Source organism: Trachemys scripta, chromosome 2 (genome assembly GCF_013100865.1).
Source record: "Trachemys scripta elegans isolate TJP31775 chromosome 2, CAS_Tse_1.0, whole genome shotgun sequence".
Taxonomy (NCBI): Eukaryota; Metazoa; Chordata; order Testudines; family Emydidae; genus Trachemys; species Trachemys scripta.
Window position 1 is genome coordinate 251,074,770 of NC_048299.1, and position 288,358 is coordinate 251,363,127.

Below are 288,358 nucleotides of genomic sequence, written 5' to 3' on the forward strand. Positions count from 1 at the left end.
TGCTGTCTAATTAAAATCCTAATTTTATTTTATTATGTGGCAACAAAGAAAGCTGAACCACTAACCCTAACATTGGAGTTGATAAAAATCTTCTGAACTTTGAAATTTCCATTAACATTTTTACTAAAATTTTGAATTGGGGAAAAAAGCAGCAACAGAAGCAGCAAGAAAAGACTTTGAAGATTCTGTAAAATTTGGTTGCTGTATTTTTGACCAGCTTTGCTGAAAATACACTTTTAAAAACTTTTTCCTTCCAAAACAGCTCCAGAGGAAGAAACTAAAGGAAGCGGCTGCTTTTGTGTCTTGTTTTTAAAGTGTCCCGTTTTATCCCACAGTAGCCTTTATGATAAGAATGCAACTACCATTTGCATATCACAAATTTTAGTTAAGTTACAGGATGAATAACATAATTTAAAAATAATTTCTAAACAGTTGTATTCCTAGCACAGAAAAGTAGCACTGAAGTAGTGTGAGTTAGAGACCTATTACCTTAGGAATAAGGAAGGAAAAACATACTAAGAGTTAAAAATAACAAGTTACCTGCAGGAAGAGAAGAGATGAAGCAAATAGCAGCCAGTCACAAAATGGTGGCTTTGGTCCTACAGCTGCTTGACTCTGCCCAATTTAAAGAGTTGCTCCCAGAAAGGCATGCTGGGGGAAAAGTTCTTAAAGAAAGGCAACCCTACTCTGGAAAGAGTAAGTGAAGACCAAGCATAAAAGAAGGGACTCCTGGGGAAAAGTGCTTTATGTCAACAGTGATATTGAAAAACAACCAACAACAACATAAGACACAATATTTGAAGCTCTTTCTCCAATAACACCATCAATAGATTGCTGACCTGGGGATATACAAAATTGTTGTGAAGATGTGAGTAGCCACTTCCCCCAGCCCAAAACAAAAAAAACCCCCAAACAGACAAAAATAAAACAAATAGCAAAAAAATTCTGTTCTCCTGTCTTAGGAGATAAACCACTCGATTCAATAGATAGTGTCACTTTTCTTCATACAAAACAAAAAGGTAGAATCTGCCTTAGGGTGAAGTAAGCCATTCATTAGAAAAGTTCTTAAAAAAGCCTGTTTCTGATCAGATGTAGAGGAAGCATGCTTAGCCTCTGGAGTAGCACAGGCTGTTTCTATCTTCACCTCTGAGGGATGGGCTTTTCTTTCCTCCTTTCTCCCCCTCCCCCACCAAATAATCTTTGCAATTCATATCTGTGTGAAGACCTTGAAATTACAGTGTAGACAAAACCTCTCACAGATACTCCCTGAAACACCCTCTTGGCTGAGTGTAGGAGGTCTCAGTCTCTTCCCCAGAGAGGGTCATTCCTGGAATCCAGACAAGCACAAAGAAACATAGGGCAAATCTTGATAACCCGTCAGTGTTCTGGATACTTTGTTGAGATCCTGATGGATAAAGGGAGGATGCAAACAAATACCAAAGGACTTTTTGAAGTAGCCAGAAAGGTGACATTGATGTCAGGTGGAGTCGGCAGCAACAAGGGCCAGGTTCAATATCTAAGGGTCCCCCTTAACAATACAAAACAGAACTGGCTCAAGCCCCCACCCAATAATCTGGGACAGCTTACTACCACCCCGGGAACCTCTTAGAGGCAATACTTCTTCACTCACGAGCACTCAGTCTGTGTATAATTTTTTTTATTAAAAAGGAAAAGGGGACCCAGCATTAACTTGGGAAAACACCATCGTGATTGCTATAGGCAAACACCCACGGCACAGTGCATTGAGCAGTGTCCTTTGCCTCCGTTTCTCACCTTGTGGTGTGAAAATCTGACAAAATATGTCCCTTAACACATCATTCCCCTCTCCCTCTGCTGCAGCCCACTCACAGTTGGCTGGCCTTGGTTAGCAAAGACCCAGTGTTCAGAGGTGCGTTCACAAGGATTCACCTCCCACTCTTAGGTGGGGGGGGGGCGGAGCAATGCTTCTGCTGCTACCACATCTGCAACTGGCTCACAGCAGCCACTGTCTCTCTGCTACTGTCGCCTCTATCACGTCACATTCTGAGGTTCCACCACCTGACCCAGCCTTCAGTGATTTCAGCAGATAGTGGAGAACCTCACTGCCAGTGCAGTTTCTTTCACTGCAACACTGTCCCCACCCAAGGTCTAACTTAGCCCTTAGACCTGCTCAGTAGTGCAGTTAGTTCCAGGACACACACACACACACCCCTTCACTGTGATTTGGCAACCTTACCCCCTGATTAGCAAGTGAGGTTCAGGGTGACCCTGCTCAATCAGGGCATGGTAAGTACAAATGTGCGGCCCTTTATTCCTGCAATAAGGATAACAGCATCCCATTACGCCTGCATTCAAACACTAGAGTGATTTGTAACCTAAAACTAGCCAAAAAGTGACCATTTTGGCAAAGCAGCTCCAGCTGCCGTGCACCTAGTCAGACTAGGCACTCTATGCATGCACAATCTGCTCCTGAAGTCTTTCCCCCCAGCTCATCACAAGATGTCAGGGGAGAGCTCATTCAAACCCTGCTTACATCAATAGTGCACCTGACCAGCTTTTTAGTCAGTTTCTCAGCAGGAAAATGAAAAGAATATCAGTCAGAGTAAACACCAAGTAAAAGTGAACTATCCAGACAAACACAGCAGGGAAGAGGGCTGCATGGTTTCATAGAATCAAAGAATCATAGAAGATTAGAGTTGGAAGAGACCTCAGGATGTCATCCAGTCCAACTCTTTGTCAAGCTGGGCCTTAAAACCCTCAGGATGGAGATTCCACCACCTCCCTAGCTAACCCATTCCAGTGCTTCACCACCCTCTAGTGAAATAGTGTTTCCTAATATCCAACCTAGACCCCCCCCCACTGCAACTTGAGACCATTGCTTCTTGTCCTGTCATCTGCCACCACTGAGAACAGCCTAGCTCCATTCTCTTTGGAACCCCCCTTCAGGTAGTTGAAGGCTGCTATCAAATCCCCCCTCACTCTTCTCTTCCTTGGTGCTTTGAGATGGACTATGTCTCACCAGGTGAGTGCTCTCTTACCATCTGCTAGTTGGGACTGTGGAGCTCTGGAGAAGGCCCGACGGGTGTTGGCCAAGAGAAGCCATAGATATTGGTGCTTTCCCCACGTAGTGGGGGAGACAAGTACACAGTGGGCCTGATCCAAAGCCTGCTGAAGCCCCTGGAAAGAATCCTATTGACTTCAGTGGGTTTTGAATCAGTCCTATTGTGATCAGAATTAAGTGCAACAGCTGAGATCAGAGAAAGGCTTCAGGTTAACTTTTTAAAAATGTTTATCTAACTGTATGTAAGTGGGGGAATGGTCCCGCTATTGTGGGGAACTTTCCTGGCTTCTGCACTACCCCAGTGAAGTGGGCTAGCGAAAGAATCTGAGTCCTCACTCTCACTTCCTTTACCCAGAGGCCTCCCTGCCCTTGAGGACTCCCCTTCCATTCTCCTGTCTGGCAGAGTCCTCGTAAACCCCGACAAGGCTGGGCCCAGGATTCCTGGGGGGCTCAAACCCCAACCCTGCTGTGGTCACTCAGGACAGGGGCTAGGGTGTCACCACTCCAGGGTACTCTCTTTGCACTGGGCACCTCCCTGACCCACTGATCATTTCATACAATTTAAAGCAAATACAAGTTGTTTAATTAACAATTAATTTTAAAAAAGAATAAGGAAAAATGGGAAAAGTTAAAGGAAAACACATCACCCCGCTCTGTGGCAGGGAACATTACAAACAGTGTCTCTGGAACCTCAGGGCAGTTCACAGTCTCCTTCTCAGGTCCCAGGCTCCTTCTCAGGCCCCGGTTGTGCTGCAGAGACTCTGCGGGTTGGACACTTGCTCTGGCGATGGCCACACGCTCTCAGGCTCTAGGTGGCAGGACCCTTTTTTCCAGCATCGCCCCTGCCCGATCGGGGTTCTGATCCCCCTCCAAGTCTGGCCTGCAGAGCCTCTTGGCTGAGGCGTCTCCCTGTGCTGGGCCCACTGCCCAGGGTGCCCCTCACTCTCCCCAGCTGCTCACCGCACCCAGCTCCGGACGGCTCCAGCCCCAGCTCCAGCTCCAGCTCCACTCTGCCTCAGCACGGCTGCTGCTGCTGCTCTGCCTTCAGCTCCCTGGACTGCTTCTCGGCCCCTCTGGCTCTGGTTGTTACAGCTCTTCCCCCAGGACAGGTCTGCTCTGCAGGCTGCTTCTGTGACTCTGCTCCCAGCACTGACCTGCTTCCTGGCTGCTTGTCTGGCCCCTCTGGCTCCCGTTGCTGTAGCTCTCCTCCCAGGGCAGCTCTGCTCTCTCTGGGCTGTGCTCTGGCTTTGGGGCTGCAGCTCTGCTCCCAGCAGCTCAGCTCGGGCCCCTGCTCTCTCCTTAGCTCGGCCCCACTCTGTCTGACCCAGGCAATTCCAGCTCACATGGAGGACGGGAGCCCCCGGCCTCCTGATTCTCTGATTAGACTGCCCATCCTGTCAATCAGGCTGATCTGGAGCATTGGCCTCTCCCCATTGTTCCTGGGAACTATCAGTCTCAGGCTCCTGATTTGCCATCGACCCTTCCCCTTTTAGTGCTGGGAGCTAGCCAACCAAAACACCTCCGCTGAATGTTAGTAAGGGGGCAACAGTCCCCTTACACGTAGGTTGTTCTGAAGTCTTGCAACATTAGGCAGCTCCAATCTGTACTGGGGCCTGGCACAGAGAAGACTCACCATAGGACCAGGAAGGACAAAGAGTGCTTCCTAAGATCAACCATCCCAAGGCCTCCTCTTCTATAGTTGAACATCTGGCCACTTTCTTCACACTTGGCCCTGTGACCATGGAAGGCCAGATGCCAGCTTCTGCCCTGGCTGCAAGCGTAAGCTAAGGACTAACAAACTTATAGCTGGAGACTAGGCCAGGTCATCTGTATGTTAGTTTGCTCAAAATAGATATTAGTCTTATAAGAATGTATTTAGTGTTTATAGTCTATGAAATGCTTGTAAATTGCTGTATGCTTTAATCTCACTTGCAATGTCTGTATTCCATACAATAAGAAAATATGTAAGTTTTGCTTTATAACTGTGAAAATGTTTGCTCTGAACTTGTGAACCTAAGCACAGGAATTGTCCCCACCGCCCATCTAAAAGGACTATCAAAATCAAAAGGGTCATCAAGGAGCAGCGCAATACAAAGGATTGGTTAATGGCCTTATTATCACACCCGGACAATGCTATGTGCAAGCAAGCTTGTCCTTTGGCTTGGAAGCTGAATGAAAGAAATAAAACAAAGCTGCAGGAAGAGTTTCCATCTTTTTGGCTGTTTGAACTCTGAAAGGCTAGAGACTCTGAGCCAGAGATCCCCAGGGGCTGCCTCCTGAGTTTGCTCTGAAAGACACTTTAAATGGACAAATCACTATAACTCTGTCACTCTGAGGATTTAGATGGTAACTCATGTGTATATATGTTAGCTTGCTTTAACCTGTAAATAACTCTAATTTTTTTGTCCTCGTTAATGAACCTTTAAATAGTTTGTTACAGGATTGGCTACAGGTGCAGTCTTTGGTGTAAGATCAAATTGGGCACCAATTGATCTGGGGGTAAATGACTGGTCTGTTGGGACTGGAAGCAACCTGAATGTGCTGTGATTTTTGGTGGAAGTGACCATTTATCACTAAGTCCAGTTTGTCAGGGTGGCAAGATAGACTGGAGAGTCTAAGGGGACTGGCTGTGACTCCATGGTAAGATTGTTATAGTGACCCAGGAATTCACGTTTGTTACTGGCTTGGTGAAATCTAATTATAGAACCACCAGTTTGGGATCTCTGCCCTGTTTCTGAAAGTAATGAGCCACTGAAGACAGTGTGACAGACCCAATTCAAGAAAGCATCCCTATTCATGACAGCACTTAATTGTGTGATTAAAGATAAACGTGTGCTTAAGTCCCGTTGAAGCCAATGAGTCCTGAAAAGGGATGTACTTAAGCCCATGCTTAAATGCTGTCCTGAATCTGATACATTGTTCTATGTGTTATCTGCACTCTACAGGTGCATTTTGAGTATAAGATCCCTGGGAAAGATCGTTCTTTAGCTTATGTTTAGCATACAGAACCTGTTTTAAGGTGCCAGGCCAATTTATAATACTACATAAATAACTGACAAAATATTATTTGGTTTAAAAATCTCTTAATTATTCAGCTTCCATTGACAAACACATTTCTACTCACATAACTTTGAATATTTTTTCTGGATTCCATTAAGAGGAAATTCATTCTTTTAATTAAAAAAGGACCAACATATTTTACTCAGAGGTTGACTATAAAGTTTTATTGTATTTTGTAGAATAAATTTCATGACATGGCTAATAAAATATTTGTAATCTCCCAGTGGAATTCTGCTCAGGTGGTCACTGCATCTATAATCAAACTTGATAACCAACAATCAAAATAGGCAGCTACATTTTTTAAGTCAGCTATTTAATGCCCAAAACAACATCCCAGGAATAGAAAAATTTTATTAGTCTCAACAATAAGGTACTATATGTAACTTGTTCAATTTAAATAGGAACATACTCTAGAATGAAAAGAGTTGAGAACTTCAGGATTAAGTGAAAATCCATAAGAAGTTTCATACAACATTCATATATGGCTTAATACTGTATATTTCTTGTAGTAAAAATACTCCTAGATAGCTAAGCATGGATACAATATCTGTGTTTGTTTATACTTTTCTTTCATAGTTTATTTGTGAAGAGTAGAATCAGTAAACCTAAAACTAATACTAAGTTTTATTTTCTAAAGAGATAGGTGCCAAAGCCTTTTTTCTTTGCTTTATAGTTTCTCTAGTTTTTAAGGTCATGATGCACATACAATCTTAGTTCTAGAGCCAGAGTAACATCCACAAGTGAAGGCAGGCAGCAATTTTAGTGCAGACTTTTCCAAGGCAGACCTTCAAAAGCCTTCACCTGGAATGCTGGCCCGATAATGCAAGACTACTGAAATATACCCTTTGTGATTTCTCCTTCCCTAAATGGGGAAATGCAATAAATAAACAGATCCAGATGCACTGCAAGGTTGAAACTTGCTACAAATTCCTGAACTGAGTGCCAGTACCAGGAAATGAATCCCCTTCACCTACAAATTATCTAATTTATAATGTTTGGTGGCAATTTCTTTTCTAATCCCCATGGTAAAAGCCTCTTTCGCTAAACAGTAAGGCTAGGATTTTGAAGTAATCATTGTTAGGACGGATGGGGATAAAGTACTGTTCACAATATGAAGGGAGCTATGCATACAACTCCTGTGATGGATAATGAGAGTTGTTCATATAATTCCCCATTCAGAATCTTGTTTCCCTGAACATCCGTCACCACCATAATTCATCTTAACTCTTAGAGTATGTCTTCACTACCAGCCGGATCGGTGGGCAGCGATTGATCCAGCGGGGATCAATTTATCGTGTCTAGTCTAGTCACGATAAATCGATCCCTGAGCGCTCTCCCGTCGACTCCTGTGCTCCAGCTTGGCGAGAGGCACAGGCAGAGTCGATGGGGGAGCGGCAGCAGTCGACTCACCGCGGTGAGGTAAGTCGATCTAAGTACATTGACTTCAGCAACATTATTCATGTAGCTGAAGTTGCGTAACTTAGATCAATCCCCCTCCTCCCCCAGTGGAGACGAGGCCTTAGATGTCAGATTTCCTTCTGTAAGAAGCAACATCAACATTTCAGCTCAGGCCCAAGGTAAGGTTACATTGTAACTGAAGAGATTTGAGTTTTATTGAAAGAATTAGGCATGTATATTCCAAACCTGACACTGTGTTTGAGGCCAATACAAGCTAATTTAGCTATGTGAAAGTGCCTTAACAAATGAGAAACAAATCCGGCTTCCTTAAAATTAATGATAAACTGTAAAAACATTCAAAACATAGTAAAAAGTGTTTACTGGACTATGTTTAGGAATTACTGGAACCAAAGTGACATAACTTTAAACATACATAACTTGTTACACATAAGAATGAAGCACAAATGTACAGTAAATAAGTTTATTTATACACAGACAGCATAATATGTACACTTGAGGACTATTGTGCTCCTAGAACACTAAGCAATAACTCCTGTGGTATATCTTCTTAAAGCAGAGTTTTATTATACAACTGTTTCAATACAGTGGGTGCAGAGAATGGTGCAGAGAATAATGCACATTAACACTAAGCAGATATTCATATACATTTACTCTTGAAATGTACAAATATGAGAAACAAAGGCCATAAATGCAAGAGTACCTACACCACTCAGACCTCCTCTTTTATATAAATATGCACAAGTCCATTATTTAATAGTGATTTGCAGCCTTCTTTCCTGTTGCACTTTTATGTCAACACATTGGCCATTTCCATTTCCCAGGCACTGAATGCAAAGTCTTTGACACACTTCGGCACCACTTCCACTGATTCAACTCAGTGCGCTCCGGCCCTTGGAGTCTTCAGGTTCAAAAAATAAAAAGTATAAATAACACAAACAAACTTGTGGACATTTTTCACAAGTTATTTGCAGCCAATACTGTCAAAGCAGCTGAATTGCAGTGCATCCATATGCAGGAGCATATAGCAGCTTTTGTGCACTTTGCAAAAAAAAATATATATATATAACAAACAAAAAAGTCTTTACTGGCTAGCTCTATCTGTAGCTAGGAAGATGTGGTGCTGCTTCTGAGCCCTTTCCATTAAATTCTTTTTCTTCTTTCTCTTGTCCTTTGTTTTTGCTGTCCTCCTTCCTAGTTGGAAAAAAAGAAGCACAAAAACAGAACAAACAATCGTTAGGTAAAGGGTTATGTTGTGTTTTTGAGAGAATGCAAAAATTATTCCAGAAGCTGCTGGGAAAATATGTACTGTGTGGCAATGCTAACACAGGGTACATCTACACTGAAGAAAAGAAAGAAAGCCCTGTGGCAGCATATTTCAGAGCCAAGGTCAACTAACTTGGGGCTAAAAATGTCAGTATAGACCAGGGGTCGGCAACCTTTCAGAAGTGGTGTGCCGAGTCTTCATTTTTCACTCTAATTTAAGGTTTTGCGTGCCAGTCATACATTTTAACATTTTTAGAAGGTCTCTTTCTATAAGACTACAATATATAACTAAACTATTGTTGTATGTAAAGTAAATAAGGTTTCTAAAATGTTTAAGAAGCTTCATTTAAAATTAAATTAAAATGCAGAGCCCCCCGGACCGGTGGCCAGATCCCGGGCAGTGTGAGTGCCACTGAAAATCAGCTTGCGTGCTGCCTTCGGCATGCGTGCCATAGGTTGCCTACCCCTGGTATAGATGTTCCTGCTTGGGCTGGAGCCCAGGCTCTGAGAGCCACACCCCTCTCTGGAATGTCTGCATGGCTACTTTTAGCCCTCTGGTACAAACCCTACAAGCCCAAGTCAAATATCAGAGGGGTAGCCATGTTAGTCTGAATCTGTAAAAAGCAACAGAGGGTCCTGTGGCACCTTTAAGACTAACAGAAGTATTGGAGCATAAGCTTTCGTGGGTGAATGCCCACTTCATCAGGCGCAAGTAATGGAAATTTCCAGAGGCAGGTATAAATCATACTGATTTATCACAGTATGATTTATACCTGCCTCTGGAAATTTCCATTACTTGCGCCTGATGAAGTGGGCATTCACCCACGAAAGCTTATGCTCCAATACTTCTGTTAGTCTTAAAGGTGCCACAGGACCCTCTGTAAGCCCAAGTCAGTTGACCCGGGCTCTGAGAATCACTGCTGTGACTTTGTTTTTGCAGTGTAGACATACCCACAGCTACTGTGTTAGTATGTTAGTCACCAGAATGGCAATTGTTCAGTGTGGTTCATGAATAACCCAACTCTTAAGCAGGTGCTTAAGTGCAGTCCTGAATAAGGATGCTTTCTTCAATCAGGGCCTTATACATGTGTTTAATGCGCTTTTAGGTACGAAGGAATAGGGCTTTACATGGAAGCCTCCAGGTCCTATTGAGATAGGCTGTGTGAGGAGTATAGGATAAATTTATACTGCTATATATGATCAGTGAAAAAACAGAGGATTTCAGTCTATAGATCTGCGAACCCAGCACCTTTCAGGAGTACTAAATTCACTTAAGAGGATGAGAGTGGAAAAAAATCAGTGTGTCCTATAATATAAAAAAATAGTAAAATATAAGGAGAGAGAGAGAGAGAGTAAGAGAAGTTTGTCAGTATGATCTTGTCTTGCTTTCATGTGGTTTGTAAAATAAAGGCAGACACAATGAGAAGGTATGAAACATTTTCTCCATTTGATTATAAGAATTTAGATAAAGGATATGGTTCAAAAGGAAACAGCATTTAGGGTTATATATCTAATATATATATATGATTTTAAGACTATATCTATTCTTGAGCATTATACCATTCAGTGTAATCATCACTAGGAGTTGATGGGGAGAAAAATACTTATTTTTATGTTCAAAATATAACAGGGCATTAAGATAATGAGAGCACAACTGTGGTCCCACATTAAAATTATCAGAGTCCTAGGAGTTTACTTCTGCTTCTCATTAAAGTCTGGCATTAATGCTACGATGGCATTTTGCCATCCTTAAATCTAGTTAATCTTACACAGTAAAACCTTAGTCCAACCAATCATTAACTGGAGCAGCCTTTAAATTAAAACAAATTAGTAACACTGTATCTAATGACCAGGCACATCTAATGAAGTCAGAAAAATGAAAAAGTTGATACTAAATTGCATTAAAACAAAGATGGTTTCAATTATAAAAATTTCTATATCATATCAAAATTTTCTCATGCAATTATATTGCTTTGATCCAGGGATCAAAATAGTTATGTTTAAACAGTTGCATATTGTATTTTTTCCTCATACTTTACATGTTCAAAATAATTTTTAAGCCTGAATCTTGGAGCAGTTCATTTATTAACTGGCAAATAGAGAGAAGCAATTTTGAAAGGGGTGATAAAGCTGCTAGTCAGAAGAGCAGGGTGTGCATTCGTGGAGTTTTTCCACTGAAGCTGATCAGTACCTGACTCTTTTATCACTTTACTGGGACAAGTGCATACACCACTCAATATAATATGTGCTCACCATCACATCTTGTTTTCTTTATCTTCCCCTCCAAAGAAGTAAACGGAATGCTGCATGGAGTGTTAATTCAGTAAAACTTTTTCACTGTGAACTCTGAAACTCACTGCTAAAATGACAGAGAAAAGACTACTCTGTATCCACTTGTTTCAGCATTCTACCGCAGTTTCCCCTTACAAATCACATTGCTAGCGTGCTCTGTGAATATGATACCCCATGGTGAAGAAGCACTGAAATATAGCAGACTTCAGTGATTCTATATCATTGTACAGAGCAGTGACAAAGACCATTTCAAGTATTTTGATGGGATTCAGCTAATCTATTAAAAATACAGTGATCTTGACAAAACAATGACAATTTCACTGTTTTCCTTTTGGAAACAGCCCTAGAGCTGAAGTAACTCCTGTAGGTTGGAAAGGAGGGGGTTGAGTCAAGGAAAGAGAGTTACAGCTCCAGAATGCCCCTCCTCACATCACGCACTACCTTTTTGACCTAGTGCAATGGACAGACATTCTCTTGGGAAAACATCAGTTAGTTCTGTGTAGTGCAATGGACAGACATTCTCTTGGGAAAACATCAGTTAGTTCTGTGTGCTGTCTGCACATGCATAGCCCCAAAGTCCATTTACAATTTCAGATGGAGAGCACTTGGTAATTTAAAAGGCATTCTATTGGCTAACCCGCTTTATCCCCAGAATGTAACAGACTCTTGGAGACTAGTGAAAAAAGTACTGCATGTGAAGGCTACAGAGTTCAAAGAAAGTGTGGTGCCAATGCCTCCGTGCATGCAAAATTTCATTAAATTCAGACTTATCTGAGGGTGTTTACTTTGTCAGCAAATGTATGCTAAGAAGAAGAGAAGGAACTTCCTTACATTTTGCTACAGAGTGTTCTATTGCAGGGTGTTATGGTTTTGTATGTATGGTAGAGGAATTAGGTCTGCACACAAACACAAAATGTCAAATCTCAGCCAACCAGTTAGCTTGCGGGCACCAGGGAGACATGTAGGAGGAAAGAGGAAAAGGCATTTTCCCCAGCATAGCCAGGGAGAGGCCCTGCCACTGCACTGCAGCTGTTTCTTCAGCTGTGTGGGTGAGGTAACCCTGGTGCAGAGGGAGGATGTGAAACAGCAGTGAATAAACTCTGCCACCAATCCTCACACAGCCCCACCCATGTCCTGCTCCTGTCTATTGTGTGTTCATCTGCTGAGCAAGGACCTGGGCTGCTGGAGCCCCCTTGAATCCAAGCCCCTCCCATCAGAGTGGAATAAAACTGGCTCCAGGGCCTGAGGCCTGCTGAAGTGAGTGTTAGATTTTACCCAGGATCCATTACATACAGATTGCCCAGCACACTACACAGAGAGAAATGGCTAAAGGCTGGATTGTGGCAGACCCTCATGAGGCTACATAGGAGAGAGGGCAAGAGGAGTCTCTGAACTCCTGAAACCACATGGACCTTTAGTCCGCCCCCACACACACCCAAAGTGGGGTGAAGAGGAGGAGGAGCATTGTTGTCCTAACCTGTAGTGGGGTGGTCACCCCACTCCTTCCCTGAGGGGGTTAAAGCAGCCCTGGAGAGGGCTGTGGTGGAGAAAAGCTAGGCTGATTGGGGGAAGCAGCAACAGGTGGGGCCACGCCCCAATCCGGCCACAGCTGACCCTATAAGAGGGCTGAGGGCCATAGACTGAAACAGACATTCTCTCTCTAGCTTTTTGAGAGAGAAGGACCTGGCTGCTCAGGAGCTGAGCAGGGTACCTGAGGTGGAGCAGTGCTGGGGAAGGGCAGAGGGAGCTGGGGAGCTCCAGCCTAGCAAAACCCCAGGCTGCAGGCCTAGTTAAAGGCCTACAAATAGGTACGGGGGCTGCAGAAGGGCAGTCCAGAGATAGGCAAAGGCAGCAGGTCTTAACCCCCTTGCTGATGATGAGTGGTTTACAGACTGCCCCAGGGGGTGGAGGCTAGATGATGACTGACAATAGTCATTGAGGCAAGGTGGGTTTAGAGGATTGGGGGTTCCTCAGGGAGGGGAGACCCAGAGCAAGGGGGTACTGTGGTGGGCAGAACCCCTGGGCAAAGGGCACTGGGGTCTGGGAGGGACACAGGGCCAGCAACAGGTGAGACACTGGCTTGCAGAGGGTGCTCTGGGCTGGAAAGAGCTAATTCTCAAGACAGCCAGCAGGAGGCGTCGCGCCGGTGAGTTGTAACCCCGCCACACAACCCCTACTCAGCCCCGCACTTCAGAGTGGCGGGAACAAGCTGCACCTCTCTAAAGAATGGTTCCGCTTCCCTAAAGGGACGACTGCATCCTTCTCAGGGTGGGGAGCCTGGTACAATCCCCCTCAACATTCCCTATGTGGTAGCATGGCCCCATACCACTCTCTAATCCAGCTAGTGTCTAAATGCTGCAATGTGGCCCCAAGTCTTTTCTCCCAACTTGGCTCCAAGGCACCACTATCCATCTTAGTTTATGGTGTCACTGCATGAGACTGAACGTGACAATAGCTCAGATATTAAATCTAATCCACACTGTTTACAAAACCATCTTTCTCAGAGAGAATTCAAGCACGCAAGTAGTTTGGCACAGCAGCCTGGGATCTATGGCCAGTTCTGCTCTTTAAGTGGCAATTCACTATTTCTAGTAATAATGCCTGTGCCTGTCATTTGGCATACAGCCATAGCCATTGTTTCTACTTTCCAAGATAGCTGCCTCCTTATCAAGACTAATCTTCAATAATTATTTTATTACTGTGGTCAAATTCTCCTTGAACGTCTGTGATGCATTACACCAATGGGATTAGAGTGAACAACAAATTAAACTGAAGAAAGCAAAGACAGGATCACCCAGACTGATCAGAGAGAGTGTGTATGTGTGTGTGTACACACATTTAAGATATTTTTCTTTGCATGGTAATTAAATACTTTTCAAAAATGGATTGGTATTGTAAGATTGCAATTGGTATTGTAACAGTTTCCCCAGTAGCCACTTAATCCTGATTTATCCTCACCTATGAAGCATTGAGTTTTCAAAACTTGTTACAGGGACTTTCTAACAAAGCGTTGTTGGAACTTTTGGAAATTCTTTTGGTTGTTTATAGAGACTGGTGCATAGAGCCTAGGAAACTTTGAAACTGAGCTAGATTCTCTGTATTGTTGTTCACGGCAAAGCAGGTTTTACAAAACATACCTATATGAAAAATATTGTTCTGTATAGTTTGCATCACTCTACATAAATGCCATTTTTTGCACAGGTAATTTTGAAAAAGTATTACCTGAGAAGCAAGTCAGTGGCCTTTTGTACAGCTGGTCAAACTTTGTTATGATTAATATTAGTTATGAATTTAGTAGGGCTGTCAATTAATCAGTTAACTCACCTGATTAATTATAATAAAATAATAATAAAAAAATAATATATGGAGATATACCTATCTCATAGAACTGGAAAGGACCTTGAAAGGTCACCAAGTCAAGTCCAGCCTGCTACCTTCACTAGCAGGACTAAGTACTGATTTTGCCCCAGATCCCTAAGTGGCCCCCTTAAGGATTGAACTCACAACCCCGGGTTTAGCAGGCCAATGCTCAAACCACTGAGCTCTCCCTCCCCCCCATTAACTGCAATTAAACATTAACTGTGATTTAAAAAATTAATCGCACTGTTAAACAATAAAATACCAATTGAAATGTATTAAATATTTTTGTGTTTTTCTACATTTTCAGATATTGATTTCTATTATGACACAATACAAAGTGTACAGTGCTTGCTTTATATTTTTATTACAAATATTTGCACTGTAAAAATGATAAAAAATAGTATTTTTCAATTCACCTCATACAAGTACTGTAGTGCAATCTCTTGATAGTGAAAGTGTAACTTACAAACGTAGATTTTTTGTTGCATAATTGCACCTCAAAAAAACCAAACCAAAACAATGTAAAACTTTAGAACCTACAAGTCCACTCAGTCCTACTTCTTATTCAGCCAATTGCTAAGACAAACAAGTTTGTTTACATTTACAGGAGATATTGCTGACTGTTTCTTAGCTACAATGTCACCTGAAAGTGAGAACAGGCATTCGCATGGCACTTTTGTAGGTGGCATTGCAAGGTATTTACGTGCCAGATATGCTAAACATTCATATGCCTCTTCATGCTTCAGCCACCATTCCAGAGGACATGCTTCCATGCTGATGATGCTCATTAAAAAAAATAATGTGTTAATTAAATTTGTGTCTGAACTCCTTGGGGGAGAATTGTATGTCTCCTGTTCTATTTTACATGCATTCTGCCATATATTTCATGTTATAGCAGTCTTGGATGATGACCCAGCACACGTTCGTTTTAAGAACACTTTCACAGCAGATTTGACAAAATGCAAAGAAGGTACCAGTGTGAGATTTCTAAGGATAGATACAGCACTCCACTCAAGATTTAAGAATCTGAAGTGCCTTCCAAAATCTGAGAGGGACGAGGTGTGAAGAATGCTTTCAGATGTCTTAAAAGAGCAACACTCCAATGCGGAAACTACAGAACCCGAACCACCAAAAAAGAAATCAACCTTCTGCTGATGGCATCTGACTCAGATGATGAAAATGAACATGCGTCGGTCCGCTCTGCTTTGGATCATTATTGATTAGAACCCGCCATCAGCATGGACACATATATTCTGAAATGGTGGTTGAAGCATGAAAGGACATATGAATCTTCAGCGCATCTGGTACATAAATATTTTGCGATGCCGGTTACAACAGTGCCATGTGAATGCCTGTTCTCACTTTCAGGTGACATTGTAAACAAGACGTGGGCAGTATTATCCCTGGCAAATTGTAACCAAACTTGTTTGTCTGAGCGATTGGCTGAAGTAGAACTGAGTGGACTTATAGGTTCTAAAGTTTTACATTTGTTTTATTTTTTAATGCAGTTACTGTACATAATTTTACATTTGTAAGTTCAACTTTCATTATAAAGAGATTGCATTGCAGTACTTGTACTAGGTGAATTAAAATATACTATTTCTTTTGTTTTTTTACAATGGAAATATTTGTAATCAAAAAATAAATATAAAGTGAGCACTGTACATCTTGTATTCTGTGTTGTAATTGAAATCAATATATTTGAAAAGGTAGAAAACATCCAAAATATTTAAATAAATGGTATTCTATTATTTTTAACAGTGCGATTAATCACGATTAATTTTGATTGTTTGACAGCCCTAAAATTTTGCTTTTTTTTTGTTTAGTGCCAAATTATACATGAATCAATCCTTCTTTTCTATTAATGTATTTGTTGTTTAGAAATACTAGCCAAAGCTGTTTGAGCTAGTAATTTTTAGTGTTCTTTATGAACTGTTCACTAATTATACAGTATTGGTTATTCATAGTGTGTGGCTGGTCACTCAGGTTTCAGTGTACTGCTTCTGCCCCCTTCCTGGATGACAAACCAATCAGCAGATCAGTAGTAAACAGTGAATAATGCACGTCCACATGTATTTCTGGACAAATCATTCGTGGTACTAATATTCACAAACCTGTTCACAAATATGCAGCTGCTGACCCTATACTAGTGAATAATGGCCCCACAAAGCTTCAGACCTAATCTGGCATTTTCATTTATGCATCAGGATTTTATTGTTGACCATCTGACCGTGTCTAGTCCTGTAGTTACTGCTGCATGCTCCCATGAAAGATGTATCGTGCTTAGTTCCCTGCTCGGGGGTTTCACTGCCTGAGCCATTAGGCTTTGGAAACGCTGCACATCCTTCTGAATGGACTCATCTGCCTAGTTTAGGATACATGTCACTAGACTCAGAACGAAGGGAGATGCATCCAATCCTTTTCAGAGGAGAGGTGATCTTCCTAATGCATATTTTGAAGGGAGAGCTGTTTGAAACACAGAGGTATCCACAACATTCCAAAAAACAAAGTACTGAGAGTGTCCTCACCAGCCATGTCCTCAGAGCCTGAGATAACATTAATGTATAAAATATGCTTATCAAGAACCTGCTCTCATGGAGCTATTATAATCTGATTAATTCCGTGGCTGTTATGACATGTAGTATCAGTTTAATATCTGATCCATCCTCTGTCGGACGAATAACTATGTTCTGCCCACACAGAAAGATAGATGCGATCTGATAGGATTTCTCCATTTCTGGCTTCTCTAGATTGATAATACAGCTTTTCTCCACAAGAGGGCAGTAAATATTTACAATACTAAAGCATAAAGCCAAGGACTGTAATTACAATTTAATTTCTAGTATGCATGATTTGGTTCTCAGATTATTATAATGTTGGGGTGCCCATACATGCCAACTGTTTTTTGTTGTTGCTGCGGCTGTTGTTTTTTTCTTTTATATAATATATATGGAAAATATTTAAATTGCCCTGGCTGTTTCTTTGAAATATAGAATTTAAAATTCTATTTCAATATATTGCTGTATCAATAGGGCATGAAGGTGCATCCCTAGTCTTCCCAATCCCATCCACATATTTACATATTCAGAGGTTTCACATATCGGCAGCTCTGACTATTAAGTTAAAACAATAGTGGCTGAGGCATGAGGCAGAACTTTCTAAATATATTCCTCCTGGGCTTTCCCTCTGTCTTAATTCTGCTTTTGAGGGTTCAGTGCTTTTACATATGTAAATCACTCCTGTCATTCTGCCATTTTGCTGCAGTTCTAAATTGGACACTTGGGGCAGTATTTCCTTTGTATGATGAGCAGGAAGTGGTTATTCCATTCAAATCATGTCCTTAGCTGATTGTAGTCGATACTACACTCAATCAACAACAGTGGGAAAGCGGAGAAGTTGGAGATTCACAGATTCCACAGCCAGAAGGGATCACTGTGATCATCTAGTCAGATTTCCTGTATATCACAGCCATAGAACTTCCACAAAATAATTCTAGCAGATCTTTTAGAAAATCATCCAATCTTGATTTTAAAATTTCCAGTAATGGATAATCCAGCATCACCTTGCTAAGTTGTTCCAATGGTTAAATACTCTCACTGTTAAAAATTTACACCTTATTTCAGTCTGAATTTGTCTAGCTTCAATTTGCAGCCATTATGCCTTTCTCTGCTAGATTGAAGAGCCCGTTGTTGAACAGTTATTCCCCATGTGGGTACTTATAGACTATAATCAAGTCACCCCTTAGCCCTCCCTTTGTTAATCTAAATGGACTGGGCTCCTTGAGTAGCTCACTATAAGGCATGTTTCCTAATCCTTTAATCATTCTCATGGCTCTTTTGAACCCTCTCCAATTTATCAACCTCCTTCTTTAATTGTGGAGACCAGAACTGGACACAATATTCCAGCAGCGGTTGCACCTGTACCAAATACAGAGGTAAAATAGCCTCTGTACTTCTAACTCAAGATTTATGCTGTTTATGCATCCAAAAATCATATTAGCCCTTTTGGCCACAGAATAACTAGAGAGATCAAAAATTGAGAGAAATGTGCCAAGACAACATTTTTGAAGAGGCAGGATTGGCATGGTAATGCCTAAAATTTGGCACTATCATGTCTAAAAACTTGGATGCTTAGACATCTACATTTGATTTACAGTTTGCATCCTCTAGATATTATAAACATTCACTTAAAAAAAGGCCAAAGATAATGGAGAACAGTCAAGCAAGCCAAATAGTCAAATTGACCACAGATTTTATTTAATTTATTTATTTATATATATATACACACACTAATTAAAAAGGGAAGCTGATGTGTAAATCTTATTGCTCTCCCAAGGCAATTCATTTCCTGGTACTCTCAGCAGGGTTAAGAAGTTGCAGGAATTAGTGGCAACTTTCCATGTCACGGTGTAGATTTAGGGATATAGCTGGGTGTCAGGAGCTGGTAATTCCACAGTGAGTCATTTGAGCGCTGGCCAGCACTCGCAATGCTTTACTATGTTATGAAACTTACAGCAGTGCCCTAGTCTAGGTGCTATCATCACCAGAGTGCTCAATACACAAAATCAGGCTTGTAGAGAGAATGCAAGATGGCTACCAAAAAGAGGCAGAGGAAAGGAACTAGGCAAACTTTACAATTATTTCATATTCCGATTGCATCAGTGACTGGAGGACCCATCAGTATAAGAGTTCTGCTGTACTGGGTGCTGTACACTGGGCTGGCTTTAGGTTTTCTGCCACCCCAGGCGGTGGGGAAAAAAGGCTGGTCAGTGGCACTTCGGTGGCAGCTCACTCGCACCGCTCCACTCTTTGGTGGCGGGTCCTTCACTCCCTCTCTTCCTCTTCAGCGGCACTTGGGTGGCAGCTCAAAGAGGAAGAGAGGGAATGAGGGACCCGCCCCCGAATTCCCGCCGAAGACCCGGATGGGCCGCCCCAATAGCGGATGGAGTGCCGCCCCTTTGTATTGGCCCCCACAAGCACCTGGTTCCTTAGCTGGTGCTGGAGCTGGCTCTGGCCCTGGCTGTACAAACACATACAAAGATAAATACTGGGTGCTAAATTGGATTAACACACTGCCAGTGCAATGCAGTGGAGGCAAGTTCCACCAAAAGGAGTATCACAAACACATGAAGATTGAAAGATAAGAATTCCCACTGACATGAGGATGACCAATTTCATGAGCACCCTTTTCAAAGGATGTTTTGATGTGGCTGCCAACAGGGCTGTTCAAAAACCTTGTTGAGCAACCAGGATAAATACAGACAAAAGCTGTTCACTGCAGTACCAGCATGGGTGGATCAATCCAGAAATGACTGCAACTGAATGAAAAATCTCTGTCTGGGAGCTCGGGAAGGTGGAGACTGAGGCCGGTTCGGTAAGGAGACTGGACCTGGGAATCAGAGTGGGGGAAGCTTGGGATGGGTTGGACAAGGTGACTGGAACTGGGAGCTAACAGAGGAGGAGAGGCTGGAACTTGTTAGGGAAGGAGACTGGGAACCAGTGATTGAAATGAGTGGAGGGACTGGGAGCCAGCTGGCTGGGAAGGGAGACACTGAAATCAGATGACTATCTGAGAAAAAAGGACTGACTGGGGAGACAAGGAAATTGGGACTAGGAACCTATGAGAGGACAGGGAGACAGATCCAAGAAGGAGGTGGGATACAGAGGGTGAACTGGGACTGGGGCAAGGAGGCAGAGAGGGTGAGAATGAGATTGGATGAGGAGCTCAGGGAAGGACTCTAAGATCCAGTGTGTACATGGCAGAGAGACTGATCAGATGAGGAGCTGGCAAGGGGGAATAGGGACTGGCTGGGAAAGGGAACTGGGATGAGAAACCTGAGGAGTGGAGACTGGGTAGGCAAGGAGAATGTAGCTGGAATAGGAACAGATCAAAAGGGATTGGGGGAAATGGACAGAACAGTCTGTGCCTGCCTTCAGAGCCTGGAATGGATCCCAAGATTTCCAAGTCTCACCATTCTGATGCTGACACAAAATATCTGTAAAACCCTCTGACAAAGTATGTGTTTGATCCCTCTCCTGTGATGGTTCACACAGATGATGACAACCAACTACTGCTATCAGGTACTCCATTAACTGAAGTGGCAGAGACCTGTGCGGTGGATCTAAAAGTTCCAGCCCTGCTGATAATCCATTTGAGTGTCAATATGAAACTGCATGATGGATTTTTTTGCTGTTTTAAATAACTAAAACATTACACCAAGACCTCCCCCCCTTACTCCTCCCCCAGCCACAAAAAAGGTGGAAGTCTACACAACAATGAAACAGCCCCACAGCTTGGGCCCCGAGAACCCTAGTCAGCTGGCATGGGCCAGCTGCGGATTTTTCTTTGCTGTGTAGATATACCCTTAGTGACTCATTGCATGCCTTGGACAAATGACTACATTTTACATATGAAAAGTATAATATGTATAAAGGTATAATAAAGGTATAGTGAACAGAAACACTGACAGATTTAATCATATATCTGTTAATACTTTGAGCTACTATCTCTCATGCTAACTAAGGTGTTTATATAGCACAGTTTACCAGCTAATCTGGTTAAAGTGATATAGAAAAACAAAGAATTATCAGGAGAAACAAATATTCCAGCTGTTCCAAATTTCTGCATGACAGCCCTACAGACTGGGTATGGGATTATTTTTACTTTGAGCCACATCCAGTAAAAAAATAAAATATTGATTATTTTTATCTAAGGGGAAAAGGGAAGAAGTAAATTGAAGACAGACTTTTGCCATTCCCTGCTCCTCTCAAAGTAGGCATCCACTTTCCTTTTGGCCCATGGAAACCTATATAGAAAGAACCATCTACATGAAACTGGAAGCAAGACCTATAAAAATCTATCACTGAAACTTTCCTTCTGGCTGACACTGAAAAAATCTTCAGAGGATGTCTGTTTAGGGAATACTGAGTCCTACAGAAATAATATAGTTTACAAGTAGCAAAAACAAAAACCAGCAAACAAAAGATATCGCAGTGGATCTTCCCTTGTTGAGCTAACAGCAAGATAAGGAAACCAAAGCAGTACAAAGTTCACTGACAATAAGAGTCTTGGTAGGGAGAGCTTAAGGGAAACTTTATTCACCATGTGTTTTGCACCATGCACAGTAGAGGGCAGTGGTGATACTAATTGCAGACTTGCCTCCCCTTCCAGTTATTAATTTACTTTCACCCTTCCAAACAAGAATATTAATTTTCTTTGCAGAAGCAGCCACTTACTCTGCCCTGAATAGAAGCCAACTGACTCATTTTACAAAATAAGATTAAAAATAAGGACCTCACACAAAGAGGATCATGGAAGAAGCAGAAAGAAGGGGGAGAGAGTCTGTCAGCTGTAAAGTGCTACAAAACTTCTCAGAAAAATCACAGTCAAGGTAGGTGTTTAACTGAGAAGCAAGATAATCTAAGAAATGTTGAGCCTGATTCTCCTTTCCCTTGTGGTGGTGTAAAATCAGAAGTAACTTCATTGCAATCAATACTGCCGTCTGTTGCAGGTTCAATCAGAATTAAACATCCTGTATTATGGATATCATCATGCACTAGGTGCTGAGGGCTCAACCTGATCCTGCAAGATGCTGATCACACTCAGTGAGGGCACTCAGCACCATGTAAGTAGAGCCAGGCAAAACATTTGTAATGCAAAGTTTTTTTTCCTTTTTCAATTTGTGTGTTTGAGTTTGAGGTGATCTTATAACACTTCTCAATGTTCGTTTTTGTAACTTATTTGTCACTGTCTGAGGGGGTTATTTTTTAAATTAAAAAAATCCACTTTTGCTTTAAAAAATTCCACACTTGTGAATGCTTAAAAGCTGGAGGAGGAAACAATGCTGCCCCCAAAGCCATATGGTCTAGAAGATTAAGCATTAAGAACCAGGATGTCTGGAATTCTATCCCTGATTGCTACTAACAAGCCTTAATACTGCCACTTCATACAGCACTTGTCAAATCAGTATCCCCAATTTACAAGTGTTTAAATAAATTCAGAATTCAAGTAACATGCCTGGTGTTACATAGCAAGTCAGAACCAGGTCTGGAATCCAAGTCTCCAGTGACCAGTTCTAGGTCTAATCCATTAAAATACAATGCCTCTCAAGGCAAGTCATATAGGCCTCTGCAAACATTCATTCACATGTTTACATTTATTCATATGAGAAATCCCACTTAAGTCAATCAGGACTACTCTTAAAGTAAAACATTTGCAGGATTGGGGCTCTAGACAAAATTCTCTAGTTTGGGTGCATAAAGTTAGGTACCTAACAAAATGGCCTGATTTTTAAAAGAACTGTAGGCTCTACCGATCTGAAAATCAGGCCACTTTTCTTTAGGTGCTCACAGGTGGATTTATGTGCCCAATTTAGGTAACTCCGATGCAAAATTTTGGCCTTAACTCCTGTGTCTGTTTCCCCCCCCAAACTGATGATCAAAATGACACCTAAGAAATGACATATGAATGTTATATAATAAAATGGTTCAGTGCTAAACTGAAAGTTGTATAGGATGTGAGACAGAGATGGAAGAGCTGTTGAACCAGGAGGGGTGTGCCGTTGCATCTACCATTATGTATCTATTAAGATACCTACAAACATCTAAATGAGGGGGCTGATCACAATAGTTCCCCTAACACAAAAAGAATAATCACTTTAACAACAATTTGTGTTGACCATCCAGTTTCAGAGGGGAGATCATGGACACTAAGACAATGATTTACAACAGTCAAAAGTCAATTTCCTATCACTAAGCCTATAAATAATAGAAGTATAAAAACAAATTTGAAAGTAATTAACAATATGTTCATACACAGATTATAACTGTGTATATACACATTACCTGTGCTTAGAGATTATAGCTTTATTTGATGATGTTCTGAAATTTGGTTGTGAACTTCCCCAAAACTGGAGTTGACTCAGATCTGGTGATCTGGCTTAGAATTCTATTTAATATTTCAAAACATGCTCTCCACTTCTCTTCCATTTTCCCTTCTCCTTGCCTATTTTACTGACTTTACTTTTCATTTCTTTATACATTGCAAAGAAAAAACATTTTTCTATTAAGATACCAATGATTTGTGGCGCCTGCAAGATTTAATTCAGGCACTAGAAATTGCATTATGTTCCATTAAGGGCCTCTCGCATACACGTATTATGTTGGGAAGATACTATTTTGCAGCCAATTTTTATTTTCCAAAGTGCTATTTAGTTGCAAATTTTTAAAATTCCTTTTAAGAGCTTTGATCAAGAACACAATAAACACACTCACTTTATTCCCACAACTTTATTATTGAAACAGTAGAAATGTTCAGGGATCAATTCTGCCTCCCTTACAGTGAATAGTACCTTAATACACAAGTAATCCCAGTGTGAGTAAGGGTGGCAGAATCAAGTCCTTAGAAACTAAAATAAAGTATTATCCATCAGGAATGCTGCTGTTGTAACAATGGTACACTTAATATTTACCAAATTATCTAATGTTGAAGACCACTTCTTTAGCTCAGCTAGGAGTTAAATTATTATTAACAATATTGGTGCACAGCATTACCTAGTCTTTTTTAAATTGTTCATATAGGTGACATGGATTGTATCTGAGAGGATGCACAAATTTATCTTTCAGTATGGTCAGATAAAACACATTAAAGATTTTTTCCTGGTTAAAATGTCACTGATGGATATAATGGACTTCCAGTCAGAATATTAGTCTATCCTTGCTACATTTTTTATATCAGCACTATGGTTAAGTTTGAACTCATATATCTGTACAGGTTCTCTCCTCTCAAATTTTCCCTGTGCCTAATAAAATTTAAAACATGCCTCTTTATACCATCTTTTATCCATTTATTGAGACCCAAGCTCCTCCCATTTAGCTGAGCCTGCACATGAAACTAGCAGCTTTCCAGAGAAAGCTAGTATAGGAGTTCCAGGGCTAATCTTTTCATCCTAGTAATCTAAATTTAGTTTCTAGGATCCCTCTCCTACCCATCTCTAGGTCATTGATATCTGTAACAGGTGGTGGCTGTAGCACATATGGATACTGTAGCGGGGTGGCTACCCCGCTCCTGCCGGGAAAGGCTTAAAACAGCCCTGCGGTGCCTCCTGCTGGTCACTTCTGGGAATTATCTCACCTAGCATCCTGGAGCACCCTCTGCAGGCTGGTGATCCACCTGCCCTCTGGCCTGGCCCTCATGTCCCTCCCAGGACCCCGGTGCCCCTTGCTCTGGCTGCTGCCCCCTGGCAATACCCACACACGCTGGGTCTCCCCTCCCTGGGGAACCCCCACCCACTATCCCCACCTCACCTCAGGATAAGGCCACTGCCAGTCACCAACTAGCCCCCACTCTCTGGGGGGGGACTGCAGTATAGGCCACTCATCATTAGCAGGGTTGGGTTTGGACCTGCTGCCTTGGCCTAGCCCTGGGCTGCCCTCTGCAACCCCCAGTACCCCTTGGCCTATTACCAGGCCGCAGCCTGGGGCTATCCAGGTTGGAGCTCCCCAGCCTTTCCCCAGCCCTGCTCCACTACAGGTACCCTGTCTAACTCCCTGCAGCCAGGCCCTTCTCTCTCTGAACACAGAGAGAGACTCTTTGGCCTCTGGCTCCCAGCCTTTTTATATAGGCCAGCTGTGGCCTGATTGGGGCGTGGCCCTGCTGTGGCTGCTTCCCCAATTAGCCTAGCTTTTAGAGCTGCAGCCCTCTGCCAGGGCTGTTTTAAGCCTTTCCCGGCAGGAGCAGGGTAGCCACCCCGCTACAGTATCCATATGTGCTACAGCCACCAGCTTATTCCCAGAACTTATTAGAAGTTTGTATAGATATTGCGTGGGATTTGCCACCTTCGTACATTGTAGGTAAGTCACTGAAGGTCATCAGATACCCACCTATTGACATCTCTAATAATCAAATCCTCTAAGAAATAGAGATGATGATGGGTAGTCTGGGACCCCCAAGACAGAGAGAACCATGAGGAATTCTACACAGCCAGAGGTAACAAATCTGCTACTCACCATGGCAGCCACAGACAATGTCTGTTAGGCCTCAACTGAAGGAAAGCAACAGAGAACTTCAGGGGCCATACCTAAACATAGCTGCTCAGCTCATTCCACAAGGACCTCAAATGTTCTGAAGAGACAGACCATAATAAAGAAAACACAATCCTCAGTAAGGCCTGCATATTAAGGAGAGTGGATAAAACACTCTATAATGGCCGAAAAGGCAGCAGGATGGCATAGTTTCTTCCTGGAACTCCGATAAGGGGCTTGACTACAGGATTGGTGGGATTCTAAAGGCAAAACAAGCGAGACACCACGGATGATGATACTAATGACACAGTTTCAAGTGACACTTCACAGATTATTGAAGGGGCCAAACACAGAAATATAACTCACACTCAAGGTGTTATGAACATAATGAATCAAAGAATCACAAAACATGAAGAGAAAAGTTAATTGCCTATTTACCAATGCTTGGAGCTTGGGTAATAATCAGAAGAGCTCACGTATGAGGAAAAAATGGCCTAGTTGGTATTATTGAAATCTGGTGAGTGGATTCATACAACTGGAATGTTAAATCACTGGTTACAAAATATGTGTGAAGAGTCGAGTTGGCAAAATTTGACTGGCTGGCACACTAAATCAAAGATACAATTATCTGTTTTAGTCTCATTGGCAATTCAGAAGCACAACACCTGAAATATTTAAAGATCAAACTTCTAACTGATCAAGCACATGACAGAGTATTCGTCCAGGATACTAAGGATGTTACTGACTACGACATCAGATTAGAAAACAGGATGAGCTGCTCCTTAAGCATCTGTCTATAGTGTAATAATAATAAAAAAACTTCCATGGGTTTTCCAGCCTGGGGGACATATGCTGGGGGTCTCATGCTGCCAGTAGTAAAATGCCTTTGGAGTTTCTACAAAACTAGAAAGTCTTCTAACACCAAAATATTGCACACAATACAGAGTAATTGAATATTTGCCCTTATTCTGACAATAATGATTAGTGAACACCCAGGTGATAAATCATCTGGGGCTGCAGTCAGCTTGGATTTAAAGGATAAGCCGATAACTCAAAAATTAGATGCTATATGGCTTTGTTGTCCAGTGTATTAGCAGAGCTTTCTCTCTGATTTACAAGAGAGGTACTTCACCTGGACAAACTTCTTTGAGGGAGCTATGAGCTACTAAATGGCTGGCCATATTGGTACTCATGTCATTCCACATTCTGACCAGTGCTGTTATACTTGCTTCTAATCACTAAAATTATAGAAACGTATACTCTCTCTCTTTCTCGCTCTCTCTCTCTTTCTCTCTCTCTCTCACAGGCTGGAAAATGACAGTTCTGTCCCTACAGCTTTCTCTCTTTCTCTTCAGTGGCAAGTGTTGATTTTTCACTGTTTCAAATTAAGCTGACGATCACATGGACAGTTTAACAAAAAACAAACAAACAAAACCCCTACTGAAATGTATGCAGCATTTTATCTTGCCAAAACATTTGTTTGTGCACTCGTATCATCAATAGTACTAGCACAGCTTTGGGAATAGCTTTGTTGTCTGCTGCAGTACAGCCAGCAAAGAGATCCCAAAGAAATAATAATAATAAAGTATGGATACTGAGCTCTTTTCAAAACTCTCCACAGCGAGACGTGGATTATTTAAACAGTCTGACTGTAAGACATACCATAGCCGAGTATAACTACTTTAAATTCAGTTAAGTTAGGAGCATACACTACTTGACTGTGTCCCATTAACTCTGTCTGGGCCAGCTTTACAGCTTTATCTTTTTGCCATGAAAAACATGTAAACACAAACCACATGAGGGGGCATAATGGGAGGAAGTGGGGGAGGGAGGAACTGTGGGGGACAGGAGCTATACTTGGAACCCTCTCATGACACCTGGGGACAGTCGATGCTGACAGTACTAACTCTGCTTTGCACCTTGGAGGGGGCATAGTGTGTGAAGTGAGCTAGTGCAAGCACAGTTATCCCATGACCCTGCTGACATATGTCCTGATCCAGCAAAGTGCTTAAGCATGTAAGAACATAAGAACAGCCAGACTGGGTCAGACCAAAGGTCCATCTAACACCAATATCCTGTCTTCCGACAGTGGCCAATGCCAGGTGCCCCAGGGGGAATGAACAAAACAGGTAATCATCAAGTGATCCATCCCCTGTCGCCCATTGCCAGCTTCTGACAAACAGAGGCTAGGGACACCATTCCTGCCCAGCCTGGCTAATAGCCATTGAGGGAGCTATCCTCCATGAATTTATCTAGTTCTTTTTTGAACCCTGTTAGTGTCTTGGCCTTCACAACATCCTGTGGCAAAGAGTTCCACAGTTCCACAGACTGTGCATTGTGTGAAAAAATACTTCCTTGTGTTAGTTTTAAATCTGTTGCCTATTAATTTCATTTGGTGGCCCCTGGTTCTTGTGTTATGAAAAGGCATAAATAACACTTCCTTATTTACTTTCCCCACACCAGTCATGATTTTATAGACCTCTATCATATCCCCTTAGTCATCTCTTTTCCAAGCTGAGTGGTCACTCACATGCTTAAAACTATGCAAATGCTTACATGCTTTACTGGATCGTGAAAGCCCCATCATTGCCTCAGATCTCTGTGTGGAGGGGAACCTGCTATGTGTGGAAGAGGGGCTGTTAGTTGCCTCGGTGATGCCATCTCTCCACCCTACACAGATACAATGTGGAGAGAGAGAGAGGGGAAGGAGTGACTGGGCTGGGAGGGGGGGTGAGTTACAGTACCACAGGGAACTGTTTAAAAATCTAATTTTCCTTACCCAAAACACATTGCTTCACTAAAATCTGAATATTAGAGAGAGAAGGTGGGTGAGGAAATATCTTTTATTGGATCAACTTCTGTTGGTGAGAGAGATAAGCTTTTGAGCTACACAGAGCTCTTCTTCAGTACCTGAAAAGCTTCTCTCTCTCACCAACAGAAGTTGGTCCAATAAAAGATATTACTTCTCCCATCTTTTTCTCTCTGATATCCTGGGACCAAACACAGCTACAACAACACTGCATAAAAGCTGAATCAATACATGACTCCATTTCAGTGTGTATTAAAACATCACATAACTTCTGTTTTAACAACACAGAGGTACATTTTGAGGTTAACATACTGGACAGTGACTGATGTTGCACTACAGATTAAGCTAGAACAGGAAAAGGAAAAGTTTGTATAGCCAGCAGCTATTTTGCTTTACTTTTAAAAGAAGTAGCATTAAGCCTATTTGTATTTTCATATGCCTTGAGCCTAGAGCTTTGCTGTACTTCTGGCCCTCAGTCCAAGAGTGCATCTGGCACTGAGACAATGTCTGTGGAGGCCACCTCAACGTCTGGCCCATTCAACTTTAAAAACATTCATCATCACTTTAAAACATTTGTCATAACTGTAAAACTACTAAACCAATTTTCTTCAAACTTGCTTATGGATTTTTGTATTTAATATTTGAACAATATTTGGTTGAGCAGTTTGCATGGAAAAAAAAACACCCTACAACCTGTTTCTTGTATGGTCAAATCTCAATGATGAAAATAATTATTGTTAGCTAATGTTGAATCCACCACTTGGCACCTAGGACTTGATTCTGTGTCCACTGAAATCAATGGTAAAGCTCCTGTTGACTTCAGTGGGACTGGATCAGGGACTTGCTATAAATAGGATTTAACTACCTCTAAAAATGCGTCCGTTGGTCATAGTCTACATCAAGGCCTGTAACAGGGCAGTCTTCCTAGTGGGCAGAGCTGGGTGTGGCGTCAGGGTCACAGTCAGAGGTCATGCCATGAATCAAGCCAGAGTCAGAAATCAAATCAAGGGACAAGAGTGGGGTCAGAGTCAGAAGTCACACTAACTATTAAGGCAAACGGAGTCAGAAATGACTCCCGAGGGTCAAACCAGAGTCAGCAACTTGGTTCAGGGTGAGGAAGCTAAAACCAGGAACAAGGCATGGTACTGTGCGTGGGACAATATGTGGTACTGGGAAAAGGGAACAAGGTGAAGCAGCAGGAATCAGGCAAGGAGGAAGAGACTTGGACTCAATGATCTAGGCAGCAACAGGCCTAACAACTAGTTGCTCAGACAAGGGGTAGGTCAGGAACAGGAATTTTTATACCTGGTGGTGTCCAATCACAGTCTGCTGCTAGTCATCTGACCCCACTGAATCTTGTGGTGTGACCTCCAGTGGTGGGGTATTAGCTGATGTTCCCTGTTCTGCATTTGCAGCACTGACAGTAGGGCTCTTACTTAGCAACCCCATGGGCCTAAGTTTGAGGCCCACAGTAATTGACTGTCAAGTAGGGCAGACCATAGAACCAGCTCTTTTTTTTAAAGGGCCCGTGAGCGACAAAGCCGTATGACCAGGTAGGGGTATAAAGTAGCCCAGGAAAACCAGACATTAGTCCAGTTGCGTTTGCTGAAGCCACGGTCAGTGTGTTTTGGCAGGATCCCCGCTGACCCAGTGATGGGATTCCCCAACACTGTTAGGACCCTGGACTGGGACCCAGTGGAATAGGTTGGGCCTGGGTCCCCCTACCGCCCGCTGCCAACCCCACCACTGGAGTGACAGCCTACCCACCTGAGGCTGGACAGCCTGCATTCGTTTGCTGTCTGCCCCAGGGAGCTGGGCCACAGACTGCCTCTGCTCTGTCCCACCCAGAGGACTTGAGCCTGATTGTTTAGTATTACTTGGCCCCGCCCAGAGGGCTGAGACTTGCTGTGTTTGCTGCTTACCCCAGCTAGAGGGTTGGCTATAGACTCCTTACTGATTTACAGTGCTAATCCCCTGTTGATCCGCTCTCAACAGTTAGCTGGCATAGCAAGGCACAGTGGCCTCCCTCTGATGCAGACAGGGAGGAACCACTCCAAGCCACTACAATCTTCAAGAATGAAAGTTTTTGTGGGTTTTGTGGTACATAACCTCAGATATAATTTTTAGCTGAGGTTTGTCTGCTGTCGTCAAGCATTGTTTTCACTCTTGTGTTCACCTCCTTCCACTGCTGCCTGCCTGTTGGACATTCCCAAAGCTGATGCATCAGGATTCTTTTTTCTTTATTACAGCACCAACAAACATAAGAGGACAAGACCCAATTTTGAAAAGACTCTTTGGTGTCCAATACCCTCTGAATAGAATCTTTTGCTGCATCAGAAGCATTTTAATTTTCCATAACATGCTGTACCATTGGGGCTCTTTTAACGGCTGCGGTAACTCCCTTTCCCATGCTTTCACAAGGAAATCCAGAGCAATGGAGCTCCTTTTCATTAATAACACATACACAGTGGACATGGACATGGGCCTGGGGAGTTTATGAAGCATTTCCAATGTTCCCAGTTGCTCTGGGGTCTCTGACAGTCCTAAGGTATCTGGACCAAACTGATCCATTAGCAAGTGTTTTAGTCGTAAGCATTGCCACTCGCTGAGGGTGGCAGGCCAGACTGCTGCTTTTGTGTTAAGGGATCATATTTTAAGGCATGAGCATGTTGCATAAAGTTATGTCTAAGCTTTCCAACCTTAACTCTATAACGAATGTTTGATTTTTCAAACTTTATATTTGCACTAATACCTTTGAGTTCCTTGATCTGGTGCTATTTGCCTTGAAATCAACTGAAACCAGGTTGTCCTTAACTGAGGCTCATTGTACCCATATTATCTAAAATCTTTGGGTGTTTTCCAAGTTTGTTGATTAAACCACAAACACCTAATACACTGAAAACCAAATACTTTATGTGTAAGTTATTGATATTGTATAGTGGTAAATACAAAAAATAATCTTTTGTAGATCTATAAAAAAGCCAGATTTGGACTTTCTAATTTCAGAAATTTTAGTTGATTGTGCACAGAATTGCTAGAAGAAGCCATTTTTCATATATATATCGGTGTGACAGGGTGTATAGACCCTGCACTGGTGAGGTGAGGGGTAAGGAGCTGCTCTGACACGGGAAGCCATGCCCTCTCACCTCTATTGGGCATGCTTCCACTGGAGGGAGCATTCAAAAGGGAGCAGCTCAGCTCAGTGTGGGCTGACTGGGGAAGAGAGCAATTGGATGCCGCAGCCTCCTGCTGAGAAGCTACTGGGACTCCAATCCACCGGGACTGAGCCTCATACTGAGCCACTGGGAGCCCTTTGACTGTGGGAACTAAGGGTGATGACTTGCTATCACCAGGGGAAGGGGGTCTGGAGATGACCTTGGGAGGAAGCCAGGAGGGATGACAAGACAGAGCTGTGATGCCGACAGAGGTACAGAAACAAGGTCAGGAAGATACCCAGGGAACACGAGTAAGGGTAATAGACCCTAGACCACGTATATAGACCACTGTTTTGAAGGGTCCTGGGTTGGAGCCCAGTGGAGTAGGGCGACTCCAAGTTTCCCTACCACCTTGCACTATAGCCAATAAGCAGGGTAGCCATTGACTTGCTACTGGGTGACACTATTGTGGACTGAAGCCACTAGGTAAAATTGCCTTGGACTCTTGCCCTTGGGTGACGCTATCATAGACTGAAGCCAGTAGGCAGAGCGGCCCTTGGACTCTCACCCATGGGTGACACTATTGTGTACCATAGCTACTAGGCAAAGTGGCCCTGGACTCTTGCCATTAGGTGATACAGTCTAGTGTATCATCACTAAGCAGTACTGCCGGCCTGGGGCACACAGCCACCCTGCCCCCAATAATAGGCCAATATTAATCCGGAAGTAACTCAGTTGATTTTGCCTATGCTTTTGCATGAAATAAATGTATCTGTGTGTTGACACCAAGCGTGGATAAATTAGCTAGAAAGGAATTTTGTTTGGGTAAATTGGGGGCCACTGACAAAAAAAGGTGGTAGTACAGAGTGAAACTCCACTTTATCTACAGCATGCACTAACTACATATTGCTCTAATGTACTACCTGTATATGCTGTAACAAATTGTACATTCAAAATGTTATGCAAACAAAAATAAACAAAAACCTGTCTGAAATTTGAGCTTACTGAACAAAGATACAGAAACGAGACTTATTATTCCCTTTATCCACAAAAGCCGAGGTCTAGAAAGTGAAGTGTGAAGGGAGAATAGTTTGTATTTCCAGAGAGGAGCTTCTACATTACAATGAACTGAGGCCTCACCTACACAGAAACTTTCACTGGTTTTACTAAAGGTATTATTTTAAACTGATCCAATTAAACTGTGCAAACCTCAGTGGAGAAAATTACCAACATGAAGTAAAATAATATAAACCATTTGGAAACTGATTTAAGATGGTTTGCACAGGAGTCTGCACCTCAGTTTTTAAACCAATTTTAGTTAAGTCTGTACTACTTGTATATTTAGATCAGTCCTTAGAAGCAAGAATGGCGTCTTATATATGTGACAAGAGACATAGTAAAAGTGCTTTTGATAGGGTTAGTATGACAGCATGAGGTATATAAACCAACATAACATGGTATCTAAGAATAATTCTGTGGTGGACAAGTTTATTTTATTGTTTTCTAATTCCCCAATATAGATTGGTAAGAAATGTGGTACTTTCACCTCTAGCCCTGAACCAAACATTCAGTCTAAATTAAACAATTGAAATGTTAAGACTTTTTCTGTATAAACATTTAAAAATATTTCTGAACTTATAACACTGAAAAAATTTCATGGAGATTTAAAAGACCAAGAAAAAAAAATGAAATAAACAGAACACGCAGCTAAAAAGGCCACTTGCCATAAAAGGATCTTCCCCACTGGAAGTTACAGATGTACTTAAAAACCAGATGCAGATATAAAATTCATAATTAGAAACACAGAGGAGGATAATTATCAGTTTGTTAAATCATTCATTCAAAAACCTAGTACTATCTTTATTCTTATAACAGTAAAACCTTAGGTTTTATACACTGGTTCAGCATTTGCTATGCTTTGTATCACTGTTCCTAGGCCTTAAGAGCCCAGATTAAAAAATTCCATGGGGAACCTTCTTTAAACAATACACACCTTTCCCTTCTCCTCCCCCGGATACAGTCACATTCTAATGAAGACAGCAGCCCCTGACTTTGGGAGAGTTCTGGTGGACTTCTGTATTTCATGGTGACATCAGCATAAAACTGAAGAACAGTTAGCACCTACAGTATCTATTAAAGTGAAGCACTGATACCAAACCAGTTTGCATACCATAGTCCTGATACCAACAGTTAACATGACACTCCATTCTGTGGGCCAGAGGCACTCTACAAGTAGACTTGCAGGCTCTGCAGTGACAGAAAGCCTGCCCAGAATGGGAGTGCAGTGACACAAGTCATACACAGTCCTCATTACACTGGAGACTGAGGAGCTGGCCACAGAGTGGGCAGAGCCAGCCACGGAAAGAGAGGGACCCTGGCATCTATAGAGCTGTGCTGGAGGTACACCAGGGCTCCAGAGATTTATATCAGATCCTCAACTAGTGTAAACTAGTGTAACTCCACTGACTTCAGTGGAGCAATGCCAGTTTACACCAGCAGAAAATCTAGCTCTGACACTGCTCTCCCCAGTGGAACATCTGAAGGTGGGCAGTACCACTGCCGCTCCCTGTGGCAAATGGTTCTAGTAATGCAGCTGCCTGATAGGTGCTGGAACTAAGGCAAAGCAAGCCCTACATGTTTATTTTACCATGAACACAGAAAGAAAATTAATCTAGGAAAACGAGACGATCCCTCACAATGAAAACAAGCAGAGGTTGAATCAAAGAGGCCCAGGCATGTAGGGAAAATCATGTCAGTTTTCTATACACACATATAAAAAAAAAATCCCATAGTTCTGGTGGCCAGCCAGAACACTGAATTGCCATATTTGGAGAGACGAAGGTAAACTGCCATTTGCACTTGCTTAAAAGTTCTACAGAAAAACATGTACTACATAATGTTTGAGGCGATGTCACCCAGGGATAAGGAGAATAGATTTATAAGAGTAAGGCAGTGGCACTGACATTTCATTAATTAACATGGTGTCCACTGAGAGAACACTTTACTAATTACATCATCAAAAGTTATTGCTTGCTTGCCTAATTGAGTCTCATGGTTCTAGGCACAATTCCTCCTGTCCTGTATGTGTTTTTTTCACTATGGAATTTATCCATTCTGTAGGATCATCTACAGAGACAACTATACCTGCATTTTCCAATCTCAAAATCTCTTGTGTCAACTGCTACTGAAATTTCTCATGGAGAATGTGCTAAAACTTACTATGGGACCTATAGTGGCTGCCACATTAGTCTTTTGTTCTATAGGAACAACATGTATTAGATACGTCTTTGTATTGTTTCATTAGGTCTTAGCAGGTGCTATTTTGATATTGGTAATGTCAGTGGGGAACATGCCAGCTCCAATTTGATCAATTAAAGATCTGAAACCAGGCACTTGTATATCTAAAAATATTACTCTATATTTTATATTTTTGTTGCCTTTACATACTGGAGTGCATGTACTTATCCATAAGCATACAACTGCTGCATACTGGAGTGAGGAGGCTGAGGGCTTTAACTTTTGTGGAGATTACATTCTCTTATGCACCATTATCCATTTCATCTTAACCTGGAGAGATTTCTTCCCAATCTCTTTGAACACTTGGTCAGAGACAACCGAAACTGTCCTTGCTGCTTCTGCCAAAACCTCCTCTGTCCTATAGAGTAGCCTCTCACTCATGCAGTACACTTTGGGATGCACATCGTTTGCATAAGGATTTCTCTTTCTTTTACTTTTGAAACATATCTACTCTTCAGTTGAAAAGTCATCTGACTTATGTATTATTCTCATGTTCTCCCTTTGGTTACAGGTTTATAGTCTTCTTCGTGCATCAAATATTTTCAGTTTTGTGGTTGGCTGACAGGTTGGTGAGGTTTTGCAACTCCATATACTGCTTCCTTTTAGACATTGGCCAAAATGTTCAAACTACAGTTAGGCCCCTGAATTTATATTTAAGTCCCAGTTTCAAAGGTGTCACAGTTCCTACTGACCACACACTGTTCCAGTCAGAAATGGTGCCCTTGCATAAGCTCAAAAGCTGACTTAGAAACATTAAACATAGTTTGCTCTGTAAATTTAATTGAATTCTAAGGGATGAGGCAGGCTTGAAAAGAAGCAGTTGCATAGGTTTTTTGTGACTCTGGTGGAAGCCAGGGGTGCTCAGAACCCTTGAAATAAGATATGGACTTAACAGTGTATATTTAGGCACCCAAATGTAAAAACACTGGCCATAGATTCTAGGTGGGTTTATGCCATTTTGTGTGTTTGAGCAAAGTCAACTGCTTTATTTAAATCAAGGTCAGCTCTGTGATTATCAGCTACTCACAGACTTGTAATGAATTTGTACTAAACTCTAATCATTTCATCATGTTAGAAAATGCATAATTCTTATCCAGCATCTTTAATTTTATCAGAAGTGGTTTGTGTGTTCACTTGGACCTTCTTATAAAATTAATATTGTGTGACCGCTGGGTCAATTTTTGGGTGACATATTCAACAAATTAATTGTAATATGCACTTAAGTCTTCTTTCTCTTCTGCTGAAATACTTTAACAAATATTATTAATGCCTCTTTCTTTTCTCTCCAATCTGGATTGGTAGATAACAGCATTTTCCCCTCATCATCTGTGGACTTCAGGAGACCCTTGAAAATTACCTCTATGTGCTGCTTAAATTTCTTCCACTCCTCGGGAAGGTTCATATCTTCCCCGTTTTCATTCTCGGCAGCTAGACTCTAACTTACTCCTTACTCCTAGCCAATTATTGTCTTAGGCTTTTACTGCACTCACGGGTCTTTTAACACCAAGCAATCTTTTATTTTACCTTGTGTATGTATAACCTGTAGGCAGTAGCTCTGAACCTAAGAAATGATTCAGTCAGTGAGGCTAAAGCAGTAGACATATTTTACATGTGAAATACACAACTTTTAAAAGAATTGTACCACAACTAAAAATAAGCATTCCTCCCAAGGACTAACTGTCTTTACAGTCAGTTCAACATAACCTGTAAGACTATTTGTAACAGTGTTACTTGGTGACTCTCAATATTACACTTGTTCTTTGTTAAAATTGTGGAAATCTCCATCTCAATAAAATAACTTCCTTCAATTAATTTTTTCCCATTGGTCTGTTATTAGGGAGTTACTAGTTGCTCAGATTCATATTTTTCTTTTCACTGAAACATCTGATATTAAAACTAACATATGCAAACTATTAGGAAAACAGTAAGAAAAAACAAAATAGATTGGGGTTTGCACCTATTAGCACTGGGCATCCTTTCAAAACAATACTGCAGTAGTTATTGATGTCAGATTATAAAGTTCTGAAAAATACTTGGTTTCAATAAATATAAAATACACATAGTGTACCAGAATAAATTTTAATAAGCCTAAAAATATGTCATATCTATTTTTAAGTTATTAGTTATTTAAGCCAGTTAAAGCTTTATAGACATAGAACCCGCTTTTCAAAGGAAAATGTCTTGGCCATTTGTATATTTTTCAGAATACCAAAAGAAATTTGACCTTATCAAATTACTAATTGCTTTCCAAATCTCATGATTCCACCCAACACACACACGCATATGCAGTTTGGAGCCCTTTGTGATAGAAGAGCAACAAACCATCGTCTTCAAAACAATCATTCATTGGCAGCGTATGTGTGTACTTATATTAGATGGCTGTGGTCTTATCCATCTCCATCTAACACAATTCTATGAACTTTTACCAATATGTTATTTTTAAATACTCCTCACTTAAATGATCAGCCTGATTTATTTTTGTACATTTGTATACAAAAAAAAAAAAAAATCACAAGAAAATCCTTGTGAATTCTTCATATGCCAAGTTTCAGCTCTGAGGGAATTTTTATGATTATGTATGAATTCCTGGAAAAAAGGTTCATCATAGAAAAACTGGCAAAACCGTCACTGTATTTGTGCTAAGTGGCGCCACTGTAACGGGACTGTAGATCTAGAAATATTCCAGGAACAGAAGCTAAAACTATCACTGAACTAGCTAGAACTATTTGAACAAGGCAACAGATTATAAAGGAGTTTTGATATGTTTTATTTTTAATAGTACTATATTGGACTGATATTAATTCATAATCTGAATTGTAAATAACTTGTTTTTATCTGGGCCTGATCTCATTTTTTCTCCAAAAATATTGTTTTACAAGGGATTCAGTATGACATTTCATTTGGCAACAAAAATGTGTTACCATTTTTAAAAAGCTGATTTATTCTCGCGCTCTGTCAAAAGCTGAGGAAGTTAAGGTTTCAAAAGTTCAGATAGTCAGACAGTAGATCAGACTTCAGTAATTACTAACAGGATCTCCCCATCCAGTGGCTGAACATGCTGTACATGAGTTTTGCACATCGCTATAAGCAAATTTGCACTGGCAACTGCTCTATCAGGTGAGCCAAAAGAAAGCCTCCATTTGGCTGAGCCAGGACTAAAAGCTATGCTGAGATTGGCTATAAAAGAGATCTCCAACTGAAACAAAGAACATTTTGTTTCCCACAGCCACCCAAATAACTCTGTTTTGTAGAAGCAACAGGCTAGCATACTAAGCCACATGCCACCTGTCCATACATAAAGGCTGATTTTTCAAAACCTCCTGTACCAGGATCCTCATCCAAAACTGTGTGTATATATACACATGAATTTAAATACCCAAATGCCACAACTACATGTGCAAATTGTACAACATGTGTCTAATTTGTGTGCACAATTGTGGGATCTGCATGTATATTTTCGTGTGCGGCCTCAAGTATCTCGAAAATCAGGCCTGTAATGTTATTTCCAAAAGACCGATGTGTGAGGAGGCATTACTGTCAGAAAGAGTGACTGGACAGTTGACAGAATCTTGTTCCATAAATCATACACTTTATCACAGTTCAGGGCAACTACACCTATATTTTCCCTCAGTGGTTCAGCAAGGTCACCCACACTCAGCTTGCAACTTCCCAGCTGTTGCCTTTCTGGGTGGATACCCATGTTTTTTTCCCTTCTGACCAGGTATTTCCAGGCTGCACAGTTCCCTGCCTTCACTGTGTATTTTCCAGCTAAGTCAGTCAGCCTAAACAAACTTACTTGTTTCCCTTCAGAGACTAATAACAGCATGATTGCTCTGCAGTTTTTTCTAAGCAAGGCTACTTTATTCTTAAGGTAAAAAGCATTACAGAAAAAAGTATTATAAACAATAAAAGAAAACCTATATACCTGCTAATAAGCTTACCAGGCATTCCCCCACCCCTAGGGATTTCTTTGTGGTTACAAGTTCATCAGAGCTTCATCTCAGAAAAAGCACAAAGAAAAAGAAAAGTTTTATGGGGTCTCAGTAGGCCAATTCCTTCCAATCTGCCCCCTAAGGATTAGACCAGGGATCCTGCCTGTTTGCTGGACCTGAGTCAGTTTAAATATCAGGTGTGATTCTCAGCATCCCTATATTCACACCCTACACCCTATTGTAATAATCTTTGTATAAAATAGACCTTGTGAGATATTATTTGAAACTAATAACTCACTGGTCATTAATACTCTTGCATGACGTATGAAAAGTGTGTCTTAAGAGTTATGGATATGTGCTAGAATTATGAGTATAGTGTGTTTAAAGCAGGCATATCAAGGGGAGTTGGTAAACAGATCTGCCCTAGGCAAAGGAATGTGTTTGCTTCTCTGACCAGCAGCCCAGTTGCCAGGCAGAAGCAGTGAAGGCATGTTTACATATCAGATAAAGATATGGAACTAACAAGTGGTAGAAGAGACAGCATGGCATCTATGTCCCAGCAGGAGAGAGAAGTTTGGTCTCTGTTTTACTTTTCAAATAAGACTTTGCAAGGGTTTATGGTCTATAATGACAGGGTGGGGGAGGCGGACCTCAAGCAATAGGCAAATTGAACCAACTGGTTGTATACACTATTACTGGATTACAAAATGTATAGAGTCAGGTCTTTTCGGAAAGTTAATGACACACTGGTGAATAATATCATTGTGAATGATATTATATATTATTAGTATGTATTAACAGTATATGAGGAAACATGGATTCTTAATGATCTTATGCTTTTAAAGTCTGTGACCAGACAGGAAGAAACAGGTTCCTTCCCAGACAGGAGAGAAAGCAGCTATCTACCCGTCTCCAATGAGATTAAGCAAGGTGTAACCAAAAATAATGGAAGCCCCATTTACACAGAAATCAGCAAGGGGATGGGAAGTCCAGAGGATGGGAAGAACAGCATGAGGTCATCCTGCCTCTTGAGAAAAAGTCATTGAATTTTGGAAGATATAACAAAGACAGAAGTTATCTTTGTAATCTGTCATTAGACACAAGAGGTCAGAGCTCTTGAGTAAGATGGGTCCTTCAACCTGGGGAGATTGAAGTCTCTGGAGACTAAATATAGATGAGAAACCTGCTTAGGCAAAGATCTTTCCTTTGTAAGACAAGGGACGATCTTCCACATCTTTACTTCTGTGGAAGGCCTGACTAGGGGCAAGTCAGCCATTGCTAGGAAGTAGAATGACTGGTGAGAGAAACCATCTTGAACAAAGCCTGTACCTTTCTAGTTTGAGTTTTAGATGCATATTTTCACTTTTGTTTGCTTGTAACCCTTTCTGGCTTCATTCCTTTTACATGGTATCACTTAACCTATGTCTTATTGTTAAGAAATTTGTTTTCTTTTACTATAAACCAACTCCATGCTGTGTTTGCAGGGAAGGGTGTATTTACCCCAGTTAATAGTTGTGATGTGCTTTTGTCTCTTGAAAGTAGGGGTTCCCAAACTTGGTTCGTGGCTTGTTCAGGGTAAACCCCTGGTGGGCCACAAGACACTTTGTTTACCTGAGCGTCTGGAGGTACAGCTGCTCGCAGCTCCTGGTGGCTGCAGTTTGCTGTTCCCGGCCAATGGGAGCTGTAGGAAGTGGTGGCCTGGCCCGTGACGCTTCCCGCAGCTCTCATTGGCCGGGAATGGCGAACTGCAGCCACCGGGAGCTGCGAGTGGCTGTACCTGCGGATGCTCAGGTAAACAAAGCATCTCGCGGCCCACTAGGGGCTTACCCTGAATAAGCCGTGAACCAAGTTTGGGAACTCCTGCTTTAAAGGAACAAACAAATCTTATTATTTCTCTGTACTGTCCAGGAGCAGGCTGGACATTACAGAGCACTCAGTTTGGGGAACATTTGGGATTGGGAGTGTGTTGGAGTTACCTTTCTGGTTGTAGCCAAGTCTGATGGAAGCCAGAGTGGGACTGTGGGGCTGTAGATAGGCGGCTGGGGTCAGAGCTGCTGAATCAGGGCTCGCTGCATAGCACACAGACACTCAGGGTATAATCTGTATGTTTGGTTCTGATTGTAAGCATCCCAGGCTGGGAATTATAGTGGCAAAGCATTGTGAGGCACTTGGTAAGAAGTGACACAACCCTTCACTGGTCTGGATTGCAGCTGCAGAAAACCATGACACCAGGTTTTTTATCCAAAAGTCTTCTCTTTCTCCGTTGGTCTTTGAACTAGTATATGCATATCTCCCCAAATGGTGGCTTCAAAGGCTGATAATGGAAGAAGTTCATTAGCATCCCTCCCTCTCTATTAGAGAAGGTACATATGATGCCACAACACCACATACACAATTGCATTTTTACACAGTGTACCCCAAAGGTATTAACCCTAATTCAATAAGGTTTAACTTAATTCAACAAAGTTGATCTTAATTCCATAAGGTTTGTTGGGTATATTTCAGGATATTGTCAGTCTGTCACACACGTATTTACAGATTCTCCATTTTTTAACTAGTAACGCTCCATAAATCAACTAGTAGCACAGAGTGACCTTCTAAAAGAAGGGCTCTGTACTTGGGAAGGGAGGATGAAAATTTATTTCCATCTGCTTTGAAAAGGTCAGAAAAGTAGAAATTCATATTTTAAGTCAAGGCTTGGCCATTCAATTAGCCACTGTTCAGATGCTAATGAGAACGGTTTGTTGCAGATGTTTCGATGAGTATAATGCAGCCAAATCATTCATTCTGCTGCACTGTGAAATTACACACAAATGAAGATGCGGGGAGGGGACATGGTAAATATTTGAGAAACGAGAACTTACATACAGTGCCTATTTGTAAAACAAATATAGATTAAAACTTTCAGTTGCAATTATCATTTTGAAGACCCGGGAATTTAGGGTTCTTTGGAAACAGGGATAGCAGGAAAGTGCCTTGAAGAATTTTGAACACTGGAAAGCTGAAGTTTCCAGCCTGAATAAACCTTTTTAGGTTCTGGGCAAATTTACAATTATGAAGGGGATTAAAGTTAAGGACAGTCACTGCAAAGGAATTATGGTGAGGTGGAGAGAAAATGAGGGAAATAGCATTAGAAGGCAAGTTGTCATGCTGGAATATCCATAGTGTCAGGAGGAGGGTTGTCCTGCTTTTAGTTTGTTTAAACAACACAAGGTCACAGGAATTTAGTTAGCAATACCATGGGCAGCGGGTATAACAGGCTTGGGGAGGGTAAGCCTCCCCAAACATTCTGCCCACCTCCCGCCACTGAAAGCTCCCAAGAAATGGGGTGGCCACCCGCACACGGACCGTGGCCCCACCCCCATTCAGCCTCTTCCTCCTTTCTCCACCTCTTCCTGCCCTCGCTCTGCCTCTTCCCCCAAGGCTCTCACCTACCCACCGCTCGCTCCTCTCTCTCTGCCCCCTCTCCGTAGGCCTTCTCTGCCCCCCGCCCCCGCATACTGCTTGTTCCTCTCCACCCCCTCCGCAAGGCCACCTCAGTCTGCTACTTGTGCCTCTCTGCCCCCTCCCGAGGCCCCCCTGCCTGCCAGCACTGGGGAGGCCAAGGGGCCACATGGCCCCATCACTCTTAAAAGTGGTTCTGCCTTTTACTGGCTGGCCCAGCTGTGGGACTCCTGCTGTGCTGATGCAGAGCAACTCAGCTAAGGGGCAAGTGATGGAGGGGGAGGGGATGGAGAGGGGTGAGCAGGGGGTGGAAGATTTCAAGGGAGGGGGCGGAGAGAAGTGAGCAGTGGGCAGGTAGGCCTCGGGAGAGGGGGCGAGGAGAAGCGAGCAGTGGGTGAGGGAGGCCTTGGGGAAGGAGGCAGAACAGGGGCAGGAAGAGACAGAGTGGGGTGGGTCCTCGGGGCAGAGTGGGAATGGAGCATGGGCAGGACCTTGGGGCTTGGTGGTCCCCACACACTTCTAAGGAGCTTCCAGGTCTCGTGTCCAGCGTCCCCAAATGCAAGAGTCACGTGCTCCATATGAGCAATATCATGTCCTGAATAACTTCTCTTTTAATAAACGTGTTTTTCAGAGATCTCTAAAGAGCCCTAACCCATCCCCAGCTCTTCCATAACATTCCAGTTGGTCCTACAGCTTCCTATACACCAACTTCAGCAATCGTATTACAACACATTTGTTGGGTCACAGTGTGACGGGTTGGATCACAGAACCCCCCTTGGGAGCTGCCATCTGATGTGCCAAGACTAGTTCTGCCCCTGCTTTCACACACGGCTACTGCTGAATTCAAATGTCAAGTGCTCTTGGGACCATAGCACCAACCACATGGCAGCATCTAAGGGCTTGTCTACACGGGACACTCAGGAAAGTTCAGATGAATTATCTAGCAGTGAAGTTAATGCACATATTTTAAAGCACATTAAACTCTTGGAGGATTAAGCTACAACAAACTAAGGGCACATTACTTCTGAATGAGACTGTCCACATGAGGGTTTAAAGCATAGTAATTTATGTGCATTAACTCCATAACTTAAGTTAATTTCTCTTAGCTCCCCATGAAGACATACCCTCAGAGTTACAAATTACCTTATTACCTGAAACTACTAACTTCCTATCCCCGTCAGCACTCCTCCTATCTAATATGTGTAACAAAACACACTCTGTAGTTAATTTACAGTCATTTAAAATTGAATTTGGAATCCAAAACATTGAAAGTCTATACAAATCAATACATTTCACACTGTAAAATCTCTAGGGATGTCAAGAGAATTATTCAAAGGATCAGTCAAAGATTCGCAAAATGATATAGCTACATCCACCTACCAAACAAAGCCACCTGGCTGCAGCAATGGATATTATTTGTTCTAAATGAGCTATACTAATAAATTGATTTTACATAGTCCAGAGGCAAATAGGAAAAGTTGAAAGATGACCTGGAAAGGGAAAGCACTGAATTCCAGTGTTGCTGATAGCTAGGGTCTGAGGCAAACAGAATCGGAAGCCATAAGAATAGAAAAGCGTGGACATACATTGGGAGCAGAAAAAGGATCAGAGATGCGAGAGACACAGATGCAGATGAGGAGAAATAGGGAGAGATACTTCAGAGGAGTCGGAAAGAGGAGGCTCACGGGGGATGTTGGGATTTTAAGATACAATTCTTTTAAAATATGCTAGGAGTCTGAAAACCATATGGGGGAAAATGAAGAGGGGGAGGGCTGTAGGTTGTTTATGATTAGGTGAATTTAGGTTACCTTTTCTGTCACCCCCTTAAAAAGATGATAGCCTGAAATCTATTTAGCCCACTTGTTTAGAAGATAAAGGTAGAGTAAGGCTTTTTGAAATATATTGCTAAACACAGCCATTGGAGGCATTCGGCAGTTATTGGTAAAGCTATTGGAATGTGGTGCTTTACCTGCAAGTCCCATTTGTAGCATGTACTGTACATAATTCCCTTAAAAAGAGTCTCCAACTAGTCTCTCTCTGTACAGGTGTTCTAAACGTACCATAGATTGTAAAAACAAGAATGCCAGAACATGTCTTAATATAACAATGACAAATTGAGCATAAAGAGACATTAATAAATAGTGCCATGCTTTTTGCCCCTCAAGTGACTTTAAACAACATCTTGTATGTGTCTGTGGCTATATTAGAGAACTAGGTCAAAAATGGAGGGGGGAGGGGGCTGAAGGGTAAGGGGGTAGAGAAATATCCTCACAAAAATGCTCAGTGTGCACAACCAGAGCTGTCTTTTCTCCAGCCAACATTATTCTCTTTAAAAACTACTTGATTGTATTAATGTTAAAATTGAGTTTTAGGGTTATTTACTAGCCACATGTTGACATTTAGAAAAATAGCTGCATACTGAGTAATATAATTATATACAGATACAGAGGCTTCTTGTTTGATGACTTTCTCCTGCAAAGATCAAGGGTTCGCGCTACCAATTCACTTAGGTCTATAGGGAGTGTTGGCTACCACTGGTTAATTATGGTCAGAAAATCTGTTGAAAGGTTTTTTCCCCAACTGAAAATAGGACATAACTTTTGCAGATCCCTTCCCTCCCATCCCCACTTCCTGACTATCTCTACCACTGACCATGAAAATTTGTCTGAAACACAGACCCTCACAGAGGTAGATGGTATCAAAACGACTTATCCCCCCTTTCTTAATCTGATTGCTTCTCTGGTCTCTCCCCACTCACTTCCATTCTGTTTCTCCTCGGTGCCAATCTCTGGTTCTTTCTGAGAATGTGTCAAAGGGAAGATGGCTAATCTCCATGACTGAGACCCTCACTGACGTTAGTCTCCAGGGAGCGCTTCTGGGTTCCCACCTGCTATGGAACTCACAGATGGCTTCAATGCACAGAACCTTTCTTTCTCTCCTAGCTCACTCCCATCTATATTTGCTGAGAAACACATCTAAAAATAAAACTAAATAAATCAAGTATGTTTTCACTGATCCAGGAAGTATCAGCAATTGTGCAATAAAGTTTGTTCTCAAGTGGTTTCCAGTCTATTTTCTAGACCAAAGACTTTTGGATAAACACCCCAAATGTCGAGGGTTTATTCTAATAGATAATTGGAGTCACTCATCATGAATGACCACAGGATTAGCCTGTAACATTTAGATTAATGAGTATAACTGTAGATTATTAAGGTTTTACAATACCTAACAGAATGCCTCAAATTCAGTACAACTTTAGAGCCTGATTAAGTGGGAGTACTCATAGAATGTAAGTGACTGCAACAGTGAGTCCTTAATTAATCTTCAGGCTACTACTCTGCATAAAACATTTGGACAGAAGCAGAGCTACAAAGTTCTATGATTTTGGAGAGAATAGGGGAAAGACTAAGGGGAAGATTTTCAAATGCACCTGAGGGATTTAGGAGCACTAGACCCACTAAAGGCAATTAGGCACTGGAAAATGTCCCCCTAAGATTTTAAGAGATGTTATTTTATTGAAAAGGATTCACTTTCAATGGTAAAGGTTAAAACACAGAAAAAAAAATTGTTGCAAGAGTTTTTTGACCAGATTTTCAGAAGTGCTTAGCACCCACTAGCTCCCATTTTGAGCACTAGGAGCTGCAGAGCACTGTTGAAAATCTGGCACTACCAAAATATAACCACAACAATAATAATAATAATCACATAAATCAGAAAGTTCACATTATTTTAGATATAAGTATCTTTCTGATCTAGAAAACAGTGCTGAACATTTGCAGACCTGGAAATACATCTAACGACTGTTGTTCCAACCTCTCCCAAATGAAACACTAACTCTGAAGATGACACAATGATAGGCTTAGGAATAAACTAAATAGATAACTGTAGGAGTCAGCAAACCTAATTGGAAAGAATTTAAACACAAACAAAAAAACCTAAGTTCACAAGTCTGAGCCAAATGTGTTGAAAGTTATAAAAATCAAAACATTGTAATAAATGCTGGCTCCTAAACTATAGTAATTCAAACAAAAAAGTTTCCAAATTTTAACATTATATACATGATTAAATACTCAATTTCCTGCTGTTTTTCCTTTTCAAAATAAAGCGAGACCGTAATAAACACTGTATGAAGCTTCAAGCTGGAGAGATCCAGATCTGATTATTATTATTATTATTATTTAAAGAGATTTGGCAGGAAAACACAACAAAATTCCAACCTAGACAAAGTACCTTATCTTTGAAAGTGTAAGATCACAGTAAGGACATTTTAGCTCCTCTTTTAAAGAGGAAATATGTTTGTTAGCAAAGACAAGATTATAGATCTTGTTTGGTATTAACTTCTGCCAAACATAAACAATTTTTGTCTCCAAGTTATTATTGAGTCATATGGCCAACAGCAGTAATGGTTTTCACTTCATTTTCTGCAAAATGGTTCAGAAACTTTAAACCTCCCACACTTTCCCCATGAAAATACTCTGCATCGTTAAACATTCATGAAGCGTTTGCTTTCAAAATCCAATAAACTTGGTGGCTGGGTGGCACAGTTGAGTATTGAAGGGTCTTTTATAGTGTGAACGTTTTCATATTAACATTGCTCGATTGAATGCCACATTCGTGCACACACAAATCTAATAGGATAACTGTGCAGTGTCACAGTTTAAATCAAATTAACTTTGAAGACTGGGACTATACTTAATGTGTTTTTACAGCAAGTTACTTTTCTATTAGCAGAACACAAATATATACTGGAGGCAGAAGCATTTTTATCTGTAGGAGGAAATTGTAGCTAATGATGGATTTGGGAAAGTTTGGTTCTGTCCTAACCACATTGGGGGCCTTCTCTAAGACACAATTAGACCTACCCAACTCAGATGAAACTGCTGACAGGAACTGACTAAGTAAATTACCAACCATTTAGCTTGTCACAATGCACTGCGTTAGCACATCCCCAGAGTCTATGCTAGAATATGAATTTCTAATCTTCTAAAATTAGCATGCTAGATTGTTCCATTGAAATGTTCTTCTTTCACTAATAACTCTTGATTTTCTGCTGCTGACTGTAGCTAGTTATAGTTATAACTTTAAAAAACATCATAATTTTTAGTTTTTAGGAAACATGCCAAACTGACAATCCTACAAGATGAAATTTTCTTCTCCACAAAACACATACAGCAAGTTCCCACACACTGAAGTTAACAGGAGTTTCGTGTGAGTAAAATTAAGCATGTATCTAACTGAGACATGGAAGTCTGGCAAACCTTGAAGGCTGTATACTAGAACATATTTAAATAAGCCCATCCTTTAGAGTTGGATATTGGGGTACAGTACTGACAACCCCAAGAATTCAAAGATGATGAGATTAGCTCGAAAATCATGAGACTTTTAAAAATAATACATTTTTTATTGTTGGAGTATTTAGGGTTCAAGTTCTCAAGCCTTTGTCTGCAGCCATTAGGGTTAGCAACTTCTTTTTTTTTTAAATGAAAACTGACATCCTCAAGTAATAACCTGACTCCTGCAGCTTTAAGAAAAATACCGACTATCACAAAACTCATGATATTACCAAATATTAAAATCATAAGAATTAGCAACACCTGGGACATTCCACTACTATTCCCAAGTAGACCCTTATTTTGTAAAGAGCCCCCCCAAACTCTGGAAAACTATATCCTTTTTGATGGCAGGCTGCTGGGATGTAAGCACATTGGCCAGATCCACAAAGGGACTCCAGATTCTGATGCCTACGTCCCAATTTTAGGCTCCACTGTGTTCCGCAAAACTGCTACTCAGCTGCCACCTAACCCTGTAGAAGCCTAGACTCACTCATTGCCTAAATTTTTACTGTAAAAGATACCTGAGTGCCTAAGTTTCTACCACTGGGTCATGCACACAACACCTCTTTCTAGGTGTCCAGATACCTGTCTCATGCCTAAGCCCCAATCTGATCCTCAAATAAGACGGAGATAGACATTCTCCTGCCTATCTTGCCCTGAGCCGGTAGTCATGCTCAGAGCACACCTATCAGATTGGGACCCATTCAAAATCCAAAACCTTATCCCTTCATACTTGTAGTGGTTAGTGCACTCATCTGGGATATAGGAGACCCAAGTTCAATTCCCCACTTTGCCTGATGGGAAGAAGAGATTTGACTGAACCACTTATTTTAAAATGCTATTAGACTTCTGGGAGTCACTATGGCCTAGATCCATAAAGGGACTTAGGTGTTACAACACCTAACTTTTAGGCACCTAGAAAATCAATGGAATCCACCAAATCTGGGCTAGGTTCCCTATACCAGGCCTGGGAAGAGATCAGCATCTTAGAATTCAATCAACAAAAGCCAGCACATGAGGTGGGAAGCTGCCTAAGCTAGCCATTAGCAATACCAATGAGAGGGGTGTCCTAAGCCCCACCCCTTTCACAGAGAACTGCTCTCCTGGAGTCAGAAGGTTTACATGCCTAAGCCATTCTTGCAAGACCTACTAGGCTTTCATTATAAATTTTAGGCCAGTGGTTAGAACACTCATCTGGGATGTGGGATACCCAGGTTCAATTCCCCACTCTGCCTGAGGGGAAGATGGAATTTGATCAGCAGTTTCCCACCTTTTAGGAGATTGCCCTAACAACCCAGTTATAGAGTCATTCTCTCTCTAGCCTAATGACTCTTTAGTCCAAAGAGGGGGTCTCCCAACTTTCAGAAAGTACCCTAGTCACCAGGCTATAGGATGCTCTAATATGGGAGTCTCTGGCACCAAAAAAGTTCCACAAGACCAGGGATAAACATTATTAGTCTGGCTTCACCCACATTTAGGCAAGGTGCTTGGACTACTGATCATCCATTGCTCTTGACCATGTGCTGTTGACCATGTGGTTACATGCATCGTTGGACCTATAGCAGCTTTGGTCAAAGGGAATGGCTCTTCTTACTTCTACAGAACACCCTTTTTCTTCTGCATAGCTCTGTCATTATCTGAGCCAATCAAAAAAGGGTAAGTATCTTTCATGAGCATTTTAAAAAATTAAAACTTCTTTATTTTCTTGGAAACTTTTCAACAACATTTTGGAAAAGAATAAGAGAAAGAGAGAGAGAGAACCTATCTCACTTTAAACTCCCCCCTCCTCATACAAACACTTTCCCCTCCCCCGTCCATGGAAAAAGATTTGAGGAATTAAAAAATGTGGTGGTGGGGAGAGGGTCCCCTATTAAAATGAATTTTTTCAAAACAACTTTGTAAACAATTCCATATTTTTCTTTTTCAACTTTTTAACAGAAAAAGAAAAATAATTTAATAAAAATCTCCAGGGAAATTAAATCTTGTTAGCGTGTCGAAATTTTGCATGCAATATGTTTCTACTTTTTGGGCTGAGTCTACTGCTGACAGAGCTCTGCAGAAGTGATAAACTCTTCTCCCTTTTACATGGGTTCAGTTGGGGAAAGTTTCCTGTTCCTCTTGTTTCACAGGAATTTTCCATCCATTCTTCTCCTACCTTCCTCCATCCCTCAGCTTCACTCCACTCCAGAAAGATATTACTACTGCCCTCATGCAAACTGGCATGGCATGGCAGAACAGTGTGGATAAGTGCTGTGGAGAGATGGTCATGAACTGAAACCTGAGTATTGAAACTTATAGGGCATTGGTATTGCAGGGGATCACATATCTATATGAATCATTCCCAGGGCCGGCTCCAGGCACCAGCACAGGAAGCAGGTGCTTGGGGCGGCCAATTGAAAGGGGCGGCAATTCGGCGGCGGGTCCCTCGCTGCTTTATCCAGGGCTGGCTCCAGGGTTTTGGCCGCCCCAAGCAGCCAAAACGAACAAACAAACAAAAGCCGCGATCGCGATCTGCGGCGGCAATTCGGCGGGAGGTCCTTCACTCCCAGGCGGAGTGAGGGACCCTCCGCCGAATTGCCGCCGAATACCTGGACGTGCCGCCCCTCTCCGGAGCAGCCGCCCCAAGCACCTGCTTGAGAAGCTGGTGCCTGGAGCCGTCCCTGGCTTTATCTTTTTCTTTTTTCTTTTTTTTTCCGACCGCTTGGCGTGGCAAAAAAGCTGGAGCTGGCCCTGATCATTCCAAACTCAGAAATTGAATCTTTATTTCACTGGCCATTCCACTGGAATTTCAGCCATTTGTATTGTGAGAGCAATGAAGTCTGTTGTTTTTCAGATTAGCTCGTTTTGTTTCAAAATCTGCTTTCTCATGTTTTCTTTCTTTGGACCTGAAACCTTCAATCATCCACTCTGGATATGTAACTAGTATAATTCTTTTAGGCAACTGACATTGTAGCTGTCCTTGTTAGTTGTGAATATTTATAGCTGCCACTAGGGGACACAGAACAAGGAGGTAAGAATCTGCATAAACAAGAAATAAAGAAAGTCTTGCATTCACCTTATCCATAGTGTGCTGGGTCTTCATTAATGATCTGGAGGATGGCGTGGACTGCACTCTCAGCAAGTTTGCAGATGACTCTAAACTGGGAGGAGTGGTAGATACGCTGGAAGGTAGGGGTAGCATACAGAGGGACCTAGACAAATTAGAGGATTGGGCCAAAAGAAATCTGATGAGGTTCAACAAGGACAAGTGCAGAATCCTGCACTTAGGACGGAAGAATCACATGCACTGCTACAGACTAGGAACCGAATGGCTAGGCAGCAGTTCTGCAGAAAAGGACCTAGGGGTTACAGTGGACGAGAAACTGGATATGAGTCGACAGTGTACCCTTGTTGCCAAGAAGACTAATGGCATTTGGGGCTGTATAAGTAGGGGCATTGCCAGCAGATCAAGGGATGTGATCATTCCCCTCTATTTGACATTGGTGAGGCCTCATCTGGAGTACTGTGTCCAGTTTTGGGCCCCACACTACAAGAAGGATGTGGAAAAATTGGAAAGAGTCCAGCAGAGGGCAACAAAAATGATTAGGGGTCTGGAGCACACGACTTATGAGGAGAGGCTAAGGGAACTGGGATTGTTGAGTCTGCAGAAGAGAAGAATGAGGGGGGATTTGATAGCTGTTTTCAACTACCTGAAAGGGGGTTCCAAAGAGGATGGCTCTAGACTGTTCTCAGTGGTACCAGATGACAGAACAAGGAGTAATGGTCTCAAGTTGCAGTGGGGGAGGTTTAGGTTGGATATTAGGAAAAACTTTTTCACTGGGAGGGTGGTGAAGCACTGGAATGGGTTACCTATAGAGGTGGTGGAATATCCTTCTTTAGAGGTTTTTAAGGTCAGGCTTGGGGACAGAAAGCCCTGGCTGGGGTGATTTAATTGGGGATTGGTCCTGCTTTGTGCAGGGGGTTGGACTAGATGACCTCCTGAGGTCCCTTCCAACCCTGATATTCTATGATTCTGTTATCTCTACAGGCTCTTTCTCAGCACATCTTTTCTAACAAAAATCATACCATATGGCCAAGAAGCTTCTCTGCGGGACAGCAATGATCAAAGACAATCACTCTCCTTTCTTCTGTTGTAACTAAGATTTTGATCCATTTAATAGTCCTATGAATATGACAGTGTTGTAAAACCTTAGTTTGAGCACTTGCCTCTTCCATATACTTAATCAGTTATTAAAATTCACTCCCTGTTTTTCTCCAATTGTGGATTTTCTTTTGCTAGGCTGCATGAAAGTAGTGTTTCCCTATTTAAGTATTATAAGGAACAGATAGTAAAACAGAAGATAGAAAAACAATCTGGTCCATAAATTCAGAGCAAGAATATAAATCTGGAATTTAACATAATTGTGGTATATTGTATTATAACTATCTTTGTTTTAAAAGCTCTTTAGGCATTTGTTATCTCCAGCAGCAGCTAAATGTAGTAATTGTCTCAATATGGAAGATAATATAGTATTAAAACCAAATAAAGTCTAGCTTAACAATAATTATGATAGATCTCATCAAAGCTACTTGACACTTGCATAGAAATTTACAGCCAGTCAGCAGACAAGATTTCATCAGGCAGCTTAAAAAGCAATGAAACAAACAAAAAAGTTTAATAGTCACCGAATTGTTTCAATTGTGCTGAAACAATAATGAACATGCTTGTAAATATAAAGCACTAACATCAAGTTCAAAATGTACACATCTATATCTGAAGCATAAGTAGAACAATTTGAATTGACCATCATTTTTATAGTGCATTTGTTGTAATATCCACCATGATATTATCATATGGTATTAATGAGCATGTAAATATCGGTGATCTTTATGCCACATGGTGAAACAGCTCAAACGTGGGTGCTTGAAAGTCATGCCCCTTGTTTGAACTTCTTAAACAAAGTTCTCAATAAATCTGACACTCCATAACACAACTACTCACATTAGTGTCCTACTGTTGCTGCAGCTTTGCAACTAGATATCTGCATGCTTGTCTGCCATCCAATAGAATCTGACTTCATATGGGGGTCTCAGGATTTATCAGTCTTATGTTTCTGACAGAGTTAAGCATGTCAAAGTATGTTAGCAAGAAACCAATACATTGTGCCTCAAGGAAAAAGGTAAAACATTGACAAATAAATCTGCCTGGAGCAGCCAAGTCAATTGTGTTAATGGAAATAACCAAGCCCTGCAACAGAAAAGATTTAAAGGGAAACATTTTTCTACTATTTGAGTAAGTTAATTAACATTACTAATTAAATTGGCTGCTATTGTTATAGTTTACGAGGATGACAGAGAACAGGTCTGCAAGACATAAAATTGTGGGGCCAAATTCAGAGGTGATTTGTAAGGCAATGTAAGGGCTAGTCATACTGCAAGAAAGTTTGTAGCAAGCAGGGATGTAAATCTACAGCGCTCCAGTGTGCTGTGCACTAACCATCCATATGGACCCTACTGTGGCACACTAGAAGTTCCCTAGTGCACTCTGACCTATACAAAACACTCTACGGAACTTTCAGTGCACAGCAATAGGGTCCATATGGAGCACTGTACATATATACCTCAGCTTGCTACACAGTAACTCACCATATAAACATTCCCTGAGTTAGGCTTTCCCTTGAACTCAGACTTCCTTATGCTTATTCACTGTATGCAAAATAGTCTGAGAAGATTTAGCTAAAGCCAAGATGGCAAAAGAAGATGTAATATAGCATAAATTAAATAGGATGGGTGACTTTAGTTTATATCTTTTCCAAGCACCTATTTAGACTCTCTTACACGTCAACAGAGTGAATATCCATAGAGTAGAGTAAGTAGAGGGAGGACTGAGTGCACAGGTCTAAGTTATGTCACCTTACACATCAGCACTAATTTTGGCACTGTATCTTTAGGAGCTGAAGTTAAATGAAGCTTTTCAAAGGTCATGCCCCAGAAAGTTATTAAAACATGTCTCTTTCTAATGAGAAGCTGAAAATCAAGAGCTATGCTGATTAAACAATGCACATGATCAACACTCAGCAGACAAACTACATTATTCATGAATAGTATTCTTCCCATTGCCGCCCCTCACAAGCCACATCCCGACTCCTTTACTACCATTGTCTGCAGTCGTGTTTGTAATGCTTTGGATTTAACTTGGAATTTGAGCATGTCAGGGAAAGGTCATGCTTTTGCTCACCTCTGAAGTACCAGGCACAACTATGATACTATATAAATCAGTGGTGTCCAACCTTGTGAATGTGAGGGATGAACATGTTATTTCAGAAAGGTCAAGGGGCCACAACTGATACTTAGGAGCAGATTCTCTGCCTGGTTCCGCTCCCTTTGCACTGCTGGGAGGTGAAATGGGAACCGAAAACACCTGCAAACCCCTTGCTGGGCATACCCCAGCATGTGGGAATCCCCAGTGGGTGCAGGGCCTGCATTGCTGACTCCTCTGCCTCCTTCTCTGCAGCCTCTGACACACGGGGGGAGGGGAGTTGGGGGGATGAGAGTAACCTTTGCTCCAGGTATCCCCAGCTGGTATAAAGTCCCTAGGGAACCATAGCCGGCTGACACAAGTTAGAGCATCCCCCAGGCTGATTTAACTTGGGCTGGAGCAGAGAACTGGGGAGCTGCATTGTATAGGAAAGGGTATAGCCTTTTAAATAGTTTGTGAGAGCCCCCTAGTGGTGCTCACTGTGTTCTATGGTTTAGAACAGGGGTAGGCAACCTTTCAGAAGTGGTGTGCCAAGTTCACTGTAATTTAAGGTTTGGCATGCCAGTAATACATTTTAATGTTTTTAGAAGGTCTCTCTGTATAAATCTATATTATATAAATAAACTATTGTTGTATTTAAAGTAAATAAGGTTTTTAAAATAGTTAAGAAGCTTCATTTAAAATAAAATTAAAATGCTGATCTTATCAGTTTAGTATCATCCTGGCCCTTGCTTTTCCTTGCTGAGTTTTCCAATGTGGGTTACAACAGGGGGTGACTGAAGACCGCTGGGTCGAGGCCAGGAGCAGAGCCCTGGGCTGGTTGCCGGTATCCCAGGCTGGCAGTGGGCTGAGCGGGGCCGGCGGCCGGAACCCCAGCCCAGCAGCGGGATGAGCCGCCGGCTTCGCTCAGTCTGCTGCTGGTCTGGGGTTCCAGCAGGGGTGAAAATAACTTAAATTTCTTACAGGTACTGTCATATTTCAACCCTCCTTGGGGGGAGGAGCTCAGGGGCTGGGGATGTGTGGGTGTTGGGGGGAGCACTCAGGGCAGGGGGTGGGGATGTGGATGATGCAGGAGTCAGGGCTGGGAGCATGGGGGGTGCAGGAGTCAGGGTTGGGTGGCATGAGGGGCTCAGGGCAGGGGGTTGGAGGTTGGGGTGTGTGTGTAGGGGGGAAGTCCTGGGTGGGGGCGGGGGATTGGGGCTGGCCTGGGACAGTCCTGGTTGCAGCTGGGTTACCTGGATGGTGGATAGGTCCCTGCCCCATGCTGTTCCTGTTCCTGCCAAGGGAGCTGTGGGTCAGCTGTGTGGGGGCACTGCATCTGCAGGCAAATGGGGGGCGGCAGCAGAAGACCCCCTGGCCTGCCGCTCCCTTCCCCTTCCCCCAGAGGGACCGCAGCTGTGCACGCCGCAGGGACGGCACATGCCTGTAGTGCCCTGGTATTCAGCCACAGTGGCAAGAGAGGGGCAGCAGGACAGGCTGGGACACGGATACCTCCACTGCACCTCCCGCTGGCCCCTTTCACTTGCCTGCCTGCCTGCTGCTTAGTCCGGTGCACGGGGCCGCCAATGCCAGCCTGCTGGAGAGTTCTGGCAGGGAGCAGGACCCCAGCTGGCAGTGCGCCACGTGCCGTGCCTCCAGCCGCAGTGGAGTGCCCCAGCATCGGCCGGCTCCAAGCATGCACACTCCGCCTTACTTTCACTTATAGGTTACGGCTGCCGGCCCCTTGTCAACCAGGGTCCTGATGGCCAGGACCCCAGCTGGCAAGGGGCTGGCAGCTGGAACCCCAGACCAACGGTGGGCTGAGCAGGACCAGTGGCCAGGACCCCAGAGTGGCAGCGGGCTGAGCCGCTCAGCCCGCTGCCAGTCTGGAGTTCTGTCCGCTGGCTCCTGCCAGCCGGGGTTCCAGTCGCCGGCCCCACTCAGCTTGCTGCCGGCCCGGGGTTCCGTCCATCCTGGCCAGCAGTGGGCTGAGTGGGACTGGCGGCCGGGACCCTGGGCTGGCAGCGGGCTGAGCAGAGCCGGGGCCCTGCTCAGCCCGCTGCCAGTCTGGGGTTCCGGCCACCGGCTCCTGCCAGCCGGGGTCTCAGCCGCCGGCTCCACTCAGCCTGCTACTGGCCTGGGGTTCCCTTCACCCAGGCCGGTAGCGGGCTGAGCGGGGCCGGCAGCCGGGACCTCAGCGTGCCATTAAAAATCAGCTCACGTGCTACCTTTGGCACACGTGCCGTAGGTTGCCGACCCCTGGTTTAGAAGCTGTCAGAAATCAGTCAGAGCAGAAGTATGTGTATAGCTAAGCCTTGCATATTTGTTTACAGCAAGTGAACATGGTTATTTGGGACCCAGCTGTGCCTGGGTGGCTTCTTCATATTATTAATGTTGTGTAAAGAGCTAAAGACACAATAGGAGCCATGACTGGTTGCTAGTTCTCAGCTTCTCCTATTCTATTCTCTTGAGTTGCCACGGGTGGTAGTGGGGGGGACAGGGACCATCCTTTGCTAGATGCTCCTCTAAACTCCATCAGAGCGAGTGAAGCTCCTATCCTGGTTTCTCTGGGGCTCCCCCTGCCCAGTAGGGAAGCAGGCAATGGAGAAACCAGAACTACTGTCTCCTTCCCCTGCTGCATTGCTACTCTGAGTGCTTTCAGTTCAGATCAGGATTGGCCTGGGGTGGTCTGGGAAGTAACTGGGGAGTCAGGTTCAGTTTAAAAGTTGTAGGACATAGCTCAGGGAACATATTCTCAATTCCTAAGCATGTATGAGTTTTCTTCTTAACAGTCATCCTTGAGGGCCAAATGATGGACACCATTGACATAAATAATATGTTAAGGTAAAGTTGTCATAATTCAGCCATATTTATTTTTATTGGCGTGACAATGTTTTTTCTGTGAATGAGCACTCTCTTTTTTAGTGCATGTAGCAGTCTCTTACCGCATATAATGCTGTGAGATTAACTATACAAATGCCTGCTACTTCGAAGATGCCCTTTTGCCCATAATTGGCCAGACCAGTCCTAACTGGATCTAAGTGGCATTTCTTAATTTCAGGTGATGGCCAGTGAGAGAAAAGTCATTAAAAAGATAAGAGTTCCAGGACCAAACAGCCAGGGGACTGTGAATGAAATTTGGAGAGGTCTGACATTCAGATGCTGTGTTCAGAGTGGGCCAATTATTTAGGGCTAATTGTTTTTTGCATATTGCCAATGTACTTGGAAGTTGCCACTATACTAAATCTAGGATAATGAATAGAATCTGTGTAAACTGGGGCTGCAATTCCTCTTAATCAGGATCTTTGTGCACATTACAAATCTTTAAAGACAATTAGGTACAGCGAACCCAGGTTCTGGGAAAAGGGACAACATTCCTCCCAAGAGGGTGGTGTGCTACAGGCCTGTGGTCTGAAAGAAGGCAGTTTTGAACTTGAGTCATGTGCTGATAAATTATACGTACATTGAACTGTGGTTGACAGACCTTTTCAAAGGGAGAAATTTAGGTCTACTCTAGATTTTTCTGTATGTTTGCTGGTTTCACTGAAATGAGTGTTCGAGTTGGGAGGGGAAAGGAACCATCTGACACTTTCAGAGAGAACTTCACCTCCGTCTTCTTGTCTGAGGCATGTAAAACTGATGTGAGTGACTACCTGGCTGTGAATCAGAAATGAGTGCATGCTTTCCTTACATAGAGAGACCTACTGGTACAGAGTAGTCAAAAGGTGACACTACCTGAAGGCACTGAGTAAGGTTACGTTCAATAAAATACATGCAGATCCTTTCTACTGAGAAGTATAATTCACACAAAGATCAACTACAACTGTTTTCAGTACTAGTATTTCAATGAGGATTAGCATCTGGCTGTCTTTCAGCATTTTTAAATGATCCTAAACTGCATAATTGCCCAAGATGGCTCTAATTCGTGCTCTGGTCATTTGAGGATGTTCGTTGTTGTATGTTATCCAGTTATTTATTAAAAACAGATAACTCCCATAACAACCCCTGCATCATATGATACTCACTCTACTTCTGAAATACAATGCACTTAAAGAACCACACGTGGGAAGAGAAGTTATCTGGTGTAAGATACGGTAATGGCAACATATGTTCTTAATAACACAGATAGCTTTTTAATTTTTTAAGTAGCTGTGTGACAATTCTCACACCAAAATATTTATTTCTTAATTTTTTTAATTAAATAAGGGAACACAAAGTGTATTTATATTTGGAAGGAAGGAAGGAAGGAAGGAAGGAAGGAAAAGATGAGCTTTTATATATACACTGGGTTGGCACTTTTTTTTACTGCTCGTATTTCATTGCTGCTCCTTTGACAATAGCAAAGTTGAAGATTTATCACACTGAAATGAAATAAAACAGCACATAAATTGCAGTTGCTGAATCATCCTGCTAGGGTAAATAATATCAATAGTGTTTGCTCATATGGCTACAATCTGCTCACATGTTGTCAAGAAACTTTTTGGGAGGCAGTTACCACTGAAGAAAAACAACAGAAAGTCATTCAGAGGACCACTACCACTTGCTGCAAAAGTACATCCATGATCTCATTCAGGGTGAACTCTAGAGGCCAGAACCTTTGCTGTCTTGTAAGTAAGTAATGTAACAATTTGATGGGGTTGAGTCAATGAATTCATTATAACCATACTCTTTGCACAAAATTCAGTTACATAATCATTGGAACTAGAAAGGAAAAATCATTGGAGTTAGATGTTTACAACTGCTGAGTATCTACTAGGGCTAAGCTACTGATTTATTCAGGGAACTCAGGCCTGGTCTACATTTAACAAGTTTTACTGCCATAGCTATGTTTGTTAGGTGTGTGATTTTTTGCCTGTAAAAGCCCTACATTAGAGGCAGTAATACCAGTATAAAAGTGTTTATGCGGGTATAGTTTATTTCACTTCACTGAACTGGAATAACCTACATCAGTGTGAGCACTTCTGGTATAACTGAAGCTACACTAGGGAGTCTTGCCATTTTACTGTGCCAGCATAGGTAAAGCTGCAAAATGTAAGTGTAAAAAAGGTCTTAATCTCTTTCTGCCTGCAGAAAGTTCATGACCAGGAGGGATTGTGATGAATTCATTCACTATTTGAAATTATTCTGATTTGGGGGTGGAATGGAAGGACGGAGTAGGAAGGAGCAGAAGAGAATGGATTGATTACAAACAGTGAACTGCCATTATCCAATACTTGCTATTTGAAACTATGGGTTTGTCAACATTAACATTTAGTTTGTGGAAAGTTGGGGTGTGAAACTTAGCTTGCCATCACTAACTGTCCATGTGGGCCCTACTGCTGTGCCTTAGTGCATTTTTATCTATCCCAGTTTGAAATAGATTAGATTAAAACACACTTATGAACTGCTAATGAGAATCAGCACACACCAGCGCACTGCAAACTAAATATTTGTGTAGACAAGCCCTAAGCTGATAATTGTTTATTATCTCCTGAATGGGCATAGGTAGCTCATATAAGGAGGAGAGCTGAAATAATCCATTGAGGCTTGAAATCTCTCCAGGAGCAGTTTGGGGAAAAGTGGCAGATATGATCTGAGAGAAAGTTTTTTTTATGTGCTAATCTCCCTTGCTCCCATACTCATCCCTTCCTTTACTCTTCTCCTTAACCATTCTCTCCCAATACAAACAAGCTTTAGTGAATCCCATCTTTAAAAAAAAAAAAAAAAAACACCCAGGATCCCACTTGCCTCTCCAACTAGCACCCCATTTCCCTTCTCTCTTTTATTTCTAAGCTCATTAAACATGCTGTTTACAATCACTGTCTGGAGTTTATCCCCTCCATTTGTTTTCTAGACATTCTCCAGTCTGGTTTATGTCTCTTGTGCTCCACTGAAACATGTCTCACCAAAGTCTCTGATCTTTTCCTGGCCAAAACTCAACCAGTACTCCATCCTCATCCTCCTTGACCTATCAGTTGTCTTTAACCCTGTCAACCATGCTCTACTTCTTGAAATCTTGTCCTCCTGTGGCTTCCATGACTTTGTCATCTCCTGGTTCTTCTCCTACCTCTCCAATCACTCCTTCAGCATGTCCTTCAATGGATGTGCCTCAATCCCCCTCCAGTTTTCATTGGGGGTTCCACACTCTGTCTTTGGTTCCCATCTTTTCTCTTCTATATCTATCTCTGGGTAATCTCATCTTCAAACCCAAACTCAGCCACAGTCTCTATGTGGATAACTCACAGATCTACCTCTCTCTGCTCCATGCCTGTTTCTGTATTCCCAGACTAAAATCTCAGTCTGTTTCTCTGACATCTCCTCATGGATGTCTAGCCATCAGCTCAAGCATAACATGGATAAAACAAAGCTCCTTATCTTCCCCCCAAAATCCTTTCTTGGTTCCTCCTCCTTCCTCCTCCCTGCTGGCAAGCCTCAAGTCCATCCGGCTTTCCAGTGCAGAGAGGGGCAGGAGTCTCCACCACTGCATCAGCATGCTGAGGATCTTGCACATGGAGTGGGACCTGGGTGCCATGAAGCAGTGCTCCCAGTGGCCATGTGGCCTTCACATAGTAGTGGAAGCAGCTACCAGTGCCCCTGCATGCAGCAATGTCTGTCAGTTGCAATGTGCCAGGGAGTGGGAGGAGATGAGTTCCTGTTGTAACTTACCAGTGAAAACCACCCTGGCACATTGCGACTAGCATCACAGGGGATGCTAAGCTGGCTATAATCAGACAGGTGTTCAGGGGTCCCCCTGACATTGCGGGCCCTGTTCAAGTACGTTGCAGGTGCACTAGTTAATCTGTGCCTGAGATTAGCTCCAGAGCTATTGTTATCCAGATTCAAGAGAAACATGTTAAATGTAAGGGCAACTTTAGAATAGGACATCAAAGATATTCCATTCAACCACATACTTCGTCATTCATCTGGTTGCAAGAGATAGGTGCAAACAAGACTGCATAAAAAACTAGGCAAAATACTATTTATTATAGGTTTGCCTCTTCTCTAACTGGAAGTGAAAACTGCAATACATCACGCTGTGTGACACCACCTTCCAGGATGCAGGAGGCAACACAACTGGTCATTCATTAGCCCTAAGGAAAGAGGGAGCATGGCTGTCCACCTTCCTCAGTTTTCTTTGCTTCCTCAATGTGAAAGAGGAAAGATCCTCTTCTGCCATCATTAATTTTTTCTAGTCCTGCTGTGGGCAGAAAAAGGAACATCCAGCATGTGAGACTTGTTCCCCTTTGTCTGAAATAGTCACTGGGCCAAGACGCTGACTCTATAAGTCAGTGGTGAGGATATGCACATAGGAGACCCATGTTCAAGTCCCTCTTCCACTGAATATTTATTTATACCAAGTGGTACAGCTTCAACATTTTAGGTTGACAGAGCCCACCTTCATCATAAATAGCCCAGTAATTAGGGAACTCACCGGGGAGGTGAAAGACCTAGGTTCATGTCCCTGCTCTTTATTAGGCAGAGTGATGATTTGAACCCGAGTCTCTCACAGCCTGGGTAAGAACTCCAACCATGGGGCTATTGGGTATAAGAAAGGGGGGTTGGCAGCATCAATGCCACCATTTGTTGTGAGAAAAGACTGACCTGGTTTAGGCACCAAATTCCAGGAGAAGGCTCACAGCTATGAATCCTGAGTGAAGGGAGGTGCCTCCCTTCAGCCTGGATTTAGGCACCTAAATCCTTGAGGGGGTGGGTTTAGGCCACACCCGTCTCCTCAGCATTTCCTACTGTCTAGGTAAAACAGCTCCCCACTCAGTTTGTTGGCTTCTTGGAATCCATAAGACGCCTACCTCTCCCCATGCATTGTATAGGGAGTCTGGGCACCCAACTCAGGGCTATGGATTCCTGTAGGTGGCCTGTTGCCTAAAAGTTCAGCATTGCAATGCTGATCACTTTATGGATCAATCCTGTCAGGTGGTCATTTTGCTAGAGAAGGACTCCAATATTGCTCTTCAAATGCACTGAAATACTTCAAGAAAAATATTAAACAAACTCAAATATTAAGTTTGCAGAGTTCAAAGCCCCTTCCACAATTCACACCACAGTCATAAAAATGACTTATAATTTACTGTGCACTTTGCTACCTTAATGCAAAAGTGAAGAACAACATTATTTTCCCTATAATTTAGCTGTTAGCTTTTTACAAATGGGGCACACATTAAACTGGTGTATGCAGAATAGGGATTAATCCTGCGCATAATACAAAGGAAAATATTTCAGTATTGGAGACTGGTAGAGTGACGCTACAGATTGCCCATTGTGATCCTACAGAAATAGGAATATGTATGCTCTTTTTGAAGCTGAAGTGGAGACTACAAACAACATAGCTCTATAATCTTTATTTGTGACTTAATTCAAAACCCGCACAATCCAAGGGCAGGCATTTCCCGTGCCAGGGGGAGAAACTGTAGACTTTTTTTAATGGCTGTTTCTCTGTAGCAGTCAGCACTATTATCATTCCTAAACTTTATCTTTTAGCAAAGAGAAAAAACACATTTTAAAACTTAGTACAACGTTCTCCATTTAAAGCAGATGTTGATATGCTGATAGTCCAGATAATCAGATTTAGCATCTGACAAAAGCTTGTTCCTGAACTAAATGCACTAACAAGCATGCCAGGCTTTATTGGTTAAGCCATACTAAAAAAATCTTGTATTCTGGAAGCTCTCCAGGATAGCTTCATTTTGTCCCTTCTTGCTCCCACTTGTTAGTTCCTGCTCAAACTGTTCAGAATGAGCATTGGCTAAAATAGCCAAATATTTACTTGCTCATTATAATTTCCCAACCAATCTGAATTCATTTGTAAAATGCAAAGTGTCTTTGGTGGAGTCTACTTCTTAAAGACTAATCTGCCGCTGCTGAATTGGTACTTCCTTTCTGCCTCTTAAAAACCAGTGTGCTTCTTTGCATCATGCTCTGTATTTGAACATTATGGGGTATATTTTCAGACATGCTAAAGCCAGGCCTCCCTGTTTGTGGATGCAGCTGGCACCCAAAAAGTTATGGGGGCAAGTTTAAGAAGTGATACCTCTACATATACAAATTAAGTACTCAAAATTGCCACTACTCAAAGCTGCATTCTCTGTTTTCACCCTCTAACTAGTTATAGGTATAAATGTATACATAGCTCATACCTGGAAAAGGGAAGCCACCATTAGATCAGATTTGTATTTAGAAGCATTTTAAAAAAACTCAGAAAATGTCCAGACTTGGGCCATCGCTCCCACATTCCAGTACTGAAACTATAGTAGACATCTAGGCTATGTTATTGCAACTCCATGTACGTGTTTCCATTTACAATGCTGATGAGACCCATAAACTCTAGTTTTAAGTTAGTAACAGCACCAGAAAAATGTTTTGAAATCTTCAGAACACATGCATTACCAACCAAAACAACAGCATAACTTTATTGCTGTAAACTTTAACTCTCTCACAACCCACACCATTAACACATATCTCAATTTATATGGTAATCTCCTCAAAGCGGGATCATTGTCTTTTGTCTATAATTGCCATGGACATCTAAGGCATGGTTTAAATAATGGAATGGAACCCTTATGTTTCTAAAGTTCTGAACAAGTTAGACTGGATTCCTATTTGAGGATGGATTTTTTTTAAATAAAATCAAAGCAACTTTAAAATTAATATACAATTTATGACCTGTACCTCTACAGTATCTGAACTGTTTTTTAAAATATTTTCTTAGTCAGTCTATTGTCCACAAAATGTATTGTAAGCTAGAGATGTATAGGCTACATACGCTTCAGCTATTATACAAGGATTTTGGAACTACAAATTTGTGGCCTACACCAGAGATCATTAAATGAATAGGCCAAATAATGGATTGTAAACACAGTAAATTTAGACCTACTCTTTTTTTAAAAAATTCAAGTTTGGTTCTCGTTAGTGGAGGTCTAGCTGCTAATTGGTATTTTGTGCATTTTTGGAGTTTAGCTTTACACAAGAACTGTTTCTGTTTCATATTTCTGTTCTTTACTATCTAGCATCAGTATGATGGAATGGCCAGAGCAGGAGAACCTAGAACAGAAGGAATCTGGATAGAGTGTTGTCTTATCAGGCTTCCCCCAGCCAAAGTTTTCTGTAGCCAAAGTTCTAAACAGGAAGCATAAGCTATCAGACATGAGCAAAAGACAAAACAGAAAAGCTTCAGGCTTCTTTCAGCCTAGAATGCACGCAAACATAAGAGAGCTTTCTACAGCACATACTATAGATTGGAACACGTCAGGGAGACTGGTTTTCCACTATAAGGATCTCCCAAATCCATTCTCCAGGAAGGGGGAATATGAAAACAGCATAAAGAGATGCTCACTGCAATTAGACTTGTCAGAAATTCCCTCTAAACTCCTGTGACCAATTAGGACCTGGTTGCAGTATCAAGGGGAGCCCTTCTTCCTGCAATGCTGCCACAGCTTTCAGAGGAGCATCTAGCCATGTGGAGTAAGATTTAACTGAATGTGCAAGATACAATAGTGGTCACAATTCCTGGTCAGACGCTAAAATGATGAAGCCTGATGAGGCAGGAGCAAAAACCTTTGCATTTCTCATTAAAATAGGAGTGTTCTTACACACATCATTTACTAGCCTACACCACTGCACTAGCAACCTTCTTGAAAGCTTTTTGTATTACCACAGATGTAACCATATGGCAGATATTTATACATAGTCTTCAAAGATCTTTGAGAGCAGGGTGTGCAAGCAGCAGGTGTGCTCTCTGTCTTGGTCAATTCTTGAGGCAGAGTTACTCCCTGGGAACTGGGTATTGGTGTTGTGCTGAGATTCCCGAAAGAAGGGATTGCCCTATATGCTGTCTACCCACCTCTGTTCCAGGACTGATGTATGGTGTGTAAATAAAACTAGTTACTCTTAGGCCTGGCCTACACTAGGAAATTAATTCAGTATAACTACATCACTCAGGGGAATGAAAACTCCACAGCCCTAAGATAAATGTCTATCGGGGATGGTCTAGACAGAATTTGGTCCTGCCATGAGGGCAGGGGACTGGACTCGATGACCTCTCGATGTCCCTTCCAGTCCTAGAATCTATGAATCTAAGTGACACAGATAAACAAACTTAACCCCCAGTATAGACAGCGTTAGGTCAACAGGAAAGTTCTCCCATCTACCGCTTCTTGGGGAGGTGGAATACCACTGCTGACAGGAGAAGCCCTGCCGTCAGCCTAATCAGCATCTCCACAGAAGTGGGGCAGCAGTACTGTTTTAAGTCCAGACAAACCCTAAGAATATAAGTGTCACCATTTCCTCCTCCACTGGAAGCCAGTCTGAAAGACCCTAGACATCTACTATCACTTATCAGAGGTGCAGCAATACACTAAGCTATTCATCCAAAAAAACAAGAAAAAATATGCTCTCTTCTCTTGTTGAGAAACCATCACCCAACAATGCTATTGGGTACTTTGAGAGTGGGGGCGGGGGGGAAAGTAGGATACCCGGTAATGATACAAAAGGATTTTAAACTGCTGTATTTAGTTTCTTAAGCACAGTACTGAAAACATTGCTTTGCCACCATTTACTGAAAATAGGGGAAGAACTGAAATAAAATTAGCTAAAATTGGTAAAAAATGGAGTGGCAGGAGTAGACTGTGACATTAAGGTGCATAAGTTAACAATTAAGCATATGCTAAAAGAAATAAGGTGACAGTTTATAGTTTAAAAGTTTGGTAATTTAAGTGTGCATACAATGATGGCAAATAGCCAAGGACAGTGAATTGGCAGTTTCAAGCAGTTTGGCCTATGGCTGGTGCGCTGGGAAGCAGAGTAAGGACTGAGGTCCGGTAAAGGTCACTCCAAAATTGAAGCGAGGGGTCAGTCAGACATGCTCAGTCCAAAACTAGGTGAGGGTCCCCAGACCACAGTAGTAAACATCCCATAATACTAAGTCTTTGTTTGACAGTTAGACTTAGCATTTATGATTGGTCCATACTTATAGACCAATCAGAGAGGATCTGAAGGTGATTGGACAACAGGTATGCTAATACTAGGATTGGCAAACAAGCCAATCAGAACAGGCCAATAATTGTATAAAAGACAGAGAGCAAGCAAGCAAAAGTCAGTCAAGTCAGGAGCAGGAGAAGGAGAACCAGAAGAAACGTAAAAGAGCAAAGGAATCAGAAGAAGCAGCAGAAGCCACTGCAGGGTAATAGCAGCAGTGCTGCTGAGAGAGAGCAGAAGGATCCTTAGACAGAGCAAAGAGAAACCGACAGAGAGTAAACATGTTAGCTATAGTATAGGACAGCAGTTCTCAAACTGTGGGTCGGGACTCAAAAGTGGGTCACAACCCCATTTTAATGGGGTCGCCAGAGCTGGTGTTAGACTTGCTGGGGCCTAGGACCAAAGACTGAGCCCTACCACCCTGAGCCAAAGTCTGAGCCCCATGGCCCTTGGGCTCAGTTTACAGGTCCCCACAACTGGCGCTGAAGCCGTTGGGCTTCAGCTTTGGCCCACCCTCCTGAGGCAGCAGGGTGTGGGCGGGTTCAGGCTTCGGTCCCTCCTCCTGGGGTCATTTAGTAATAGGGCTGGCTCTAGGCACCAGTGTTCCAAGCATGTTCTTGGGGTGGTACTTTTCAAGGGGCGGCACTCCAGGGGTTTTTTTGCTTTGGCAGCGGCACTCCGGACCCCCGCCCCTTTTTTTTTTTTGCTGGGGGTGGCAAAAAACCTGGAGCTGGCCCTGTTTAGTGATCTTTGTTGTCAGAAGGGGATCAAGGTGCAGTGAAGTTTGAGAACCCATGGTAGTAGGATATAGGATAGAAACAGGATTAATGAATGTATATGCTTTGGATAATAAAAATGAGAGCATCTGTGGTGTGTATGTTTATGTTACTATGTATAAAGTTTAGAGTTTATTAAGATTGCTGTCAGTGTCCTGCATAGGACTGATATGTGCAGAATATAATCCTTTAAGCCATTCCAACTATGACATTACGGTCTTGGGTAGTTTAATTTGTATACTTGTGCTAAGGGATTTATGTTTAAATTTAGGCTTAGATTAATTGTATTAGGAAAGAAAATACTTTGTTTTGGAAAAGTACTGCCTGGGTGTCAATAGTTTGAATGGAGGGCTGTATCAATGTCCCAGGGTGAACAGATCTAGTCTGTTCTGGGGAGTTTCCTGAAGGACATAGGGAGATCCTTGGTAAACCCTGGCAATTCTACTAAGGAGGCCCCCTCATTTCACCTTGCAGGAACAAATTAATAGATCAGCATCTTGGGAACCCAAAAGTCAGCCATAGAAGGGTTACTCTGGGATCCTTGAGTGTGTTCTTGGGGTAACAGTAAGTGTTGATATACAACTAACATTTGATGTAACTTTTTTTTCCTTGATGTAACTCTGTCTCTACCTAGGAAGGTGCAGATCCATACTACAAAACTGTTGAAACACACATGGCATTTCAAAACTATTTTCCTAAATAACAGGAACATATTTAATTGAAAAGTGAATCTAAAGCAGCAATTCCACATGCCAATAATGTGAGTTAAATAGCTGCTGCTAACTATTTCTCCTTAAGAACTAACCACCCAAATAATCAGGATGTGGCTGAAGACATTACAGAAGTTTCCAAATATTTGTTACCGCTGTCCCGATAAAATATACTTAATCAAACAGCAATATTTTATTCTAAATGTCTGCTTTTAGAATAAGGTAGATAATAAACCTTTAAAAATTGTGAATTTTACATGTTAAGTAATAATACCACAATAAAATGCCTTATCTGCATATATTAAACTTTAATGATCATATATACTCTGCCACCTGAAAAATGGTTGGGCTTCAGTTACACTCAGAGTCATCTGTTGGCAAAGACCTATCAGAACTCTTATTTCATGATGTAGCCAGAACAGAACCACCTGGGAGCTCTGTAATAGCCAGAGCTATAGCCCTGTTCAGTTGAGGTTATTAATCCTGTTAAAATGGTTTCTTCCCAAGAAAAATCTGATACTGGATGACATCCAAGACCATTAGCTCTTAAGATTCCAGAGTAGCTGGAAAGGTATTTAACTAAATCAGCTAAACAGCCAGTTATGGCTGTCATGCTAGGAGTCTACTACAGGCCACCTAACCAGGTGGAAGAGGTGGATGAAGCTTTTTTTAAGCAACTAACAAAATCATCCAAAGCCCAAGATTTGGTGGTGATGGGGGACTTCAACTATCCAGATATATGTTGGGAAAATAACACAGCGGGGCACAGACTATCCAACAAATTCTTGGACTGCATTGCAGACAACTTTTTACTTCAGAAGGTTGAAAAAGCTACTAGGGGGGAAGCTGTTCTAGACTTGATTTTAACAAATAGGGAGGAACTTGTTGAGAATTTGAAAGTAGAAGGCAGCCTGGGTGAAAGTGATCATGAAATCATAGAGTTTGCAATTCTAAGGAAGGGTAGAAGGCAGAACAGCAAAATAGAGACAATGGATTTCAGGAAGGCAGATTTTGGTAAGCTCAGAGAGCTGATAGGTAAGGTCCCATGGGAATCAAGACTGAGGGGAAAAACAACTGAGGAGAGTTGACAGTTTTTCAAAGGGACACTATTAAGGGCCCAAAAGCAAGCTATTCCGCTGGTTAGGAAAGATAGAAAATGTGGCAAAAGACCACCTTGGCTTAACCACGAGATCTTGCATGATCTAAAAAATAAAAAGGAGTCATATAAAAAATGGAAACTAGGACAGATTACAAAGGATGAATATAGGCAAACAACACAGGAATGCAGGGGCAAGATTGGAAAGGCAAAGGCACAGAATAAGCTCAAACTAGCTACGGGAATAAAGGGAAACAAGAAGACTTTTTATCAATACATTAGAAGCAAGAGGAAGACCAAAGACAGGGTAGGCCCACTGCTTAGTGAAGAGGGAGAAACAGTAACAGGAAACTTGGAAATGGCAGAGATGCTTAATGACTTCTTTGTTTCGGTCTTCACCGAGAAGTCTGAAGGAATGCCTAACCTAGTGAATGCTAATGGGAGGGGGTAGGTTTAGCAGATAAAATAAAAAAAGAACAAGTTAAAAATCACTTAGAAAAGTTAGATGCCTGCAAGTCACCAGGGCCTGATGAAATGCATCCTAGAATACTCAAGGAGCTAATAGAGGAGGTATCTGAGCCTCTAGCTATTATCTCTGGAAAATCATGGGAGACGGGAGAGATTCCAGAAGACTGGAAAAGGGCAAATATAGTGCCTATCTATAAAAAGGGAAATAAAAACAACCCAGGAAACTACAGACCAGTTAGTTTAACTTCTGTGCCAGGGAAGATAATGGAGCAAGTAATTAAGGAAATCATCTGCAAACACTTGGAAGGTGGTAAGGTGATAGGGAACAGCCAGCATGGATTTGTGAACAACAAATCATGTAAAACCAATCTGATAGCTTTCTTTGATAGGATAACGAGCCTTGTGGATAAGGGTGAAGCTGTGGATGTGGTATACCTAGACTTTAGTAAGGCATTTGATACGGTCTCGCATGATATTCTTATCGATAAACTAGGCAAATACAATTTAGATGGGGCTACTATAAGGTGGGTGCATAACTGGCTGGATAACCGTACTCAGAGAGTTGTTATTAATGGTTCCCAATCCTGCTGGAAAGGCATAACGAGTGGGGTACCGCAGAGGTCTGTTTTGGGACCGGCTCTGTTCAATATCTTCATCAACGACTTAGATATTGGCATAGAAAGTACGCTTATTAAGTTTGCGGATGATACCAAACTGGGAGGGATTGCAACTGCTTTGGAGGACAGGGTCATAATTCAAAATGATCTGGACAAATTGGAGAAATGGTCTGAGTTAAACAGGATGAAGTTTAACAAAGACAAATGCAAAGTGCTCCACTTAGGAAGAAAAAATCAGTTTCACACATACAGAATGGGAAGAGACTGTCTAGGAAGGAGTCCTAGAATCTATGGATCTATAAATCTATTAATCTTTTTATCAATATCATTTAAAGACACTTCTGAATAGGGCTGATCAAAAAATTTCCATAAACTGTTTTTTGAAGAAAACTGGGATTTGACAGACAAAACATTTCATTTTGATGTTTTCAATTGAAATTAAATGGTCTGACTTTCCTGAATTAAAATGTTTCAGTTCGGCTCATCCATCATTGCACTGTGTTCTCCTGAGCTGCTTGTGCCTCCTGACCGATGTAGTTCTGGTGCCTCAGAACTCTGTTCCACTCTACCTGCCTGGGGCTCACTGGGCTAGACTAGATCTCTTACAATGCACCACAGCCATGTGACTCCCATGATGCACTGCAATGAGTCAGCAACAAGGGAGAGTGTGGTGAATAATGGGTGATGTAGTCCCAAAAAAAAGCGCAGTCCTTGTGAGAGAATGGGGGCATGAGACACAAGAAATACAATTCCCAGGAGGCACCATAGAAGTTCAGGTAGCCAGATTAATGTCAAACTGCCCTGAAACAAAACACTCTTATTTGGTTCAACAAACTGAAATATTTCATTTGGATTTGCCCAATGGAACATTTCCAATTTTTGATGAAGTCAACTTCCTGGAAAGTTTTCAAATAAATTAATTTTTCATTTTTCGCATTGAAATTTTCTATGGAAGAAAATTCTGACTAGCTCTACCCATGACTAATTTGTTGACTGGAAGTCAAATTATTTTACCACAAACTTTCTCACACAAAATATCACTGCAATTATGAAAACAAAGATATCTAGATTTGTACTCATGGAGGAAATGGAGTTGTTTCTATAAGAGTTATATTATTATTGAAGGATAATTAGAAGCTGTTAAATATAGAGGCAATATCTTCATAGACACCAATATATAGTTTTCCTCTGAAAATTACCTTTTTAAATATGGAATCATGAGCTGTCTGTTTGTTAGTTCTTGATACTTTCCATATAAAGCATGCTCAGGTTACAAGCGACTTTTTTTCCTATCAGCTGTGAAATTGCAATCTGAGATATGAAAGTCAACGTGGGTTTTTACCTCCTAATGCTTCACAGCTAATAACTAAGGTTCTGCAGGCCAGATACCCTCAAGTTATACTCATACTATTCCATTGTCTTTGAAATTCTGCTCTCAATGCCACCAGTGCAGTACCCTTGCCTTCAGTATGTTTGCACAGATGAGAAAGCTTGGAACTTACTGAATTATTTTGTGGATGACGATGGAGGAACAGAATCCAGCTTGCTCTCACTTAGTAGGGTTAACAAGAGGTGAAATAAACAGTTCAAATACACTTTCATTACCAAAGACAGTGAACAGATCTCTGAATACACCCAGGGCACAAAGTTGTTGAATACACAGGGGCCTTCTTACATAGATGTTTTTCAGAATAAAAGTGCAAGTGTCTTCTTTCACACACTTTTTGAAGTTATGTTAGGTGTGATGAGCATTTATTTTCCAAATATAACATATCCAACAAAATAAATATTTACTTTTTCATTTTAAAGCTTTACAGAAAAGTTTCCCCAATGGTTAGCAGATGGAGTTAACTGACACAGGGACAGAGACAATAACTGAGGCTTTACCCTGCTGTTCCTTCAGTTCCTGATAGATAGGAAGTCTCTGCTCCTAGTGCTGCAGAGAAATTTAAGAGTACTGGAAAACCAGTTTCCAAAATCCAACTCAAACAACACAGAAGTTGAAGTCCTCCTCCCTCCAATTATACAACTATGTCACAGAACAACTCCCTCCCCTTTCAAACTTAGGAGTTTTCCCCTTAAAGCTCAGGATTTTAATGCGACACTCATCCCTTGGGCTCGTCTCCTTTCTCGCCTACAAAACAATTAGTCACAAAATGGCAATCATTGTTTCTATAATGATTCAGACAAACTGGAAGGAGTTCTGAGAACAACAATAAACATGTTCAAAGGTTGGAGGGACTGACTTACAATGAAAGATTAAAAGGGCCGGGGATGTATAGCTTGCCAGGCAATGATTAATAGGGGACGTGAGAACAGTCTACAAATATATGGCGGGTGTAAACATTAAGGAAGGAGAGTAATAATTTACAGAGGTACACGTGACAGAAGTATGACTAATAGGATGGAACATTTATGCTGAATTTGAGAGAGAACTTCCAAATATTCACCAGTGGAATATTTCTGGCTAGGGATCTGTGGAAGTCACAACACTTGGGACCCTTAATAATTAGACTAGATGAAACAGTAAAAAGTTTACTGTAGACAACAGCTTGGCATTGGCAGGAGGATGGATTGGATAAACTAAATAGTCTTTTCCATCTGTAACTCCTGTGATCCTATGAGACATGTTACACCAATGCAACAGGGTAATATATAGAACATTTAGCAGAATACAAACGTGACATTTCCAATTGGAAATAATAGTTTAATCTATAGAACTGACACTCAAAATATTGTCAGATAACCTGTTTGAAGTCATTAGTGTGTCACCCTTCTTTAAAGCGGGAAAGAACTGAGGCCCTATGTGAAACCATCTCTTACTTGCAGCACAGCCTATATCTGCAAACACTGAGGAAGAGGTGAAGGGTTCCTCTTCAGAAGTTATATGTGTTGCATAGCCATACAGACAGATTGGTAACATCTCCAGTCCATCATAAATATGGAACTGAAGCAGTTAATAGGAAAGGTAAATGCAACTCAACTCCTTCTCCTGCAAGGATCTATAAAATCAGAAAAAATGCTTCTGAAGTTATCATGTACAATATAGACCACATAAATAGTAACTGAAATGTAAACTAAATGTACAGAAATAGAAAACATATGTCATTTACTTGACCCTATTCCACCAAAAATATCCTTATTTCCTGTTCTCAATTTAATCCATCACAATCTACAACCGTCTTTAGTTATATAATCTAATACTTATCCCACAAGTTGCTGTGAGTTTATACACTCAGAACATTAGAAGAAAGGTTTTATTATCATACCCTCTTAACAGATATTTACAGAGATTATGATTCTTAAAGTCACTAAATATTATTTCCCTTACAGTTTTCTTTATTTCCCCAAGTTAAAAACTCAGAACATGTGTAACATTAGGACAATGCCATATTTGTAAAGAGCACTGACTCTATTCTTTCCAAGCCAGATTGTACTTGATTTCTTGCTTCCCAAAATATTACAATTGGACTCAACATTTCTGGTGACTAATCATCTAACATACTTAAAATATGATCAAATAATGGTACCTTAGGACTTATCTCCGTGGCAAGTTACTGCACGACAAGCCAGGGTGTGAATCTGCAGTGCACCAGTCTACCACACAGTAAAGTTCCATGTGAACACTACTGCAGCTCAGTAAAAGTCCCAGAGTGAAGCTTAACATATTACTACTTGAAGGCCGCTCTGTCAGCCGCACCGCGCTCTGCACTGGGAGGGAAATCCCAGACCTTTTTAGATTTTTTTACAAAGTCCTCCCAGACGGCTATTTAAAACTCAAAAATCCAGACATGTCCGTAATAATCCGGATGTATGGTAACCCTATTCTATAGGATCACACACCAGGATTCACTTATCATAAGCACTCTGTACAAAACCATTCAGGGAAGGAAAACCTTCAGGATGAGCCCTTAATCCTGAGACTCTGGAAAGACAAGCAGGAATCTCCATGAAGTGGGAGGCCAAGAGATAGTGACTATATTGAGTAGCTATAAGCTCTTGGAAATAGTAGGGTTTCACAACGACAGTCAATACTGCAGGCCTTCCACACTGAATGGAACTCTTGCATTTGCCTACAGCATATTTTCTTGGTCATCTAGTCCAGGGGTTCTCAACCAAGGGTATGAGTAGCCCAGGGGGGCACACAGAAGTCTTCCAAGGGGTACGTCAACTCATCCCGATCAATGTTTCTCAACCTGGGGGTTGCAACCTTGTGGGGAGGTCACAAGTGCAGGTCTGGCATTAGAGGGTGGCAACCACACCACAGGAGGCCCCACAAAGCTAAGTTACATGTTTCAGCCCTGCATGGTGGGGCACGGGCTTCAGGGGTATATTAATCTGGAAAGGTTTACAACCACTGACTAGTGAATAAAATCTTCAATATGTGGTCAAAAAACTTAACTTGGGCATGACCCAGGAATTTCTTGACTCAATATAAGAAGGCTTACCTTAGCTGCCTTACAATTAAAACAGTGCCATGGGGGGTCCTCTGTGAGTCTTTCTTGCCTTAGGGTATGTCTACACTACCCGCCAGATCGGGTAGTGATCGATCTATCCGGGATCGATTTATCATGTCTAGTGTAGACACGATAAATTGATCCCCGATTGCTCTGCCGTCAACTCCGGAACTCCACCACAGCGAGAGGCGGAAGCGGAGTCGATGGGGGAGCAGCGGCTGTCGATCCTGTGCCGCGAGGACGCGAAGTAAGTGATTCTAAGTCGATCTAAGATACATCGACTTCAGCTACGCTATTCTCGTAGCTAAAGTTGTGTATCTTCGATTGATCCCTCCCCTCCATGTAGACCAGGCCTTAGATACAGACCACGCTCACTCCAGGCCACTTCCATCATCATTGTGCTTTATTATACTGTTCTAGCAAGCCATTACTTGCAGTGCTATCTACATATTTACACATCCCAGCCAGCTCCCCCTCTGGCTTCTGGGGAAAAGGTGGTGGCAGCAGCCACCAGCCCTGCCTTCCTTCAGTGTCTCTGCCCCTTTCGGGGCTTCCTTCCTCTCTATTTATCTGCTCCCAGATGCTGGGGCTGCTTCTCCCTCTAATTAGCCCTTCAACTGTGGCTGCAGGTGTTAATTGGTCCTCTATTTAGGTCCCAATTAACCTTTATTGGTGGGGATTTGAGTGACAGGGTACTGGGTCAGCTCCTGCCTCAGGATTCCTGTCACACAGAGGAGATGAAGGATCTAATCCATGGGCTGGATGCCTAGACAAGGTTTTTACCATTCTTTTAAAACTCGCACAGACAAGCATTATAGACCCAGATATTAAACATTTCTGAAATAGGGTTGCTTCTGCACTACGGCACCCATATAAATACTGTGGGTCAATAGCAGATTCTATGGACCAAATTATCAGGAATTTAACTGAAAATGCACCTGCAAAAATCCATTTTCAGGGAACTCTCAACATAATTGCATAGGTGCTGGAACTGGGAGTCCTTCTGCACCCCTTAGCTTGAAGAGGTTTCCATCATATACAGGGTTTACAGTTTGGTTCAATGGTTCCCAGCACCCCCACTATACAAATTGTTCCAGCACCCATGCATAACTGGACATTACATGCATGAATTCCTGTTTGCATACACAACTTCACCCCTAGGTCTCAAATCACATGAGGGACGGGGTTGGGGTGGAAACCTATATGGTTGTATCTGTCCTATCTAGAGTCTGAACTGGAGAAAAAATACCTGTATTCTCCCAAACTCCAACCCATAAATTAACCTCCATCCACCAGAAACACCAAAAGAAGGCCTCAAAACAAGAAGTGACTCAAAGTACATTGTATAGATCTTCATAATGTGATCATCCCCTTCCTTTATTTTGTACCAGCAGAAAAATAGTTACGAAATCAGCTCTCATCGTTATCACTTTTGGACCTCAGAATTAGCACACTACTGAAATAAACAGGCCAGTTTACACATCTCAGCTATTAGTTCAGGCTGTCTGGAAATGCAAGCAAACATGATTACATTGGTTTACATGTCATTTGCATTCTGAAAATTATTGAGGAGCACTAAAGACTTAGCAAGAATAGACTCTGGGGCACAAGATGGCAGCCTCCAGGAAAAAATACCAGCTCACTGACCTACCATGAATCGGCCCAATTCAACCTCAGATTCTGCCTTTCCTGCCTGCCTCCTCTTCCCCTCCCCCCCACAAATATCCACCAATGCAGGACTGCTCCCCCAGTGCATTTCCTAGTGTTTTTTTCTCCCCTGTTTAGTTTAAATGTCTCAGGAGGCAGGGCTTTCATCACTCGACTTGGGCAATTCTTCCACACCATAACAGATCTTATTCCCAGAATGTTTTTTTTTTCTTCTGATATTCATCCAAAGTTTTCCCCTTTCTTAATGTGTCAGCTAATTACTCTTGAAAAAGTCATGGAAAATGGAAAGTCCAAGTCTGAAACAAAAGCAGGGCTTTACAAATTGTAAATAAACACATAAATAATAAAAAAGATTAGTACTGGATGTATGTTAAAGTATAGTACAACTAATTTTAAAGCAGTATCAGGAGTTTTGTTTGGGCTACATTTAAATTGCTGACAAAATGGTATCAAATTATTTTCCAAAGGAGAGAATGTTCTGCTGCTAGTTGTGTAAACAAAACAGTAGTGGTTTGGAATGAACACTATAGGCTGACAAGTTTTTAACACTACCTGATAAACAGGTATATATTATAAAATATTGTATTGATGTGACAACAATATGCATTAGCTATTAGTCAAATATTATACTGATTTGTTATACTGCAAGTAACAAATGATTTGCCTCACATTTCCTCCCTGTAAACAATGGATTAAAATTCCCATGTTTTCACTTTGTATAAAAATAGCACTTAGATTTGCAAGCAAAGTAGAGTTGCAAGTAGTATACATATTTCCAGCTATTCAAAATTTGGATCACATAAAGCACTGTCATCATCCATAGATGCAACATATTGAGTTTTATGGTTTACTAACAGAATAGGTTAACAATCAGCCATAAGTGAAGATGCTAAAAGGTAAAATTAGCTAAATCTAAGCAATAATGCTTGACTTATTCAGTATGCCTTGTCTTTTTAAAAAAAGACATAGGGTAGTTAGTAGTTTTGTTTAATGTGGGTTGAAGAGCTGAACATTTTTACCCAGCACATAAACATATTGTATGTGTTGTACATACAATAAATGGAGACGCTGCATCGAGAGAGAGAAATTTTAAACCTTTAGGATGAGATAGGTAGGCATGTGGGGGGAGAAGAAAAAATGCCACTATGGATTGCACACACACACACCCCTGCCCCCCAGTGGACTGGCTCTGTGTGCGGTAGTGTGGTTCTATTGCCTTTTTGCCCATGCATAACTGCACAAGATAGAGTAAGGGCAGGATTTTCTCTCTTGCTTGGACTATATAGCTCTGTTTTCCCAGTTATAAATGGGACTTAAATTAGAAAAGGCTCATAAAATTGTTTAGCGGGGAGTGTTCTTACCTCCTGGACAGTGCCTCACAGCCATTTTACATCTTCTGGACTCTGCAATGGTTGGGCAAGGTATTGTGTCCTTTGCCGGCTTTTTCACAATTTGCCTTGTTCTTGTTTCCAAACCCCATTTAAATCCACAGGTTTTGTTATTTCTGCTGCAAGTTCCCCATTCACTCCAGGGACCCACTTCACAGCCTTCTGATAAAGCAAAACAGGTCATAAATTAGTGGGCTTTGTCTGTATCTGTGTCTCTTTCTTTCACAATACCTGGCAACTCTAATTAGCAAGAGTATTAAATTAGAAGTTATTGCTTGTAAAATTTATTGTTCAGTGAAATCTCAAATTATGATCTTAGTTTGCAGTTTTTACAAGGCAATTGTGTCAGAAACCTGAATTGTCCTAAAATCTGACACAAACAACAACTAGCCAATCACAGATTCTTTGTAACAATTCCCTCTTCATGGCTTTCATTATTTTCATGGCTTTGTAACCATTCTCTCATCAACTGGTGCCTGTTTTATATTTGACACTATTGTATCCAGAAGATTCTAACTTGTATTTTTAGGCTGTTTATCCTTTGAAACTAAAAATGTTCATCCAGAAGTTACAATCTGTGGCTTCTACTCAAGCAGTGTACAAAGTAGTGTTCGTACCAAAAAGAATAGTCTTTTGAAACTTTGCTTGGTGGGCATATTCTGAGAGTGTGGTTCACATAGTGTTATTAGCAGAATGAACAAATTAATTAAAGAATCAAGATAAGGAGTTAGAAAAGGACAGAAGAAATAAAACACAAAACGTTATGGTTAATCCACAAAAGCATAGGTATAGTAGCATTGTCAATGCCAACCATTCAAAGAGAATGAGTCAGCCTTCCTGCCTGTCCCCATCATGAGACTAGCTTACAAATCATGAAAAAAATAACTTAATTAATAATGCTGGGTTCTCTTCATTTGTTCATGTTTTTCGAGCCTTTAGGTTCATGTTTTCCTCAGTCATAAAGGCTCAGTTTAAAAAATAAATAAATACAGAGTCTCACATGACATGATTCCAGGTGTGAGGCAAATCCACAACCAAAGCAGGGCTGCTCACTCAGCTGCCTCTCCAACATATTGATGACCAGATCTGTGGCAGCCACGGAGGAGGAGGACCTCCTTGCAGAGCCCCTGCTACACAACATCCTGCTTGGTGTGCAGGTGCTGGAGATAGGATGACCGGATGTCCCGATTTTATCAGGACTGTCCCCATATTTGTTTGTTTGTCCTGCGTCCCGACCGATGTGCAGTCGGGACACTGGACAAACAAGCAATTTTGCCCTCCCGGAAGGGCTCTCGCCCCCCCCCACTCCGCCCCCTCCTCCCCCCATTGGCTCCCTCCCCAAATCCCCGCCCTGGCCCCGCCTCTTCCCCATGCACATGGCATTCCTCCTCCCTCCCAGGCTTGCTGCTGTAATGGCGGCGCAAGCCTGGGAGGGAGGGGGTGGTGGCCGGCTTCCAGTTCCTGGAGCTGGTGAGTAGGGGCACCGGGCGGGCAAGGGGGGGCTGCTCCCCCAGGAGGGCGACAGGGGGGCTCCGGACCCCAGCAGCGGCGGGGGAGAGCGGCTCGGGGCCGCACGAGTGGCCATGTAAAGTTTATTGGCTTTGGGGGGGACCCCGGCCGGCTCCTTGCCCTGCCCTGTAGGGGAGTAGCATCCCTGCCCCGCGCCAGCATGTTGCGCTGGCCACCGCAGGCCAGGGAAGGTGCCAAGTTCCCCCCTCCCCCCTCGTCCTGGCTCCTCAGCTGAGTCCCCCCCCACCCCCCCGTCGCCCTCCTGGGGGAGCAGCCCCATTGCCAGCCCCCCTTGCCCGCCTGGTGCCCCTACTCACCAGCTCCAGGAACTGGAAGCCGGCCACCACCCCCTCCCTCCAGGCTTGCGCCGGCATTCCAGTGGCAAGCGTGGGAGGGAGGGGGAAATGCCGCTCAGCTGAGGAGCCAGGACGAGGGGGGAGGGGGACTCGGGTCCTTACCTGGCCTGTTGCGGCCCTGGGAACATGCTGGCGCGGAGTGGGGACACTACCCCCCCTACAGGGCAGGGTGAGGAGCCGGCTGGGGTCCCCCCCCCCAGCCGATAAACTTTACGTGCCCACTCGCGCTGCCCTGAGCCGCTCTCCTGCACCGCTGCTGGGGTCCGGAGCCCTGCGCCTCTCGCTCCAGCGGCTCCTTCCCCACGGGGCGGCAGGATGTGCCGCATGTCCCTGGGAGGGGGCAGTGGCCACGGCACGGCCAGGGCCTGCTAATTCCCCCAGCACCTGCAAAACAGCTTTTTTTTTTTTTTTTGCCCTCCACACCCCTCCTCCCCCCACGTCCCGATATTTCCTGTCAGTGATCTGGTCACCCTAGGTGGAGTCCCCTCTTGGTGCACTGGAGGTTGGTCCTGGCTAGTGCCACCAGTATCAGAGACCTCCTGGACTATGACTGAAGGGACTGGGTGGACTCCATAGTGCTCAGCCAGTGTATGGGACTCACCACCCTCGTGTTCCCCATCGTGTGCTCCAGGAGGCATGGACAGCCTTATTGCCCATCTATCACACTTTCCTCTAGTCCTGCGGGAGGATACTCCCCACCTGCACCTCACCCCTGGCCCTCTGGACCTCATCATCGGGCCCCTGCCCTGCAAGCCTCCCCAGCCACCCCTGACATACCACCTGAACCAGCTGCATAACATGTAGCCAGTCTGCCTCTGAATCGTCCCCAGGAAACATCTGTATGCACTAGTGCTCCACACCCTGCATTTCCTTGCCCTCATGTTCCACCCTGACACCAATTGGAGGGAACTCCTACCACCCCAGAAGGGTAAATATTCCATTCTGATCCCATGATCCGCTGGGGATATTAGTTGGTGGCTCCTTCATCGACCTGTGAGCACAAATGTGTACCTGGAACGGTTCACCACCTCCCCCTCTGACACCTGACCTTTCTGTAGTGAGAGGGAGACCGTGGTGCACATTTATATAGGGTGCATCAGACTGGAGAAGCCCTTCATCCAGCTCCTCCAAAACCTTCGTAAGTTCTGGCTGCACTTTCCCCACACATCTTGATCTATACACACCCTGTCTGTGATCCTATGAAGTCACAAGACCTCCTGGTCAATCTCTTCCTGGTGCTGGCCAAGGTGGTCCTCTACCATACCAGGAGGAGGAAGCTGGATTGTGGGGAAGAGGGGCTTTGCGACTGGAAGCCAATTTCTGATCCCTTTTCAAGTCACATCTCCAGACAAAGTTCCTCCGGGCTGTGTTCACTGGCTCCCTGGAGAAGCAGTGAGTGCTGTCCGAAGTTCTCTGCTCGGTGTCTCCCTTTGGATCCCAGATTTTATCCCGGTGACCTTCACTCCCATCCCTGTTTTTCCTTTTGTTGTCCCTTGTCATTGAGGACTGGGTCTGGTGCCCCCTCCCTCTTAGGCTGCAGAGGAGAGCCTTTAGTAAAGGCAGGCCCACACCCGCCCACCCAGAGCCTCAATGGGTTCCCCTCCAACAGAACTGCAGTAAGCATGCCAGCATGCAGCAACAACCCAGCTTTACTGACTTATCCCTCCCAGAGCCTGCAGTGACTCAGCCATCAAGAATGTGGAAGCAGCCTATCCCTGAGTGGAGCGTGGGTCAGATGACCCCCCAGGCTCTGATATTTTCCCAGTCCCGCCAGAGCTATAGATCAGTCTGTACAATAGCATTATCTGTCCAAGAACCCTCTTGCTATCTCCCAGTGTATCAGATTCTCTCAGCCTGCTCCTGCCCCAGCCTTGCCCAAGCCCTGTTCCAGTCTTGTCCTTGCCCTGCTCTGACCTTGCTCCAGGCCTTGCCTCTACCTCCTGACCCCATGGGACTCTGACCACCCAGCTGTGACCTTTGGCCTGTATCTGGACTCCAGGTACAGTACTGATTTGGTTTCTAACCACCCATCTTCAACCTCTGGCCTGCAGTTGGACTCTGGCTACAGTACTACTTCTGGCTTGTCTACAGACTATGATCTCGGTTCTGACCCCAGCCTCTCCTCAAATCTCAGTTCCAGTGCTACCCTCAGCCCAGGCCTGCCCTGAAATCTGGCTTCAACCTCTGCTCTGACCACTAGGCATGACTATCAGGAGAGAGTGCCTCACATTACGAGCTGGAGCTTTAACAAAAATATCAAATATCATGAGACTCACTCAGGAGTCAGCAATGTTGGCTTAGTTTTATAAACTTTAAATGCTTTGAACTGGGAGTCACTCCTTTTCTGAAGTAAATCCAAAGCCATGGCAGGAATTCAGTTCAGTAGCTTTACAGAATCTGCAATTAGTACTCACCGTACTCTAGCAGATGGGAGCTATTCAGACATTGGGAGGTGGTGAGGTGAATTCAGTTTCCCTATCTCTGTCCTTTAACCCTAGCCCACGTGCCCTCTGTGTGTGGATGTGGAAGCACATGTTCATTTCCTCTTGGCTGTTGGGCCTCGCAAGGAGTAACGCCCTGCCAGGTTTCATGTGTTCCTATTTTTCCCTTCAACAGCTTGGGGATACAGGGGAGAGGCAAAGAGAACACACTGGGATTAGCAGCACTACTAGACCACCCAGCAAGGACCACGAGCTGGAAAGACAAATCCTCTCTCTGCTCCCATCCTGCCCTCTACACATGTGACATGGGAAAGAGAAGAGGGCTTCAGAAAAAGCTGAATGAAGGCAGAGTTAAAATTCCCTGCTCAGTATGAACTCAGCCAGCCCTGTGGCTGGGCAACGGATATTGCATGGGTAGACTTAGGTGTGCACCAACCCCATAATTATATACATTATATGTAAAGGCCTGGTTTATAAGTTTTCAGGAGGATGAGGTTTTTAAAAAGCCAAGGTATAAGACCCTGATGATGGTGACGTAATAAAATTGACCAAACTATGGTGTAGGCATAGGGCAGAGCACCCCAATATTGTGCTATTTAAAAACCTAGAGAAGGTCACAATGTTAGAGAGAGAGATGTTTTTCTGAGAACAGTGACTAAGTTATTGAGATAAAAAAAGAGAGCTGGATTACATTAGTAGTTTCATCTAGTATATATACACCAATGTTAGTAAGAAAAACATTTGTGATGTAATTACTTGAACTTGTCCCCTTTAATATCTAGAGAATTCAAAATGTCAGCACAAGACTATTATAAATTTAAATCCCAATTAATAAGGCATTTTGGAATCAGAAGTGCAGAATAAATCCAGCAGGCATTTCATAAAGATACAGGTGTTAAAATAACTGCTATGATAGAGTTGTGCAAAGACACTCACCCACGCATTCCATAGTTTCCTCTAAGGATGCAAATCCATCCGGGCATTCTCCAAAACAACGGCCTCTGTGTAAGTAAAAGCCAGCTTTGCATTTGGTGCAAAAGTCTCTGCTAAAGCAAGAGTCGCAGTTTTCTATTCTGCATCCTGAGACATATTTTAAAAGTTTTCAGTTAGAATAAGGCCAAACATGAAAACACTTGTAAAGCAATTAAATAGCAAAAATAGAAAAGTTTAAAAAAGGGATGCTGTCAATCTGAGATCCACCCAGTATTTAAAAAAAAATTACCTTTAGCTACCACATTTGCCCCAGAACCCTCATGCTATTTTCTGTGATTTAAAACTACATTTTCCTATTTTTAAAAAATAGATATTTTTCTCTTCCCTGTTGCTGTATTAAAGATACACCCAAACAACAGAAACTGACTCAATAGTGGAAATTGCGAAGTTAATTAAGCACAAAGTGCTGCCAAATGCATAAAGAAGTTAAAATGTCTATTTTTTCTCTTGCCTTAGATGTTAAACAGTTGGTACAATAAAAATTTTAAAAAGTGCAAATTTTGAGTTGATTATCCTCCTGTGTGGGATAACATTGGGTTTAATAGAACTATATTTTATTGTGGTGTTCCCCCCCACACACACACATACACACTTGTATTTAAACACATTTGTGGGAGAAAAGGGGAAGAGGGAGATATTTAGAGAAAGAGGAACAGATAATGTGCTAACATATATCATCATTGCCTATCATTGCATAAAGGGTCCAAATCATTTCCATTAGTTGGCCATGAACAGACTATTTGCAGCCACCTGAGAATGCTTTCTTATGCTACGTTTGATTTCTAAACTCACATATGAATCCATATGCTATGGTACAGATACACAGTTCTTCCAGATTTTATTTTCAAATAGCATTTAGCACCCAGTATCTTGACTTTCTGCTTCTCTTTTTGTTAGAAATACACGTGCCATATATCTCTTCTACAGCATGTGTAAGTAGTGTCCATGCGGCATCTCAGGATTTTGATTTCCTTTTGATTTTCTCCCCATTTCTAAAATATAGAGTCACAGTGCTAGCTGTGCTGAGGATGCTAAAACTATTATATACTGGTTGCTTTTACTGACTACCCAGCTATAGTTCCATATCAAGCTGATGCCTTTGTGTTACTTAGGTCTACGTTGCTGCTGCTCTTGTGTGTCCCAGAAGCAATGTTCAAGGAGCAATCTGTTAAGATCTTAAGAAATTGCTTCTCAACCTTCAGTTTACAAAACATCATATGACCCAGTTTATATATGAGTCACCCACTCTGTTTTAAATAGGAAAAAGGTAACTAAATCTAATTTTGCTGAGGATATATAAGCTAAGACAAAGTATTGACTCTCCCTCATCCCAAGGACTCTGATCTGGTCCTATGCACAGAGCAGGATGCTGGCAGGGAAGAGGCTTCTGCTTCCTAAAGCAACACATCTGGGGACCAATCTTCCACTTCTTGTGCTTCCTAAATATTCACTGGACCTCTAGAATATTCAGGACCGGCTCCAGGGTTTTTGCCGCCCCAAGCAGCGGGGGGGAAAAAACCCCGCGATCGCAATTGCGATCAGTGGCACCCCAGCGGCAGCTCCACCGTCCCACTTTCTTCTTCGGCGGCAGGTGCTTCCCTCCAAGAGGGACCCGCCACTGAATTGCCGCCGAACAGCCCAACGTACTGTCCCTTCCCCTTGGCCACCCCAAGCACCTGCTTGCTGGGCTGGTGCCTGGAGCCGGCCCTGAGAATATTAGCTTTCTCATACAGATATTAGAGATATTACTAAAAGATTATTAAGGGTGTTTATTACTTGAAAAAAGAAAGGTAAACATTGAGAAATCAGTAACCATGAAAACCTTAAAGATAGACATATCAGACATTGAGTTAGTATATAAAACAGGAATATAACTTCTTGGTTTATAAATGAGCCATCACACATGAAAAGGGGGACAGGTGATTTAGAGAGAGAGAAATTTAGATTTCCACAAACACACACAGAGGTCTGAAAACTAGGGATACTTAAAAGGCTATGTTATGGAATAATTAAATAAAATAGTATTGCTCTTTCTGCAAGGTTTTGGTTAGCAAAGTTTCAGCACACTCACACACACATACAAACACACAAAATGCCAGGGCAAAATGTTCAAAAATTAACAGAAAAATCCATTATAAAATAAAAGAGTCACACACACATAAATCATGAATATTATTTGAAAAAAAATATTCCTTTTTAAAATATATAAACTGCATCAATGTATCCATCGTTAGCATGTGAAGTTACATCAGAAAGCATTTGGAATTCATTTTATGCAACATTGTATTAGTTTTTGCAGTTACTTATGTCATGCATTTCTTTTTCACTCTTTCCAAAGAAGCAAGTTGATCCAGTGTGGTACTTCTGAAATAGCTATTTGTAAATTCCTCTAAGAACTTTACAAGTTTATAAATTCTTTAAATACAAGGACTTTAGTATTTATTCTTAAACCTTAGAGGGCCAAAAGTTACAATAGGGCCACTTAAATTGATAGGACATTTTATCTTCTGCAGCAGTTAGGGAAACACAAGGCATTTTACAGCAACTCTTATTGTGACGTTGAACTATAATTTAGGCAGTTTTCACAGGAAAAGTAATTTGATCTTTGGGACCCCTTTGTGATTATGTGTAACCCATGTGTCTAATAGGGAAATATCTCTTTAAGAGATCCATTGGGGGAGGTAAGAGTGAGTTGTGTCTGGGCCATTGTTGCTAGACAGATTTAGCACTCCACATCCAGAAGCTTCTGGAATTGGGTGTGGTAGTTTTGGTTCCCTGTTGCTGGGGTCAGATGAGTCCTGGTCTACACTAGGGGGTCGGGGGGGGGGGGAAATCGATCTAAGATACGCAACTTCAGCTACAAGAATAGCGTAGCTGAAGTCGACGTATCTTAGATAGACTTAGAATCACTTACTTCGTGTCCTCGCAGCACGGGATCGACGGCCGCCACTCCCCCATCGACTCCACTTCTGCCTCTTGCTGTGGTGGAGTTCCAGAGTCGACAGCAGAGCGATCAGGGATCGATTTATCGCATCTATACTAGATACAATAAATCGATCCCCGATAGATTGATCACTACTCGCTGGCAGGTAGTGTAGACGTACCCTGAAGCATTTTGCAGGAGGTTAGTGATATTGTTAACCCTCTAACAGGGAAGCATGGACAATGCTAATTATAGCAAGGGGAAATTGGAAGGGAAAAATAACTTGTATTTTAATTGTATGCTTTGAATGTTGTTTTGATTTTAGCCAAACTGTTCTAGTTAAATTGTCTCAAGTAGTCTGATTCACCAACTTTTCTTTAAATGTAGTAATGGGGAAAGTTTTGTATTTTCTTGAAACAGGGTGTTGTTTAAATCTGTACACTTAACTGAGTGATTGGTTAATGAGTTAGCTGACTGGCTAACAGTGATTTCAGCAGAGGAAGAGTCTGCCTGGATTCCAACTGAAGATTCCTACAAGCAAGTGGAGGGAAGATGTAGTTTTAGACTCAACAGACTGCATAGATTTGGTGATCAAAGACTCTAACTGAGTCTTAGGTGAGCATGTATAACTGTGAAAGTAATGTCTGTGGATTATAAAATAGCCATGGCATGCTTAAAAATTAGATTTTTGTTTGTTTCTTTATCATACCGTTATTTAATTAAATTATTTATTTAGTTCCTTTTGGGACTTGAATATGGGGAGGTTGACCCTGTGCAATCCTTGCTGAAAATCCTTGGAGACTGATCTCTGGTCTCCAGCTACTTTCTATGGGAGTTGGTTTTTTTTTTTAAACCACTGGAGACAGGAAATGAAGTGAACTCTAGCCCACCCAAAGGTTACATATGCAGAGCTCAAAATTAGCTTACTGAGGTCTTCAACATACAATATGTAATAATATAGCTGCCACATGGAAGCAATGGCTCTTCAGGCTCTACCTCTCTTTTACAGATCTGTCTGTCTTAGGCTACATCTACACTATAAGCTAGGGGTGTGATTCCCCTGCTTGTGTACACATACTCATTCTAGCTCTCATAAAGCTAGTGTGTGTATAAATAGCAGTGTAGCTACGGCAGCACTGGTGGTGGTACTGGAGGTACGTCTGAGCCATGCCAAGTAAAACTTGCCTGAAACCCATTGGTATATACTTGGCACAGCTCAGACGTGCATCTACTGCCACTTCCCACGCTACCCTGGCTGCACTGCTATTTATACTCAAACTAGCTAAATGAGAGCTAGCGTGAGTATGCGTACACAGGCAGAGGAATCACATCCATAACTCAGTGTAGACATAGCCTCATGGCTCCCATTACCGTAGTATCTGAGATGCTGAAAATCTTTTAATGTATTTATCCTCACAACTTCCTTGTGAAGTAAGGAAGTGCATCTCCCCATTGTACAGCTGGAACCCTGAGAGACTAAGTGATTTTCCCAAGGTCATGCAGGGAGTCTGTGGCAGAACAGGAAATTGAACATAGGTCTTCCAGATCCCAGGCTAATCCTCTAACCCCTGACCATTCAGTCTCTCTATGTGTGTAGTCTGCTGTTAGTACTGGTCCCAAGGGAACCTCAAAATGACATTCAGATCCTCTGTTTAGATAAAGCCCAAAAGTTTGGGTGCTTACCCAAAATTTAGTTGCCAAAAAGGGGATAGTCAGCTGCCTGCTGTATCATTTCCTCTACTTTTATGCCTGAATGGCTCTCCTAGGGGCCTAGCATCTGTGTATGGGGAGAAGGCTAGGAAGTGATGGCTAGTGAGAACATGTAGCAACTTCCACCCATCAGCCCTGATCCTGACTTAGCTACTCCCTGCAGGAAATGGATTTCCACAGTCTTACTCAGACAAAACTCCTATTAAAGTCAACCTAAATTGGTTCATGTACACAAAAGAAACTTGTGTTTCTTGGTTGGAAGATAACAGAAATATTTATTATTATAACTAATAATGGCAGGAATTTTGTCTGGGTTAAGGACCAGGCCCTTAATACTTAATCTACAATGCACGTGGACTGCAAATTAAGAGCCTGACCCTGCAAAGCCTCTCCCACGTTAGCAAGCACTTTCAAGATGAGGCCATAAGATGACTTGCTTTGATGATAGTCCTGCAACAGTTAATTGCAATGCACATTTGTTATATTCAACATGCATTGCAAATATTTCATTAATTGCAATGCTTGAATCAAATGTCCAGTATGTTTAAATATTCATAAAAACATTTGCTTCTTGCCCACCCACACAAGACAGTTTGAAAGGACATCAAGGTTTTTCCAAATAATTTAGTCCAATGATGAGGTGCAGAACAGAACATGAAAAGAAAAATTAACATCATATGACCCTCCCTCACATCTAAGTGACGCAAATGTACACTTGAAATAATGCATTAACTATTACTTCCAAAACAGAAAGGGAAAAACATGTTTTGAAGTTGATTTCATTTCTAGATGATCTGGTGGTTCCTTCTGGCCTTAAAATTATTTATGTACTGTTGTTTTAAATGAAAAATCACTTGCTAAAAGCACCCTTTGATAAAAGTGTTATATTCTTGCTAGATGAATTTTCACTTCACCTGACTTTATGGAAACTCCCTTAAAAGCTTGCCTGGTTTGGTTTAACAGAACATATGCAAAGAGCATGTTTAAAAAATTAATTAATAATTCTATTCCATTTCAGTTTCTGGATCATAATTCAAAACTCCTATCCTATTTCCATCCTTTCTTTTGCCTTTTTTGGCAGTTCAGAGTCGGTTGGTTTTTTGGGGTTTTTTTTTTGTTTTTTTTTGGTTTGGTTTGAGTTTTTGTTTTATTGTATTACCGCAAAGTCCCCAATGTTATAATTATATTATGGAGGCACCAGTAGCAGCTCCATAGTTAAGGTTGAATTGAGATTTCCACTTAGAGCAGTTCACGTTCTTTTTTTTTCTGATGAAGATGACTGATTCTGATTACCAGACTCTTACCATGTAACCTAGTCCAGATTCAATTTGGGGAGGGGGGAAGGAATAATGAAAAAAACATTTCTGCACTATTTTAAGAGTTCTAAGACCCAGATACTCAGCTGTGTCACGCTGCCACTCAGCACAGTACACTCTCATGAGCCTTAGGATTGCTGGGGGAGAATCCTCACCATAATTTATAATAGCCCCAAAAGGGCCAACAGCAGCCAAGGATCACCAGAGAGTAGTGCACAGTGACCACTCCTCATCCTTGATGCAGCCACAGCACATCCTCTGCACAAGTCGGCTACTAGAGGTCTTGAACCCAGGCCCACCAAGCATGAGCCTTATCTACTGCACTGGCTCATGATAAGGGAATTGCTGTTAATACCCAACCACCAGAAGCTACACTCACTGACTCAGTAGGCTCAAATGACTAACAGCAGACTGATGATTGGACACCAGTGGGTATAAAGCTTCCTGTTCCTGTCCCATCCCTTGTCTGAGTAACTAGTTGCGAGGCCTGTTGCTGCCCAGACCTCTGAGACCTATTCCCATCTTCCTCACCTGGTTCCTGCTCCTTGTTCTTGCTGTCTCGTCTTGCTCCTACTACCACACCTCATCCCAGTTCCTGTCACCATGCCTTGGTCCTGCTTCCTAGCCCTGACTGTACTTGCTGTTTCTGGCTTAGACCCTTGGCATGGCTTCTGACTAACTCTGGCTTTGACCCTTGGTGGGACCATGACCCCGACTTTACTCCTGGCTCCAACCACTTTGTCAGACTGCCCACTTTATGGGCTCTGACAGTTTGCTCAGACCAACCTTGGTCTTCTCTGGGACTCATTATTGAACCCCCAGACCAACTATGGACACCAGTGGGGCTCCCACCCTGCCATCATCCCAGGGCCCTCTGAGTCCTCAGGTGCAGATCACTGCCCTCCAGGCAGAGAACCAGAAACTGAAAAACCCAGTATGACAGTTGCAGATGGGAAATCATTCCTTTCAGGAGCAAGCCACAGCACTCGGAGCAGCTGCGGGTAACCACTCATCATCTCTTATGACACCAACTCAGGAGACAGGCCCCAGAGTTCCTTTGCCAGACAGATATGATGGCACCCTCAGTAATTTTCATGGGTTACTCCTGGGGGAATTCTACACTACTATGCATGCACAGAACTAATATCCCCCGCAGATTTTCTTTGCTTCCCCGCAGAAAAATGACTTTCTGAAGAGAAGCAAAGGGAAGCCAGAAGAGCAATCATAGGATACTCCCCAGCAGTATGTTTTGGGTGTCCAGGGCAGCCGGCAGAGAGGTAAATCACTGTGGGTTAGGGGGCAGGACTGGGAAAGACCCAGCTGGTGCCTCCGACCCTACACCAGGCTCAGCTGCTAGTCCTGCCTGGGCTGGGGAGGATGGGACTTCCTCTTCCCCTGCACGACATCCAGGGCTGTGTCAGACCTACTCCCAGATTTCGCCCCCGGCTGTAGGAAGCTCTGTAAACTGTCCCCACCCCACGCTTCCTGCATCCATCACTCCTCAGCTGCAGGGGGAGGGATCACTGTATAGGGAGCTGCTCCCCCATCTGCTCAACTCCCATGCATCCAGACCCCTCATAACCAGACCCTCCCACCGAGCCTCACCCGCACCCCCGCATCCAGAACCCCCCCGACAAGCCCCACTCCCCCTGCACTTGGACCACCCCAACAAGCTACCCACTCCCAGATCCCCGCCCTACTAAGCCCCAATCATCTTCACCTGGCTCCCCACCCTACTGAGCCCCACTCCCCCAGCATCTGGACCCCCCACTAAGCTCCCCACACCCAGACCCCCCCCACTGAGCCCCAACCACCTTCACCCAGATTGCCCCACACAGAAACCTCTCCACCCATACCTAGATCCCCCCACACTAAGCCCCTCCACACTTGGATCCTGCCTTGCTGAGCCTGCCTGTCCACACCTGGTGCACCTGGCATGGAGGGGCAGGGTCCTGGGGTGTTTTTGGGGCAGGCCCGGTCCTTGTGTTGTGTCAGGGTTAGGTGCAGCCTCACCACTGAGTCCATGTCTTGGGGGCGGGGCGGGGGGGTGGTGAGCTGTATAGTGATCTCACACCTCTGTGCAGCCAGTGGCCTGTGCTCCCCAATGCCATGCCTCCACATTTATTTGACAAATAAAATTTGCTGAATTTTAAAATACTGTGTGCAGAATTTTTAATTTTTTTGGTGCAGAATGCCCTCAGGAGTAATGGATTCATTACCCAGTGCAGACTCCTGTTTATGCTTCAGCCCCAGGAGTACATCACAGAACAAGTTAAGGTGTGGTTAGTACTGAGCTTGCTTACTGGGGAGGTCCTGGCATGGGCCTCTTGCTTTTTTAGAACAGAATCACTTGGTATTGACCAACTGGGACTCATTCTTACAAATGTTTGCCAGTATTTTCACCCTCATAAAGCACACATAGCAGAGACTGCCTTATGAAAGCTTCAGCAAATCCTGAGGTCAGCCCCTTCCTATGTCACCCCATTCAGACATTTGGCCATAGATACCACCTGGAATGATGTGGCACTCCTCCATCAGTTTTGGCTCAGGCTTTGCAAAGAATTAAAAGACAAGCTGGCACAGATGGCCCCACTGACACACACACACCACCAGTTTATAGGTCTTCATGGACCCGTGTATCTGGATAGAAACGTGACTGCACGACCAACAACTGGAATGAAGGAGGAGACCATCCACTTCCAGCATTTAGCCAAAGCTCAGCCCTCAAGGCCAAGCGAGGTTTCCCTGGGTAGAGTCCATACCAGCTGACATATAATGGCCCTGCCTATCCCCAAGTGAATGAGACTAGGAAGACAGGAGAACCTCTGTTTCTATTGTGGAGGAGCAGGGCATGCAGTATGCAAGTATGCAATTCCCCTACTAACCTGATGACAGGGAAGAGGTTAACACCACACCCAGTCGAGTCTGGGTACCATGAGGGAGAAACCCCAAGATTATGCTAACTCAGGAATTCCTCATCCATCTCCAGGTCTCCATCTCCACTGCAGTTGCAGATTGTGCAGTCAGAGCAGGACTTTCCAATATAATAGGCCTTGATTGATTTAGGAACAGGGGACAATTTTATGGATTTTTCTGTGGGCTGGGCCATCAGTCTCCCAATATAACCCAAGGGTAACTGGACCTGGTAGAAACAGTACATGGATCTTGACTGGCATCAGGCCTGGTTACACAGAGACCACACCACTGGAAGTGGTTTCTGGGGATCACCTCAAAGTCCTACAGTTTAACATTATTTCCTCCTAACATTTCACCTTGGACTTTTTAGGGTCACCGCAGCTTATTCTTCACAATCCCCATATTCTGTGGTCTCAATGAGTTACTGCCTTTCCATCAAGCTTCCATAGGGACAATTCCTTTCTCGTTCAAGAACTTGAAACCCTAGAAATAAAGCCAAAGGGTTCCATTCCTGTAACCCAGATGTTTCCCCCACATGGCAGCAACCCTGTTGGACCTAGAAACTCCATCCCGGCACAATAAATCAAATCTTACTGTAAAATACCAAGACTATCATGATATCTTAGAAAAATGGAACACAGACTCAGTACCCCTGCATTTCGTTAACAATTCCCCCATCGACCTTTAGCCCAGAACCAAGTCTGAAGCAGAGTTACCAATGTTAAGGGAGTACCTCCAGGAAAACTTAGCAAAAGGTTTCAGCTGCTGCTCTACCTCCTCTGTACTTTTGGTGAAGAAGAAAAAGACTACAGATAGTGCTTAATTTGTGCCAGGGCTGAGCCCCGGCACCTCTAGGGTTGGCAGTTCATAGCCCCAGCACCTCTGGGCTTGCTGCATCAGTTATGAATGTAAAAAAAATTGCTTGAGTCCTGGCACCTAATTGCTTGAGCCCTGGCACCTCTTTCATTACAAATTAAGCACTGAGTACTGCACCAAATAGCTAAATATAATCAGTATCCCTTACCATTAATCTCACTGCTCCTGGATAGGTATTAACTGGACCTTAGAAGAGCACATACTCTAGTTTGAATCAGGGAGGGAGATGAGAGGAAGACAGCCTTTAGAATGAAGTATGTATACTTTGAGAATTTGGTAATGCCCTTTGGACTCACCAGTGCTCCTGCCACTTTCCAGCATCTGATCAACAACATTTTTCAAGATATCCTAGACCAGTTTGTGGTGGCATATCCAGATGATATCTTAGTCTATTCCAGTAATCAAGCAAAGGGCCTGAGAGGAGACCAGGATCTAATTGCAAAGCTTTTGCCAAATTTAGCATTTTTGGTCCAAGAGTTCCTCTGATCCCACAGACTAAAAGATCACACAAACTTAAGGAACTCAGTTTTAAGATCTCTGACATAGGAGCCTTTCTAAATAAAGCTGGGGGGCAAGTTATTTACATTCTTCATAATTTTTGCCACAGAAGTCAATGGAAAATGATCTTAACTATGGGCTTCCAGACACAGAATGACAACTGCCTGAGGGGTACTAGAGCTGGGAAGAGCAAGAGCACAGAGGTGGCAAGTCCATGGGGAGGTGTAAGGAGCAGAACAGAGGGAATAGTAGGGGAGAAGAGTGGCAGGATAGCCTCATCGAAGGAGAATTGAGAGGGTGGGTCTACACAGCAAAGAAAAACCCATGGCTGGCCTGGGCTGGCTAACTCCAGTTTGCGGGACTCAGGCTGCGGGGCTGTTTCATTGCTATGTAGACTTCCAGGCTCGAGCTGAAGCCTGGGCCCTGGGACCCTGTGGGGTGAGAGCTCAAGCCCAGAAGTCTACACAGCAATGTAACAGCCCCACAGCCGGAGCTCCATGAGCCAGAGTCGGCTGGCACAGGTCTGCCATAGGTTTTTTTTTTTTTTTGCTGTGTAGACATACCCATAGGTGCACTAGCACTTCGCTGTCATCTCCAGCTGACAGACTCACTAAACTTGAGGTGGTGTTGGTTCTATAAGCTAAGGAAGATGTGTGGTAAAGAGGCCTGCCTTCTCAGGAACTTGGGTGAGCAGCCTGTCTGATGTTTGAGAAGTAAGAGGTGCCCCCAGACTCTGCAGGAGGAGTGCGCCACTGCAGTACACCTTACCTAGCTTGTGCAGTAGCACTCCCCTCTGGCACCTCAAAGGATTGAGTGGTTCCCTGCCTCTTCCTCCTCCTGTACTCAGCTCCCCATACCCCACATAGTCCCACCTCACCTCCATGCCCGCCATTTCCTCTAGCCCTGCTCAGCCTCATACCGCCCAGCGATTTCCCCTCCATCCAGGAACCCCTGACGCATCCCTCTCTTGTTCTGCAGTGGCCAGCTGGTCTCCTCTGGTCCACCAAACTTTTATCTTTGGGGGTCATCTGATAATTCAGACCTAGTTACACCAATCTGACCTGGACATATAAAGAAAACTATTTTTTTTAAAGAAAACCTCTACAATTATATAATTATTCATGCTAAGTGTACAACTAGTCACCCACACTTTCAAAGAGAGCTACAGAAGAGCAACAATAGAAGCCTAGAAAGGTTTATCCACCAAGCCCATTTCCAGTCACAGGAATGGTTATAAGATCATAACTTCCATCACTGGGCGTTATTAGGGGAGAGGGGATTAATGATACTGTTGTCTGCCTTGTGAAACTGAGCTGGGCAGAAATTGTCCAGAAATGCATGGAGTCAGGGCCGGCTCCAGGCACCAGCGGAGGAAGCACGTGCCTGGGGCGACACATCCTAAGGGACAGCATTCTATCCATTCTTGGGGCGGCACACTCCGAGCAGCTTTTTTTTTTTTTTTGCTTGGGGTGGCAAAAACGGTAGAGCCAGCCCTGCATGGAGTACCCCATTGCTTAGGCAAAACCAAGTTAGAAAACTTCTCCCTTCATAAAAGCTCTGATATTTTAATTTACAGAGCAGAATTTTTTTAAAAAATCAAACCTAAAAGGGGGAAAAAATCACCACTTCTAACTTCTCCAATGTGAGGTCAAATCACATTGTGCAATCTCTTACTTCATCATGAGATAACTGCAAGGACCTGGAATTCCAGTGGTATGTCTACATTGCAATTAAAAATGGCTGTCCCATGCCAGCTGATTCAGGTTCATGGAGCTTGGCCGGGGGGCCATTTAATTGCAGTCTAGGCTTCCAGGCCCAGTCTGCAGCCCAAGCCCTGGGTCCTTCCCACCTCAGAGGGTTCTAGGATTTAAAGGACCAGATTCTCTGTTGGTATAAATAGGCATAGTTTCATTGACCTCAGTGGTGTTTCACCCATTTATAAGAGCAGAGATTCTGACTCATCTCATTAGGTCAGAATTCTCTCCTTTTTCAAAAGGGAAGAAGCAGCAGAAGGGAAGACGAAATCACAATCAGAGAAGAGCTTGTATACAAAAACTTAAGACTGTCTAACTTTGTAGTACTGTCACAAGGTAAAATTTCAAGAATGGCTATGTGATTTAGGAACCTAAGTCCTGGCTTTCAATGAGATTTATGTTCCTAAGTGCCTAAGTCACTTCTGAAAATAGGACTATGGTGTTTTTGAAAATTTTATCCACAATGCTTTGCATATCAAAATTCATCATTTTTTTCAAAGGTGATAGTGTTTCCTGACAAGTTTCATTCTGTTCCAAATATGGCTGCTTTAGGACAAATTGATCTGCTGCTGTGAGAAATATCCTTAGATCCTGGTTATAAAATATTAGAGTTCAACCTTCATAATCCCATTAACACTGACCTAAATTTTCAGTGTCAGTTTATTTGAAGGCCAGAAAATAAATCCAAGGAGGATAAAATTAATATTTATAGACAATTACATAAATGGGGCATTAAAAAATTGTGGTGAACAAAGGCTATACTAGCAAATCATGCTCAAATTACAGTGGCATTCAAGGGTAAAAAACAAACAGGGGAACCAAAGTGATATTAATAATTTTTTCCGATCTGTTTGATCTTCCTGTCTCTAATACTAAAATGTTTTAAAAGACAACAAGCATTAAGGGACTGATATGTTTGTCATTTTTTAAGACTGAATCAAGAGTGGAGACATTCAAAGTACAAATTCAAATCTTAAGTTAATTCCAGATCCCAGTGCATGGAGTCTGTGTTTTGGTGATCATTTTCTCTAACTTAATTCCGAGCGCTAATTATTTTTCCAATTGAGCAGGCCACGTGGAAATGAAGGGCTAAATGCCAAGCAGCTGCATTTCAACCAAGAGATTGCTTCCTGTTCCTGGGAAGCAAATGATAAGTTTTGGAATTGAAGGGCTGGGAAGTACAGCTCAGAGGATTGTGGGATACTATTTGCAGACTCTCCAGACCCAAGTGTGGTGGCCTGTACCTGAGCTGTAGCTAAAGTTCCCAGGTGTCTGGTTTTTGACTGGAACACCTGGTCGAAAATGGACCCTGGCGGCTCCAGTCAGCACTACTGACCGGGCGGCTAAAAGTCTGTTCAGTGGCACAGCAGAGCTAAACAAGTTTCCTGCCTGCCCTGGCTCTGCGCAGCTCCCGGAAGTGGCCGGGGTGTCCGGCTACTAGGCACAGGGGTGTGCACAGGGGCACCGCATGCTGCATCTGCCCCAAGTGGTGGCACCGCAGCTCCCACGGGCCGGGAACCACAGCCAATGGGAGCTATGGGGCTGGTGCCTGCAGGGGGGGTGGCCACACCTCTGCCTAGGAGCCAGCGGGACATGCCAGCTGCTTCTGGGAGCCGCCTGTGGTCAGTGCCACCCGGAGCCTGCACCCCTCACCTCCTCCCGCACCACAACCTCCTGCTCCAGCTCTGAGCTCCCTCCCGCACACAAACTCCCTCCCAGATCCGGCACCCCACACTCCCGGCCCCAGTCCAGATCCCCCTCCTTCACCCCAAAACCCTCATCCCCAGCCCCACCCCAGATCACACCCCCAGCAGGAGGCCTCATTCCCCCCTCACTCCCCAACCCTCTGCCCCAACTCTGAGCCCCCTCCCATAGCGCAAACCCCTCATCCCTGACCCCCCTGAGCCCGCACCCCCAGCTGGAGCCTGCACCCCCTCCTGCACCCCAACCCCCTGCCCCACCATAGGGCCCCCCACACACACCCAAACTCCCTCCTGGAGCCTGCACCCTGCACCCCCTCCCATGCTTCAAACCCCCCTCAAGCCAGAGCCCCCTCCTGTACCCCAAACCCATCATCCCCGGCCCCACACAAGAGCCCTCACCCCCTCCCACACCCCAACCCCTTGCCCCAGCCAGTGAAAGTGAGTGAGGGTGAGGGAGAGTGAGTGATTAGGGGTGGGGCTTCGGAGAAGGGGCAAGGCAGGGGTGGGGCCTCGGGTCAGGGGCGGACAGGGGGCGGGGCAAGGGTGTTTGGTTTTCTGCAGTCAGAAAGTTTGGAACCCTAGCTGTGTGCATGCTGCAAAATGCCTGGGCTTTGACTTGTGTTACAGAGACCTCAGGCTCTGACCCACCCCCTACCAAGGTCTGCAGACTAATGTCCAGAGGGGTTCCTGGCCTGACTCAGACTAATATCTGTGTGGACAGAAGATGTTTTTGGGTTAAACCTGAGCCAGAGCCTGGGCTTAGTGTGCCCTGTAGACATACCCACAGTGAATGGGGGAAGGGTCACCAAACTCAAGAACAATCATTCCATACAGCTTGTTTGGGAATGCAAAATTAGCTGTATTGTGCTTACAAAAAAACATGGAATAAGCTACAGTCATGCTGGAATATGTTTAGAAATTACAGCGGAATCCAAAGTGCTCTACATAATACAGAGTACTCGAGAGTCCTAAATTTCAAATGCTTTAATCTATATTTGCATTTAGATTTAGAGAGAGAAAGGCCTGCAAATGTAGGTTTCTGTTCTAATGAGCACAGCATGATGAATTTTAAGATCAGAAATTGCTATTTCAATTGTTAAAAATGCTACTTGTAAACAGTCATGCAGCCTCTACCATTTTTCATGAAAGATCTACCTTCTAGGGGAGGGCTGTTGTCATTTTGTTTCCTTTTTAAATGTACATACTGTCACTGAATAGTCAACCCTACCCTCCCTCCATAACAAGGTTACTTTAAAGAAATGTGTGATGAGAAGGCAAAAAAACAGCTGCTGGCCAATCACCACCAATGTTATTAAAAGCTATTCATGGTATTAGCCCACAGCTACATGTGGGAGACAAACAAAAGTAGGGAGTATTTGGGGGAAGGAAGGAAGGGGAGGGAAGGGAGACAGGGAAGTGAAAGAGTATGTGTGAGGGGAGTTGCCTTTGTGGAAGGGACAACATTAAGGAGTGTTTGACAGAAGGCGTAGGGGAAAGAGAATGGGGAGAAAGCGATTGTATGTTTGGCAGAAGGAGGGAGAGAGGCAAGAATAGCAAGTGAGAGACAAAGGGCAGGTCTACACTACAGCTTATGTCAATATAATTTATGTCACTTGGGTGTGAAAAAGGCCCCCTCCTCCTGAGCGACACAAGTTACAGTGACCTAAGCACTGTCCTCACCGGCACTATGTCAGCAGGAGACGTTCTCCCGCCTACATAGCTTCCGCCTCTTGTGGAGGTGGAGTAATTATGCCAATGGGACAGCTCTCTCCCATCAGCATAGAGCGTCTTCACCAGACACGCTACAGCAGCGCAGCTGCATTGGTGCAGTTGTGAATGTTGCGCTTCTAATATATACTAGCCCAGACGACAAGAAATTGGGGAATGAAGGAGAAGCTGATGAGGGGGATGGAGGAGGATTAAGTAGTGTAGCTTTGGGAAGGGAGAGAGGACAAGAAAGGGGAGAGTGCTGTGAGCTTTGGCTGGTTTTGGAGGGAGAGGGAAATGAACGAAAAATAAACTGCAAAGAACAAGGAGCAAAATGAGAACTGGAAAGTTTGGTGAACAGAAAGGAGGTCAGAGGCTGTAGCTCCCCAGCTTAACTTAAATCTCAGGCTAAAAATTTTAAAAGCTGAGGGTCTATTTAAACTCTTAAATAAAAATGGCTTAGGCACCTGCAGCTCATTCTTCAAGATACAAATCTAAACACCCTAAGGGCTGTACAGAAGTCTCTTGTTGAAGAATCTGCAAACCCAGTGGATACATCAGTTTCTGGGGATTAAAATGGACCTACTGCTTCACTGGGAGCAGCTTTAGAAGAATGAGAATTTTGCCATTGTGAGAATTCTTTAACATTTAGTAATATAGCTCTATTATGTTAAAACATGGATTCGTTATTAATAGGCATCTTTTAAACACTTGCCAAGCCACAATAATTATCTTTTCAGACATAAATTAGTATTTTACAAATATACAATGGTCTTCTTAAATCTAAATTGACTACAGATTCAGGAATCTTAATTTAAATCATTGCCAGAATTTTTAGCTTCCAGACAGATCTATGGCAGCCCTACTGAAATGATACAGAGTTAGGCCAATAAGTTACAAAATAAGAAGGACATGTCCAAATGCTTATCATGCTTTTGTTGGGGAAAAAATAAGGCGCCTGCAAAGTAGATTTTATCTAAACCTCAGATTCCTGGCAGTTAAATTTTATTTTCAAAATCCCAAATACTTTTTAGACCACATACTAGACTCGCCTCTTTTCAGTTTTTAAATTAAAGCCATTTTTTTGAATTAAAGAAAACAATAACAAAAGTACCTAAAACTACTTTTTACAAACTTAAAAAACATTGATTTAATTTCAAGTTGACTGCTTCCTCCAACTGGTCACTGTATCTGCTGATGTCTTGCTATGAGTTGTAGTTGCTATATAGATTTCAGGAGAATTTAGTATAGCATTCCATAGGCTATTCTCTATGAGCATTAGCCAAGAAACTTAGCTGTTCTATCTGAAGTAAAATTTTGATATTTTGTAACACAAGCTCATACTGGGAGGCATTTCTTAATATAGTAAATTAACTAGATATATTTATTAAACACTTGTTTATTTTGTGATTGCTCGTTAATGTCTACTCTGTGCTAAACATTATTTTTATTTAAGGCAGATGCGACTGGTGATGATTGTGACAGATATGGACATTTCCTGCAATATCTTTGGGAGATCTTACTATATTAAATGTATGTATCATTGTGGGCTGGGGATTGTACGTAATTCAATGGGGAGGTATGATGGGGTGTTCACAACACACCATCCCGGAATGGGTTAAAGTGTTTCAGAAGGGGTAAAGTACCAGGGGGTAGTCATGCTAGTCTGTATCTACAAAAACAACGAGGAGTCTGGTGGTACCTTAAAGACTAACAGATTTATTTGGGCATAAGTTTTCGTGGGTAAAAACCTCACTTCTTGCATCTGAAGAAGTATGCATCTGAAGAAGTGAGGTTTTTACCCACGAAAGCTTATGCCCAAATAAATCTGTTAGTTTTTAAGGTGCCACCAGACTCCAGACTGTTTCAGAAGGGGTAATTAACCTAGTGGGCTGCATCTGGGGGAAGAGGTAGACTTGACTGACAAGCACTAATTGAAGATGGAGCCCATCTGGGTAGGAATAGGCAGGGCTTGTGTAAAGTCTGAAGGTGAGAGCAGAAGGGGGCTGCAGGGTTGAAATTTGAAGTCACTCTCTGGGCCTAATGAGGAGAGGAGGAAACCCACGGGGCAGGGGAGAAGAAGCCCTGTGATTCTGATCCTGATGGAGGGTTTACCCTGGGGGGAAGGTGGAGAAGAAAGCTCGCAGAAGGAAAAGTAGGAAGAAGCCCAGGTAAATGGCAGAAGGGATTGAGACAGTGCAGATCTTGGCTGCAGATTGTAGGGTCCCTGGGCTGGAACCCAGAGCAGAAGGTGGGTCTGGCTTCCCCTACCAGTCACTGAGAAAATGGCACAGTCTTGACTTGGAAGACTGCCTGGAATGGCACCCAGCCATCTGGTCAGGGGAGACTTTGTTATCCCAGAAGAGGAAAACTGTATAGTGACTTTGCTGGAGGGCCAGGCCATGAAGAGGAAGTACTACTACGCCTAGAGAGCAAGGGGAGCCACTGTGTGAGTGAAGGAGGGGAGTGTCAGACAGGGCAGAGCTAATCTCCAGATGCAGCCACATAGGGTGAGTAGACCATAGACCCTCTGAAAGGGAGAGTGACCACAGATCCTCCAGGAACTAAGAACAGGGGGCGGGGAGGAGAGAGGTTGGTGATTAGACAAATTCACTCAGATTATAACCGCTCCAGAGAAATACCATTACCTGGAGAGGTGTGCACATACCAGTTTAAACAGGATTCTCCAGAGACCAACAAACAAAGAAAGGACTTTTGGATAAACAACCTGACTTTAAACTGATTCAGGGCCTTCTTCCTGATCCAGCAAATGGACAGGACCTTCTGTTCAAGGGGGGAACCCAGTGCTTCCTGGTAGGGGCTGAAAGGCCTTTGGCCTACTGAGGCCCATAAGACTGATGGGTGACCTCTGGTAAGCTTTTATCGTGTGTATAGGAACTATATATCTATATATAAAATGTTTTCTTGGTAATGCTTTCACCTTAAGATTAAATGTGCTTGCTTATAAGGAGCTGTGTGGTAACTTATAACTGCTGGCAATTACAGCTGTTCATAGCCTTCAAAGAGAAAGTGAAGTGCAGATGGTGACCTGTTCAGGCAGTCTGGCTTGCTGGGGATATTACAATGTAGGCCAGGATCTGCTCACCATGGGAAAAACCCATCAGGAGGGAGAGAGATGCAGGTTTCTGACCAAGATAGGTGACCGCTAAGGAACTGGGAACCTACAGGAAATACAGATGCAGTAGCCCTACACTCTGACAATGATGACTTTGGAAATGCTGCTATTTGGCACTTGGTGAGAAGGAACCTGACTTATGAGATGGAAAGAGGAGTTATGTAATATTCTGAGTACCTAGTCAAAGGTGAAGAGAATGGTGAGTCACTACACTCTTGTAAATTCCAAAAACGGAATGGCAAAGGTCTATTTAGGCACAGGTTAAACTAAAAGATTCAAGAGGGGCTTGTCTTAGTCAGCCTAATGTAGAACCAATACACTGAGGTGATGGGTTTCATTTTATTCCCCAGTACAAATAGTAGACTTTCCTGGGAGCTTATTTCCTTCTGAGAGTCTTCTATTCAGAGGTTAGGGAGAAAAACAAAACATCATTCCTCTCTTGGGTATTTTCTTTTCTACAGCAAAGATTACACAGAACCATTCAGCTTTATGTCCTCAATATATTGTTCATTCATACCTCAAATATTCAAGAAAGAATTCATGTCACTTTGAAGTGAGATTAGTTGTCTTTCCCCCCACCAGAAACTCTGTGTCCATTCCTGTACACAAACCATCCTTGAATTACACAACTCACTGTGACCAGAAAAACTTTTTAAAATAGTCTTCCAAGTTCAAAATGCATAAATCAGTTGCATCTAGCAAAGAAAATTAGTCTTGAAATTCACAATTTCCATAATTTTGGAGCTGCTACATTTGGCTGTGGAATTTACAGTGTTATGTTTGGCATTACTGAGGCTTTTAAAACCATGTCAACATTTTCTATAAAAATATGCTCTATTGCTCCTCTAGCATAAATGGGCAAATGTTCCAATAATAAAATATTAAACTGCTTTTGTGCCGATAAAGACATTAATAGGACAGAAATAATTTTAACTAATATAAATCAACCCCTGAAACTCCCACAAGGGATTTTAACCTTGCCAGCATTTTTGATATTTTTAACTGAGAAAATACTATCTGAGCAATAAAACCAAGAGGTGATAGACTCAGAAAGTACATCCTACATGAAGTAAGAAGAATTTTATACTTTTTCTTTATCTTACCTTACTTTGAATACCTCTAAAGAATACAATTGCTAGCTATGTCTCTATGTCTGTCACACAGGATCACCAAACAAAGACAAAGCTGGGGCATAAATATAAATCAGTTGGTGATTTTCTTTAACATAATCTTTGCATAGAAATCACTTGAGAGGAACCAGAATTGGTCTTCAAATACAGCTGCATCATTAATCTCAAGGGGAAGATTTTTCAAAGGTACAAAAGGGCAGTTGGGTGCCCTGGGGTGCTGAAACTAGGGATGCTGGAGGTGCGGCAGCACCCGCTGGCTTGAAGTAATTTCCATCATATACAGGGTTTACAGTTTTGTTCCATGGCTCTCAGCACCCCCACTATACAAATTGTTCCAATACCACTGCAGGCGCCCAACTCTCAATATATAGCAATGGAAGTCAGGCACTTAATTTACATTTGTGCTTTTGAAGAATCTGCCCCATAATTCAGGATTAAGAACATTGCCACAGCTAAAAATTACCTTGTGTACATCATGTAGTGGAAGGAAGTTAAACTAATTTCTCAAGCCAAACTCTACCCACAAACATTTTTTTTCCTTGAAGAAAGTATTGAATGACAGACATATTAACCCTTACCTAACTCAAGAAAGTCATTGCTATTACATTACTGCTGGGAAACAAACTTACATGCCTCACAGTTATGTTAGGACATATTTCCGATAACCACAATGGAAATAGTTTTTGAACAACATGGACACATTTTTACAGCCCAGTTTAAATAAAAAAAGGTTTAAAGTGGATAAATTGCTGAGTTCACAATTAAACTATGCAAATGAAGGCCAAGATCCCAATACACTTTACAAAAGCGATATATAAGATATACACTGGGATCATTTAATCCTCCATGTAGCCACATGGTAAATATTAGGCAGCGCTCAGCAACATTACATAACAGTTGGGAGCAGAAAGTGAAAAATAACATATCCAACTGAAACTGCATAGGGAATTTAGAAAAACAGGCAGAATGTCATTACATGAGTTGGAATCTGGCCAAAGCAGTTAATGCTTCTATTCTTGTGAAAAGTGCCACAGAATGACCTCATGTGGACCTTGAGTTTATGTCTCACCTGAAAGATAGCACCACCTTCTACGAGCATGGTGGACCTCGACACCATACCGCTGCATTAGTTCAGCAATAAGGGACGAGTGCCACGTACTTGGTGACAACCCCATTTCAAGAAGCACAAAAGGTTTTTCTTAGTGGTTTGGTGACCTAATTCTGGTTAGACTGCAATCTGACAGAATCAAAAACACAAGGCAGTAGTGGAAGCAATGTACACATTGACAGACTTGATGGCCAAACTGTATAACAGCCTAGCATAAGCATATAGAGAATCTACATCAATACCCACAACTAGCAGATAGCGGTGGAATTACTTGTGCCCATGTATTTAAAATACACTAGTGTTTCCAAGCCCAAACATGCAAATCTGAATCGCATATCAGTGGTCACCTGAATTTTGTGTGGGAACAAATAGCAGGGATGAGAAAAAGGACATGTCTATCTTCAAAAAGGGGTGAGGGAGAGGATCCAGGGAAATATAGACCAGTTATCCTAACTTTGATATCTGAAAAGATAGTGGAGCAAATTATTAAGCAAAAAATTTGTAAGCACCTAGAGGATAATAGGGTTTAAGTAATAGCTAACATGGATTTGTCAAGAACAAATCATACCAAACCAACCTAATTTTCTTCCTTGACAGGGTTACTGACCTAGTGGATAGGGGGCAGACTGTAGATGTGATATATCTTGATTTTAGTACAGCTTTTGACATAGTCCCACATGACAGTCTCATAAGCAACTTGGGAAATGTGAATGAGATGAAATTACAATAAGCTGAATATACAAAGACTATACTCAAAGTAGTTATCAATGGTTTGCTATCAATCTGGGGGAACAGATCTAGTAGGGCACTGCTCAGGTCAGTTCTGGGCCCACTACAATATTTTCATTCATGGACTTGGATAATAGAGTAGAGAGTATGCTTATAAAATCTGCTGATGAAACCAAGCTGGGAGGGGTTGCTAGCGATTTGGGGAACAGGATTAAAATTCAAAATGACCTTGGCAAACAAGAGAATTGGTCTGAAATCAACAAGATGGAAAAAGTCAGTAAAGACAAGTGCAAAGTACTACACTTAGGAAGAAAAAATTAAATGCACAAATACACAATGAGGGATACTGGGTAGGCAGTAGTAATGCTGAAAAAGATCTGAGGTTTATAGTGGATTACAAATTGAATATGAGTCAACAACATGATACAGTTGCAAAAAGCCTAATATCATTCTAGGATGTATTAATAGCAGTGTTGTATGTAAGACATGGGAGGTAATTGTCCTTCTCTGCTTGGCACTGATAATGCCTCTGCTGGAGTACTGTGACTAGTTCTATGTGCCACACTTTAAGAAAGATATGAACAAATTGGAGAGAGTCCAGAGGAGAGGAAAAAAATGACAAAAGGTTAGAAAACCTGACTTGTGAGGAAAGATGTAAAAAAATTGGGCATGTTAAGTCTTAAGAAAGGAAGACTGTGGGAGGACCTGACAACTGTTTTCAAATATTTTAAGGGCTGTTATAAAAAGGATGGGGATCAATTGTTCTTTATATCCACTGAAGGTAGCTTAATCTGCAGCAAGAGAGATTTACATTAGATATTAGGAAAAACTAACTATAAGAGTTAGGCCTATGACAGGACTCCAAGGGAGGTTGAGGAGTCCATTATTGGAGATTTAAGAACGAGTTAGACAAACACTTGTCAGGGATGATCTAGGTATAGTTGGTCTTGCCTCAGCTCAGAGGTCTGGATGACATGACCGCTCAAGGTCCCTTCCAGTCATATGATTGGTCCATTAATGGCTATTAGCCAGGATGGGTAAGGAATGGTGTCCCTAAGCTCTGTTTGTCAGAGGGTGGAGATGGATGGCAGGAAATAGATCACTTGATCATTACCGGTTAGGTTCACTCCCTCTGGGGCATCTGGCATTGGCCACTGTCGGTAGACAGGATACTGGGCTGGATGGACCTTTGGTCTGACCCAGTATGACCGTTCTTATGTTCTTATGATACTATTATATCTGTTCTGCCCACCAGTCTACATGTACATATCCTAGGCTAGAAAGTACATGAGGCATTACTAAATTAATTCTTAGTCCTTTTAAATGTATTAAGAAGTTGCTCATTAAAATGAGAAATGTTTAGATCCACATTATCTCATTCTTTCTCTGTGCATCCCCCAACTAAGGGAACAAAAAGGTAATAATTCACTGGGCAACAGTGCACTGATTGTGCTGAATGGTGTACATCTTGGTATGAGTTAACTGAGGATTCCTTTAGGAAAGAATGTTTATGATGATCTTGAGACATCTGTGAAAATATCATTGTTATATTTTGCAATACATCATCTTAAAAATTGAGTCACCCATGAATGAACTATGGTCTATCAATAAAACAGTCATAAAGATAGAACAGAAACTTACTTGAACATCTGTTCATATCTGGCGCTCGGAGTCCATAGTACCCTGATGGGCAAGAATGCAAGCATTCTCCATATTGCCTCATTCCTTCTCGTCGAAGAAAGAAAAACAATTTATGCTGGCATCTGATGCACCCATTATCCTTTGAGCAAGACAAACAACCTTTGCAAATTGGATTTGGTCCATAGCTAGCTGCAAAATAAAACAATAAATTTTAATAGTTTTGGAAATGGTTTTGCTGGAAAACACACACAAAAATGTTGTTTATCTACTGCATCAATACAAGTAGTTTGGGAAGGAAAAAAACTTACAATAGGGTGTGCAGATCTTAACACATCTGCAGTGGAAAATGAAGTGTCTGTCTAACTTATACTTATTAGAAATGCAATCTCCTTTTTTGTTTACAGTAGTGTGTGATTCTATTTGATAAACTTACACACCAGATTAATGAAATGCATGATTTTACATGCAACTAGAGCCCAAGAGAAATCAAATTAGTCACAGTAGCACAAGTAAAATCCATGGACCACAATATAGCTTCAACCTGAGCATGCAAGCCCGTGAGAGCAGCAGCGCAGAGCAGAAGACTGGTATCCTAAAACAGAGACACACAGAGTTCATCCTGCAGGACTTCTGCAAGTGCCATTTCCTCTAGAAATCTAGCTCTAATGCCAATGCAATATTTTTAAAAGGACACAGATGCCAATGTTCTGACGGGCATTTATATGACTCATGAAAATGTCCATATTGAGGGCACTGAAGTCCTCCATCCAGACAACAGGTACAGTACAGACAATGGCAGTGCAAGCTTCCCCACATAATCTGTCTTGCTTGAAGAGGCCAACTCTTGGGGTACAAAGGTAGCGCAGTTTCTGTGAAGTCACTTCTTGGTCTCTCTGATGAAAATCTCAACAATAGTTTCATTCGTGGCCAGTTGTGATGGAGCTTTTGAGTCATGAATATGTTAGAACATAATAACGGCCATACTGGGTCAGCCCAAAAGTCCATCTAACCCAGTAGCCTCTCTTCTGACAGTGGCCAATGCCAGGTGCTTCAGAGGAAATGAACAATACAGGTAATCATCAAGTGATCCATCCCCGTCACCCATTCCCAACTTCTGGCAAACAGTCTAGGAACACCATCTCTGCCCACCCTGGTTAACAGGCATTGATGGACCTATCCTCCATGAACTTATCTAGTTCTTTTTTTAACCCTGTTACAGTCTTGGCCTTCAAAACATCCTCTGGCAAAGAGTTCCATAGGTTGACTGTGCATTGAATGAAGCTGTACTTGCTTTTATTTGTTTTACACCTGCTGCCTATTTATTTCATTTGGTGACCCCTAGTTTTTCTGTTATGAGAAGGAATAAATAACACTTCCTTGTTTCTTTCTCCACATAAGTCATGATTTTACAGACCTCTATTATATCCCCCCCCCTTAGTCATGTCTTTTCCAAGCTGAAAAGTCCCAGTCTTATTAATCTCTCCTCATATGGCAGCCATTCCATACCCCTAATCATTTTTGTTGTCCTTTTCTGTACCTTTTCCAATTCAAATACATCTTTTTTGAGATGGGGTGACCAAATCTGCACACAGTATTCAAGATGTTGGCATAGTATACATTTATATAGAAGTAATATATTATCTGTCATACTGTCTATCCCTTTCCTAATGATTCCCAACATTTTTTCACTTTGACTACTGCTGCACATTGAGTGGATATTTTCGGAGAACTATTCACCATGACTCCCAGATCGCTTTCTTGAGTGGTAACAGCTACTTTAGACCCCATCATTTCATATGTATAGTTGGGATTATGTTTTCCTATGTGCATTACTTTGCATTTATCAACTTTGAATTTCATCTCCCATTTTATTGCCCAGTCACCCAGTTTTGTGAGGTCCTTTGTAACTCTTTGCAGTCTGCTTTGGATTTAACTATCCTGAGTAGTTTTGTATCATCTACAAATTTTGCCACCTCACTGTTTATACCTTTTTCCAGATCATTTATGAATACGTTGAATAGGACTGGTCCAGTAAAGACCCCTGGAAGACACCACTATTTACCTCTCTTCATTCTGAGAACTGATAATTTATTTCTACCCTTTGTTTCCTGTCTTTTAGCCAGTTACTGATCCATGAGAGGCTCTTCCCCCTTATCTCATGACAGCTTACTTTGCTTAAGAGCCTTTGGTGAGGGACCTTGTCAAAGGCTTTCTGAAAATATAAGTACACTAGATCCACTGGATCCCCCTTGTCCATGTGTTTTTTGACCCCCTCACGGAATTCTAGTAGATTGGAGGCATGGTTTCCCTTTACAAAAACCATGTTAACTCTTCCCAAACAAATCATGTTCATCTATGTGTCTGATGATTCTGTTCTTTAGTTTCAACCAATTTGCCTGGTACTGAAGTTAGGCTTACCAGCCTGTAATTGCCAGGATTGCCTCTGGAGTATTTTTTTAAAAATTAGCATCACATCTGTCATCTGGTACAGAAGTGATTTAAATGATAGGTTACATACCACAGTCAGTAGTTCTGCAATTTCACATTTGAGTTCCCTCATAACTTTTGGGTGAATACCATCTGGCCCTGGTGACTTATTACTGTTTAATTTATCAATTTGTTCCAAAACCTCCTCTAATGACATCTCAATCTGGGACAGTTTCTCAGATTTGTCCTCCTAAAAATAAATGGCTCAAGTTGGGGAATCATCCCTCACAGATCAATGCAAAGAATTCATTTAGTTTCTCTGCAATGGCCTTATCCCGCTTGAGTTCTCCTTTGCCATCTTGGTCGTCCATTGGCCCCACTTGTTATCTAGCAAGCTTCCTGCTTCTGATGTACTTAAAAACATTTTTGCTGTTTCTTTTTGAGTCTTTGGGTCGCCGTTCTTCAAATTCTTTTTTTTGGCCTTGCTAATTACTACTTAAAGGGACTGAAACCAATTTATCTCCACATGGGCCAGCAAACAACTTTGAGTGTAACAATTCTAGGTCACTACCAACTGCTGTGTCTTTATCAGATTTATGTTCTTTTTTCTACAATAAAAATGATGATGCAATAAATCTAGCAACTCAGTTCCTGCCTGAATGCCAAAAGAAGGCATCATACGACCAAGTGGATATCTACTCCCTCTTGTTCTCAATCTCCACTTCTTACACATCTTAAGTGATTCTGAAAAGCCTTTATTGCACCATTCCTACCTCCATGCCAGCTTTCATCACTCTGCCTCTCTCCAGCTGCACAAAAACCACCACCCTCTGTCAAATTATTTCCCAGGTACTGATTCAACACAGCAGATTAGCAGAGGACGGATGGCTTTAGAGGCTTCTGAAAAGAGAATGTCTTGAAAAGTCTGTTTTAAATATTAAATTGGCCACAGGACTTAACTGAAATTTGCCAGTTCAAACCTGGCTTACTAAAAACAAAGAGAAGCATTATGCAAAAGAAGGAAAAGATTTTTGGGGTGTCAAAAGTTTTTCAGCCCAGCAGACTACGATGGCAACTTGCCAGGAGCATGAGAGTTACATTAAATTGCCATATTTTTTTAAATGAAAAATACCCCACCCAGCCATAATGTGCTTAGGTACTTTTATCCTATGAGAAGGATTAATAGAAATTGTTCAGTGGCGGACATCACCAATAGATGAAAAAACCCCATACACCCCTGGAACCAGTAGCCGATAAGCTTTACTCTCACCTTCCCACATCTGCACACCACATTCCTCCCTCACTGTCTCACTGCCCTCCCCCACGTACTTCCAAATAGCACCAAACAGAACCACAGCACTCCACTCATATGTTGTACACAGGAGGGGCATGTAAAAAGGGGAATTAAGAGGCAATATAAAGGGGAAAGGTAGAATACTTGCCAGACCGAAAAAGAAAAATCCTTTAAGTAGGAGGATAGAGTCATACCCTTCCTATGCTCATGTCATATCTTCTCTTATCTTCCTAAATGATGCTGTATATATTGCAGTGAAAAGGAAGATTTTATAATCATTAATTTGTATATAATGGTCTCCTTTAATGCCCCAAAAGATTCATACAGTATTGACTGCCCCAAGAATTAAAAAATTATGTGTCGGACCTCAAAAAAATCATGAGATATTATCTTTTAAATAGATACGTTTTTGTGGAAATGTATTTGTTTCGAGGAAACGTTTCTTGGGACCAGAATGTAATTTCTGATCAAAACCAGAGAGTAGCCAATAGCCCAGTGGTTAGGGCATTTAGCCTGATACAGACCAGGGACTTGAACCTTCTCAGATTCTCCCACATCCCAATTAAATGCCACTGGTTCTTTTTATTTGCCTTCTGGCTTTGGGGATTTAGGTTTTATTTCCAAGCTTTTCTAGACACTTATCTGAGTTAAAAACATACCTTTAAAAAAAAAAAAAAGAAAAACAGATACGCACTAAATCACATGACTCCAGGAGCTGGGGTTTTAAGGAAAAATATGAAAAAAATCACAAGTATTGGCAACACTGATAAAGTTTCTTGCCCTACTCTTTGTGAAGGCTGCCTTCACTAATTGTTAAGGTTGGAAGCTAGCCATAGAGAGGTTCCGTGTTCCCAGGTTAGTCACACTCCCCCCCCACATACAGCTATACTATATCCCACAAAGCCTATTGTCATCGGTCCCCTGGACCATTGTGTGGCAAGGAAAGTAATAGAGCGACTTTGAGCTTCCTCCCATCCACTGACAGTTCATGCAGCCACATTAGTTCCTCTGCTGGGAAATCAACATGGCCCTTGTCCAGAAGGGGAGGAGCCTGCTCTGCTACCAACTGGCAGCCAAAAGAAAGGGGATAAAGAGGGAACCTAACCAGAAAACACCAGCCCTTGAGAGCAGCCGGGGGGAAAGTGGGGGCAGAAAAAAAGAGGCAGAAATGTGGAGCAGAGTGAGAGGGAAAGCTGATGACATGGTAGTTCCCAAATTCCCCAGTTCATTTAGAGACTTGTCTCTTGACATTATATTTAGATTTGTCAAGTATACATGGACCCTGATGCAAGTGGCCAGGCTCCACTTCTAGTACAGCAGAGAGAGCAGGTTTCCTTCCAGAGAGATATACCACACCCCAGACTCAGGCCTTAAATAAAGCGATGCTTACTGCTTGGAGGTGAACCAACAAACCCCTACCCTCCAACAACTCATCTCATTGACCCCAAAATCCTAAAGATTGGGAGGGAGCCTGTCCATAGGACTCTGCAGGCTGTGTACTTTTTAGGGGATTATTGCACTTCTTGGGTGGTTACAATCACTTGGACATCAGCCTCATGCCTTTCCACATCATAGACATGCTATAATCACCGAGAAATGCACTGGCTGTCACAGCATATTTCTTAATTACACGCACACAGGCACATGCACTAACAGCTCTATTCTGGCTATCGTTATCTATGCTTATCTCTCTCCCCCCCACGTATATTCTGCATGCCGCAATGTAAATTGGTTTGCAGCAACAATCTGGGGCATAAATCCCATCAGAACAAAGTCTCAGGCATTTAAACAAATTTATTTTTGGCCAATTTAATATCTAGAGTATTTCCGCTTGCTGCTGTGTGTAGATGCACCTCCAACATGCAGGTGAATAAACAGAGATTTATTTTTTCCCCTTTGATAGTGTGTTTACTTTGTCTTTTATTGTAAGTTCTAACTTTTCCAAGCCCTGAAAACTGCAGGGATTCAAAGTAACAGCATTCCAACAAAAACACAGCTCCAAACCCAGATCCACCCAAACTGCTGAAGATAAAAACATTATCTGAAACATTAAAACTGAAAAGGTGAAGATCCAGGACACTGAGATGAAGAAACAACGTATGACATACAAAGAGATGTATGATACTTCACTCTCTCATTTAATTCTCTTACAAAGCAATGCCTAAAAGGATAGAAAAGAGCAAGGAACAGAAATATAAACTGAAAGAAAGGACTTCAAGAAAGGACTTCATCCTCCCTCCTATTAGCTGCACTTATTGACATATGTGCAGGGAAATGAAAGATTGAGGAAGATCTATTTTACAATTTATAGATCCCACTGAATCTGAAATTACATCTCTCTCTCACACACACACACAAGTCAGCATTTTCTACAGAAATATTAGGTATCACTAAAATGATGAGCACATTCTTAACTATTGTGTGCTATCATATTTTTATTGTATAATAGATATGAACAGTTACTGGCATATAAAGGAAATATACAAAGACTTAATTCTAGTTTGTAAGCTCCTGTTAGCAGAGATCGTGCCTTATTCTGCAATTGTACAGCACTGAGCACACTTGTCAGTGGTTCATAAATACCAAACTGTTATGATCTATCATGAGATGCTAACAAGATGCGTATGTAGTGTCGGTGGGTTTTTTTAATCATTAGTAAAGTAAATTGAAAGGTGCAGAGAATGGGAACTTTTTACCTGCTGCAATCCAAAGCGCAGAGAGTTGTATGTGTCTGCTGCAAGAGTTGATTAATTTACACACAAGGCTCTGCACAGAAACCTTATTTTAATTATATGAGATGCCCCCCCAAGGCACTCGCTCGCTGCTGACCTGGCTTCTCAGGAGCATCAGGAGTGCCAAGGCAGTGGTGAACGAGCACCTCGGGGAGCATTTCAGGGCAGCCAGGCTCTGCAGGCTCCTTCGGGAGAGAGGAAAGAGCGGATTGGGATGCAGCTTGGAGCTGTGCTGCCCCCCCACCTGGGGAGCCCACAACTGTGCAAAGGCGGCTTGGCTAGGGGAACATGGCAGGGAGGGTTGCTGGGCAGCCAGCCATCGCCCCAGCTCCCTCAGCACAGAGAGCCAGAGGCCCGAGTGGGCCAGGTGGCTCCCACCAGCTTCTAATCTACCATCTCCTGGCAAGAGGTGACAGTTTTCAAACTGTGGGGTGCATCCCCCTAGGGGACCACGCTGCAAAGTTTGTGTAAAACTGTGTGCTAAATGGAAGGCAGAAATCTGGGGGGGGTACATGACACCCTGTGCCCCCCATGAATCACCTCTCGTTTGGGAAGGCAATGTCCCCCCATACCCATCCACCCCAATCTCTGCCCCTACTGGCAGCTCTGGGGTCCCCAGGTGAGCTGGCAGGAAGTCAGGCAGGTTTCCAAAGGACGTTTGTCAAAACCGTGACATTCTCACACAGCCTTTCAGCTGATGAAAAAACATTTTGTGGAAAAATTAACAACCAGCAGGTAAAAAGTTTTTTTTAAATCCCCATACCAATTCAGTTTACAATAAAAATAAACTATTTTTAAAATAAAAGCTACACATGAGAGAGTGGATGGCCCAGTGGTTAAGGACTTGGGAGATGTGGGTTCAAGTCCCTGCTCTGCCACAGAATTCCTCTGTGACCTTGGACAAATCATCTAATCTTTCTGTGCCTCAGGTCCCCAACTGTAAAATGAGGATAATAGCACTGCCCTACTTCACAGGCATTTTGTGAGGCTAAATACATTAAAGATTGTACAAAAGGATGTGCTCATGAGGTCCCTCCACATGCAGAGAGGAGTGGATTTGAGCCTAAAGCTTTCAGAAATGTAAATGGGTCTTTGATTGGGAACGAATAAGGCTCACTGTATAGGCTGTTGAAAGTGTACGCACTGAGGAGGTGGGCTCTGAAGAAAAATTTCTAGTGAGTGAATGCAGGGGTCACAAGGAGGGCAGAATTTGGATTTGTAGTGGGAAACTAGCTAACAGTTCTGTTGATCTGTGAGCAAGAATACAATCCAGCTATATATGTATATGTGCATACATACACACAGACTTATTTTTGATAAGGGGGCAAGGAGACAAGGAAACTGGGTGCTGAAAGATCTATTGCAAGCAGATCCACCAGTCCTACTGCTCAAACAGCTTTCTCCCACCAGCAACCCTTCTGTAATTCTCCAGACAGGAACAGCAGTCTGACAGTGCAGAGAAGATTCATCAGCCCGGGATACTGGCAGGAAGACACTAGATGTCTCAGAGAGGGCATTAATGGGAGGAGCTAACATGAGATGAGGGCACCTCCCCCATACCCACTCTATACCCCTTCTTCCCACCACTTAGCATCCTCCTGCAGTCATTAAACTCAGTCTTCAGCCGCTACAATTCCCATAACCATCTGATTTCTATCACCTCCCACTCCCAACAGTCATTAACCCCAGACCCACCTGATACAAAGCCTTCCTGGTGCACTAGGGCTATGTACTGAGCCCAGTCGGCGAGTCAGGAAGGTATCAAACTAGAAGAGTGTGTTGGAGCTACCAAAAGTTATGATGAATTAGGAGAATAAGACTTATTGAACAAGAGGCTTAGACAGGGATAAAGGTATGTATAAATGCACAGAAGTGCTGAATTGATAGTCAAAGATAAATAAAAAACCAAGAAGTAAAGATAAAACTGTCCACATTAACCAAAAACATCCATCTGTAGCTCTAGAACTTGGTACCGTGCAGATTCTGTGACCAATAAAAACCCAAACCAAAATATCCACCTTACACATTACATTTGTCAATGTCCTGACTTTCAGGAGCACAGCACAATATTTAAAGTAGCAAATTTCCCAATTTTGTCTGTGTTCTTCTAATTTCAAGGCTGCCAAGTGTGTTTTGGATTTTGTTGTTGTTGTTGATTTAATTGTTCTTGGATGCAGACTTGCAAGTTAGCTGGGAGCATATTTTTGACAGCCCACTCCCGATGGAAATGCTGACAGACTGCTAACTGTAGAGGCATAGCAGGTGCCACATCAATATAAATCTGGTTGAAAATGTAACTTGTGACCTGGAAAGTCATTTTACAAAACAGTTGTGTGCTCTTTGGGGAAAACACTGATAATTTGAATGTGAAAAATAACCCAAGTGCCAAAATTCACAAATCTGCAAACTAACAAGCAGCAGCACCTTTGTTTTCTGCTATGGTCCTTCTTGAAAAGCTGCCTCCAAAAAGAAGGGGAAAACATGTCAGACTGCCACATACCTACAGAAAAAAGGTTGCACAATGCTTAACCATTGCTTTATCTCAGGCAGCATAAAACCTATGGGTTTGTTTTTTTTAAAGACACTTCATTGAAAACTTATCAGAGAAAACGGGCAAGAAAGTGCATGAAAAAGTTACAATTCACTTTCACCATACCTTAACTGCTGGTGAATCTGCACATAGAATCATAGAATATCAGGGTTGGAAGGGACCTCAGGAGGTCATCTAGTCCAACCCCCTGCTCAAAGCAGGACCAATTCCCAACTAAATCCTCCCAGACAGGGCTTTGTCAAGCCTGACCTTAGGAACCTCTAAGGAAGAAGATTCCACCACCTCCCTAGGTAACCCATTCCAGTGCTTCACCACCATCCTAGTGAAAAAGTTTTTCCTAATATCCAACCTAAACCTCCCCCACTGCAACTTGAGACCATTACTCCTTGTTCTGTCATCTGCTACCACTGAGAACAGTCTAGATCCATCCTCTTTGGAACCCCCTTTCAGGTAGTTGAAAGCAGCTATCAAATCCCCCCTCATTCTTCTCTTCTGGAGACTAAACAATCCCAGTGCCCTCAGCTTCTCCTCAGAAGTCATGTGCTCCAGCCCCCTAATCATTTTTGTTGCCCTCCGCTGGACTCTTTCCAATTTTTCCACATCCTTCTTGTAGTGTGGGGCCCAAAACTGGACACAGTACTCCAGATAAGGCCTCACCAATGTCGAATAGAGGGGAATGATCACATCCCTCGATCTGCTGGCAATGCCCCTACTTATACAGCCCAAAATGCCGTTAGCCTTCTTGGCAACAAGGGCACACTGTTGACTCATATCCAGCTTCTTGTCCACTCTAACCCCTAGGTCCTTTTCTGCAGAACTGCTTCCTAGCCATTCAGTCCCTAGTCTGTAACAGTGAATGGGATTCTTCCGTCCTAAGTGCAGGACTCTGCACTTGTCCTTGTTGAACCTCATCAGGTTTCTTTTGGCCCAATCCTCTAATTTGTCTAGGTCCCTCTGTATCCTATCCCTACCCTCCTGCGTATCATACTTACTATCTGTTTATTATCCACAATTACTATCTATTCAGACTGCAGATTTATTAAGGGAATGATAAAGTATCTAAAACAGAAGGTTAAAAGTCCTGGCAGCTGAGAAAAGGAACCTGGTTCAGGGAACACCAGTTTTGCCAGTACCGGTCACTTCCATTTTTCAACCCTTATGGAAAATATCCTACCAACAGCTTTTTATCTAAAAGTTACTCTGAACCCCTGAATAATTGAGTAGATACAGATATCCTTTCTATATTTTTAAAGCATTGTATAGAGCAGGGATAGATAACCCTTATTAGAATCTATATGCTAGTTCAAAAACCCTATGGCATAGAATAGGGGTGGGCAAACTTTTTGAACCAAGGGCCACATCTAGGTATGGAAATTGTATGGCGGGCCATGAATGCTCATGAAATTGGGGTTGGGGTGTGGGGGGGGGGCAGAAATGAGGAGTTCAGGGTGCGGAAGGGGGCTCTGGGCTGGGGCAGAGAGGGGGGTGTATAGGGAGAGTGAGGGCTCCGGCTGGGGGTGTGGGCTCTGGGCTGGGGCTGGGGATGAGGGGTTTGGGGTGTAGGAGGGTGATCTGGACTGGGACCAAGGGGTTCGGAGAGCAGGAAGGGGATCAGGGCTGGGGCAGGAGCACCGGGGGGGAGAATTAGGGCTCCGCCTGGGGGTGCAGGCTCTCGGAATAAGTGGTTTGGAATGCAGGAGAGTGCTCCGAGCTGGGACCGAGGGGTTCGGAGGGTGGAAGGGGGGGGATCAGGGCTGAGCTCCCGGAAGCAGTGGCATACCTTCCCCCCCCCGGCTCCTACACAGAGGCGTGGCCAGGCGGCTCTGCTGCATGCTGCCCCATCCACAGGCACTGCCCCTACAGCTCCCATTGGCTGCAGTTCCTGGCCAATGGGAGCTGCAGGGGCGGCACTTGGGGCAGGGACAGCATGTGGATCAGAGCCCCTTGGCTGCCCCTACGCATAGGAGCCGGAGGGGGGACATGCTGCTGTTTCTGGAAGTCGCGCTGAATGGCCCCAGACACCGCTCCCCAGCAGGCGTTCGAGGGCCAGATTAAAACAGCTGGCGGGCCGGATGTATTCCACGGGCCGTAGTTTGCCCACCCCTAGCATAGAACAATTATAAGTTTTCCATACCTTAAGTACCTGCCAGGGGAGATTTACTCATCCATTCAGAGATGTTCCTGGCTGGCTTCTGCATACAGAGACTATTGACTGGCTCCAACTACCTGAAGCAAGATTACATCCAGTAGCGCACCTCCTCCCCCACAACAGTGACTTCCAATGGGCATGGAACCACATCAACTTCAATGGGAGCAGAGTTAGGCCAACAGTGAGTGCTTTTGAAAATCCCAGCCTTCACACTTAAAAACAAATATTGCTGCTTTGAAGTACAATACCATCTATGCAAGTGTCATTCCTTAGAACTAGTTTGCTTTTTAACCATATGTATCAACTTGAATGCACTACTTACCTCTCATGATCTCCAGCAGTAAAATGTAATTAAAGGATGTAAGACCATTGAGTCTCACAGTCAGAAGAAATTATAATTACCATTAGAAAAGTAATTTTGATCTAAAATAATATGTTTTAGAAATCTTATTGAGCCGTTATTTGCAAATTACTTTACTCCAAGGTACAAGACTAAGGAACATATATTTATCAATACATATAAGCTAAATGGAAAGAAAAATAATTACTGTTCCCTTTTAAAAGCCATCTAAAGTCCCTATTTCCTAAAGGAAACGAGTCTTGCCAGCCTTAATTATAGTTTCCTCCAGCTGTAACATTCATAGGTCTTAAATCCTTTACTTAGTTTTATTGCCAGTAATTAGGTGAAGTACATGGTGCCTTTCCAAAAGATGAAAACTATTTAAAAAGTTAAGAATTTTGTCAAGAAGCATAGATACTTTACTTTCACTAAACAAACACCTCACTTTGTTTCATATTAAAAAGTTTATTGAGTTAATTTCAGACCAAAATGTAAATATGGTGCTTGGATTTGTCCCAGATGAATAAACTTTAAAGCATTATTTCTCATTTACGATGCCTTTCCCAAACACATTTGGCAATAAAATTGCAGCCAGATCCCTTATTACTAAAAAGCTTATGTGAGTAAGTGAGACTTTAGGCATGAAGGAAACAAAAATAATAGGAGTTAACTAAGTATTGAACTAGAATTTCAAATTTTTCTTGAGCCTTAAACATTTATTATTTTGCAAAAGTACATGAATTTTGAGTATGTGAACAAACATAACAAGAAAGCAAGGATAAAACATCATCTTTACTTTGTTCATTTATTTTGATCATTAGAACCTGCTCTGTAATTTCTGATAATACTTCTTGAGGTACTGTACTAGTCAATGATCTCTAGCATACATTTTTAGGAACATTGTAACTAATGATTACCTCCACTTCTAAGTCTTTGCTAAGTGGTGGAGAGCATGCCGGTTTTTCTGTATAGATCATAAAGTACATGAATTAGTGAAGTTCTGTTCTATAGAAAAATCAACTATCAAGGCACACTTCACAATATGTAAAATAGAAAAGGTACACGAAGAAACTTGGTGTTTGGCAAAACAACACAGCAGCATGTAAACTGGGTAACTTTGCAGTGTTCTATTCCTTCTCAGTGTTATTTTTGAAGTTTAATGGATAATTTTGTAGCCTAATTTTTATCATCAGTTTAGGATCTCATTAAGCTATGACTAATTGTTAAAATAGGTTTAAAATATATCTAATTCATTTGCTACTTTTAATGATTTAGACAGGTATTTAACAAACTCAGTGTGATTTCAGGGCTGTATCTAGGGTCAGAATTTATCCTACTATATTCAAAAAAATACATGAACTGTGAGGGCAGAGAGAATAGTACTGGACTATTAGGTTTCTTTGCCACAATTTCTGAAAACAGTGGGACATGTTCTGTCCTTAATTACCATCCTACAAGCCTACACTATCTCATGGCCAAGTTGGTGGCAGTTTTGACCACAGCTCTTTTGAAGGATGGACTTCTTGTCCATAGCTTGCTGGATGAGTGGTGCAGGAAATGTGGCTCAAATGACAAGAGGTATCACGCCTGACAGTGAGCTGGGTGCCATGTTTTTCTGGAATCATCCAACTATGGTATAACCAAGCCGAGGTCTCCCTTTTCCTATCTGAGGTATAGTATATAGTATCTTAATTTAGATATGGCTAAGTCACCTCTGTGGCCCAGTCAACTGCAGCCACAGCATAGGCATTTCTCCAGGTATTGATCTCTGTGACACCATGTCTGAACCTGGTGCCATGGGCACATCTTTATGTGTGGCTGCTCCAACTCTGGTTTTCAGAAAGAGCAAGTTCAGCGTACTACATCTTCAGACAGACATCTTCAGAGCCTGTTGTAAAGACAAAAGTTAAACCCTCTTAAATGTAGCTTTTTTAACACTCTCAGACCTGGCAAAACTCTCACCTTAAGTGGAAAATATGGCTCAGGACACTCAACTCCTCCATTTCATGCCTCCCTTTTCTTTAATTGAAAGCTCAAATTGAGCTTCATGCCTACTCTACAGGACCTTTCTGCAAGTCTCTTTGGGGTGCCCTTGCAATCATCTAGCACAGGGGTCAGCAACCTCTGGCACGTGGCTCGCCAGGGTAAGCACCCTGGCGGGCCGGGCCAGTTTGTTTACCTGCCATGTCCGCCGGTTCAGCCGATCGCGGCTCCCACTGGCTGCGGTTCGCCGCTCCAGGCCAATGGGGGCGGCCGGAAACCGTGGCCAGCACATCCCTTGGCCAGTGCCGCTTCCCACCGCCCCCCTTGGCCTGGAGCGGCGAACCGCGGCCAGTGGGAGCTGTGATCGGCTGAACCTGCGGACGCAGCAGATAAACAAACTGGCCCAGCCCACGTGCCAGAGGTTGCCGACCCTGATCTAGCATGGGAACACAGAAGCTCCCCACTGAAGTTATAGGAAGGCCTTACACTACTTTTAGACATAGCAGCAGGGAAGTGAACTGAGCCACATGAAGATGCTTACACCACGTGTTCAGCTCAAAGGTGGACTGCAGTAGAGATGTAGGCCAGCTCCAACTTACATTACAGACTTGTGTGAGGCTGGTGCTGGCTGAAGAGATACACTGGAGAAGAACCACAGTTCAGGGCAATTGCACCTGTTTTTTCCCCCTTATGGTCCAGCAAGGGCCCCCAGTCTAGTCTCCGGGCTCCTCAGCCATCATCCCTCTTGGGGAGAGACTCTCACTCTCTCTCTCTCTCCTGATGAGGGTTATTCCAGGTGGCATTGTTCCCTGCATACATTGTGAAAGCCCCAACCAGTCAGACTGGCTAAGTAGGCCTTGCTTTTCCTTCTCCTCAGAGGCTATAAATGGCGTAATTGCCCACAGTTATAAGGTATAACACAGCTCTTCCTAAGCAAGCACGTTTATTCTTAAAGTAAAAGCATTACCGCAAAAACAGATTAAAACAATAAAAGAACCTATATGCCTGCTAATAAACTACAAGTTCAGTGTTGTCTGGCCCATTGTTTTAAAACTCCTCTGAAGTTCATAATATCGCCCAGGGTTTACATTAGTTCTGCCCTCTTTGCATTTTTAATACAATGAACCCACAAGATACTTAAACTTAATTCAGTTTGGTTCAACATAATTCAATAAGGTTTATCCAGGATAATGCAGGAAAATGCCATATCTGCCAAAGTGTGCACATGGGGATTCAGAATATGTTGGCAGGGAGAAAAGGATCTGACAGGTGTGTATAGGGGAAAATCAAGGAAGAGAAGAGGGTGAAAAAGGAAACTGAAGAACTTGCATGTTTGTTTGCAACCTGACCATCCACACACCCATCCACTTTCTTGTCAGAGACAACTGATAAGATACTGTAAAGCAACCTGAACCCAGGTAGGGATATATCTGCTTAAAGTTCTGAAGAAATAAGTTTGCTTGCTAAATAAAATAGGAGTACTCAAAAATTCAAATCTAATTTAAGCTTCTGTGTTGCTATATTTGCATTTTGTACCAATGCAACTCTTCATGCTGTATACTACGAAAAATATGGTCATTTTTATAGCCTTGTATCAGACCATGACGGATTTCTGATTGGCAGAGAAATCTTACTTTGTTCTGAGAATTAACACACTTTAGCTCCATTTCTTCTGTGACTCTTCTCCACCAGTGACCCCCAACCTTCCTTTATTTCTAGCATCACAATGTTGTTGTCAGAACAGCATTATGTTTCACTTTTTATTCTGTACTGTGCAGCTAGAATCATAATCAGTATTAGGTTAATTTAGTCACTTTGCACACCGAAGTTTTAAATATTTAGGGGCTTGCCATTTAGTTTAACAATTCTGCTGCTTCCATCACCATCAAAACTGAAAATGAGAAAGCTAGACCATTTTATATCAGGGATGCTTTTTTGCATCTGTATCCAATATGAAACCACTTCCTCACCCCTCAAGAAAAAGGTTCTTGGGGATGGTGGTGCGTGGGAGAAGAGGATTTATAACAAAGCTCTTTTGGGAGGGAGCGGGGGAAATTAACAGTGAGGCAAGGTTAACAGGAGAGGTTTTATTAATATTTAAAATCAGCCAGTAGTGAAAAGTCCTAGACATCTTGCTCACAGCTGCAGAATTGGCAGGATTCCAACAATTAAATATTGATTATTGTATAAATCCTGTACTCCATAAAAATCCAATCAACGATTTAAAAGCTTTAAAATATACTCTCGTGACGCTTAATCTCATTCCAGCTCCTGGCTGATATTTGACACTTCTGCATTCTGTCAGGATTGACTAGATAAAGGCCTGAACATCAACTCCCCAAGGATACAAGTGTCATCTCGAAGGACATGGTCTTTATACAGAAGAAAGAAATGTGCTCTAGTAATTTTAGACAGGGGATTTGGAATCAGAAATCCTGACTCTGACACCAACTCCTTTTGCGGCCTTGGACAAATCAGTTGACCTGTTTCTCAGTTTCCCCTTCTCAGTTGCGTGTGATCAGTAGCTAAGCTATATTTTTTTTAAACTGCTGAATACATTCTTACTATTAAAACAATCTGGGGACCAGAAAAGTAATTACTGTGTCAATTTAGTCTTTTAATCGTTTAAACTAAGGAATATGCTTCATCTCAGTCTTGGCACATCACTCTTGTTAATGATATCACAACCAACAAAGCGACAGTGTCAAAACAAACAAACAATGCATCCAAAAGTTAAAATGCTCATGCAGACTTATCCAACACTCTTTGGCATCAATATTAGGCTGAAATCCAACTGAGAACAGGCTGTCTTATGTCACCCCGATACTTCAAATTCTGGCCAAATCCAGAAAGTGTGGACGTGTGCAATGTGAAACACTGGCATACAACTGAGAAAATTTAACTAAATCTTCTTGGACCCAAGAAGATCAGCTTGAAATTTCAGTTGAGATTCAAGCATGTTTCAGTCAAATCTCCCATCTCAAAATACTATACGGTAGCATTAGTATAGCATACTCCATGGAAAAGGAGCAAAACACCCTTTCTGAGAGACAGCTAAAAAAGAGAGAATGCCAGACTCTACTCAGTTCCAATTTCATTTGCACTAATGTAAAGTAAGAGTCTTGTCATTGGCTTCCTCACTTGAACCTCACACAAAGGTGTTGCAAGAAAGAGTGAAGAGTTGCACAGCACCCTGAAAATATAAAACAATATAATATTATTTGGCCCTTCATATAAGTTTGACATTAACAGCATTTAAAAAGCTTTTTTAAAATTATTTGCATCTGTACGCGCTTTTAAAGCTGCCTGGAAAATGAGGTTATATTCAGAAAAGTGATTCTTAGCGTGACATGGTTGTACTGTATTTGTAAATTCAAGTTGGGACCTAAAAGCCAAGCCCTATTCTTTCATCAGACAGGAAGAGACCTGTCAACCAACAATCTTCTTGATAACACATGTGGTGGGGAGATTCCCACTCATCCTATCATAGCTGTATTGACTCTGTGATACTAATGGAAATAAAAATTTTGTTTGTGGGAGTACAGCAAGCAGCTATATCTTCTTCAGCAGGAGGGGGACACATGCAAATGAAATAACTTCTCATTCAGTACATCTAATAGCCATTCAACCATATTCTCCACTCTAGAACCTAATCTTAATACATGAGTGCATGCAAATCAGCTATTTAAACCTGCACATTGCCAGTTATACTTCTAGCTGGTCACTTATACATGGCAATTTCGTATGCAATTATGGTATTTGCATACACCCATTCAGGCACTTAAATAATTTTTAAAACCTTCATTTTCTATATTTTAACTAGACATCAGTTCCAAATAAAAAGGAGAGGATACTCACTCTGTGCAGTAACTGTAGTTCTTAGAGATGTGTGTTCCTATAGGTGCTCTACATCAGGAATACATGCTCCCCATGCACCTTTGATTGGAAATTTTAAGTAGAAGTGCCTGTTCAGACAGTGCATGCACTCTACTCCGCCTCGTGCTCTGCACCATAGCTATCTAAAGCTGCATGGGAGAACTGCCCACAGGTCCTTCTCTACCACAAAGCTCCATAGCAGAGAATTCCGAAGCAGAGGGGAAGGAGAGAGTGTAGTGAGGCACCATATCTCAAAGACCTACTGTTACTGCACATGGTGAGTAACATCTCCTTCTTCAAGTAGTGTCCCTATGGGTACCCCATGTCAGGTGACTATCCAGCAGTACCCTCTAAGGAGGGGGAGCTTCAGAATGGAGACCAAAATTGAAGACAGTACAGTAGAGCTATACACAGCACCAGAAGCCGAGTCATGAATTACCACATAATATTCAGAAAAGGTGTGTATGAAAGTCCAAGTTAAGGCTCTACATATTTCAGCAATGGGAATGTTCTTGAGAAAGGCTACTGAAGTAGAAAAATATCTCATTACATAGGTTAGAAGGAGGCTGGAGAGCATGAGACTGATAACAAAAGGTAATGCAGCCAGATTGCCATCTAGAGAATTTTTGCTTGGAAACTGGAGATTCTCTAGACCTGTCTACAACAGACACAAACAATTGTGGAGATTTTCCAAATGGCTTAGTTCTGTCCAAGTAAAAGTGAATGCCCTTCTGACATCAAGGGCATGTAATACTGCATCCTCCTTATTCAGGAGTGGTTTAGGAAAGAAAACTGGAAAATGAATAGACTGTTTAATGTGGAAATCAAAGGACACCTTCAGTAAGAATTTGGGGTGTGGTCACAATGTAAACTTGTCCTTGAAAAATACTGTGAAGGGTGGAATATGCCATCAGAGCCCTGTCTCCCCAACTCTTTGAGCAAAAGTAATGGCTATCAGGAAGGCCATTTTTATAGATAAGTCAAGAAGGGGACAGGTTGCTATTGGCTCAAAAAGAGGTCTCATGAGGCATCTAAGCACCCAGTTGAGGTCCTAAACTGGGGTAAGATGTTTGAAAAGATTTCCCAGTCCCTTGAGAAACCTCACCATCATTGGATGAGTGAACACTGAAAAACCCTCCACCGGGAAATGGAAGGCTGTAACGGCTGCCAAATGTACCCTAATGGAATTCAAAGACAAACCTGAATTTTTCAGTTCTAGGGTGTAATCTAGTGTATCTGACAGCGAAGAGGACACAGGTGAAAGGTGTCTTAGATCACATCAGTGGCTGAATCTCCTCCACTTTTGTAGGTAAATATTATGCGTCGATTACTCTACGTAATAATATTCTTCTTACTTCTTTGGAACAGGTTGATTCTAACCTTGTGAATCAGCAATCAGCCATACTTTGAGGTGAAGAACAATGAGGTTGGAGTGAAGAATTTGACAAACATCCTGAGAGAGAAGATGGGGGTGGTCTAGAGAGTGATCGGTTGACAAGCAGTCAACTTGATGAAGCAAGGAAACCACGTCTGTTTTGGTCACATAAGAACCATCAGAATAACTCTGGCCCTATCTTTCCTTATCTTGATCAGCACACTGGATATTAGAGGAGCTAGAGCAAATGCATACAGACCCAACATTCAATAAAGGCATCTCCCAAGGAATGGAGACTCGGTCCACTTCTTGAGCAGAACTAGGGGTACTTCTTGTTTCTGGCTGCGGTGAACACTTCTATCTCGGGGATGCCCCAACACTGAAATGTGATGAAGAATAACGGGTTTAGCTCCCACTTGTGATCCTGAAAGAAACACCTGCTAAGGGTATCTGCAGTGATGATGCAGTGATGTTTTGAATGCCCGGAAGATAAGCCACTGAGATGTTGATATGATTTTTCATGCACCGATTCCAGAATCTCATTGCTTCAATGCAGAGGGAAGGAGCACTCACTCCCCCTTGATAGTTGATATAAAACATGTACAATGAATTGTCTGTCATATTTGCCCTAATCAATGGCATAAAATGGAGACATACATTCCTGACCACCCTGCGTTCCAGCAAGTTGATGTGTAGAGTGATCTGTGAGACTACAGCCTACCTTGAGCAGTGTGACTGTTGAGATTCACTACCCATCCCAACAGGGATGCATCTGTTGTTATTACTCTCATCGGAGATGGTGGAGCCAAGGGCACTTGTGAGGGTCTTTCCACCAGTTGAGAGACTTCTTCACGACAGTAGGAACTGAGAGTAGTTTGTTCAAGTTGTGTTTGCTTGGCAAATAAAGAGTTCTGAGCCACCCCAGGAGGTAGTGCACATGCAGCCTTGCATGGTTTATCATAAAATTCTCAGCTGCAATATGGCCCAACAACTGGAGACTGATTTCTGGGGCTGCTTTAGACTGTAGTGACTAAATTCAATAGGGTTGTAAACCTGTGTGTTAGGAGGTAGGCTTTAGCCACAACTGCATCGAGGTAAGCTCCTATGACCTCCAATATTTGCACCAGGGTCAAGGTGGACTTCCGAATGTTTAACTGCAGTCCAATTCTATGGACTTCTGAGTGGCCACTGAGTTCTCATGGTACGAGCATCCCTTTGGCAGCCAATTGTCAAGATTTGGGAATATTAGGATTCCTTTTCTGCAAAAGTAAGCTGCTACCACTGACAGAATCTTTGAAAGCACTCTGGGAGCAGAAGAGCGACTGAATAGAAGCATTCTGTATTGAAAGTTGTTTTGACCTGGAATGAAACATAAGAACCTTTTGTGGGAAAGGTGGATCGCTATATGGAAATATGAATTTTGTAGGTTGAGGGCCGAGAACCAATCCCCTAATGATGGTATTATTGCTGCAAGTGTTACCATTTTGAACTTCTGTATCTTCACAAACCTGTTGAGGAGCCTTAGAACTAGAATGGGCTCCACTCGCCATTCTTTTTTAAAACCAGGAAGTACCTGCAATAAAACCCCTTCCCTCTATGTTGTACAGAAACTGGTTCTGTAATGCCTAAGTTCAGAAAAGAGTTTATTTCCTGCTTAAGAAGATGGTCATGAGAGGAGTTCCTGAAGAGGGATAGAGAAGGGGGTGGCACAAAGGGAGGGAGGTAAAATAGATGGAGTATCCTGCCGATATGATCTCCAAAACCCATATGTCCAGGGGGATATGTTCCCAAGCTTGATAGAAGTGAGAAAGGCAATCGACAAAGCAAGGAAGGCATGTGAACCACTGCAGCTGGTCAGATGAAGGCAGGAGGTAATTCAGAACCTTGACCACACTACCAAATTGGTGCTTCGATGATAAGAGTTGCAAGGTCAATGCCTGTGTAGCAGATGATCTCTTTTTCTGGAACCTCTACCTCTTTCACTGAGGTTCATAAAGACTCTGGAAGCCAGAGAATTGAGCAGAATGAGATCTCTGTGCTGTCTGGGATTAACTAAATTTCCCTTTATGCACTGGTGTGTAAATTCTCAGAGAATGCAAAGTGGCCCTTGGATTTTTTAATGTATGCAGAGACATGTCTGTATTCTCCACAAACAGTTTGAAGCCATTGAAGGGAAGGACCTCCATCAGAAATCCTCAGAGCTGAAGCCTGGAGGCCCTTCTCATGACCATCACCATAGAAATAAAGTGAGCAGATGTGTCAGTGGCATCCAGAGAAGCCTGAAGAGATGTTCTGGCAAGGAGTCAACTCTCTATAATGATTGCCTGAAATTGGTCTCTCTGCATTCATGGTAGATGCTCAATAAATGAGCTGAACTTTGAGTAGTTGGTGTGCTTATATTCCACCATTAATGCCTGACACCTGATAGTTGGCAATTCTAAATTGCACAGTCACAGATGAATATGATTTGTGACCAAATAAACCGAGACAATTCTGATCTCTATTATACAGAGTTGATTTGGTGTGCCTTCCACATTCATTTACAGCCTCGACAACTAGAGAGTTGGGAGAGGGATGAGAAAACAGAATCTCCAGATCTTTAGATGTGACCTAATGTGGACAGTACTGTTGCTGGGGTATGCCAGTTTACTTTTGCAGGATCCAATAGAGCCTCATTAATAGGTAGTGAATAACTAGGAGTTTGTGTTGTGACTCCTTAACCTCCTCAAGTGTAATTTGTAAGGAGTCTTCTAGCCTTTTAATGTGGTTGTGGAACTGTTTGAAGTCATCAGCCAAGGATGGTGGGGGAGGCATGACTGCTTCATCAGGGGATGAAGAAGAGATGTTGGTTGGCGGGATGACCTCTTTGTCCACTCTCACCTCCTTCTCCTTGAAAGGATATTCTTGTGGTTGAGGACTTTCTAAGAGAAAGGACTAGGGTGGGGAGGATTATCTACCCTTGTCATGGTGAAGAGTGATTTTAGGGGTCCTGTAGAATTGTTGGTAGTATGCCACCCATGAATCCTACTATGGCCAATGAGGGGGCCTATAGTGAGGCAGAGTGGCCTCCCTCAGAGCATGACAGGGAGGGACCACAACAGGCCACTACATGGCCCATATGGTATATGTGGAGGCACTGAAGAGTGCTCAAAACCACCAGGATGGAGCTTCAGGGTGTCTTTCACAAATATGTTCCATCTCTCTAGAAGTTGCTGGAAAAATACTTGTCTAATAGTGAGGAGCAGAGCCCTAAAGTGAAATTTCAAAGACCAATGAGAAATCCCTATCATTATCATATTCAAAGTCACTTTGAAGCATATGGAGCACCGGTAGAAAAAGGTGGTGACGCCGTCACTATCAGGTCAATTTCCTGAGACATGGGGGTCCTTAGTACCAAGAATGTCAGTCATCTCTGTTACTGCAAGGTCCCTTGAAAATCTAAACTCCTGAGATACCAACATGGTGGTTGGTACTGAGGCAGAAACCTGAGCAGAAGTGATTGTGGCAGAGGGAGCAGACAGTACCATAGGCTTTATGTGCTCCAAAGAGTGTCTGCTAGATGTTAGTCTGGTCTTCTGAGGTACCGATACTGACTTAGAGGAGGTAGTCTTCTTCTCTTTGTCACCTCGACCCCCTGAAGGTATCAAAGATCTTCCTGCACTGAAACCCTGAGATTCCTTGGGTTTACTGGTGCTCACAGTACCTGAGGAATCTGCAGCTGGGGACGAGCTGCCAAAGTAGTTGTCTCAACTGGCAACCAGGGTTTCTTTGAGGTAAATTCCCTACCTGGGGAACCCGAGCTTTTTGAGAGGATTCTTGAAGCTCTAGGGTAGTGTTATGCCAAAATGGTTGAGGCAGTCAACTTGTTCAAAGGCTAGTGTACGGGGGCGTCCCATGACCTAGATCAGAAGATGGACAGAAGGAGCTCTCCATCATAAGGAGGTTCAATTTAATCTCCTTGTTCTTTCTGGATCTCAATTTTAAGGCCAGGCAAAAATTACACTTTGGGGGATATGTGACTCCCCAAGGCAACAGACACACCTGGAGTGCCCGTCGCTCACCAGGATAGCCTCTCAGCATGAAAGGTAACGTTTAAAACTGAGAGTCAGGCATACCAGCCTCCCAGCAATCTAAAGTTCCTCGCAGGAAAAAACAGAAAGAACAATGGTCCTTACAACTTTTTAACTACTACTAATTATAACTAACTTCTACTACTATAACTAACTAAGCTAAGTAAAATTATGAGAAAAACTGCAGTTGAGGTATATGTTCAACTCAAACACTGCTGAGGATCTGCCTTGGGCTGAGGCAGTTGAGAAGGAATCGAGGCTGGTACACCGACATAGCTCTGTATAGCCACAGTGCAGTGGACAAGGCAGAGTGGAGAGCATGCAAATGGGCATTGCTATGTAAAATCTCCAGCCGAAGGCACATGGGGAGTATACACACCTGAAGTGGGGCACTTACAGGGACATACATATAAAAGACGAAGAGGGTTCTTTTATACAGTTGTCTTTTTGTTGTTGTTGTTATATTTTAAAAAAGATTAATACTCCAACATATAAAATACTCATAAAATTATGGCTCCCCATAGAAAAGATTCTTGTTTTAGCCACTCTTTATAGTAAATCCTCCCAACCCTGTGAAACACAAGTCAGATCAGAGCTCCTAAACAACACTTCAAAAACCTCTTTAGATCAACACAGGAGACCTAAAACTACCAGTAGGGTCAGTTCTAGAGAACATCAAGAAAGCATAGGCCACACAGAAGCACTTTCCCATGTATACAAATACAGTACATATAAGATTTCAACACATTTTCGAGCTCTTTTAGTGTTGATAGAAAAATGCACATTCCCTTGAGTCATACTGAAAATATAAACTTTACCCTGGTGTAGGCTTTGACAGTTTATAGAAACTGCCATAGTGTTGGCATTGTATTTTATGTGGAGTATATTAGGCTGCTCTTACTTTTCAGTGTTGTCTCTTTCCTCTCTGAGTCAATAACAGAACATTTTTAACGACAAAATGACATAAGTATTTAGCACACTGTGGGCACTATAAAACGAATACCATGGCCACAAATATGAGGATCAGTAAGACAGATTAACAATTAGAATCATACAGAAAAAATACTTGGAAATTAAACAAGAGATAAGAGTCAATCAACAAGCTAGTGCAAATATCAAAATCAATAAGATTCAAAACAAAATATTATCTTAAAATGATGGAGATCCAGGCAGAACAAGTCACTTATTCCCACATTTAGCATATTATAAAGAGGTTAATATCACTGTACAAAGATTGGAATACGATGATTAAAGATTTTGGCAGAACATTCTAATTTAAGTGTTTTTTAAGCAATTCTGGAGTTCAATTTATCAATGCATCAGAATCTCCACTAACGTGATTTACAAAAAAGACTTTAAAGAGTGATCAGCTTTAACTCTAGTGAAGAAAGACAAATGTTCAAATTTTATGTCACCATTTCTGTCAAATAAATGCTGCTAGCTGATTGGTATGAAAAAGGGATCAGGATTATCTTTGCAAATGTCAAAGTTTGCAGGATATGAAAGCTTTCATGTGCCTTTGGTGGTCAAACATTTGGAATATGAAGGACTACATGGGGACATTTTGATCCGAATTAATGGAGATATCCCATCTCCTAGAGCTGGAAGGGACCTTGAAAGGTCATCAAGTCCAGCCCCCTGCCTTCACTAGCAGGCCCAAGTACTAATTTTGCCTCAGATCCCTAAGTGGCCCTCTCAAGGACTGAACTCAAAACCCTGTGTTTAGCAAGCCAATGCTCCAACCACTGAGCTATCCCTCCCTCCTGGAAAGACGTGTCCCTTGTTATAAAACATGCACACACACATTTTCTGAACCAAGTCAAGTAGAAATACAGAAGTAACCACAAGGTTTCTTCTAGCAATTGGGCCAGGGCTAGAAGCTGGTACTTGGTTTAATAGGGCAAAAAGAATATTGCTTTTTTTCTTGTTAAACTTGTAACTAGTTAATAACTAAGCCCACTATGTAGAAGGAAGAGAACCAGATTTAGAAGGTAGTACATGTGAGAATTTTACTTTCCAAAACTACTTTAAAATACATACTTCATTTTATAGAAGAGTCTGATTTCAGTGGCCACCTGGACTGAGATTGAATTAAAATGCTACCCATATCCCCATACCTGGGTAAAAACCACAACAGTGTAAAGTTTTAGCTTTATGTGTGGCACCCTTGCATTCTGTCCACCGTACAACTTGCTTAAACTGTAACCAGTTCCCCTGACTGACACAACAAGGAGTCTGGTGGCACCTTAAAGACTAACAGATTTATTTGGGCATAAGCTTTCGTGGGTAAAAAAACTCACTTCTTCAGATGCACCTTTAAAGTGCCACCGGACTCCTTGTTGTTTTTGTGGCTACAGACTAACACAGCTACCCCCTGATACTCTTCCCCTGACTGGTTATAGTTGAGTGTAGGCAGGTCCTTGCTGATACTTCCCAGTAGTGTAATTATGCAGGTTATGGCACAAGGAATATAGCTTTCATTTGAATGCCTGACAAAACAGAAGACTTCCAAAGTTTCTGTAAAATACAGGGTAGAAGATGTGGATGGTTGTTAATTACTTTACAACAGCTTTGGAAGTCTTCCATTTTGACATACATTCAACAAGAAACTGCACTGCAGTCACTCCATCCATCTGAATTCCTACTGTCCATCCTTAGGCTGCCCATACCATACAGCTTCTTTTTTATTGCATTTTTCTCTTTATTATTATGTTTAAAACATGTTAACCACAATAGTAAATGATTTATTTTTAGACTTATGCTTAGTACAGTTTCCCTTGAAAACAGAATTTCTGGTTTTTGATGATGTAAGGGATTTTGCCCGCTCCCACTTTTTGGTGGTGTTAGTGCATTTTTGGATTTGATTTCAGCATTACTGTACTGTTACATTAAAGGAAATGAGGCACTGTTGCCCAGACAACACCAGCTTCTTGTTAAAGTCAATCAGCAGACAAACAACTGTCTTTGTGATGGAAGCCCAAGTTCAAATACATGAGGATCAGATAATAAAATTAAAAAACATGCCATTTTGTATGAAACAATATGCTTTCACTTTAGATAAGAAGTGAACACACACGTATCTAAATCAGATGCTCTGGAACTAAAACAGTTACAGTGAGTGCACTTGGAAGCTAAAAACATGTCTCTGCATGTTCATATTATATTTGCACACTTTATGTTCAATAAAAATAGTAGTACATTTTTAAGATTAATTAGTTCATCAAAAGAACAAAGTCAAGATAAATATTGAAATATATGCAGCCACCTAAAATTAGGTCCTAAACTTTAGTGCCAGATTACAAGTAATTTGCTAGTTTAGTGTAATCTCCTTAGATTTTTTTATTTTATTTTAAGTATTTGGGGGGCAGGAAGAAGAACCAGAATTAGTTTTGATAAACAAATTATCATCCCAACATCCTTGTCTTTTATGTCCCAAATATGTAACAGGAAGTGGTGAATTGTCAGAGATATGTATAGCTATGCCTAAATTCTAGCTATAAAACCAGCTACCCAAATTCTCAGAGAACTTCTAGTTAGGATCTACTCAGATTACATGAAGATAATAAAAAAGAATTAAGCTAGGAAGCTGCGGGGTTTTTTGCCCACACATTATTTAAACATGAATCTAATTACTGGCATTCATGGAATGGTTGTCTCACTCAATCACATTTCTCTTAAAACAAATAAGATCTAACTGCATAGCTGCATTGTACAACCCTGAAATAATGGGGGCAAAGACACCCCATCTACAATGTTATTCATGGGGAAAAAGTCACTTTTAGTGTAATAAAAATGATGATGATATAATGAATAATTATAGGGCTATAGCTGAAAGGCATGGAAGTTATTTCAGAGCTATTTGTAATCAGTGTTATAAAGACGGTAGAATGTTTTACATATGTGTACAAAGTAGCTGGGAGTAGGTATTAAACTCCAACATCTCAAAGAATGAAAGGATGTTTGTTTCTGGAGTGCCTATCCCATTTCTAAATGTGAGTTGAGAAGAAACTAAGTAATTTATCACCAGACTTCTAAGGGGAGTAGGGAATGGGGGCCAAAAGAAAAAACCCACTAAGAGAAGAAGAGAGTTCCATCTACCTTTTCTGACTATCAGCTGTATCATTCCCGCCCCTCCAGTAGCAAACAAGCTTTCTAAGAAGATGCATGTGGGGATTGGCCCTCATAGGTTAATTAGTTCCAGCTACTATCCAAACGGGGATGAGTGCTAAAGGGATGAGTGTGAGATGTGAGATAGTGTTGTCAACTCTCTCAATTTTATCCTGAGTCTGGCAATACGTTACCTTTTTCTCAAAGCCCTGGCTCCAGGATTAATGTGATAATGTGAGAATCTTTTTTTTTTAATGAAAACTAAGTTTCCATTCCTCCCAATTGTGAAGAAAGGCTTGAAAATGTGACCTGATGCAGTGAAAACTGTTTGAGTACGCCTGATATAGCAATTCCAAGAAGTGTGAATTACCCCATGCATCAGTGGGGTGTTAATGACAAGACCCACTATTTTTGGGGGAACCCTAACACCAACCCCAGCAGATATACTTCAGAATCAGGGGTGCGGCAGGGTTTTTTTCTGCTGCTACCCCCACTACTTTTGTGAAGAGGGCCTGTTGACACTCCAGGAGGGAAGGGTAGCTCCCTGCCACTAGTGAAAGACTGGAGCATCAAGTTCTTGCCTATGCCCTATTAATAACACGATTCAATGTCTGGAGTTGAAGCTAGCCAAATTCAAACTGGAAATAAGACATACATTTTTAACAATGAGGGTAATTAACCATTGGGACAATTTACCAAGGGTCGTCGTGAATTCTCCATCACTGACAATTTTTAATCACAACTGGATGTTTTAAACAAAAGTTCTCACCTTTGTTTGCCTCCAAAACAAGCCTCAGAGGGGTAGCCGTGTTAGTCTGAATCTGTAAAAAGCAACAGAGGGTCCTGTGGCACCTTTAAGACTAACAGAAGTATTGGGAGCATAAGCTTTCGTGGGTAAGAACCTCACTTGCATCTGAAGAAGTGGAAGCTTATGCTCCCAATACTTCTGTTAGTCTTAAAGGTGCCACAGGACCCTCTGTTGCTTTTTACAAAACAAGCCTGTTTCATTAGTGGTCCATTTGTGCTAATGAGCAGATGGTCCAGAGTTCCAGACTCAAGGCTCTGGTAATGTTTTCAGCAGCTTCTCCTGTGGATGTTCTTAATACTGCTCCATAGTTCAGATTCATATATACTGTCCAGATAGGCTCCGAATCTAGAAGTCTGATAGAACTGCCTAGGTCAGGCACTATGCATGTGGCTGCTATGCTTAGGGGTTACAACTCTGAATTGTACATAAGCAGATTAGTCAGGCAAACAAAAAGGTTCAATTGGTTCAATGACTCTCCCAACATTTGGATCTTTTGCAAAATCAAACCACATATAGTCTATATACAGCTCTAGGAGCCCAACTTTAGGTGCCCATTTTTAAAAATCACAAAGCATTAGTGTCACGCAAGTCCAAAATAAAAGTAATTCTAAGAAATTCAAAGGAAAGTGCCAATAGTTAATAACCAGTCCTATCTGGAGCAGCAAAGGGTCATACAAAATGTTTGCAATGCAAAATTTGAAATGAAGCATATTTGATACAGGAAGATTGTATACTACATATATACATATTACATAAATACACAGAGACACATTCACACACAAAATACACATACATGCCACACTTTATTCTGAAGTGGATGGGGTTTAAGGCATAATTAAGTCATTCAAACAATGACTTTAAAATGTAAATACAAATGGCATTGTATTTGAGGAGTTGCTTTTGAAGGAGTATAAACATTTCACTTCAATTTCCAGAGATTTAAACTACAAGACAACCAATGTCTTCCCACTTACTATAAGAATATAAACTGCTGGCTTGAATCCATTAATGAATTAATCTTTGTTAGAAGGGTGTCTATAAAGAAGGTACTTAAAAAGACCCCAAAGATGTTCTAGCATTGATGGTTTACCATTATGTGGCATAGCAAAATTTTAGTCAACCAGTTCTAAGGGTGTACATATGGAATCCATTAAAAACCTTCTTTTTTTTTTTGTGGTGTAATTCTGAATGGTTGTTTTATGCTACTTATTTAAAAAATGGATTGTAACCTCCACCACCAATTACTAAAATTCTACATATTGCATGTGCTTTATAAGATGCAAACTCTGTCATCAGCACCTATAAACTAAAACTCTGTCCAGAAATGTACTTGTTAGAAAGTTACAATTCACCAAAATTAACTGAGATAGGAAAGAAATCTGAGAGTCACATAACCTAGTCACTGATTAAGTCAAAGGCAGACTTTCTAACTGCTCTCAAATTTACGGTAGAGGTGCCCCAACCAGAACTCTCCTTACACTAGGAATAGTTTCCCTGTCTGTGTGTGCCATTTGTTATCCTCTCTGATTTTTAAAGCCTTCTTTAACACAAGACCCTACACCTTCCATGAGGCCTGTCAACTGTAACCCAAATAAATAATTTTATTTTATACATTTTTGTTAAAAAAAGAAACTGACAAATAGTGAAACTAATCAAGTCAACGGATCTACTTTCCACAGTAATAACGACCCTCCCTGCTCCCAGTTCTCCCCTTCCTGGGTCAGATTCTGATCCCACTTACACCAGTGTACATCCAAAGTGAACTACTGTGCCTAGTTGTCTACACCCATTTCCTTTCCCCACCCTGCTATGTTTCTGATTACCCAATTTAATTATTTAGGCCCCAGTCCTGCAATGAGTTTCAGGTAGGTACTGCAGTCAAAGGGGCTTCATGTGGGCTCATGGGTACCCTCAGGCAGACTCATTTCAGGATTGGACTCATAGATTACAAGCTCCAACAGGCAAGGACCAAGTTACATGTGTGCTGATATGCTTGCAAGATCAGGGCCCAAGTCATTATCTTCTTGCAAAGCACCCTACACATTTATGGTGCTGTACAAATGAACAATCATTAATAATGGAAGTAGATGCTAAGAAATTCTGAGACGGGTAATGGTCTCTCGCTCTCCCGCTCAGAGGGAGGCCACTCAGGCTGGTCCTGTCTGGCCAGGACCAGAGTCTGTGAGACAGCCAAGAGCCCACAACAGGGCTGGGCAATTAATAGTCCTTGTTAGGCTTTAGCCTGGGTTTGGATAGCTCAAGTAGTCAGCCCTTAAACAGAGTCTATCCGGGCTAGCTGTGGCCTGGGCGGAACTCAGGCAGCCAGCAAACACACAGTCTATCAGGGGAACTGGGTCCTGGGCTTGGAGAGGCTCAGGCTACCAGCAAGCAACAGTCTCACGGCTGGCTTTGGCCTGGGCGGGGCTCAGGCAGCCAGCAAGCAAACAGTCTTTCAGTCTTAGAGTCAGCAGCGAACCAGCTGAGCGGCGAACAGCAGAGGCTAACAGAGGGAGTTTGCCTGGGAGTTCGCTTGGGGAGAGCTCACTGAGGCTTTCACCTGCAGGTTTCTCTGAGTAATTCCTGCAACAGTTGAGGAAGCTCTTAAGAGGACGGTGATATGGAAGGTGAGCGATCAGCTGTTGTAACCTGCACAGGTTGTGCCATGTTTGTCTTTCTTCCACAGGACAGAAGCAACTTTGTCTGTACAAAGTGCAAGCTGGTCTCCATATTGGAAGAGAAGGTTCGAGGGCTGGAGAAACGAGTATCAACTCTGCATTGCATAAGGGAAAATGAAGATTTCCTGGACAGACGTCAAGAGATGCTTCTAGGGCCACAATATTCTGAAGATTCAGAGCAGGCGCAGCAGGGACAGAAGGATTGTGAAGATGTTTGGCAGCATGTGACCTCCAGAAGGAGAAAGAGGAGCATCCATGCACAGCAATGGAGATACAGGTGAGCAATCGTTTCCATGTTCTCTCTACAGGTACTAATGTGGAGAGTGGGCTAGATGACCCATCTGAGGGAAGGGAGCAGAAGAAGACTCCACCGATTGGAAGGCAAAAGATGCACTGTCCTAGGGATGGGGGTTCCACGACCACCACTCCCAAGAGGAGGAGGAGGAGGGTGGTGGTGGTCGGGGACTCCCTCCTCAGGGGGACTGAGTCATCTATCTGCCGTCCCGACCAGGAAAACCGAGAGGTCTGCTGTTTGCCAGGAGCTAGGATACACGTTGTGATGGAGGGACTGCCGAGACTCATCAAGACCTTGGATCGCTACCCCTTTCTGCTTCTCCATGTGGGCACCAATGATACTGCCAAGAATGACCTTGAGTGGATCACTGCAGACTACGTGGCTCTGGGAAGAAGGATAAAGGAGTTTGAGGCGCAAGTGGTGTTCTCGTCCATCCTCCCTGTGCAAGGAAAAGGCCTGGGTAGAGACCGTCGAATCGTGGAAGTCAATGAATGGCTACGCAGGTGGTGTCGGAGAGAAGGCTTTGGATTCTTTGACCATGGGGTGGTGTTCCAAGAAGGAGGAGTGCTAGGCAGAGACGGGCTCCACCTAACGAAGAGAGGGAAGAGCATCTTCGCCAGCAGGCTGGCTAACCTAGTGAGGAGGGCTTTAAACTAGGTTCACCGGGGGAAGGAGACCAAAGCCCTGAGGTAAGTGGGGAAATGGGATCCTGGGAGGAAGCACAAGCAGGAGAGCACAAGAGGAGAGGACTCCTGTCTCATACTGAGAAAGAGGGACGATCGATGAGTTATCTTAAGTGCCTATACACAAATGCAAGAAGCCTGGGAAACAAGCAGGGAGAACTATGATGTGATTGGAATAACAGACTTGGTGGGATAACTCACATGACTGGAGTACTGTCATGGATGGATATAAACTGTTCAGGAAGGACAGGCAGGGCAGAAAAGGTGGGGGAGTTGCATTGTATGTAAGAGAGGAGTATGACTGCTCAGAGCTCCGGTATGAAACTGCAGAAAAACATGAGAGTCTCTGGATAAAGTTGAGAAGTGTGAGCAACAAGGGTGATGTCATGGTTGGAGTCTGCTATAGACCACCAGACCAGGGGGATGAGGTGGACGAGGCTTTCTTCTGGCAACTAGCAGAAGTTGCTAGATCGCAGGCCCTAGTTCTCATGGGAGACTTTAATCACCCTGATATCTGCTGGGAGAGCAATACAGCAGTGCACAGACAATCCAGGAAGTTTTTGGAAAGTGTAGGGGACAATTTCCTGGTGCAAGTGCTGGAGGAACCAACTAGGGGCAGAGCTTTTCTTGACCTGCTGCTCACAAACAGGGAAGAACTAGTAGGGGAAGCAAAAATGGATGGGAACCTGGGAGGCAGTGACCATGAGATAATTGAGTTCAGAATCCTGACACAAGGAAGAAAGGAGAGCAGCAGAATATGGACCCTGGACTTCAGAAAAGCAGACTTTGACTCCCTCAGGGAACAGATGGGCAGGATCCCCTGGGAGAATAACATGAAGGGAAAAGGGGTCCAGGAGAGCTGGCTGTATTTTAAAGAATCCTTATTGCGGTTGCAGGAACAAACCATCCCAATGTGTAGAAAGAATAGTAAATATGGCAGGCGACCAGCTTGGCTAAACAGTGAAATCCTTGCTGATCTTAAACGCAAAAAAGAAGCTTACAAGAAGTGGAAGATTGGACAAATGACTAGGGAGGAGTATAAAAATATTGCTCAGGCATGCAGGAGTGAAATTAGGAAGGCCAAATCACACTTGGAGTTGCAGCTAGCAAGAGATGTTAAGAGTAACAAGAAGGGTTTCTTCAAGTATGTTAGCAACAAGAAGAAAGTCAAGGAAAGTGTGGGCCCCTTACTGAATGAGGGAGGCAACCTAGTGACCAAGGATGTGGAAAAAGCTAATGTACTCAATGCTTTTTTTGCCTCTGTCTTCACGAACAAGGTCAGCTCCCAGACTTCTGCACTGGGCAGCACAATATGGGGAGAAGGTGACCAGCCCTCTGTGGAGAAAGAAGTGGTTTGGGACTATTTAGAAAAACTGGACATGCACAAGTCCCTGGGGCCGGATGCGCTGCATCTGAGGGTGCTAAAGGAGTTGGCGGATGAGATTGCAGAGCCATTAGCCATTATTTTTGAAAACTCATGGCGATCGGGGGAGGTCCCGGATGATTGGAAAAAGGCTAATGTAGTGCCCATCTTTAAAAAAGGGAAGAAGGAGGATCCGGGGAACTACAGGCCAGTCAGCCTCACCTCAGTCCCTGGAAAAATCATGGAGCAGGTCCTTAAGGAATCAATTATGAAACACTTAGAGGAAAGGAAAGTGATCAGGAACAGTCAGCATGGATTCACCAAGGGGAAGTCGTGCCTGACTAACCTAATTGCCTTCTATGATGAGATAACTGGCTCTGTGGATGAGGGGAAAGCAGTGGATGTGTTATTCCTTGACTTTAGCAAAGCTTTTGATATGGTCTTCCACAGTATTCTTGCTGCCAAGTTAAAGAAGTATGGGCTGGATGAATGGTGGATAGAAAGCTGGCTAGATCGTCGGGCTCAACGGGTAGTGATCAATGGCTCCATGTCTAGTTGGCAGCCGGTTTCAAGAGGAGTGCCCTAAGGGTCAGGCCTGGGGCTGGTTTTGTTTAATATCTTTATTAATGATCTGGAGAATGGTGTGGACTGCACTCTCAGCAAGTTTGCAGATGACACTAAACTAGAAGGCGTGGTAGATACACTAGAGGGTAGGGATCGGATACAGAGGGACCTAGACAAATTAGAGGATTGGGCCAAAAAAAAAAACTGATGAGGTTCAACAAGGACAAGTGCAGAGTCCTGCACTTAGGACGGAAGAATCCCATGCACTGCTACAGACTAGGGACCGAATGGCTAGGTAGTAGTTCTGCAGAGAAGGACCTAGGGGTCATAGTGGATGAGAAGCTGGATATGAGTCAACAGTGTGCTCTTGTTGCCAAGAAGGCTAACGGCATTTTGGGCTGTATAAGTAGGGACATTGCCAGCAGATCGAGGAACGTGATCATTCCCCTTTATTCGACATTGGTGAGGCCTCATCTAGAATACTGTGTCCAGTTTTGGGCCCCACACTACAAGAAGAATGTGGAAAAATTAGAAAGAGTCCAGCGGAGGGCAACAAAAATGATTAGGGGTCTGGAGCACATGACTTATGAGGAGAGGCTGAGGGAACTGGGATTGTTTAGTCTCCAGAAGAGAAGAATGAGGGGGGATTTGATAGCAGCCTTCAACTACCTGAAGGGGGGTTCCAAAGAGGATGGAGCTTGGCTGTTCTCAGTGGTGGCAGATGACAGAACAAGGAGCAATGGTCTCAAGTTGCAGTGGGGGAGGTCCAGGTTGGATATTAGGAAACACTATTTCACTAGGAGGGTGGTGAAGCACTGGAATGCGTTACCTAGGGAGGTGGTGGAGTCTCCTTCCTTGGAGATTTTTAAGGCCCAGCTTGACAAAGCCCTGGCTGGGAGGATTTAGTTGGGAATTGGTCCTGCTTTGAGCAGGGGGTTGGACTAGATGACCTCTTGAGGTCCCTTCCAACCCTGATATTCTATGATTCTATGACTGGTAAGGGAGGCTCCTCTTCAGAGCTAGAGCCTCTCTGAACAGTGAAGGAAGTCAGCTATCCTGGGGTGGGGTGGCCGGGGGATGCCGGCCACCCTACTCCACTGCATCCCAGCCCAGGGCCCTGGCAGGAGCAGGACTGGCTGCCCCTGTGTCGGTGGGGATCCAGCCCCAACACGCCGACTGAGCCACCCCTCACTCTGCAGCCGGCTGCTCCGTGGCTGCCCCTGGGCTACTTCCTGCCTCCCTGGGGTTTGGTACCTGCAAACCTCACTGGGGTTTGGTACCAGGCCTCTTCCGGCTCCTCGGGGTACGTGGCGGCAGGCACTCCAGGCCAGTCCTCGTCGGTGTCTGGGGATTGGGAACTGCCAGGTGCAGTCTCCTCTTGGGGACATGGCAGAACAGGCAGAGCATCCCTCTCCTCCGCAGGCTCTCCCCCAACTGTGCTGCAGGGCCGGCCTTTTATACTTCCAGCCACACCCCAATACTTCTGGCGAGGGGGGTGGGGTGATCTAGGCTCTGCCCTCCAAGGGCGTGTAATGGTCCCTTACTCTCCCACTCGGAGGGAGGCCCCTCAGCCTCACTACAGACAACAACACACAGGGAAATGCTTCCTATGTGGACTATGGGTAAAAGGAGTTCACAATGAAGCCTGGCCTGTCTTTAGTCAGCCCTGCACTGTTGGATAACATTATGGGAAGGTTAAGTGACCATAGCTGTGTTCTTGCAGTTTTGAGGGACTTGGTTGAAGAGAGAGATTTTAAAAGACACAATGTCAGTTAAGAGACTAACTCTCTTGAATCTTTGAAAATCTCTCCTCCCACCCCAAGTCTCTATAACCCACTTCACTTAGGCTGACAGTGGTGTTTGAACCTGGGAACCTTTAGCCATAAAAGCATGAATCTCTCACCTGAGCTAAAGGAATTCAAGAGTTGGTAGCTGTAATACAGTTCTTCATATGTAGACCAGCCACTAGAGGGAGACAAACTGTTCACCTCACGAAGGCGAATGGGGTGTGATGAGAAAAAGACACTCCATGTTGGGGCACACCACCTTTTCATATTTCAACAACAGTCACAGAAGCCCACATTGAGAAACACTACATAAGGTGAAGGTATGAAAATCACTCACAGAGATCATGTAAACCAGTGATGGACTGCAAGCTCTTCAGGTAGACACTGGCTATGGATCCAGCTACGAATTAGGACAGAGTTGGAGCCCCAGGCTGCATGTGTTAGCACCTGCCAGCATAATATCATATCAGAACATAATATATTATTACCTGTCTTAAATAATATGTGCAGAATTATGCCATTCTATGGTGAAAGTAAGATTTCTAGTCAATTATTAAGGGTTAAGGTGAACATGCTTCTGTTAAGTTGCTAAGTACAAAATCTGCAGCTTTTTCCTTCCAGTTTTGGATCTGTTGGTTTAATTTTGAATAGGAACAAGAGTGAGATCGTACCAGCATTAATCAACATATACTTGCATTCGAGAAACAGACCTTTTACCCTTGGAAAACAGCTCTTATGTTTAACTTCTATTCTGTAGTCACAAAACCTTGCATGCTTCGTACAGTAATCATACAAACTAGGAATTAACAATCAAACTATAACACACTGCAAATGGTCTCAGATGAGTCACTATATTCTTTGTGCTCCTTGATTCGTTGGATTCTTTGCCAAGCAATTATCATGCTGATTACTGGGCTAACTATAGAACACTGAAATCGTTACATCTGGACGGATATGGACATTTATGAAAAAGAGTAATTTCTCATTACTGCTGCAGCCTCAGATTCAAGTTTAAATGAAAGTGTGTAATGATAGTTTGTTTTTTTTAAATCCTCTCGAATTCTTGTTTTGCCCTTATTTAATGTACTGCACTTAAAAATCTACTTTACCTTTAAAAGTATGCTACAACTATGTCATCTACTCATAACCATCATAACCATAGCTCACCTTTCCAGAATGTTGTAATATATTTGAGGAGCTTTGGGGGCCTCATTTCAATTTTTAAAGAGACACAACAGCTAGAATATATTACAATAACAGGGCCAATCTGCAAATGCTTGTTACTGAACAGGGCCCAATTCTCCGTTGCTTTTGCACACTGTGTACTCATTTAGACCCAAGCAAAGTGAGTGTAGAGTGAATATAAAATGCTACCATAAAAGAATTCTCCACTTATTTACCTTAGTAGAAGCACTTTACACCCACTTTGGTCAGAGACAAATGACTGCACAGGAGCCAGGGCCGGCTCCAGGCACCAGCTTAACAAGCAGGTGCTTGGGGCGGCCAAGGGAGAGGGGCGGCACCTGCGGCAATTCGGGGGCGGCAGGTCCCTCACTCCTTCTAGGAGCAAAGGACCTGCCGCTGAACTGCCACCGCCGATCGCGGCTTTTTTTTTTTCCCAATTGCCGCCGCCGATTGCGATCGCGGCTTTTTTTTTTTTTCCCAATTGCCGCAGCCAATCGCAATCGCGATCACAGCTTTTTTTTTTTGCTTGGGGCGGCAGAAATGCTGGAGCCGGCCCTGACAGGAGCAAGGCAGTGGGAGAATCAGCCCCATAGAGTTTACTCCTGGGCAAAGCCCCAAGATTTGAATGGGACAGCTTGCTGCAGAAAGCACTATGCCTGGAAGAGTTTGTAGGAGCACGCCCACAGTTTGTACTGAGTGCATTAGTGACCTGTTAAAATCATCATTACCTCAAAGTACAAATGCAAGTCACCCTATTGACAGTTGTTTGTCTAGTAAGATACTTGCCAAAAAAAAGACTGGCTTTTGTTCAAAGAAAACAATGCAAAACAGAAAGAGGCAGCCAACATGGAACAGGAGTTTATAACAGTAGCAGAAAAGAATTTAAAGAAATCTAAACAATTTTTCTGGGTAATCTCATTTTTTAAGAACAATAATGGAAAAGCCTACAGCACTGCCTGATTTTGAGTTAACCCAAATGATGTAGCTATTAGTGCTGGTAGATATTAAGTCAAGTCTCCAATTATTTGTTACAACACAGCTGAAAGTGATTAGACACTTTACACATGACTTCTAGAAGCCCGGGTGCATATTATGTGGGCCATCAGGTCCCGCAGCCTAAACACAATTCTTGATTTAATGGACAAATGAATTTTGCTAAACCACTTCAAATGCAGGAATGTTTTCTGAATCTGTGCACAGCCTGCTAGTATGTTCCTATGTAGCCTCTGACTAAGATCTCTCAGAGTCAATAAAACGTGCACCCCAAAATGGTAGACCACCCAACTAGAGGGTACTCACTAGGACTGGCTGAATTTTTTCCACTGAAACTGCTTTGAAGAAGATTTTTTTTTTTTACTAAATTATTTATCTTGTGAAAAATGTCTGCTTCAAGCATAAAATTTCAATTTTCCATTACAAAAATACGTCGTCTTTCCCTTCATTTTTGTCAACATTTTCCAGAGAAGTGAACACATTTTTCCACCTGCTCTACTGGTCATCTGTGCTCAGCTTCACAAGAGGCCATATGCTCTCAGTCTTCACATGGAAGTATCTATCAATCCCAAAGAGACGGTTCAAAGAGGACCATACTGAGTTAAAGAAAAGGGCTACACAAGCAAGTTCCCCTTCCTCCTTCACCTCAGTCATTGATGGGATGGAGCCCAGCTCTTTGTGACAGTGAGGGACATGGTGAGGCATCTGGGGAAACAGCTATTTTATGATGCATTTCCCTTTAAGGTCATTCGATTACAATCCCTAAAGCATTTAAATCACTGCTGCTGGAAGACTCATGCCATCCACTCCTTTTATACACCATGGAAGCACAATACCAGGTATACTTGAGGCCAGCAATCTGCACTTGTCCCATGTGGATCTTTACTGCCACAACTCTGACAGGCCACTCTCCTCCTAGATGGGAGCATGCAACAAATCTGCACAATTTAACCTTCAATGGGAGGACTCAGCCACACATGAGTTTTTGTTTGAGGAAGCCAAAAAACAACACATCCTTGATATTTATGGGGAAAGCCAAGGTAAGGTGAGCTGCTAGGACAGTGGTGGGCAAACTTTTGGGCCTAAGGGCCACATCGGGGTTCCGAAACTGTATGGAGGGCTGGGTAAGGAAGGCTGTGCCTTCCCAAACAGCCTGGCCCCTGCCCCCTATTGTCCCCATCCACTTCCCACCCCCTAACTGCCCCCCACAGAATCCCCAACCCATCCAAGCCCCTCTGCTCCTTGTCCCCTGACCGCCCCCTCCCAAGACCCCCCGCCCCTAACCGCCCCACCCCCAGAGTCCCACCCCCTACCCAACCTACCCTGCTCCCTGTCCCCTGACGGCCCTGACCTCTATCCACACTCCTGTCCCCTGACAGGCCCCCCGGGACTCCCATGCCTATCCAACTGCCCCCTGCTCCCTGTCCCCTGACTGCCCCCAGGATCCCCTGCCTCTTATCCAACCCCCTTGTTCCCCATCCCCTTACCATGCTGCTCAAAGCATCTGGACTGGCAGCTGCACCACTCAGCTGGAGCCAGCCACACCGCCGCGCAGTCTAGAGCACCGGGGCAAGCCAGCGGTTCTCGCAGTCGTGCTGTCCAGCAGGCGCTCGCAGCCCCACTACCCAGAACGCTGGCGGCACAGCGAGCTGAGGCTGCATGGGAGGGGGAACAACAGGGAAGGGGCCGGGGGCTAGCCTCCCCGGCCGGGAGCTCAAGGGCCGGGCAAGACAGTCCTGAGGGCCGGGGCCGGGGGCTAGCCTCCCCGGCCGGGAGCTCAAGGGCCGGGCAAGACAGTCCTGAGGGCCATAGTTTGTCCACCTCTGTGCTGGGACTTAAGCTCTCTTGCTTCCTAGTTCTATATCCATCACTGGAACTCAAGGCAATAAACTCTCCAGCCCTTTCTGTTTAAGTTATGTACTGCAAGTGGCAATAGGTAGGGCCCTATCAAATTCATGGCCATAAAAAACACATCATGGACCATGTAATCTGGTCTCCCCCATGAAATCTGGTCTTTTACCCTATACTATACAGATATCATGGGGGAGACCAGCGTTTCTCAAACTGGGAGTCCTGACCCAAAAGAGAGTTGCAGGGGGGTCACCAAGTTATTTTAGGGGGGTTGTGGTATTGCCACCCTTACTTCTGTGCTACTTTCAGAGCTTGGCGGCTAGCGAGTGGCGACAGTTGACTGAGGGCCCAGCTCTGCTGGCAGCAGCGCAAAAGTAAGAGTAGCAGTACTGCAACCCCCCCTACAATAATCTTGCGACCCCATACACAACTCCTTTTTGGCTCAGGACCCCTATAGTTACAACACTGAAATTTCAAGTTTAAATAACTGATATCATGAAAAATTTATGATTTTTAAAATCCTATGACAGTGAAATTGACCAAAATGGACTGTGAATTTGGTAAGGCCCTAGTGATAGGCATCAATGCATACTATTAAACAGCTGAAATTTCTTAAGACTTTTTGCTCGTGACTTCTGAATAAATGAATAGCAGACAAACCGTGTCAACAATTTGCTAGTTGCTTACTACATTCCGACTACCATATTATAGAATGCACACTATATATCTGGTTAGGATTAAAGTGCATAATGAAGAACATATTTACATCCTGTATTTTTCCAATTCTATCCACTATATTATAGGATTAATGGGTCTCAGGTTCATGTCAGGAGCCAAATTGTTCTAATAAAATATGAAGTAGTTCTTATCTACTAAGAAGCTGGAAAGGACACAGTTCATAACATTAGTGTACTCTATAGTATATCCCTAAATCTGAGACAATTCAAACAAGACTACATTTGATTTATTAAATCTCATCCATGCTCCCTTCATTTTACATGCTGAGCTTCTGTTGATGTGATGGTTAAACAAAACTCAAGAAGCTATGCAAATAAAAGAAAGCCATTTCTCTTATTTTATTTTACAGAGCACCAACAACGTGCTTGGCATTGTACAAGACAAACGACACCTCCCTACTCCAGCCTACCTAAGTTATTTCTCAGATATCCAAAACCAATGGAGTTTACAATCTGCATAAAATACTGAGTGTACTTTACAAGCAAGTAACTTCACTCATGTTGATATTCCCAAGGGAACTAATTAACATACTCATGTGAGTAAAGTTACTGAAGTTTCTTATTAGTCATTACAATGATCTACAAAGTATTTGAGAACAAGGGACAACATTCTGCCCCCATTTAAGTCAATGGGAGTTTTGATTGATTGATTTGATTTCAATAGGGTCAAAATTTCTTCCAAGGTCTCTGCTCTGAAGAACGCACAGACCCATTTAAACAAATGCATGGCACACTAGTTCAAGAAACAAAAGGCATGGGAACAGAAGGCCAAGTTTCCCACTCTATCACACAGAGGGCAACAGGGGTACTGCAACAATCTGTATAGTGGGGGTGCTGAGAGCCATTGAACCAAACTATAAACCCTGTATATGATGGAAACCACTTCAAGCCAGGGGGTGCTGCTGCACCGGCAGGATCCCTAGTTCCAGCACCTATGGATAGCAAGGAGATCAGTGATGGAAGGGACTGAAGGAGGAGAGTAATGAGGGGTAAGAGACAAACCATTATAGGCATGAACAGCAGTATGAAAGAAGGTGCAAAGAAGAAGCAAGCAGAAACAGAGAACAGATATTAATTTTATTTGACTTAGGAACTTGTATCCATTGTATCATTAATAGGGCTCAGATTGACATGCCTATAATTACCCAGGTCAACCCGCTCACTCTTTTTAAATATTTGTACCACATTAGCCTTCTTCTAGTCATCTGGAACTTCCCCAGTGTTCCAAGATTTATTGAAAGTCAACATTAATAGTCCAGCAAGCTCCTCAGCCAGTCCTTTTAAAACTCTTGGATGCAAGCTATCCGGACCTGCTGATTTAAAAATGTCTAACTTAAGTAGCTGCTCTTTAACATCCTCTGGTGATACTAGCAGAATGGAAAGTTGTCAAGGCTCCGTCCCCACTCTAAACTTTAGAGTACAGATGTGGGGGCCTTCATGAAAATTTCTAAGCTTAACTACCAGCTTAGATCTGGTCCGCTGCCACCACTCCCAATGTGGTGATTCCCTTCCCTGGGTAGCCTTGAGAGACTCTTCACCAATTCTCTGGTGAATACAGATCCAAACCCCCTCCTCTCTCCCACCAACTCCTGGTGGATCAAGATCCAACCCCCTTGGATCTAAAAAACAGGGAAAATCAATCAGGTTCTTAAAAAGAAGGCTTTTAATTAAAGAAAAAGGTAAAAATCATCTCTGTAAAATCAGGATGGAAAATAACTTTACAGGGTAATCAAACTTAAAGAGCCCAGAGGACCCCCCTCTAGCCTTAGGTTCAAAGTTACAGCAAACAGAGGTAAACACCCTAGTAAAAGGTACATTTACAAGTTGAGAAAACAAATATAAAACTAACACGCCTTGCCTGGCTGTACTTACAAGTTTGAAATTTGAGAGACTTGTTCAGAAAGATTTGGAGAGCATGGATTGATGTCTGGTCCCTCTTAGTCCCAAGAGCGAACAACCACCAAAACAAAGAGCACAAACAAAAGCCTTCCCTCCACCAAGATTTGAAAAGTATCTTGTCCCCTTATTGGTCCTTTGGGTCAGGTGTCAGCTAGGTTACCTGAGCTTCTTAACCCTTTACAGGTAAAAGGATTTTGGAGTCTCTGGCCAGAAGGGATTTTATAGTATTGTACACAGGAGGGCTGTTACCCTTCCCTTTACAGTTATGACAAAAGTATTACCATATTATCTGACTACATCATCTCTTTTTTCCCAAATACAGAACAGAACTACTTATTGAACAGTTCTGCCTTTTCTGCATTATTATTGATAATTCTACTATATCCATCTAGTAATGGACCAATACCCTTTTTAGGATACTTTTTATTCCTTATATACTTTAAAATATCTTTCCTATTGTTCTTAACTCTGCTGGCCATAGATTACTCCTTGTGTCCCTTTGTTTTCCTTACCAATTTTCTACAATTCTTAGCTTCTTATTTATATTAATTACTATCAGCTTCCACTTTCTTCCATTTATTGTATTTAAAATTTTTTTTACAGTTTCCCTTCTAAATGAAGTGGATCTTTTAACCAGTATGGACTTCTTCCTTGGTTGTTGGATTGTGTCTTTTTGGGTATCTAGTGCATCTCTCTTCTATGGCATTCATCACCATAGTGTCCAAGCGCCTCACAATTATTAATACATTATCCTTGCGACAGCCCTCTCAGACAGGCAAGTATTATTTCAAGATAGACTCAGTGACTTGACCAAGGTCACACAGGAAGTCTGTGGCTGAGCTGGGAAACTAATACAGCTCTTCTGCATCCCTGTGCAGTGCTCTATTGTCAAATTCACTTTTCCATTCTAAATCTGTAGAAAGATTTCACAAGTCCTCAGTGAAATTAGAACTCAAGACTAGAGCTGATTAAAAAGTAGCAAATTTGCTTTTTTGAGGAAGATTTCAAAGTTTCCTGCAAAAGTTTGATTAAAAAAAAAGTTTTCAAAAAAGATTTAGTTTTCAAAAGACAAAAATGGGAATTTTACACCTCGCCCCACACACAAAATCAGTTGTTGTTGTTGTTGGTTTTTTTTTTTTTTTTGACAAAAAAAAAATCTGGAAATTAACCAAAATAAAAATTTCCTGCCAAAATGCCATTTTTCATCAAAATAGCATTTTAGCAAGCTCTATACATGACCTGTGCTTTACAGGCCAGTGCTGTAACCTCAGAGCTATGGAACACTCCTCTGAAGAAAATAAGGTGTGAGAAGCGATGTGGGAGGATAAGGAGAAAGGGATAAGTAGGGGTGAAGTTGCACAGTGTCTCAGGAAAGAAGCTTGAATTTGATAAAGGAGGAGAGAGAAAGCCAGTGAAAGTTATGATTCCATGAGCGGAAAGGGAGCTAATGAGTTTGGAGTGGCAGAAGGCTAAGATGATTTTAGCAGTTGAGTCCTGGGTAAACTGTGAGGGGAGAGGAGGTGCACTGAGGAAGATTACAGTAGTCAAAAGAGAAACACACCATGGTTTTAGCAGCAAGGATAGAGAGGAAAAGGTGAATTTTAGAGACAAGGTGGAGAATATGAAACTCATTTGTGTCCTTAAAATCTATCCTGCATTATGCATGTATATATACACTGAACTAGAAGAGTTGGAAATGGGTGGGAGCAGGAAAAACATTCCTATGAAACATCTCTGAGAAAAAAGAGCAAAGACTTTGACCCTCCTTGGTTCCTTGTTTTCAGATACTAGGCACTTGCTTTTTCCAGAATGTAATGCTGAGAAATTAGGCTCTCTGTAAGTTGCTTTTAGCATGCTGTTTTAAAATATTAAGATGTCCACATGTTTTTAGGGAGTTATACAAAAGAAGAATAAATATACTATCCTAATTCTATAGCACCTTTCATCCAAGGAAATCAAGGCACACTACAATAATTTAACTAAGCCTCACACTACCACTGTGAGAAGCACTACTATCATCCTTATTTTACATATGTAGAACTGAGGCACTGAGATTTAGAGCCTGATTAACAGACTTGCAAAGCATCCGCAGTTCCCATTGGCATTGCAAATTCTCACTACTTCTGAAAAATCAGGCCCTTTCTGACTTGTCTGAGGCCAGACAGCAAAAGTAAACAGCAGATCTGTTCAACCGAGCAGGTCAAAAAATGAAAGTTTTTTAAAAAAAAAAAACCCAAGATTTCATGAAAACTTCATGCCTTTTCAGGGGTTGGAAAATTTTGAAATTCTGAATTTAATGACCAGCTCTTCTGGTAATTTTGGCTTTTGCCATCTTGGCTCCAAATCGCATGCTGTTACCACTAAACCACTCAAGATATTTAAGTAAAGCTGTAAACTGTAGTATCAAATAAATGTAGTAATCACTCTAGGATATATTTGAACATAAACAAGAATGCTCAGCTAATTAAATTTCTCCTTTAGTTAAACACTAGCATCTAAACCAATGAGAAGTTATCCCATGCAATGGGACGTCTAAGGGATTATTATATTGTTACTGCTAAGGGTAGCGAGGGATGGAGTATAGTTTTTATATATTGTAATTAATATTTAGTTTGCAAAGGAAAAATAACCTTCCTCATACTACGGGTGCATCTACACTTGGAGCTGGGGGGTTGATTTCCAGCTGTAGGAGACATACTCGTGCAAGCTCTTGTCAAGCCAGGGCACTAAAAATCGAGTATAGCTGCGGCAGAGTGTGTGATGAAATGTACTCAGGGCAGCTAGCCCACCCTGCAGCTTGCATGGCCACAGCTACACTCTGTTTTTAGTGAGCTAGCTCAACAAGAGCTAGCACGAGTATGTCTCCTCCATCTGAGATTCACACCCCTAGCTCCAAGTGTAGACATACCCTGTATGGTTAAATGAAGCAGCTTAAATGGTTTACCAGAATCTAAAAGCTAGGAATGTTGACTAGAAATGCAATATAAATAGGAAAGAAGGATAACACCAAATAAATGGCTCCAATCATAAATTGTTTCAGTATAAACCTTTAGGAGAAATAAATGACTCCTCCACGGCATTTTAAAATTTGAAATGGTGTGTCCTTTCCCATTACAGCGTGGGTAATTTCTCTCAGGTTTGGCCACTGACTGAAAGCACATTCTAAAGTGAACATAAGAACATAAGAATGGCCATACTGAGTCAGACCAAAGATCCATCCAGCCCAGTATCTTGTCTACCAACAGTGGCCAATGCCAGCTGCCCCAGAAGGAGTGCAACTAACAGGTAATGATCAAGTGATCTCTCTCCTGCCATCTATCTCCACCCTCTGACAGAGATTAGGGACACCATTCCTTACCAGTCCTGGCTAATAGCCATTAATGGACTTAACCCCCATGAATTTATTTAGTTCTCTTTTAAACCCTGTTATAGTCCTAGCCTTCACAACTTCCTCAGGCAAGGAGTTCCACAGGTTGACTGTGCCCTGTGTGAAGAAGAACTTCCTTTTATTTGTTTTAAACCTGCTGCCAATTCATTTCATTTGGTGTCCCCTAGTTCTTATATTATGGGAACAAGTAAATAACTTTTCCTTATTCACTTTCTCCACACCACTCATGATTTTATATACCTCTATCATATCCCCCCTTAGTCTCCTCTTTTCAAAGCTGAAAAGTCTTAGCCTCTTTAATCTCTCCTCATATGGGGACCGTTCCAAACCCCTAATCATTCTAGTTGCCCTCTCTGAACCTTTTCTAATGCCAGTATATCTTTTTTAAGATGAGGAGACCACATCTGTACGCAGTATTCAAGATGTGGGCGTACCATGGATTTATATAAGGGCAATAAGATATTCTCCGTCTTATTCTCTATCCCTTTTTTAATGATTCCTAACATCCTGTTTGCTTTTTTGACTGCCACTACACACTGCGTGGAGGTCTTCAGAGAACTATCCATGATGACTCCAAGATCTCTTTCTTGATTAGTTGTAGCTAAATTAGCCCCCATCGTATGGTATGTATAGTTGGGGTTATTTTTCCAATGTGCATTACTTTACATTTATCCATATTAAATTTCATTTGCCATTTTGTTGCCCAGTCACTTAGTTTTGTGAGATCTTTTTGAAGTTCTTCACTGTCTGCTTTGATCGTAACTACCTTGAACAATTAAGTATCATCTGCAAACTTTGCCACCTCACTGTTTACCCCTTTCTCCAGATCAGTTATGAATAAGTTGAAAAGGATTGATCCTAGGATTGGTCCTAGGACTGACCCTTGGGGAACACCACTAGTTACCCCTCTCCATTCTGAAAATTTACCATTTATTCCTACCCTTTTTTCCTTGTCTTTTAACCAGTTCTCAATCCATGAAAGGATCTTCCCTCTTATCCCATAACAACTTAATTTACATAAGAGCCTTTGGTGAGGGACCTTGTCAAAGGCTTTCTGGAAATCTAAGTATACTATGTCCACTGGATCTTCCTTGTCCACATGTTTGTTGACCCCTTCAGAGGACTCTAATAGATTACAGAAACCATGTTGACTTTTGCCCTACAATTTATGTTCTTCTATGTGTCTGACAATTTTATTCTTTACTATTGTTTCAACTAATTTGCCTGGTATTGACATTAGACTTCCCGGTCTGTAATTGCCGGGATCACCTCTAGAGGAGCCCTTTTTAAATATTGGCATTACATTAGCTATCTTCCAGTCATTGGGTACAGAAGCTGATTTAAAGGACAGGTTACAAACCATAGTTAATAGTTCCGCAATTTCATATTTGAGATCTTTCAGAACTCTTGGGTGAACGCCATCTGGTCCCGGTGACTTATTACTGTTAAGTTTATCAATTAATTCCAAAACCTCCTCTAGTGACACTTCTATCTGTGACAATTCCTCAGATGTGTCATGTACAAAGGACGGCTCAGGTTTGGGAATCTCCCCAACATCCTCAGCCGTGAAGACTGAAGCAAAGAATTAGTTTCTCCGCAATGACTTTATCGTCTTTAAGTGCTCTTTTTGTATCTCAATTGTCCAGGGGTCCCACTGGTTGTTTAGCAGGCTTCCTGCTTTTGATGTACTTAAAAAACATTTTGTTATTACCTTTTGAGTTTTTGGCTAGCTGTTCTTCAAACTCCTTTTTGGCATTTCTTATTACATTTTTACACTTAATTTGGCAGTGTTTATGCTCCTTTCTATTTACATCACTAGGATCTGACTTCCACTTTTTAAAAGATGCCTTTTTATCTCTCGCTGCTTCTTTTACATGGTTATTAAGCCACGGTGGCTCTTTTTTAGTTCTTTTACTGTGTTTTTTGTGGCAAGTAACAATTATGCGCTGAAATTGGCAAAATTTAGAGTTAATTAAAATTTCTTAATTTTGATTTTTTTTTTCACAAAACAGTTACATAGGAATTGCCATAATGGACCAGACCCATGGTCCATTTAGTCCAGGGGTTCCCAAACTTGGTTCACTGCTTGTTCAGAGTAAGCCCCTGGTGGGCTACAAGACGCTTTGTTTACCTGAGTGTCCGCAGGTACAGCTGCTCGCAGCTCCCAGTGGCCGCGGTTCACCATTCCTGGCCAATGGGAGCTGCGGGAAGTGGTGGCCTGGCCCACGCCACTGGGAGCTGTGAGCGGCATACCTGTGGACGCTCAGGTAAACAAAGTGTCTCGCGACCCACCAGGAGCTTTCCCTGAACAAGCTGTGAACCAAGTTTGGGAACCCCTGATCTAGTCCAATATCCTGTCTATGACAATGGCCAGAACCAGATGCCTTAAAGGAAGGAGTAAAAACCCTGCTGCAGATGTGGAGTAATCTGCCCCTCACATTAGGTCTTTTTCCTGAATTCTAATAGTTAGACTTGCCTAAGCCATGAAGGGTGAGGTTTAATAGCTTTTTTTAAAATGTTGCCATTGTTAATTATGAAAACTCTAGATGTTCTTGATAGCTATATAAAAATATTTCCCGTTTTTTGACCTGCTCTAGTTAAGTGACACTGGCAACTTGATTTTTCTGAGGGACTGAGCATCTGCAGTCCCCATTCCTCAGCACTTATGGGGGAAAAAATAATCAGACCTTTACCTTCCTGAGCCTCAGCTTCCATCTTTGTAAATGATCCTCCTCCTCCTCCATCATAGAGATGCTGGAAAAAGACTTTGAGATCCTCCAGTAGAAGGTACTCTAGAAGTGCAAGGTCTATACTAAGGAGTTAGCATCTTTATAGGGACCACACACTAAACACATGGGCTTGAAGCACTTGAAGCTAGATTACATGTGGGGGGAGGAGACAACCATTGATATTGCACCATTCTGAGTAGCCACTGTACTCTACATTTTCAGTTGGACTCTAAAGTGGAGTTTTAAAGTGTAAAGTGCCAATAGAAGTATTTTCTGAGGCAACTCAAAGCTAAACATATGAACTACACGTGTAGTGCTTGATCAGTTAGAGAGCACACACTGAGCTCTAAGTGAGGATAAAAGCCACAGAGTGTAGATGAAAAATGTTAAGACTTTTGTAATTAGAAAGAGCCAGCTGCAGCTAATAAGGAGGAGGAATGTTAAACTGGGATTTTTTTTTTTAACTTTACTGCAGCTGAGACACGGAAGCCAAGCAAATCACTGGACCCTTTCATTGTTTGATTGCTGGTAGAAAACTGCCCATGGAAAGACTACCAGCAGCTGATCTGGTAGGAACACAAGTCCTAAATGGAGGTCTCTCATTCAGGTCAAGCTTTGGCAAGCTCTAATCCTTCTCAGGTGACGTTACTTGTATTCGACCACATCCAGTTGATCTCCTCAAATATTTTCCTTCCTCTCCTCCTTAAGCCTTCCAGAGTGTGTTTAAGTAGCACAGACTAATGTTATTTTACCCAGTGAGCCTCAGATTACACCAGGACGAACATGCAGTAGTTTCACTTAGTAGCTGCTTGGAAAGCTATTAAGTGAAAACAATGTGAGAGCAAGTCTGTTTTAGGATTCAGGTTTAGAAGGGTCACATTACAATCCTTCTCCAAAAGTTGGGGGGGGGGAACCTACATGTATTTATGCTGCTGCTAATGTTACCATAAGTAAAATAGAAGTTGGAGGCTACTAGATTTTTTTCCAGGCGTCTGATGGAAATAGAACTGGAAGGAATGAAAATGAGAGTTTGGGTTCTCAAGTGAACTCCAACTCTTATTTAAGAGAATTGCCCAGTTTCAGCCTGCTTGGTTGGATCTCAACATGTCTGACACTACAGGAGCACTGCCATACAAAATGCACAGAAGCACCATTTAAAAGTTACAAGGAACACAGTGTGCCTCATTCTGATCTAACTCACGCTGGTATCACTGCTAGTATAATTCCACTGAAATCACTCCCGATTTACCCCAGAGGGAGCAAGCTCGGAATCAGGCCCAATGCCTTGGCATTTTCACTCACAGTGTGTCACTGAGTGTATTATGAAGTGTTCAATGGGAAAAGAAGAAATAGAGGAGGGTAAAGCTTATGTAAAAGCTAGGTAGGAAGGTGGGAAGCAGAGCTCCTGGGACATGTGGAAAATCAGGGATAAACTCAACAGCCCAGGTCACTCAGATTAACTCCTCTTTCCACCTTCACTTTCTTTTCATTTTGTTTTTTAATTTCCCTTAAGTTTCTACTTCTGTTTTTTTCCAAGCTTTGCCCTTTTTGTTCATGTGAAACAGTATTAAAAAAAGGAGGGGCATACTCTGGGAACTGTGCTGAATCTAAATTATTGCTGAGGGGAAGTGACAGAACTGGGAGTTCTTGCTCCCTCCCTCCCTCTGGAGACCATGAAACAACATGAGGTTGTCAATGTTTCCTACAAATGGGCTAGGAGAATTATGAGGCTGCAGAGAGTTCAGCTTCCCTAACCTTTGTGAGATTCCCCAGAGTAAAGAACCCCAGAGGCTCTCCACGATGCCCATCTGCCTCGCTTATATTCCCCAAGGATGAGTGGGATTAAGAAGACCCAAGTTAGCAATCACGAAGAACAAAACCACTGTCTGAGAACACTGCAGACAAGACCTATGGTTAATGAAGCACAGATGAATTAGGCACAGATTATATCCATACCTGAGGAGAGGAGAAATATAGCTCCTCTCCTTCCTGCCCCCCAAAAACAAGCTGAGCCAGATCTCTCTGGAGCAACCACCAGAAAGCCTCTGCAAGAGAGTGTGTGTGCACATGGGAGAGTGGGGTGGAAATTACACAGCGGACACGACAATCACTCCCTCTTTTCCACATCCGCTGAGAGAAATATAGTCACGCCAGAATTCTGCAATTTCAAATTGAGGCTTGCACTATAATGACACCTTAAAGCAGAAAGGCAGCATGATTCAGTGGATATGGCAATGGACTGGGAGTCAGGAGACTTGCATTCTATTCCCTGGCTCTGCCACTGATCTACTGCATGATGATGGCCAAGTCACAGCATCTCTTCGTGCCTCTGTTTGCCCTCCCACACTATGGCTGTCTTGTCTATTTACTCTTCAGGACAGAGCTATCTTTCACTATGTGTCTGCACAGTGCCTAGCACAATGGGCCCCAAGGCACTACAGTAATACAGAAAATTATAATATTCTTAACTAACATTTGGAATATACTCTTTACAAACAGAGTCTCATAACACACAAGTCCCACTGAGATTACAATGAGGTTTTTGCTACTGTAATATTTCTGAGTGAAAAAAATAAACTTGCATCAATTTAAACATTTTCTCTAAACACATTCTAGGAGAACCAAAAGTTACTTTAATAATTTTAATACAGGGGTAGGCAACCTATGGCACGCGTGCCAAAAGTGGCACGCGAGCTGATTTTCAGTGGCACTCACACTGCCCAGGTCCTGGCCACCAATCTGGGGCACTTAGGGGGGAGGGATAGCTCAGTGGTTTGAGCATGGGCCTGCTAAATGTAGGGTTGTGAGTTCAATCCTTGAGGGGGCCACTTAGGGATCTAGGGCAAAATCAGTACTTGGTCCTGCTAGTGAAGGCAGGGGACTGGACTGGACTCAATGACCTTCCAGTTCTAGGAAATAGGATATTTCCATTTAAAAAAAAAAGAGCTCTGCAATTTAATTTTAAATGAAGCTTCTTAAACATTTTTAAAACCTTATTTACTTTACATATAACAATAGTTTAGTTATATATTATAGACTTATAGAAAGAGACCTTCTAAAAATGTTAAAATGTATTACTGGCACGTGAAACCTTAAATCAGAGTGAATAAATGAAGACTCGGCACACGACTTCTGAAAGATTGCCAACCCCTGCTTTAATACAACCAGTTTCTTAAAAATTTTAGCCACAGATTTTCCTTTTTACTGAGCCTCAGTTCTGATGAAGTCTTTGAAATCAGGCACATCATGGGGAGAGTTCAATAAAGAGTGTATTGAATGAAAAAAAACTGTGGTGACCTCTTGTAATTCCATAGCATTTCATCATCACAATAAAGAAACCACAACCCACTTCATCACAGCATCCTGGGAATCAGTGCTGTTCACTAGATAGCAATGTTTCATTGAAAAAAATATCTTGAATTCAGGACCCTTGTGCAGAACTGAGATCTCTACAAGATGCAATAGCTGATCTGCTGCCATGACAAAGCACAGGCATTAACTACTTCATCCTATGGCAGCACCTCAGCATATGGATAAAGCAGAGTGTTAAGATTTACATTAACATGGACCTTGATGAGTAACAATCTCTATACGTGGCAAGATAAGAACATCCCCTTATGATTTCCTGAATTCTCCCCATTAACTATGAGAAAGCTGGGTCCAAGCCACAATGTTCAGATCCAGACTTTATGAAAGTTTAGGGCTCAGATCTGGTCTGAAGGTCTTTCTAGTAATACGTCCATGAGAGAAAGACTAGGCTGCCTAGCTGTCCCGAAAGGGGCTTTGCTGGATAGAAGAGAGAAGTTAGCTGCATGACTTCTGCCTTCCTATCTGAAGATGACCATCCACAGGAGTGAAACATAGGGGAGAGTAGCTAGATCATCATGGGAGGAGGTGGGTTTGGGGAAAAGGGCAGCAATTTCAAGATGTACCTTAAACAAGGACAAGGGCTTCAGAACATAACATCCAAAGAGAAAGAATAAGTTTTTCTGCAGACTTGCTAGTAGATTCTTTAGGTAAACATGTCAGTAGATTTATATGAAAGTGTATAATACCCACTACAGATCTTGTGGTAATAGATTCCAGAAACTAGAAGTCATCATTAATACAAGCCTAGACTGAAATGGATCAGAGCTATTGTTGTGATGACATACTCCATCCAGCACATCAACTTGGAGCAATGCTAAGGGCTTGGGAAGTTTGTGCCGGTATAGCTATAACACCGCAGATTCCTATTGTAGACACCATGGACTAGAGCAACATGGGGTTGCACTGGTGCAGCTAACCCCAGTATGTTACCAGGGTACATTTCCCAATACAGATCCTGTCTTAATTGATGCAGCTTGTCTACATTGAGGGGTTTACACCAGAGGAGCTGCATTGGTACAAAAGACACCCAGTATACATAGGGTCTAAAAGCTGAAATTGCTGTACTGTTTCTTTCTATACTTCTTTAGCAACACTTTTCCTACCATACTCCCTTCTCTTCACACATAACTTGTGCAATGTAAGTGTTTACATTTGTAAGTAGAAAAATTCTTCAGATAATAAAGAAGAAAAATCTGGAAAATTTAGCTAAAAAGGGACATAATCCAATGGAGCAGAGTCCGGTACTGACCACTCCCTAATCCATCCACTCTGGATTATTTGTAGACAATATTAATTTCCTGTTTATAGGGGTTTGCATTTCTTAAATAGAATTAAAGACACCTTTAATCCTATAGTGACTATATATAAGGTTTTCTGTTATCCTCATCCATAAGTATTCATAATTCAGTCAAAGGAATGTTTCTATTTACTCTAAAACATAATTCTGAAACTGTATAAGATTGTTGTAAACACTAGGTATAATTTGTTGAAGTCATTCAAACATACAATCTATTTATCTGATAGAAAGGGAAAGAGAGTAAGAGTACAGCATAAGATTTTCCCAGAATCCCAGAAGTTAAGGGGCAAAAGCTTATAGCTACATTGAGTATTTGGCTGCAATTGATTACATATTTTGAAAGAGGGGGTAATTTAATTGATTTAGGTATTGATTTCCAGAGTCTGCAAACTATGAAGGCACCAAAATGATGTTTTATGGGCATCTCTCCTCCCTTTGCCATCATATGATCAAGGTATTTAGGATAGTAATTGTTTCCTTCTGCTTTCTTTTAGGAAAAGTTCTCTTCCCTTCCCACCCCACCCATTTTATCTTTTTTATTTATGTCCTTTAAGTGGAACATCTCTTGATATAAAGAGGAAAATCTGGGAAAGGCAATCACCAACCTTTCCCATTCCATACTCGCTAAACAAAATTTGGGACAATTATTTAGACTTTTAACAAACGCATATTTAAGACTAGATAAAATTAAAGCAAAGTTACATGAATCAATTTATTTCTATCACTGTAGTATCTGACCATCATCACAAAGAAAAGCCAGCACTGTGTGACCAGGCAGATCACCAGCTAGTGCTCCATTGACCACAGTTTGGTAATTCTAGATCAGAGTCACAAGTGCATCTTAGAATTTGAGATGTCCGAGACAGACCTATCCAAGGTCAGGGGGAGGGATTAGCTTCTCACACCCTGGTGATGGCCTTGGAGGCTTTCAGAAATCCCCTTAATCTCTGGAGGAAAAAAAAATCTGATATGTACCTGAAGCTAAATCAGATTCTTGTGAAATCCCAAGGGTTCTAAGGCAGTTAGAGGTGTTGTCTCCCTGCCATACTTAGGGGCTTAGCTTTCACGCCAGCCTCCAACTAGTAGGTGTGTTGAAATCTGAAGCTTCAGTCTGTCAAAAGAACCCACCCACCCCCTCACCACAGAGCCTCCTGGCTGCTACAAAGATACAGAGGAAGGCTGGCACTACTTTACACTTCTACCAGCCTTATTTTTCATCCTAATAAGCATTTCCAGAGCCTGACACTGTTGCTGTCAGCTTTTCCAAGCAGCAGCAGTGAGAAACCAGTTTGATTCATCTCAGTTTCACTGCTCCTCAGATTCTGAATAGCAGTACTGAAAACTCATGAGACTGGTCACATCTCATTCTGGGGCAGTTTGGCAAGTCTCGAAGCATCAGTGTGAGCTGAAACAGTCAGTCTGCACAGTTAGAGAAACAGCACTTCATCAGTTCATGCTTGATTCGTGTTTGCAATGTTTCTTTGCAAACACAAGGGCTGAAAACTTACTGCATATGACAGCAGATTCTGATAAAATTGCCATTAAAGTTTCAGAATGGCTCCCTAGGATGGATTGGTCAAGCTCCAAGCATAGCCTTTCCCACCCTCTACACCAAACAATTTGTGAAGACGATTTAGTATGAAAGACTAGAGTCAGGTGAAATCAAAATTCTGTGACTCAAGTTATATAAAGACACAAAGTTAAAGCTGATGGAGACTCTTGATCCTAATCAGTTACTACACACTAGATCAGGGATCAGCAACCTTTGGCACACAGCATGTCAGGGAAATCCGCTGGCGGGCCGGAATGGTTTGTTTACCTGCAGCGTCTGCAGGTTCGGCCAGCACATCCCTCGGCCCGCTCCACTTCCTGCAGCCCCCATTAGCCTGGAACAGCAAACCGCAGCCAGTGGGAGCTGCAATCAGCTGAACCTGCAGACGCTGCAGGTAAACAAACTGTCCTGGTCCGCCAGCAGATTTCCCTGACAGCCAAGTGCCAGAGGTTGCCGATCCCTGCACTAGATCATGGGTTATCATGGGTTAAATGACTGCTTCTTGGAGCAGCTAGTCCTGGAACCCACAAGAGGAGAGGCAATTCTTGATTTAGTACTAAGTGGAACACAGGATCTGGTCCAAGAGGTGAATATATCTGGACCACTTGGTAATAGTGACCATAATATAATTAAATTTAATATCCCTGTGGCAGGGAAAACACCACAACAGCCCAACATTATAGCATTTAATTTCAGAAGGGGGGACTACACAAAAATGAGGAAGTTAGTTAAACAGAAATTAAAAGGTACAGTGTCAAAAGTAAAATCCTTGCAAGGTGCATGGAAACTTTTTAAAGAAACGTTAATAGAGGCTCAACTTAAATGTATACCGCAAATTAGAAAACATAGTAAGAGAACGAAAAAAAGTGCCAACATGGCTAAACAACAAAGTAAAAGAAGCAGTGAGAGGCAAAAAGGCATCCTTTAAAAAGTGGAAGTTAAATCCTAATGAGAAATATAGAAAGGAGCATAAACTCTGGCAAATGAAGAGTAAAAATATAATTAGGAAGTCCATAAAAGAATTTGAAGAACAGCTAACCAAAGACTCAAAAAGTAATAGCAAAAAAATTTTTAAGTACGTCAGAAGCAGGAAGCCTGCTAAACAACCTGTGGGGCCACTGGACAATCGAGATGTTAAAGGAGCACTCAAGGATGATAAGACCATTGCGGAGAAACTAAATTAATTCTTCGCATGATCTTCACGGTTGAGGATGTGAGGAAGATTCCCAAACCTGAGCCATTCTTTTTCGGTGACAAATCTGAGGAACTGTCCCAGATTGAGGTGTCATTAGAGGAGGTTTTGGAACAAATTGATAAACTAAATAATAATAAGTCACCAGGACCAAATGGTTCTGAAGGAACTCAAATGTGAAACTGCAGAACTACTAACTGTAGTCTGTAATCTATCATTTAAATCAGCTTCTGTACCAAATGACTAGAGGACAGCTAATGTGATGCCAATTTTTAAAAAAGGGCTTCAGAGGTGATTCCGGCAGTTACAGGCCGGTAAGTCTGACTTCAGTATTGGATAAACTGGTTGAAATTATAGTAAAGAACAAAATTGTCAGACATATAGATGAACATAATTTGTTGGGGAAGAGTCAAAATGTTTTTTGTAAAGGGAAATCATGCCTCACCAATCTACTACAATTCTTTGAGGGGGTCAACAAGCATGTGGACAAGGGGGATCCAGTCGATATAGTGTACTTAGATTTTCAGAAAGCCTTTGACAAGGTCCCTCACCAAAGGCTCTTAAGCAAGGTAAGCTGTCATGGGATAACAGGGAAGGTCCTCTTATGGATTGGTAACTAGTTAAAAGATAGTGAAAAAAGTGTAGGAATAAATGGTGAGTTTTCAGAATGGAGAGATGTAAATAGTGGTGTCCCCCAGGGGCATGTAGTGGGCCCAGTCCTATTCAACATATTCATAAATGATTTGGAAAAAGGAGTAAACAGTGAGGTGGCAAAATTTTTAGATCATATAAAACTACTCAAGATAGTTAAGTCCCACGCAGACTGCGAAGAGCTATAAAAGGATCTTTCAAAACTGGGTGACTGGGCAACAAAACAGCAGATGAAATTCAGTGTTGATAAATTCAAAGTAATGTACATTGGAAAACATAATCCCAACTATACATATAAAATGATGAGGTCTAAATTAGCTGTTCCCACTCAAGAAAGAGATCTTGGAGTCATTGTGGATAGTTCTCTGAAAACATCCACTCAATGTGCAGCAGCAGTCAAAAAAAACAAACAAACAGAATATTGGGAATTATTAAGAAAGGGATAGATAATAAGACATTAAATATCATATTGCCTCTATATAAATCCATGGTACACCCACATTTTGAATGCTGCGTGCAGATGTGGTCACCCCATCTCAAAAGAAATGGATTGGAATTGGAAAAGGTTCAAAAAAGGGCAACAAAAATTATTAGGGGTATGGAACGACTGCCATATGAGGAGAGATTAATAAGACTGGGAGTTTTCAGCTTGGAAAGAGACGACTAAGGGGGGATATGATAGAGGTTTATAAAATCATGACTTGTGTGGCGAAAGTAAATAAGCAAGTGTTATTTACTCCTTCTCATAACACAAGAACTACTGTCACCAAATGAAATCAATAGGCAGCAGATTTAAAACAAACAGAAGGAAGTTTTTCACACTATGCACAGTCAACTTGTGGAACTCCTTGCCAGAGGATGTTGTGAAGGCCAAGACTATATAACAGGGTTCACAAAAGAACTAGATAAGTTAATGGAGGATAGGTCCATCAATAGCTATTAGCCAGAATGGACTGGAATGGTGTCCCTAGCCTCTGTTTGCCAGAAGCTGGGAATGGGTGATGGGATGGATCACTTGATGATTACCTATTCTGTTCATTCCTTCTGGAGCACCTGGCATTGGCCACTGTCAGAAGACAGGATACTGAGCTAGATGGACCTTTGATCTGCCCCAGTATGGCCGTTCTTATGGGTTCTCAATCTGGGAGAATAACAACCAAGTTTCAGGGGGTTGTGACCAGCCTCCCTATTTAATAGCTATATTAATGTAATTAATGCAAGTTGACATCCAGCTGCTGCAGTAATTAAGTCAGTGGTGCATGTCCACACCACGCTGATTGTATCGGTTGGGTGCGTCCTCACTAGCAGCACTTGCATCGATGTACAGAGCACTGCACCATGGGTGGCTATCTCACAGTGCAACTAGCTGCGGGGGGGAGGGGTTGGGAAGGGCTTGCAGTGCCTCATGGGACCGAAACATTGTCACAGGACAGGAATAGGATCATGGCTTCGGCCTCCCAAGATGCAGTTTCTTCCCTCCCTCCCTCCCTACCCTGATATCAATAGCAAATAACCCATACTTTTCTCATGCCTTTTTTCGAAAGCCTGGCTTATCCGTGCATACATCATAGCCTGAGAAGCATGGACCCGCTCAGCTGTGCACTCTCGTTGTGAGCATTACAAACAACTTGCGCCTTATCTTGCAGTATTTCCAGAGCTGAGACAGGAGCCGTCATGCAGAACATTGCAATGTCATTCAAGCAGCCCTGCTGCAAGCCATAGAATGAAACAATTCCCAATGAAGTGCTGTTTCTAGTCCCGGGAAACAAGCACTGACTGGTGGGATCGCACCATTTTGCAGCTATGGGATGATAAGCAGTGGCTGAGGATTTCAAATGTGGAAGGTCACTTTCTAGGAACACTGTGCAGAGCTTTCCCCAGCCCTGAAGCACAACAACGCTAAAAATGAGACCTGCTCTTACAGTGGAGAAGCAAGTGGTGATCACTCTGTGGAAGCTTGCAATGCCAGACTGCTATAGGTAAGTGGGGAATCAATTCGGAGTTGGTAAATCCACAGTGGGAGATGTTGTGATCCAAGTGTGCAAGGCCATTAATCAACTTCTGCTAAGAAGGATAGTGACTCTGGACGACGTGCAGGACATAGTGGATGGTTTTGCCACGATGGGGTTCCCTAACTGCAATTTGGCAATAGATGGCATGCAATCCCTCTCTTGGTACCAGACCACCTAGCCAAAGAGTACATAAACTGAAAGGAGTACTTCTTGATGGTGTTGCAAGTGCTGGTGGATCACAGGGGGTGTTTCACTGACCTCAATGTGGGATGGCCAGGAAAGGTGCATGATGTGCGCCTCTTTTGGAACACAGGTCTGTCCAGAAAGCTGCAATCAGGGACTTCCTTTCCAGATCACAAAATAACCATTGATGATGTTGAAATGCCAATAAATGATCCTGGGAGACCCAGCCTATCCCTTGCTCCCATGGCTCCTGAAGCCATACACTGGTTGCCTGGACAGCGGTAAGGAGTTGTTCAACAATAGGCTGAGCAAGTGCAGAATGGTGGTGGAATATGCCTTTGGATGTTAAAAGGGTTGCTGGCGCAGTTTGCTTACTAGGTTACGCCTCAGTGAAAGCAATATCCCCATTGTTATCGCTGCATGTTGTGTGCTCCATAATATCTGTGAGGCAAAGAGAGAGAAGCTTATGCGGGGGCGGGGCATGGAAATAGGTTGGCAGCTAATTTTGAGTGGCCAGATACCCAGCAAGGAGCTCTGCATCTCCAGGAAGTTTTGAAAACCCATTTCAATAACGAGCCACAGTAATGTCGCCGCGTATCTGTGTTGTGCCTTCCCATACCATCCCCTCCATTGCATCAGTTTCCTTGTACCCCTTCTATTCCCCCAAAACCTCCATGATTGGAATAAATAAAGAGCATTTCATTCTCAAAATGTTGACTTTTATTGCACAAACAAAGAAACTGAAAGAACAGAAAAATAATTTAATCTTGGACAAACGGTGTGATAAAATTGGGAGGGGAGAAACCAAGTCAGCTTGTCTGTGAAAGCAGAGTACTCTTGCCCATCAAATGTCTTTGAATGGCTGACTTTTGTTCTTAGTACCCTCTCCCAGTGTTGAGTGGAAAGAATACTGAACTTCCCCTCCCCCCACCTCCTGGAACGTTTGGGAGAAGGGGATTGGGAACAGGGTGATGCTTGCAGGCAGTTCTGCAGAGGGAGTCAAACTGCATTTCTTGAAGCTCAACCAGATGCCTCAACATGTCTGATTGGTCCTTCATAATCTGCAGCATCGCATCCTGAGTGGCATGCTCCTGGGATCCTCTCCTGCTGTCCATGTCCAGTTTTTCAGACAATGAAATCCTCCAGGTTCTTAACTCCATGTAAGCTGTCCCAGAAGTGGTCATTATCTCACTGAACATGTCATCATGCATTCTCTTTTTCCATGTTCAATCTGTAAAAGCCTTTCCGCCGGTATGGAGGATGTGCTGAAGGCCAAGCCTTCCACTGTAAGGCAGGCCGAGCACAAGGCAACCACTGTCAGTTATACCCTGGGTCTAGTACAAAGTTGCTATTTAAAAAACACTCCCCTTATTATACTCAAGTGGAAGCCAGAATATAATCAGAATCACTAGCTATTCAACAAACTGGTTTGCTGTTCCAGCCTTGGTGAGTATGGCCCAGAAGCTTGTGCTGCAACTTGTGGGAAACCCACGTCGGGAGCACAGGTGGGCAGATGGACAATAACCCCTCCCCCTAGCAACATGGATGTTGCTCTGAGACCTGAGACCAGCATTAAGCCTTCCAAATTGTGGTCTTCATCCAAGGCAGCTCCGAGGGAGGGGTGGTTTGCAGCCACGAGAGAACACAGGAAGCCCAGGCCCCTTCCCTGAATGTTGGTGGTAATAGTCATGCTGGACTTGCAGAATCTGAGGTCAGTGCTGACCCCTGCCAACCAAACCATCAGCATGTTAGGAAAAGTGTGGTTGAGGGACCCAGAAGTCACCATACATGGTGGATCACATGCTCTATTGTTTTCAGTATGAGCACTTGTAATGAACACTTCCACTGTCTCCCCTAGGTGACCCTATGTGATATCAGTTTTCTGAGGGTAACAGAGGTGGCAAGGGAGCAGACGCTGTAAGCGTCTGGATACAGACTTGGTCCTCATCTGCTATGCCGTGTACCGCAATGATGCCAGCAGAGTTAATATTGGAGTGGCATGGGAAAGTGTTCCACTGTAGTGGAAGAAATAAGGCAGCCCTCCCCAAAAACTGTCTGCAAAGGATTACAGAGTACCTGCATGAAAGTTTCCTAGAGATCTCCATGGAGGATTCCCAGGCCATCCCTGTACACATAAACAGTCTTTTCTGGGGGGGGCACCCTCTACCTAGCTGGAGCAGCCACTGGGAAGCAGATACCCACTGCACCTCACTTTTTCTTCAGATTAAACATAAAATATAAGAGCATATAACCCCTATACTTACCAGAAGTGCCTTCCCTGGCATCACACTCAGCCACGATGCTGTCCTACAACCAGCTGGGCTCCAGGGTTAAAAATAGCTCCTGGCTCTCGGAGAGAATGGATCCATCTCTTGCCTGTCTCCCTTTCTCCTCCTCCTCTTCCTCACCCAGAATGTCCTCCTCATTGTTGCCTGAGGTGGCCCCGGACTCAGACTCCTTGGAGGTATCCATACTGCATTTGGGGGTAGTGGTGGGGTTGCCACCGAGAATCCCATGCAGATCATTGTAGAAGCAGTATGTCTGTGGTGCAGAATCAGAATAACTGTTCACCTCCCTTGTCTTCTGGCACGCCTGCTGAAGTTCTTTGATTTTCATGCAGCACTGCTGTGTGTCCCTGGTATTGCCCTTCTTCCCTATTCCCTGCGCAATCTTTTCATTGATGTCTACATTTCTTCAGTTGGGTCGGAGCTGTGTCTGCACAGACTCTTCTCCCCACAGACCTATAATATCCACCATCTCCTGTGTACTCCAGGCTGCAGCACATTTGGGGCTTTGAGTCACCATGATCAGCTGGGTTGGCAAGTTGTCCACGCTGATCAAACAGGAAATGGGAACTCAAAAGTTCCCGGGGTTTTAACAGGGGAGGAGCTGTTTCCTGTGTACATGGCTGCTGTGCAGCAGAGTTGAAAACGATCTCCAGAGCAGTCACAGTGGAGCATTGTGGGACACCTTCTGGAGGCCAATTCACTGTGTCTTCTCTTCTCCAGACTAAACAAAAAACTTTTAGTACAGAATTTTTCCCATTTTGCATTGGGATGAACCCATGATCTTTCCAGGTTTTTCATGATTCAGAGGAGGGACTTGAACCTCAGTCTTCCACATCCTAATTGAGTGCCATAGCCACTGGGCTCTTGGCTGTTATAGGTAGTATCACCTCCCTATTACTGTTCAGTATTCACCTATTAATACATCCAAGTACCATATTAGATCTTTTGTCACAGCATCACATTATAGCCTGGTTATCTATAATGACCATCAAGTCCTTTTCAGAGTCACTGCTTTCCAGAACCCAATCCCTTATCCTGTAAGTAAGAATGCTGTTCCCAGATGTTTTACGATAATTTTGGTTTGAAGCTTTTGATCTCTCATGTGTCCCTGATGCTGGAGATTCACTCAAATGCATAATGCAATAAACTGCTCAACCCCAAGAGATGTTATTTTGACACTGGCTGCAATTGGTAAGGCACACAAGACAAGCCTGGTGACCACTAAGGGAGATAAGAATAGGGACCTGAAAACAACCCAAGGCATTATAAGACCAGTGTAAAAGCACTTAGGTAAGTAAGTATCCAAGAGAACTGCAAAATTCAATTATGCCTTACAAATCAAGAAAGGGAAAGGAGATACTTTGGTATACAAGATTAGTCTACTGGCATTTCACCTATATTACTTTAAAATATGTTTTAAAACAGTTTCTGCAGGAAGAGTAAACAATCTTCCTAGTAAATCCTAGCTTTGAGACACCCTCGGACAAAGACTTCCCACTCCCATAATAAGAGTATTGATATGAATTAACCATAGCAAATAATATTTTAGTGTTGCAGCAGAAAACTATTAGGTGTAGAGAAATGACAGTGTAAGTTATATATGTTTATTTATAACTTTTTTTTCCTGTTGCACTAATAGAAATCTCTTGATTGAGGAATTTAAAGAATAAATTTCTGATTTTATATTGTTTAATTGACTAACAACATGAAATCAATCCCTGTTAGGAATCAAACTTTAAACCTCTAATTTTTCATCCACTTTTATTATATTATGTTGCATAATTTGGTCTGGGATGGGAAAGGGGGAGAAGGAGGAAGGAAAACATATGATCAGCTTTCTCCAGTATTTACTATACTCTCCTGGAAATGCTAGCTATAAACCCCATTTCCTATGAACAGAAATACAGATCCACAGGTCATTGTCCAGATTTTTAAAATGCTTTGTTTTTTAAAATCAGTTAATATGATAGATTTGCTTGACATTCCAAATTGGATGCAATTAATTCCTACTGCATAGGAGAAATGATCTATGCCAAGAATTTTATTTCATTACAAAAACGATATTATGGAGCATCTGAGATCACATACTATTCATAATAGAATGCCAGAAAAGTTCTAACTGCCAGTACCCCACAGTGAATGCCTGATTATTTACAGATGGGAAATGTAAAAATTGTAAAATTACAGAAATTTTGAATCCTGAACTCAGACATTACTTTGGTCTGTATGTTGCATGGTAAATGCCAATTAAGATTTCAAATATATTCACAGATCTTGCCTTTCACTCTTATCATCAGACATTTTTATTTCTTTAAAGTTTATTAACTGAAACTATATTGTATTCTCCTCAGTCCAAAATGAAAGCCTTAGGTGATAGCACAAAACAGATCCAGTAAGTCAACTGTCAATAGCAATGTTATTTCACAAGTAATCAAATGTCCATCAAGAAACTAATTTAAATCAATCTCCTTTGGGAAAGCCAGTTGTCCAACAAGTACAACAATTGGTCTAAGATCAATCAGTGAACACGAGATCAATTAAAACCAGCTTAAGTTTTTGTAGGGGGACAATTCATGCAACTCAAGTTAGATCTCTATTCATTTCTATACTCCCACAATGCAATCCTTAAGCTGTGTTGTAAAGCAGAAATACTACTATCACTCTCCACTGTCTAGCCAGCACTCTAAGTAGTTCCACATTTAATTAAAGACACAGTATACCCTTTGTTAGCACAGATAGTCAGGCTGGTCACTTTAAAGGACTGCTGCAGTTTTAGCCATGAATACAAAAATTTAATTCTGCAAACCATCTGTTGGAAAAACATCAGAACTAAATCATTTTACATTGTAATTTTGACCCACTCAGAAGTTTACATGTGCCTGAAAGTATAAGCCTCTTCTGCTTTGCGGTTTATTAGGACTTATTTTTGCTAAGCACTGGAGATGTTAACAGGTTTACCAATAACCTTTTGGTTACAATGTCTTATGAAATGTGAGAAGCAGTAGTTGAATTATCAGATTTTCTGTTGTTCTTAACTATGCGGGGAGGGGAGAGAAGAGTGGGGAAAGTGAAAACGAATATAACTACTTAAGTTTAGATAGATACCTATAGTTGTCCTAGATGAGGGCAAGACCCAGAAAAAACAACTCTGAAATTCTGAGAGAAGATGCAGTAACACTTTTGTCCACATGGGTGCTGTAATGACATATTCCACAACACCAATAACTAATCTCTAGCAATTCCAGTTTTTGAAAACCTCCAATATTTGGAAGCAAAACAAATTAAAACTTTGTGATAATTCTCTAAAATGCATTCCTCATACAAAATCATCTCTCTGTGTGTCATTAAGGTGTACTGCAAGAAACTCACTATTTAAAAAGCAAGAATCCCTCTTAAAACTTCTTAAATTGATTTATAAAAACGAATGTGTGCCAAAATCAATTATCAATTTCCTTACATTATAAAGTGCCCAAAACATTCCTTGAGACAATATAATGAGGAAACAAGACTCTAAACTGGATTTAATGACTCCCAACCTAAACAAGTATGTATTTAACAAAATCCTATTTTAGTCCCTGAAATACATTTAGATCCTTTTTTTTTTTCAACTAAAAAAATTCTTTCATAGATATAAACCAATCATCCCTAACAGTATTGTGTAAAAACCTTTGACTGGTTTAAAACCAATTTACAGGGTAAATGACAAAGTAGTTTACTTCCGCTGGTAAATACAAGCTCATTAGTAGTTGTAGATCTATGCAAGGTAATAACTTCTGAAGGGTAAAATAATTTACCATGTGCAACTAATCACCATAGCCATAAGACCAGATCCCGCCTGTAAAACAAGCTCAGGCGTACTCGAGACTGAGAAGTGCTGCATCCGCTTGGCGGAGGGCATTAACTCAGTCCCGGAGTAGCAGAGCTAAAGTGAGAACAGTTTAACAGAGCAGTGAGAGGCAGGCAGAAGCGCTGTCCCCGGGAGAGCCAGAGGCAGGAACATTTCTCCATAAAGCCCGTTATAAACAGATCACCTCCCAGACTGGGCAGGAGAAGAGTCAGGACCTATTGACCTAGAATCACCAGCGCTGTCACGACTATCTCCTGGGACAAAGGGGAGTGTCTGGGGCTGCGGCAGGCGTTGCATGAAATTACTACGCGAACAATCAATAACCTGGTTCCTTCAGGTCCCAAGGAGAGAGGGGTCGCTCGCTCGCTCGCACACAGGCGGTTACCCGCTGGTTATCGCGGGGTCACTCATCAGCAGGGAGTGAGCGCTGGACTATGATTGTGGAGGTGAATGTAGATCACATGGCCATCAATGTACCTGCGGCTTCTAGATTCACTGCCCCTCTTTTCACCAGCACATCTAATGTCCTGTACCTGGATCCAGCCCCGTTGGAGCTGGGATGGGCAGTCGCATCGCACACGCAATGCTCCCCTTTCACTGACGGGCTCCCGGCACCCAAACGACCCTATTCTAAATAGACCCCCGCCCCTGCAAACCGGGCGTCGCAGCGTACAGCGCCGATCCCCCGTTTCAGCTCGACCCTCCCCCCACAGCAGAGCGCCAAGTTCAGCGCCTAGTCCCACGGCTCTCGCTGACAAATGCGTCCAAACGCAGGTCGGCTGGGATTTTCAACTCCCCGCCTGCAAACGGCTAACGGGGATTTCCTCCGGTTGGGACCAACCAGCCCACGGGGTTTCTCTGCGAGTTAGCGCAGCTCCGAAACCCTGAGGGGAGCGGGCACTCAAGGCAGGGCAGCTGAGGTGGTGCCTTCTCTCGATGGGGTTTTCATCCACCTGCCAGGCAGCCGTGAGCTGCCTGGCAGCTCCGTGGGGAGGACGAGAGCGACTGCACCTCCCGGGCCAGCTCGGGGGAGCGGGCAGGGCGCACTTGCTGCTCCCCAATAAGTCACTTTAGACTAAGGCTACGCGGCGCCAGGAGCGCACACTCCCTCCTCCCGGGGAGCTCGCAGGTCCCCGGCCGCGCGTGCGGGACAAGCGCTCCCACCCCGCGCGCGGACGCGGACCCGGACCCGGACCCAGCCGCAGCCGGCCCCGGCTGGGCAGAGGGGCAGCCGCCGGGCGGTCCGCACAGCCCCGGGGGAGCAGTGGGTGCCACGCTACTGACCTCTCTTGCTGCGTCTCCAGCGGCTGGCTTGGCAGTGGCTGTAATCCATACAGTTCAGGACGAGCAAGGCAAAGGAGAAGAGGCGAAACTGCATCCTGGGCGGCGAGGGTGGGCAGCTTCTCTCAGAGGGAGCAAATCAGCCGGCTGGCGGGGCCGGGGCAGGCGCCGCGGGGAGCGGAGGTGCCAGGCTGAGCGCGGGGGGCCGCCGCAGTAGGGTCCGGTCCGGTTGCGGAGTCACCACCCGCGGGCCGCTCCCTTGCCCAGGCGCTGCGAACTGGCAGCAGCTCCCAGCATCTCCTTTGATCTGCAGACAAGGAGCAGAGCGGGGTGGGTGTGGGTGTGGGGGGGTTAGTCGCACCCTCCCTGCCTGCACCGAGGCCACGGGGAGGGCAAAGCGGAGTGGAGCGGGGACGACCCGCCAAGAGCCACAACTCTGCCCCAGGTGGCTGCACTCAGAGAGCACGGGGCAGGCTCGTGGGGCGAGCGGGGGGCAGGCTCTGGCGCACGGTCAGTACCTTCAGCGCCGAGCAAGCAGCGGAGCGGCCCCTCCAGCCATCCTGCCGCAGCGAGTCAGGGAAGCGGCGCCCCTCGGCTCCCCGGGACTCCGCTAGCAACACGTGGGCAGGCGAAGTTTGGGAGCCGCTCAGCTGAGGGGCTTGGGGGCTCCGCGGGGCGGCCGGAGAAGCTGCCTGGCTGGGAGGTGAACAGGCGGGTTTTGCAACGTGCCTCTCGCCAGCCCCCCGCCTCTGCTGGGGAGCAACCAGGGGCGCTGCCGCCCCACGAGTCCGGCTGCGTCTCGCCTCCCGGCCCTTTTATCCCCGCACTCGGGCTGTGACGTGGGGGCTGCCCGCGGGGCAGACTCACCCTCGCCCTCCGCAGCCGGGGCTGTGCGGGGCGCGCCAGAGGGATGCGCTGGGGGCTGGAGGCTGCAGTAAGTAGGTGGTGCTGTGGTCCACAGCATCTCGGAGCGGCCCCCGCGCCCCTTCTGCCAGGTCCTAGCGCCGCGGGGCGCTGTGGTGCCTCAGGGTCCTAAAGCCCTATGCGTGTCAGCCTCCCTCCCCCGGGTTTGAATGGCAAACTCCTCAGCCTAGAGGCTCTCCTCCTCCGCAGGGGCCTAATGCAGGAGCCACTTCTCCTCTCCCGCTCCTCTCCAAAGCCTGATAGCTCCCCACCCCGTACCTGCTGCTTGTGGTTGTGGGCAGATGTTGGCCGCACAAAGAATTTCCCATTTCTCTACCTATGTCCAGGCAGGGTCCTACAGCCTGATAGATCATCTCCTCCACCCCTTCCTCTGGGGCCCTTAAGGCCTGGGGCCTTTTGCAAGGGAAGGATCCAAAGCCCTTTAAGGAAATTCTCTCCTTGGTGTCAATATGCTTTGTATAATGTTTCAAGTCTCTACACAATCCTGGAGCTTCTCCTACAGCCCCTCCTCCCAAGTCCTTAAACCCAGAGTATCTCCTGGTCTACCACGTCCTCAACCCACCTTCATCTGTTCCTGTTCTTCCCCAGACTGAAATCCTTGTTCGTCTCCTCCTCTTTCTCTCCATTCCTTCAGTATCCAAAAAAACAGGTTCATCTTCTTTGCCTTGTGGTCTTTTCCTTCTGCAAACTGCTTACCTGGGAAAAGTCTCCAAGGGCAAACTAAGTATGATTTGGTATTCCGGGTGCATTATAAAAACAATCTCCAGCTGACTCAAGATTTTCAGTAAATTAGGCCCTGATCCTGCAAGCTGTTTTGCAAAGGTGCACTTCCATGTCCGAAGAGAGCCTCACTAAAGTCAGCAGCCAAGCTATGCGCAGAGGCTGATCTGTGTGGAACACCTTGCAGGATCAGAATAATGTAAGCATTCTGGAGACCTCAAGCATAATCAACTGGAATAATGTGCTTGCACAGTATTGAACCAATTCATTATTTACCAGTCTGATTTCTTATGTTTTTACAACACTTGAGCTCCATTCATTCAAAACTCAGCTTTATGTATAGTGTGGTGACTGAAAAAAGATTTCCTTCCACACACCCCTGTAAAGAAGCCAAAATGCTGCTGCTGTTGCAATATAAAGCAATTGAACCTTTACATGCTTTATGGGGCTCCACAGAGCATGATCTTGAAGAATCCTAACTTCACTACACAGAAGAGGCAGTTCTTAAAATGAATGATACCAATATTTGTATAATCAAAAATTCCTATATTATAGTATATTCTTATAGCTAGGAGACCCATCTCCTGTGTGCTGAAGTCTTAATAATTCCTAAGCATGATACTTTCTTGGTGTGATATAAAAGTCTCTGTTGACTTACATTGCAGTGAATGAGACAGACCTTTAATCTCAGTGAAAGCAGGGAGTGGTTTAAAGAGAATGATGTGCTTCCTCATTCTATGAAATATTGAAATACTGTACTTCTAAACTTTAAAAATAAATATGTCTATATAAACCATCTTCCAACATCTTACCTGTCAATCATCCTTTGTCTCCTCGTCCAAATTCATCATTCCATAAAACCCACTGGCCTCATGCATCCCTCAAAACGTGATCTCCTCATTGATGTCACCTCTTGCTATCTTATGTTTGAATTGTTATCCTGTGCATTTTCTGCTTGTCTGAATTAGGGCCTGATCTTCTAAACACTTTCTCTGTGGCATAATGAGCAGTTTGTCCAATAATAAGTGTCAATGAGTCTATTCAAGGTAAGAGGCACCAAGGGTCTTCCTACTGATTCAAAAGCCTGTCCAATCAGACCCTATGTTCTGCAGTGTTTGCAGTATGATGGAGTTAGTCTATAAACACCTTGAGGCAGATACCTTGACATTTGTGTATTTATAAAATCCCTATATATTTAGAGCAGTGTATATACACTAAATGATAATAAAAGTATGAAGTCCCTAGTTAAGTGGAGAAGACTGCCCCACACAATAACACAAATATTTAAGGAGTGTAGGTAGCATGTTCTCAGAACCTTAATGGCCATAGGTTAGTTATACAACTGTGCAAAAAGAAATCTCTCTCTCTTGGTTTTAAAGGAAGGAAAACGACTCCAACAGTTCTATTATTTAATTTCAAGCTACAAAGGAAATATTTTCTTTTATGAAAAACCAGTGAAGCAAGACCAGGCTTAATTCTTCTATCTTCTGTCATACCCAATACTCTGTCTGGTAAAACTATTCCCATAAAAAATGTATTATCTCAGCAAAAACACCCAACAGCTTAAGCAGGGCAATTGTAGAGACAGTTAAGGAACTGTGAGTGGGGGTAAAAAAGATATCGAAATAAATCCACATATATACTGAGCAAGGGAGAGAGTGCCTGCCCACTTCCTAACAACTCTCCTCTCTGAAATACACACACTTCATTTTCTGTCTCTCTGTTATTTGTCTCTGTATCAGTTGGGCCCAATCTTGTACTCTTTGCTCTGGCAGAACTCCCAGCAATGTCTATGAGTATTTTGCCCGGGGAAGGAGAGGCTATGTATGTATATATATATGTTTTCATTAAGGCATAGAGAAGCAGATGGAAAGAGGGATAACATCTCTAAAATAATTGTTGTAGCTCTCAAATTTAATTTTCACTTCTTTCTGTGAAAAGGAGAGACATCATATAAAAATAATAAGAAAAATATGCTCTCAATGATGTGTATCCTCCTCTTTCAAACTGGACCAGTACCAAAGCACCAGTTCCAGTTTGCTAGCTAGGGACACCCTGCTACTCTTGGAAAGTACCAGACCCAATTTGCCAGTATTGGGATATCATTAGCCAGCTTAGAAACCAAAAAATGACAGAAAAATCAAGATCCACTGGCCCAACAGGACTTTCCTTCTATTGATTTGGGGTATTTTTGTTTCATTGTAACTATAGGATATAGGAGCCACACCATTTGTATAATAAGAGTTGTTCTAACATGGCATAATAGGACAGGCCCTGCAGAGGGCTGCAGAGGACAAAGGTGATATTTGAGCTATTTTTGCACTGCATCCCCTTACTTGCCCTCTGTGCAATTCAGGTGGGCCCCAGGCCTGGCCCTTTGTCTCCCAAAAACCTATACAATAACCCACATGTACAACTATAGCTAGATTTTATTTCTACTTTGCATTCATTCTCTGTCTTTGTTGTCATCTGTACATTAGAACGAGAAAAAAATACATCAATAAGCAAAATATTTAAAAAGCGGCACTCTCCACAAGACAGCATGCTCTTTCACTCCTCACATGGGCTGTTGGAGGAGTAAGGAGCAAACATGAGTATAACCCTGCAAACATGAGACCTTTCCCATCATGAGGATGCCCCTGAAGGCCAAACTTGGCTGTGAAGACAATTCCTGTTAAAGAGGAAAGTGAGTCAATTAAGCCTTTATTTAAATGGATCTTTAAAGTAAACCCTTAGTAAATTACTTTCCTGTGGAAGAAGTGTAACTCAGCACAGACATGTTTTGCTGGGACAGTATACTCAACAACTTCTCAATTACATAACCACCTACCTTAAGTAACTGATTGTCAGAGAATGTCTGCAGTCAAGACTCAGAGGCCTTTAATTAGGCCATGAAGGAGGCAGTGGAGTGGATACAGCACTGGACTGAGGTCTGGATTTTATTTTTGACTCTTCCACTGGTCAGCTGGGTGACTGTGGGCAAATCACTGTACCTCTTTTTGCCTCAGTTTCCCCATCTGAAAAAATAGTGACGATTATACTAACTTTCTTTGTAAAGTGCTTTGAGATTTGCTGAGGAGAAGCCCTATATAAGAGTTAGGATTTGTGTGTGTTTATAATTAGTTAATGGTTCATACAGTGGTTTGAAAATGTAAAGTGCTGTTTAAGTAAGTATTATGATATTGAGCACATGCTTACTCAGATACAGCAATTTTGCAATAGAGTAGTTGCAGTATTTTGTTGGACTACACAATGATTATGTCTGCCAAATGATAATAAAGAGGGGAGTTTGAAAGGAATGTTGGACAGTTAACAATACTTAAAGTCCTAACATTTTTTAGTTACATCTTCAGTGAGTTAAAATCTCCATTTAAATCAGAACATATCATCGGGTGGCATTGCCATAATCAGTGAACATTACAGTGAATGCTGCTCCATAATTTGATTATTCATTGTCTTATTTATCTAACAAAGCTCATGTGCAAAAATATAAACATACTTAACTCATTATTAATGTTATGGCCTTTCTCGCTGAAAAACTCCATCTCTCTACTCACACTTAGCTGGAGAGAAAGCCTGTCCTCGACAGATGAGTTTTACATCACAAGATCAACAGCCCATGACACAAAGAGAGAACAAACGTAGGTGCTTTACCTCTCTGCAATTCAGATACAGAGCCCTTAATAGGAAGTGGGACATAAATCTAAACACAAAATGAAGGTGTACATTTGTTGGGGAAAGAAAATAGGCTGCTATTCAGATTCTTCAGTGGGATTGCACGCATGTAACTGAGGGCAGAATTGCATTGCAAATGAGTTTTGCTTGATTAGGGATCACAGAATTGGCCCTTAGTTAAACATGTTGATGATGCATAAACCAGACTAGAATCCTAGACTTATACTGTGCCAATCATCATGCTAGCTGAGTGCCAGCTCGCTCTTGCTCTCTCTCTCATAGCTACATTAGCTCTGTAGTATTACATTTGTAGAACCAACTCTGGAGTAAGACTTTTTCTCTTATTTCTGTCATTAAAGTGAGCAGATGTGACTGAATGCTGTGAGGGAGCAGAACCATTGAGTACATCGAAACACCATAATGGGTCAGACCAATGGTCCATCTAGACCAGTATCCTGTCTTCCAACAGAGGCCAATACCAGATGCGTCAGAGAGAATGAACAGAACAGGGCAATTTATTGAGTGATCCATTCCTCTCTCATCCAGTCCCAGCTTTTGGCAGTCAGAGGTTTAGTGACACCCAGAACATGTGGTTGTATCACTGACCATCTTGGATAATAGCTATAGATGGACCTATCTTCTAGGAACTTATGTAATTCTTTTTTGAACCCAGCTATACTTTTGGCCTTCACAACATCCCCTGGCAATGGGTTCCAAAGGTTGATTGTGCACTGTGTGAAGAAGTACTTTCGTATGTTGTTTTAAAACCTGCTGCCTATTAATTTAATTGGGTGATCCCCGATTCTTGTGTTATGTGAAGAGGTAAATAATACTTCCCTAGTCATTTTCTCCATGCCATTCATGATTTTATAGACCTCTATCATATCTCCCCTCAGTTGACTCTTTTCCAAGCTGAAAAGTCCCAGTCTTTTTAGTCTCTGCTCATATGGAATCTGTTCCATACCCCTAATCATTTTTGTTGCCCTCCTCTGTACTTTTTTCTATTCTAATATATCTTTTTTGAGATGGGGTTACCAGAACTGTAAGTAGTATTCAAAGTGTGGGTATATCATGGATTTATATAGTGGCATTATGATATTTTCTGTTTTATTATCTATCCCTTTCCTAATGGTTCCTAACATTCTGTTAGCTTTTTTGACTGCCACTGCATACTGAGCAGATGGTTTCAAAGAACTATCCATGATGATTCCATGAGCTCTTTCTTGAGTGGCAACAGCTAATTTAGACCCCATTGTTTTGTATGTATAGTTGGGATTATGTTTTCTAATGTGCATTACTTTGCATTTATCAACATTGAATTTCATCTGCCATTTTGTTGCTCAGTCACCCAGTGTAATGAGATCCCTTTGTAACTGTTTGCAGTCAGCTTTGGACTTAACTCTCTTGAGTAATTTTGTAATTTGCAAACTTTGCCACCTCACCGTTTACCTATTTTTTCCAGATCGTTTATGAATATATTGAACAACATTGGTTCCAGTACAGATCCTTAGGGATTCTGCTATTTACATGTCCCTGCTGTGAAAATTGACCATTTATTCCCACCCTTTGTTTCCTATTTTTTAACCAGTTACTGATCTATGAGAGGACATTTCCTCATACCCTATGACTGCCTCTTTTGCTTAAGAGCCTTTGGTGAGAGACGTTGTCAAAGGCTTTCTGAAAGGCCAGATACAGTATGTCCCTGGGATTGTCCACATTTGTTGATCCCCCTCAAACAATGCTAATAGGTTGATGAGGCATGATTTCCCTTTACAAAAGCCATGTTGACTCTTCCTCAACATATCATCTTCATCTATGTGCCTGATAATTTACTAAGTAAAGTAAGAAGGTGCCATTTTTAAGGTCACTCTTCAGAGTAGAGCCATACTTTAAAAGAAGCCTGGATGTGGTGCGATAGCCATCATCTTGGCCAATCCATTGGAGACTGATCTGGAGACCTTCAGAGCTAAAAGCATGAACTGCTTCAGTTTGAGCTAAAGAACCAAGGCTCTTTAGCTGGGGGCTGCAATCCCTCATGTCCTTTGTGGATTGGCACAGAGAAGGAACTGTCTCACACACTCACCAGTCGGATACAAAGGCTCTAATACATACTGCAGGGCACATTTCTGCACTGGCAGGTGATGAACTAGGTGAGCTACTAGGTGATTTCCATCCTTAGGTTCTATTTCTTCTCAGACTCAATTTTACCTCTTCTCCTCCCCCTCCCCATATTAAGCACTACACCAACAAGCTAGCAAGACCCTTGATCCCAGACACATACTCAGCTTTCCACACCCGCACTCAAAACCAGAATAAAACCTGTAGTATCATTTAATTGGTATTTTAGGATTTGTTCGGACATTGACTATTTCATTGTTAAACGCAGGCTCCTCCATTTCAGACAGCACAAGGTTTTGTGCTTCCAGTCATCACGCATGACATGTAATGAAATGACAAAAAAATGACTGAGTCAGATGACTGAATCTAAATCCAGCCACTGATTGTCTTGAATGCCCTCATGACACTTGGAAACCTCCCTCCGGTCCCTAAGCCTGCTTTGGCACAGACACTCCCAGTAGCTGGCAGCTGAATATTTTCTGATTAACAGTTGGCTGGCTGAATATAGTCAATAATCATTTTGGACCCAATTCTACTACCCTTACTCCCACTAAATAATGTCTTACATGGTAAGCAGTCCTAATGAAGTCATTGTGGCATCATAATACATATTTCCCCAAACTAGCCTGATAGGCATGGCTAGCTGCTGCTGCTGTGATAACCTCAAATGAGATAGCATTGAAAGAGGTGAACTCATCTTTCATTAAATCAGTCACTCTAATGAGGTGCCAAGTTCAGACCCTAATTAGGGTATTTAAACTTTATTAGAAGACCAGGTACTTGGGGTAATGATTGGGTAGTTTTTTGTTTTGTGTTTGTGCTGTGCCTAGTACATTGTACAACCACAACGCACCTTTGGTCCACAGAGCATTTGCTGGGTGGTTGGTAGCAGAAAGCTGGCTGGGTACATGATGCTGGTTACTCCTCTTTGTTTCCACCTGCTAAATTGCATCAGAAGACAATTTTAAAAGATTAAATATTTTTTTAATATTGATTTCCCATGTCAGCCCTTATGGTAGTTGCTGCAGGGATTGCCCATGGAAAGTGGAGTGGTCAATGAGCAGAAGGTGGTCCATGAGAATCTTGTCACTAAAACGTGGTGCAGGCCATGAAAAACTTTGGGAACCCCGGAAATAACAAATAATATTTTTTTGGGAATTTTTGTTAGGAAATGAGATTAAATTCAAAATCTACATTAGCATGTGTCTGTAAATAATGGTTGTGCAAAATCCATGTTTGAATTGGCCAGCTTGGGAGAAGATGAAGCAACTAATGTATACCTTTTCTGGCGTATTGCTTTATTAATAAAGTTATGATTGCATAACTTTAGAATTATAGTTGCATAGCGGGGCACAGACTATCCAACCAATTCTTGGACTGCATTGCAGACAACTTTTTATTTCAGAAGGTTGAAAAAGCTACTGGGGGGAAGCTGTTCTAGACTTGATTTTAACAAATAGGGAGGAATGCGTTGAGAATTTGAAAGTAGAAGGCAGCTTGGGTGAAAGTGATCATGAAATCATAGAGTTTGGAATTCTAAGGAAGGGTAGAAGGGAGTACAGCAAAATAGAGACAATGGATTTCAGGAGGGCGGATTTTGGTAAGCTCAGAGAGCTGATAGGTAAGGTCCCATAGGAATCAAGACTGAGGGGAAAAACGACTGAGGAGAGTTGGCAGTTTTTCAAAGGGACACTATTAAGGGCCCAAAAGCAAGCTATTCCACTGGTTAGGAAAGATAGAAAATGTGGCAAAAGACCACCTTGGCTTAACCACGAGATCTTGTATGATCTAAAAAATAAAAAGGAGTCATATAAAAATGGAAACTAGGACAGATTACAAAGGATGAATATAGGCAAACAACACAGGAATGCAGGGGCAAGATTAGAAAGGCAAAGGCACAAAATGAGCTCAAATTAGCTACAGGAATAAAGGGAAACAAGAAGACTTTTTATCAATACATTAGAAGCAAGAGGAAGACCAAAGACAGGGTAGGCCCATTGCTCAGTGAAAAGGGAGAAACAGTAACAGGAAACTTGGAAATGACAGAGATGCTTAATGACTTCTTTGTTTCCGTCTTCACCGAGAAGTCTGAAGGAATGCCTAACCTAGTGAATGCTAATGGGAGGGGGTAGGTTTAGCAGATGAAATAAAAAAAGAACAAGTTAAAAATCACTTAGAAAAGTTAGATGCCTGCAAGTCACCAGGGCCTGATGAAATGCATCCTAGAATACTCAAACTGCTAATAGAGGAGGTATGTGAGCCTCTAGCTATTATCTTTGGAAAATCATGGGAGATGGGAGAGATTCCAGAAGACTGGAAAAGGGCAAATATAGTGCCCATCTATAAAAAGGGAAATAAAAACAACCCAGGAAACTACAGACCAGTTAGTTTAACTTCTGTGCCAGGGAAGATAATGGAGCAAGTAATTAAGGAAATCATCTGCAAACACTTGGAAGGTGGTAAGGTGATAGGGAATAGCCAGCATGGATTTGTAAAGAACAAATCGTGTCAAACCAATCTGATAGCTTTCTTTGATAGGATAACGAGCCTTGTGGATAAGGGTGAAGCTGTGGATGTGGTATACCTAGACTTTAGTAAGGCATTTGATACGGTCTCGCATGATATTCTTATCGATAAACTAGGCAAATACAATTTAGATGGGGCTACTATAAGGTGGGTGCATAACTGGCTGGATAACCGTACTCAGAGAGTTGTTATTAATGGTTCCCAATCCTGCTGGAAAGGCATAACGAGTGGGGTACCGCAGGGGTCTGTTTTGGGACCGGCTCTGTTCAATATCTTCATTAACGACTTAGATATTGACATAGAAAGTACGCTTATTAAGTTTGCGGATGATACCAAACTGGGAGGGATTGCAACTGCTTTGGACAACAGGGTCATAATTCAAAATGATCTGGACGAATTGGAGAAATGGTCTGAGGTAAACAGGATGAAGTTTAACAAAGACAAATGCAAAGTGCTCCACTTAGGAAGGAACAATCAGTTTCACACATACAGAATGGGAAGAGACTGTCTAGGAAGGAGTATGGCAGAAAGGGATCTAGGGGTTATAGTGGACCACAAGCTAAATATGAGTCAACAGTGTGATGCTGTTGCAAAAAAAGCAAACATGATTCTGGGATATATTAACAGGTGTGTTGTGAGCAAGACACGAGAAGTCATTCTTCCGCTCTACTCTGCGCTGGTTAGGCCTCAACTGGAGTATTGTGTCCAGTTCTGGGCACCGCATTTCAAGAAAGATGTGGAGAAATTGGAGAGGGTCCAGAGAAGAGCAACAAGAATGATTAAAGGTCTTGAGGACATGACCTATGAAGGAAAGCTGAAAGAATTGGGTTTGTTTAGTTTGGAAAAGAGAAGACTGAGAGGGGACATGATAGCAGTTTTCAGGTATCTAAAAGGGCGTCATAAGGAGGAGGGAGAAAACTTGTTCACCTTAGCCTCTAAGGATAGAACAAGAAGCAATGGGCTTAAACTGCAACAAGGGAGGTCTAGGTTGGACACTAGGAAAAAGTTCCTAACTGTCAGGGTGGTTAAACACTGGAATAAACTGCCTATGGAGGTTGTGGAATCTCCATCTCTGGAGATATTTAAGAGTAGGTTAGATAAATGTCTATCAGGGATGGTCTAGACAGTATTTGGTCCTGCCATGAGGGCAGGGGACTGGACTGGATGACCTCTCGAGGTCCCTTCCAGTCCTAGAATCTATGAATCTATAGCAGAAAAAAGTTACGAAATTCCTAAGTTAAAGTCCAACAGCAACATTAACTCAGCTACATTGCACATCCTGTATATTTGATAGCAAGCATGAAACACCATGCTGTGATGTAGGCTTTCTTAATATTTTCAAACCATTTTGTAAACATTAACTATTTATTAGATTAAAAAAAAACAGATCAGACAGGGCCAAAATAACAGATACAAGGCCTGACTCCTGTGATGAGCCCCCAGATCGGCAGATCCACATTGACTTCAAGGAGGCTCCATTGAGCACAGTGGTCTTCCCACATGGACCTCATTGTAGCATCAGGCTAAAGTTACTATCTACTATCTAGTTTAATAGCTCATGCAATTTGACTGTGTCCAGGGAACACAAATTATCAGCTATCGGTGACTGAAACAACTAATCCCTTAAAGTTTTGTATCCGGGTCTCAGTGTTTACACCTTGTGGAGACGTAGCCGAGCAAGCTTTAATGTAGCTAGCTCGGGTTCCAGAGAAGAGAAGCTGCGACAGAATGGGCTTCAACACGGGCTGTACAATTACTGTACCTGGGTAATTACTCTCAGGGCTAGCTCGCACTGAAGCACTCAGAACATGAGTTATCTAGATTAAAACTAGCTCAGGAGGCATATATACACGAGGTGCACACACTTTGTGATTGTGGTGTAGACATAGACCAGTCTAGCAATACCAAATTGATTCCTAAAGTTCCTTGCAGGCTAGCTGTGAGAGATCCAGGTTGCTGTGACTGCTTGCTTTCAGTCCTCCTCAAATCACTTTATTTCTTCATGGCATTCTGTGTAGGAGTTCTTCTGTAAAATGCTAGTTCTGAGTACTTTTTAGATTGATTGCAGGAGTGCTGGTATGTCCATTCCCTCAATGGCAAGCCTACCTCAGTGGTACTTAATAAATCATCCTTTCATACACAAGAGAAAACATGCAAATATGTTGGAAATTTAAAATTGGATCTTTTCTGGTTCTCTCTCTCTCATCAGAAATAAACCAAAAAGAAAGCAGTTTGGGTACTAGAAGCCTTTGGATTACAGCTACTAACCAAAAACTACAACGGGCTGCCAAAGAAGCTACTTCCTCAATGTTAATATTCCAGTTCTGTTTCTCTCCTTTAGCTCCCTCAGCTATTATGTTCCCATGCAAAAAGTAAAACCGATACTTTGTGTAAAAAGCCTTATTTTAGAGAAAGGAAATAGAACAAAAGTTCTATGGAGAGCACTCTGCGTGCATCTCCTCTGTAACAGTCTGCAATAATACTGAAAACAAAATAGCTTCTTTCTCCACAGATAAGCACAGTTCTTAGATATTTAATGATCCAGCAAATAGAAAAATAAAATAACATTAAGCTACATAACTAGGGTGACCAGATGTCCCAATTTTATAGGGACAGTCTCTATATTTGGGGCTTTGTCTTATATAGGCGCCTATTGCCCCCCCACCCCCGTCCCGATTTTTCACATTTGCTGTCTGGTCACCCGATACATAACAGACCAACCATTCACCATTTTTCTCTTTTCCCATTATGCTTGGCTCAGCACTTACCTCCCAACTACTGCCACTAACTAAAGCACCAACAGCTGGGAAGTAAGTGCAGCTCAAAACCTTTCACTGGCTTGCTGTCTCTCACTGCAAATTCAATTTGCTCTCAATTTTTTCTTTATATTTTTTCTTAATTTTTTCCAAATACAAAAAGATATATACCAAAAAAACAGATTCATCATTATACACCAAGTAAAGAGGGTTAGGATAAATGGAGGAGAGGGGAAGTGACATATCTATCTTCAGGGTATACCTTAATTGCAGGCCTCTGAAAAGTCTGCCCAATTTGTCCTTCAGCAGAACGCTAGTCATTCATTAGCTGTGAGGCCAGCCGTATCACTGAGCCACACATAAATGTTTGTTGGGGATCATGAGATTACTTACCTTGTGCAGTAACTGTAGTTCTTCGAGATGTGTGTCTCTATGGGTGCTCCACTTTAGGTGCATATGTGTCTCTCAAGCCCTTGATCAGAGATTTTCCATTGGCAGTGTCCATTTGGCCAAAGCATGTGTTCTATACAACCCTTTGCCGCACACCAAGGGTACATGGAGCTGTGCGAGTGAATCACCCTCAGTTCCTTCTCTATCCAAACATCCAACAAATAACAGTCTGAAGCAGAAGGGAAGGAGGGCAGGTAGTGGAGCACCCAAAGGGACATACATCTCAAAAAACCTCAGTTACTGCACACGATGAATAACCTCTTCTTATTTGTGGGCCTCCACTTCAAGTGACTCCTGAGCAGTATTCCCACAGGGAAGAGGGAGCTTCATAACTGAGTCCAAGACTGAAGACATTTTCCTGGTGGCCAGTCAGAATCAGGTCATCTGGGGCTCCTCCAGCTTCTGAATGATATGGCTGGCAGGGTGTTGAGGTCTGGCAGCTCTGATCTTGGGCTGTGTCTTTGAATTAGATTCCAAAGAAATTCCTTTTAAACCCCAGTTTATATAGTTAAACTTGAGTCCTGCTTAGCTGTACCTTGACCAATCATTTTAAACTAAAGTACTACAAAACAGTATTTTTCACCAACTCTAGCCCATTACAAAACAATTCTTTATTCAGTTAGACCCCCCAGTCAATTTAAATCTCGCAAAATTAGTTATGCAACAGAAACAATCAAAGAATCAGACAGAAACTGTACAGATAAACAACAGAGAAGTAGGAACCATAAAGACAAAACAATAGAAGTACAGATTTCAATCACAACTGTTGATAAGTGATTCCTTGTCAGACAGAATGCTACCAAACAAAGTTTTCTTTAAACATCTTAAGATCTGTTTCTTTATCTGGTGATGCTGGGTACTATTAGGACAGGCGCACCTTCTTAACAGCCCAATATGACATTGTTTTGATGTAATTTAGATGGAATTTGAAGGTGATTTTCTACTTCTTAGCTCTTGGCTGCTGCTGTCCTAATGTAGCTGCTGCTGGTTACTAAGGAAAAAGGCCTCAGACCTTACAGCAGACTGTTTACAAAGATCATGCAGTGAGACTCAAGTAGCAGCTATGCATAGCTCAGACACAGGAATGTTCTTGAGTAAAGCTAAAAGTGGAAGTTGCCTGTGATCTGATAGAGAGTGCTATAATCCTTTGGGTAGATAGAGCACCAGCAGCATTGTAGCAAGTGATGGTACACTCAGAGATCCACCTCAGAAGTCTCTGTGTAGAGATCATGGACCCTTTGGATCTTTCTGAATTGGAGACAAACAACCTATAAATTGCTTGATCCTATCTAGGTAAGAGGCCAACAGGGGGTCCACCTTCAAGGTCCCAGTCTCCCAACCGTGCAGGTTGATATAATAGCTACTAGTAAGGCTGTCTTCATAGGTAAGTGAAGCAAGGAGCAGGGTGCCATCGTTTCAAATGGAGGTCCCTTGAGGTATCTAAGTACCAAGTTGAGATCCCAAGAAGAAGAAAGATTCTTAGCCTGGGGGTAGAGGTTCCCCTAATTCCTTAAAAAAAATCTTGAGGACATAGGGTGAGTAAATATGGAAAACCCTTTGAGTGGGGGATGAAATGCTGATATTGTGGCCAGATGAACTTTAATAGAGCTAATTGATAACACTGATTTCTTCAAGTCTAGCCGGTAATCCACGATGGCTGAGAGCAAACAGGATTCAGACACAAGACAGGGACAGGGATACCAGTGGCTGAACCTTTTCCATTTCTGAAGGTAAGTAATTCGAGTTGACTCCTTTCTACTGTTTAGTAACACCTGTTGTATTCTTGTCAAGCAGGTGGATTCTAATCCTGTGAACTATCTAAGAGTCATGGTTGGAGGTGGAGGACCCCTAGATTGGGCTGAAGCATGTGACCTGAATCCTGGGAAAGGAGATGAGGGGTTGTGTACAAGGGTTTGCCAGGGCTCGACCCTCTCCGGGGCGGCAGGGAGCCACACCGGCTCACTACACACTGGTGCTTGGGTACTTCGTCCGGCTGCAGGGTCTCCCTCGGCAGCCCTTGCGGTCCTGGAAGACACAGTAAGCCTGACCTTGGCTTAGGGCAGAGAACCAATGCTACGTCAGGGGCTCAGGCCTTCCGTCAGGGCTGAGCAACCAGCAGGAGTATTTAGCCCAGGCCCTAGGTCAGGGCGGGGCAACAAACGCTGAGTCAGGAGCTCAGGCCCTCAGTCAGGGTTGAGCAACAATGGTAGGCCTAAGCCTCAACAGGCCTAGGAGAGGGGGAGACTGCCACCCACGGGTTGGGTGGCGGGGGGGACACAGGCCCTCCCACTCCACTGCGTCCCAGCCCGGGGCCCTAGCAGCGGCAGAAGACCCGCTGCTTAGTCAGTGGGGATCCTGGTCGCAACACACTGACATAGGCTCTGGCAGTGCTGCAGCCAGACTGCGGTCGGCTGCCCCCGGGCTACTTCCACACTCCCCCTCGGGGACTACCTGGGTCCTGGTGTTGGTCTTTGAGGGATCCGGATCATGGGTTCGTCAGGGCAGGGATTGATCGGCAGGTCCAGCAGCTCCTCCGGATAGCGGGCGCAGAGCAGGCCCGGCCAGTCCTGGCGGCCGCCTTGGGCTGCGGGGTCTTCCCAACCACGAGCTAGGCTGGAGATGTCTGGTCTCTCTGGCGGCCGGGGTCTGACTGAGCTGTGAGGGCGAGCTTTTATACTTCCGGGTCACCGCCTGACCCTCTGAGGGGTGGGCTCAGAGCTCCCTAGCTCCGCCCACTCCGGCCTCCAGATGGGCTCTTCCCCCTCCAGGGCGGCGGGGAGCCACACCGCCTCACTACAGGTTGGTACTATAAGGATGACCCTGGCCTTGTCTTGTCTGATCTTGTTCATCACTCTTAGTATTAGTGGTGTTGGAGAGAACACATAGAAAAGGACCTTCATCCAAGGAAGGAGAAAAGTGTCCCCCAAAAGTGGCGACCCAGGCCTCTTCTCAAGCAGTACAGGGCGCATTTCTTGTTGCTGAATGTGGCAATTAGGTCCACGTGAGAAACTCTCCACCTTTGGAATATGACATGAAGAATTTGAGAGTCCAACTCCCATTCACAGTCCTGGGAGAAGTGTCTGCTGAGCATATTGGCTGTGACATTTTTGGACTCCAGAAAGGTAAATGGCTTGAGATTGGACTCTAAATTTTTGTTTTTCCATGCCCCCACCTAATTCCCTGGTAGTGGATGCAGTAAATGAGACTGGTTTGCAAACTATCAGGTGATCATGGCCAAGTATGACTTCACAAATTACAACAAATTTGCGGCCTTTATTCAATATATTCCACAGAAGCATAAAGAACACTTCCAGGCCATCATTACAGATGGTCAATTATTAACCATAAGCTCTCTCCAAGCTTCCTTATATACCAGAGGCATCACCACTAGATCCATCTTCACAATGATTGTTATGCAAAAGGCATCATGGCTCTAGCTGTCGGGGTTCCTGAGAGAGACCCCCCTTCTTTTCCAGCCCCAGCTCAGGGGCTGCTGCAGCGGGGGGGCGAGATGGCACATCCATCGCATTAGAAAGGTAAGACTACTGATATTAAAATACAAGTTGTGTGCTTTTATTTGTAGAACAAAAAAAGTTAATTATTAAGGGTTTTTTTATATAGCACTTTTATCCAAAGCACTTTACAAATAGTTAGCTAACAGTACAAACAACATTTGGAAAGGTCATTAAGCGGTCCGCTGAGACCCTCAGCAATTTTCAAGTGGTCTGCAGAAAAAAGTTTGAGAGCCACTGATATAGAGCATATACATAGGCCAGACAGATACTGCTAACAGAAAATCTCTGATCAAGGGCCCAAGAGGTGCATGGGCACCTGAAGTCGAGCACCCACAGGGACACTACTTGAAGAATGACTTTTTCATTTTTGCAGATTAGTTTCTAAATGACCAGTGCTGCACACAGGAACCATGCCGCCTTGTTATCAGGTAATCTCCAAGTAACAGAGATATACCCAAGAATGAAAATTAAGGGGGAGGGCTCTGGACCTAGCATCCAATATCAAATTGGCTCTTTTGACCCACCTCAAATTCTTCTCCTTCACAACCCTTCTCAATTTCACCCCTGCCTACAATTCTGCTCTCATTTCCTCCTTCTCTCTTACTGTTCTCTGATTCTTCCCCACCCTCTTGGCTAATAGCGCCATATGTCTCCTTCTCCCATTCTCTGCTTCACATCTCTTTTCATACTGCCTCTGGGCTCAACACAGTCTTCCTCTCTTAGTCTGCTAAACTCCCTACCGCCTCTTCAGACATCTGTTTCAAATCTACTTCTGTTGCAAAGCTTTCCATCACTGGTTTCACTCACCATCTTGTGTTCATTGTCCCCATCATGTGTATCTGTCTGAATTAGATGCTAAGCTCTTCCATGCATGGGACAATGGGCCAAATTCAGAGGGGATAAGTAAAGGAGGTTGTGTAAGTGGGGATAATGAAGTCTAGAGGGAAGGAAATGTTACTCACAAGATGCAGTGCTCATGCACCTCTCGAGCCCTCAATCAGAGATTTCTACCTAGCAATGTCTGTTCATCCCGTGCATGCACCCTATGCCTCGTCACTGAGGCTATATAGGGGCTTGTGGGAGAACTGCCCTCAATTCCTTCTCTATTCAGTCATCCCCTAGGGAACAACCAAAAAAGAGGGGACGAAGGGCAGGTAGTGTGTAGTCCCCTATGGGGACACACGTCTTGAAGAAATGCAGTTACTGATCAGAGTGAGTAACATTTCCTTCTTCTTTAAGTAGTCCCTATGATGCTCCACTTCAGGTTAGGCTTGGGCCAAAAGAAATCTGATGAGGTTCAACAAGGACAAGTGCAGAGTCCTGTACTTAGGACGGAAGAATCCCATTCACTCTTACAGACTAGGGACCGAATGGCTAGGAAGCAATTCTGCAGAAAAGGACGTAGGGGTTACAGTGGACAAGAAGCTGGATATGAGTCAACAGTGTGCCCTTGCTGCCAAGAAGGCTAACGGCATTTTGGGCTGTATAAGTAGGGGCATTGCCAGCAGATCGAGGGACGTGATCATTCCCCTCTATTCGACATTGGTGAGGCCTCATCTGGAGTACTGTGTCCAGTTTTGGGCCCCACACTACAAAAAGGATGTGGAAAAATTGGAAAGAGTCAGCGGAGGGCAACAAAAATTATTAGGGGGCTGGAGCACATGATTTATGAGGAGAAGCTGAGAGCACTGGGATTGTTTAGTCTGCAGAAGAGAAGAATGAGGGGGGATTTGATAGCTGCTTTCAACTACCTGAAAGGAGGTTCCAAAGAGGATGGATTTAGACTGTTCTCAGTGGTAGCAGATGACAGCACAAGGAGTAATGGTCTCAAGTTGCAGTGGGGGAGGTTTAGGTTGGATATTAGGAAAAGCTTTTTCACTGGGAAGGTGGTGAAGCACTGGAATGGGTTACCTAGGGAGGTGGTGGAATCTCCTTCCTTAGAGGCTTTTAAGGTCAGGCTTGACAAAGCCCTAGCTGGGATGATTTAGTTGGGAATTGGTCCTGCTTTGAGCAGGGGGTTGGACTAGATGATCTCTTGAGGTCCCTTCCAACCCTGATATTCTATGATTCTATGACTTCTGAGCAGTATTCCCTAGGAGACTGAAGCTTCTGAAGGATCCAGAACTGAAGACGGTACTACAGAGCCACATGCCCCATCAGCTCTCCTGGCATGGAACAGGGCATAATGCTTTGAAAACATATGGACTGAAGTCCAAGTAGTGGCTCTACATATCTCAGATATTGAAACATTCTTCAACAATGCAGTAGATGTTGCCTGAGATTTGGTTGAATGTGCTCTCACCCACTGGGGGCAGGGAAGAGCTGACCATCTGCAGTTTTATAACAGGTAGAGATACAACTGGATATCCATTTCCAAAGTCTTTGAGCAGAAATAGGAGCCCCCTTGGATATATCTGCAAAGGTTATGAAAAGTCTAGGTGATCTCCTAAACTGCTTAGTCCTATCCAGGCTAAGGCCCTTCTAACAGTCAAGGTATGGAAATAGGATTCCTGCAGAGAACTATGAGGTTTCCAAAAATATACTCATAGATGGGTAGATTGGTTAAGATGAAAATCTTAAGTCACCTTTGGAAGGAACTTAGAATATGGACATAAAAAGACTTTATCATTAAAAACACACAGTAAAGGGGAGATCTGCCATCAAGGCTCCAATCTCCCCAACACTACAGGCCAACGTGATGGCAACCAAAAAGGCCGTCTTCATAGAAAAATGAAGTATGGAGCAGGTTGCCACTGATTCAAATGGAGGTCTTATGAACTGGTTGAGAACCAGGTTGAGGTCCCAAGATGGGGTATGGTGTCTAATGTGGGAAAAGAGATTATCCAGACCCTTAATCAATCTGGACAATACTGAGTGAGCAAAAACGGAGAGTCCCTCAATGGAAGGATGAAAAGCTGATATGGCAGCCAGGTGTACACTGATGAACTGATGAATAACCCAGAGATCTTCAGATCCAGCAGGTAATCTAGGATGAGGGAAAGGAAAACTGTTTCCGGTTGGTGGTAGTGATGACTGCACCAATGGATGAAAGTCTTCCATTTCTACAGGTAAGTTAATGCAAGTTAATTTTTTCTACTATTTAATAACACCTGATGCACCTCCACAGGAAACCTCTATTCCTAAATACCATACAAAAGCCATGCCCCAAGGTGTAGAACTGCCAGATTGGGGTGAAGACATGATCTGCATCCTGAGACAGGAGATAAGGAATGGTTGGTAGTATGATTGATGGTTGGATGCAGATGAGCTTGTCTCAGCCAGGTAAGTACTCTGACAATAACTCTGGCCTTGCCCTGCCTGATCTTGTTCAATGCCCTTGGAATTAGGGGCAATGGGGGAAACGCAAAGAACACACTCTTCCTCCATGTTAGAAGGAAGATGTCCCCCAGGGAGTGGTGACTCAAATATCCCCTCACCCAAAAAGAAGAGAGGACATTTCCTGTTTTCAGAGGTGGCAAAAGATTGATCTCTGTCAGTCCAGTCTCTGGAATATGCTGTGGAGAACTTGGGTGTCCAGTGGTCATTCATAGTCATGGAAGAAGTGTCTGCTAAAGGCATTGGTTGTAGTGTTCCAGATGACCTGCGAGATAGTTTTCTGAAATCTGGATATAGTGGACTATGCACCAGTTCCAGAGCTTTATAGCTTCAGCACACAAAGAGTGGTATCTTGCTCCTGCCTGCCTGTTTATATAAAACATGCAGGAGATATTGTCTGTCATGCTCCTGCTTGCTTTGCCCCTGCTGAGGGGAAGGAAATGGAGGCAAGTGTTTCTGCATGCATGGATTTATGTTCAGTTATAGGCCCAGCTCTTGGAACAGAGCAAGGGCTCCTGGGTAGATAACACTGCTTTGAAGGAACAGCCCTTGAGTACTCAGTTGCCAAGGTATGGGAAGACTAGGATTGTTTCCTGCCAAAGGTAAACACCACTACCGCTAGAACCATTCAGAACACTCTTGGGGCCAAGGATAGGCCAAAGAGGAGCATTTGGTACTGGAAATTATCTTAGCCTATGGTGAATCGTAGGAATTTCCTGTGCAATGGATGTATAGTTATATGGAAGTAGGCGTCTTATAGGTCAAGGGATGAAAACGAATCCCCTTAATTTAATAAAGGAATTATAGTCACCGGAGTTACCATCCTGAACTTTTGAGACTTCAAAACCTTGTTCTGCTGTCTGAATTTGGCTCCAGGTATTTATAAAGTACACATACAATGCTCCATTAATATTTTGGAAGTAATGTACAATTTAATCCTAATTTCTGTTTTTAATAATATCTCAGCCCTAGAGTTCAGTTTTGCTGCCTTCTACTAAGCCTTTTTTGGAACATTGTTTTCCTCGGCTGCTTTTGGTGGTGAGCATTGATTGGGAATAAAGAGAGAAATTCAATGAGCCTGAAGACAAGCTTACTATTGGCAGTGTACATTGCTTTTCATTTTGGCATGCAGGCCCTCCAAGTAACACAAGTCTCCTTTTTGACAGGACTGACAGCTAAGTTATATAACAAGATGCAGTTGGATAGGTTTTTTTTTGAGGGAGGGAGGATTGAGTGAGTAAAATTCAAGGCTCAGTTAGTACTATGGGGATTCTTGCTTGTTTATAAAGCACCTTTTATCTCAAAGAATCCTAAGGCTCTTTACAAGATTTATAGGAAAGGGATGTCTAAAGTTACGGTCCCAGATCCCTATTTGGAGACCAAAATAAATAGATTAATGTTCAAAAGTGTTTGAACACTTAACAGCTGCTGTTTGCTTTAGAGGGAGCTGCAGATAAAAAGCAGTTAGGTGTCTAATTTTAGAATTGGATCCTGAAATTTAGGTTCTTATGTTTGAACATTTTGGTAAAATTTTCTCTCTGTGCCAATGACAAAGTACTACTAGCCAATCATTAGTATCTTCTAGCCATGTTAAAAGGTGGTGTGTGTTAGTGAAGCCATATGCTGCCCCTTTTAATCTGGTTTCAGCCTCCTATTGACTCTGAAAGTCTCCTCTGACATTTCCTCTCCTTGAAACTCTCCTTTGTAGTCAAATCTGATTTCTTTATGGTAGTTACTTTCCAATGGGTATTTTCCAAAGTGTGAGGCTGGCCTCCCTGGAGTGATTCCAGGCTCCTTAGGAGAGGTTTTGCAAGCCAAAGGGAAATGGTGACTGGGGAGGGAAAGACTTGAAATAAGCAGAAGCCCAGTCCTGAACACACAATAAGAAATGCATGGCACTAAATTGGTGATCCTTAGTTTACTCAAACAGAAGCAGAAATAACTTTGCATAAGAAATAAACAAACAGACTATTCTCTCTATTCAATGTACTATTAAAAAATCAGTATTTTCCTATATTTGATAATGAATATTCTTGTTTCCTTTTCCAAATCTCATTTAGAAAAGGCACATTGGCTTCTCTTAGAGAGGGGATTCAGTGGGGATTTATTTAAAATATTATAGTGTGATAACATTACTCTTGTTACCTCTCCTTTTTTTCTAAATATGCTGCAGTTTTTACATGGGAGGGGTGATTTTTTTTTTTAGCAGTGGAAATAAGGCAATAAACAGCAAATTTACAACTGTAGTAGCAATTATTGTTAAACAATAATGTGCACTCCTATGGTACCTGCTTTATAAGGATCTTAATGCATTTTACAATGTTTATTAATTAAACCTCACAACACTCCAAAGAATTACTTGTAATCTTATTTTATAAATGTCAAAACGGATATAGGAAGGTTAAGTGACTTTCCCAAGATCAAATTGATAGCAGCGCGTAATGCACCCTGAGACACACTGGCAGATTCCCTCAGTGGAAATGGCTTGCCCTTTCATTCTGTCTGCTAGTAATGAAAAGCTGAGGAGATTTCCAAAAGGGCTTTGTCCGCTCAAGATAAAAAGCCAATGCCCTTCAAATGTCTATTGAGTGGTGCTTTCTTTCCTCATTCGAGGCGTGAGGCTTGGGGAAGAAGGTAGGTAAATGTATGGGTTGATTGAGGTGGAATTGGGAAACCACCTTGGGTAGGAACTTGGAGTCAAGACGTAAGGAGACCCTGTCTTTATGGAAAGTGGTGAAGTGGGGGTTAGCCATCATGACTCCCAGTTCGCCAACTGTCCTAGCCAATGTAATGGCGATGAGGAAAGCGACTTTCATGGAAAGGAGGCCATAGGTTTGAGGGGGCTGGATGTCAACAAGGTGAGGAGTAGGTTAAGGTCTCGTTGTGGAGCGATAGGCTGAATAGGAGGGTATTTTTGAAGAAGACTGTTCCAGAACCATACAGTTAAAGGGTGGGTAAAAATTGAATGGCTGTCCAACAGTGGGTGAAAAGCGCTAATGGCAGCTGCATGGACCTTAATGGAACTAAGGGCCAGTTCCAAATCCTTCAGATAAAGAAAATATTCCAAGACTAGCGGGATGCCCACTGCTTCAGGGACAAGGCCCTGCTGGGTAGCCCAGGCAGTGAAATGCATCCATTTGGCTCGATATGAGCATCTTATGTACTCCTTCCTGCTGCTCGAGAGGACATCTCGCACTGCCAGAGAACATTCCTGTGTTAATGGAGGTGTCCATCCAAAAAACAAAGCCATCAGGTGAAGAGTGTGCAGGTTGGGGGTCTGAGTCTGCCATTATGTAGCTCCGGTAACATCCAAAGTGAATGTGGGGTACTTTGACATGCAGAGGAGAAGTGGGAGCCAAAATTAGTGAGATCAGAAGGGGTGATCAGGATGGTTGTTGCTTTCTCCCATCTGATCTTGTGGATCATTTTTGGTAGAAAGGTAGAGGGGTGAAGACATAATTTGACCTGTCTGACGTCCCCCTGTGATTGAGTTCCAACCCCTCCCCCTTGAACAATATTGGGTGCATTTGGTATTGTTGTGGGATGTGAAAAGATCCCTCACTGGGTTCCCCACTGGCCAAAGATGTCCACAATTACAGAGTTGTGCAACTCCCATTTGTAGTTGGTTGCAAAGTTTCTGCTGAGAGCATTGGCAATCATATTCTGGGTGCCCAGTAGATAGGCTGGTGGTGGTGGTGTTGTCTAACATGACAAGAACGTGTTGGTTCTGGATGGTTGGTAGGAATTCCTGGCAAGCTTTGCATACTGCCCAGTGTTCCATTCTGTTTACGTGCATCCAGGCCTCTCATGTTGTCCAGGTGCCTTGTGTCATGCGGTCACTCATGTAGGCACCAGAGCCCATGGGAGATGCGTCTGTTATGATAGTCATGGTGGGCAAGGATGGGAGGAAGGTCATCCCCAAACAGACTCGTAGCAGATATATTCACCACTGGAGTGAGGAGAGACTTCTGGTGGCCTGTGGAGTAGCGTGTGCGTTTATGCATGAGGGAGTAGACTCTTTGTAGCCAGAGTTGAATGTAGCGCACGTGTAGGCAAGTGAATGGTGTGACATATGTGCAGGCCACCATGTGTCCCAAGAGAAAGGCAGATTTTGGCTGAAACTGAAGGGTTGGAAGACACCAAAGTGATTAGTTCTCTCATTGTCTTGGTACATAAGCTCGGGCGGAAATCACTTCTATGAAAGCTCCTATGAACTCCAGGGATTGCATAGAGCTTAAAGCTGATTTTTCGACATTGATGCTGACCCTCAGGGAAGAGAGGAGTAGAAGCAGTTGGGACATTGATTCCTGGGCCTCATGTTTGGACCGTGCTGCTATCAGCCAGTCATCCACATATGGAAAAACAAGGATCTTTTGACGTCTGAGATGGGCTACCACTACCAGGAAAACTATTGTGAATACTTGTGGGGCAGTGGTGAATCCGAACAATAGGATCCTGTATTGAAGATATCCCACCATGAACCTCAGGAACCTTCTGTGTGTTGGGTGTATATCAATATGGAAATAGGAGTCTTGCATATCAAGAGCCATAAACCACATGTCTTTTTCTAAGGAGGGAATGATTGTTGCAAGCGTGTCCATGCAAAATCTTGATCTGGAAATCGAGTGGTTGAGGTGTCTCCATCCTCCAGTCTTTTTGGGGACTAGGAAGTAGCTCATGTAGAACCCTGTTCCATGAAAGGAGTATGGAATTAGCTCCACAGCTCCCCTCTGCAATAGGGAGTCAACCTCAAGTTTGAGGAGGTCATCATGTTGATGTTCTGTGTGTGTGGATTGAGGAGGAGGGCAAGATGGGGGCTTTGCCATAAACTCTATGACATAGCATCTCTGCATGACATCTAGGACCCACTTGTCTGTTGCTATGGCTTCCCATGCTGGCAGACAGTTTGAGGTAACACCCTGAGACAAAATGGGCATTGGTGTACAGAGTGGTTGATGGCTCTCTGACACGCAGAAATACTGGCTGAGGGAACTGGGCTTGTTTAGTCTGCAGAAGAGAAGACTGAGGGGGGATTTGATAGCAGCCTTCAACTACCTGAAGGGGGGTTTTCAAGGAGGATGGAGCTAGGTTGTTCTCAGTGGTGGCAGATGACAGAACAAGGAGCAATGGTCTCACGTTGCAGTGGGGGAGGTCTGGATTGGATATTAGGAAAAACTTTCACTAGGAAGGCGGTGAAGCGCTGGAATGGGTTACCTAGGGAGGTGGTGGAATCACCATCCTTAGAGTTTTTTAAGGCCCAGCTTGACAAAGCCCTGGCTGGGATGATTTAGTTGAGGTTGGTCCTGCTTTGGGCAGGAGACTGGACTAGATGACCTCCTGAGGTCTCGTCCAATCCTAATCTTCTATGATTCTATGAATACAGCCTGAATTGATGTAGGTTGATGGGGTCTGTGAACCCTAGGGTGTTTTTGAGGAGGCTCATAGGTACATTGGTGGTATAGCTGTGAGGCCCTGTAATGATATGATTGGGGTGGGTGTTAGAATTTCCTCTTGGGTGCTGATGTGTAGTTACCCAGAGACCTTAGAGTGGCTCTAGAGTCCTTTAGGGAGTGTAGGGACTTGTCCGTCTTCTGATTAAAGAGATGCAATTCATCGAATGGGAGGTCTTCTATAGTGTTTTGCACCTCCCTGGGAAAGCCAGAGGAGTGTAACCAGGATTCCCTCCTCATGACAATTCCCATTGCCAGTTCATGGGAAACTGTGTCTGCAGACTCCACTGTGGCCTGTAGCATGGACCTGGCGAGTAACTTGCCTTCCTGCCTGGAATTGGTTGCGATCTTGCGAGGGTAGTCTGTCTGCAAATTCAGCTGATTGCCATAGTTAATAAAATAATATTTTGCCATCAGGGCTAAGTAATTTGAAACACAAAATTGGAGCCCACGGAGAAGACCTTTCTGCGCAGGAGGTCTAGCCTTTCACCCTCTCTATCGGATGGGAGTGGGGGAGTTGATGCTTGTGTAACCCACACACCTTCTGGGGGTGGGGTTCTGTCCCATCTAGTGGCACCAAGACCACTTAAAGAGAGAGTTAAATGAGTCTGCTCTACAGCCTTAGCTAACAGCCAGTTGGCTTTTAGCTCATGCGGTAGAGGCTCGTGCACTAAGCTCCAGAGGTCCCACGTTCGATCCTGCCTGCTGATGACCGGGGTCTGTCGGTGTTGCACTTGAAATACTCTGAAGCCACCTCGATGACCAATGAGTTCAGTGGAGGATGAGAGAACAGGAACTCTGACCCTTTGGTAGGGACATAAGTTCTCTTCTCAGACCCTTTTGGGGTGGGTGCACATGTGGCCGGAATGTGCCATACAGTGCATGCTGGTTGGAGGATGGAGGGTGGTGAAGCACTGGAATGGGTTACCTAGGGAGGTGGTGGAATCTCCTTCCTTAGAGGTTTTTAAGGTCAGGCTTGACAAAGCCCTGGCTGGGATGATTTAGTTGGGGATTGGTCCTGCTTTGAGCAGGGGGTTGAACTAGATGACCTCCTGAGGTCCCTTCCAACCCTGATATTCTATGATTCTATTATTGATTGGTAGGGCCACCCTCACCAGTACCAAAGTGTGCAAGATGTCAAGCAGCGGGTGTTGAATCTCTTGAACCCCCTATAAGGGAATTTCTAGGGTGTTGGCTATTCTCCACAGCAATTCCTGGAACTGGCAATAGTCGTCTGGTGGGGAGGAGGGGATTGAAGAGGCAGTTGTATCTGCAGAAGATGAGGGATTCCTCTCTGGATCCATTGGTGCCATCAGAGTCAGGCTAATCAGTGCGACATCCAGCACTATGTTGGAGCACCTACCAGGTGAGGGTTGTGGTGATGAAGTGGGAAAGTCCTCCCAAAATAAGTGGGATCATTAAGAAGGTGAATACTGGGGCCACGAGCTTCAGTATGACCAGCTTGGTTGACCTGCTATTGCATAGCCTGTGACCAACTCTGTGGGTAAGGCAAGGTGGGGAACTGTCACAATGCTGTCGGAGCCTTCCGGAAGTCATGCTTCTGGAATGGGAGCGGTGGACCATGTCAGACATCCGTATCTCCAAATCAGAGGAGTCAGAAACCTCACTAAATGGCGGTGCTGTCCGAACTGTCAGAACAGGAGGCTGCTGGAACATAGCAGGCAAAGGGTCCCTTCAACCTGATAATTGGATTAGTGGTCATGGAGACCGTAGTCCCTCTAGTATGAATAACTCTTGGAGACCCGAGTTGCTTCCAAGTTTCCCAGGGGTTAATGGTATCCACTCTGCTGGAGGAGTCAGTATCAGGAATTGCATCTGTCTGGAGACCAATGGTTCCCGGGATGCCGGCGGAGTTGCCAGGTCCATAATCGGTACTGGTGGATCTGGCGATTGGAGCGGCCATGTCTAGGTCTTATGAGACTTGGAATGTGTGGTTCCTTTGTAGCCGGAACTCATGGATGGTGCAGCGCCCTTCTTAGACTTGGAGGAAGACTTACTGACATGCTTATGTGCATGCTTCTTTGGTTCATCACTAGGCCCTGGCTTGGGGTCTTTAGCACTGGTAACGGCAGAGCCTGATGGAGGTTACACAGCGTGGGGGCACTCTTTGCCTGTTTTGACAGATGTATGGGAGGGTTCCCTGGCCAGGATCCAATGCCGGTCCCATGGCAACCTCCATAAGGTGTTTCCTGAGGCGGAGAGTCTGGTTCTCCCAAGTACAGGCAGGAAAGGTGCTGAAGGAAAATGAGCAAAGGCAGGAGGCACAGGTTTTGAACCCCGATGTCTTTGGCATAATCCAGTACCCAGGCCCAGATACTGGGGGAAGGGGTAAGGTTTGGTGGGAAACACCACTGAAGTGGCATTCAAAGTCCTAAATCAGGTACGAAAGGAAGAATCAAACAAAAAACAAAAATAAATGCAGAACAAATAGGAAATCTAACCTATGAACAGTACTAAGTTTTTAAAAGTTTTGGAAAGTGCATCACAAGGATGATAGAAGTAGAAGCTCTGACTCAGACCATGCTGTGGTGAGAAGGAACTGGAAACGCCGGTGGTCCAGCCCTCCCTTTATTGCCTCAGGTGAGACTACAAGGTGGCACAGGGCACATAGGCTCCAGGGACATAAAGCGTATGCATAATCCTGAGTGGAATACAGTAGGGACCATAGACAACCACCTGTCACAGATTATTCCTCCTAAGAGCAAAATACTCTGCCTGGATATATATCAATGGTTCTCAAACTGGGGGTCGGGACCCCTGAGGGGGTTGCGAGGTTATTACATGTGGGTTGCGAGCTGTCAGCCTCCACCCAAAACCCCGCTTCACCTCCAGCATTTATAATAGTGCTAAATAGAAAAAAAGTGTTTTTAATTTATAAGGGGGGTCGCATTCAGAGGCTTACTGTGTGAAAGGGGTCACCAGTACAAAAGTTTGAGAACCACTGGTGTATATGGTTAAGGGTCTTGGCAAGGGTGTACATGCCCCTTCACTCTTAGGATATGCCTCAGATGATGGCTTTGAAAACTCCTGCTGTGAATGGTCTATGGAGTGACCTCTTCACCACATTGCAGAGGGGCTTTGAACAGGGGTGGCCAAATCCACTCCATTCTTCTGCTGCCGGTTGTCTGAGTTCTGGCAGGATCTTGGGTATATTCCCATCCAGAATTTGTTCTCAGGGAAGTTCACCCCTACCAGAATTGCAATGTACTGAAACAATTTCAGACTTTTATTTTCCTTTCACTATAATGTCCAAGTTTAGTATATATGGTACCATCTGAAGAAGTGGGTTTTTTTACCCACAAAAGCTTATGCCCAAATAAATCTGTTAGTCTTTAAGGTGCCACTGGACTCCTTGTTTTTGAGGATACAGACTAACACGGCTACCCCCTGATATATGGTACCATAGTAAGTCAGTTCTGGGGATGCAGCTCTCATATCACAACCTAGTCACACACATAGAAAGGGTAACCATTTTCAACGTTACTTAAATTATGTTCCTTTGAATGTGTTTAGACTCACAAACTGGGCACACTTGCTGTGGATGTCCTGTTTGCGCTAACTAAATTACATATGGTGAATAGTGCCTAAAGCATTAGACATTGTCACAGCCACTGAGTGTATTCCTATAATACATTCAGTTATCCATTTTAGTATATTGGAATTGTATTTCACTAATTTAAGACATCATTAGACTAATAAAAGAAGCCTGTTATTTTAATATCCTCTGTTTGAGAGACTCTCTCTATAATGTCAGAGTTAATTCCTCAGATTTGGGGAGGAACTTGATTTGTTTTATGCCTCTGTTTTTCTTATTATTTTTCATTCTGAGTAAATCTCTTCTAAAGACACTAATGAAATCACATCTCTTGCAAAAATGTATTAGCAGTCTATCCTCTGCACTAGACATCCTACTATGTTGTTGCCTATTGGCCCAAGCAGATAGCAAATATTTGGGGCCTTGCTGGGTTGTTACCATCAGAAGGGAAAATTGATTCTATAAGTCAGGTATTTCTTGGATGTAATCCTGTTTATTTATACAGTCCTGTTTACCGGCACATAGCAGGAACAAATATCAGGCAGCTTTCTTGTTCGGAAAAACCAAGCCTACTTTCTAGCCAGTACTCTGCCCCAAAAAAGTCTCTCTTTTGGCTTCCTCGAAGGGCACAATCACACTGCTTCTCTTGCTTTCTGGTCATCTCCGCTTCTGACACACCCAGATACACACGCCATCAATCAATGCTCCAGCCCTGGCATTTGCAGTCAGTCCCAGAGAAACCCCTCATTTTCCTTGAGCTAGTTCTTATTCAGACCATCCCACAAGGTTCAGTACCATGGGCAGTAGCTTCTACTCTCTAAACAAAGGGACATTTAATTGCTCCCTTATTGCACCTGAATGAAAGGTGGCTATCACATCCATCAACTTCAGCAAGGTCTTTGATTGTTCATAGATCAAAGCCACCTGCTGGCAGCCACCAACAGAACATTACTAAACACAGACTAGGATATTAATCACTGCTCTAAAGATGCTATAAACATTTCTGGTGGTATCCCCTGAAAATGTTTTGATTTTTTCCTCCTGCTAAAAGGATACATTTCTCAGTAGTTATCAATATTTTTTAAAATGAGGCCATTACATTTATCTGAGCAGGTATTATCAACTCCTAATTAGGCAATGGCTACTATAGCACCTGCCTCTTAAAATATTAACATCTGGCTGGAACTTGAAATAATTTAGGTAATACAAATTATTTTTAACTTGTGTGTCAAATATTTATTTTTAAAGACTATTTAGGATAAAAATCTTATATTCCATCTGTCATAGTATACTATTCTACTTATTATTTGCCTAGCATCCGTAGGATAGGAACTTTGAAACCAAGAATATGTTGTAGGCAGAATAGTCCAGGATACCACCCTCCATTACCCACTTATTACATTTTCAAGCTAGCACCTTCACGCTTTCTGCCACGAAGCCCCTCACACTTGACAGGAGCTCCCTGGAAACATCCACAAAACTAACTCATTATCCTCCTTCCAATCTCTTCTTATAATTCTCCTTTTCTGTGATGCGTACAAAAATGTAACAATAGCTAGGCTGCTGTTGTGTTAAAACCACAGCCTATCCTGTGACCAATAGTGTCACATTGTTTCCTTGTACTCCCCCAAGGCTGGCTGGCTGACTGTTTCCAACTGTTCCCATTTTGTCTTATACTTAGATTGTAAACTCTCTGGGGCATGGACCATCTTTTTATTCTGAGTTTACACAGCACTTAGGACTGTGAGGTCATGGTCCCGTATACATGATGGTCATACAAATTACATTATGAATGCACTGAGGATATTGTATCCTTTGAAAGGTTTTGATGGTGCTTATTTCTGGAATTACGATTAATGTTAATGTGCCCTAAATGAGAGAGAAAATAGCAAGGATTTGAGAAAAAAGAGTAAAGGGATCTTTTGGAAACCAGTTAATTCATTTCACGTAACAAGAGACACTCAGTCCTTGGCATGAATACTCTCTTATATTGGAGCCTTTCAGGGCCGCTCGCAGTGCGAAGTCCATTGGAGTCAGTGGAAGTCTTTAGACTGACTTCACTGGGCTTTGGATCAGACCTATGATACTTAAATCCTGTCAGAATACCTTTCTCATTTTTTTTCCTATTGGAAAGATTGGGGGGAAGGGGAATGTAGAATTCCTAAATATAGTACATACTAAGGCTGTCAATTAATCGCAGTTAACTCACGTGGTTAACTCAAAACAATTAATTACAATAAAAAAAATTAATCACAGTTTTAATCACACAGTTAAACAATAGAATACCTATTGAAATTTATTAAATATTTGTGGATTGTTTTTACATTTTCAAATATATTCAGTTCAATTACAACACAGAATAAAAAGTGTACAGTGCTCACTTGATATTATTTTTATTACAAATATTTGCACGGTAAAAATTATAAACAAAAGAAATAGTAATTTTTCAATTCACCTCATACAATACCATAATGCAATCTCTTTATTGTGAAAGTGCAACTTACAAATGTAGATTTTTTATTTATTTATTTAGGCTATGTAACCGCACTCAATAACAAAACAGTGTAAAACTTCAGAGCCTACAAGTCCACTCAGTTCTTCTTCTTCCGCGAATCACTAAGACAAACAAGTTTATTTACATTTACGGGAGATAATGCTGCCGGCTTTTTATTTACAATGTCACCTGAAAGTGAGAACAGGCATTTGCATGGCACTTTTGTAGCCGGCATTGCAAGGTGTTTACATGCCAGATATGCTAAACATTCGTATGCCCCTTCATGCTTCGGCCATCATTTCACTTTCACTGCAGAGTTGAAAAAACGTAAAGAAGGGACCAATATGAGATTTCTAAAGATAGCTACAGCACTCGACCCAAGGTTTAAGAATCTGAAGTGCCTTCCAAAATCTGAGAGGGACGGGGTGTGGAACATGCTTTAAGAAGTCTTAAAAGAGCAACACTCCAATGTGGAAACTACAGAACCTGAACTACCAAAAAAGAAAATCAACCTTCTTACTCAGATGACGAAAATTAACATGCGTCAGTCCACTCTGCTTTAGATCGTTATCGATCAGGGATGTCAAATTTAATTATATTATGTTCACTATTACCAAGCGGTCCAGCTATATTCACCTCTTGGACGAGGTTCTGTGCTCCACTTAGGACTAAATCAAGGATTGCCTCTCCTCTTGTGAGTTCCAGGACTAGCTACTCCAAGAAGCAGTCATTTAAGGTGTCAAGAAACTTTATCTCTGACCTGAGGTGACATGTACCCAGTCAATATGGGGATAGTTGAATTCCCCCATTATTATTGAGTTTTTTATTTTTATAGCCTCTCTAATCTCCCTGAGCATTTCACAGTCACTATCGCCATCCTGGTCAGGTGATCGGTAATATATCCCTACTGCTATATTCTTATTATTAGAGCAAGGAATTACTTGTGGGAAGAGTTCTCTGTGTGAAAGGTGCAATTCCCACACCCCTTCCCCTCCTTCAACGGGGGAATGAAGAAGTTACTCACCTTGTGCAGTAACGGTGGTTCTTTGAGATGTGTCCCCCTGTGGAGGCTCCATTGTAGGTGTGCTTGTGTCCCTGCACTGCTGATTGGAGAACTTCAGTAACAGTGTCTGTTAGGCCCCGCAGGGACAAACATCTTGAAGAATCATCGTTACTGCACAAGCTAAGTAACTGTTTTGAGGAGTAGTAGTATCCCTAGAGGTGCTCCACTGTATGTGACTCCTGAGCAGTATCACCTTCTGTAGGGCTGGGACTTCAGAGTCGGGTCAGTTACAGATGACAGCACTGTGGAGCCAAAGATGGCATCAGAAGCAGAGTCCCCAGTGATCGCATAATGTTCTGTGAAGGTGTGGACTGATGCCCATTTCACAGCTCTACAGATCTCTGAGATAGGGACATTCTTGAAGAAGGTGACGGATGAGGAGATCGACCTTGCGGAGTGTGTACGAACAGTATCTGGAGTGGTCATATTGTGACTTAGTAACATTGAGTTCAAGACTCACTTGGAAAGTCTTTGGATTGATATTGCCAAGCCCTTGGATCTTTCTGCAATGGAGAGGAAAAGTCTGGTAGACTTCCTGAAGGGCTTTGTCTTGTGTAGGTAAAAGGCTAGGACTCTTCTGACATCTACAGTATATAATCTAGCCTCTCTGTTGTCTCAGTGAGGCTTGGGATAGAAGATTGGAAGATGAATCAATTGGTTTATGTGAAACAGGGAGGTTACCTTGGGAACAAATTTTGGATGTGGCCTGAGCATAACTTTGTCCCAAAAGAATACCATTTAAGGGGAATGTGCCATCAGAGCTGTTATTTACATTATTCTTGTGACGTTGCACCCAATAATGCTTTATATAAATATGCTTATGAGTGTAAATATGATATAAATGGAATATGTTTTATGCTAGATATGCCATGTAACATATCTTTTCAAAGGTTCTGATATACTGAATATATTCATCCTATTTGTATGCATGTATCATTTTTATATCTGAAGTTATGAGTGTTGGCTCTATGCTTGTATTTAAAGTGTTTGCTGTAGGAAGCATATAAGGCAGATTTGGTCAACATAGCGTGAAGGGGTTATTCAAATAATTGGGAGTACTTAACTAGCAATGAACTTTGGGAGACGCCAATCCACATCTGAGCTTTCAGAGACAAGTAACTTGCCCAGGTGACTACAGACTCCATCTTGTTGCTATGATTTTGCACAGGAGAACAAGGGGTTTTCCCCCCACAAGACAAAGAATATAAAAGGCCCTGGAAACCCCTCCATTTTGTCTTCAGCTGGCTCAAAAGATAGCCTCTCCACACCAAAAAAATGCCTGAAAGAAACTGGAACAAAGGACAGTAACTACGAGGGTGTGAGTGATTGCTGGACCCAGACTGGGAAGGAGTCTAGTCTGTGAAATAAGCTTATTGGAACATCTTTGAGGGTGAGATTTACCTGCATTTAGTTTCCTACTGTATTAGGCTTAGACTTGAGTGTTTTTGTTTTATTTTGCTTGGTAATTTACTTTCTTCTGCCTGTTATTACTTGAAACCACTTAAATTCTACTTTTTATACTTAATAAAATCACTTTTTGCTTATTAATTAACCCACAGCAAATAATTAATACCTGGGGGAGCAAACAGCTGTGCATATCTATCAGTGTTATAGAGGGTGAACAATTTATGAGTTTACCCTGCATAAGCTTTATACAGAGTAAAACGGATTTATTTGGGGTTTGGATCCCATTGGGAACTGGGTGTCTGGATGCGAGAGACAGGAGCACTTCTTAAGCTGTCTTCAGTTAAGTCTGCAGCTTGTGGGGGACGTGGTTCAGACCTGGGTCAGTGTTTGCAGCAGGCTAGCGTATCTGGCTCAACAAGTCATGGTTCTGAAATTCCAAGCTGGCAGGGAAAACAGGCTCAGAGGTAGTCTCAGCACATCAGGAGACAGTCCCAAGGGAGTCTCTGTGACCCAACCCATCACAGTTCTCCTGGCCAAAATAATGGCTATCAGGAAGGCCATTTTCATCCAGAGGTAAGTGACCAAACAGATGGCCCTGGGTTGAAAGGGGGGCCTAGTCAGTCCCTTCAGTACGAGGTTTAAGTCCCATGTGAGAGGAGGTAGCTGAGGTTGTGGGAAGAGCGTTACAATACCCTTAAGAATACAACAGTGATACTGGGTCAGACCAAAGGTCCATCTAGCCCAGTATCCTGTCCTCCAACAGTGGCCAATTCCAGGTGCCCCAGAGGGAATGAACAGAACAGGTAATCATCTAGTGATCCATCACCTATCACTCATTCCCAGCTTCTGGCAAACAGAAGCTAGGGACATCATCCCTGCCCATCCTGACTAATAGCCATTGATGGACACATCCTTCATGAATTTATCTAGTTCTTTTTTGAAGCCTGTTACAGTCTTGGCCTTCACAACATGCTCTGGCAAGGAGTTCCAAAGGTTGACTGTGCATTATGTGAAAAACTTCCTTTTGTTTGTTTTAAACCTGCTACCTATTAATTTCATAAGGTGGCCCCTAGTTCTTGTGTTATGAGAAGGCATAAATAACACTTCCTTATTTACTTTCTCCACATCAGTCATGATTTTATAGAGACCTCAATCATATCCTCCCTTAGTCGTCTCTTTTTCAACCTGAAAAGTCCTGGTCTTATTAATCTCTCCTCATACGGAAGCCGTTCCACACCTCTAATAATTTTTTTGCCCTTTTCCGAACTTTTTCCCATTCCAATATATCTTTTTTGAGATGGGGCGGCCATATCTGCACACAGTATTCAAGATGTGGGCGTAACATGGATTTATATAGAGGCAATATGATATTCTCTGTCTTATCTATCCCTTTCTTAATGATTCCCAACATTCTGTTCGCTTTTTTGACTGATGCTGCACATTGAGTGGATATTTTCAGAGAACTATCCACAGTGACTCCAAGATCTCTTTGTTGAGTGGTAACAGCTAATTCAGACCCCATCATTTTACATGTCTAATTTGGATTATGTTTTCCAATGTGCATTACTTTGCATTTATCAACATTGAATTTCATCTGCCGTTTTGTCGCCCAGTCACCTAGTTTTGAAAGATCCTTTTGTAGTTCTTTGCAGCCTGCCTGGGACTTAATTATCTTGAGTAGTTTTGTGTCATCTAAAAATTTTGTCACCTCACTGTTTTACCCCTTTTCCATAATCATTCATGAATATGTTGAACAGGACTGGTCCCAGTACAGACCCCTGGGGGATACCAATATTCACCTCTCTCCATTCTGAAAACTCACCATTTATTCCTACCCTTTATTTCCTATCTTTTAACCAGTTACCAATCCATGAGAGGACCTTCCCTCTACCCCATGACAGCTTACTTTGCTTAAGAGCCTTTGGTGAGGGACCTTGTGAAAGCCTTTTTGAAAATCTAAGTTCACTATATCCACTGAATCCCCCTTGTCCACATGCTTGTTGACCCCTCAAAGAATTCTAGTAGATTGGTGAGGCATGATTTCCCTTACAAAAACCATATTGACTCTTCCACAACAAATTCTGTTCATCTATGTGTCTGATAATTTTGGTTCCATAAGGAATCTTTTGCTGGTTGGGTGTGACAGCAATGAGTACCACTCCATTGGATGGTGGAAGGCTGTTATAGCCACTAGATGGACTCTAAGAGAGTTTATGAACAACCCTGATCTTTTTAGTGCCAGTGCATAGTGTAGGATGTGTGGAAGAGTCACGGATATTGGGGAGATTTGTTGGGAGTTACACCAAATCCAAAATCTGGGCCATTTTTGCAGGTAAATACACCAGGTTGAGGATTTTCTGCTGTATACCACCACCTCTTGCACCTCCGTTGAACAGGAGCTCTCTAGATGGTGGAACCAAGAAGGAGCCATGCCTTAAGGCAGAGAATCACCCGGTTGGGATGTAAGGTATGTCCTCTGTTCTGCAAGGGAAGATGAGGAGTGACCAGGAGAGAGCTCGGTGGGCACATTACAAGTTGTGACAGGTAAGAGTACCAGGTCTGTCTTGGCCATATTGGAGTGATCAGAATGCGTGCGCCATCTCTTTTTGTCTTCAGTAGGACCTTTAATAGGAGGGGGAAAGGAGGGAAGGTGTAAAAGAGGTCCCCACCCCAGGGGAGGAGGGGAGCATTGCCTAGGGAGTGATGTCCTATCTCCACTCCGGAGCAGTAGCGTGGACATTTCTTGTTCAGGTATGATGTGAACAAGTCTGTGGTTGGTGTTCCCCACTGCCTGAATAGATTGTGAAGTACTACTGGATCTAGCTCCCATTCATGGTCATGGAGGAATTTGCAACTGAGACTGTCCGCCATCAAGTTCTATGTATCCAGGAGGTAGGCTGCTGAGAGTGTGATATTGTGGGAGATACACCAGTTCCACAGTCTCCTCGTTTCCACCGGGGGGGGGGGGGGGGGGGGAAAGAGACTGGGCTCCTCCTTGTCGATTTATGTAGAATATACAGGCAACATTTTCTGTTAGGTTTCAGAGTAGCAGCCGTGTTAGTCTGTATCCGCAAAAAGAACAGGAGTACTTGTGGCACCTTAGAGACTAGTCTCTAAGGTGCCACAAGTACTCCTGTTCCATTTTCTGTTAGGACTTTCATGTGTTAGGACTCTGATCAGTGGGAGGAAATGGGCACAGGCATTCTTGACCACCCTTAGCTCATTTTTACATAAACATTTTTGTAGTTTTTCAAAAAATTGTTTTTTCCTTTAAACTTGACCCATGAAAGAAAACTTTAAGGTCTCAAAGTAGCTCACCCAGCTGATGTTGCACTCAACACTAGAGACAACAGAGACAGAATTTGACAAGCAGCATCGCAGCCTGTTCTTTTGTTGATACGCACCTCATTGAAGATCATGGGATCAAAGAAAGGGAACTATTTATAGGAGAATGACTGCACTGCACCTTTCAGTGGGGAGGGAGAGGGGGCATTGTTCAGCTTGTTGGGGAAGACTGAACAGTGTGTGGGGGGTAAGAAGTCAGAAGCTGTTGCAAAAGGGGAAATGGGTCAATGCTGACTCATCCCCTGGGACGGGAAGGTTGAAAAGTGGCAAGCCTGGGCAGCAGAAGCCCTTTTTCCATGGAGCAGGGGAGGTAGCACCGAGCCTCTGAGCTTTAGATAGCAAAATACCAAGTTTGGTCAAGGCCAGCTGTGAGCATTGCACTAGCCACCCCCTTTCAGTGGAGCTGGGAAGGAATATTTCCCTCACCATCAGATCGGCCTCGGTGGTGTGTGTTTGTGGGGGAGGAGTGGGTGTTTCACCTTCCCGACAGCGGGTTAGGGGCGGGATATGAAGGGCAGTAGATTCTACCTCCCAATTCATTACATAAGCATGAGGTGGAGGTCCAGTGCAGGTACTCCACAGGGAAGGGATACAGTGACCGGATAAATGGCTTGGTAAGGGACTTGAAAAGAAGGTACTGGTTAAAGGAACAAAAAGGGGATGTGGGTGTTCAGGGCTCCTATGAACAGTACAGCAGGGAGCCCACCCCACTTTCTTATAAACCACCGTAACCCTCGAGGGTTGGATGGATGGTAAAGTCCCAGCAAGGGGTTGGTGGGAGGTCCTGGATGGAAAAAAAAGAGGAGCTGGTGGAAGCCCCCCAGGTAGATATTGAATGAACATGGGGTTATCTGCACTGTACCATTTTATCAGGTGAGTAGTCCCAGACTACTCTGGGACTTGATGTGGTTTTAATCAGGTTTAAAACCTGATTAAAACCACATCAAGTGTCTCCTGTCTTCCTTTCGCTGTAGCCAGACATCTCCAACACAGCATTTCTTTTATGAGATGGAACAACAAAACTGTTCACAAAGGTCATCATAATAGGGAGAATATTTTTAGAGATGACCATTTTTCGTCTGATAGGAAGAAAAATGTTGGCCATTTACCGGATGTTTACAAAAAAATTCCAATTTAATCTCTAGTTTAAAAATGCTTTAATTATACAATCATGCTTTTTAAAAAAATTGTATTATCAAACAGGGATGATTTATGTAATCTGGATTGCTCTACAGCTAGTATTTTGGATTGTAATTATACAGAATGAAGCAGTGGCTTAGTTTTAATTAATTTCTCAAGGGAAAACTTAAAACCACAAGAAACAATGGGATACAGGAAAAAGTAAGAATGGGGAATCCAGTCCTGCAAAGCCTTACTCCGCTCAGTAAGCCCTGGTCTACACTATGGGGTAAGGTCAAATTTAGCCGCATTAGGTCGATTTAAAAAAGAATGCGTCCACCCAACCAACCCCGCTCCGTCGACCTAAAGGGCTCTTAAAATCGACTTCTGTACTCCTCCCCGGCAAGGGAAGTAGTGCTAAAATCGACTTTGCTAGGTCAAATTTGGGGTAGTGCGGACGCAAATCGACAGTATTGGGCTCCGGGAACTATCCCATAGTGAGCCGCTCTGGACAGCACTTTGAACTCCAATGCACTAGCCAGGTACACAGGAAAAGCCCCAGGAACTTTTGAATTTCATTTCCCTGTTTGGTCAGCGTGGCGAACTCAGCAGCACAGGTGACCATGCAGTCCCCCTACACTCCCACTATCACCTTCGTCCCTGAAGTTATTGTAGATTAGAAGGCGAAAAAAACACACTTGCGATGACATGTTTTCCGAGCTCATGCAGTCCTCCCACACTGATAGGGCACAGCTTAATGCATGGAGGCATTCAGTGGCAGAGGCCAGGAAAGAATTAAGTGAGCGCGAAGAGCAGAGGCAGGACGCAATGCTGAGGCTAATGGGGGAGCAAATGGACATGATAAAGCATCTGTTGGGGGAGCAAACGGACATGATGAAGTGTCTGTTGAAGCTGCAGGAAAGCCAAGAAGAGCACAGACCCCCGCTGCATCCACTGAATAACCACCTACCCTTCTCCCCATGTTCCATAGCCTCCTCACCCAGATGCCCAAGAACGCGGGGGATGGGGTGGGGGAAGACTTCAGGCACCCAGCCATTCCACTCCAGAGGACGGCTCAAGCAACAGAAGGTTGTCATTCAAACAGTTTGATTTTTAGTGTGGGTACAATAAGCAATGTGGCCTTGTCCTTCCCTCCTCCCCCACCTGGGCTACCTTGTCTGTTATCTCATTTTTTTTTAAATGAATAAAGAAAGAATGCATGGTTTCAAAACAATAGTTATTTTATTTAGAAGGGGGGAGAGTGGTTGGTTTACAGGGAATTAAGATCAACAAAGGGGGTGGGTTTGCATCAAGGAGAAAAACACACAACTGTCACACCGAAGCATGGCCAGTCATGAAACTGGTTTTCAAAGCCTCTGTGATGCGCAGCACGTCTTGCTGTGCTCTTCTAATCACCCTGGTGTCTGGCACAAAACAATTGTCTGCTGTTGCTTTCACGGAGGGAGGGGCAACTGACGACATGTACCCAAAACTACCCACGACAATGTTTTTGCCCCATCAGGCATTGGGAGCTTAACCCAGAATTCCAATGGGCAGCGGAGACTGTGGGATAGCTACCCACAGTGCACCACTCCGTAAGTCGATGCTAGCCACAGTAGTGAGGACGCACTCCGCCAACTGAATGCGCTTAGTATGGACATATGCAATAGACTGTATAAAATCGATTTCTAAAAATGGACCTAATTTCGTAGTGTAGACATACCCTAAGACTTGTGGGATCAGGCTCTGATTTTATCATAGGTCTGAATTTTATAAGCGGTTCTACATAGGTGAACTTTTGTGCCTGTGAGAAACTGCTTGCATGACTGGGTGCCCTATTGAATAGTCTTTGTTCTGTACCAAGGTTATTGACACAAGCTTATTACTAGTAAGAGCAATAAGGCCTGAAGAAATCACTTGTTAACCACCTCTCCTCCCACTCACCCATGCTTATTCAAATTCCAAAACTACACATGCCTCCGCTTTAAAAATAGTCAATGTAAATTGAGAACTTTTCTTACAAAAACCACCTACTAGATATTGATTTATTTCCTTTTTTTAATCTACCAAGATCGGAATGATTTTTTCCTCTGCATCTTTGGTATCATCTGTGAGCACTAGTTACAAGTTTGCCAATTTTCTCTCCAGGTGCATGTGTACTAGCAGTTCAGTGGAGGTTTGTATCACAGCCATATCAACTTAGCGACTATGGACGTGCCCTAAGCAAGAGCAGGAATTACTCAAGAATCAGCATCTCCAGTATGGTATTGATGTCATGTGACCAGAACAACCTTGCTAGCTCAGTTTGTGAATATGTTTAGGTTGGCATAAATCCACCCTTTTCATGTTACATGGGCTGCTTCTGTAAGGCCACATAAGTAATCTGTTGAATTAGCTGTCTATTCACTTATACAGTTATTTTAATAAATATTTATTTTTATTTATTACTGCAATAGAAGTAGGTATACACATATTGTCTCCTCTTCTGCAGAACAATATGATCTGACTAGAATATGACTAGCAACATGTGCTTTGAGATTCTTATATATAAGGTGTTACCATAGTGAAATATTATATGGGACCTCAAGACCGTGTCTTTATCTCACTCCTCCAGAGTCCATGGCTTCTAAAACTTTGCTATAGCCTCTGTAGTATACTAGTATAACCCAGGCAGTATGGCTCTCTATCCCTCCTTTTAGTTGACAGTCCACCTAAAGAGATTTGCGTCTGCTGTAACCTTGAGCTACTGAACCTATTTTTTTAGCTCAGGCACTATAAGCTCACACTTTTAGACCCAGAAGTCCTGATTGAATGCTTGGTGCAGTCAACCCCCCCCAGGGCATGTAGGTCCCACTTGTAACCATCATTCCTGACTCAGGTAGTGGCAGCAGAGATTTAACCCATGCATGACATCTGGATTGAAAAGCAGGTGATTGCTGCCTGAGCTAGAGCTCAACGGTTGCAGCAGACAAGCTTCTGTATGTGATCTAGTCACCAGAAGGCGACAGAACCACACTATTTGCTTGGATTACATTAAGCACATTCTAGTTAAGTTTGCAGAGATCTCCATGTCTTCCACTTCATCAGGCAGCATCAAAAAAGAGACAACCCTGTGTCCATGTCTGAAGCAAAAATCAGGAATAGACCCCAGAGAAAGAAATATTTACACCTCATTAAAAAACAATAAAGAACATAAATTATGCACACAAACACTGGTTTCAACCATCAATATCTGAAGACAGGATGTTCAACTGTTTACTCTTCAGCCATCTGAAATTTCCACTAAGCTTACAGGTAGAATATAGCTGCAATGGATTTGGGTAGAAGAGGTGTCTCCTGAAAAGGTCTGCTTTAGGCACATGTCCATATGACTAGCAGGAAACGGATCAGAAGCAAAGAACAGCCTCATTAGACAAGCAGGAGTGAGACTGGCAATTGGGTGAAGAGCAGGAACTAAGTAGATCAGTGGTGGGCAACCTGCGGCCGGTGGGCTGCATGCAGTCAATCAGGGTAATCTCATTGTGGGCCACGAGACATTTTGCTGATGTTGACCATCCGCAGGCACGGCCCCCTGTGGCTCCCAGTGGCCGCGGTTCACCATTCCCAGCCAACGGGAGCTGCGGGAAGCAGCAGCCAGCACGTCCCTGCGGCCCGCAGCTTCCATTCACCGGGAATGGCAAACTGCGGCCACTGGGAGCTACGGGGGGCCATGCCTGCAAACGGTCAACAGCAAAATGTCTCGTGGCCCGCAATCAGATTACCCTGACGGGCCATAGATTGCCCACCATTGAAGTAGAGGGTCCATGCAGCAAGCACAGGCTAATGAGATGGTTCCAAGTCTTCCACGGAGGTCAAAGATTCCGTGACTTTCCAGGACCTCTGGCGCAAGTGACCGCACGGTCACCTGAGCGGCACCGACAGGGACCCGGGTGGCTACCCTTGCCCCACGCCCCCCCAGGACCTAAAATTTAGTCACGGATATTTATAGTACAAGTCATGGACAGGTCATGGGCCATTAATTTTTGTTTATTACCCGTGACCTATCCGTGACTTAATAAAAATACCCATGACTAAATTGCAGCCTTACTAATGAGTATATCACTTTGCTTTGCTCACTAGCTACTCTCTGAATGAGTCAATTTATGATTTTGATAGTTGATGCTCTCAATGAGCAGGTCCCAGACTCTCCCTTCTATGATCATGACCTCCAGAGACAATTCCAAGGCATAAATGAATTCAAAAACATGGATGAGATTAGCAACACATCAAAAATTCTGGAAATTGAGGTAGAGGAGCGTAAAAGCATATCTGGCAATATCAAAATGTTTTGTGAATTTAAGTTTTGCCAAATTGTTTTGACCAAAAAGCTAGAAATTTTCAGAAAACATCCAAATACTTTGGCATATTTGAAATGAAACATTTTTAGTTCAAAACAAATTGTTTTAGAAATTGCCTTCAGTTTTATTTAACAATTCAAAAATATTTGAAAAAAATGCTTGAAATCAAAATGAAATGTTTTGTTTTGAAGTTTGTTCAATCTGAAATAATTCATCAAAAAGTAAAAAAAAATTCAATTTGACCCAGAACACTTTTTTCAAATTTTTAGAATGGCCAATAAATAAAAAAAAAAAAAAAAATCAGTTATTTGCACAGCTCTAACTTAGACCATTTTGCATTTACATTATCTAAGACTGATACAACTCACAAGCGTATAAAGAAATCTAGATAGTCAAGCCATGCATATGGAAAGCTGAAAGTATGAAAATCATATCCAACCCAGAGAAAAAGGGTAGAGCACAAGAAAACAGAAGATGACTCCAAGTTGAGGCAGCCACAAAAGCATTCCAAGAGATAATAGCTCCCTCCCCCTCACACACACCAAGGGGCAAACTGGTATTGCTATGAAGAGGGACAATAGGTGAGGAGACAGAAAACATTATTTGCTTCAAGTGGTGCTTACTCTCCCTCTTCAGAACTGAAAGATTCTGTTCTTACTTCATATTAGAAGCTACAGTAAATTTACAGGATTCAGCACATTACATGCTCAGGAAGTAAGACGACAGAGCAAAGTGGGTAGAGCTTATGTTTACATTGGGAAGTGCGATAGTGGAAAGTCCTCTTTCCAGGTAGGTAGAATCATAGCATAACAATGCTGCTTTTATTCTAGAAGGCAGAAGAGGACTGATATTCTAGCTTTAAATTACTCTTAGAAGTATTACTGAGTTTAACTCAAATCCAATTCCATAATCCTCCAGAAGTTTCACTGTACCTTCCTGTAGAATACGAAGCCTCAGTTGACATTCTGCCTAAAGGTAGGTGTCATGTCAGGTATGGAATATAGGCAACATACTCTAGGGTTGTCCGACAGTTTGTACCATTCAGGAACGTGCTTTTAATAATCTCTTGTCTTGTACCCATAATCCATAGTTCTATCTGATGATGTGACTATTTGCAATATAAAAAGAAATAAATAGCTAGAAATAGAATTTCCATGTTTCCAGAGATGGATGCAAAAATATATTTGATCTTATACCAAGTGGAACTTGCAGCCTATTGTAAAAAGGTAGTCAACATTTAAATTTTAATTTAAAAATCTGGAAAATGGAACTATATTGTAGCAAATTTGATCTTGTAGCAAATTTTTTAAACACGTAACTACTCAAATTATAAAGCTACAAAGACAGTTAAAAGTACCCAATTTTATTCAACTCATTATGTATTGCAAATTCCCAGAATTAGCTCTTTGAGAAAAGGTACATAATATATTTATCTTCTCCTCTCAAATGAAAATTTGATATTCCCCCCCCTCAGAACTGTTTCAGTAGAAGCCGGAGTCTTGAGTAGCCCAGTTAGGTGCCTAAAAATATATAAAACAAAAAATTAAGGACCAGTAGGAAAAGAGGAAGCCGTTTGTTTACATGAACCACTGAAAAGTTAACAGCATATACTTATTTGTAATAACTTTTTTAAATAACCTATTCATAAAGTTAGATGGTTGCTTCTGTAAATACCACCCACCAGGAATCAGTTTAATAATTAGTCGTCAAGTCATAATACATGGATAAATGAACTGCTTAAACATTTATCAGCACCACAGTGTTTAATAGTGATTCACTTCTCCATACAATATTTTTAAAGTTAAAGTAAACCCGTTGTGACATTCTTGTTCTATTAACACAGTTACATTGCCAAAGATTTTTCCTTGGTTCAGAAAGGCAGGAAACGGAAAGTATTTCTGAACCGTCCTGAAGGGTCTCAAGGTAACAAATAATTTGGCACTATTTACAAAATTGTGTTACTTGACCTTTTACACGATTTTCTACAGTATTAAACAAATCTACCTTAATTTGTCAGAATGGTCCCTTCAGTATATTTTCAGCCTTAGTGACAAATGCCAATTAAAATTTTAATATTTTGTATTTTTTTAGCTTTAGTAGGAATTTTGGAAAAATCTGTTTATCTATGGGTTTTCTCCAGAACATAACTATATCATGTAAGAATGTCCCAAGTAAATTAAAATCAATATAGCACGATCCCTGGTGGACCTCATTGAGTCTTCTGCTTTTCTCTCTTCCTTCAACATAAGAGGCTTGGGAGCATAGACACTGACTTCCTCCTTTCCCCGGGGGTGCTCAAGGAAGTTTTTGTAAAATGTAGGAGACAATTTCCTGGTGCAAGTGCTGGAGGAACCAACTAGGGGCAGAGCTCTTCTTGACCTGTTGCTCACAAACCGGGAAGAATTAGTAGGGGAAGCAAAAGTGGATGGGAACCTGGGAGGCAGTGACCATGAGACGGTCTAGTTCAGGATTCTGACACAAGGAAGAAAGGAGAGCAGCAGAATATGGACCCTGGACTTCAGAAAAGCAGACTGTGACTCCCTCAGGAAACTGATGGGCAGGATCCCCTGGGAGAATAACATGAGGGGGAAAGGAGTCCAGGAGAGCTGTCTGTATTTTAAAGAATCCTTATTGAGGTTGCAGGAACAAACCATCCCGATGTGTAGAAAGAATAGTAAATATGGCAGGCGACCAGCTTGGCTTAACAGTGAAATCCTTGCTGATCTTAAACACAAAAAAGAAGTGGAAGCTTGGACAAATGACCAGGGAGAAGTATAAAAATATTGCTTAGGCATGCAGGAGTGAAATCAGGAAGGTCAAATCAATTTGGAGTTGCAGCTAGCAAGATATGTTAAGAGTAACAAGAAGGGTTTCTTCAGGTAAGTTAGCAACAAGAAGAAAGTCAAGGAAAGTGTGGGCCCCTTACTGAATGAGGGAGGCAACCTAGTGACAGAGGATGTGGAAAAAGCTAATGTACTCAATGCTTTTTTTGCCTCTAACTTCACGAACAAGGTCAGCTCCCAGACTGCTGCACTGGGCAGCACAGCATGGGGAGGAGGTGACCAACCCTCTGTGGAGAAAGAAGTGGTTCAGGACTATTTAGAAAAGCTGGACAAGCACAAGTCCATGGGGCTGGATGCGCTGCATCAGAGAGTGCTAAAGGAGTTGGCGGATGTGATTGCAGAGCCATTGGCCATTATTTCTGAAAACTCCTGGCGATCGGGGGAGGTCCTGGATGACTGGAAAAAGGCTAATGTAGTGCCCATCTTTAAAAAAGGGAAGGAGGAGGATCTGGGGAACTACAGGCCATTCAGCCTCATCTTAGTCCCTGGAAAAATCATGGAGCAGGTCCTCAAGGAATCAATTCTGAAGCACTTAGAGGAGAGGAAAGTGATCAGGAACAGTCAGCATGGATTCATCAAGGGCAAGTCATGCCTGACTAACCAAATTGCCTTCTATGACAAGATAACTGGCTCTGTGGATGAGGGGAAAGCAGTGGACGTGTTATTCCTTGACTTTAGCAAAGCTTTTGATACAGTCTCCCACAGTATTTTTGCCAGCAAGTTAAAGTAGTATGGGCTGGATAAATGGACTATAAGGTGGACAGAAAGCTGGCTAGATCGCCGGGTTCAACGGGTAGTGATCAATGGCTCCATGTCTAGTTGGCAGCCGGTATCAAGTGGAGTGCCCCAAGGGTTGGTCCTGGGGCCGGTTTTGTTCAATATCTTCATTAATGATCTAGAGGATGGTGTGGAGTGCACCCTCAGCAAGTTTGCAGAAGACACTAAACTGGGAGGAGTGGTAGATACGCTGGAGGGTAGAGATAGGATACAGAGGGATCTAAACAAATTAGAGGATTGGGCCAAAAGAAATCTGATGAGGTTCAAAAAGGACAAGTGCAAAGTCCTGCACTTAGGACGGAAGAATCCCATGCACTGCTACAGACTAGGGACCGAATGGCTAGGCAGTAGTTCTGCAGAAAAAGACCTAGGGGTTACAGTGGATGAGAAGCTGGATATAAGTCAACAGTGTGCCCTTGTTGCCAAGAAGGCTAATGGCATTTTGGGCTGTATAAGTAGGGGCATTGCCAGCAGATCGATGGACATGATCATTGCCCTATATTCGACATTGGTGAGGCCTTATCTGGAGTACTGTGTCCAGTTTTGGGCCCCACACTACAAGAAGGATGTGGAAAAATTGGAAAGAATCCAGCGGAGGGCAATAAAAATGATTAGGGGGACACATGACTTATGAGGAGAGTCTGAGGAACTGGGATTATTTAGTCTGCAGAAGAGAAGAATGAGGGGAGAGATTTGATAGCTGCTTTCAACTACCTGAAAGGGGGGTTCCAAAGAGGATGGATCTAGACAGTTCTCAGTGGTACCAGATGACAGAACAAGGAGTAATGGTCTCAAGTTGCAGTGGGGGTGGGGGGTTTAGGTTAGATATTAGAAAAACTTTTTCACTAGGAGGGTGGTGAGGCACTGGAATGGTTTACCTAGGGAGGTGGTGCAATCTCCTTCCTTAGAGGTTTTTAAGGTCAGGCTTGACAAAGCCCTGGCTGGGACGATTTAGTTGGGGATTGGTCCTGCTTTGAGCACAACGTTGGACTAGATGACCTGCTGAGGTCCTTTCCAACCCTGATATTCTATGATTCTAACTCCCACTCAGCCCCAGGCCCCACCCCTTCCCCCAAGGCCCCACACCCGCCAGTTGACTGCAGTGGATGGGAGGTGCTGGGAGGGAGAGGGAGGAGTTGATCGGCGGGGCCACTGGCAGGTGGTGTGTGGGGAGGGGGGAAATGGGAAGAAAGCTGGCTGCCGGTGGATGTTAGGCACCCGGTAATTTTTTTAGGTGGGCTGGAGCACCTATGGAGGCGGTGCCTATGCTTGGGAGGTCAAGAGAGTGTCAAGATAGTTAAGCCTATCAATAAAACCTCTAGTCCTTAATTAAACTGATTCAGACTGAGTCCTAGAATTTTACACAACCATTCAATTTCCACGTTTTAACATCAGTCTCATTTTTTCTTCAGGTGCATGGTTGCCCACAGATTAAGGGAGGTTTGTATTCCAACCATATCAATTTAGGGTATGTCTACACACTGCAGTCTGACACCTGTGGCTGGCCCGCAACAGCTGACTTGACCCTCCCACCTTGCAAGGTCCTAGAGCACGGGCTCCAACCAGAGCCTGGACTTCTATATTGCAAATAAGCAGACCTCTAGCCTGAGCCCAAGTCAGCTAGCATGGGCCAGCCGTGGGTTTTTAATTGTAGTGTAGATATACCTTGAGTGACTAAAGTGTCCACCAAGCAAAAGCAAGAGTTACTAAAGAACTGGCATCTCCAGTATGATAGCAAATAATATCACACAACCAGGATGACATTGCTAACTCAGTGTATAAATATATTTAGGTTAGCATAAATCCACCCTTTTTCATGTGAGATAGATGCTTCTGTAATGCCACATCAGGAATCAATTTATAGGGGAATAGGCAATTCATTAAAGTACAAGAGGGCATTGTTAAATGAGGACGAGAACCAAAACAGAGACTGGAAAGAGGGATATGGAACTATGTGAGGGGTGAAAGGAAGAGCTAGAAGAATAAAGTAGGGATATCAGATGAAAGAAAGCAGGAACTATTGCCCACTTGTAAACTCATGGCAACAAAATAAATTCCTTTCAATTTAATTCCAGTGCCACAGAGCAGTTAAAAACGTCCCTGAGGGAGTGAGAAGCAAAAATTATATAGTGTGTGTTTGTTTAGTAGCAATAACAAAAGTCTGTAGTCTTCTCTCCAAGTTAAATGAGGATATGGAAATACAGACACATGTAACTGGTACTTACCTCAGCCCTACTGCTCTGGTTCAATTTTTTCTCAGTGTTCATAGCCAGCATCTGACTCCGGAAAGACAGGCTTTTGGTCTTTTCTATCACTTGTTGGTAGGGTGAGACCGCATTGTTACCCATAACTACATGGCCCTAGAAATTAAATCGAAAAAAACAGCTCATGAGGAATCATACTTTAATTTACCAAATATGCAAAAACATTTAACTACTCAAAAGTGATAAGAAATGCCAAAATTAAGGTTGTACACAATTAACTCTGCCCCAACGCACACATGTTCAAGTGGAGAGTATTTCTCAGATCCAAAGCAGGTTTAATACAATTGTCTAAATCATTTTTTTTGTTCTTGTATACTTACACTAGAGAGTTGTACAATTCACTGCTTATGTAGGCCAAGTTCATCGCACTCATCAGGTACTACTTACACCATTTCGTTCTACCCACAAGCTCTTTTGTCCCACTCTCACCCATCCCCCTCTATTTCAGAGCTGCTGGCATGGTGGTAGATGTATGTGGGGGAGGGAGAAATGGAGAGAGCGCCCCTCCCATGGAGAGGAGCGTTTGCAAGGAGTCGCCAAAATAGAAGGGAATAAGGAGGTAGGCAAAAGAGCTCTGGGCCAGCTTTTCAAATCCTCAGCACCCATCATAATTGTGACCAGATTATCAAAAGACCTCAGCTCTCATTTAGGCACCCAAATAAGGGCCAGATTTTCAAAGTCACTCAGCATCCAGAAGCTTCTTAGTGGGATTGTGACATCAAAGGCAAATCAGCCAATCAGCCTGAGTTTAGTGGAAATCCGCTTTTCCTGTTTTTACCAAAAAATCAACAGGGATTGATACCCATTGATATCAAATTCTGGAACTGATTAGATATGTTTTACACAAATTATCACACTACAACAGACAAACAGAGAAATGCCATTAAGTGCAGGACCTCATTTCACATGACCAACTATTTTAAAATTTCACTCATAGTCCAGTTAACTATAAAGGATTAAACAAGATTATACTCACAGTGGCTTGTATCCAAGATTACAAAAAAAAAAAAAAATGTATGATTTACAACTGAGACTATGTAACCTTAACCATACCATGACAGACAGGCTTAACTCCTGCTCTCAAACTAGTATTAATGACCTTTATACCTGTTACAACAGCTATCTGTGCAGTGCCAAAATGGGGTAAAGGAAGAACACCACACTTCAGAATCAATAGAATAAAAAATATGTAAAGGTATATTAGTATTACAAATACTGCCAGCAACTAGTATGAAAGAAAATTAGGATCAAACAAATCAAGCTGGACTCTTCTAACACAATGAAGTACAAAACTTACCAATTTTGAATCTAACTTGGCATCCAGTCTTGCATTTCGAATTAGATTGACAATCCATCGTTCAGCTTCTTCAGGGGTCATATTTAGTTTATCTGCCAGCATACTGATGAAAGGAAAAAAACAGACTGCTCTCAAAAGACAGAAATAATTATCACCTCTCATGTTACAGTGTAATACTTGTCATGTCAAGCACCCTGGGTCACTTAACAGTGATCAGGTAAGCTGACAATTTCAGTAACAACAAGAAGTTGCAAATTAGCTAAAACACTTATCGTGCGCTAAATTGTGTGTGTTTGGGAAGCATGTTTTCATCTGACTTTGAAATAATTTCATATACCACAGGTTTTGAAATAAGAGTGTAGTCGTAACTTTCTACCGTATGCACAAGCAATTACACAAAATCTAAGCAGGCGTATACTCAACCAGACGCAAGCACAGTGCTATGAATTAAACTATACTATTTTACATGTCTGTCTCTAGATAATTAATTTTCAGCATTCTGGCATGAAACTGAATTATCTAAGATTTTTATGTGCACACCAACTGGATCCAATTTATGAAATAGTGTGGAATATATTATTGTGTAGAACTAAGAAATGCTAGAACAGATTTTTTTTTTTTTTTTTAAACTTTTAGCCATGCATCTTCCTCTCAATGGCACAAAAGTTAGAGCAGATCAAAGGCTGAATTTGCACCAGCTGCCTATGGCCCCAAAGAGCCTTCTTAGCAGCTGGGGATTGCTATAGACTAGGGATGCTCTGACCACATCGTTATGCCAGTTGCAGAGGAAGGGGTAGTGTAGGAACTACAGCAGGTCTATGGCATATAAGCAACCTGTTACCAGGTAAATCAGTTTTGTGGCAACTCCGTCCCATAGAATGATCCAAACACACCTGAGAAGATGGCTCACAGTATGCAAAATTAACCACCAAATTATAGCCACGTTCTTAATGAAGAGGACCTCTTCTTTAGGAGAGGATCAACATACAGTAGCCAAGAGAGTGAACCTGAACAATTTGAAAATCTTGATTGGCTTGTGAGGTTTCTGATTGACAGCAATCAAATATTGCATATGACAGAGTGTGTGCGATGCAAAAATAATCTAAACAGTAAATTCAACAAAAATACAGAAATACCTACCACCAACCCTGCCTCCTCAAAGAAATAAAATAATGATTTTTAACTGATTAAGACACACGCAGGGCTAAGACTCCCTTGCTTTATGGTTCCCTCACTCATACCATTCAGGACACAGTCAACTGTACTCAGGAATAGAAATAAATACACAGGAAAAATGTATAGCAGACTGCCCCATACAACCAACTCAACACTTACTGACATGCTACGATTACTGCCATCACATTCACTGTAAGTTGAAAGCCCCTAAGTTTGACACCTTAGAAGCCAAGAATGATACATGCTGTAATAAATAATTTAATATACTATTTCAAATCTGATTTTACATTTCACACGCTTAGTCATCCATATGTCATTTCAAAAATGGAAAAGGTTCAATGCTGATGAACAGTTACAAAATTTTATTAGATCATGACTATATATTCCAGAAACCAAAGGTATTAAATAAGATTAGGCGCCTAAGTAATCTCACCACAACATAAAACGGCAACTAACACTATAAAGAGACCATCTGAGCTGCTTTTCCTTTTCTTGAAGGCTGGCTGGATTTAAATACAGTTTAGATAATTGGTTCAGGGAAGTGTTTCACATTAACTCAATTAGCAATAAAGCACCACACAGCTGGCAGTTCACTTTGATGTGCTGTGTCATGACACTTGTTCCTGAACTTCAGAGGGTTTCTGATATAGATTTGTGACAATTACATCACCCTCTTGAGGTTGATACACTTTATGCCCAGATTTCTTGCAATTTCTCATTCTTCAAGGAAAAACACAACTGGGGATGTGTCTCATTTTATTTAATGGAACAGGCGCTGTTTTGACCAGCCATAATTCCTGCAGCTGGTGTTTCCTGTGGCTTTCCAATAAACTCCCTGCATTTCCTGCTGGAGCTTGACTCATTTTGAAGGCTTATAAATCTCATGCTTCTATCAGTTTCCAGACTTGGCTAATGTCTGGTGCTTTTACCTGACGCTTCTGACCTAAAAGCAAATGGTAGCAAAATTATAGAACAGGGCCCCTCCTGGTTGTTTTACCACTTCCTGTTGCAAGCAATTCATCTTTTAATTGCCAAAAGAGTAGTCAGTAACTTTTTATGCAAGACAGTTAATAGAACTCACACTAAACATACTAACTTAAGCACAAAAGAAAAAGACAAACATGATGATGGTATTCTCTTTTGACATGTAGTGTTTACAAAATTTAAGAGGGTAAAATATGCAGTGTATTAAATAACTTACTTTGGGCCACAGTAAGATAATTCATTTTTATTTAAAAAAGTTTCTGCTGTGGAACAGATCATCAATTCACACTGACTAGGTATCTGCAATGCAGATTACCAAATATTTCAAGTTAGCAAATAACTTGAATAAAATGTCAAGGATAATACATCTCAAAGAACTTTATTTTTGTAAGGACTTGGATGGATATACTGTAGCATAGTTTAAAAGTTAGTGACATTTAGCAATAAAACCTCACTATAGCTCATATTCTGCAGACTGGAAATAACTATTAAAAATGGCACCACCATTTTCACCACTTTTTAGCAAAGGTCTAAAAGCAAACAATTAAAAAGATTGTACTGCATAAGGCCCTGATTCAGGAAAGCACTTAACTTTAAGCACATGCTGAAGTCTTTTCCTGAATCAAGATCTATATGGCAAGCAAACTGTGTGTACTTATTGTAATACAAGTTTCCTTATAAGGTCTCTTCTAGTCTTGGAATTACTATTTCTTTTGGAATCTCAGTCACTGTCCTAATAGAGCAAGGAAACAACCACACTTCAGTGAAATCAGGATATTTGTGCATAAAAATAAAAAACAAAAACACACTTCAGACCTTATCTACTACAATTTGAGACTGCTCTTTTAACAGACCAGTGCTCTTAACATGTGTGCTCGCTATCTTAGGTTTTTCTATAGCGCCCATATGCATAGTACTTAAACTATAATTTGCATTTTGCAATTCATACAATAGATGGATTTTGCAAAAATACTGAAACAAAAACCTTTTTAAATTTGTCAATACCCAGCCCTATCCTGCTCTAAGTGCTGGTGTCAACAATAGTCAAACGAAGTGGTTTAAGTGGCACATAATATTGTATATTTTCCAATTTTTAAACAGTACACGCCAAAAAGTAAAAAAAATATTTTAAGACAAGCTCTGAGAGATTTTCCAGTATCTTAATGACACCTTAATATTTACATTCCTCAGGTAAGGTCCAGGCTTTTCAATGGAGTCTCCTGACTGATGATACATTCTGTCTGTAGCTGGCTTTACTCAGAGCAGGTGCTGTCTATCTACAGTAGGCCTACCTGCCAAAGGTCCAAAACAGGATTTTTTTATTTTTTTTTATACTTACATGCTCAATGTTGTTCTTGCACTACTTATTTGAGACATTTACAAAATATATCTGATGTTGTCTTTTTGTTGTTGAAATATATTTGAAGGTCACATTTAAAAATTAAAGGTCAAAACGATACGTTCTTTTGAAGCCTGCTGCTAAATGTAAAAAAATTAAGTTTTCTTTAAAACACTAGCTTCAAAGTGTGCTTCAATGAAGCACATGCAGAAAAAGTTTCATTTAAAAAATGAAATGTATATGATTACAAATCAACATTTATATTTGATTTTCCATTAACTGCGGTATGATAACAGAAAATGCATCTGACCGCAGAATGGCTGCCAAAAACATCTAATTAGTCCAAATCATTTTTAAGCTTTATATCACATTACAGTTCTAACCTTGTCCAGAGGCATTTTACATTGAGCATTTTCAAATGTGATGTAAATTTGTAGTTCGTGTTCTAGTTTACAACTTTGTAGGCATCTGGCTCAGCAGCCTCTAAGAGAAAACAATTTGCAAGCTGCTCCTAAATAAACGTCTCAAGAAACCATAGGAAGTTAAATTCAGTGTTCTTAAAACATGCATACAATTCAAGCAAACAAGAAGATTTGCTAACAAAACCATATGTTCAAACTGATTTTTTATTTAATAATTTCTCAAGACTAAAGCACAGAATTCCTGCCCAGTGGGCACACCTCAGCAGCAGTTGCAAATGCTCATTGTAAAAGGAGTGATCATGGTGAAAGACTAAGCATATTTTTAAACGTAAACTTGAAAATTAAGATTAGCAAAAGAGGTCGGTTTTATGGCTTTCCTGAATGCATGGCTAGAGCCAATAATTCTATGGTAACTGCAGAGAATAAAGGTGAAATGAAACTAAACTGACAACAATACACCTTGCTCAATAAAAGTGCCCAGAGATTCAAAGGGGGTATTTTTCTTGATCTGATCAATTGAATTAATTCACAATTATACAGCCATCCCTGCTCTAATAAAGAGCAGAACTGAAACAAAGGTGGGTTCTAGGTTATTGTTTTTAAAAGTGCCCACAGTTGCAAGTGCTAATAAAGTTATTATAGTAAGTAACCTAATACTTAGGAAACATACATTTATATTTTCTGTATCTTTTGTATTTCAAACAAAAACTAACTTATGCATCTCTCTAGCTAAAACAGCTTCAAGACGCAAGTCTTCAGATCATTTTGGCTAATTTAAGCATCTTACAACCTCACCTCCATTTGTTCATTTTACTCTGAAGGCTTTCCCTCTATTTAAACAGTTTACAGAATTCCAGATATAGAATGAAGGATTCAAGATATTTAAAATACACAGATCAATTGAAACAGGTTTCTTTTGCAGGAAGTTTATAGTGGGGGGTGGGGCCTGGAGAGAAAATGGGGGACTAAATCACTAGTATTCAGCTCCTCTACTAAATAAAAACCAGACGTTTTAAATTAACCCACTCACATTCTGAATTAATTTAATCCATTGTTCACCATTAGGCACAATGATTGCAGGATGATTTAGGAAGTAAAATTTAAGATACAACTAACAAAGTAATTGCATCCTTTGGAAATGTCAGCTGCCCAACAGATGTAAATAATAGTTAATTTTTTAAGCAAGGCATCTATTTGTGTTTAACATATGGAAAAACAGATTTCCCATTAATTGTTTTCAAATTTGTTCTGTATAATTAAGCCATACTATCAATCAATGTGGTGCGGGTAAGTAGTTCTCAGGTCCAGGAACAGCACTGGGATTTCACTTGGAGTCATCATCCTTGGACTATAAAGTGGTCAGCCTTTCAATAAAAAAAAACCTTTAGCTGACCAATCCACGGAACTATAGAGTCTGCCATACATGAAACACATATTTCTGTAAGAAGCCCACAACCAGTTTTGTTATACTGTATGCAGAGATGAGATTTGGGCTTCAAAGTGGGAGTAGGACTAACAAATGATTACCTACCGAACAAAGCAGTGAGGTGTATGAAGAGGTGACTACCTGGGTTAACACGTGACAAGGAAATCCATGTCCAAACTCCAAAATAAAAAACTGAGTAGACTCAATTAGTCCATCTCCCCCAGCCAATAAAGGCTGCCTGGCACCATAACAAAAATGATCCTCTCTAGTTGAATTCTGAAAATTTCTCACCCTTAAGACAGCAACATGCTGGTCTTCAAGTATAAAAACATGTATATATATGTATTACAGATATACATCACAACCAATATAAAAAAAACTTAAAACTCATCTACTCACATCAAGCAGAGTCAACCATGTGTTTGTTAACTACAAGCTCAGTTTTGGTAGTGTTCTACTCAATATAGGTTTTTATATAATGCTCATCATAGTATTTGAGCAACTTCCAATAGTGCATTAACAATTTGACTACATGTCACGTTTGTTCTCTCATCCCCTTCTTGAGGGGGAGAAGTATGTGCAGTGGAGCATCATGTTTTGGTAGAGATTTAGGAGATTTGTTTTTAAATACACCTATTGCTGTGTATTTGTTAGAGAAGACATGGTCAAAGAAATGTGTCTTGCACTTGGAGTGGAAAGTGGTGAGGTTTGTGATGGTCCCCAGTTTTCGGGTGAGTTAATTTTACAGTCTCAAAGCAGCCCAAGAAAGTTCTGTCTCCTGCAAAGACGAGCTTCACCCTTTTGGAGCGCTCCATTGTGCTACAGAAACCTTCAACCATGGTTTTCATCCCAGAGTTTATGGCGATCTTTTGGATATCCTGGGCCTGAGCCATGAGGCGCTTTTAAGACCTTGAACTTGATTTGAAAGTCTATGGGAAGCAGGCATAGAGAGGATAGGACATGTCTGATAAGCTTGCAGTAGCCTGTGTTGCTAAGGAAACAATTGCAGCGTTCTGTACTAACCGGAATTTCCTAAATGCTGAAGACTTTGTGCCCAGGAAACCCAGCCAAGACATGACATAGGCATGAATGATTAAAGACAGGTCTGCCAGGATGGGAAGGAGTCTCTTGGTCAATTGAGGATGATAGAAAGAATTACTCGTGGATGCTGCCATGTAAGAGCTTAGTGTCAGCAAGAAATCCAAGAGCACATCTGAACTACAAACCAAACTAATTGTGTATGTGTACCTTTAACCAAAGGAGACTGCATTGTGGCTGCAAACTCTTCAAATGCTTTCTTCTGCCCACCATAACCTCTGTCTTGCCTGGATTCAGCTTCAACCAGCTGTTCTTCACAAATGAGCTGATCTTGTCCAAGCACTGATCCATCTTGGTAGTAGTGGCATGATCATATATAGGCTTGGAAGGATTAGATTTTTATCAATACATGTCAGGAAACTTCAATTTCATTGCCATACACAAACCAATGAAAAAAATATTTCCATCCATAATTGAAATTTAGACAGGGAAAGAAAGAAAAGTGCTGCTTGAGAACTTACTAGTTTGATTTAAGGATGTTTACACTTTGTATATTTTGATATGTGATGCTGACGATTATTGCTTTATTGTTATAAAGCTTTAACTTTTTGAATTTCAAGGTCTACAATCATTAAATAATTATGGTCTGATCCCTCCCATAATTTTGTGCAACTGAAAATTTGAATGGACAAAAATTTAAAAAAATGCTTAAAACAAACCTTGATATTATCCATCTAAATTATAAAAAAAATCCAATTCTGCCAAGTCCAGTCATATGTGGAGAAGGATAGGTAAAGCTGTGTCTCAGCTGTATGTTGTGGCACTTGCGTCTATGTCATCTGCTGAGTTCATCTAGTGGCTACATGTAGATACTGAAAAGACTGGAGAGAAACTTGACCCTTGAAAGGTCCAGAGGTAGAGGTGCAATTTCCAGTCACTAGCCATTGGGTATGCCTTCCAGCACTTAAAACACTTTAGCACACTTCCCTGGACCTCTGCCACCTCTCAGGTGAGAAAACAATATCTCATGATCAGTGTCAAATGCTGCAGAAGGTCCAGGAGTATGAGAACAGATGTTTGCCCTCTATCTGCTGATAAGAGGAGATCATCCATCAGTGCCCCTAAAACAGTTTCGGTTCCATGTCTTGGCCAGAATTCAGATTGTATCAGGTCTTTTCAATAAGCTTGCTCATGTTTGACACTGGGCAGTAATTGGCTAGAATGAACGTATTCAGAGTGGGTTTCTTCAGTGTTGGTTGGACTATTGTGTGTTTGAAGGAGAAAGGGAAGATTCCTTAACTCACTGATGCACTGGGTATTTTGGTCAGGAGTGGCACCAGAGTGGCACTACACTTTAAGAAGACATTTCTTTTGCTTTTCCAAATAAAAAAGAGGCATATGAAGAATGAACACTTTAAAATGTGAATATATAAGAGAACATAAAGGCTAGATTAAATATGACCAGCATATATCATAAAACATAAGAACATAGCCTAAGAATGGCCATACTGGGTTAGACCCAAGGTCCATCCAGCTCAGTATCCTGTCTACCGACACTGGCTAATGTTCATTCACTCTGGGGCACCTGGCATAACAGGATCTCTCCCCTGCCATCCATCTCCACCCTCTGACAAACAGAGACTAGGGACACCATTCCTTACCAGTCCTGGCTAATAGCCATTAACGGACTTAACCTCCATGATTTTATCTAGTTCTCTTTTAAACCCTGTTATAGTCCTAGTCTTCACAACCTCCTCAGAAAAGGAGTTCCACGTGTTGACTGTGCGCTGTGTGAAGAAGAACTTCCTTTTGTTTTAAACCTGCTGCCCATTAGTTCCATTTGGTGGCCCCTCGTTCTTATATCATGGGAACAAGTAAATAACTTTTCCTTATTCACTTTCTCCACGCCACTCATGATTTTATATACCTCTATCATATTCCCCCTTAGTCTCCTCTTTTCCAAGCTAAAAAGTCCTGGCCTCTTTAATCTCTCCTCATATGGGACCTGTTCCAAACCCCTAATCATTTTAGTTGCCCTTCTCTGAACCTTTTCTAATGCCAGTATATCTTTTTTGAGATGAGACGACATCTGTAGGCAGTATTCAAAATGTGGGTGTACCATGGATTTATATAAGAGCAATAAGATATTCTCCGTCTTATTCTCTATCTCTTTTTTAATTATTCCTAACATCCTGTTTGCTTTTTTGACTGCCGCTGCACACTGGGTGGACATCTTCAGAGAACTACCCACGATGACTCCAAGATCTCTTTCCTGATTAGCTGAAGCTAAATTAGCTCCCATCATACTGTATGTATAGTTGGGGTTATTTTTTCCAAAGTGCATTACTTTACATTTATCCACATTAAATTTCATTTGCCATTTTGTTGCCCAATCACTTAGTTTTGTGAGATCTTTTTGAAGTTCTTCACAGTCTGCTTTGGTCTTAACTATCTTGAGCAAGTTAGTATCATTTGCAAACTTTGCCACCTCACTGTTTACCCCTTTCTCCAGATCAGTTATGAATAAGCTGAATAGAATTGGTGCTAGGACTGACCCTTGGGGAACACCACTAGTTACCCCTCTCCACTCTGAAAACTTACCATTTATTCCTACCCTTTGTTCCTTGTCTTTTAACCAGTCCTCAATCCATGAAAGGAACTTCCCTCTTATCCCATGACAACTTAATTTACATAAGAGCCTCTGGTGAGGGACCTTGTCAAAGGCTTTCTGGAAATCTAAGTATACTATGTCCACTGGATCCCCCTTGTCCACATGTTTGTTGACCCCTTCAAAGAACTCTAATAGATTAGTAAGACATGACTTCCCTTTACAGAAACCATGTTGACTTTTGCCCAACAATTTATGTTCTTCTATGTGTCTGACCATTTTATTCTTTACTATTGTTTCAACTAATTTGCCCGGTACTGACATTAGACTTACCGGTCTGTAACTGCCAGGATCACCTCTAGAGCCCTTTTTAAATATTGGCGTTACATTAGCTATCTTCCAGTCACTGGGTACAGAAGCTGATTTAAAGGACAGGTTACAAATCAAAGTTAATAGTTCCTCAATTTCACATTTGAGTTCTTTCAGAACTCTGGGTGAATGCCATCTGGTCCCAGTGACTTGTTACTGTTAAGTTTATCAATTAATTCCAAAACTTCCTCCAGTGACATTTCAATCTGTGACAATTCCTCAGATCTGTCACCTACAAAGGACGGCTCAGGTTTAGGAATCTCCCTAACATCCTCAGCCGTGAAGACTAAAGCAAAGAATTCATTTAGTTTATTCACAATGACTTTACCATTTTTAAGTGTTCCTTTTGTATCTCGATTGTCCAGGGGGCCCACTGGTTGTTTAGGAGGCTTCCTGCTTCTGATGTACTTAAACATTTTATTATTACCTTTTGAGTTTTTGGCTAGCTATTCTTCAAACTCCTTTTTGGCTTTTCTTACTACATTTTTACACTTAATTTGGCAGTGTTTATGCTTCTTTCTATTTACCTCACTAGGATATGACATCCACTTTTTAGAAGATGCCTTTTTTTCTCTCACTGCTTCTTTTACATGGCTGTTAAGCCACCGTGGCTCTTTTTTAGTTATTTTACTGTGTTTTTTAATTTGGGGTATACATTTAAGTTGGGCCTCTATTATGGTGTCTTTGAAAAGTGTCCATGCAGCTTGCAAGGATTTCACTCTAGTCACTGTACCTTTTAATTTGTTTAACTAACCTCCTCATTTTTGCATAGCTCCCCTTTCTGAAATTAAATGCCACAGTGTTGGGCTGTTGAGGTGTTCTTCCCACCACAGGAATGGTAAATGTTGTTATATTATGGTCACTATTTCCAAGCGGTCCTGTTACAGTTACCTCTTGGACCAGATCCTGCGCTCCACTCAGGACTAAATCGAGAATTGCCTCTCTCCTTGTGGGTTCCCTTACCAGCTGCTCCAAGAAGCAGTCATTTAAAGTATCGAGAAATTTTGTCTCTGCATTTCGTCCTGAGGTGACATGTACCCAGTCAATATGAGGATAATTGAAATCCCCCACTATTACTGAGTTCTTTATTTTGATAGTCTCTCTAATCTCCCGTAGCATTTCACTGTCACTATCACTATCCTGGTCAGGTGGTCGATAATAGATCCCTACTGTTATATTCTTATTAGAGCATGGAATTACAATCCATAGAGATTCTATGGAACATGTGGATTCATTTAAGATTTTTACTTCATTTGATTCTATATTTTCTTTCACATATAGTGCCACTCCCCCCTCCCCCCACACAACCTGTTCTATCCTTCCGATATATTTTGTACTCCAGAATGATTGTGTCCCATTGATTGTCCTCACTCCAACAGGTTTCTGTGATGCCTATTATATCAATATCCTCCTTTAACACGAGGCACTCTAGTTCACCCATCTTATTATTTAAACTTCTAGCATTTGTGTACAAGCACTTTAAAAACTTGTCACTGTTTATCTGTCTGCCCTTTTCTGATGTGTCATTCTTTTTTATGTGAATGTTTCTCGTCTGATCTGGCCCATACCGTATCCTCTTCCATCCTCTCCTCCTGACTAAAACCTAAAGAATCTCTATTTATAGACTCTCCTCTAAGAGAAGTCTCTGTCCGATCCACATGCTCCTCTGCAGCAATTGGCTTTCCCCCCTATCTCAGTTTAAAAACTGCTCTGCAACCTTTTTAAGTGTCAGCAGTCTGCATCCACTTTGGTTTAGGTGGAGCCCATCCTTCCTGTATAGGCTCCCCCATCCCAAAAGTTTCCCCAGTTCCTAATAAATCTAAACCCCTCCTCTCTACACCATCGTCTCATCCATGCATTGAGACGCTGAAGCTCTGCCTGCCTACTTAGCCCTGTACGTGGAACTGGGAGCATTTCTGAGACTGCCACCATAGAGGTCCTGGATTTCAGTCTCTTTCTTAGCAGCCTAAATTTGGCCTCCAGGACGTCTCTCCTACCCTTCCCTATGTCATTGGTACCTACATGTACCACGACCACCGACTCCTCTCCAGCACTACACATTAGTCTATCTAGATGCATCGAGAGATCTGCAACCTTCGCACCAGGCAGGCAAGTCACCATACGGTTCTCCCGATCATCACAAACCCAGCTATCTATGTTTCTAATGATCGAATCTCCTGCCTAACACCTGCCTTTTCCTAATGACTGGAGTTCCCTCCCCGAGAGAGGTAACCTCAGTGCGAGAGGATATGCCATCATCATCTGAAAGGAGGGTCCCAACTATGGGAAGATTTTCCTCTGCTCCCGCTGACTGCTCTCCTTCCCTGAGCCTTTGATCCTCCTTAACAGCACAGTGGCTGTCTGACCAGAGGTGGGACAAATCTACAGTGTCCCAGAAAGCCTCATCAACATACCTCTTTGCCTCCCTTACCTCCTCCAGTTCCGCCACCCTGGCCTCCAAAGCCCGTATGCGGACTCTGAGGGCCAGGAGCTCCTTGCACCGAATGCACACATATGCCACCCGCCCACAGGCAGGTAATCATACACTGAGCGCAATAAACAGGATAGCCCCTACTCTGTTGCTGGGCTTCTGCCTGCATTCTCTCCTACATCTCACTGATTCATCAAGTGACACCTTCAGGTTCTTTAGCGCACGATTGACCAATAGTTAAATCCTTTTTATAAACGTAAATATTAAAATTATTTGAAGTATGCTAAATAAAATGTCCTTCAGAGTATCTCTAATAAGAAGAGACTCTTTACTTAGTCCTTGAACTTTGAGCTAACTTGATCCTACTAATAATCATTAAATTTAGATTTAACTAGCCTCTCTAAAGTCATCAAGAGAGCTCAACTGACACCAACATTCCGGAATAGGATTTTAAGAAATACAAAGCTAAGATCTGTCAAATGTACAACTTTTACACTATTGAAAATTTGCAGGCACTAGCAGAGCCCAACAAATTATCCTATATTTACCAGGAGCTAATCTTTAAGAGTGTAGTACTTTACAACAAGCTATTTTATTTATTTTTTCACAAGGGAATTTTGAGCACTCAAAAACTTATACTCCTACATCAGCCATAACGGATGTAAAAATACTGAAACAGGCAAAATAAAAATCCTAACTTGATACATAGCATCTAGTGCAGTTTAACAGCATTACAACTTTGCAATATGCAACATTAAGTAGGGCTGATTAAAATTCTTATGCCTAATTTATAGACAAATGAAAATCGCATCCCCACTAATCTTCTCATTCTTCATTTTAAACTTTCATCACTATCTGTTAAAGACTTTAGTCAATCTGACTAATAAGGAATCCATATGAAATAAATATTAAAGGCAGCAATTATCTGGTAAATATGAATTCCAGACATTTAAAAACACTTTCAAAATCAGTTCATGAAGACAAATTATGCTGAATAATGAAAAATAGGTAATGAAAAGCATTTAGGCAGAGACTGCTGGAATAAAAGTTACTTTTTGTCCAGGTATCTACTATAACTACAAGAACAGGAAAATGAACTTTTTGCTGACTTCATAACGTACTAAAAGAGTCTTTTGCCAATTCCATCTCAGTTGAAGTTAAACATCTTAATTGTTTCTTTAACAAAGTGACACAAAGGGATGCAGAAGCATATTTTCGGATAAGTGCTTAAATACCACTTCCATATTCTGTCTTTATCTACAGTTGAGAATTCTTCCAAGTTTCATTTTAGAGCTGCTTTTACACATTTCAGAAACACATGATATATCTCAAAGTAGTCAGCTTCATTAGCATTGTACCACTACATTAATAGTTTCTGGCAAACATTTCTCTAACAATAAACTGATTTTTAATTTATCCTGAAAATATGCTACATAAAAAATACTTGCTAGAATATATTTTGATGAAAATCTGAATCTCTTATCTAAACTCCATGAGTCTATGGATGGGAACCACATGATATTCAAAGATCGAGATTACCGGTAACATCAAACAGGACTCAACATTTATTTCTTTTTTAAATCCCCGCCACCTCCTCTTCCCCCTCTGCCCCCCGCAAAAACCTCCACAACTGTTCAAAAGCCTTAGACTACAGAGGATTTTAAAATGGTTATGGGGTACATGGTTAAGTTCCAACTACACAACAACTTGACCATACTGGCCATGACCTGGTTACAACTATGTCTAACTGCAGCCTTCTACCTCAACAGTAGTTGGAGACTAAACCAGAGCCTAAGATTAGACTCAAACCAGGAAGTGTGTGGCTAGAGATACTGGTATTACTTGAGACCCTCAAGGGAAGTTATACAATTGATATATGTAATGCTGCTGATGGTGGCAAGAGGATTTAGTGATTGTATTCATAATAAACTCCAGCAGCTCAGTGCTACAGTCTACTTGGCAATATACTACATAAAAGTTAATCATCTCAAAACAGAACTGTGCTGGAATAAACAGATCTGTTTTGCTGTGAAAGAAGTTATCTTGGTTATAACAGAGTATGGGAAATATAGTTCTGAGGTATTACTACCTCCAAAAGCTGAAAACAAAGATTCCATTAGATGAACTAATAAAAAGCTAGGCACAGTGTGTATGTAGATAGGGAAGTGAAGACAGTCAGCAGCAGGCCCAATACTGTATGTATTTCTCCAAGACTTCTATGGTGATGCTAAGAAGCACAGCTTCATTAGGATCTGCCAAATTAGAATATGCCTTCTGGGCATGCTCAGTAGTTCCCCCTCCCCAATCAACCTTTGCCCCTCCCAGAACAAGCTGAGCAAAAAAGCTACTCCACATGTAGCTAGACCTCTAAGTTTTAAAAAAACACAAAGACTGCATAGCTTTCATACAGTGACTTTCATATCAAAATTTGTTCCAGTAACAAGTAAAAGTTGGTTCCAGCTGCCAGCCCTACCAGTTCAACATGGGCTCTGAAAGCTTCAATACTGCCAAAAAAATTATTTACCTTTAGGCAGAGACCAGCTTTATAGGAGAGTTTTTCAAAAAAAGATAAATGCATGTAAAAACAGGGAATTATAAATATTTAAATATAAATGCAAAACCTATTACAAACTACAAGTGAATCTTTCCATTTGTATTTATTTTAGATAATGCTTTTCCTTTTCTCTGATAATGGTGGATTCTTATTGGAGCACAAACAGACCTCAATTGCCTAAAACATAAATTAAAGGGTTAAATTTAAAAAAAGTTAATTATTGCATGTGTTTATGGTTTTCTTACCTAATGCTGATACATTGATGAATACGACAGAAAGTCTCAAATATAAAAAGACGAGCATTCTCAATGAAATCTTCAAGACACGCCACCAAGAAAAAGTCATTCACAAGCACCTGTAAAAACAGGGGAAAAGAGAATAATGATAGAAACAATATCTAAAGTAAACGTACTCATGTAGATAGCCTCAGTAACTAAAACCAGTGATTAGTGTTGTCTGAAGTAGTTTCTGGAATATTTTAAAACATACCCAGAGCTTTACAAATTAACACAAATTTTCAGAACATAATCTGCTAAAACCCAATTATCCTGTCCGTTGTATACGTGCAATTTTTATCCAAGTCTTCATCCAGTAAGGGGATGATTAGTCCTCCAATTCTCAAGATTTTATTAAAAGCTCTCTACAACAGTAAAAACAATATATTTATTTTCTCTTCCTCACTGCAAGATTTCCACGTCCACTTTTGCAATTCTGGGAAAATATTAAGTGGACAGGACCTCAACAATTCTGCTAATGTGCATGCCAAAACAGACTAGCTCATTCTCCCACAGCTATATTGACTCTAGTGCCATCAAGAGGAAGTTCACAATTGCATGAATACAATATTCCCTTCTCCACTAACCCACAACCCCAGTAATTACACAAGCCTTAGATTTTCCATCAGATAATTATGGTAATGGGTTAAATTTGTAACTATAGGAATTTTCATCCCATCCATGTAGCAACACTGAAATTTAAGTACATTGTTTCAGGAGTTAACACCTCTTGCTCTACAGAGTAATCTGCTTTGTGAGTAATGAAGTTATTTTGTAGCTAAATATTTAAAATTACTAATACCAAATTTGGAGGAAACAAGGTAAAATAAGAACATACTGTTACAGAATCTGTACCCATTTCTCTTAACTTAAAATATTTAGAACTATGCTATTCTACAGCAGCCAAAGTTTCAGAACGGTGGATTCAATCACAGATTCATTACAATCTCTCTGATCTATGAATAATCTGCTTCAGTTATTTCTACACACAATATAAAATTTACTTTTTTTGCAATAACCTTAGCAGATACATACGTGAAAATATGCCACACACTATGTAGCTCAAAAATTACACAAACATAACATGTGCTAAATACGGATACCTACACATTAAACAGGTGGAAAAGCAAATCAAGTCACCTATCAATAGTGAAGATCTATTTCACAGTTCAATTTTAGCAACTAGCTACAAATCCCAAAAGAATACAAAATTTAATTACCGTGTGTGACAGGGTGCTGAGCAACAAGACTGCAGAATCATCCCCCTGCCACACCAGCCCCATTTAGGTGAATAAAGTACAGCTAGCTGGAAGGAACCTGCCCTAATTGGGGAATGAGAACCAGCTGCCAGCCCAAATCTATATAAGAGGCTAGGAACAAGGAAGCCAGGGTGGTGGGATGGAGGAGAGCGAGGGAGTGCAGGCAGGGAGAAAACCCTTCCCTCTTGGATTCAGACACAAGGAACCCAGAGCTGTTCATGCTGTTTGGTGAGGTGGTGGTGGGAGCACAAAGGTGTAAATAAAAACACCAGTGGTTTCAGAACCCAAGGTGACTTTATCTGAGCCTAGCAGATACAGGAGCCAGGAGGGCCAGCTGTGCTCTGTTACATCCTGGTATACTTGAGTCATGTGACTCAGAGCTTTTCAGCATGGAAATTGCGAACTTATGAACTTTTGCTTAGCCTTTTGATAAAAATGACAGTCTTTACAGGTGAAAAGCCCACAGCCAATCTCCTCTCTCTGCAGTCATCACAGATTTCTGATCATGCTCAGTAGTACACTTCTTCCTGAAAAGCCCACCTGACAATGCATTACTTGTGTGATTGATATCATCTAAGCCCCTTCTCCTATCACAGAGGCTGTTTATAAACTGGAAAATGCACTGGGCTAGAAAATGTATTATAAATATTTTAACTAGCATTAAACATGAGTGTTCCTTTATTGTTTGCAAGGGCAGTTGTGTTTAAAAATGTTAGCTAGCTGTAGTTAACTCTACACAAATTATCTATGTCCAAACTCAAGGCAAAAATAATATTTTCTAATACAAAGCATGTTCCATATATAGACAAGGCTTGAGTGGAATCTTTGTTCTATTCAGATGTTCTCTTCCCTCCACATGTTAAGCTCAGTACTGTTTTGCTCCATCAACTGCTCTCAGCCTCCTCTGATGTCCATGTTTGGTGGTCAGGAAATTTGTCAATAACTCGATCAGATTGTACTTCATGTTCTTAGCAAAAAGATTTTTTCCCAGCCTGACCAATTTGGCAGCCAAACTTACTACCTTTCACTATTTTTCTTCTTTCCTATTAATTTTGGAAGGTTTTATATGATCTACAGAGAGTGAGAGGCTAAGACAGACATCTTTGCTGCTGATAACCAGCTTGAAAACACCTCAGTAGAGCAAAAATCAAAAGCAGAGATGTTGTTGTTGAAGTTTATATTTTGCATTATTTAAATATTTTAAATACTTCTCTGTAAGAAAATCATTCCGCAATTATGGAAAGCGGACGTTCATACTACAGTGCCAAAAACTGCATGGGGTAGTGGCAGGAGGGGGGCGGGGCTAGCTTCTCTCAAAGTGGCAGGCCCATGTTTCTCTCAACCTGTACTATCTAGCAGACCTGGATGGCCTTTCACCCCATGACAAAATAGCTGTATCTGTGATAGCTGCTTCAAAAAGTGTCAAAAAATGGGTCCAAATCAGTCACAGGACTTTTCATTTAAGAAAGGTGAAAGATTATTTAACTCCAGATTCACTGAAATAATTTTTATAAGACCATGTTTAGTATATTTATGTTGCCAACATCTGAAACTTACAAAACTGTTAAGTTTACACAAGCTAAAAGTCTTACCGCTTCACACTCTCTCAGTTTTTTCTGGGCACCATCGAAGTCAAAATTAACATACAAACATTCTACAAATTCTGTAATGGGGTCCTTGTATGTGTAGGATTCCTGTCAAAGTCATTCAAGAATATTAGATAGTTCAAGTTTTTTTAAGAAATAACATTTCATAATATTCACAAAATCAATTAAGAGTATATTTTACGTTTCTTAAATGAACCAGCACTGACAATTTCCAATTTATTTCCAATTAAGATAAATATTTAAATATCTTATTTAAAAGAATACTTGTCAATTTAAAATCATTAAACAATTTTATTTAACGTAGTAACAAATTCCACCTAAGATTATTAGAAATGGAAGAACTCTTACTATTGATGCTTTGTTTATTTTTTTGCAACTGTCACACCTTGGACAATGAACATTCATTAATTTATTAACAATGCTGCAATATTGGGCTGGTAATACTTCAGTTGAAATGTTCATTAAAAAACACATTGTATTGTATTTCATTTCAAAATACCTTGTTTCTTCAAAATCTAAGTTTGGGGACAAATCTGAATTTGCTTTAGTTTCATTTCATACCATGGTTTGATACAGGATATTTGATTAGGAATGATCTCCCATTTTACAAATGAGATGCTGTGTGTAAATGTCAATCAACACCATTTTGTATTTTTAATAAACTAAATATTTTGAATTACTTTTCATATTGAAACATTACAAAAATAATTTCCCTAATTACAAGGAAATAACCTGATGACACTAGACCTGAAATTAAATCCATGACATTCATAATTCAATTATGAAACACTTTCAAATCCTTCTAAAAAAAAGTTTAACTTTTAACATAGAAAGGCACCATGCAACTTGTTTACTTGAAAAATGATACTTAAAATATTACAGACAATTGGCAGTTTAAGTGAGCAGTAACCAAGATGTACAACTTGTAATACTATATAAACAAACGTTTTCCTTCTTTGAAAGGAAGCTACTTAAATTCTCAATACTGGATGTAACAAATTATAAATCTGCTCATTTATAATCCAGTTTTGCAACTATTAAATTTTGTGAAGTACTACATTTGTTAATCAATTTATTGATGCCCATCACGTAATTAGCAAAGCCTAGAGTCCTGTGGTATTGCAATCTAAGGAAGTGGAAACTGATATATTGACCTTCAACTGTTATGATACACCTCTACCCCGATATAACGCTGTCCTTGGGAGCCCCCCCCCCCCAAATCATACTGCGTCATAGGTGAAACCGTGTTATATCTAACTTGCTTTGATCCGCCAGAGTGCGCAGCTCCCCCCAACCCAGAGAACTGCTTTACTGCGTTATATCTTAATTTATGTTATATTGGGCCGCATTATATCAGGGTAGAGGTGTAATTCTATAACCTTCAAGTGTAGTCCACCCCAGTTAGAGTTCTTCCCCATCTGTCAAAACAGGATAACTGCTTTGAAATCTACATACGAAAAGTATTATTTCAGAGCTAATATTATAAATACAGAAGTGACTTAACAGCATAAAAAGAGTGTTGGAAGATTTATTCCCTGAATGGATATTGAGAGGTTTCATTATGTATCATATGTTTTGGTTTGGCAACATCAAAATATGTTCTACTAATGTATTTTGCTTCCACCAATCTTTATTTGGTTTGAAGAAGAAATATGGATACAAAATTTCTATTCATAACAAATTGTTTCAAACAATGTCAGAATTCTTAACGTTTTTAAAATTCAATGTTGATCCTATTGTTTCATTTCTTTATGTTGCCTTATATTACAGCATCAAGATTTCAAATGTACTGGAACCCAAGGTTGAAGCTGGTTCTTAATTTCTATCAATTTGAAATGTTAACACTCTACATTAAGTTCAGTACGCACTAACATCAAATGTTTTGAAAACCTGTAATATTTAAATTTTTACATTTTGTTTTGCATAGTTAACTAAGCTTGTTTTAAGTTTAGAAAAATCAGTTATATGCCTCTATTGATTTCATTAGCACGTGTAGCACAACTATCAGACATATTAACATTATTTTCAAATGTGTCTAAAAGACAAAGATTTGTTTAACAATCAGTCATGTGGATTTGAGGTGGCATCTTTCCTATGAAAGACACAAAGGACTCCAACAATGGATCAAAACATTCCTTCAGTAAGCATCTTGATTCTTTCATTAGAAACATGGACTAAAAATATTTTGAAATGGCCACTCTGGTGCAAGCGTTGTTAGGGAAGAAGCTTGATATAAGGGATATAATGCTTTTTAGGTCAGTGTATATTGGCTCAGAGCTTGTCTACTCTTGAAAAGCTATAGCTGTACTGCTTTAGTGAAGATACTTCTTACGCCAAGAGGAGAGGTTCGCCCATCGGCATAGGTAATTCACCTCCCTGAGAGGCGGTGGCTAGGTTGACGGAAGACTATGTCTAACACCAGAGATTAAGTTAGCTTAACCACACTGGTTATGGGTGAGGGGTTTTTTACACCCCCTAACTGACATAGCTGGGTTGATCTAACTTTTTAGTGTAGACCAGGCCTCAATGGTTTACAAATTCCCTAAACTTGTTGGGCAAGCAAAGTTTCCTGTTCACTTTAACCGGAGTTGTAGTACAGGATATGTGAGAGGGAGCAACCAGAGTTGGGTCCAAAATATTTTCATGTTTATTTTTTGTCCCCTAATCGCTCAGTAAAGCTTTTCATCTTTATTTGGGAAATGAGGGAATGAGAGAAAATATAATTAGTCTTTCTTCTTACAAGTCATCCCATTTGATTTTTAAAGAGAAAATAAAACCAAAAAAGAGAAGAGTTGCACTGGAAGCAGCAAAAAGTAAAAGCACAGGATTCAAGTTTATTTTCAGAAACATTTACATACCACAAAAAACTTGAAAAGGAAAAATATTTTCTAGTAAGATCAAATATATAAAAAGGTGTTTTATTTCTTACCTGCTGGATAACCTTGACTAAATCTTTCAACACTTGCCTACGTTTTCGAACATCCTTGTTTGTTATGACTGCTGTAGTCAGATATCGAAGGATATGGGGGCACATAGTCTGTATTGCGTTAAGATACCTAAAGAAAATATTCCACTTGTAATTTTTATATATTTAATAATTAACTTTAATGGTGCAGTTTTGCATCTAAGTGACATCAGAAGATAAAAACAGTTGACAAATTTATATAATGCTGTATTATTTTCCATGTGTGTATAAATATACCAATAAAGTAGACATTTCTTTTTATTATTTAGGTTAACCGAAGTTGTCAGTTATAAAATGTTTTCAGAGAATTATGCTAAATTGAACTTCATTTCATATTATGATCATACAAGGTTGCAATTTTTCTCAATCCAAACACGCAGTGAATAAACCCACAGACGGGATTTATAAAATGGAAAGCATCCAACATACCATGTGATAGTCTTACAAAGTTAACTTATTCCCAAAACAAGTGTAAGTTAAAAAAAAAAAAAAAAGACAAAAGAAATCCCAGTCTACTAATCAGTTAAGCCTACTGCTCAGCTACCCTTTCACACCAATAAACCTTTACCAGTTTGTTTTTTCTGAACCTTATTATGAAATTTTGGCCAAGCCAATCTTATTAAACCTAAAACATGCTCTGTTGATACTGAACTGGATGGATTAACAAGTGTTAATCCAAAAATCCAATCACTGTCTTCTGATTCTTCCTCTATTTTTCACCACTGTGATGCATCAAACTGACACAACTTCCTTCATATATAGGTTTGCATTTGAAAGGCACCTCTTCAATTTTAAATGACAGGAAAGAGTAAAGAACCTAACTTTATGATCCATCAGGCATTTTCCAGCCTCATATTCCTCTTCTAGGCTCAACCTATTATGTTAGATAATTGAGATCACTCATGTGGGCCAGTGTCTGAAAACATCCATAGCTTCTTGATTTTCAACCTTCTTGTGTAGTTCCAGTTTTTTATATCAGATCAAGCTAGAACTCCAATAAGACAAGAGTAGCATCACCACACCTCTAATCTGTAGCTCCTCCAAAGCTTCCTTTATATTATTTTGGTAAATTTAGAGCCCATCTGTAGAGTTCCTTGTACAAACAGCACACTATTTTTTCATCAAAAGTACTCCTTGTGTTTAGTGCAAACTTCAACATACTGCTGGTAGTTGCATGTAAATGTAGAGAATATCTTCCTCTCAGTGCTACTGAGTCTTCAGGAAGCTGGAACATCAATCCTTTTTCAAAGGAGGAACCCTTAAGGATGATTATCAAACGTCAGGGGTTTTTTTTGGTTTTTGGTTTTTTAAACTTCACAGTGTATTTTAGGGCTGCTAAATACTACTTTAGTATTTAGTAGTTTACTACTACTACAAAAAGCTTCAGCATGCTGAAAACCTATACAACAGAAATTTAGGGGGACTGCACCTAGCAGCATTTTCATTTTATGTTGGTTGTCTGATCAAATAGCAAAGATGACCAAATTCCATAGGAATGGGCATGATATACAAAAACCTAAAAGGAATACTTTCTCTGAACTCTTGGAAAGCACGTTCAGCAACCTGCACACAATATTCTGAAATCTTTTTTTCAGATTTAGAACGGAAGGCACTAAATTAAGACAACACTTTTCCCTGCATAAATGTTTGCAGCCATTATTGGGTCATTTTGCATCACTGTTAACAGTGACTTTTAGTTCCTCCTTTAATGTTTCCTGTATTTCTTTATTTGCAGTACCTAGAAGTAGAGCTTGAATCTTTCAGGACAAATACATCCAGGGCAAAGTACTTCCGCAATTTCTTTAAATTGCTTATTTTGTGCTACAATGAAGACAATGATGTAAACAAAGTTGAATGCTGATCAAGTTCAAGCCTGTGCTGTTTAGTTTTTACAATACCATTACCAGTTATCTGATTCTTTGGGGTTGACAAATGCAGACTTGAATCAAGTGACTGTTAAGAGCTGTAAGAGACCTGGAATAGCAAATCATTATCATGGCTACACTTTTTACAAATGTAATGAAAACGTCTCACTTGCAGGATTAATCCCGATGCTCTGCTCTTCCATTTCAATAGAGTTTCATTCAATGGTACATTTGATTTTGAAGCTGAACAAGCTTTCAGCACTTTTAGAGATGGGCATGTATCTGTGCTACCTTGCTATTTTTCACCTCTTGACAACATTATAAACAATTCTGAAGTGTGTAAATGTTAGTCCATTCAACTGCTAGTTTCCTACCACTTTCTTCAATTTTAGGCATGCTAAGAAAGACAGATGCTCACCAAACATCAGCATATGAATTTAACACCCATTCAGTAGCTTTCACGTTTACAACTGTCAGAATAAGGGCCTGTCTATGTGGCGCAGCTGTAGCACTTCAGGGTAGATACTACCTATACCGGCAAGAGGAATTCTCCCGTCGACATAACTAACTCAGCACTCCAAGAAGTGGTAGCTGTGTTGATAGCAGGATTCTTCTGTCAACCTAGCACTGTCTTCACAGGGACTTAGGTTGGCTTAACTATGCAGCTCAGGGCCCTGAGCAACCTAGTTATACTGAACTAATTTTCTAGTGCAGATGAGGCCTAAGAAACTACCTGAAGAAAATTCAGCCCTTAGAAGAATGAAATACAAGGTGAGAGTTATATAGCTTTACACAGAACCACTTTATTAAATGATCTGCATGCCTTCCAGAAGTTTCTAAAATTCAGCAAACCAAGACCCCTGAATAGTTCACAACTCTTCCAATTTTCCTTCAATTTCAGGGTTCAAGACTGTTCTATAACTTTTGTTTCCTAATAGGAATAACAGGAGCTCTGATACTTTCGTTTACCTTATAAGTTTTAAGAATAGGTAATGTTTTTCTTTCAGACTAATTTTTTTAGCCTCAAAAAGCCTTCCAAATATAGTTTAATATTTATATTTCAGTTACAAGCTCAAAATATGTAAATCCACTCAGTTTTCTCTCCAAAAAACTGTTTCCCCCCACAACCCTCACATATTAACTAGTTCTGCCAGGAAGATGTACTCGTGTATGCAGTCCAGAAGTACATTCATTGCTGGAAATCAAACAAGTAAAACTTCTCTATAACTAAATCCAAAACATATAATGCAATTTAAAACAATCTAGTCAGATCTGAACATCCAGGGAAAACCATGAAAGTGATTATGCTCAAAGCTCTACCAAATAAAATAAAATTGAAAAAAATATTAAATTTCTCTAGTTTTTCAGTTATAGTAATCTTAGATGTTACTTGTAATAACAGAGCAAATGAGTTTTTAAGAAAGCTCTGTAAACTGAGGCTGGTGTGCTGATGAATGCATCATATCAAACAGGGAGGCTGGCCGGCCAACCAAAACATTTAAGGCTGTGACTAGATTACCCAAAATAGAAGTTTTTAAATGATATTCTGGAATGCCCAGTTTAATTTTGCTATTAGAGAAAATGAGTAAACATTAGCAAAGACATAGTAATTTCTTGTTTTAACTTTTTCAGGTCACCTATGTATCAATAAAATTAGATAAATAAGATCAAAACTCCTCTAAATATTTAAAGCTTTGAAAATGACACCATTCTCATCAACCACTGATGTGTAAGACACCCACCCAAAGTCAGGAGAATTAACATAATGTGTTTAATGTTTTCAGTGTGAGAATTTGAGTGTGTCTTGTTATTTTTTGTTTGAGATGAAAACGTGGCTTGCAAACAGATGTTCAGAAACTGGAGGCTCCAAGACAGAAACTACTTCTTATAAAAAAAATAGCTTTTGATGCGCAGCTGTCATTTCTAAGCAGCATTTTAATTATACTTTATTGGTCCTTGATCAGGTAGAAGAAAATTAAAGATTTAAAACATTAATTAATTCAAGACTACCTTCTTTTACTATTTAACAAACTGAAAAGCTTTAAATTCTCCTGTAACCCAAAGAACTTCATATGAAAAGAGTTAATGCAAAACTTTCTAGAAAACTAAGTCCATTTCTTATAATGCTGTTACAAGGAAAAAGGATTAAAAATCCAATTGCTAAATAAAAAAATGTGATTGCATTGCTATGACTCAGAAAAGTAATATACAAAGAATTATGTTACAAATGCATTCTTTCAATAGCACCTGTATCTTAAGTCACTGAGACAAAGTTTCATCTCTAATTGCATCTGTTTACTTGATATCCTACATATTGTTTTACATCTTGACGAGATTCAAAAGCACAAGCTCTCTCCATTTTTAAATTCAGAGTGAAATTGGGCAATGTTATCAGTGCATATGATGTAACCAATTTAAAAATGCACTGTCATTCTACATTTATATTACAGGAGCAAATATGATACTGATTAGCTGTATTTGTTATCCACAGAAAAGGAATTCTTCCTAAATTAATTATCCCTTTGTTGCTTAATGCTCGTTTACAGTAATATTAGATTAATAAGTAACTAAGTGCATGAAGCTGGTAAACTTCACAACTGTGGAAATCTTACATGTTTCCTTACACTCTTCTCATCCCTTTACATTATTTCCTTTCATGGCTGTACAACATGATGCATTATTACTAATTTACACATTTTAGTCAAACATTGATAACTATGGTAATACAAATATTAAAATAGAAATAGAAGATAAAAAAACACAAAACTACTAACATCAATAAATACTGTAAATCACAAGACCAAAGCTAAAAATAATGTAATTGTATTTGAAAGCATCAATTCAAGTCCTCCTGATCCATAGTGATTGAAAAATGTTACCATATGATGGCTGTTTCATGGCTATAAGAGAAACTAGTTGGAGGTCTGCAGTTCATAGTGGACAGCTGTCCACATCATAAAGCCCAAACACTATTAACACAGGACACACTCTCTTCATGGTATATTTTCTCCAATTTTAATTTTTTGTTGTAATTGTTTAAGATGGAAACCAACACATTAATATTGGGATTTAAAAATTTATAAATAAGGGTTAATTTAATAGTCATTGATTAGCTTGGGCCAAAGAAGGTTTGGGATGAGTCACCTGGAGTTAAATTAGTTGACACCACCATCTTTAATTATCCCAGCTGGATTACTCCAAGACATTAAATCTGCAGTCTACATGCAAGAATGAAAACTAACAAAACCCATCTCTAAAGCCTCCTCCACAGAGCTGATGGTTAAAATGCTGGCAGTACGTCTATACTAGCTCTCCCACCATTGCTTCTACCCCAGTACATCAATGATGGGAAATTTTTAAGAAAAATGTTAATTGGATGCAGCCAAAGAGCAACAGTTTGGAGGGCCTCCTGGATAAACAATACTCCCAGTACTTGGAGAGCCAGATATTTAAGTTAATAGGTGAAAGATTTTTCACCAACCTATTAGATTGGTTGACAAAGCCTCATTTTTTCTCAGAGAGGAATAAGATAGTCCTACATAAGGGATAGCAGAATCCATTGGTCCAGGTGCTTAGAAAAGCAGGCCCATGTGAGCTCATTATGCTCAACTCGCTTCAATGGGTTCCCATCAGCTCCTGAGTGCAAATCAAGGTACTGGATTTAATCTGTAAAGTGATACACACCTTGAAAGCTGGCTAAACCCACCTTGCTCTACTACACATTCATGACATCCAAGATTACCAGAGGTGTACCAGAGCCCTTTTTCAGAACTATATCAAAATAAGTCCACACCTAAAACCAGCAATCATAGCAGTGTTTACTTGTACTGGTATAAGTTATATCAGTTTTATTATATAACCAAGATTTAATTTTATTATTTTTAAAATTGTTTTTATTGTACCAAATATGGTTACAATCTGGCAGACTGTACTAATGCTAACAGCAAATAAAACAGCATTCATTGATTCACACTGCCACTTAGGGGACCAAACCAATTCTCTCCAATATTTTATGAGCCTTTAATACTATTGACCATGAAAGTGATGTTGACTCTCACATTCTCTCAGAGATCCCAGATGGTTTTAGACAACTGATGATCTACCAAGAGGGCTTTCATGTGGACTTCCTTGGGTATGTCTACATTGCATGGGTTGGGTGGGTCAGCTGACTCGGGCTCATGGGGCTTGGAGTGCACAGCTATAAAATTGCAGTGAACATGTCCAGACCCGGACTGGAGTCCAGGCTCTGAGACCCTGCAAGCAAGCAGGGAGGGTACCAGCCCAAACATCTACACTGCAATTTTATAGTCCTGCAGCCCAAGACCTGAGAGCCTGAGACAGCTAAACCAAGCCAGCTGTGGGTCTTTTACTGCAGTGTAGACATACGTCTAAGGGCTATACGTTTTTTTCACCAATTCTTTTTTAACCTGTACAGAGCTGCAGAGGGACTTAGTGTGACTACTTGGTTTGTGATGCTTTTTACTGTGCAGAGGAGAGTTATCCAACCCAGTGAGTTGAGGGGGGGTATAGATTCTGCCTTCCCTGTGCCTAGCTGAAGAAATAATGTGTATGAGGATCAGCTGGCCTGCCACAGCAATTCTCTACTTCCCCCCCATCTATATTCTTCCCTGCTATGGGCTCTCCTGGCTCACTTGAAGCTCTTGGGCAGCAAATCTCAGAAGAGGTGCAGAGTGGCATCTGTGCTACGGAGACTAACTCCCCCCTCCAAACTGACCATTGAGCTTTTCAGGAACTGTTGGAGTGATATGAAGGCGTTCTCCAAATCCACAATTAGCCTTCCAGCTCCACCTCAATGATGTGGAATATGTGCCAAGATTCATCAGCAGCACACAGTGCTACCTATTACCCTTTTCTCCTTTTCCCTTACCATTGTTAAATATTTTTGTCCTACACCCACTTTCTGCCTCATTACAGGTTAATGTCTACGCTACAAGGAACTTACTGTGGTTGATAGAGAAAGAGATCAATAATGTTGTCTCTGCCTTTTGGGTGGTTGAAGAACACGAACAAAGACCAGTGGATGAGCCATGTTCTCTGCTGAAGAGACTGGAGTGGGGAGCTGACTGACTGAAAACAAGACAAAATAAAATTTTAAATTGGTGCAGATAAGATGCAATGAAAACATGACTATACTATGGAAGTTCTCCGTGGATCATGTCTATAACCCTCCATCTCCCCTCTATCATTCTGAATTTGGTTCATGGTTCATGGCCCTCTCTTATAGGGGGTGACGGTGGAGAACAAGTGGTTTCCCACACTGTGTTAGCCTTTCTCCCCCCTACGCCCTTACATACTGCTTTTAACACTGCAATACTCTTAGAGGGTGATAATATTGCATTATCACCCCACCCCAGGAATAAAATAAAGATTGTAAAACTTAAGTAACAGATGTGCTAGAGGAAGGGATTCAACTCCCCCACCTGCAAAAAATAATTAGTTTCAGCTCCCACCATCAGCACCACTTCATTGGCAGGTTAACTCAGCAACCTCCAGCAGACTGGCAAACCATGAAAGCTGCAAGGTAATGCCATGCACAATAGATCAGTAATCCTACTATTAAGAAGTGCCATCACAGTACTAGCATGAATATTCTTCCTTATGAAATTTCCCCTAGCCACCAAAGTCTGGCACAACCTGCTGTAACCATATAGATTCAGAAACTTTAAAAAGGGGGGTTAGAAGATGAGGAAGAGGAACCTGCCTGGCATCAGATGTCACTCACCTAGACAATGCAAAACACATTTAAAAATGTATTAAAACCTTCAAGATTTCCATTTAGAGGGTCAATCGCTTAAAAAAATAGACAGCTCTGAAATAGTTTCTCTCTCAGAATCATACAAAGGACACCGTAAATCAACCTACTCTTCCCAGGTCATTTTTTGGCAATCAGTGCCACTGTCCGAAATTGAAGTAGTAGATATCTGACAAACATTCCAGCAGCTAGATTTTCCCTCATACTAACAAGGGTAGTGACTAGAATCATGAGTGAATACTGCTCACTTCAAGAGTGAATGTTGTGGTGGAATAGTTGTAGAAACATAGCAAACTTTGTGTAGTGTCATTTCTCCATCTACACACACACACCATTTATGACCACTCCCCATTACTAAGGGCTTGTCTACACTGGCACTTTTCAGCACTACAACTTTCTCGCATGTGAAAAAACACCCTGAGCACAGCAAGTTTCAGCGGTGTAAAGCACCAGTGTAGACAGTGCACCAGCGCTGGTAGCTACGCCCCTCATGGAGAGAACTCTCTCCCAGCGCTCTGCCGCGACTACAGAAGCCACATTAAAGCACAACGTTGCCAGTGTAGACTAGCCCTAAGATACTACAGAGGAAACTACAATTTTTTCCATATTTCTCCCAACAATTAAATTAGACAAGTTTCCTGTACTCTGTCACAATTTTCATATATTTTAGTCATCACTGTTAAATAATTTCTTAAAGGAATGTGTTACCAAAGTGTTAACTGTGTTGTAGTGGAAGTCAAATTATACTATAAGAATAGTAGAGCTATTCTTCCATGCTGAAACATCTAGATGCAACTCTGCCTTAAGGAAAAATCCAAGCCCCCTTGAAGTTGCCCAATCAATCCTATCGACAAGATGGACAGCATTTTCCTAATAGCAATTCAAATACAACAGATATTCTGGTGATGATTCAAACATAACAGTGATGGATACCCACAAACTACAGGTAACATAGGTAAAATTAAGTATTGCAGATTAGGAAATCTGGCAAACTACACTATATTTTTGTCATCATTTGCAGAAATAGCACTTCCAAATAGCTCTTGAAATATTAGCGTTAGAACTACTGATTGACTGCCTTAAAGCCCAGACTCTGAGGGAGATTACAACAGCTACTTACAGGCTAATGCCAGGATCCCCTTTCTTCAAAAGACAGAAGAAACTAACTAAGCAAAGTTATGACAAATACTGAAAACAAAAATAAAGAAATTTTCTCAAATCTTTATTAGTTAGTGAACACAGATTAGTTTATACTGTTTTCAGACAGATGTTATTTTTATGTAAAATGTGGCCTTGAAAATTGTAATGAATCTTCATGCCTTATGGGGACAGGGAATAGTAAATACCATTCAGTACTCAACCAGAAAACAACTTCCACATGCTGTGATGCCCCAGCATGCATTCTTCTGATGATACCCCACCCTTAATTTAATCCTTCTGGAGGCTGCAGACATGCCTGTATGATAGGGATTTATTTTAATTTTAGTTTAATGGAAGCATCTTTCAAATTCAAACATTTTCAAATCGGATGAAAGGGAAGCATGAACAATTTCAAGGAGCAAGAGATTTTTAGCTATATGACAATTCAAATAAAATATTTTATTGCACTAATTTCAATAAATCAGTGTCTTTACAAACATTCTCCTGAAATTCATTTATTTCCTCTTTGTGGCTTAGATTTTGTACTGAAATTCCATGTATGTCTGAGTCTCCCCATTCTCTTTTCAAGGAATCTTCCAGGACCCTCGTTTATCCCTTTTGCTCTTTTCCCTTTTTTTACTCCCCCAAAAAAGCCACACTTGTGGTCTTCCCTCCAACAGATGAGGATTGGACGTGGCTTTTTTGCAAACACTTCTTGGCAAGAAGAGACTGCAAAAGAGCAATGTAAACCATAGCTTCTCCTCAGAGCAAAGTGTGAGATAGCTCCAAAAAAAGATAGCGTTTTTAAACTGGCAAGATTTTTTCATGTTTTTCTTAGTCTGGCCATCCTTTAGCTTAAATATATGAATGTACTCAAACTTTCACTCACATTATTATCTACAGTCTCTTTCAATCTTGTAAGATCTTCCATGGCTGCATCCCAGTTCTGCATTAAAATTTCAGATGCCAGTTTTCCCCAGAGTGAGCTCAAAGCATTTCTATCTGTTGATGGAACCTGTTCAAATTAGTAAACACAGTTACAATAAGCACAATAATTTAACACTTTTACTTGGTCAAATGTATTAGATACCTGCTGGTACTATTTTTAAAATATAAAATTCCATACACTCACTTGGCCTAAGTTTTTCTAAATAAAAAAATTGGTGAATAAAAAAACAGCGCGCACCCCCTAAGGGGGCACGGAGAAACATTCATGTGGGTGCAGATGGGGGCTGGGCCAGTCCCCATGGGGGGGTGGAGAGCGAGCACCACCGAGCTCCACTCCTGGCCCTGCACCCAGGGCCCCGGCCACAGCTCCACTCCCGGCCCAAGCCCCCCTTACCCTTGTCCACTTCCCACCCTCCTGGAGTCACGGCCCCATTCCCGGCCCTGACTTCAGGGGAGGGAGGGGCGCAAGGTAAAAAGTTTGGGGACCACTGAGCTAAAACCATTTCAGGACTAGCAAAACTATTAAACTATATTAAATCTGCTCCTTATAAAACAGAAAAGTTTGGATAAAAAAAAAAAAACACACACCACCACAAAAAACAAAAACAAAAAAATCAAGATTCCAGGCACACAGTGATGGTACCCAAACTGACAGCAAAACAGAAAAAGAATTGAAATGGTTGACGACCACTTGGCACTTTAATAACTTTAGCTCCAAATGTTTGGTGCCATACAGAGCTGCTCGTGCAGTCTTAACAAGCAATGCTTTTAGAAGAGGTTCCCAAAACTCAATGGTCCCTAGAGAATTACATCCCACAAGTGAGAATATGCAAAGACCACCTCAAAGAGGTAGAAAATCCTTTCAGATAAAAGTATGTGGCAAAAGAAACATGTCCTACTAAATTAGGCAGTATGTCCTTGAACATATCCAACCCCCCTAAAAGCTATTTTTCACAGAGCAGATCACCAAGTCTGTTTCAAGTAAGGGTAGTTCTGGGGTCAATCAGGTTTGGTTTATACAACACTGAACTACACTAGGTCATTCAGAGTGTCAAATTCTAATCTCAGATCATAGTTACAATGGTTCTTTCATAGCTTATGTTTCACTAACCATTACTTTAAATGAATCTTCTCCCACCAAAAAGAGTAACGTAAGTATCCGCTCAAGATACTAACATACCGGAAGCATGCATTATTTTTACTAAAACTGCTTTTAAGAGTAATTTTTAAGAACCAATATAGCTTTTTTTTTTTTTTTTTTTTTAAAAACATGCTCAAATTCTGAAACAGAGAAGATTTAGTACAACTGCTCATGATGCCCATAGCATCTCTATCAAACAAAAACAAAAAATAGTTCTTCACCTCATTGAATAGGTTATTGTATACAAAGGTTTAATGAGTAATGGTTCACATAAGATTCCTCTTGTCAAAAGCTATCGCAATACTAAAATAAGTTCTCCCCACTCTTTCAGCCTTATTTTGGTAAACGAACATTGTATTATTGTTGTGAAAATCTATTAGTTATTCGCTTTGGAACCCACTTAATGTCTAATTGTAGCCAATTAACAGAATAAGCAGAACCACTGAATTTAATCCAAAAGATTAAATAAAATATAGAATATAGTAAAAAGAAATATAGATTAACGGCAAGAAACAAAATACAGAAAATATACACAATTACTAGGAATTACTTTGCAAATACCATTCATACATTCTAAAAAGGGACATAATGTTATTAGAATTACACATGTTCCAAGTGCCAATGTGAAAAGCTTTTTGCTGCACTTTGGCAGGAATTTTTTGCTGCTAAGGTTCATGTGCACTATTTGGCTCAACTCCATGTCATTACAGTTGGCTCTTCATAGAGAACTGCTTTCAGTGATGGATGTGCTAGAATAGTTTCAATATCTGGATTTTCCAGCAGTTACCTTAAATTTCCATTTGCTAGAAAAACAGCACAGTCACTCACTGATCAGCAACAATAAATTTACTGTGCTGGGATTCTAACAAGACACTAAATCTTCATTCTCAAAATTCACTCCCAGCATTAACAAATGATATGAATAACCAACTCTTTTCATGTAGTTGTAATGAAACCATGGCTCTGGTTCTACAATCCTTGTTTAAGCTGTTAACATTTCTAAAGCACAACTTTTACTCTTCTAAATCCTCCATAATATTCAAGGGAAGACAGATGGAATTCTTGATAGGAAGCTGTAAGTTCAGCATTACCACTGATTACCTTCAATTTACCTGTAAACTTTTCACCACCACTTTTTGTGCACAGGAATTAGATTGCAAATGCTTATTCTTAGCGGTTACAGTTTATAATATTCTTCCAGTTTAGATTTATAGGAAGAAACAGGAAGTACCTAATACAGTTAGTTACAACTTTTACAAATTTTAAAATTTAAATTAGAACAAAAATTAGCACTTGAAAATTTTGCTAAAATTGTTCATTTTTAACATTGCAATTCTAAAGATCATAGTGAGGTATGATAAGACTAAACAAACATACAAACTAGGTTTTGGTCTATTCATGCATATGCCATACTGAGAAACGTTTCTGTTTCACTTTTCCATTCTTGAAATTAGGCAGGTGTTTTACATTTACTTCTAGCAGAGGAGAATTCTTGTAAACAGAATGCTCTATTTGATCTCAAGAACAGAACCGACGAAACTAACAAAATGGCAGGCGCATTCATGTCAACCCGAATAGACAAAATCCTGGATTTTGTTATTGGAGAGCATCCATGAAAAGACAATTGTAATGCAAATAAGCTTGACTCTGTCTTAAAGAAAAATTAAATTTTCACAAGTTTAGTGATTGAAAAGTTTTTTCCAACAGTTACTATGCAATATCATATTATTTGTGAATGACTGACCGTACTCTTGGTATTGTGCAAGATACAAATGAAAACATGTTCCCTGACAAAAGGATCCTGCAATCTAAATAGATTACTGTACACAGACCAGAGTTTTCCCCTATAATCACAAACAGAATATAAAACTGTTAGCAAATAACTAATTAGAATCATTAATTCTGAGCTTGTGTATCTTTTCAGTATTCCTCTTGTATTGAATAATTGTCTCAGGAAGTTTATAAATCAGGATATTTAAGAATTTTTACAGAAAACAAAGTGGCCTAAATACTTAAGAAAAAAACAACTACTTACCAAAACCCTAAAAAAGTAGAGATATTCTGCAGCTCCTGAATAGTTGCCACATTCATACTGGAACTTTGCATACCTGTAGAGTGTGTCTAGGTACTCCTGTCTAAACTGAGAAAGAATACAAAATGTTTGTCTTCATTATGAAAGAGATGGTATAGCAATGGGTTGTGAAATGACTCAATAGTGGGTAGAGTCACATTTAATTACAGATATGTAAGTAGCCTGTAAAGAACTTCAGGGTCTTTGGATGATAAGTGCAATGATAGCAGTGACCAGACAAACTAAAACAATTACTTCATCCTTTATTAATTCTGCTGAATACAGTAACACTAATGTCAGAAGAAAGTACTACAATATTTAAGCATAACCACAAGTTTTAAAGATGCAGTTAATATCCAGATTTCCTTGCTTTTATAAGTTTGTAACATATTTAGTTCAATTTAAGCTTTTAAACATTTTCATGCAAGTGCACATCAGCTACATTTAAACTACACAGATAGGCCAGGTGCCATGTTCTTGGTATTGCAAGACTGTTGGATTGAATATAATTTAGCCTGTTACTTTTACATATTTTAAAATGTAAAAATAAAATAAAAAAAACTTACACCATGCTTGTCAGCTAGATAATCAAAGAGCATTCGACCATCTCTGTAACAAAAATAAAGATCTGTAAAACATCAGTTTTAAACTGACCATCACAAGTTAATGTGTAATACTAAAAGCTATTAAAAGGAACACACAAGTCTCTTTTTTTAAACTTTCCCTGAGTATCCCTATGACTTTTTAAAAAAAAATCTGTTCCTGCATGAAAGGCCCACACAAACCAAGGGGACTGAGTATACAGAATAAATTGTGAATCCGAATAGCCATGATGTGCTGTCAAATGAACTAAAGAATTTAGCATTCACTATAACAACTCTGGATATTCTTGTTCTTCATATAAATATCCAATCCCTCTAAATATTGATAAGTTCTTGGGATGAAGTCCCAGAACCACTGAACTCAGTTGCAAAACTACCACGGACTAGAGTGGAGCCATTCACCTTTGGACTCAAATTACATCCTATGTCAACTGAGTTCTATCCAATCATGCAGCTGGTGAAAAAATATTTCCCTTTGGTCAGTTTTGAATTTGCCACCTTTCCATTTCACTGAGTGTCCCCTTGTTATGCAACAGAGAGAACAGAAGCACCCAAGCTTCATTCTCTACCATTCATGATTTTATAAGCTTTTATCATGTCCCCTCTTATTAATCTGATTTCTTAGGTAAACCACCCTAATCTTTTCAACTGTTCTACAAAGGAGAGATTTTCCATGCCCCTCGTCTATCTCTCATATCACCTTTCTCGGAACCCCCTCGTTTCCACCAATTTACCAAGAAGAGATGTAAGGCTTACTGGTCATCCCCAGATCACCCTGAGAACTATGTTTTTTATATATAGGTACAACATTTGGTACCCTCCAATACGGTAGCTGTTCTTAATGGGATTGTATATTTTTGCTAGCTGGTCACATGTGTCATACTTCAGAGTTTTCAGAACTCTAATATATACCTTCTGGGTCTGGTAACTTGTTAAATTTATCAATTTGTTCCATCACTTCTACTTCTGACACCTCAATCTCTGAAAGCACTTCATTTTTATTACCAGAAAAGAGCAGGTTCAATGTAGTCACCTTCCTGCAATACCCTCTGCAGTAAAGAGTGATGCAGAGAAACAGCTTAGCTTCTCAGCAAGTTATTACAAGGTGAGAAAAATGGACTTGCATTTTTTAAGGAGCACTAATGTGCACTGCCCTAGTGTCACTGTTAGCTGAAAAAACAATCATGCTGTTAAGAAACAATCCACTGCATACTAAGAACTTGGGTGTGGGGGAGTTTTGCATGCAAATCAATCATCAATAACGATATTATACTGCATTTATGAAATTACAAAAGGATCTTAAAGCACTTTATAGACAAATTAATCTTCACTCAGGATGTCTACCAATTTACAAATTTGAGACCACCAGTACTTTTCAAAGATCTCCAGGAAACTATAAACAAGCCAAGGACTTTTTACTATCTTTGGTGTTGTACCAGAAATTAGCAATGACTTGTTCAGAGCAAATACAGTTTGGCGAGAAATAGATTAAAAAAAAATTAACTCAAACTATATACAAAGACTTACTCAAAAGGTCAAATATATATTAACATCTTAAAAGCTGAAAAAAATAAAGATACGGAATTGATCAAAACTGTACAGTTATTGATACTTCATTTACAAGAGCAATGGGGATAAGGATAATTGACTTAGCTGTGAATTTTCATTCTAGGGTCCTCCACGTCAGACAGTCTTGACAACGGATCCCTATTCCCACAGCAACTGGAAACAGGCAGATTTTTGTTCCAAGCCTGATTTTAGGACAGTCCGTCAGGATGAACTCTTCCGAACAATAATATTTTTCAGCTTTGGAAATGTACTATATAAAAATTTAATATTGATATTCAACTCAAACGATTTGCAGCAGCACACTGACATGAAATGTAGGGATTTCTCAGAGGAACACCCTCCGCCTTTCAAACGCGAGCAACAGCTAAAAAAAAACCACTGGATATAATGCAGTCCTCTGCGGGAGAGTTGGACTGTGACACGGAAGATCCTAGAATGAAAATTCACAGACAAAACAGGATTTTCCTTCAGTTCCCTCCACATCAGACAGTCTTTACAGTGCACTGTATAAAGTCATAAATAATCCACTGGGAGGGAGAATTCAATTTACCAAGTAGAACTGAAAGGAGCGTAAGGGCTATTGGGGCACCCTGTTCCATTACATCTTTCTCCCAAACACTGCCATGTTTCTAAAGATTGGTATCAATGGTGGCGGGCCCTACGTAACATAATGAGAAGATTGGCCAGACAAGGGTAGTACCCCTTTCACATGAAGGGAGGGATCACATGGCATTCGTTAATATCCATGCAGAATTTACAAGTCCAAAAGGGATGTACTCTACTGAAAATGTTTCTTATTGTAGCAGAAGCTGACATTCATGTGACTCAACCCAATTATATCCTTAATAGATCTCTAAGAGGTTTATTTTCATATTCTGAAATTCGGGGAACAATGCTGTAATGATAGCATTAGAGTATTTCCCCTGGAATATCATCACCTCCTTGTTGAGAGACCCGAGATATAAAATGGGCTGTATACCATTATTTCTCTTTGTACCACAAATAATAATGTGCCCTTTTCAAAATCTCTCTCTCCACATGAAATCGGTTCTAGTTCTCCAGTGTGTAGGAGATGGACTACTGAATCGTTCTCTTCTGATACAAAGGTTCTTCTTGCGCATGGTTTATTTTAATTTACTTTTAGGAAAAGGATAATCTTGTTCCTGGGACAATGTGTGAGTTCTGTTGAATATCCTTCCCTGATTGTGTCAAGCACCCATTTGCTTGGGTAGTTTACTCCCATGGGGAGGGGAGAGCAACCCCAACTTTGGAAATTCAAGAGAAACTTTAGGGGTTAGATGGTTTTCCAGAGAACCCAGCCTTGATATTCCAACTCTGAGAAAAATGAGCAATAGCTTCCTCCTAATGTGCAATCTTTATACTGGAACCTGGAAGAAAAATGGCTTCAAAGGGAACAAAGAGATAAGGTTGTCTTAAGACACCCTCACTGGAAGGAGGGAGGGACTTAATCCCATGTCTAAAACATCAGTGCTCAATGACTGCTTTGTCTCTACACTCCCCAAAGAGCTCATCAACAAAATATTTGGAAGGATATCAGGTGATATTCTGCAATTCTGGTTTCTTACCATGGCACAACAGGTGTCCCCAGAACAAGCCTTTGGAAGTTTGAATGTCAGCACATCTTAGGTGATGCATCAGTCCTGGAAAGTTGCTAATGAAATCTCATTAAAGGTAGATTTTATGTAATTTATTTATTTAGGTATATGCTCAACAATGGCCTCCCAGTTGAACAAAGATCTCCACGATAAGAGAATACAGACAAGAGAATATTCTCAAGGCTCATGTGCATGTATTAAAGTTTAGCCTGAGTGATAATCTTATTTCTCCAGTCTGTGGGTTTGGCAGGAATACTCTTGTCAGCTGGTATGATTATGCCCTTTACCAAGGATGCTGCAGCAGGCAGAGAGTAGTAAAGAAGACCTTTTAGTCCAAGGAATTTTCACTTCACCTTACTCACACCCTCAAACCAGGTGAGGAAAAATTAAAGCTCTCCTTCCATTTGCAAGCTTTAAAAAAAAAAAACATAAAAAAAAAAAAAAAAAAACAAAAACGGTCTTTCATTCTCTAAAAAAACATATGCACCTGTAAAGTTAGACACTCATTTGTGCTTAATTCTGGGAAGATTAGCCAAGTCTGAGGTACCATGCTCAAAACCCCAGTTTTAGAGATTTCTCCTTCGTTTAACTGATTGCGAGCAACATATTCAACAGTCCCTGGGCCAAACCCCTGAGACAAAAGGTAAGGCAATCTTGTGAGGGGGAGTGTGCTTTACCTGGGAGTCTGAAACAACAGTCTGCAGGCATGTGTCCTGCATGCCTCCCTAAGGAAAACAGCCACTTGATGGCCTCCTGTAGGACCCCTGGAGCCTGGAAGGGGAAAGGAGGTAAGTCCATCTTTCAGGGAAGGGGAGTGACGGCACAGACTGAGCAAGCTACAGCCACTGGAGACAACTGAGTCATTTGTATCAGAGGTCACAGCAACTTATGGAGCTGAGCCCTCACAAGTAAAAACAGCTTGTGGGAGAGAGGGTGCACTCTGGGGCCTTCTCAACTGCCTCAGCACAAATCTTGTCTACATGCTGGCTTGGAGCAAGAATTTCTTCCTTCTGTGAGCTTCAGTGATTAAGGAAAGCTCCAGTGAAACTTTCCTGATTGCTCTGCAAGCTATGGGAACAGGGATCCAATATGTAGGTGAGAAGCAGGGAGGGGTTTAAAAATATACCCTGGTTCAATGCCACTGATTCCTGCCTGGTATCAGGGAAAGGAGCTTTCGGGTGGCCTGCTCAACCATCTAAGCATAGACGTCACCCACATGGTAGCTGAGGGCCGAGTTTGTGCGGCCTACTGTCTGTCTAGGAGAGGTGTTCTTCAAATCCTCCTCAGAAAGCCAGAAGAATATTTTTTGAAGTTTAGCAATTTTTGAGAAGAAAAACATCAAAACTGATGAAGAAACAGACATTTTGTTAAAAAAACCTGTGGAAGCTCTGCTACAAAGATCTGGAAACTGCCATGTGCGCTACTTGGAGAAGAAAATTTTGGAGAGTTCCTCCTGAAATGTGGTCCTAACCCCAGGCTCAAAGCAAAGATCTGGTCTGCCTACAGATCTCACGGAGATGAGAAACACCCCACTGTGAAGACTGAGACATGGAAGGAACGGAGAATAATTAAAAAGTTTCAGTTGATAAAGAGTGTTAAAAACTTCAATACAGAGGAAAAAGATTAACGATTTCACTTATGAGTTTTCATTCAAAAATGGGGATCAGATTTTTTTTTTTTTAATAAAAATTAAGTCCTAAACCAGTCTCACTGTGTAGTCTCAGAGACTGAACTAAGCAGTTTTACATATTAAAAATTCATTGCCTCGCCAAGTCACTAAGTAAATATAGTTTGCCATCTACTATATGAAGATATTTATCTGGGAAGAATAAAGCTGTCATAGATTCAGTCTACAAGTTACTCCCTTATGGGAAAAAGCTTTGTTATGCATCTCCTATGCTAACCTGGGAAGCATAAGGCACTCAAGGTCCTGGAAGGCTACTCCAATCCCATATACCCATGCTAATATATCCACCGGACCCTTGCTAGCATGTGCGTCTATATATAGCACGAATTCACATATAACACGGTCGTGGCCATGGATCCCAAATTTAATTAATTTAATTGCAATTCATTTTAACGCAATCCCCGCGTTAACGCAGTACCGTGCATGGATCCCAAATCCCACATTCTAGCGAGGGTCCAGTGTACTTCAAAATTGAGACTTGGAGTAATTAAATAGCCCTGATCACTTCAGCATCCACAAGGTAACAAGGGCATCCCCTGAGTTCCCTCAAAGATATCTCCCTTGTTTGGCCAAACTTTCAGATTTATGAAAGCTCAACACTCTCCCCATCTTGAATGCTCATAACATCATGATTCTTCTTTACATGAGAAGTTCCACCAGTTCAAAGTACAGCAGCGAATGACAGCAGTGAATGTCAACAGTGCCATATACTATAAGAAAAACACATATCTAGTGGGTGGGCTGTATCCCTGTATGAAACAAGAAAACTCCCCTTAGTTGCACCTGACAATTTTGAAGCCTAAACTACAAGAGCAGACCCTTCACAACGATGTGTGAAACACAACAGTATATTTTTACATCATATTAAGGAAATACCGATGTAAAAAATAATAAAATCTGATATATGCACCAATTCAGTACACTGTACTGAATTCCACAAGAGGAAGGATGACAATATTACATTTTAGCATACAGTTTGTAAGACCATTAGCCAAGTAGAACATATATGCATTTATCCATCCTGGGAGCTTCAACAACTTATGTCACAGTACACTGAGGTTTTCAGGTAGGTAAAACGAGCCTTCAGGCACTGGCAAGTATCCCTTGTGTGGCTTTCCAGGATACATAGGGTTTGATTCTCAACTACGCCTAAAGCCAGCAGGAAATTAGACATAGCAGACCTTTGATCCACCACATCCCCTTGCCTCCCCTCACACAGGAGGTGGTAGAGTTCTCACACAGATTCCTCCTAGACAAGGGAAGTTTTCCAGCATAAATATCTGGCTGCTTTCAATTCACTTTGTGCCAACCTTAAACGTCTAGGCAACAGACCTTGAAAAACATAATTCATTCTGAATCCCCAACTTATTGAGTGTTAACTGATCTCAGTAAGGCATTTTGTGTAACTGACTAAATCAAACTACAAGTCAGAAGAGTTCGCAAAGCTCCAAGAAGCAAGTATCTGCATGCTGTTCTAAAGATCTCATTTTACTACTAGTAGGAAAGTTTGCCCTATTGTATGTGGCGTGAACTGCTCTTTCTAGCTCAAAAACAAGTATATTAAGTGTCTTGAGATAAATTAAAAGGTTCTGTTCCTATTGTGCACCTTGCCACAAAATCTCAGGGAGGAGGCTGCCTGAACCTGTGGCTCTCAAGGCCACACTTGTATATACTCTTGTAAGCATCTTCTAACAGTATCTTGTTCTTGTACCAATACTTAATCATAGATACCTGTCTGAACAAGAGCATCCTTAAAATATTTGTACTGTCATAAGATATCTTTCCGTCCATGCAAGAATGCATGTGTGAACTGTAAAGATAGCAAAAAGTATCCATAGATTTTCATGATGGGAATACATCATAAAGGAACATTTAAGTGGTCAGCTGCCCTGGTGACCTTCCAACATCTGAGGTATGCAGGAAATTCCTCAAAACAGCTCTGAAGCAGTGAGGGTCTACAGGTAATGAATTACTAGAAACAGGATTCCCTTCAAGGCAGCACAGATGTGGTGTGCAGCAACTCACAGCATATCAAGTGCAAGCGTATCAAGATGTGCAAGTAGGGAAAAAAAGAGACAGTACCATTTACCATTATAACCTCTAGTCAGCAGATTTATCAAGAAAGGAGGGTATTCCTTATACAACTTTGGAGACACGAACTCCCTAAATATGTGGTAACAGTTCACAAGTTGGGAGAGTCCTAACAGATATACACCAGGGAGCTTATCCCTACGGCTTAGTGGGAAGTCACACATGAAGCAGATTCAAATTCAACAGCAGATGTCTTAGCTGACAAATGGAAAGAAAAAAGAATGCACAAGACGACAGTTAAACAAAACAGCTATAACTGCCTGAGGTACTAATCAGCACAAAGTTATTTCCTACTATTTGTTAAACTACAAACTGAAGCAAGAAGATGTATTTAGTTAATTTAAGTCCGAGGAAAACCTCAGGACATTTCTACTTTAACTGCTTTGAGTTGATTTTATGACTGGCGCAGCAGGCATAGAAAATTATACCATCAGCAACAAAACGAAAAAAATAATGACAAGAGCCCAGAAGACCCTTTGCTGTGGGTTTTTTGGGAAAGCAGGTGAACTGCTGCCCTCAAAACTTAAATTACATGGGGGTCCTAGTCAGCTGGGCAGCACCGACCCAAGAGTGGTGAGCAATACAGTAACTTGACCTTTCTCTATAGTAATTGTAAGTTCTCACCTGTGAATATGGAGATGTGTATGTCCTATGGTAATTTATAGTTATAAAAAACTCCAAATCAGTAAAATTTACGTATACATAAATACATTTTAATCATTTTAGTCTGCCATTTCCCAAAATACAGCCTGCCCCAGTATCATGTGAGAACAAAGGCAGACTCAAAAAGCAAAATTCTACTCCCTTTGGGGGGAGGGGGGGTTTGCGGGGATGCACTGTGATGGGCACGGCCAAACCCCTGCATCCTAGAGCTAGCCCCGAGCTGGCCCCAATGCAGAGATCCCTGGAGCTCCCCATCCCACCTTCACAACCTGTGGAAGGCACAAGACTCAACACCCACCTGGCCCCACTTACCAGGAGCCATGAGAGGCAAAATTCTTCAAGTCATGCATCTGAAGAAGTGAGGTTTTTACTCACGAAAGCTTATGCCCAAATAAATCTGTTAGTCTTTAAGGTGCCACCAGACTCCTTGTTGTTTTTGCAGGAGACACTGAGGCTCAGCGGGCCTGACCTGTGCCACTTGGCAGAGGCAGAACCACACCTAGACTAAGTGTGAGCCCTCCAGGGAACACAACCCCAACCCCACCCTCCTCCTCTTTCACCTCTGACCCCATGTTCACCAAGTCACAACACCACTCACTGAAATTTGGCTCTGCCACCCCTCCATCATGACCAGGTTTCATTGAGTGATATTGTGAAAAAGTTGTGGCGAGAGTTGTTAGTTGCAGTGAGTGTTGAAAGTTGACATTTCTACAACAAAAATCATGGCCCACAATTTTCTTGCAGCCTTATTTATTATAAATATTTGCCACGGTCCTGGAAGCAGATCCATCCAGGAATACATGTTCATGTTGAGCTTCACTGAGGTTAATGGGATTCCATGTGGGTGCAAGGTTACTCCCACATGGGTTCAACTGCAGGAGGAAGACCTTAGTAATTAGCTGCATCAATATATTTTCTTTTCATTGTTCACTGTGGTGTATTTGCAGGAGATAATCTAAGATATTTAAGAAATAAGCTCATTTCATATGGGTTAATGGGAATACCTGTGCTTTCTTTGAAACTGGTGATTATATTAATTACATTTTATGCCCAGAAATATTTCAACAACTCAAATTAATCAGAATACTGAAATGTTATCTTGCCATTCTGTCCATGCCATTTATCATGAGTACTACAAATATTAAGGAGTTGCAATGATATGCTGCATTAAAAAAATATTTCTCGGGGTGAAATTCAGGTATTGGCATTTTCTGAAACTCCCTAATAAAAGGTATTGAACAACTTGGTTAAGGTGTTGCAAATAATATAACATTCTTCACTAAGGAGAAAATAGTCTGCAATTCACAGGGCTGGTCTTCACTACAGAGAGATCAACGCTGCTGTAATAGATGCTGCAGGGATCAATTTAGCGGGTCTAGTGAAGACCTGCTAAATCAACAGCAGAGCGCTCTCAGGTCGACCCCAGAACTCCAGCTCTCAGAGAAGAGTAAGGGAAGTTGACCGGAGAGCGTCTCCCGGCAACGCAGCGCAGCAAAGACACCGGGGTAAGTCGACCTAAGCTACGTAGCTGGAGTAGCATAACTTACCAGGAGCCGTGAGAGGCAAAATTCTTCAAGTCATGCAGGAGACACTGAGGCTCAGCAGGCCTGACCTGTGCCACTTGGCAGAGGCAGAACCACACCTGGGCAAAGTGTGAGCTTTTTTTACTCCTGTAGTGAAGACAAGCCCTCAGACTCACTTCTTGAACTGGCAGGCTTCAGGTTGCTGATGCTTCTAACTGTTTAAGAAGTTATTTTCATCACCTTTGAAGGTGATTACAACAGCCAATTATGTGCCTGGAAGGATGATACTTCAATAGTCTACTTTGAAGATGTTATGGGAAAAGAGCAGCAGAAAATTAACATATCACTTGGGCTTTTAAGGGATGACTTCAAAGGCCTTTCTACCTATTTCATCATCTAAACACAAACAATATTTAAATTATGACAAAACATTTCTTACAAGATGATTTATTTTTATTTTATTTCTGTATTTAACCACTTTGGTGGTCAACATCCTGAAGTATAAGCTCTCCCTCATAGAGACATTATTAATGGAAAGCAGAATATCATCATATGGAGGTCCAAGACATCACAGCATAAATATCAACATCCAGTACAGGCAAAGGGAGCAAAGATTTTCAGCTTCAAACTGACAACTGTTAATTTTTTTCTTTGCACTGGTCCAACAAGACATCTGGGAAGATTAATTCCTACAATGTCTAGAGTATTAAAGAAAATATTACCTAGTAGATTGCATTTGTCTTGTAGTTTCTGGGTCTTCAAACATCTTGACAATTGGCTCAGTTTCTAACTGAAGCTGTTTCAGCTGTGCAACAACAGCAGTCCTCTTTTCACGCAAAGCTAGATAAAGAAAGAGTACAATGTAAAGTTAACACCTTAGCAAGCAGCCTGTAGTTATCTGATGTAGAATCAGCTAGAGTGCTGAGTACCCTGGCATCCAAAAAACTCAGCTCATTTGTCCCCTCAGTCAAGCCACATTAACTGACACAATGATTAATAAAGAATTAAAGGAGTGTGATATAATTAATGCCAAACAACATGGCTTTATGGAAAATAGATCCTGCCAAACTAACTTAGTATTTTTTTGATGAATTACAAGTTGAGTTGATAAAGGTAATAGTGCTGAGATAACACATTTCTGTATAGCATTTGACTTGGTACCACATGACATTTTGATTAAAAAACAGAACGATATAAAATTAACATGGCACAAATTAAATCAATTCAAAGGTAGCTAACTGATATGTCTCAAAATAATTGTAAAAGGGGAGTCAACATTGAATGAGTGTTTCTAGAGGGGGACCACAGGGATCAGTTCTTGGCCCTATGCTATTTAATGTTTTTTATCAATGACCTGGAAGAAAACAAAATCATCACGGATAGTTTGCAGGTGACAAAAATTTGGGGAATGGTAAATAATGAAGCGAACAGGTCGCTGATACAGAGTGATCTGGACTGCTTGATAAATGGGCCACAAGCACACAATATGCATTTTTAATACAGCTAAATATATACATATGCATCTAGGAATAAAGAACACAGGGCATGCTTATAGGATGGGGATCTCTATCTAATTACCTGAGCATGAGCTCCCAGTGAGATGCTGTGGCCAAAAGGGCTAATGCAACCCTGAGATGCATAAACAGGGGAATCTTGAGTAGGAATAAAGGCTATTTTACCACTGTATTTGGCTTTGACCGCTCCTGGAATACTTTTTCTGGTTCTGGTGCTCACAAATCAAGAAGAATGTTTATAGATTGGAAAGAGTTCAGAAAAGAGCCATGAAAATAAAAACGATTAAAGGATTTAAAAACATCCCTTTCAGTAATAGAGCTCCTTTTGTCTATGTAGCTTAACAAAGAGAAGGTTAAGGGGTGACTTGATTACAGTCTATAAGTAGCTATGTGGGGAACAAATATTTAATATTGGGTTCTTCAATTTAGCAGAGAAATGTATATGATCCAATGGCTGCAAGTTAAAGAAAGACAAATTCAAACTGGAAGTAAAACGTACCTCCATTCCCAACAGTGAGAGTAATTAATCATTGGAACAACTTACCAAGGGCCCTGGTGAAGTCTCCATCATTGACAATTTTTAACCAAGATTGGATGTTTTTTCTAAAAAGATATGTTTTGGGACTTATTGGGGAAATGTACGTCCTGTGTTATACAGAAAGTCAGACTAAATCAGGGGTAGGCAACCTATGGCACGTGTGCTGAAGGCGGCACGCGAGCTGATTTTCAGTGGCACTCACACTGCCCGGGTCCTGGCCACCGGTCGAGGAGGTTCTGCATTTTAATTTAATTTTAAATGAAGCTTCTTAAACATTTTAAAAACCTTATTTACTTTACATACAACAATAATTTAGATATATATTAAAGACTTATAGAAAGAGACCTTCTAAAAAACATTAAAATGTATTATTGGCATGCGAAACCTTAAATTAGAGTGAATAAATGAAGACTCGGCACCCCACTTCTGAAATGTTGCAGACCCCTAGACTAGATGATAACACTGGTCCCTTTTGGCTTGGAATCTATGACTCATTTTACAAGTGACTAGCTTACTAAAAAGCCACTATCTCTATGGAAGAGTTTTACATCCCAGTCATGAACAACTTAAAAGATTTCTCATCCACCATGAAGGAAGAAACAAAGTTTTGGACACATTTGCTTGCTTCTGACAAAGTTGCAAAGGTGAAAAGCAATATAAAGGAAGGTGCTACATATATTCAAAGGGAATGGAATAATTATCTGCTGAACTGAAACTGTACGAAAAAAATCTTCAAAAATCTAGCCTAGATTTTTGTTCTGCGATCACTCAAACTCTGACAGAAAACTTATTTGAAAAGTAAGAAGAAAGATGCTTATGAGCAGCCTAATCTGCAAAATAACTTTCAAGCTGATAGAAATAGTTAGGAACACTATCGTTTTACATCTGGTGCTACCACGTGTGGCAGAGGAAGCATTTAAATATCAGCTTGAAGAAACCATGATTTGGAACAAAACAGCCAAAGTTTGAGAAAAATCAGCTATTTGAGTATAGAACTTTATGGAGCAAGAGGATCCGCCACCCAATCCAGCAACGAGACAAAGATAAGGAAAAGAAAGAAGTTGTCCCAACAACCACTGCAGTCAACCACAGTGTTGTATCCACAGAAGAACGATCCTGGACGTAACCACACCACAAATTTGAGAACGAATTCTAGTGGAAAAACTGGTAATGGTGAGTAATTCACAACCCAGTCTAAACCTGAGAAACACTTGCCTGATAAGTGGTACTTCAATATGATGGAACTATCCACACCTTCAGCTGACTCTTGTGATTACAAAAATGAAGGTGGTGGGGGAAGAAGAGGGCAAAAGGAGAAACCATTCAGTTACCTTACTGATTATATGACAGCATGTTTATTCCGTGACTCCTGCAGTTGAACAAGTTAAAGGTAAGGAAGGCAGAAGAACGTATAATTATGAAATGCGTGCAAATGCATTTGTTTAATGTAAACAAAAACAACAAGGAGTTTGGTGGCACCTTGAAGACTAACAGATTTATTTGGGCATAAGCTTTCGTGAGTAAAAACCTCACTTCTTCGGATGCATCCGAAGAAGTGAGGTTTTTACTCACGAAAGCTTATGCCCAAATAAATCTGTTAGTCTTCAAGGTGCCACCAGACTCCTTGTTGTTTTTGTAGATACAGACTAACACGGCTACCCCGATACTTGTTTAATGTATTTCCACTAAATTTCTAGCTTTAACTAATTAATACTGTTAAAAGCGACAAAGAGTCCTGTGGCACCTTATAGACTAACAGAAAGGTGCCACAGGACTCTGTTGCTTTTTACAGATCCAGACTAACACGGCTACCCCTTAATACTGTTAAGTTTCTTAAGAATGCAACTCAATTATAACCTTGGCAACAGTTATTCGGCTGACAGAAAGATTGAGAGTTGCCCATATATAACCCTTCATGGTAAATTTGGGCAAAAAGAACAATCTACACTTATTATAATTATGTATATAAAAGTAGTCTGTACAGAGAGAAAATTAATTGTACAGAAGTGCAGCACTTTGTGCACCACAGGTCAGATTTCTTGCACAGAGCACCAAGCAAACAAATAGTGCTGAATAGTACTTGACTCTGAATGAAAGTGTTACCTGCAGTAAACTTTATTTTATATTGTTAGATAAAGTTAATGATGGTTAACATTTGAATCATCACATACACAAGAAATTTTATACTGCAAGTTACTGTAAGAAATATAGAATAGCAGTATCACTGAATAGGCATCAAATTGTCAATAATACAGAATAGCTTAATTTCAAGAATAAATTACATGCTCTAGAACAGAGGTTCTCAAACTTGAGTTGGGACCCCTCGGGGTCGCGAGGTTATTACATGGGGGGTCACGAGCTGTCAACCTCCACCCCAAACCCTGCTTTGACTCCAGCATGTATAATGGTGTTAAATAGATAAAAAAGTGTTTTTAATTTATAAGGGGGGGGTGTCACACTCAGAGGCTTGCTATGTGAAAGGGGTCACCAGTAAAAAAGTTTGAGAGCCACTGCTCTAAAAAATGCAAACAAAAGGATAATTTGGGAGGAATGTAGCTGGATTGTGTGTGGAATGCAGGCAGAGGATTCCCAGTAACCAGACTTATTCCCTCAGCTTTCTTGCAGATATGAACTCAAACTTCAAGGAATCGTTCCTACATATATGCAAGCTATTGAAGTGAAACATTATCCAACTAGAAAACTGCACAACACATCAGCTGAAATGGTGTACTGTAAGACAATCAAAATGTTAAATAAAAATGATAAGATTGCCAAATCAGGTGCTCAAAAGTTAGGAAATGCCAGAATTGAATGCTTGTACATTAATTTGCTCTCCAGGCATGTTTGTGTAATGACATTCTTGCCTAGTATCAAAAGGAAAGTTTGTGGAAAAGCCAGGACTAGAACCCAGATTTCTTTGGTCCCAGCCCATTGCTTTAAACACAAGAGAACTTTCTGCTACTAACTGCCTCATTTGCTGTTCATCTTGCACAATCAATGAAGCAGAGGTCTTGTAGAACAAGCTGTATGTAATCCTGTAAAGACTAATGAAGTCATTCCTAACTTTTGAATACCTGACTTTGGAACCTTAATGATCCCTAAACAGTTTTTTGCAAGTAACATTTATTAAATGCAAAGTTCTACTAATTTACCTGTAGCCCCAATGCCTAGACTCTGGGTGAAAGGATAATTTACCCCTTGTCACAGAACATGCTTGACCTCTCTGCTGTTTTATGTTTTTATACATGACATAGGAACCATAACTTTGAACTTCCACACGTGTGATTAAACCTCAATCACACCTGACCTGAAAATCATATGCAGTGCTATAATAGAAATACCTTGTCTCTATAGTTTCCAAGATTGAATGCTTTGAAGGAAAGCTTGAACACAGCCCCCACCAACACACCTAACTGTGCAATATTATATTTTCACAGGCAAAGAATAGCTTTGTAACCAATGATATGGCATCAGGGGAGTTATGGTAATCCCTTTGTTATTGGTCATGAAGTACTCTTATATACCACTTTGAAACTCTAAATTTTTAAATTAAAGAAAATATTTTGCAAGATTAATGACAATGACCTTTTTTAAACAAGGCACTTGCTTTCATTAATCATCTTTCCTTAAATTTGATACTGATATTTTTATTCCATAGGTACCAAGTACTGCATACAAGTTATTACCAACTATCAATGTATTCTTCAGAACCATACCAGAATACGGTGCCAAGTGAACAGTGGTCAAAAGAAAAGAACAACAAAATGACAAATGTTTTAAACAAAAAACTACTACCAGGGATAGTTTTGAGACAATAAAATTGGCAGTTGTTGGAAAGGGTTGTTACGATTTCATTCACTCAAGCATCTACTTTAAAACTGACCGCAAAATCCACAGATCCACTTATGACCAAGCTTACCATGAGGAATCTCATCTGAATAAAGGTTTTTGTACACATCCATAGCGAAATCCACCATGTTGGTATCACTAAGAAGCTCCAATTTTCCTTGAAGTAATTCTTTTTCATTGTATATCTGAAACAATAAATTAAAAAGATTTCATAACATATTGAAACACTCTTTAAATAAAGCAGCTGATTACTTTTTAAAGATAGCAATGGTGGCAATAACAGGACCTTAAATTTGACATTAAGTAGTTTTTCAAAACTCTCCATAATTCTTTTCCACTAGTTGGAGCGTCTATGGCCCATTTGTATCTCCTATGATGGCAATGATACGTTATGCATGTTGTTAAAATATTTAACATTTTACAACTATAATACATCAAAGAACATTCAGATGGATGACCGTTAAAACTGTATCTGGTTTGATAATTTACACTCAGTAAGAACCATATGGCTGAAGTGTTGTGGTAAATCCAACATGAAAATATTACACAAATTTTTAAGTAAAAGAAATTATTTGATATTCTGGCAACTTGTTTACCTACTTCGGAAGTGCCTAAGCAAAATTCCAAGCAGAAATTGTATGCAGCCTCACATATCTTTCAGCAAGAGCTGGAGAGCTAAATTTCCTCTCTACCCTAACTTATGGCTGAGGCTACACTTCAGTTCATCGCATCAAAATGGTGAACAACTGTGGAAGTAACATAAAAAACAACTGAACCGTAAATTCAAAATTTAGTCAGTTTTAAAGAGATGTGCCCTGTTATCCAACCACATTAGGATCAAGTGAGCATGTTTTTAATGTATTTGGATTAATTTACAGCAAAATATCTTAATAGGCTAGACATTAAAAAAATAAAGTTGGACAAAATACATTGATAGCTAAGGGTAAACACAAAAGAGTAGTAATATCTAACCAGTTATTCCTCTGTGAACTTTATTATGTGGTGTTTTACCCTACAGAACTGCAAGCTTTGCATTTTAGACAATATGTATGATTACATTTCACAAATTAAGCAACTACAACATGTGTGCTTTTTTTATTATTTTAAAAACCAGGTTTTTCTAAAAAAAATAAAACATTCAGTATACTCAAAACTCCCATTGATTGCAATGGGAGTACTTTCTTATTCTATGGAGTCTGCCAATTTGCTTGTGCATAGATAATGTTTTCACCCCTCAGCCATAAGGCAGATAACTAGAAACTATTTCCTACATCTCTCTATGCAGGAAAAGCCCACTTACTTTAGGTTTCAACAAGTATTTTAGCAAGTTTTGTGGGTAGCTGTAGTTTGGTTTTAAATTAATGTATGCTTCCAAGAAAAGCTACACTAGTGCACTCACCAGAGCTGACATGAGGGGTCAAAAGGGAGGACATTTGTACTGGTGCTCTGAGTTCAGGGCCCCCCCAAGAACTAGGCACACCATTTGTCCAATTTTAAACTTGCTAGTCATGCTTTTCTAACGTTAGCAATTAATATTATCAGCTGGAGATCCAGTACTCAGATAAAGCCACACTTGTTTTTGTCTGGTATCAGATGGGAGAACGCCATAATGAAGTGTGCTACTCTGTCTCCGCTGATAGGACTTTATGCATACAGTGCATGCAAGGTCATGCAGGCAAGGAAGCACGCTCTTCAAAACTGCAGCCCCCTGCTGCCTCACGCAGCATAACCTCACATGCACTCTGTGCGCGAGGTCGGTGAAGTCACACCCTCAGGCCTATCCCAGGAAGTACCAGAACCAAGACCGAACAACCTACCCAAAACCTCTAATGTCTGCGTAAATAAAAGTGAAATAGAAAGGAGTGAGGCCCCAACAAACACAACATACTGAGGCCTCAAATTTCTCTAGCTGAGTCTGCAAGTCACATTTAGCTTTACAACAATGTGTAAGAACATAAGAACGACCCGAGTGGGTCAGACCAAAGGTCCAGCTAGCCCAATAGCCTGTCTTCCAACAGTGGCGAATGCCGGGTGCTTCAGAGGGAATGAACAAAGCAGGTAATCATCAAGTGATCCATCCCGTCTCCCATAACCACAAGAAAACAGTGGCTAGGGACACCATCCCTGCTCATCCTGGCCAACAGCCATTGATGGACCTATCCTCCAAGGATGTATCTAGCTCTTTTTTGACCCCGTTATAGTCTTGGTCTTCACAACATGCTCTGGCAAGGAGTTCCACAGATTGACTGCATTGTGTGAAGAAATACTTAAGTTTGTTTAAAACCTGCTGCTATTAATTTCATTTGGTAACCCCTAGTTCTTGTGTTATGAGGAGTAAGTAACACTTCCTTATTTACTTTCTCTACACCAGTCATGATTTTATAGATCCCTGTCATATCCCTCCCTTAGTCGTCTCTTTTTCTAAGATGAAAAGTCCCAGTCTTATTAATTTCTCCACACATGGAAGATGTTCCATCCACCTAATCATTTTTGTTGCCCTTTAGTGTACCTTTTCCAATTCTAATATATCTTTTTTGAGATGGGGTGACCAGATCTGCACACAGTAATCTAGATGTGGGCATACCATGGATTTATATATAAACAATATATTTTCTGTCTTATCTATCCCTTACTTAATGATTTCCAACGTTCTGTTAGCTTTTTTGACTACCGCTGCACACTGAGTGGATGTTTTCCGAGAACTATCCACAATGACTCCAAGATCTTTCTTGAGTGGTAACAGCTAATTTAGATCCCATCCTTTTATATGTATACAGGAACTCCTCACTTAAAGTCACCCCGGTTAACGTTGTTTCGTTGCTGATCAATTAGGGAATATGCTTGTTTAAAGTTGTGCAATGCTCCCTTCTAACATTGTTTGGCAGCCACCTGCTTTGTCCGCTGCTTCCAGGAAGAGCAGCCCGTTGCAGCTAGCTGGTGGGGGCTTGGAACCAGGGTGGACTGGCAGCCCCCCATCAGCTCCCCCCTCCCCTAAGTTCTCTGTGCAGCAGCTGCCCAGCAGGCTAGCAATTGCAGTGGTCCCTTCCACCACTGCCATGTGCTGCTCCTGCCCTCTGCCTTGGAGCTGCTCCCCGAGACTCCTGCTTGCTGTGTGGGGGGGAGGAGAGAAAAAGGGGGGCTGTCAGGATGTCCCCCTCCCCCCTGCACCCCACTTACCCCATCTTCCATAGAGTAGGGGGGACACACGACAGGGCTCAGGACGGAGGGAGCTTACTGGCAGCAGCTGCGGTCTCAGCAAGCTGATCTAATTAACAAGGCAGTGTACTTAAAGGGGAAATGCGCATCTCTCTCTCACACACACACAAACACACACACACGGTGTGTGTGTCTGTCTGCCATGCTGTCTCCCCTGCCTCCATTCCTGCTGCCTTGTAGAGCGTGAGAGTTAACCCTTGAGGGCTCAGCCAACTGTTAGTTCATCATTTAGCAGTAAGGCATTCCCTGGGAAATATCCCACCCTCTGACTCCACCTCAACCAAGCTTCACAATCATCATCACTGTGTACCAGTATTAAATGGTTTGTTTAAAACTTATTTGTGTGTGTGTGTCTCTCTCTCTTTTGTCTGGTGAAAACAAATTCTCTGGAACCTAGCGCACCCCTCCCCCTTACATTAATTCTTATGGGGAAATTGGATTCGCTTAACATCATTTCGCTTAAAGTAGCATTTTTCAGGAACATAACTACAATGTTAAGTGAGGAGTTACTGTAGTTGGGATTATGTTTTCCAATATGCATTACTTTGCATTTATCAACACTGAATTTCATCTGTCATTTTGTTGCCCAATGACCCAATTTTGTGAGATCCCTTTGTAGCTCTTCGCAGTCTGCTTTGGACTTAACTACCTTCAGTAATTAATAGAATCATGGAAGATAAGCATTGGAAGATATCTCAGAAGGTCATCTAGTCCAACCCCCTGCTCAAAGCAGGACCAACCCCAACTAAATCATCCCAGCCAGGGATTTGTCAAGCCGGGTCTTAAAAATCTCTAAGAATGGAGATTCCACTACTTCCCTAGGTAACCCATTCCACTGCTTCACCACTCTCCTAGTGAAAAAGTTTTTCCTAATATCTAACCTAGACCTCCCCCACTGCAACTTGAGACCACTACTCCTTGTTCTGTCATCTACCACCACTGAGAACAGTCTAGCTCCACCCTCTTTGGAACCCCACTTCAAGTAGTTGAGTGAGGGGGGATTTGATAGCAGCCTTCTTCTCTTCTGCAGACTAAATAACCCCAGTTCCCTCAGTCTCTCCTAAGTCATGCCCCAGTCCCCTAATAATTTGTGTTGCTCTCCACTGGACTCTCTCCAATTTGTCCACATCCTTTCTGTAGTGGGGGCCCCAAAACTGGATGCAATACTCCAGATGTGGCCTCATCAGTGCCAACTAGAGGGGAATAATCACTTCCCTCAATCTGCTGGCAATGCTCCTACTAATGAAGCCCAATATGCCGTTAGTCTGCTTGGCAACAAGGACACACGGTTGACTCATATCCAACTTTTCATCCACTGTAATCCCCAGGTCCTTCTCTGCAGAACTGCTGCTTAGCCAGTTGGTCCCCAGCCTGTAGCAGAGCATGGGATTCTTCCGTCCTAAATGCAGGACTCTGCACTTGTCCTTGTTGAACCTCATCAGATTTCTTTTAGCCCAATCCTTCAATTTGTATAGGTCACTCTGGACCCTATCCCTACCCTCCAGTGTATCTACCTCTTCCCCCAACTTTGTGTCATCTGCAAACTTGCTGAGGGTGCAACCCATCCCATTATCCAGATCATTAATGAAGATGTTGAACAAAACAGGCCACAGGACAGACCCCTGGGGCAGTCCGCTTGATACCAGGCTGCCAACTAGACATCAAGCCATTGATCACTACCCGTTGAGCTGGACGATCTAGCCAGCTTTCTATCAACCTTATAGTCCATTCATCCAATCCATACTTTTTTAACTTGCTAGCAAAAATACTGTGGGAGACTGTATCAAAAGCTTTGCTAAAGTCAAAATATATGAGCTGTAAATTTTGCTACCTCACTGTTTATCCCCTTTTCCAAATCATTATGAATATGTTGCATTGTACTGGTCCAAGTACAGACCCTGGTACAGCACTATATATAACTCCATTCTGAAAACTGAACATTTATTCCTACCATTTGTTTCCTATCTTGTAGCCAGTTACTGATCCATGAGAAAACTTTCCCTCTTATCCCATGACATCTTACTTTAAGTGCCTTTGATGAGGGACCCTGTCACAGGCTTTCTGAAAATCTAAGCAACAGAGGGTCCTGTGGCACCTTTGAGACTAACAGAAGGTGCCACAGGACCCTCTGTTGCTTTTTACAGATTCAGACTAACACGGCTACCCCTCTGATACTTGAAAATCTAAGTACACTATACCCACTTGAACTCCCTTGTTCACATGCTTGCTGACCCCCTCAAAGAATTCTAGTAGGCTGTAAGGCATGATTTCCCTTTACAAAAAACATGTGAATACTTCCCCAACAAATTATGTTCACCTATGTGTAGATACATCAGTATAGGAGAATCAGGGTTTAAACCCGAATACAGACAAGGCCTTGGAGCTACAAGGTTCCTCAATAGTACTAGAAGGTTTAGGAGACACAAGTTAAGATGATTAGAGAAGGCTCTCCTACCCATGATGATGGGAAGGAGGAGGCATGCCCACACAGGTGCAGGTCCAGGGAGATCTGGGGGAGGTTCCCTCGCCCCACCTGGGGGGGGGGGATACCCACCAGCAGCTGGGGAAGGATTTCCCCACCGCACCTTGGGAGGGAACAGAACCCAAACCCGTGAAGAGATGGGGAGGAAGTTCCTCCACCCCACCATGTGAGGGGCCGGGGTCCACGATCGTGGGCAACTAGGGAAGGATCCCCCCACCCCACCTTGGTAGAGAACGGGACCCAAACCTGCGGGGGTGGGCGGGAAAGGATTCCCCACACCGCACCTTGTGAGAGGACGCGGGACGCAGGCCCGAGGGCAGCTAGAGGCTGCCCTGCACCCCGCCGGGGGAGAACGGGAAGAAGAGCAGGTAGCCCCGAACCTGCTCTCCAGCCGCCCCCCGTTTTCCGCAGTGGCTCCGGAGCGCGCAGACCGGCCCCCACGGGACAGGCGATTGGACTCCAGGCAGTTCTTCCCTAACTCCCTGCGCATCGCCCCGGGCGGCGCGCCCGTCGCTCAGGCCAGGGCCTGTGGGGAAGCCGACGGCAGCCCGGCGGCCCCTGGCCGGGCCTCATTACCGCCCTCCCGCGAGAGGGAGCAGGCCCAAGGGCTGGTTTCCGCCTGCCACGTATCGGCTGCGACCGAATGCGGGCCCGCGAGGGGCAGGGGAGCGGCCCGCTCTCCACGTACCTCCTTGACGGACAGGAACTCGAGCAGCGGGAAGACCAAGTGCCGGTCCAAGAAGTGCGCGATCCGGGTGGTCAAGTCGTACTCCGCCATCTTGGGAAAAGGGGCGGTGCCACACCCGCGCCGCTTCACCAACGCGCACAGAGACGCGGACGCGACGCCGTGTTGGGGAAGGGGCGTGGTCAGAGTGAAGGTAATGCGCGCGTATGTAACCTCGCAGCTGGCGGGAGATGGTCTGCGCGCATGCGTGCGGGGATGGCCTGGGCCGCGCGCGTCTTGGGCGTGCTCGTGCTGAGGGCTTGCAGCCGGTCGGGATAGTAAAGAGGGAGGTTGGCGGCGCGTTTACCGCGCCTCGTGTCCTTCAGTACGCGCGTGTGCTGCTGCTGTGTGTGGCGGGCCCGCGCTAAGCGCTGGATCCGAGCGCGCGGGGCTGCGGCTTGGCGCGCGGTGGGCGGCTCGCACTGCTGCCAAAGCGGGGAGTTAAAGAGCTTCATTTGTTACCTGCGTCTTGCGTTGTGCAAACCATCTACCAGCCATGCCTGGAACTTACTAAACACAAACAGCTCTGCCTACACCAGGAGTGCAAGTAGCCAGTTCGGGGTACCGGAAAGACTTGGAGCTAGTCCCCCTCTCGGGGGGGGGGGGGGGGCTGCGCTCTGCTCCTTAAAGGAGCAAAACATGGCTAGAGAGGGCATTCATTCTTTATATGGCTTTAACAGCACAATGTATATGCTAACAAACTTATACATAGGCTTTGTTTAAGTTTGTTAATGTATTGTGCTGTTATGTTGGTCAGGAGTCCGCAACGGGGGAAGTGGTGGAGGCATAAGCGCCAACTTTCTCCTGTGGCCCCCCCTACCCGTTTCCCTGGTCCTGGCCCTGCTCCATTCCAACCCCATCCCCAAAGTCCCTACCCTATCTCTGCCCCCTCCCTGCCCCTATTGGATCCTTTTCCCAAATCCCCACCCCGGCCCCGCCTCTTCCCCCAGCACGCCACGTTCCTCCTCTCCCGCCCACCCTCCCTTCCTGCCCCGCGAATCATCAGTTTCTTGGCGCAAGCACTGGGAGGGAGGGAGGGGGGGAAAGCAGGACGCGGTGGCGTGCTCACGGCGGAGGTGGAGGTAAGCTGGAGCAGGGGGACATGGTGGGGTAACGGGGAGCTGCCAGTGGGTGCTGAACACCCACCAATTTTTTTCCATGGGTGCTCTAGCCCGGAGCACCCGCGGAGTCGGCGCCTATGGGTGGAGGAATGGAAGGTGTTTAAACAGTGTTTTTTATTCTGTTTTTCCTCATTGGTCTGAATTATCCATGACATCCATACTTCATCACATCAAGTCCAAATCATTAAAGGAATGCCTGTGCTTGCTCTGGCCAGAGGATGTTTGGATTCTGATGTCAGCCCAGTTCTGCAGCCTGATGGGAATCCGGTATTGTCTCCAGTGTACATAGAATTCTACTTTGCAGCCAAACCAGTCTAACATGCTTTTTGTTAACTGAAACTGGAGCAGCAAAACAAAGAAAACAAGTGCCTCATTTTCCAGCTTTGAGGGTGAGAGAACTATAAGTGAAGATTATAATGCCAGACACTGACAGCCTTAAACCAGCTGCCTCAGGGATCTGCCACGAACTTTGCTGAAAATATGTTCCTCATCTTAGCAGCGGAGCTAAGACTTATCACACATCTACCCACCTTTATTCGAATGAAAGTTCCGTCTGATCTGACAGCTCAGGCATTGTCAGTTTCATCCACAACAATTTACAAACTTGGAAACTAATCCTGTAAACCCTTAATCATTTGATCAATCCCATTGAAGACCATGGGACTATCTGCATGACTATGGACCACTTTTGTGGACTGGTAAGAGTTTCAGGAGTCTGTTCCTATAAAGGAAGTTGAATCTCCCCTTTAAATGCAACTGTTTGGGTACAATATCATAAAGCAGTTTAGGATACAGTTCTACTTAAAATTTGTCTTTTAATACATCAAGTGCTGAAATGGCACCTCCCCCAACTCCCATATTCCATATAAACTGACTGAATACTACATATTGGGGAGGTTATAATGGGCTATAATGTATCTCTATGGGATTTTGCTGAGTCATTCCCCACCGGAAGTGGAATTTACCATTACATTACAGGAAGTGAAATTATTAAATCATAGGTAATGGACTCCTATGTTTCTTAGAAATGGAATCTTCCAGTACATCACCCTATAGCCGCCATTACTGGATTTTCTAATTTAAACTATTATTAACTTCTAATTAAAGCCTTATTCTTAAAACTAATTACTAGTCTAAGCATCCCAAAAGGTCCCGACACTACCACCACTCTTTTTATGTTCAATTAAGCAAGTTATTATTTTTCTGATTTTTAAACCCCCACCCAAGGTTTTTCTGCAATTTGAATCACTGAGGCAAAATCTCTTGCTCCAACTTGGCCTTCCCTCCCTTTAGGAGCTTCAGGGACATGCTGGCTGCTTCCGGAGAGCTGCACGAAGCCAGGTACGGAGCCTGCCAGCCCCACCAACCCTCTCTCCCCAGCACCAGTGGGGGTCCCGGGCCGTGCACTGCCATCCCCCCTCGTAGCTCCAGCAGGTGTCGCAGGCCGCACGCAGCTTCCCCCCAACCCCAGCAGGGGTCCCAGGCCATACGCCGCCACCCACCTCCCCCACAGCACCAGCGGGGGTCCAGGCCACCCCTCCAGCCCCTGCAGTGCCCCCGGACTGCCCCCTTCCCGAGCACCCACGAGCCCCCGGCCCAAGTTTTAGTTAGGGGTATATAGTACAAGTTGTGGACAGGTCACAGGACGTGAATTTTTGTTTGCTGCCTGTGACCTGTCCACAACTTTTACTAAAAATACCTGTGGCAAAAATGTAGCCTTAGTTATGAACCCAGCTCCCTATGATGAGGCAGGACGAAATAAACTTAGACCATCCATGACAGGTATTTGTTCTTAAGAACTTCCAGTGATGGGGATTCTACAACCTCCTTTGGAAGCCTATTTCAGAGCTTAAGTTTCCTTATAGTAAGAAAGTATTTCCTAACATCTAATCTAAATCTCCTTTGCTGCCCATTAAGATCATTATTTCGTGTCCTAATTCCACTGGACATGGAGAACCATGGATCACAGCCCTCTTTATAACAACCCTTAATATATCTGAAGACTTATTTTATGATGAACAGGGGAAAGTACAGGTTTTTGTGATATTCTGTATGGAATTGTGAAGAGTTCTTGGTGTGCCCAGGACTGTGAATCATCTTGTTAACTCCCCCTGCCTCCAATGAGAGAGAAACTTGCTAGTGCTTAATCGGGTGTCCGCTTTCTGACATCTCCAGTCTGTTAGCCGCCCAAACAACCTCTGGGCTATACCAGCCCTTACTTTTCCTTGCAGGTTAACAATAGGTGCACCTCTGTCTGTGAGGCCCTTTGAAGCATTCCCTTGTAGTGTTCAGCCCCTTATTGACTGAACACTCAGGGCTTGTCTACACTTACCAGAGGATCGACACTGCGACGATTGATGCATCAGCGGTTAATTTAGCGGGTCTAGTGAAGACCTGCTAAATTGACCGCCGATCGCTCTCCCGTCGATGCCTGTACTCCACGTGATCGAGAAGAGTAAGGACTTGTCTACATTACCCACTGGATCAATGGGCAGCGATCGATTCAGCGGGGGTCGATTTATCCCGCTAGTCTAGACGCGATAAATCGACCACTGAGCGCTCTCCCGTCGACTCCAGTACTCCACTGGAGCGAGAGGCACAGGCGGAGTAGAAGGGGGAGCATCAGGAGTCGACTCACCACAGTGAAGACATCACGGTGAGTAGATCTAAGTACGTCGACGTAGCTGAAGTTGCGTAACTTTGATCAATTCTGCCCCCAGTGTAGACCAGAGCTAAGGGGAGTCAACGGGAGAGCATCTCCCGTTGACATCGCGTAGTGTGGACCCCATGGTAAGTAGATCTAAGCTACACTGATTTGAGTTATGCTATTCACGTAACTCAAATTGCGTAGCTTAGATCGACTTTTCCCTTTAGTGTAGACAAGGCTTCAGTAATACCAGGCATACTGTCTCCAAGGAAACAGTATACACACCTGCTTGAATGATTCAGCTCAGGATTAGCTCCTTGTATAATACTACAGCCCTGAATATATTTATAGTGAAAACAATCATAAATTTATTATCAAAGATTAAGATTTAAGAGATCATGAGTAAGGATAATGGAAACAGAAGGGTTACATATAAAACAAACTCATAACACAATTCCTAAAGACTAAATATAACTTTAACAGGCTTACTATCTGTCTTAAGAAGCTTCTCTTACCCCAAATGTCCTTTGCAGCGTTTCCACCCAGTGCTGGTTGGGATCCCATTTTCATGATTGTCAACACACTGTTTACTTCTTCAGTGCAGGATAAAAGGGTTTGTTTTTGCCTTCTACTTACATTTTCCAAACTTCAGAGACAGTAAAACGCCCATTGCTGATTTTACATCCTCCCGTTGAATTTGTATGGCAATGACTCCACATTGTGTTACTTTATAGTGCTTAATTTACATATGGACCAACAGAGAGAGGTGAATCAACATCCTTTCTCTGGCAGAAACCTGTTTGTCAACTCTGCCTAATGCAGACTATGAGAACATACTTCCAGTAGATATACATAACTCCTTACATAGTAGCAGTACATCCATTTTATGACACTATTCATAACCAGTGTGACACAGGCTTTCATTTAAAGCCTCACATGATATTCTTAATGCATAAATACTATGAAAGCAGTGTGCTAGGTATAGCGAATTTGTCAGATCTGTTAGGAGTTGCTTTCTGAAGTCTGAGTTTTCCTAAACTTGACATTCTGGAAGGCCATGATTTTTCACCGGGAAGCCTTAACTCTGTATAAATGAAGATTTTGCCATTTAATTTCATGTTTTTTAAACAGAAAGAGAAATGTTTGTTAGTAGGATGTAGCAAAGAGGCGTGGCTTCCCTCGGAGATTGACAGCGAGGGAGGGCCAGATGTCCCCTGGTGGGCAGAACCAGGAGGCCCTCGGCCACCATGCTGGAAGCAGAAGGGTGGGACAGGAAGTATAAGAGGCAGGCCTTGTAGTTCAGTTTGGTTTGAGTCATTGAGGGAGACAGATGCTTCTAGCCCACATATGCTTCCAGCTGTCCTGAGGATTCACACCAACTACCAGAACTGCCAGACATGCCCAATGTTGAGGAGCTGCTGGGATTGCCGCTGGCAGTGTACCGTGGGGAGATGGAAGGTGACCCTGGGATTCAGATACACTCTGAGAGAACGGTTGGAAGTAGCCCAGAGCAGCTGACTACTTTCTGGTTATGTTGCTGGTGAACTCTAGGTCAGCATGTTGTGGCTGGATCCCTGCTGACCTAGTGGCGGGCCACTCTGCCAGTGTTAGGGCCCTGGGCTGTGACCTTGTGGAGTTGTGTGGGCCCAGGTCTACCTACCTCCTGCACTTCACCCCTGGGGTGGCAGCCTCCCCACTTTAGGCCAGGAGGCCTGTGTTGGTCTACCGTCTGCCAAGCTAGGATGCTAGACTGGTGCTCAACCTTGCCTGAGCCCCTATGTTGACTGGATTTTTAACTTGGCCAGAGGGCCAGTCTCAGGTACATCTTACCTATCCCGCATCTTTCAACGGGGCCATTGTTCCCCAAGGAAAACTAACAAAAGGATAAGGTGCAAAACAAGAACAGGTTTATTGACAGACAACAGGTAACAAAGTAAAGGTAAACTCAAGTAAGTATAACTAGGTAAGGTATAATACAGGACACTAAGGACTCCCAGTCTACAACAAAACAGGGACCAAATACAAAACAAGTACTGGCTATAACAGAGGAGGGCTTGAAGCTCTAACCTAAGACTACCCCCAGATTAGACTAGGTAGAAGAGAAGGTGTTGGTTCTCTACCATATCCTACAGCTTTGTCCAATGGCACCGCCACGATGGGACTGGCTCTGGTTCCAGGTCCTGATGACTCAGCAGATAGGAAGACAGGAACCTCCAGGCACAGGCTGATGGGTGTTCGGTTCTCATTTTCTTATAGCTCTTCTTCCCTGCGTCATCATGAGTGGATGTGTGAGATGGATCGGAGCTCTTGCGTGCAGGAGTGTACCCTCCCGACAACCCTTAGTGTGGTCCTAGGCCTACCCTACAAGGTGAGCAGCAGCACTTGCTATCTCCCAGATGGGCAGCCCCCCTGACTGGTGAGTTGGTCTTATATATGTCCCAGTTGCTGGGCAGACTCTCAGTCAGGTGACCTGCCGGTTTCCCGCCTTTAGACAGAAAAGGCGCCAAAGGTGACGGGATGGGGAAGAAGGATGCCAAACATGGATTCCTGGCTGTTGTTAAGGGGAATCCAAGAGGGCATAGGAGAAAACAATGGCAAAAATAAAAAAAAAATTCCTACACCTAGACTGTTTAGTGCTCACCCCTGCCTGAGGGCTGGAGCCTTAGACTGCTCGGTGCCCAGTCCTGCCTGAGAGGTGCAAGCTGTTCCTTTCATGTTAGGGTTGGGGAGTTTCTGGGGCTATGGCTACACTACAGAGTTTACAGCTGTGCCACTGTACAGCTGCTAGTGCAGATGCTCTAAACTGACAGGAAACTTAATTATTTACATTGACTTAATTACTCCACCCCTGCAAGCAGTTGTAGCTATGTCGGTGGGGGAAGCTCTCCTGGTGACATAGCGCTGTCCGCACTGGTGCTTAGGTCAGTGTAACTTTCAGGGGGGTGACTTATTCACCCCCCTGAGCAACATAATTTATACCAGTTTAATCTTTAGTGTGTACATAGCCTGATGTGTCCAGCATACTTGTTCTCATCTTCTCACCTGTCAGCACTGTGTTCTTGGTGCATACTCTGAGCATTGCTGGTCTGAGTTCCCTACCCAGAGGGGCAGGTCTTCCCCAGATCCTGGCTCACACATGGGGCGGAGGTAGGGAGAGGGGCTCCAACACCCCCAGAAAGGCACGTTCCCCCCAGACCTGGCTCACATGAGGGAGTAGGGATGGGGGGTCAGACCGCCACAGTTGGGTAGGGGCCCCCAAATCCTGGCACCCACACCATGGGGGTGAGAGGAAGCAGGGCTCAGACAATTCCAGAGGGGGCAGTGACCCCCAGTTCACATGAAGGGGTTAGGAAGTGGGGTTCAGACACCCTCAGAAAGGCAACATGGATCACAACCCAAGATTTGGACTTAAGGCATCCCAATATTGGACTGCCTATAACCATAAACTGATTGTCAATTTATTCTACCCAAATGGGGAGAAAGGTGGTGGCCCACCCTAGAGGAATTGCCAGGGTATTACCAGGGGGTTTGTCTCTGACCCGCAGAGGACTCCCCAGAGCAGGCTAATCCTGCTAACCCTTGGGAGGATATGGATACAGCTCTCCGCTCAAAGGATTGACAGACAAGCAGTAGTTCTTCGAAAACAAAGTCTTATTTATTGAGAGAAAATTAGGTGATTACAGTATATTCAATAAAGCAAGAAAAAGCATTACAGTATATAATAGGTAGTAAGGCATAATTGTATTGCACTTAAAAGATCATACATTCAAATGGCACAAGAGACTACACAGACTGACAAATACAATGTTGCAGTGTTGGTCCACACTGACCCTTTCATACATATGGTTAAGGCTTACATTCCTTCGCTATCCCTCTGAACCATCTTGGGTCCTTCTGCTCTGTCAAATATGCTGTTGCTGCTTGCAATCTTTTCCTTCTGCTGCTGCTTCTCTCCACTCTCTGGTCTTCTCCTTTCACTGTCTTCTTCTCTGGTCATCTTCTACTGTTCCTCTTCTGATCTTCTCCACTTTCACATCACACACTCTAGTCTGCCAGCTGACTCCTTATATTCAGGCAGTTTCTGGCCTTCTCTGATTGTTGCTATTTCAGACTTGGTAATTAGCAAGGATCCTCCCTGCATGGGTGGCAACTGTTCAGCCAATCAGCTCTGCCTATCACTTGAGCTGCTCCTCCTCCTAATCCCTCCCTTCAGGTATTTTGAAGTGAGTTGAGTTATCCCTGTTTGAACTTTATTTCACTCTGTTTCTTAACTGCTATTGGTCAATTTATTCTGTGTCCTCCATCTTTGATGTTTTTTAATAGAGAATCAGTGTGGCCACCATTTTGGATTTTAGCACTAAACTATCCTTATTTATAACTTATCTAAAGCATCTAATCCAAAACCAACTACTGTTCTCTGCAAACCAAAGCACTCTAATGGTGTCATTACATTTGTTATGCTAATTGGGAAAGGTGAATTGTTCAGGATGTCTCTCACCCCCACCCCCAAATGTCAGTATCTCTATGCCTGTCTCTGTCGTGGGTGCTGCAATCCTTATACAGGATCAAAGCAAGTAAAATCCTCTCGTTACACTCCCCTCCTTTCTGCTTTGATAAACTTGTTTATCCATCCAGCACTTTATTGACTTGATGAGTTCAATGCACTGGTCTTGTCCAGTGTTGACGCAAAGCTCCCATATTCAGGAGACCAAGAAGACATGTCTTCATACTGGCACAATTCCTCACCACTCTTGATTCTCACCTTGGCCATGCTTGCCTGTGTGCCATAGTAGCTTCGTTTAATGTTTAGGGAATGTACATACTTCAGTTGTTTGAATTTTTGCTTGATCCAGTATACCAAAACAATAAGCTTAACTGCCATTGCAATTTGGAATGCTAAGACTATCACAATAGGTTGTAAAATTACGTTAAAGAATCCTGTTGCTGTGGGGGACCATCCCAAAAATACTTTCCACCAGCTATGTTTGATAAGAGGTATCACTTCTTATACGCTCAATCACGTGTTTAATTTTTTTAGTAGAGTAGTGAAGAGTAACCCTAATCCTTTGTGCATTTTTCTGAGCTTTTTGTAGTTGTTTTTTCAATTCAGGATGATCCATAAATTGTTTAATCAAACTTATGTTTAGCCTTATTCTTTTATATATCTGATACTGATCTTTAATTTCTTCATTTTCAATTTTGGGTAATGTGAAATTGAAATCACAACCAACCACTGACATAGTGTTACACAAACTTTTGTTCTCATACAGATTATGAGTTATATTGTAGATGTCATTTATCTTAAACAGTGTACACCAACTTCTAAGACATACACATTTTTTTCCAGTATATATAACAATCGATACATTAAACGGGAAAGAATCTAATTGATAATGGCATTTTCCTTTTTCACGATTTAAACATACATCATAAGGTTGAATCACATCATTATTACAAATCTATCCAATTCCTCGTTCTTCCATACAAGTCTCAAGTTCCACTGTTTTCCATGTCTTGTTTTATTTTATTGCCCAGAGTTTGTGTTCTATTGGTTAACATTGGTGTTAACATTTAACCTAGTACTACAATAGGAGATAACCAGTCACTTTGAGCTTTAGACATCATGACTATGTAGGGTGATCATATTTCCCTATGCTGAATATGGGACACCTAGTAAAATTACTCATATTCAAGCAAGTTCAAGGGCAATCAATCAGAATTATGCAGTACAAACATTCAAATTAACATCCAGTTGACTGAGCCCCTGTTAAAAAGAAATACTGTGCAGTTGGATTCATTTTATTTACCTTCTTATCTTTAAGGCTTTAGGGTTCACACAGGGAGAGGTGACACACACACCCATACACCTCTCACATGGGGGCAACTGACTAACCCGACCCTCCATGCCTGGCACTCTCTGCCCTCCATGCCTGGGTGGGCCCCCAGAATAGACCCGCCTTTCCTGGTACCACGTCTTCCCCAGGCAATGCATGGGGGGCATGCAGGGTCACATGCTCCTCCCTCCCCAGATTTCTGCCAGGGTTCACACCAGAATGTGGCCAGCAGCAGCCTTTTGGCACTGTTTGGGAGGGAAGGGACAGGAGCTGCTTCCAGCCGCGGGGAGGGGACGGGATGACCTGGCCCGTCCCACCTGCCGTGGTGGGAAGCAGCTTGTCCCTTCCTGCCCACACAGGATATGTATGGACCAATATCAGTTGAGTCAGGTTTGGATATCCATGAGATAGTAAAAGGATAATTGAATTGAGGACCAATGATTCTCCATGTTCCACCTCTTCACTTTTTGGTTATATTCACATTACCTTCACACCTATAGTGAAATAAAAATTGACCTGAACTTCCTTCCTCACACTCATTTTTTATTATATGTGTATACCAGGGCACTTGTAGCTTTAATTGACTTCTATATATAACTTTGGCTTGCAATTTACATCTATTTACATCCATACACCACCTTTGTTTATCTGTTGATCGTCCTTCTTGTCCTAACGTTACTCCTAGGTAGTTTACTTGTTGTTGGCATATTTGAACCTTCTCTGGACTAACCTTAAACCCTGTTTCCTTTATCTTTTGTAAAACCTGATCTAATATTTCTAAGTTTTCTTCCCTAGTTTTTTGTACTAATAAGGATATCATCTACGTATGATATGATGCTATCCTTATTAGGCATTTTATCCCATATCTTATTTACATCCATATGGCATACAGCAGGGCTGTTATGAAATCCCTGGGGGGGGGGATTGAGTGAAACTTAACTGTCGTCCTTGGAATTTAAAGGCAAATTTATACCAAGAATCTGGTTGTAAGGGTATAGCAAAGAATGCATTTGCTAAATCTAGGACTGTAAACCACCATGCTCCTCCCATAATGGAAGCAATCACTTCTGGATATTTTGCTCCCACTGGAGTAGTCATTGGAGTTACTTTATTCAGTGGCCTAAGATCGATGGTTAATCTCCAAGTTTTACCATCTGCCTTTAAAACTGGCCAAATAGCTGCATTATTTGTACTCTGTTGTTCAACTGTAACTTCTTGCTCTAAAAGACCTTGAACAGTTTTCATTAAACTAGGTTCTGTTTCCTTAGAATATCTATATTGTCTTTGAGTTAGGGGATCAGTTCCAGTAATTAATACTTCTGCCTCAATTTTTCCATATTCTGCCTTGGTAGTAGTGAAGACCTCTTTATACTTTTGTGCAATTTCCAATAGTTCTGGTGGCCAATCAGGTCATTTTATTTCCTCAATGGCTTTTATAGCAGCTAACCTATATCCTGCTTCAATAACGATTGGTTGATCTAAAGCGTTTATTTTATTAGATGGCATTTCCTATAATACCTTATTTACCAAATTTATTATTAACCTAAGATTCTTCAGTACATCAATTCCTATTATTCCATCACCATCAAGAGCCACTAAACCAAACTTTTCTTTTCCTTGCTTTGTTCCTAACTGAAAACAAACTGGAACACTAAACGGTACCCTACTCTTTGCTTCATTAAATCCTTGTAATTTCCTTGTAATTACAGGTGGTCAAAATAAGTTCTTATTCTTTGTGCTTATTACAGAAAATGTGACAACTGTATCTATTAACATATTTTGTCCGAATGCTCCCCTATTAAATTCCACATATACAGTGCGTCTTCCCCAGTCATCCATTTTAAATGTATCACCAAATCAGCATGATCTTCTGCTGATATTGGGGAGATAGGGGGCACTCGGCCTCCCTATACCTGATCTTTAGGACTGGGTGGAGCTGTAGGCATACTTCTCTCATGATTAGCTAATTTTTGAAGCAATTCCTCTGTAGGTAACGCATTAATTTGGTCTTTAGGTTCATACTGTAGTCATTTTTTCCATAGCCAATTCCTTCCTGGATCACTGCCCTTTGTTCATATGGAACAATTCTCCTATTTTTATTTTCTCCTCTGTTTACTTCTCCTTTATTCTGCTTATTTTGCTGGTTTCCCTGTCCCCTTGGACCATTATTGGAGAAAGTTATCACTGATACTCTCTCAGATTTCACTTTTGGGGGCGGCATTGTTTCCCTTTGTATTTCTTACAATCTTTTTGCTTTCTCTTCTATATGGTGTAAAGGAGTTTGAGCGGGATCATCAGAAACCATTACCATTCTAATTGTTGGATGAAATCCCAGCATTAATCCTCTTTTAAATTGTGTAGAATCATATATTATTTGATATCCTAGTGGGATGATTCCAGAATGTCTATATAATAACCTTTTCCTAGTTATATATGGTTCTGGCCTTTCCTTGAATTGTTGTTTCTCCCTATGGAACCATATAACTGGATTTTCACTGGGGAAGAAAAATGTCGAAGTTTCTCTTTCTATTATATCTGTATCGCTCTCTCC

At 42.1% G+C, this 288,358-nt stretch overlaps 2 protein-coding genes and 1 long non-coding RNA gene across 3 annotated transcripts in view; 1 reads left to right on the top strand and 2 right to left on the bottom strand.

Moving 5' to 3' along the window:
- Positions 1-8,569: 8,569 nt before the first annotated feature.
- On the bottom strand, positions 8,570-171,099 carry RSPO2 (R-spondin 2). The gene is made up of 5 exons (XM_034763487.1): positions 170,772-171,099; positions 105,236-105,424; positions 82,032-82,175; positions 76,763-76,951; positions 8,570-8,710 (listed from the first exon to the last, which is right to left on the bottom strand). Exons 1-5 carry the CDS (start codon positions 170,863-170,865, stop codon positions 8,601-8,603), a joined length of 726 nt encoding a protein of 241 aa, XP_034619378.1. The 5' UTR covers positions 170,866-171,099; the 3' UTR covers positions 8,570-8,600.
- A 43,802-nt stretch (positions 171,100-214,901) lies between these two features.
- EIF3E (eukaryotic translation initiation factor 3 subunit E) lies at positions 214,902-276,322 on the bottom strand. Its single transcript, XM_034763488.1, has 13 exons — positions 276,170-276,322; positions 269,854-269,968; positions 264,605-264,722; positions 254,698-254,740; positions 254,096-254,200; positions 250,861-250,986; positions 248,022-248,146; positions 241,158-241,284; positions 238,214-238,315; positions 235,333-235,442; positions 220,741-220,843; positions 219,405-219,539; positions 214,902-215,079 (listed from the first exon to the last, which is right to left on the bottom strand). Exons 1-13 carry the CDS (start codon positions 276,257-276,259, stop codon positions 215,041-215,043), a joined length of 1,338 nt encoding a protein of 445 aa, XP_034619379.1. The 5' UTR covers positions 276,260-276,322; the 3' UTR covers positions 214,902-215,040.
- Positions 276,323-277,458: 1,136 nt separating this feature from the next.
- LOC117871672 overlaps positions 277,459-288,358 on the top strand; it is an 18,096-nt gene continuing 7,196 nt past the window's right edge. The window contains exons 1-2 of the long non-coding RNA XR_004644327.1: positions 277,459-278,024; positions 282,230-282,341. This is a non-coding gene — a long non-coding RNA (uncharacterized LOC117871672). The remainder of the gene's footprint in view (positions 278,025-282,229; positions 282,342-288,358) is intronic.

Bases quoted from the DNA above. Each gene is read 5' to 3' on its own strand.
- RSPO2 (XM_034763487.1), bottom strand. From the start codon at position 170,865: ATGCAGTTTCGCCTCTTCTCCTTTGCCTTGCTCGTCCTGAACTGTATG. The intron at 76,952-82,031 runs GTGAGTGTCTTT...TTGCTTTATCAG, and splicing joins GGAAACTATGGAATGCGTGG to AAGGCTGTGAAGTGGGTCCC. The intron at 8,711-76,762 runs GTAAGAACACTC...TTTTCCAACTAG, and splicing joins TGTGAGGCACTGTCCAGGAG to GAAGGAGGACAGCAAAAACA.
- EIF3E (XM_034763488.1), bottom strand. From the start codon at position 276,259: ATGGCGGAGTACGACTTGACCACCCGGATCGCGCACTTCTTGGACCGG. The intron at 238,316-241,157 runs GTAAGAAATAAA...TGACTTTGACAG, and splicing joins TAGTCAAGGTTATCCAGCAG to GAATCCTACACATACAAGGA. The intron at 235,443-238,213 runs GTAAGACTTTTA...CTGTTTTTACAG, and splicing joins AACTGAGAGAGTGTGAAGCG to GTGCTTGTGAATGACTTTTT.